This window comes from Triturus cristatus, chromosome 6 (assembly GCF_964204655.1).
Source record: "Triturus cristatus chromosome 6, aTriCri1.1, whole genome shotgun sequence".
NCBI classification, from domain to species: Eukaryota; Metazoa; Chordata; class Amphibia; order Caudata; family Salamandridae; genus Triturus; species Triturus cristatus.
The window spans coordinates 1022901314-1023145106 of record NC_140589.1 but is presented as its reverse complement, the minus strand read 5'-3'; the positions used below and the strand labels follow the sequence as shown (position 1 = coordinate 1023145106).

General features: G+C 45.1%; 1 protein-coding gene across 4 annotated transcripts; it reads right to left on the bottom strand.

The window, feature by feature from the left end:
• Window positions 1–16974: 16974 nt before the first annotated feature.
• HINT3 (histidine triad nucleotide binding protein 3) lies at window positions 16975–146020 on the bottom strand. 4 transcript variants are annotated; one of them, XM_085611815.1, is made up of 5 exons: window positions 145801–146020; window positions 109116–109233; window positions 89908–89977; window positions 65084–65210; window positions 16975–21189 (listed from the first exon to the last, which is right to left on the bottom strand). In XM_085611815.1, the coding sequence occupies exons 1-5, from the start codon at window positions 145960–145962 to the stop codon at window positions 21142–21144; spliced, it is 525 nt and encodes a 174-aa protein (XP_085467941.1). In that variant the 5' UTR covers window positions 145963–146020; the 3' UTR covers window positions 16975–21141. The 4 variants fall into 4 exon arrangements, with proteins under 4 accessions (XP_085467941.1, XP_085467940.1, XP_085467943.1 ...); XM_085611814.1 differs by lacking the exon at window positions 16975–21189 and adding an exon at window positions 33106–33214 and having other exon boundaries at window positions 145801–146011; XM_085611817.1 differs by lacking the exons at window positions 16975–21189; window positions 65084–65210 and adding an exon at window positions 88238–88458 and having other exon boundaries at window positions 145801–146011.
• Window positions 146021–243793: the final 97773 nt, after the last annotated feature.

Sequence of the window (243793 nt, the reverse complement as noted above, 5' to 3'; positions counted from 1 at the left end):
TTACTGCTGCCTTACAGCGTTCTCAGGCAGTCTCGCTCGAGGCACCACGAGCTCCAGCACCCGCACCCGCCTCTCTCTCGGGCGGCAAATTGAAAAATAATCAGCCAGTCTCCAACAGCTCCAACAGCCCAGCACTCCACTGGCAGCGGTAACACCCCTCTTCCAAACCACAGCGCGATCTCCGCTTCCCGCTGCCACCGTCAATCCCGCTCTCATCTCCGGACAAGATAGATTTTTAAACGCGTCCCCACGCTGAGTTACACATGGGTTTCATTATGTTTCCTTCATACCCGCCACCGTAACCACAGCCGCAATTCCCGTTCTGCTCTGCTCTACGCTGCTCTCCTCTCTGAAATGCCCGCAGCACACCTCTCAGTTCACCCGCGACCAGCCGCTAGCCAGCCGCCATGTTTTCCCTCAAACTCTGTCCTTGAGCATTTGCTTTTGGCAGACCTTGTAGGGGCTCAGATATGGTGGTTAGGTGGGACACAAATCAGCCATTATATGTGGCCTTGCCAAAGACACTCCTCATACCCATGGTGCTTTGGGGAGCAGGAGCCTATCGTATTGCCTCTTTTGTGTGGAGGTCTATCATCAGGCCGTCTTTTGAGAAAATGTATCAGTAGAATTGTATCAGATTCCCAAAAAACTGACATCTGATGTGCAGGAGGTGGGTGGTATGCCGTTAAAGAGCGACTTTGGAGGTAGCAGCTGCGGATTCTAGGTGGGTCCCCCGCAACACTGGAGGTGCAACGGAGGGACACAGGACACGACAGGCTGCAATTGGGCTCTGGTGGATGTGCACCACGTTGGATTATTAGTTATTAAGAATTGTGTAATTCAGCGATTGTGTACCACAACTGCTATTTGTAAATTAGTCACTGAACCTCCAACTATACACCAGTGATTACCACACTCACTTGTAGTTGTAAACGGCCTAGAGTCTGATAAAATGCAGTATTTGACTTGACCCGTGCCCACTTGGATCAAAAAGGGCTTTTAACCAAGAAAAAAGCCTAGACAGAGATCATGGTTGTGAGTGGACCCTAGTGTAACGCACCTCCCGCAGAAAGGCCCCTCGGTAAGGAGTCCTTACATCCAACGTCCTCACAGTAAAATCCTGAAATCTTGATTTGATACTGCACTTTCTTTTGTCCCACACGTCAATGCAGTGGTCAAAGGCATCACATCAACTTGAAAGTTTCCGTACTCTGGGAAATCACTCCACTTCTTCAAAACAATTACAAAGTAGAGCTTCCGCAAGCCCTGAAGATGGCACCTTGGACTGTTCTAAAATAGTTGACTTCAAGTTCACAGATAAAGTAATCTATTAAATCATCTAAACCAATTAAATAATCTAAACCAATTAAGTCATCCAAACCAAGAGGATGGAATGTGCCTAAACTTGAAACGCACAATCACAGAAAAACAGTGTTAAAACACTCCTCTGACTACCAGTGCATCTGAAACTCTGGGTCAAAGTTCCATTCATGATACAATATTTACAGGAGGTAGTGGTGGTATATCAGGTAGCACATCAATTCTAAAAGATATAACTGGTTTATTTTCAATATGTTCACTAGTGATGGTGCCTCTCAAGGTAACCAGAAAACGACACCCCACTACCACAGATGTCACCACTGAGAAATTCAAGCGAATTCCCTTGTTAAACTATACACATTAGTTGTACCTCGGCACTCTTAAATTCCATATTTCCATTCATGTATGGTAAAACATAACTCCTGATCCAAATTCAGTATAACAAACAACAAATAGTCTTCAATCATACAAACATAAGCCTTGAAGAAGTTACGTTTGTTACGAAACACATGCCTGCTGCCATCTTCAAACACCAACTAAGAAGGTTCAAGAATGAGATCCCTATGTGTTGAATTTTAAACAGTAGCACAGGATATGAAATTATTTCTGTCATAAGTCTATTTGTACACTGTATATTTGAATACGTCGTCTACTATGAAAGACCGTCAATAAGAAATAAATAGGAGTTCCTCTTTTGCATAATTGACTTTCTGCTGCTGTAAAATCTTTATTTCGGAATAATAGCCATAAAAGAAGAACATATATAAAATAAACCCCAAAACTAGTTATAATATTAAAAACAGTTAAAATGTGGAAAAGAAACTGTACATCCAGATTAACGATTTATGCAGTTTTCAGTAGTAATCGTCGCTTAAACCACATAACAGCCAGGAATTTTGAAACAGCAAATACAGTAGATCTCGTCACATCTGATTTGAGTATTCGGAATGCATTCATGCAATGAGCGAACCCCAGATTTTTACACAAAGGTACGAGCCAATACCTTCTAGGCTTACTATAAGCCAGGCAAAAAAATAAAACATGAAGCTCATTTTCATTATCACAATTGCAACCGGGACAATTCATTGGAGAAGAGGTAGACCACCTGGTCGTAAATGCTCTAAGCGGTATGGTTCCATATCTCCATTGCAGATACAGTTTCCTGGCTAAAATGGGGTAGATGTAATTTAAAAAAAGTTCAAAATATATATACATGTTTAATCTTTAAAAAAGATTCTGTGAGAGTGCCCACCTCTTGATTATGGAGGAGAGAATCCAACTTACTATCATACAACAATCTAGAGAGGTGTTTGCGAGAGATCGCGTTACAACTATTCAAAGGGTCGTACCATAAGGCGGGTATGCCCAACCTACCACATTCGCTCTTAACATACATAAGCCAGGGTATTTTCCATATCTTAGGCATACATAGTTTTTCTGCCAATTCCAGCCTGTAATTTGATAACTCAGGAGTTGACTTTCTCAAATTGTCTTTTTCCTGTGAGTTGTTATACTGAATTTGGATCAGGAGTTATGTTTTACCATACATGATTGGAAATATGGACTTTAAGAGTGTCGAGGTACAACTAATGTGTATAGTTTTTCATTCACGATACCCAATAATACCTGCAAAACCCCACTACACACCCAACAGAATCATACACTCAATAACAGCCCCTCCAATTTCTAAATGAGCCTTGAAATAGACCAAACATGGAAGGACATTGGGAGTTTATGGACCCGCAGTAGTGCAATTCATCTTGTTGAAGTCCTAGAGTAGAAACAAATTACATTAGTTCCAGTAAATCTCTGAGCTGATGTAGATTACTTGTAATTAAAATCCAGATATCTGCACTTAGTAACTGAAAAATATTGGTCGGGGAACTACCCTTCACTAAATGGACTCTTCTCTCTTCTCAACACAAACTCTGGCCATAGTTGCCTAACTAATCTAAATATGACATACTGCTCTACAAAATGTATTGATAAATACAGAAATGCGAGAACATAAATAAATGATACATAAATAAGTAAATAGAGATTTCTGAAAACGTTACATTCTAGGGAGCTGAGAGTTGGGTGACTGCATTCCTCGCGGACAATGCACTTAGAGGAGCAGTCATATTCCAAGCACAGATGTGCAGATTGGAAAATACCTCTTGTCAAAATAACCTATCATCAAAAAAATTCCCTCGCCTCTTCATTTCTTGACTGGTACCAAAAAAAGAACAGCATATGATATTGGGTTTACTTACTTTAAGAATAAGCGATTAGGAAAGAGCACATGATACTAGGTTGATGCATAATGTCACCTTCCTGAAACCAGATCAAAATCGTAGAGCGGTAAGTACTACGTCAGAAGAGAAGTCATTTAGGGACTATAAATTGCGAGAGGGTCCACCTTTATTTTGCTTTTCCAAGTTTTTCTTTCATTATTAAATATTATCGGGATGTACCCGGACGTAAAGGGCTTCTGTGTGAGATAAGTAAAAGTAAATTGTGCATACTGGCCTACAGCACACTCCACACCGTAGAATTGCTCCCTCTCCCATGAACTTGCAGCCACATTCTGTTCCTGGCTATTGGCCCCTTAGACACTCCCTGTCCTCGTGCACACTCCCTGTAAAGTGTCCAGCTCTGCACCCCACTCCCACTGTACCCTGCTTGTACTATGCCCCCGACTTAGCGTTCGCACTCTGCCATCTCGCTATTGCTCCGAATCCAGCTTCTGCTCTGTGCCCTGTTTGTGTTTAATGTCATGCTCACCTATCAGCTCCTGCTCTTGGTTTGTTCTCTTGTCACTCTGTAGTTAGTTTAAGGTTTCTCACACTTCTATCCCGGTCCCACTACAGTTCAGTCTCCTCTCATTGCTGATCATCAGAGCTGGAATTTTGGGAAAAATAAATCTGAGAACCCTCAATTAGAAAGCCCGCGGAGACGGGATCGAAAGGGGCAGGTTAGCAAGGAGGCAGAGTCATGTATGGCACAGTGAGAAGGGGTGCTTTAAGTGACTACCACCCTAATGACAACTAGCCTAATGTCGAAGGTCTGTATGTAGTATGTATGTATGTGTATATATATATATATATATATATATATATATATATATATATATATATATCTATCATTATAAACTCTGCATCAAAATAAATTGACAAGTATAGCTGCTATATTAAATCTGTACCCAAGGACCACATTTGACAAACGCCATATAGTTCCAAGTTGCCACTAAGACTATCAAAAACCATAAGGTAAATTTACAAAGAAAGTACACAATGCAGTGCAGAAATCAAAGTTGTGTGAAAGGGAGAGAGCAAAACAGAGCCATATTGACTAAGAAATTATGCTTCTTTTCTTTCTTCCTGCACTGGTACATTTTACGCTGCCTTTTGCCAACACACATGCTCTTCAACAATAATGGGATTTAAATAATAAAAACCCTGAAATTAAATTCAATGTTCTTGTAGATTATATGTTATAAAGCCTTGTAGGGGGTCTGCAGCGCAAAGCAAATGCAGCTACACTACAATACTTAACTTGAAATCTTTACTATAACCTTGACTACTATAGTTAGACATCAAATGTTTACAAAAGACATACATCCACATAAATACAGATGCAAACGACCAAAAGCAAAATAAAATAAACAAGCATTTGCAATGCAATAAGTCTCGCATTTATGAGAGTTTGAGCTATTGACATTGTAAATGACAATACCTACTATTTGTGTGTGTTTTTTTAAAACAGATAAGTAAAAGACACTGGCATTTACAAATGCATGCTATAAAAATTTAAAAAAGCGTTAGGAGAGAGCGTGTCCTGCCTGCAACAGGCAGGACAAAGCCATTTGAGAAAATAGTGCTCGAGGCTGTAATTAAAGCCTACTGATTAATAACACACGTAACAGGGGGGTGTCGCCATTGGAGGTTACAAAATGAGACAAAGTGGTACCAAGGAGGGACTACTAAGCCTTTTGACCAATGAAAAGCCAAAGTTTACAGTGGACAATGACACAAGCCAATCAAATATGTGGGCGGAGAGTGGGAAGAGCTTCAAGCCCCTACCTCAATACAGCATGCCTTACAGAGCCGTGCATGCGCCGCCCAGGCTCGACCTAAAAAAATAATTATTAAAAAAAAACACACGTACAGGCAAACATCAGTTTATCCCCTGGTAGTTTAACTGATAAGATGCCTCATTGTTCCTGTAATCGGCTCCTCCATTTTGACATTAGTTAATTTTGGCCCCTGCTGCTCCAAACCACCGTTGAACCTGTTAAAAAGGAATGACTTGTCCATGAACTATGCAGCCCCAGCAAGCTGTGAGGAATGATCTAGCTGAGTAAGGACTTGAACAAAAGATATTAATTATCTGACGTTGTGTCACTATTTCTGAACAATGCTGTACTTTGCGCTCTTGTCACGCACTTATAATCTATCAGCAGACTTTGTCATCTCCGCATAATGCTGTATGAAGCTGCTGATGTCTGATTCTGCTGCAAACAAAGACTCACTGTTGTGTCCTCTCAACTTTGCTAGAAGTGCCTAAATACTGCCCATATAAAAGTGCGATGAAATCCACAATGTCCGTGCCATGACATGGTCTCTGAGGCAATGTTAGTCTGTCAGGTATATCAGCAGTGCTCAGCTCTACCAGTAGTGAATTTACCTTTAAAAAGGTGGAGTATAATAATCTGGGAGGAAGGGGTGGACAAGTCACATAATGTAGGATTGCTCTGACGTTATAGAAATATAATACTGAATAAGAAAATCACTGAAGGCAGATGTTATGTGTGCAATGATATCAGTGTCGGCTGATGATCTTTGAAAGTGGTGAGTTGTAACTCTTGTCTACAAACGAAACAAGTGTGCTCCAGTCTCTCAGGGAGATTTAGGTGGACTGATGGATTTAGTACTCCCCAGAAAAAATATTGTCCCTCACAATAAAAAGTTGCTTACCTTCGGTAACACTCTTTATGGCAAATACCCTAGCTACTTGCTGATTCATCACCTTCTTTTGAATATTCCAGGCATCACTCAGAATACAGACTCTTCAATAGCTCACCTAATGCCAGCAGGAGGCGCTAGCTCTCTTTTCGGCGCCATACATAGTTTCCCTATGACATCACTGGAGCCATAAAAAATACCTATTGGTGTTCTGACACCAGTTTCCAAACAATTATTTTATGCACACTCAAGGTAGATGGATGAAACTAACATTGGGAAGAAAGGTGCAGTGTTTTGTGATATGATGGGACCACATTAAGAAGATTTGTGGGATAAACAGCCATGCAACGGAGAGGAGGGTGGGTAGGTAAAGAATCTGCAGGTGGATAGAATATCCATCAGAAAGAGCGTTACCAAAGGTGAATAACTTTTTTTGGGGGGGGGGATGGATACTTCGATCTGCAGATATCTCATCATTTCAATAGATTGCCCCTAGCAGTCTCTAACCACGGGGTGGGTGCATGGATGTTCATACCAAAATATCCTGCAGTACTGAGCATGCATAGTGTCCTTCCCTCGTACCTTCTGCGTCCAAACAGTAATGCTTTAAAAAGTGTGGAGCGAAGCCAAGGTTGCCGCTTTACAGATGCCTGCTACTGGCACTCCTCTCGCCAGTGCAGTAGTAGAGGACTTCGTTCTGGTGGAATGAGCTTGAATACTTTCTGGTGGCTCTGTGCACCAGAGCATACCACATCTTGATTCAGATGATTATTCATCTTGAATTGGTCTCATTATGCACTGCCTTGCCTTTCATATTCCCCACAGAGCCCACAAAGAGCTGGTCATCCAGTTTGAACTTGCGTGACCAATTCAAAACCGACTACTCTTTTAAATTCTAGACAATGAAGTCACTCAGATGTGAAGGAGGGAAGACAGTTGGCAGGGTGATGGATTGGCCTAGTTGGAAAGGAGTAGCCACCTTTGACAGGAAGGCAGCCCTGGTTCTTAACACCAATTTGTCAGGAAGGAACTAGGTGAAAGGGGGTTTGACACTCAAAGCTTTCAATTCGCTAGCACATTTAGCTGACTTTATAGCGATCAGAAAGACTGTCTTAAACGTGAGCAAAATTAGATGTTGGTAACCAGTAAAAGTGCCAAATGAACACCCCTGATGGGCTAGTAAGAGGTTAAGATGTTAGACGGATAGGTCTGAGGAGGGTCTAATAAGTTGACTACAGAGCACTTGACAAATTTGTTCCATCTGCCTAAATATACTCTTGGTAGGATGTTTGCAGGCACATAAAATCATATCCACCACTTCAGGGGGCAAGAAATGAAATCTCAGGTTGTCCCGCTCAATCTCCAGGCATGTAGGTGGAGGCTCTGGTGGCAGACGTGTAGAACTTGCTCATGCGACTGCAAGTGGATGTCTACCTTGCTAGGTAGATGGAGAGGAGGACACAGGGAGAGGTGAATGAGGTCCACATAACTTTGTGGCTAATCCAGATTACTTAGGCCCAGTCGAGGCAGATTTTCCTCAGAACTTGAGAAGTCAAGGGTATGAAGGAAATGTGTAATGAAGTTACAGGCTTAACTTCAATAGAAACACGTCCCCAATGCCCCCTGTTATCTGGAGGGCACAGAACTTCTGGCAGGGAGTGTTTTCGTGATTGGCAAACAGGTCAATCTGAAGACCCCCCCAGAGCCAGAATATGCCCTGGACAACCTCCAGATGAAAACACCACTTGTACACGGCAAGATGACGCCAACTGAGACTATTGGATCGCACATGGAGTACTACGGCCTGGTGATACATCAACAGGGAGATCTGATGGTCCTGAGCACAGGACCAGAGCTTCTTGACAGAGTAATTGCAATCCTACACCCCCCCCCCCGTTTGTTGATGTACCATATCACGGTTGTGTAGTCAGTCAAGATCTGAATAGACTGGGAAGGGAGGAAGACCTTAAGTCCCAGACATTTCACATGTAATCTCAACACATTGATATCCAATATCTTTTGTTCTGGATACCGGATGCACCCTCCATCTAAAGTGGAGGCATCCGTGATAACTGTTGTCACCAGAGGAGAAGGTTGAACAGATTTCCTTGAGAGAAGGGGCCATTCACACTCCACCACTGTCCACTGTCCGCAACGGTGTCTCTGGAGATTTTGATACAAGCTTGAAGATCTCCACCTTGTTGGAACCACTGCCTGTGGAGACACCACTGGAAGGCCCTCATGTCCCAGCATTCATGAGTGACCAAAAAAATGCAGCAGGATAACAGACTGAGCAGGCGTAAGACCATCAGAACTGGAGTGATGATTCCATTGTGAAACATCAGAATGATAGCCTGAATGTTGCGAACCCTCTGAAGAGGGAAGGATTCATTCACTGGTTTCCAGTACTGCCTCCATAAACAGGATGTGCTGAGAAAGCATCAGGTGAGAGTTGGGATTGTTGATGGAAAAGCCCAGATTGAACAGCAACTTGGATGTCTTGTGGAAATGGTGGCACTCCCTCTCTGGCAAGCTGGCATTTAGGAGCTAGTCGTCCAGGTAAGGAAATATCAGGAATCCTTGTCATCTGAGATGGGTCACAACCACTGCCATCACCTTAATTAAGACTGGAGAGGGGATAGTGAGGCCTATTGCCAGAACCGCAAACTGGCAGGGCTCAGATCCAACCACGAAGAGTAGATACTTCCTGTGCAACAGTGAGATAGAGATATGGAACTAAGCATCTTGCAGATCAACAGACACCATCCAGTAGTCTACTTCCAGTGCTAGCAGAATCTGAGCTAGGGACAGTATTTTGAATTTTTCCTTTTTTGAGGAACCAGTTCAGAACCCTAAGGTCTAGGATCGGATGGGGACAGCTATCCTTTTAGAAACTTGGAAAGACTAGAAGTAACATCCCTGGCCCTCCGCCTGTTCTAGAACCAACGCCCTTTACTTCTTACTGTAGGACATTTAAATGGCCTGGCAGGGGTGTGTATGAGTCGGTAGAGATGAATGGGGTGATTCGGTTGGCAAGGTAGGGCATACCCAACCCCTTTTCCACAGTTTGAAAGACCCAAAGGTCTGAAGTGATGATCCTCCAAACATGGATACCTATCCCCAACTGTCCAAGTGTGTTCAGACAAGGGGAAAGTAGGGCTGCTTCCCTTTGGTGGACGGAAGCAAAAGAAGAGGAGGGAAGAAGGTAGTGGGCTTGATCTTTATTTGCCTTGTCTTCTGTATTGTTTGTAGAGGGGTTCACCTGGTGTTGCTGCTGGGTGGATTGTTATCGCAACCAAAAGGAGTATCCCGTGCTGGAGCCTCAAAACGTCTGAAACTATTGATAGTTTCTGGTTTGAGTTTAGAGATGTGGCCTTGGCCTTTTTGTTCTTGAACCTCTCTAATTCAGAGTCGGCGTTTGCACCAAAGAGGTGGGAGCCTTCTAAAAGGAGGTCTATCAAAGTTGTTTTATACCCTGAGAGAAACCAGAATTATGTAGCTAGGCAAAGTTACGGAGAGAGATGGATGTCCCTTTGGCCGTCACATCCATCTGAATCAATCGAGTTTCTGCCTGGATTCACTGCGGCCTGACCATCTCCTATTAATAAATGCCTTTGTATATCATTCTTCAGGTTGGGAATAATTGTTTGTCTTGAGCCCCAGAGACCATTGACACCTCTGCTAAGGATACAAGTGGTGTTAAGGGACATTAGAACCATGTTTCCTGCCAAAATCATATTGTTTGCAAATTGTTCCAGATTTTTGACTCCTTGTCAGATAGTGTGGGGAAGGGACCAGGTGTTAGCTTGGAGAAGCAAGGAGCTGGGGACTGATGCGACGAGAGGAAAGGAGGATCTCCCTGAGCTGTCTTGTAGTGTCAGACAATGGCTTTGGAAACCGCATTAGACATTGCCGGCTTCTCCCATACCTCTAGTATAGGCCGTGTTAGGGCCATATTGAAAGGGAAAAACGGTCACAACATATGGGAGATTGAATACAGTACCTCAGTAAGGAGATCTGATTTTCTCTCTGTGGACTGTAAATGAAGGTGTAACATGTCAACTGCCCTGCTAATGACAGAGCTTTAGGCGGTAACCTCTGGTGGGGGGATACCCATTGGCAATAAATGCTCTCACTCCAGGGAAATATCAATGCCACTGGCATCTTTGACGCCTGCAAAGTTGGGGTTCAGTATCAATTATCCATTTATGTCATATTCTGCATTGGGATCCTCATGTGGATCCATTCATCAAAAGAAAAAACTGCTCTCCTCCATTAATGCTTGGGTCTCTCTAATGGAGCAATAGATTGGATCGGCAGGTTCTTCAGTGGAAGAGACTCGGTCGAGTGAGCTGCGGCACCTCTTGAGTCAAAGACAGTTGTTGTGGGGAAGGAGGAGGAGTTGGCAGCTGTGCTGGTGAAATTGTCTTTGGCACCTGCAGCATCCTTCGAGGCGTCAGAAAATCCATTTGCGGTGCCGGAGAGGTGTTGGGGTTGAGGTGTTGGGGTCTAGCGACGAAGTCGGGATGCTTAGTGGAGGTTATTCTCAGTGTCAACCCTGATGGCTGGAATCATGGCATCTGAGTCATTGACCATGAAACTGGGGGCAACAGTAGAAAAGGCTTGGAGGGCACTGAGTGCTAGGACACCGGTAACCCTCCATATGAGAGAGCCATCATACTAATGAGGCAAGCAGACATTCTAGAGAAGATCATGGAGCTACTAAAGATGATAAATATGGCATTCATCCAAGGGTCTGTCCCACTAGTCGGAAACTCTGGGTAAGTCTGACCGGCCTGGGGACATGGCTGGGTGCTGCAGACTGCGGCGACTTCAGAACTGGAGCCAGCTCAGATGCGCAACAGACTCCACAGTTTCCATGGGTTCATCCATCAGTTCTCGGTCCAAAGCTGGACAGGGCGAAGTTGGGGTTCTTTGAGACTTACTTCTCAATGTGAGATGACAAGACTTATGCCTCCTCTTCTTTTTGTGTTTTTTTTAGCCGAGTTCTGACTAAGGCAGCAACTTTCTTGATTTGAGACACCCTTGTCGTTCTGCTAGTGTTCTGGCCATAAACATCTTGGCTTCCTGCTTCTTGATTCCCTTTGGATGCATTTGATGACAGGACTCGCAGACTTTCACTTTGTGTTTAGATCCCAGGCACCACAAGCAGATGTCGTAGGGACCTGTGATCAACATTTGGGCATTGCAGTCTACATTGTTTAAGTCTCACCACTTGGTTGGTGACATCGTGAGGAAAGAGCACCTAAAGATGTTATATATTTGAAGAATACATTGACTTGTTCAAGAGAATGTAGAGTGCTTTGGAATGTGTCAATGGCAAGGAAAAAGGGGAACAGACGTCAGCACGCTAATGGGGAGCTTTATCACTCCAGTGATGTCATAAGGACGCCCACGTACTGTGCCCAAGTGGATCCAGCAGCTCCAATAGTGTGGGAGAGCTATTGAAGAGTGTCTGGATTCAGACATGTGCCTCGCATATCCAAAAGAAAGGTGAGGATTCAGCAGGTAGAAGTATCCATCAGAATAAAAGGAATCACAAACAATTCCTAGCAGCACACACACACCTGAGACTTTTTTCTGTAACTTACCATCAGTTGAGTGCTTATTTAGTCCAGGCATGTGCAATGCTGTGTGATTTTAAGCAGCCTGTCCACACAGTTGAACTTGCTTATAGAGAAAGAAGGCTGGTCTCCACAAAGCCAATTGGACTTGGGCAAAATGAGTTATTTGCCAAACAGCCTGGCTAGCAGACTCTGCCAAAGCACTACTGCCCATTTAAAATACTTTATCCTTCAAGGAAGTTCACTTATTTCAAATGAACAGTTCCTTCGACACCAAGCTGTCTGTAAGCGTTTCACATTAGAGACAAAAAAAGTTAAGATTGACTGTCAAATCACACTGCTGCATCTCTGTATTTTTCTGACAAACATTTAGAAAACTTTGGGATTTATTTTATTTTCTATGTATTTAAAAATGTACTGATTATATCAGGTGATTTATTACGTGGCGTGAGTATTATATGTCAACAAGGTGCTGTACACACAGCCTTTGCAAGAGAGACTCTTATGAAGGAACTAGGCAGTGCTGATAGCTCGCAAGTGCCATGTTTTAGGATCGGCCTTCAACTTAGCTGCATGGTAGATGCCTCAGCCAGCAGAGTAAATCTTACATATACACAGACAGACAAGCAGGGAGAATACATAAACAGATATATGGACAGAGAAGACACACTAACGTAGTCACATGCTCAAACGTGGTCACACACATACACGCAGGAGTGCTCTATTCCACATAAAAATTTGAGATTTTTTTTTTTAACTTACCCTAACCTACAGCTTCAGCTTCTCCTTCACCATGGGAGCTTGTGCTCCATAGATCCTCTACCTGATTCGGTGTTCAGCCCCCTCATTGGCCAAGCAGCTCTGCTGAGGAGGCTTGGGAAAACTTGCACTACGCCACTGTAGAGGGGAAAACTGAAAGATGGAGCTTGCACAGTGTGTAAATCATGTGGCCCTGTGATGAAATATCCAGGCTGATACACTGGAGGCTTGAGATGTCAGCTTCCTACTGCACATCAGCCTCTTGCTTTTTTACCCCTTCCTCTACCAACTTATCCAAGGGTGCAGGGTTAGTGAGGCTTACTGTGACAATATAGGAAAGGGTGTGATAAGCTGATTGACAAGTAGCCCCACACACTGAGTTGCTTGTTTGCAAGAGACCTATCGGGGTTTACAAGAACTTTTAGGGGCTTACAACCTGGCAATTTTTTGCCTTTGGTTCGCTTTCGTCACTCGTTTTCTTGCTTCTTATTCAATGGGTTTGCCTTATTTATTTGAAAGGTTTTATAGAGCACGAACAAGATCCAAACGGGTATCAGAGCGCTGTACAAAGTAACCAACGTTAGCATGAGGTAACAGAACGAGTACAGTAAAATAAGGGAACATAAAAAGTACCTGAAACATGAAAAGTACATGGTGGTGCAAGGGGAAGACGAAATAACAAGTGATCAACAGGTAACTAGTAGGCGCAGTGAAGTTCTAGTGAAACAGTATGTCAAAAGGACAACAAAATACATTTTGAAATGCAATGTAAAATGATTGTCAAGTAGGAGAAGGAAGTGACTTGCAAATGGCATCAGGGCTATGCTGATGAACTTCATTCAGGAGTAGCCATTTGACATGTTTTTTAAATGAATCAGTCGAGGGGTTGGATCTGATCTCCAGCGGAATGACATTCCAAATTCTTGGAGCAAGCCCGGAGAAGGCACGGTTGTAAGATCTTTTTTTGTTGAATTTAGGAGGTTTCTGTAGTAGAGTATTAGAGCTTCTTAAGTTCTGACTAGAGCCGGACAGCTTACGTTTTTTTGCCAGGTAAAAGGGGGTGTTGTAGTGAATAGCTTTATGCGTCAGACATGCTATCTTGAAGCGGATCCTAGCTTCAATGGAAAGCCAATTAAGTTGAATTAAGTCAGGTGTGATATGATCCTGCTTTCTGGAGCCCTTGATGAGTCTGGCAGAGGCATTCAGAGTAGCTCTCAGCGGAGCTAACCTAGCCTTAGGAAGCCCAGCTAGAGTCACCAAACCATATTCCAATCGTGAGATAACTAGAGATTGGACTACTGACTGGATGTCCTCAGGAGGTAAGAAAGTCTTGATTTTCCCAAGAGTGTTGAGCTGATGACTGGCACTCCTAATGGTGGCACTGATGTGGGCTTGCATATTTAGGCATTTGTCCAGGGTGACGCCTAAAGAACTAGCAACTAGTCAACAATATGAGGGGTGCAGTTAAGTGCTGAAAGTTGTTTGCGTAGATGGCGAGTGATTACGGCGGGTAATCAGGAGAAATTCTGTTTTGAGGGTATTTAGTAACAGATTATTATGCGTTAGCCATTGTTGAGTTTTTGAAGCGCACCATTAAGAGTTTTTATGTCCTCTGGAGTTGAAATCTTCAAATAAAGTGGAGAGTCATCCGCGTGCATATGGTATTGAATGCTAGCGCAGTTCAGAATAACAGTTAGAGGTTCCATGAAGAGGTTGAAGAGCGTGGGTGAGTGCAGACCCTTGAGGTACTCCAATAGTGACCGGGGTACTAGCAGCAAGTGATTTGTTGACTTTGATTCTTTGGGTACGGTTATGTAGGAAAAAGGCGAACCAATTAAAGACGTGGCCAGATATCCCCATCCTATGTTGAAGAAGAGCAATCAAGTTATCATGTTTGATAGTGTCAAATGCAGAAGACAAGTCAAGAAGGATCAGAAGACAAGGAACATCTTGATCAAGAGATCTCAAGGCGTCATCAACAATGTGAGTTAGAGCGGTTTCTGTACTGTGCCCCCCTCTAAAGCCTGACTGGTGGAGGTCAAGAAGCTGAAATTTCTCGATGTGGTTGCAAAGCTGTGTGTGAATGCATTTCTCAAGCAATTTAGCTAAAGACATGATGCTGGTGATTGGACAGAAATTGTTGGGGTCCTTTATGTTGGGATTAGGCTTCTTGGGGATGGCGTGACTTGCCCCATCTTAAGGCAGACAGGAATCCTCCCCTGCAAGAGGGATTGTTGAATGATCTGGGTCCAGAGAGGGAGAATGGCCGAGTTGAGATCTTTGAGAAGCGTAGCAGGAAGTGGATCAATGAGATGGTTGGAGGGTTTAAGAGACGCCAAAGAATGTAACAGCTCCTCCCCATCCGGGAGCAGGAAAGAATTCCAAGAGGCATTGTTTTTGGGAGTGTACACTGTGGGGTAGAAAGTAGCAAACTGCCGAAGCAAGGGCGCTCATAGACCGCAAGTTAGGAGCAGCACGTTGTAGCTCCCATTCAATAATCCTAGACTTTTCTCAAAAATGCACTGAGAAGTCCTCCTCATTGGGACCGGGAGTCTTGTCCCAGCTTGCCAATCTTGTGTTTGTCCCTCAATTGGAGCATAGCCTCTTTACCATTGCTCATTGTTGCTGGCTTCTATCATTCCACTGCTCACTTTTATGGTTTACATCTTTTTCTTATTAATTTCAATTTGTCATAGCGATGTAACAAAGCATTGCCATGAGCAGAAATAGCGCCATTATGCAATACTAAGTAAACAAATAACGAATCCCGTAACTCCCCTCTCCCTATCGGAACCAGATGATATCGAGTGATATGGGTGATGTGATCATGCAAAATGTTTATTGCTTTCTAGTTGGTACTCTCAGAGGGTGAAGTAGTCATGATGTCTATCTGACAAAGATATTTAGGGCAGGCATGTTCTCTGTATTCAGATGTCAATAAAGTAATAAAAAGGTTGCCAGAGTTCAACATAGGAAGAGATCTGTGTTGAAAGTGTGAGGGTCCTCCTCTCCATTTTTAATATATACCAGAGGCTGGGGAGCCAGCCTTGATAAGTAGGTATCTAGTCATTGCGCCAATGTGTCAAAATATTCTGTATTGCGCCCCTAGGTCCAGGCTCATCATCCCCTACGTGATTTTAGAGGGAAAGTAAGGGGATTGGGAAGCCCCAAGGTCACGTAGGCCTGGAACCTAGGTTATTGGGTATGAAGGTGGGTATCACTTCATCCAGAATCTGAGATAAATACGTCAGTCCCAGACACTCCTATAGCAAGTGCAGTAGAGTTCCCAGGGAGCTGCACCCACAACAGCAATCAGGTTTACACTGCTCACTTTTAGGGAACTTTTTTGGGCTAAGCACTCCATGAGGGCATGTCTCCCAGCTTTCTCTTCCTCTCCCACATATGCTTCCTTCAAGTGCCTTTCCGCTCTGTGTTTCTCTCTCATGTACTTCTCTCCCAGCCCATCTCATGCTCTGTGTTGGCAATACCCACTAGCTTTACAAGTGTTTGTTCAAAATACAGAAGACTATACATTTTTGTTCGTAACACTTTTGATGATCTAATTTCACAAACAGAAATATTTCCTAAAAATTTAATGTTTTTCAATTTAAGCACACATTCATCTCATTTTGGATTTTTTCCTGAATATTGTTTAACAGAAAGCCACCACTAACACTGGTCACCATTAGTCTTCACCTTATGAAAAAATGCATGTGGCTATCTCTTATATACACATTTGAATGGGAGCATGCACTCTCATAAAGGCAGGGCCAGCATGGAAGAAGGGGGCATTTTAAATCTTGCCAAGGCCAGTACCCCACACTTCCTCATATGTACTTGCGGTATTAATATACAGTTCTCTTCCCCTTGACACCCACCCTTCTATGATTTGTTCAACTTCACCTTCAAGCGACACATTCACCAGTTTATTTCATTCAGTGATTAATGTCCAGGGCTCTCTCGAGTTTGTGCCTTGTGCTATGTAGAAGAGAGGGGACTGACGTTAACGTAGCCACACAAAGAGTCTCCTACCATACAGCCTGAATGTAGGCACCATTGGTGGATTATTCTAAGCAACATGTGATCACAAAACGTATGCTTGAGTTAGGAAATGTGCATGAAGGACACAAAGCACTGAGACTGTCCAGGTAAGTGGTATGCGTTGTGTAGTACACCTTAATAAACAAAGAAGACTGAAATTTGGTAAGTCGTGGACGTACTGCAACTCAAGAATCTGCCAAGGTATGGAATGAAACAGAACACCACCAATGATGATAATACTAGATCCTCCAAGTTGCAAGTAAATATTTAAAGACAATGAAAAATGAACGCAATAAGGAAAACAACATTTCTTAAAAAGTACATGTTTACAAATGAAATAATTTACTTTATTGATCTAATTATTTACATAACAAATAAGAATCAAATCTTTTAAACAGACAGTCTAGGAAACTAAACCATTCCTTACACAAAGTTATGCACTCGCATGTAGAAGGCTGTCTGAATGATTCAGGCTGATTGCAGCACTTACAGGGCACAAATAAAGACACACAATCAATGTTCCTTCAATTAACAATGCATGGCCCCTGGAAAACTTTACACTTTATCAGGAAAGGAAAAAATAGATCACAAAAAGAAGTGAATCAGAGTTCACCTCACTTTATCTAACCAGATGAGCCACTATGAGTTGGGTACAATTTCAAAATTGTATTGAGAAGTAAACTATTTGCATCCATGCAGTAGCAATGCACTTAGAATACACAATGTTAGAAGTTACATAAAATAGGTCATCAACACAGTCCTTTCCCTGAACGAGAGTGATACCCTTGAGAAGAAACTGTAATGAGGTTCATTCTGACCATGACATGTATAGAGAACATAATCCAACTTTGGAGTCCCCAAACACAGACTTAAACCTCATTTTATTACAAGACAGATGCTCATATTAGGTTGTCTCTTTTCTCACTGTTTAATTCTCAGCCATTTAAAGAACTACAATTCACGTAATTCTGCTTGACTAAGCAGGCCATGCCAATAAGTACACCAGTCAAACCCATGGTAAACATAGGACGGCTGACATGAACATCTCCTTTTCTTGACGAGATCTTACAACTCAAAATTTGTGAGTAAACTTAAATAGAAAAAATATCCTAGAAGTAGCCATATGTCCTTCTGTCCGTGACCAGAGTCCAACTGAGATGTCCATCCAAAGTCTGACTAGATGTCACCTTTGCGATAACTGACTCCTCCTGTTTAGCTTGCCACTTGATTAAATGAGACACACACTAAAAACAACCAGTATGTGACAACCTCAGCTTCAGGGTGGCATATTTAGAATAGTGGTATAATACTCGCTTTGTTGTCCCAAATAAAATCAGGACTCTCCTTCACAACTGGCAAGGAGAATCTGCAATTTTTCTACAAGAAGCTACAAGATAGCAGTGGCGGCTGGTGACATTTGAAAGTGGTATGCTCGCAAGCGAACCTGAACCACCTACGGAGGGGTAAACTTTTAAAAAAGAGTGGGCAAATGGTGCATTTTCAAGCAAATTTGAGAAAGCAGGAAGGTGACTGACAACCACATAACTTAAGTGCACAAATATTCTTTTCACATATGAACATCTCTAGAAACCTGTGTTTATTATACGGTTTGCAACAAGGGCTGCCTTAATTTACCACCAAAGATAGACAGTCAGAGTTCTCACTATAAATCTTTAACTTGCACCATGCACTGCTTCCCTATGGCCAAGACACAATGCCCTCTCCGAGCAGCTTTACCCTCACTTTGAACAGGCTTTTAGATCCCAGGACTAAGGAATTTACAGAGCTCACAGAAATATCGCAACCCTCACTTGTATCAGGCATTGGTATCCAAGGACTAAGAATGCCGCAGGGTGCTCAACCCTCTTGTACCGGCATGGAACACTCACCATGCATCTCTACCCTTACTTGCACCCTACACTGATATCAAAGGACTTGCATTTCCAGAGCCCTCAATGCTTCTGTCCAGATTATGCACAGCTATCTCCGGACTAAGAGAGCCACAGGACTCACAATACATTTCCACCTTCACTTGCCCCATGTGTTTCTATCCAAGTGAGATTCCAGAGTTCCTCCAATGCAGCCGAATACAGACCTGCGCTTTGCACAGATAAACATGATGCTTCTAAAACATGCACCCTCCCTTACTTCTACCCTGCATTTTTATGTCAATATTACTTCTACAGAAATCCTACAGCGCGGCTCTACTCGTGAAAATGGGCATGTATAGCCTTGCCTGCAACTTTCACAACAGCATTTTTACCCGCACTTGTACCTTGCACTGCTAAATCAGTATGGCACAGCGCTAGTGCAACTCCGGTTCCATCGATCTACACCATACACAGATCTCCCAGTAATACGTCCACACAGCTTGCCGTACATATCCATCCTCACTTGCACCCTCCCTGTGTTGCTATCGAAGTAAGACTTTGCAGAGGTCTCTTGAATGCATGGTCTAAACTTACACTACACACTGCTGTCCCAACAACAAGACCTCCACTCAGGGCCGACAAAACAGCCACTACCCACAACAGTGGGCAAGCCACTCCCCCCCCCTGCCCTCGAGCAGGACCGCCCACCGCCAACCAGGCACTTCTGCTTTCTCGCAGTGCGAGAAACAGAAACACAAATGGTGGTAGGCCTGGAGCAGCTAGTATGTGGAATGGAGTAGAGATCCAATTTCAGCAGATCTTGCTGGGGTTTTGAATTTCCTGGCATCATTGGCAGGGGGTTGGTAAACCAGTTGGGGGGGGGGGGGGGGGGAAACATCCTTTACTATGTAAATTTATTAAAGGTTTGAGACATACGAGTACTCTTAAACCCAGAGTCAACGGTGGGATGTTAATTTGTTGCTAAATATGTTTTGGGTGATAATAATGCTCTATCCTTTAAGTTGTTCTCTGTGATGTCTGTGCTTTGGATATTTCTGACATGACTTTTTCCCCTTAGGGCTGCACTTCAACATTAGGCGGCTACAAAGAATGTGTATACTTATGTGGTGTTACCACATTTCCCTTCACATCCACAACAGTGTGTGATGAGGTGTCTTAACCAATATGTAAATATCCCTACACATATGAGGACTACGGATACACAAATGTTCAAAGCTCTGTGTAGACTCTGCTCCAGTACCATCTACTACTATGTTGAGTAGATGGATAAGGGGGTTATGACATTGGTACACACTACTCGTTTTGGGGCTCATTCAGATAGGAAGTCTATGGCTTCTAAAGCTTTGTGGGCAGAAGGTAAGTTGGAGGTTATCCTTAAGTTTGTAGATTGGTCAAGGGTATCAACATTTAAGACATTTTACTATTAATCTATAGAACATGTGGCAATCCTAGTAGTTGATATGCTTAGAACATACATAATATGAGCCTCGGTCTTGTAATAAAATTGTAGACTCTCCCACCCAATTGTGAAGGAGAGTCCTGATTTTACTAAAGACAAGGTACTTATGCCACCCTGGAACTGAGGTTTACACATTTTTTTGGTTATTTGTTAGTGCCGGTCTCCACTAAAGAAGAGGCAAGCTGAACAGGAGAGTATGGAGTTCGGAAAGACAATATCTATTCAGACTTTGCATACACCTCTCAGATGAACACGGGGTATGGACAGGAGAACATATTATGGCTATTTATAGGATTTATTTACATTTTTATGATGTTTAAGTTTGCACACAGATTTACTAACTGTGAGAGCACATCATGAACAGAAGTGGTGTTCATGGAGGATGCCCAATATATACTGTGAACTTAACTGGTGTACTAACTGGTATATCCTATTTGGCTAAACATAATTATTGAAATTGCAGTTCTTTAAATGGCTGTGAAATAAACAGTAAGAAAAGAGACTGCTTAATGCTTGCCTTCTTGTCTTTAATATAACCCGGACACACTTCACAACTGGATAGGAGAAACTGCAATTTAATGGAGGTTGCAGAAAGGTACTGTGAAATATATCAATAACATGGTAGCCAATGGGGGGGCAGAGCGGTTCATAGTGTTATATCGTGAGCATTGTGGGCAGTGCAAATAAGGCCTGTCCCAGAGTAAATGAGAGCTGCTCTTTTTCACAATCAGTTTAAAAGCCATAACAGAAAAATATTTGCAAACAGTGCGGTGCTTGAAAAAAATGAATCCTTTCCCTCTCACCCTTTTGAATTGCATTGAAATTGATTCAAAAATAGATACATGCTCCGCAAATACTACTTCTATGTTCTAAACTCTGGTTTCATATTTCAATTCATGCTTTTTGATTTGCATTACATACATATTCATGTGCAGCGAGTTCATTTACTTTTCCCTCTCCAACCATTGCGATTTGTAAAGTTTTTTCAAAAAGGTAATCAAATAAGTGCTTTTAACATATCGCTAGATTCCTGACAAATGATTTTCTAGCAGACTGCGTGTAAAAAGTATGCTCATTATAAATAACATTGGTGAGAACAAACATGAATTCACTGTGACATACATCCGAATGTTTTCATTTCAACTAGCTGGTACTTCTGCCTGCAGTCTCTCAATTAGCTGATCAGCCTGCAGTGAAAAAAAGAGAAAGCAAAAATTACATTGCAGCTCAAGAAATAGGTAAATAGTTTTCACACCAAAGGGCGCCTCTGGAACACAGAAAGAAGTAATATTTAGCAAATTAACTTAATTTTTCTAAAAGTATTGTAAAGAAAACAGTACATTCAGATGCACTGCATTTAACACCAAGGCTAACAATCTACATGCGATGTTTAGCAACTGGTCATTTCTTTAAACGTCCGGTAATAGACTGTAAAATAGTGGAGCTTTTACAGGGGTAATAAGTAGGGGTGGGTGATAAATTCCGCTCCACTGGTGGAGTTTTGGCCATGCGTAATCCAGAGTTCTGGCCACATACCGCCAGCCACTACGTGGCAGAGTTTTTTTTCCCACGCAACTCTCCATCGGTAAGTTTGACAGTGGAGATTTGGTGTCCCCTAGCACAGTTTTCGGTTGTTAATAGAGCGTCTGGCGAGATTTCTCCAACGTGGGTGGACATGACCATTCACAGTCAGAAAGCTGCAGCTCAAGTAGAAAATGTACTTGAGCGGCAGCAATATCAACTTGAGAAGCAGGGCGCACCACATGGTGCCAATCGCGATGATTTTTTCGAGCTCCTGGTGCTGAAAATCAGCACGAGCGGTGCAACATGCCTAATTCCATTCGTTTTCGGAGCTCCGCAGAATCCCGCAGAGTTTTCATGTAACTGCAGAATAAAACTCAGCAAGTTCTACCCAGCGCTAGTGATCAGTAAAAATTGGGGAGTGGTCATGTATTAGATTCAGCTGCCACCAAGCAGGGGTCAAACTAGGGATTAGTGTAGCAGGAGCTGGAAGTACAGCTTGCATGCCAGATCTTTTGTGATTAGGAGGAGCCACTTGGAATGACTGCAGCTGGTCGAGCATAAGGCTTAAAAGAATAATTTGAAAATTACAGCACTTAGACCTAGACTCCTGTACATTGTTTAATTTTTTTTTTTTTTTTTTTAAATGCAAGATGCCTTCAGTGCCCACCCTGGATTTCAATCTGAAACATTAGCTGCAGCACTAGGAAAATGGGGTACAGTTTCTGCTAATGTAGCTCTTAAATTGCTATTAAACAATCAGACAGAAAGAGTACCTTTTAAAGGGCTACATTCAAAATTAAGTACAGTAAGAGAATTTCTTTGACAATTGGGCATTTTGCTGCTTTGCTAGGTCACAGCAAATAATGTACTTGAAATGGAAAGTAAAAATCAGGATCCAAGTCTCCGCATAAAGAACTCCTCTATATTGAATACGTGCCTCCTCCCCTTACGAAACTATAACTAGCACCTTCTCCATGCACTGCTGATACACTTTTACATTACATGACCATATACAATAATAGTATTTACAATAACACTTAGGACATCACATCATTTGTGAGAAAAGTGCATGGTAGAGTGGCGAGTTATAGATAAATGTAGTGTAGCTATCAAGTTGAATACACTGTGTATGGAGGTGCACGAGTTATAATAATTTTAAGGTGTTGCGTAAATTACATCTTAAAGGTATACTTTTAGAATTTTACCTTTTTTTGTAGTTTAAATTTGGTTTTTAGATAAAGAATAAATAGTTATAGTAATGTAACGGTGGTGCATATATTATAAATTAAAGGTACAACTAGAAGTGTAGAATCTGTTATGTTTGTGTAGTTAAAATCTGTTTTTTTTTATAGAAAGAATGAATTAAGTTTTCCTAACTATAACAAAGATTTAACATTTGTCTTTTTTCATTTAAATTCAATGTTTCTAAAAAAATATTTTTGAAATGGTAGAGTTTACTGTTGTGGAGTGTCATTAAGTGGAGTGTTGTATAATAGAGTGGAGGAGATTATCGTACAGTGTGATGTCAGAGTATAGTGCTGTAGAGTGGGGTGTGGTACAGTGGAGTGGAGTGGCGAACAGTGGAATAGCGTACACTGGAGTGGCGCACAGTGGAGTATTGCAGAGTTGAGTGGGGTAGAGTGGATTAGCATGCAGTGGAGTGGCGTGGAGTGGCATACAGTGGAGTGTTAAAGAGTGGTGTGAAATAGAGTGGAGGGAGTAGTGTATAGTGAAATAAAGTGTCAGAGTGCAGTAACTTGTTGTATAGTATAGTGGCGTTGAGTGCATTACAGTGGACAGGTATAGCGAAGAATTGACTAAAGTGTCAAAACGGAGTGGCGTGTTGTACAGTACATTGGAGTGTATGCCGCAGAGTGTTAGAAAGTGTCAGAGTGGAGAATTGTGTGTTGTACAGTGGAGTGTAGGGGCATAGAGTGAAGTAGAGGGTTGTACAGTGTAGTTCAGGGACAGAGTGGAGTACAGTATGGTATAGTGGCACAGAATGTAGTAGAGTGTTGTATAATGGAGTTGCATAGAGTGAAGTACAGTGTAGTATAATGAAGCAGTGTAAAGTGGAGGGCTGTATAGTGCCACAGAATGGGGTAAAGTGTTGTGCAGTAAGGTAGAGTGGAGTCCAGTGGAGTAGCATAGCGTGGTATGGTGTGGCATACCGTAGAGTGGAGTAGCGTTTTGTAGAGTGGCATGGAGTAGAGTGGACTGGCACAGCATACAGTGGCATAAAGTGTACAATCGAGTGATGTGTCATACAGGGTATTGGACTGGCATGTTATACAGTGTTGTTGGGTACCATAGAGTAGATTTCAGTGTTGTACAGTGGAGTGGCATGGAGTACAGCAAAGTGCAGTAGTGTGAGGTAGAATGGAGTGGCGCTGAATGGAATACCCTACAGTGGAGTGGCATGGAGAGGAGTGGCATACAGTGAAGTAGTGTACAGTGGAGTAAAGAGGAATAGAGTTGAGTTGAGTGGCAGAGTCTAGCAGCGCAAAGTAGAATAGTGTATAGTGGAGTGGAAAGAATATAGTGGCGTACAGTGAAACAGCGTATAGTGGAGTGCCACACAGTGGAGCGCCATAGAGTGGAATAGCATAGAATAGAGTGGCGTAGAGTAGAGTTGCATACACTGGAACAGGATAAACCGGAGTGGCAATAATGTAGCAGCCTAGTGTAGTGTACAGTGGAATAGCGTACAGTGGCATGCCAAAGAGTGGATTGGCATAGAGTGGAGTGTAAAAGCATACAGTGCAGTAGCGTAGAGGGGAGTTGCGTAGAGTGCGGCAGAATATAGTGGAGTGGAATGGCGTACAGTGGAGTGCCACACAGCGGAGTGTTGTAGAGTGGAGCACCATTGAGTCGAACAGCGTAGAATGTAGTGATGTACAGTAGAGTGCATAGAGTGAAATACCGTAAAGTGGAATAACTTACAGTGGAGTGCCGAAGAGTGGACTGGCGCAGAGTTGAGTGGGGTAAAGTGTAATAGCATACAGCGGAGTAGGAGTAGAGTGGTGTAGCATTGTGTGGAGTGGGGTAGAGTACAGTGGCGTAGAGTGGAGTGCCACACAGTGGAGTGGTGTAGAGTGGAGTGCCATAGAGTGGAATAGTGTAGAAAGGAGTAGCGTACAGTAGAGTTGTGTATACTGGAACAGCATAGACTGGAGTGGTGTATAGTGTGATGGCGTACAGTGGAGTGGGGAAGAGTGGAGAGGGGTAAAGTGGAATAGCGTACAGTGAACTGGCGCACAGTGGAATAGCAAACAGTAGAGTGGCATGGAGCAGTGTAGAGTAGAATAGCACACAGTGGAGTAGCATAGAGTGGAATATCGTACAGTGAAGAGTTGCAGAGTTGAGAGACGTACACTGAAATAGCATACAGTGGAGTGATGTAGACTGCAGTGGCGTACAGTGGAGGGATGTAGACCATAGTGGAATACAGTAGAATGGTGTGTGGAAAAGTAGAGCAGAGTCGAATAGCGTAGGGTTGAGTGGCGCAGAGTCTAGTGGAGTAGCATATAGTTGAGTGGCATGGAGTGAGGTACAGTGGCGTAGCAGATAGTTGAATGGAGTGAGGTACAGGGGAGTGGCACAGGGTGGAATAACGTACAGTGTAGTTTTCTAAAGTGGAGTGGAGCGGTGTACAGTAAAAAATAGCGTACAGGTGAGTGGCAAAGAGTGAACTGACAGTGGAGTGGGGCAGAGTGCAATAGCATACAGTGTAGAAGCATACAGTGAAGTTGAGTGGATTGGCTTACAGTGGAGTGAGAGAGTGTTTTGGCAGACAGTGCAATAGCACAGAGTGGAGTAGCATAGACTGGAGTAGCGTACAGTGGAGTAGTGTACAGTGAAGTGGCATATACTGGTAAGTGAGAGCATAATAGGGTACAGTTGAGGCTGTAGAGTGCAGTGGCGCACAGTGGAATAGCACATAGTGTAGAGTGAAGTGTCATACACTGGAGTGGTGTAGAGTGTAATATAATACAATACAGTGTAGTGTCAGAGTGGAGGGTTGTAGAATGGAGGGGTGTATTTGAAACAGACGTAATGTGCCAATAATATAGATTATAAGGTGTAAATGCAGAGTTTTGGTACTTGGGCTAGACAACGAAGTAGTGCTAACCCACAGTGCATGCAGATGAGAAGGAAGTATGTGATGGGCTAATGGCAGTCTTTACAAAACATAAAAGGCAGCCATGTTGTTTTCAGCAGACTTTTGCTGCTTTGCGTGTTAGAACCTTAACATACGTAAGTAGTAGGTTTTATTGTTGTTCCCCAAGTAGATTATATTATTTATTATCTATAAAATTTTACAGCACCTTGCAGAGAACCGCACTTTAAAAAAGCCAATGAATGAATGCTGTAATTTGTAGGTATTACCACGGTGCTTCGTAAAGTTTTAATTATGTTAAAAATTGGAAAATCACTGTAGTACACTATAATTTGTATATATATATGTCATCAGTGATGTCATCAGTGATGTCATCAGTGATGTCATTTGAGATGTCATCAGTGATGTCACTGACTATGTCATGAGTGATGTAATATGTGACGTCATCAGCAGTGCATTGCGGGCGCGCGAGTTATAGTTAGCTGAACTAACTATAACAGGGGAATTTCAATGGTTTTGTACAAGTGAAAAGTCCAGCTAACTATAACAACCCTGAAACCTATGGTTTTTTCAGTGAATTTCTGAGGTTTTTTAAATGCTAATTCCTAACTATAACGTGCCTGAAAACTATGTTTTTTTCTGTGAATTTCAAAGGTTTTTTAAATGATAATTTCTAACTATGCCTACAGAGATAGGACATGTGAAGAAAGAAGAAAAAATGCACAGAAAGAAAAAAAGAAGTGCAGAAAGAAGCAACAGAAGTCCTCAAAGACGAAGAAAAGTGCAGGATGAAGGATAACGTGCAGAAAGAACAAAAAGAAGAGCAGAAAGAAGCCTTGTTGCAAAATCATCCTGTACCCTCAACTTTTTCAGACGGATACTGGTGGTAACTGAGTCTGACTAACCAGTCCTAGAGCCAGTGCTATGTTGAAATACACTTAGAATACAGTGAAAACACCTACATACACTAGGGAACATTATGCGTTGGGGTCCCCCTGTGATTAGCATGAACTCCTCTGTAAGCCCCTAGTATATAATAGGGCAGGGGGATTAAAACTACCTCTTAAAACAGGCCACAGGGCGTTTTTGCACACGTTAACTCAGGCCCCGTCCCCTCCCTTCACTCCTGTGTAAACACGGCCTGTGTCCGTTTTTAGTTGGGAGATTAAGTTCATTTGAATCCTGAGGGTCCCTAGGGTCCAACTAGCCCACTAGGTACCTCCAGTAAGTGCCACAGAGCTGCGTTGCAGAGAGGTGTAAAAAGTGGCACGGCCTGGACCACCTCTCTGCAATGCAGCTCAGTGGCGCTTACTGGAAGCACTTGGTGGGCTAGTTAGCCCCCAGGGGCCCTCAGTATTGAAGGGAAATTATATCCCCAATTTAAAACATGCCATAGTGCGTGTTTGCACACGTCACCTCAGGCCCCGTCCCCTCCCTTCACCACTGTGTAAACGCGCCCTGTGGCTGTTCTAAGTTGAGAGATTAAGTCCCCTTGAATCCTAAGGGTCCCTAGGGTCAAACTAGACCACTAGGTACCTCCAGTAAGCGCCACAGAGCTCCGTTGCAGAGAGGTGTAAAAAGGGGCTTGGCCTCAGAACACCTGTCTGCAGCGCTGCTCCCTGGCGCATACTGGAGATGCCTGTTGGGCTAGTTGGCCCTCAGGGACCTTCAGTATTGAAGAGGAATTAATTCCCCAACTTACAATTCGCCAGGGGGCGCGTTTGTAGAGTGCTGCAAGGAGGGGGCGTGGCCTCCGGCACGATGCCAGTCTTTTATTTATTTTAATTTTTTAAGAAGGGGGGCTGTGTGGTTCCCCTTCTTATTCTAATTTATTGGCCCTGATGACCCCATCCCCAGGGCCTGTCTCCTAATTATATTTTTTTGACCCCAATCCCCAGGGCCGGCCACTGTTTTTTATTATTTTAAAAAAATATATATTTATAGACACACCTAGGACATGCTGGACAAACCGTACGTACCTATCACCATGACGATTTGCGTGATATTCATTAAAAGGCGACTATTCATACAATGAATCCACGTGGAATGTATTTACACCACTAGTGAAGCTCTGACATATCTGATGCCCTACCGTGCCTAATCCCGGTAGACACCCTTGTCGTTTATTTATACAAACATGGGTAGCTATTGACGGGCACATTTAATACACATGCACACCAAGCCATTCAAAGGGGATTCGACATAAATTCGACCAAAACTATGCAAGAAACCCCCCTCACGGTTAATAAAACACACATCCACTGCCGGATGTGTAATACTTTTTATTTTACTCTCTGGAAAGGGTACGAACATCACTTGAGAGTCACAGCGCGCTCCTGGCAGAGCCCAATGCTGTGTTACACCCACCATTGCCTGCTGAGTGCCACACACCTCTGTGTTGTATTCCACTAGCTAGTGCATATGCTATGACACTCTCTAGCCCATGTGCACTGTAACACCACCCCGTGAATATGTCATGCCACACTTGTCTTCGCACGGGTTATATTGCCCCATCTAACGTGCCTTCCTCGATGCCTATGTTATAACGCAGAGTGCTATGCCATACATATTACAATCTGGGATCCATATCTTTGTCACAGTGCATATGCAACGTTACACTCCCCAGCACATATTTTATATTACAACTTTAGAGACTAGTTAGGTTACACAACACTGCCCTGTGCATATTACACTCCAAGGCGCATATCGCATAGCACGCGCTAGTGCCTGTGCTATCTTGCGTTCTCCAATGAATCTATAATTGCGCACAATGTATTGCATATTATATTTCACGCCCGGTTCATCTTATATCACACTTTTTGGTGCATAGTTTATACCATACACTATATCTAGTTTTTATTTTCAATCGTGCTCTCAGGACTATGTTCTATATAACACTGTGTTCACCTACCCTTTTCACGGGCATTACATTTTGCGATAGGGGGTGGAGCATCAGGGGGTGTTTCTGCCAAGTGAGCCCGGAGTCACAGTCACAAACGTCCTCTTCTTCCTGAATAAAAGTGAGATTATGCTGCATACTTGTTCATATTTTAAGTAGTTCACACATACACAAGTTTTAAAAACAATAAAGTTCCTAATACCCGCCTTCTCTGAACAGTTAGCTTGCTGCCCCATCCCCCGCCTCCCTATCCTCTGTTGTGTGAATCCATGGACTAGCCTCCTCCCTCCTGTAATGCATGGTCTGATGTGCTGCCACTGCCCTCAATTTAGTATGATGTACCAGTCCACTCCTCCTGCCCTCCATTGCCCAATTCTATGCCCCATCATTGACCTCCTGCTTAAACTCTGTGCTTAGCTTGCTGCCCCTATTCTCCTTCCCCCTGCCCTCCGATGTCTTTGTGCATGCCCCTGCTCCATCCTTTTTGCCCACCATGTTCCATGGACCTGCCACTCCTATCTACTCTGAGTGTTCTGTTGAGCTGCCACTCCCCTCCCACCTGCCTAGCATTGTCAGATGACTGTAACCTGTCCCTGCCACCTCCACCCTGCCTGTCCACATGCCATGCCCCTATCCTCTTTCTCCTGTCCTACATGGTCCATTGTACTGCCACACCCTTCTGCCCTCCCTGGTCTGCTGTGCTGCAACTGCTCCTCCTGCCTGCCCTGTGCGGTCTGTTGTGAGGCCCCTTCCCCTGAACTTTCTTGTCTGTGCACAGGTCCTGACCCTCCCTTCTATCCTCCATCGTCCTTTGTGCATGCCCCTGCACCCTCCTTCTTGCCCATCATAGCCATTGTGCTGCCACTAACCCTCCCACTTGCCATGCATGGTCTTCTGTGCTGCCATACCCTGTGTGGTCAGTTAGCTGCCCCTGACCCCCCCCCCACCTTCCCTCCATGGTCTGTGTGTATGCCATCACAGTCTCAGTGTTGCTCTTCATGGTGTGTCTTGCTTCAAGTGCCCATCCTGCCTGACCTCCATGGCTATCTTGCTGCTCCTTCCCTGCCCCCTTGCTCCCAGCCCTCTGTTTACATGTGAAGACCCCTACTCCCTCCCTCCTGGCTTGTCTGTTCCATTGTAATGCTCCTGATCCGTCCCTCCTGCCCTTTATGGTCTGTTATGCTGCAGCTTTCTCTCCTGTCTGTCCATTATGGTCAGCTAGCTACCGTTGCCTCTTGCCCCTCTGTTCTCTGTTGTCCATGTGCATGGTCCTGTCCCCTCCCTCTTGCTTTCTATGGATTGTTGTGCTGCACTCCCGTCCCGCATGCCCTGTGTGGTGTATTGTACTGCTACAAACCCTGATGCCTGCCCTGAAGGGTCAGTTTGGTGCACCTCTCCATGTCCCTTCTGTCCTCTGTTATCCAAGTCCATGTCCCTACCCCATTTCCTTCCATGATCCAATGTACCATACTTGCGAACATTTTGAACTTGGTAAGAGGGAGATTTTGAAAAAAAACTGGGGTATTGATTTTCCCCTTTGAGTTACATTGAAAAAGAGGAGATTGTAGACAGGAGACAGATCAAATAAAGCCCATTTGAGCTTAAAAACATTGGACGTTTCCTGGCTGAATCAGGTCTGTTGGCATGTATGGTTGTACTACCATTGCCTCTTCCTTCTGCCCACAATGGTCTATTACATTGCCACAGCCTCTCTTGCAAGTCCTGTATTGTTGGTTTGTTGCCCCTGCCCCCCTTTCCACTGCCCTCCATAGTCTGTTGTGCTGCCACGGCCCTTCCTGCCTGTTCAGTGTGGTTAAATTGTTGCCTTTGCACCCTCCTACCTGCCTTCAATTTTCAGAGTCCGTGCCCCTGGCCTCTGCCTCTCAACAGTATCCTAATGAACAACTAGATTGCTAACATTCTATATTTATTACAAAAGTGTGGAACGCCTGACGTCATCTTGATGTAATCAAAACTAATACGTAGAGCATTTCCTTTAGAAATGACATATATGAGAGGGTCTTATTGACATCAAAATTATGGTTAGTGCTCTAAAAGACTAAACTAAGGACATATTTTCTGAGTTTTCAAATAGCGACAAAGCACTTTTAAATTATTTGTTATCTTTGTGTTTTTTTATCCAGTTGACCACTTGATTAAATGTTGCACTTAGGGGAGAGGATGTGGTGTTACTTCCAGAACTGCAGACTTTGCAACTGGGGAACCAGGTTGGAGTTTCTGCTTCAGCTCGACATTCTGTGATTCTGGTCAAATCACTTAGTCTCCCCATGTCTACAGCCAAAATGAATTTGTTCTTGTGTGATGTAACCAATGCTCATGTAAAGCACTCCAATACCTGTCAAGTCTGCACTATATAACACTGCAAAAACACAAAATAATAAGTGTTTTGCACACTTCTGTCATTGGGCTATATTTGGGCTACATCTGGGTGATTTTGGGCTACATTTGGGCTCTTTTGTCTCCGGTGGCCATCTTGGGAGATTTATTTGTTATGAAGTTTCCCAATTTCCTCATGTACTGCAGTCTCTTCAGTAGGAAATGCTTTCAGTTTTTTACTTTGATTCCATCATGAAGGTATTCAGATATGTCACACATTTGCCATAAATTCTGAATGTTAGCACTCTAGTTGCTCAGTAGATCACTGTAGTGAAACTACTGTTCACCATGGAAGTCTGCTCCTGGTATTAAAAGTGCATGTTTCAGTCTGCATGTCAGAATTTTTTAATGAAATAGAAGAGGATTTGAGAAGTCACTCAAAATGTGCCCTCATTTTCTCTCTTCAGCATTAATCATAATTTCTATGGCAAAATAAACCCCCTCATTGTGTTCCTTTTTAAATTAAATGTTTTAAGTGTTACCAGTTTATTCCAGTCAAGATGGCTTCAGGTGTGCCATACTTTTGTCATAATGAAGACAGTAAGCGCTCTAGTTGTTTTTAAGAACACTCTGGGACATTCTGTCATTGGGCTATACTTGGGCTACATCTGGGTGATATTTGGGCTACATTTGGGCTCTTTTGTCTCTGGTGGCCATCTTGGGAGACTTATTTGTTATGAAGTTTCCTAATTTCCTCATTTACTGCATTCTCCTCAGTAGGAAATACTTTCAGTTTTTTACTTTGATTTCATCAAGAAGGCATTCAGATGTGTCGCACATTTGCCATAAATTCAGAATGTTAGCACTCTTTTTGCTCATTAGATCACTGTAGTAAAGCTACTGCTCACCAGGGAAAACTGTTGCTGGTATTGAAAGTGCATGTTTCAGTCTGCATGTCAGAATTTTTTAATGAAATAGAACAGGATTTGAGAAGTCACTCAAAATGTGCCCTAATTTTTCTTACAGCAGCACTAATACTTTTTATGGAAAAATGAACCCCCTCATTTTGTTCCTTTTTAAATTAAATGTTTTAAGAGTTACCACTTTAATCCAAGTAAGATGGCTTCAGGTGTGCCATACGTTTATCATAAGTAGGACTGTTAGCGCTCTAGTTGTTCTTTGGAACACTATGGGAAGCTGCAGTAGAACACAAAGGAATCAACTGACAGTCTCTGCCCTTGTTGGATGTACATGTTTTGCTGAGAATGTCAGACTTCATTCTCACATGACTGAGAAAGATAATGTGAATTTACAGAAAATAAACTCTCAGTTTAGCTTATAGATCACCTTCCAAACCTCTGTGGGAAAAGCATGAGAAAATATTTTTCTCTCAATCATGATATCCCAGCAGAAGGCTTTTTCACATGGTGAAATCACCTTAGAATTCCTAAATTAGTATGGTACCATCAACAAATGATTTATAATGTAACTAAAGTCTTAAAACCTTCTATTAACTGCAGTGCTTTTTAATGAGGTGCTATCATGTATATTGGTCCCAAGATGGCTGCCAACACTTCTTGGATGAAGTGCTGACAGCCAATCAGATCTCAGGATGAGATGTGTGGTTAGGCTCCGCCCACATATATATATGATTTTACTTTTGATTTTCTCAGGAACTACTGAACAGATTGACACCATATATGCAAAAGGCACTTCCCTGACCGGAGGACTACCTCTCTGCCAAATTTCAAGTAATTCTGTTCAGCCGTTCGGGCTGTACCTTGGACTAAAGGTCCCTATGGAAAATTGCATGGGGAAAACGTGTTTTGGGACCCCCCTTTTTTCTCAGCCCCCGCTTGACGAATCCCCCCGAGACTTTCAGGGTAGGAGCGGAGCGGAGCGCCCCACCTATTTTGAAAATTTCGCGGGGATTCGTCAACCGGCGCCAAAGTTATTCCAAATAGAATGTTGCCGATTTCCTATGGAAACACGGTCCTAACTATAACTATCTACTGGCGACCGCCAGTAGATAATATTTATATATGTCAGTGAGAAAAATCATCAATAAACATTAACATCTTGTCAAACAGGACCCTATCATAGGTACTATGGTACCAAAAAAACCCTCGATGACTTACCGTAAAGGGATTTCTATGAGGGATTCTCTTGTTGACAATGACCCATACGGAATCACAGCCAAGGGATCTTGGTTGGCCCAACGATTTGGCTTTTTCAAATGTAAGACCTGCAAGGCCTGTCAGCATGGCGTTTCCACATCGAGCTATTCCACTCCTTTTGGCGGTCCAGACAAAGTCATTACCAAAGCCCTGAACTGCAAGACAGATTATGTAGTTTATGTCTTAGAGTGCCCCTGCAATTTAAGGTACATAGGTAGTACTATACTACCAGGCCACAAAAGGGTACTTCAACATCTACGAGCTATCAAGAACAAAGACCAGGCATACCCGGTAGCACGGCATTTTCATGAAAAACATGAAGGCAACCCCAAAGACCTCAAATACTTTTTCATTGATTCTGTAACTAGAAACAAAAGAGGGGGTGACAGGGAAAAATCTCTCAGATTATTGGAAATGCACTACATCTTAAATTTAGATAGCAAACATCCAAATGGACACAATAGCTCGGAGGAGTTACATGCGAGTCTATAATAAGGTTTTCTATCTACAATCTATCCAATTACTGAATACTTTAGCCTTCTTGCCGTCCTATCCAATAACATTTGCCTAGATCTTTAAGTCACTCTAAAACACAAACTTTCATTAACAGTCACAACCATGAGGGTATTGCGGCAAAGACATATTCAATGTTCAATTAAAAGTCATAAGTCAAAGGTCCAATTGCTGCCTCCCTTTGAAAGATCAACCTCTCCTTTTTCTCTCAATCACATTAGTTTTTATCACGGTGTTTTTAGGTATTTTTTAGCACTTAATCAAATATAAAAGTTTTTATATGTACTTATATTTTATTTTAAGTATATGTTTTTAAGTAAAAAAGAAAAAATAGGTCTCAACACTATGGGTATTAAGTCTTGCACTACTATATGTCATCCAGTAGGTGGGCTTCAACAGTGGTTCAACAAACTTACAAACTGAAATGTACGCTCATAATGAGTTGTTGGTCCAGTTGACTTAACTCAACTTATTGTAATTCATTTAGCTATCAGTCCACAGATTGGTGAGACTTTGTGTGATCCAACATTGAGTACACGAGATTATGATCAATTGATGGTTTTAAATATTTTGGTATTTAATATTTAATATTTATTATTTAATATTTAAGGATTGATATTTATTGTGTATTTGTACGTGTCTTTAATAAGATATAATTATGCACAGTCTATTTTTAACCTGTTCTAACCATCTCAATTGTGATTCGTGTTATTTAAATATATTTATTCTTGATATTTATTCATATAAGGGAAATCCCACAATATGCTGGTTTTAACACTGGAGAAACTATATGTTGCACTAGTAACAACAATTCTACCTCATTACATTAGGATCAACTTGAGCGCTATATTATGTTATTTTATTATATTTCATCCTATTTTATTCTGGATTACCACTATAAAATTGGGCCTAATTTCTTCAATCAATATTGTAAATATTTTATGTTGAACATTACAGGATTTATCCTGAGATTGATGTGAAAGTCTAAATAACAACGTCTTACTGCACATTTTTGTTGATTAAGTGTCATAGGAAATGAAATGTACGTAGGAAACCACTATCGAAATACTGCCCAATCAGATGACGGGATGTTAAAAAATGTAAAAAATTGTGTTTTTCCTTTAAATACCGCATGTCATTGGTTAAACTGCGTCATGTGATCAAGTCCCCCAGGAGGGATGAAACGCGTTATGGCTGCCTGGTTTGTTTTAGTTTTGTGAATAAACCGATATTTGAAAAGAATCCGTGGTCCGTGCTCCCTTCTGCTCAGCTGGTCAGACACGAGAGAGGAGAGTGCTTTGCTGATATATATATATATATATATATATATATATATATATATATAACACTTTCAGACAGAGTGACGCATAAATTACGCAAAAAAAGAAGCAGAGAACTCCGAGTACTTCTCAAGTTTAGTGCATTTTTTTTGCATAATTTAAGAGTTACTCAATGCCTGAAAGGATTTTGTTTAGACTCCCTTGTGTCTGGACAAAGCTATACCTCTCTGAAGAGCTCTAATGAGAGCCAAACACGCGTCAGGGGTTGCTTTTATTCATTTCAGGTTGACCTGGATGGTATTTTACAATCCAAAGCTGTAATATTGTGCCTGGAGTGGTAAAAGGCTTTGGCCATTTTACAGCTCGGCATGGACAGCACTGTGCTGATCCTATGCTTTAAGACTTTGCTGTAGAAATGACAAAAGACGTTGTCCCTTTCTATCTCGGTGTGGATGGCACTGTGCTAAGCCTACACTTAAAGACTCCGAATACCGGGCCTGGCAACTGCTAAAATTTGACCTTGATGTTTGCAACATTGGTAGCTGAGAAATTGTAGGTCTACCATCCAATTTTGGAAATTGCACGATTTCACCTAACTAAATGGCAGCAAAGCAAAATCTTGTTGCTGTGTCACACCCGCTCAGTCGGTCTGTGATAGTGTGACCCTCCTTTGACTCACCCGGACAATGAAAGCCAAACATCTGAGGTTCATGATTCACAACATCTTGTATTTTGACACATAAATTTAGAAGTTATGGGCTTCTTGATTTCAGCTCCAGCACACTGAGCAAAATCCTTCCTTTCATTACAAAAGTAGAGTGCTATCAGTAGTAAGGCCTTTCATTGTATCCTTCTGGGAACACGTGAATGCTGCATGCCTTGGGCTTCTTGAGAAACCACTGAAGAAATTAAGGTGAATCCAAAAGATGGCTGTCCATTGTGGAAGTCTGACCACACATCAGGAGCTCCCTGGTCGTAACACTGAATGTCTAAAGCAGGGGGAAGGTTTTTCACAATGGCACTAAGTTCCATCCATATCTCATTGCTCCCTACACCTCCTCCCTCCACTCCCTGAAATATGGTTCAGGTGTCTTGATCCATAACTTGTGCTTCAAGAAAGTGCACTGTTGAGTTGGATACTTCAGAGTTTTGGGATCCCAGCTGTGGAATGTTTTTCTTGTTCATTTTACTTTGATCTCCGAGTACTCGGTTTTCCCTAAAGCACTGAAGTCCTTCCTCATTGGCTAACCTGTGCTGTCCCCATTCCCTTTGCGTTCTTTTTCTTATTGTTTGTGTTGGTAGCAGTGTTCACTTTTTATGTGATGATGTGTTAGACTTGGCATCTTTTGGCATGTTTCCCCTGAGTTTTTGCTTTCTGACCTCCCGGTTTTGACTCTGTTTTTGCTAGTGTAATGATTCTGCGCACTTTTCTCACTGCTGATCCGTGGTAAAGTGTAAGTGCTCCTGTGGTAAATTGTGTTATGGATTGGTGTTTCCATAATTGGCCTATTTGATTTATGAGTCAGTCCCTAGTAAAGTACAATGCGAGTGCCAGGGCCTATAAATCAAATGCTGTTGGTGGGCTGCAGCACTGGATTGTGCCACCCACGCCAACAGCCCGTTAAGTGTAATTCTGGCCTGCCATTGCAGAGCCTGTGTGCAGCCTGGGGCTGCCATGTCGACGTGGCAAGTGCACACAATTGCCAGTCCCTAAACCTTCCCTTTTCTACATGTTAGTCACCCCTAAGGTAGGCCCAAGGTACCCCTGTGGGCAGGGTGCATTGCATGTGAAAGGTAGGACATGCCCTGGTGTGTGTGGCATGCCCAAATAGTGAATTACAGACGTGCGTATGATGACCCTGGCCTACACTGACAAAGGAAGAAGGTGCACACTGGCAAAATGCAGCCAGAACTGGTTTGAACTAGGTACAGGACCCTCTGCCTGCAGAGGACAAAGGATTTGCTAGTATAAATATTGGGGCCCAGACCCCAAGACTTTAGAACTCTTTTGGATCAAGAAGACTGCCAAGAAGAAGAGCTGGAGAAGCTGTGAGGAGGAACTACCACTTTGCTGTGTGCTTTGCTGTGTTGGCCTACAGTGGCTGCTTCTGTCTTGGGCAGTGAAAGGACTGGACTGAACTTTCTGCAATCTACTTTTGTGAGTTTCTCCAAGGACTTGAGGTAGAGCTTGCCACCTGTTCACGAAGTCTCGGGAACAGCAAAGACTTCAAGCAAGATGCCGTCTACGACGCCGCTACCGACTCAGTGTCCTGAAGGCACCGCCGTACCGCGACCCTGGTCTCTCAGACGACGCCTGCTGGCACCGCCACCAAGCCACTGCTCGCACCGCGACCGCCGCACTCCGCACCGCCTCGCTTCACGACGCCGCCTTGGTATCCTCGATGATGCTGCTCCACGCCGGAATCGACGCCGCTGCTTGCACCGTGGTTCGAGGGCACCGCTCGTATCCCGCACCGCAGCCTTGGCCTACCGACGCCGGTGCCATTGACTCCACTTTGTCAGCCAATGGCAGTGCTTCAGCAATGACGACGCCACTGCTGCACCGTGACCTGCCAGCACCGTGACAAGCACCGCCTTCATCTCACACCACGACCCTGGTCTCACCGACGACGCCACCTGATGCCACCACTGAGCCGCTGCTCGCACCGCGACCAGAGTGCACCGCACGCCGCACTGCTGCACTTTGCACCACAGCACCTGATGCCTGCTGATGCCAGCGCTCCTGACTCCATCAGAGAGGAGATCGACCTGCAACGCATGTGACAATGAGAGGTCATCAACGACCTGCATTTCTGAAAGGTACTGTTTGTGGGTCTTCCCGACACCGTAGCTGGCCCGCGACGCCCAGGTCAGCCAAAACTGTTTGGATTTGTTTGTTCACGACGCCGTGATAGCCCCGGACGGAGCTATCGACATTAAGGAACTGTTTTTCAAGGACACTTTGATAAACGGAAGATTTTTAAGTACTGTATTGTGGATTTTTATCGTTTTGGTCTTGTCTTAAGTATATAAAAATATTGGATATTTTTCTAAACTGGTGTGGTGTCCGTTTGTAGTGCTTACACTGTATTACTGTTGGTTATGTGCAAATGCTTTACACACTGCCTCTAAGATAAGCCTGAATGCTCGTGCCAACCTACCAAGGGCGGAGAGCAGGGGTACTTTTAGGAGTGTAACTCCCTTACCCTGACTAGGAAGAAGGGTCCCTATTTGGACAAAGGTGCAAGCCCTTGCCAACTAGAGACCCCCATTTCTAACATGTTGCCTTTTGGTGATAGTGCGCTTAATAAAACAAAATACTCTAGCGTAATGTAAAAGACAAATGAGATTTTCTTCAAGCAATGACTGCAGGAGTGTGACCCAACCGAGCAAATGGCTGAAGGGGACCAGTCGAAACAAGGCAATGGCTGAAGGGGGCTGGTCAGAACAAGACAATTTGGTCTGACAAACACTAACACAGTCTGTAGTCAGAGGTTAAAAAGAAAAACAGCACTAGAGTTGTATGAGACTGAAAAACCCCTCAAAGTAGCTAATCACAAAATAAATACAAGAATTTTTTTTTTAGGATTTTTCGATAAGTGCAGTTTTAAAATGTGAAATGGTTCATCCGCAACAAGTGCTTTTCAGCGATCAAGATAATTTATTTTATTTGTCAAGGCCAAGCCTGGCCTGCCAACTTCAGGGTATGAGACAAACAAACTTCCAAAGGTCTAGGGCTCGGGGAAGAAGGCACGTGTCTATCAAGAAACTGTCAGGATGATCCTTCCTGGCATGTAAATCATCATCTGCAAGAAAATTGTGACAGTCAGTGGAAAACGCACCCATCGCCAGTGAATTGACTGCATGAACCAGAGATTACATATGATGAGATGCAAGAGGAGTACAATGAGAACTCATTGTACGGACAGTCATTCAGTACCGGCCCATTTAAATCACTGACCATGATTGCAGGTGCAGGATGGACAGTAGCATGGGGAGCTTAACTTCACACCAGGGGTGAGTATTTCACTGTTATACCAGTGTTTTTGGACATTGCCCTTTGGTTGTGTGTTGCTCTTGTTGTCCTTGTTAAGGTATTTTCCCTATGAAGCATGGAATATTCATTACCTCATCGTACTTCCCTCGCTTCTCTTCATTACAGACATGAGGCATTCCTGCCTCACCAGACACCCATATCACGTGATTTGAAATCACCCATAAAAATCCTACTTGCCCTCCAACCTCCTATTTTTCCTTGTCTCACCAGGTTTCGTTGGACGCGTGTACCACGCACCGGTAGTGTGCAGGGCTGCGGTAGTTTTTCTTTTTCCTCTGGTGGATGCTGACGGTCAGGAGGGGGGGCCTGCCAAATCTCCATGCTGGCCATGCAGCGCTGTGTCTGGGAGCCACGGTGTGCACCCTTGCCAGCGTATGCTTGTTATCAGGCAGGATGACGGAGTAACCGGCTCCCGGTGGCTAGGACTGTGCTTCCGGGTCGGAGGCCAACCTGGGAAGCTACAGTGAATGGGGGACAGCGTGGCTCCTCTGCTGTTGGTTTCTCGATGGAGTTACAGTAAGGGCCTCGGGGGGAAGCTTTTTTTTTTTTATGCATTAGTGTACTTGATGGATTGGTTGATCTTATGCACCTTCCTTATTGGTACTAGGGAATTCTTAATTTTTGTATCTCATTTACTGATTGATCGCTGGATGGGGCGTTTGTCTATATCTAGGTGCTCCCTGCTCGGTATTCTTGCTTATCATAATGGTGGGGAAGCATGCATCCAAACGCAAGCATGTACTGTCCTCATCTGAGGAGGATGAGCTGATTTCAGCACACCGGAACCGGTCCAGGGGCCCTGCGGATCTTTCTGCTTTACTCTCTGCCTCAGAGGTTCAAGTGATGATTGAAGCTGTTGTGGCCCAAGCTCTAGATTCCAGGGCTGAGACCAGGCGCAAGTGCTCTTGTTCATCTGTGGGTCCAGTGGACACTCCCTCTGGGGACTCCTCAGCTTCTGAGGCTAGCCGCACTTTTTCCTCTACTGGGAAGTTTGTGTGTAGAAAGGATGTTTCGGACATTCTACAGCATATCCGGGAGAATATGGGGTTTGCGCCTTTATCATCCTCTGAGATGGTGGGAGGTATGTTTCTGCAGTATGTTAAGCCTCCCATTTTTTAATACGCCAATGCATGGCCGGATCAAGGACTTAATCACTGGTGAAAGGCGTGACCTGGAACGCTCTTCAGGTCCGCGTTTTCTGCAAAAGCTGTATTCTCTGGAGGAGGGGGGGATCTCTCTTCGACACTCATTTAAGGTGGATGCGATTTTGGCCACTTGATCGTATGGCGATTAATCCTGAGGATAGTTCTCCTTCTCATGCTATGGACAAAAAAATTGAGGGGGGAAAAGAAAGCTTTCTTTGCGGAGAATCTGACTTCGAAAGGCTTGTATTTATTCTGCTTATACGGCTCAGTCTCTGGTTTCGGACGTTTAGGAGTTGGCCACAGCAATTCAGGAGAAGACAGATTGTTCTGAATTGCTGGTTCATATGGAACAGCAGGCCAAGTTGTTGGTGGACACATCTTTGGATGTACTGAGGTCTTCTGCCATGGCAGCAGTTTCCATGGTGTTAGCTCGGAGGAATTTAAAGATGCGCAATTGGAAGTCGGACTTTTCCGAGAAGTCTGTTCTGTTTGAGGATCAATTGGACAGCATGATTACCAAGGCTTTCAAGGATCGGGAAACATGCTCTTACTTACAAGGGGAAGGCCTTGTCCTCTTCTTCCTACTCTCATAGCTTTTAGCATCCACCTTTTTACTCTTTTTCCTTTCGTTCCCCAGGTAAGACCTCCAAGCCTTTTTTGGAGCGTTAAGAGAAACTCCAGACGAAAAAGTCATCGACCTTGGCAGGCGCTAAGGATCAGCTTGATTACTTCAAGCGGATGTCCTGACAACGATTGCAGGGCAGCGTCAATGCCTGTGGGCAGAAGGCTTTTGTGTATTCTGGACACTTTGATTAGGATGGGAGGGATCATTTGGCCTGGTCAGGACCTGCTATTGTATCGACTTTGTCACTCTGCCTCCCGGCTGGAACATCATCTGTACTTCTCTCGTCAGGGATCCAGGGAAGAACCAGGCTCTGCTGGATGAGGTTCTTGTTCCAGTTCCCATGGAGGAAAAGGGTCTGAATTGTTATTCAATTCTTTTTCTGGTCCAGAAGGTGTCCAGTGGCGAATGGCTGAGTCAGAACCATTCATGTCAAGATAGTGACTTTGCAGTTCATAATTCCCATGGTCAGTGTCTGGGATTTTATGACCTCCACAGACCTCCAGAACGCTTACCTCCATGTTCCCATGGCCCTGGATCATCAGACGTTTCTGTGGTTTCTGTCACTTTCATTTTACTGCGTCGCCATTCTGTCTGAAGTCCGCCCCGTAGGTCTTCACGAAGCTGTTAGCGTCTTCATTAGCATTGGCCCATAGTCAGGGGATCTTTCTTCATCACTACTTCGAGGACTGGTTGGTCCATGCTCCCCCGTGCCTGTTGACTCGCAGTCACACAGGGGTGGTACTGGACATTTTGCAGGAGCACAGTTTTCTTATCAATCTGGTAAAATCCTGCCTTGTTCCAGCCCAGGACCGTGTCTCTATTGGGGCAAGATTTTGTACCGATTTGGGGGTGGTTACATTGCCCAAGGTTAGGGCGGCAAAGATACGGTCCCAGTTGGGTCTTTTGTCCCAGCCCGTCCGGGTGGCTGCTCGTTGGCTCCAGGTTCAGGCTTGGTGGCTTGTCAGGGATCATGTGCTGCGGGTGTCTCTCTCCCCTTCTGCCCCTTGGATTATCACGACGGATTGGGGGGTCTGGATGAGGGTGCATCAGGCCAAGGGCTCTTGGTTTCAGTCTCAGAGCAGGTCTTCTTCAAATTGGAGGGAGTTAAAAGCTGTACGCCTGGCTCTGAGGGCCTTCTCTCGGTTTATGAAGGATTAGGTCATTCTGGTCAGGACGGACAACATTATGACGATGGCTTATGTGAATAGATAGGAGGGGGGGGGGGGGATCAGGTCCCCTTCTCTGGTGGCAGGGAGTTTGTGTCATTGGGCAGAGTCTCATCTGTTGGCGCTGTCTGCGATCCGTATTCAGGGGGTCTCAAATACTCTGTCAGACGCTCTCAGCAGAGACATTCTGTCGTCAGTGGATTTTCGCCTCAGTCAGGAGTTGTTTGTGGATATTACGGTGTGCGCTAGGGTGTCCCTGAGATAGACCTTTTTGCGAGTGTTCTCAAAGGCAAGGTGCCACTGTTTTGCTCTCGGAGTCGGGAGGGTAGACCTTGAGCGATGGACGCACTTTCCTGCCAGCGGCTTCTGGGGCTTCTTTAGGCATTTTCTCCCTTTCTGCTGCTGCTCAGGTTCCTTTTCAGGGTCCGGACATTGGGGGCATCAGTCATTCTGGTTGCCCCAACTTGGCCCTGGGCCTCTTGGTTTCGTCTTCTTGTGGAGATGAGGACAGAGTTGGAGTGGTTGTTGCTCCCGACTCCCTCTGCCTTGGTGTTCCCAGTGTTGCAACAGGATGTTCTGTCCAGGATGCACTTGGCGGCCTGGAGGTTGAACGGTTCGGTCTGCTGCATAAGGGGGTTCTGGCGTGTTTGACATCCACTCTGCCGGCGGCAAGGCGCTCCTCTACCAATACGTTTTACTTGTGTCACTGGCGTTCTTTCAGTAGGTGGTGTCGGGGTAAGGGTTTGGACCCTACGTCTTCTTCTACCTTGTTTGAAGTGATGCTGTTTCTACAGGAGGGGGTTTCTATGGGGTTGAAGGTTGCCTCCCTTAAACTTCAGAGGGCTGCGATTAAGGCTTTCAGGATTTCTTTGGGCAATCTGTCTGATACCGATGGTTTGGGGTGGCGGCTTTACAAGGGGTTGCGTAATGTTCTTCCTTCTCCTCTGAAGCACTTCCCTTCATGGGCTCGGTCTCTGGTTTTGGAGGCCTTGATGGCTCCTCCGTTTGAGCACCTGGTCTCTGTGGATTAGCATTTGTTGTCCCTTAAAACGTTCTTTTTTTGGATATTCCCTCCGCTTGGTGTTTGTGTGAACTGGGCGCTTTGTCTTTAAAGCATTTTTCCCAGGGTTTTTGAGGAGAGAATCATTTTGAGGCCTGTCCTTTCCTCCTAAGGTTGATTCCCAGTTCCATCGGGAGTAAGAATTGATTCTGCCCTCCTTTTTAAAGTCTCCTTCTTCTGAGTTAGAGGTGAGGCTGCATTCTTTGGATGTTAGGAAGGCTCTCTGAATTAATTTCGATAGGATAGCTTCCCTTCGGATTTCCAATTCCCCGTTTGTGAATTTTGGTTTGGTAAATAGGGGGTTGGGTCCTTCCACTTTTTCCTTGAGTCTGTGGGTTTAGACTCGGATTTCTCTGGCCTACAAGGATTCTGGTCAGATTTCTCCCTTAGGGGTTCAGGGTTGTTTCATGAGGTCCATGGCTACCTCTTGTGCTGAGGTCCAGGGGGCTTCTTTTTCTGAGATCTGCCAGGTGGCCACATGGGGTTCCCCTTTGCCTTTTGCCTCTCATTACCAGATTATGCAGGAGGTTGACCGGTCTGAGGTTTTTGGGTCTAAGGTTTTGTCAATTATGGTGCCTGAATAGCGGTCCTTTCCTTTTTTCTGTTTTCTCCAATAAACGTGTTTTTGTGCATTACCAATTTAGTTGTCCTGTTTGGCTTTGTACATCTCATGTCTGTAAGGAAGGGAAGCGACGGAGGGACGATGAGGTAATGCTTCAATTACTTACCAGTAATTGCATTGCTCGGAGTCCTCGTCCCTCGCTTCTATTCATTACATCCCTCCCTCCCTGGTAGTCCAGGCCAACCTTTAATTGGTGTGGTGTCGGATTACGTGGTATTACAGGAGGTTGGAGGGTGAGGGGTATTTTTATAGGGGATTGCAAATCATGTGGTATAAGAGTCTGGTGAGGCAGGAATGCCTCATGTCTGTAATGAACAGAAGCGAGGGAAGAGGATTTAGAGTAATGCAGTTAACGGTAAGTAATTGAAGAATTACTGTTTACCTGGAGCATGCAGGTTCTTTTGGTTCGTAAGGGATTCGAACTGACGGTTGTCAGTTGGCAGCCCGCACCTCCACTACGCATTTGTGCTTCATGGACTCCTGTGCTTTCATTAAATTACTCAGCACTTTCTGCCGCCTTCCGATTTCCTGCTAGCTTTCATCTCTTTGCTTTTCAGTTTAACCTTTTATTTTAAGAATATTGCTTTTACTACTGCTTCTTGTACTTTATCTATTTCGTCTGTGTGTCATGGAATCCTACAATAATGATGCTCATGTTGCACTCATTTGCGAGAGAAAAGTGCGTTGATACAGATGTACAACATCTTTTAGGCTCATCATAGAAGCTGAAATGTAAATGAAGGTGCATCTATGTAAAGCTTGAAAAGAAAAATGGCTATCACTTAGTGGTTTAGAAATTCTTTTCCTAAAAACAGGACTAACTGACCAACCAGCTGAGGGATTGTCCAAGTAGGGACCCTTGCTTCTAGTCAGGGTAAGAGAGTTACGCCCTCAGACAAACCCTGCTCACCCTCTTGGTAGCTTGGCACGATCAGTCAGGCTTATCTCAGAGGCAATGTGTAAAGCATTTGTGCACACATATAGTAACACAGTGAAAACACTACAAATGGATACCACACCAGTTTAGAAAAATAGGAAATCTTTAAATAAACAAAACAAGACCAAAAAGACAAGAATCCACCATACATATATCAAGATATCATCAAAAGAAGGTTATTCCCAAAAATAAAACTTGTAGCAAGAAATAGCTCCTCCCGGGCTATTACGATGATAGATGAAAATCCCAAAGTACGGCGCCAACCACGCCATGCGCAGGTTGGGGACGGAGTCTCACGGACCCCCAAGAATAGAACCTTGGCAAACGATGAAAACAAAGATGGTGCACGGTGTCGGGGAGGTGATGCGTCATTGGCGCCAGGCGGCGTCGATCCTTATGTTATGTTATTGTTATGTTATTTATATTTTTATAGCGCACAGCTGCCCCAGCAAAGGGGCGTCCTGGCGCTTTGACAGACACTATAACATAACACACAATAAAAGAAAAAGAAATTAAACAAACACGGGAAACAGGAAAGTTTTAATCGCCTGCCTGAAGGCGAGCAGGTCTTCAAGAGCTCGGATGACCACAGGGGAGGTGAGGAGTCTATTTCTTACAACCATAGGGGAGGCAAGGCATTGGTTTCTTACCGCGATGCAGGGGAGGTGAGGCATTGGTTCTTTACTTTTGCGGGGGAGGTGAGGTGTCAGTTCCTTACTGTTGCCACGGAGGTGACGTCGCGATGGCGACAAGGCGGCGGTTCCGTTCGACGGTGCGGAGTCAATGGATTCAGGAGGTCACCCACATCAGGTATCTGCTCCACAGGATGAAGCACCGAATGAGGACACGGCTGCAATGCGAGTCAGGGTGGCGTGTCGTGAGCGTCACGAGCGGTACCCTCTGTGATGGCATCAGAGGCAATAGGGTGCAGTGTCGGGGCTGAGGAACAGGTGGGGCGGTGCGTCGTGCACTTTATGAGCGGTTCCCTCTGCTTCATTGCAGGTCGCTCGCCGGCGTCGCGGTTTCTTTTTCCTTCTGAGACAACTGAAACAGAAATTCCAAGTGCAGGAGGACAGAGGAAACAAAGTCTTTGTGTCCCTGAGACTTCAGAACAGGAGGCAAGCTCTACACCAAGCACTTGGAGATCTTTAAGCAGGATACACAGCACTGTTCGGTATCTGTCCTCTCCTTGGCAGAAGCAGCCACTGCAGGCCAACCCAGCAAATCATCCACACAGCAATGGGGCAGTACTCCTCCTTCAGCTTCTCCAGCTCTTCTCCTTGTCAGAGGTTCCTCTTGAGTCCAGAAGTATTCTAAAGTTCTGGTGTCTGGGACCCAATATTTATACCACATTTTCCCGTGTTCTCTTGTAGCAAAAGTCCCTCAGTTCAGTCCAAAACCAGTTTTGTCCTCTCTGGTCCAGCTTCTTGGCAGGAGGTGGAGACAGCATTGTGCACATGACACAGGACCTATTCACGTGCAAGGAAAACTCATCCCACTACTGTAAATTCATCCCGTGTCTATTGAGCCCAGTTCTGAGCCACCCAGGAAAGACAGGACACACCTCAACCCTCCAGTGGTGTCTGCAGTGAATGCACATCCCCAGCCCGTGTCACTCCAAAACCAGACAGTCAATACAAAACTCAGCAGAGGCACTTAGGATGACTAAGCAAGAAAATGCAAATTTTCTAAAAAGTGTTTCAAAATAGTTAAACTTTATCAATATTATTTATAAATATCAAAACTAATGACCTCAAATATAAGAATTTTATAAATCAATTGATAAAATCAAAAGTGAATAAATCAATCAGCAACAGGTGTATAGTTTTTTTGTAGTCATTTATAATCAAATAGTATTATTTAAAGGGTACACCGTCATTAACACATTTACTACTAGTCTGGGCCACCACCCTGTACTGTACCAGCCCATAAACCAGCCATCGCCAAATGAACAGGCATGGAATAACTGAAAAGATCTGTCACCTACAGCTGGCCAAAGGATTCTAACCAGCTCCAACACTGCAGCTCTCAACTAGCTACACACCATGTCAGCTTTATTACATCTCTCAATGAGGCTCATGGAGTGAATGTTTCCTTGATTTTATAAACAAAACATTTTAAAATAAAAAGTGCAAAAGTCTATACAAATTAACATATGTATAATAAATGCAATTTTTGTAGTAGGTAACCATACTTGGGCATTGTAAGCATGTCAAACAAATAAAAACGTGCTGATTCAAGTTAGCCTAGTTGCTGATGTCATGTTAACATTGATTTATACATTAGGAATGAAAGGCCTGTTTTTGGTATTGAACTTTTTGGCACAATAGGTTTTCCTCTTCCACTCCAGATGCAGTGATTTTCCTGATGCTTTCTGTTAGCTTGTGAATAAGCATTTGTTATGTATTAGACAAATGATAGTTAGGTTCTCACCGAGAGGAGATGGCAGGAAATAGGACTCGTGGAAAGAAATGTCTGAACCGCAAGATGAAGCCAAAGTATCTTTTCAAGGAAGTGAATCAGAGCTTATTGTGAAACCGTGAGAAATTAGGGAGTCTACCTGCTGCTCCCAGGGTTTTCTGAAATCCAATTGGATGCCGAGTACAGTGAATGCTGCAATTGTTACAAACCATTTTAAGTGGATTTATTTCAGTGTGTATTTCTAGAGTAGGTTAGGACTCTCATTCTGGGATTCTTAGGGTCGCCTCTTCAGGAGAGACCGTTGTGAGCTCTTCTTTTTTCCAATAATATCTACTGATTTATAGCCAAGAATACTTTCCAGCTTGTAAAATCCTTTATTGCTTAAGTGCAAAGGCTTCATGCTTCTGCATTTTTCATTCTCTCATCAGACCGCTCTATTTGGGTTTCTGAACTGACACCATTTCAATTTCTTATTGAAGAAATTTTCAAATGCTTAACCTAGATTAGGGATCTCCTTTATGGAACACACTTGCTGTTTGTTCTCCATTTTATATGTATAACTTACTCATTTGCAATTTGAACTTGTCTTAAAATACCAACAAATGGATTATTTGCATTTGTAATAACGATGACTAAAATAATATTTACGAATAAAACAATTTGAGCTTATTAAAATTGTTAATAAAACCCTTCAACTCACACCAACTCTCTCCAGTAATTTGTGTGAGGTCTCAAATGGACTTCACTGTTCATGTTGGTTGATGGAAATGATTGCTCCTCAATTCTCCTTGTCGGAGAACAAAGATCCAAACAACCAATGGCGGGGTTTATTTAATGACTACAACTGAAGACTAACATATAGACATTTCAGCACCATCAACATTTAGAAATGGGAGGATAGTACCAAAGCCCATCCCAGCAGATATCCCCACCACTTATATTTCCAACTATGATTGCTCAGGACCAAAAACGTTAAACTAAATATCAGGTTGGACAACCCAGTGTTGTAACTAGCTAAGCATACTATAATCATGAGAAATACCATAAAGGGACGGCCATCTACCACACTACAAAGCAGTACCCCCATCACTCTAACCATAGCTTTGTGGCCATTATGCACAACATGGAAAAACTTCACGCACATGATCAAAAAACAAACATCTTTCCAACTACACACCCAACATGCCAGAGCTTGCTGCCAAGGTAGGAAAGTGCTTCAGCGTTCCATATGGGTTAGTAAGCCATACATAAATGCGGCTATATGATACCATAAAATAGACACACTGTAGAATGTAATTTACTGAGGAGGAAACAGCCGAAGAGTATCACCTTTCTCACGTTTAACAGCCCTGACTCCCAGGGCATAATAGATGCAAGAGTGTGATGTGAACAAGAAGGAAGTTTTGGAGCGCGCAACCAAGATGGACGCGTAGGCACAGGGCTCCCGGGACCCTCGCGGCCTCCCACGTCTATCCTGGCTATAATCCTGTTATTCTGAAGGAATATTACTGGTGAACCGAAGCGGAGGTGATTCCCGTTTTCAGGACTTAAATCGGACTTTGGGAACTCGACTTATCCTGTACTCCAGAAAGAGGCCTGCTCCGTGGCGCCACCCCGGACTTGGGTTGGCATGGTCCCCGAGCTCCAATCGACACTAGGGTCTTGGGCGGGCATCCCCCCCCCTGGTTTCACTTTCGTTTTTGACTTTCCTCTACGAGTCTGGTGGCGGGCGCTCGCAGTCGCTCGGTGTTGGGACCGAGCTGTAGCGGTCGAGTGGCGTTGACAAGGGGGCTGTCCATCAGTCAGGTGGACTCCCCAGGGTGATTGCTGCGTCTAACAGGTATACTGGATCTGCCCTCCCTGCAGAGTGATGACGACCCGGCTGGACGGCGACAAGCACAAGTCTAGAGCTCCCCGGAGGGGTAGCTACGTGCAAGCGAACAACATGGACCGCTATGCCCAGCAGAAGGGATCTCCCGGATCGAGTGGACTTTCAGATGCAGCCAAGGAGGGCCCGTCACCCTCGACGGAATTGACACTACAAGACGTCATGGGTGCCATCGACGCCATGAAGGCCTCGGTCGGCCAGCAATTTGACTCGCTGGCCCACAAGCTGGACACCGTGTTGATCGATATCAACTTGCTTAAGGCTGATCTGTCGAAAACTAGTGAGAAGGTCAAATCACTCGATCTCACGTCATCTGGCCTCAAGACGGATGTCTCGGAACTGCAGACGGAGATCCGTAGTTTGCGGGCCCTCAGCGACCTCTCTGCCAAGAGACTGGAGGATTTTGAAAGCAGGGCCCGGCGGAATAACGTACGCATCATCGGTGTGCCGGAGCGGTCGGAGGATGGGCCGGTCGATCTCTTTGTGGAAGATCTGATCCTGACCAAATTAGCGCCGAAAGGCCTCAGCAAATTCTTCACGGTGGAGCGGGCACACAGAGTTCCGGGGGGCCGGCCGAGGCCTGGGGCCCCACCGCGACCTATCATTGCCAGGATATTTAACTTCAGGGACAGTGACGCAATCCTGCAGGCCTCCCGTGTGCATGGCCAGACGAAATATGACAATGCAGATATCAGTTTCTATCCTGACTTTACACAATCGGTGCAAAAACAGCGAATGGGCTTTATGACTGTCAAGCGGCGGCTGAGGAACATGGGCTTGAAGTACTCTATGCTTTTCCCGGCCAAGTTACGCATTGAATCGGAAGAACGGACTCATTTTTTCGACCGGCCCGAGGCGGTTGAGGACTGGCTTGACACCTTGCACCGTCGGCACGGCGGGGAGGAACGAGCTGCTGATGTGGGTGGTGGATCAGCGGACCAAGGGTGAACGAATGACTTGTGGTTCCTTGACAATTTTGTGTTCACCCCCGACTTGGGTTTGATGTACTGGTTTTTCTTTTCTAGGACTGCATTACCCTTCCTTCATCATTGGGAGGCTGCGGGGTATCTGGTGAGACTCTTCCTCCTCGGGAGGGTTTTTTTTCTTTCTTTCCGTAGAGTAGGTTCATGGGGGGGCGACAGGCACACTGCAAGTTGGGGTGGCTTAATGGTCTTGTGCAGGGGTGCAGGGTGGGGGGGTTTGTAGCGGGAGTTGGGGGGGTGGTGGTAGCGGTGTTCTTGTGTGGTGTTCGTTTTGTACCAGGCAATCAGTGTGCTGTTTTTAGCTCTCAACGTGGGTGGGGTGTACGTTGCTGTGGGGATGGGGGGTAGGGGACTGCGCATTTTAGCATGGAATGTAAATGGTTTGGGGGACCGATTGAAGCGAGGGGTGGTGCTACAATATTTGAAACGTCTCTCTCCTGATGTGGTTCTGTTACAGGAGACACATTTGGTGGGACACTCATGCCATGCTATGAATAGAAAGGGCTACCGTTTGGTGGCCCACTCTGGTTTTACAACTGGCTCCAGAGGGGTGGGCATTTTGGTTCGATCCTCTCTCCCGCTGGAAATTGATGAGGTAATACATGACGACCTGGGGCGCTACGTGGTGTTGGTGGGTCGGTGGGAAGGACAGACTTTGTGTTTGGTTTCAGTTTATGTCCCCCCGGGGTTGCAAACCACTACCTTTGCGGACTTGGGAGGGTTGCTGCTTGGGCTCCCGGAGGGCCTCTTGCTGGTGGGTGGTGACTTCAATTCTGTGGTGTCGGGTAGAGAGGATCGGCACCCTCCCAGAGACCTCCCCGGGGCGCACTCTTGGCTGGGTGGCTTTATCGACACTATGGGGCTTGTGGACTGTTGGAGATCAATGCATCCGGGGCTCGCCCAATTTACATTTCACTTTGGCGTGCACGGCTCCTTATCTAGATTGGACTATGTACTGATGCCGGCCGCCCAAGCCCAAATGATCGGGGAGGTCAGACATCTGGCCCGTGGCATCTCTGACCATTCCCCGGTCCTGCTCCACTTAGATGTGGCCATGGGGGCAGAGGGGAGGGTGGCCCCGATTAATCCCTGGTATTTGCATGACCCCACAACTCGTGCCCTTTTGGTTAAGTCTCTGGACCGTTATTTTGAGGAAAATCAGGGTTCAGTCTCCTCGGCCGTAACGTTGTGGGAGGCTTTCAAGGTGGTCATCCGTAGGCAGGCCCTATCTTTGATCTCCCATGCTAAGAGGCGTAAAACTGAGGAGGTGGTACGCCTGGAGTCGGACATAACTGACTTGGAAGAAGATCTCGGGCGGGGGGTCACACGGGACAAACTCCATGCCCTTTGCCTGAAACAAGCGGATTACAAGGCGTTGGTTACGGATGCTGCCAAGCTCGCTAGTAGGGAGCAACAGGGGCGCTTGTATGATGTTGGTGACAAGGCTGGAAGGTTGATTGCATGGCTGGAGAGGAGAGAACGAGCGAGTCGTGTGGTCCCGGTGATTGTGCGTGCTGATGGTGTGAGTGTTACGGATCCGAGGGAGATTGTGAGCTGCTTTGCGGACCATTTGCGGGGCGTCTACTCTCCGGTCTCGGAGAGGCCAGAAGATGACTCTTGCCAATTGTTGCGAGATATTGCATTGACGTGCCTTTCGGTCGATGATAAAGAACTGCTGGACGCGGCGCTTACAAACGATGAGATAGCATCGGCGATTCGCTCGGTCCGTTCAGGAAAGGCTCTCGGCCCTAACGGCCTTCCGATCGAGCTTTATAAGCTTCGTCCAGATAGGTTGGCACCCCATCTCCGCGAGATGTTTCTTGCATCCCGAGCGGCCGGCGCCCTGCCGCGTGATCAACGTCTAGCGACCATTGTGGTGCTCCATAAAGAGGGCAAGCCGCGTGATTGCTGTGCGTCTTATAGGCCCATCTCACTCCTAAACGCTGAACCTAAGATTCTCGCTAAAGTGCTCGCTAATCGTCTGATTAAAGTCATCGGTGACCTGGTACATCCGGACCAGTCTGGTTTTATTCCGCATCGCAACACCGCGCTGAACCTGCGGCGCCTCCATGGAGTCCTCGCGAGAGTTGACTCTATTCGGGAGCCTGCCATTTTGGCGTCACTGGACGCCACGATGGCGTTTGACACGCTGGAATGGCCGTATCTCTGGGCGGCGCTGGCTAAGTTTGGTTTTGGACCTGGGTTCATTGGATGGGTGAAGTTGTTATACGTGGAACCACTGGCACAGGTGGTGGTAAATGGTAGAGTCTCTGCCCCCTTTTTGCTTGGCAGGGGCACGCGGCAGGGTTGCCCCCTGTCCCCGCTTCTCTTTGCTCTTGCGTTGGAGCCCCTGGCGGCGTGGCTCCGGTGGGAACCCTCCATGACAGGTATTCGGTGGACACCGACGTTTTAGGATCGCGTATCACTCTACGCAGATGATATTTTGCTCTATCTCACCTCCCCGCGGAAATCGTTGATAGTGCTATTTGATGTACTGAACTCCTTTGGTCGCAATTCGGGGCTTGTCATTAATTGGGTGAAATCCTGTGTTTATGTGCTGGTTGGCGACCCCCCTCTTCTCCCGCGTGGCTGTCCAATTCAGATTTCACATTCTGGATTTAAGTATCTAGGTATCCACGTGTACCTCGATCCGGCGGTCCGTTATGCTCTGAATCTGTTGCCCCCGCTCCAGCGGCTGCGGGCCGATGTAGCTCGTTGGCGTAGGCTCCCGCTATCGCCGCTTGGCCGGGCAGCCTTATTCAAAATGATGTCTCTTCCACGCTTTTTGTACGCATTGCAGAATACGCTGGACGTGGTGCCCGCCCGATACTTTGGTGAGGTAGAGAGCTTACAGAGGCAGCTAGTTTGGGATGGGAGGCCGCGCATTGCTCTCACTAAACTGACCCTACCGTGGTATGACGGTGGCATAGCCCTCCCTGATATTAGACGATACTATTGGGCGTTCCAGTTGGTGGCGGTGAATCATGGGACATACGGCCCGGCGGTGAACCCCGCGTACGAGATGGATAAGCTACTGTTGCCGGGCAGAGATTTCAATAGGGCGCTTTACTCTACGAAGGGAAGTACTAAATTGACCGGTCCTACGAAAAATGCGGTGCGCGCCTGGCATTGCGCCACCGCTGCTACGGGATGGACGGGCCGTCTGTCTCGTGCGACTCCACTGTATGCGTCGGATGCGTTAGGAGGTTTATGGCGTTCGAAAGGCTTTGAGAAGTGGGATTTGATCGGAATTAGTCGTGTGGGGGATCTTTGGACGAAGGGCGCTTTTAAATCGTTTGAAGCTCTTCAGACGGAATATAAGCTGAGCGATAGGGAGTTCTTTCGTTATGCGCAGATGCGCCATGCGCTACTTTCCGCTTTCCCGAATCCTGCAGCTATCCCCGAAGCCTCCCCGTTGGAAGATCGTTTGCTTGATGGTTATCTTTCGGATAGTACTATCTCCCTGATCTATAAAAAACTGATTAATACTCGAGCGGACCTCCTCACGCATTTGCGAGAGGTCTGGGTCGCTGATGGCCTAGAGTTGGATGATGAGGATTGGGTCGCGGCCGTAGCCTCACCGAGGGAGGTTGCTATACTGGCTCGCCTTCGATTTGTGCAGTTGAAGATACTACATAGGGTCTATGTCACCGGTCCCCGCTTGCTTCACATGGGTTACACAGATGATGGTTTATGTCGGCGTGGTTGTGGCTTGCTTGGTACTTTTCTTCATATTCTGTGGGAGTGCCCGAAGGTGATACGTTTCTGGACTGGTGTACATGCAGTGATGGAGGAGGTTACGGGTGTGGCGCTGCTCCCTGAGGCTCGGCGATGTGTGTTGAATGTATGGGAACCGACTGACTGCGATGTGGCACAAGAACGCTGGGTGACTTTGGGCAACATGATCGCTAAAAGGGACATTGCGCAGCTCTGGGGGTCCGGTCGGCCCCCCACAGTTACGAAATGGAAAGAAAACATGGATTGGTGCATGTTCCGAGAGAAGACGGTTTACGTGGCCAGGGGCAATCCTAGGGCATGGAGTAAGATGTGGGGTCCCTGGAATTCCTATCGGGGAATATCTGCGCCCCCCCCTTGGTGGTCGCACCAGACGTGACGATGTCCCCTTGACTTTGATGTTCCTGGTCGCTTTGCGGGATTGAGGACCGTTCCTCTCCCGGCCCCCCCTGCCCCCTTTTTCACACGAATAACTGTGTATTTGGTTGAGTTGTCGCTGTTGTCCCCCGCCCATGAGAGAGCAAGTCCCTGTTAATTGAGTTCTTTTGCCTGGTATAAGTTTCTTTTTGTTGTTTTCTTTATAAAATAGTTAATAAGAAACCTTTCTGTAGTACTATGTTCAGTTGTGGGCGGCTGCAGCCGTTATGCGTGCGGCTCGCTCTGGCTCTTATGACTGCATATTATTGTCTTACATTAGCGGCTGGCCCCTGCGGTTGTAGGCCCATGACTGTGAATATTCGATGTGTAAATAAAGGTTTTCAAAAAAAAAAAAAAAAGGAAGTTTTGAAGATATTAGCAAAACTGTTATTGTGGAAATTAAATGGTGGAAACTCTAGCGGGAAATGGTATTCGCATCTCCATTAGCTGATCTGTGCCTCAAAGAACTAAGGGGACCACTCAGCTCGCCAACAGTAAAGGCCTGCTGGGCAAATGGAGCTCCTTAACCATTTACTAAATTACCCAAAATTGGAAAACACTCCTCTCACTCTACACAATTCAAAGGAAAAGGTGAGATGAAAAACACTTTTTTAAGGGGACGCGCTTAAGGTGAGACTGAGACTAATCCTTATTTTAAATAGGAGCGCCTGGATAAGGGCTCCTGCCACGCTTTCTACATTTTTTTTTTTTTTTTTCAGTTGCTTGTCATCTTTATTTTTCAAATTCCAATACACGGACCAGCCGACACGTGTTTCGTCTTACAAAGACTTTTTCAAGGCTGGAAAGATAAACATATTTACTAAATACATTAAACTACAGTAATATATGTATTTTTTTTCTTTCTTTTTTTTTTTTCCTTTTTTATTTACAACAAACAGTCAAACAGTGAGCAGTGTGACAGAAAGCAAGCATAGTACAAATAACTTATAGACAACAATAATAGAGAAGGGACAGGGTGAATCGCTTAAATCCAATTCGTTACTGGGTCCCAAATTTTTAACCCCTGTCTTTTTTTCTTTATCCCCTTATGCTTATACATAGCCATTTCTATATGATAGATAGAGAGCAGCTTGCATTGCCATTGATGGAAGGTGGGAGGTTCCTTATTAATCCATCGAGAAGTAATACAGAGACGGAACACGGACATACAAATAAACAAAAATGCTTCTTCAGCAATAAGTCTTTTCCCTGATTGATCTGCTTGAACACCAAAAATAACCAAATCAGGAGAAAGTTTAACAGCTATCCGTAAGTTGTTATTAATAAAAGATTCAATATCAGTGATGAGCCGGGATAGTTTTTCGCATTTAAAAAACATGTGAATAGAGCCCGCGTCCACCTCATTACAACGATTACATCTTGATTCGCCGCTTGCCTTCCACTTAGCTAGCTTGGCGGGGGAATAGTAGAGATCGAAAACAGACATGTAGTGCTGGCTTTGCAAGGGCCCATTAAAGAGTACCTTCATAGATATATCAATAGATCTACTTATATCGATCTCTACTATATCCAGCTTCCTTTGCCATTTGCTCTCTATAGAGGATAAATCATCTTCAAGGTGATTAATAATCATTTGATAAGTTGGGCCTATTTTATTTATTTTCTTGATAGTTTCTAGGATCTTATGAGGGTTCATACAGGGATTGGTTAGAAGTCCTTTTGATTCTAAAAAACTCCGAATCTGAAGATACTTAAAAAAATGATGATGTGATAAACCATATTTGGTTTGGAGAGCCGAAAATGAAACAAATTGAGCCTCTTCATATAGATCGCCTAAGATCTGTATTCCGGAAAGATACCAAACTCTGATAATTGAATCATGAAATATCGAGGGCAAGGCAGAGTTATTAAAAATTGGGGAGTAGTGAGTAGTTTCCCCCAGACAGAGAATTTTGTTCCTAAATTGTCGCCATATTGTAAAACAAGCTAGAATAGTCTTGAATTTAGTTTTTTTATAGTAGCTGGGTTCGATAATTTTAACTAAACATTGGGGTGCTGCCTTACCTAGCAATAATTCATAGACTGAAGGGTAGGCAGATTCTTGAGTAACAGTGTCCGAAAAAAGTAATATCCCCATAGATCTTAGGGAAATGAGCCAATAATACAGCCGAAAATTAGGTACGCCCCACCCCCCTTTTAGCCTAGGCAAAAAGCACCATTTTAACGCACGACGAGAGCGGTGATACCCCCACAGGAATCTGGAGATCATTCTATCGATTTTTGTAAAATAGTAAGACGGAAACAAAAGCGGTATAGTGCGAAATAAATATAAGAATTTTGGTAAAATTAGCATTTTGTTGATATTGACACGACCAAAAAGAGAAAAGTGCAAGTTATTGAGTCTCTCCAGAGTTTTATTAGAGAGATTCAAAACAGGGTCGATGTTTAAACGAACAATATCCTCCACCTTGGATGATATCGTTCTCCCCAGATATTGGGCATTAAGATCAAAAACCATTTCCTTAGGTCGACCGAAATCAGAGTGAATCAATTGAGTTTTGGCCATGTTTAATTTATAGCCAGATAAAAAACCAAATTCTTCCGCCAAAGATATAATTTTTGGTAATGCACGGCCGATGTCTAAGGTAGTTACAGCAACATCGTCTGCATAGGCAAATATTTTGAAGAGATTGGTGTTGATTTTAACGGGTATGATGTCTGCCGCAAGGGATACATTACGTAGATACGGTTCTAGATATAGAGCGAACAATAAAGGAGAGCAAGGACAACCTTGTCTGGTCCCTCTTGTGATCGGAAAGCCCTTTGAAATAGAATTGGTTATTCTAATGGCGGCTTTAGGATGGGTATAGAGGGCTTTCACAGCATTAATATAGGAAATAGGAAACCCCATCCAAAGCATAGTGGACCAGAGAAACTCCCAAGAGACCCTGTCGAACGCTTTTTCTGCGTCAAACAGGGCCACCGCAACCGGAGATTCAGAAGTCTGAGCCCAATCTAATAAAGCTATTATTTTTTTAACATGGTCAGTAGTGTCTCTTTTCAATATAAAACCATGTTGTCTAATGGAAACAAGAGTAGGCATCGATGGATTCAGTCTGTTAGCGAGAATTTTGGAGTAGATCTTACTATCGGTGGGAATCAGAGAAATAGGACGATATGAGCCTAGTTCTTTGCTATTTTTACCCTTTTTTTTTTAAATTACTATCGTTGCAAGAGACCATGACACAGGTGGGTTGCCAGAAAAAGCCGAGGAAAAGATCTTAATTAATTCTGGCTTTAAAATTCGTCTGAATACTCGATAAAATTCCAGCGGGATAGAATCGGGACCCATGGCTTTCCCAGCCGCGAGACCAGTAATGGCGAGTTCAATCTCATCCCAAGTAACTGGGGTACTAAGACACTCCGCATATTCTGATGGCATTTCTATAGTATGAATCTGATCAAGATATTGTTTAATAACGGAGCCCGGAGCACTATCCGATTGACGGTAAAGCAGTTGATAAAATTCGTTAAAGGCGGCAAGTATATCTTCTTTAGAGGTTTTAATGCCCCCATGAAGATCTTGAATTTTGAGGATCTCATTAAGAGTGGTTTTTTGACGAAGTCTGTGTGCTAAAATTTTCCCGGTTTGTTCACTTAGTTCATAGCTTTCAGTCCGATACTGATTATGATGTGAGACTACTTGATCAGCTAAATGAGCATAAACACGGCTGCGTTTGATCGATAGATCCAATTGAGATTCCTCTAGATCACGATTCAGTTTAATACTTTCAGCCAGCCGGATCTCTGCATATAAGACTAAATCGCAGTCCCTTTTAAATTTATTCCGCTTATCCTTTAATTGAAAATTGGAATATTTTAATGTCTCTCCCCGTACCACGGACTTAAATGTGTCCCAGACTACTGGGATTGAGGCTGACTGATTATTTAACTCAAAAAAATCCTGAATAACTCTAGTCATAAATTGAATGTAATCTGATTGTAGAAGTAGATTCCGTTGAAACGTCCACATGGATTTGTGCCCTTGTTCGGCAGATGATATACTGAGCTTTAAACAGAGGGGATTATGATCCGACAGCAGCCTAGGCAGAATTTCAACCATAATTTTACCCAGAAAAAACTGAGATAAAAAAAAATAATCGATCCGAACATGTTTCCTATGCGGAGCAGAGAAGAAGGTGAAGCCATACTCATCAGGGTGAACAGTATGCCAAGCATCGGATAGAGCATTATCCAGTACCAGAGATCGGAGGGCCTTGAAAGACCGCGGCTTCAGTCCTTTATACCTAGAATTTTGTCTGATGTTAAAGGTAGCGTCGATATGAATATTAAAATCCCCACAAAGAATAATGGGGATACTGCAAAGAGAAAGTTCCAAATTAAGATAATTAAATAGCTCTGAATCGTCGAAGTTGGGACCGTACACTGAGTAAATCAAAAACCTGTTCTGATGAATTAAGAGTTCTACCATGACCCAGTGGCCCCATTTGTCACCAGCACTCTTAATTAGAGTGCCCAAGTTCCGACGCATTAGTATGGCTACACCACGTTTAATACCGGTCTGCTTAGAAGCCACCAGCACTTCCAGCCCCAGGCTTTTTAACAGACCCCTTTTCTCCCATGATAAATGCGTCTCTTGGAGGCAGAGTATATCTATTTGCAATAAATGGATCATTTTTGACAAAATACCTCGCTTCTTCGGATCATTAAGACCATTAACATTGAAAGTACAAATTTTAATTATCTTGTCCATTGAAGTACATAGCAAAAGGGGAAGATTAGGAAACTAGAACTTATCAGACAAGGCTCGAGATATAATTGAAAACAAACCAAATTAAACAAAGTCATTGTTTTACCTAGTATTGAGGCATTAATAAACCAACCTAAATGGAACTCAGTAGCTTGCAAATAACAAAACATTTTCATTTTCACTATATCTTGCTCACATTGGACTGATGTTGAGTTACACCCCCACCACCACCACCACCCCCCCGCACCCACCCCTGAAGCCTTCCCCCCACCCCAACTCCACCCCCCACCCCAACCCACCTTATGAGGCACAGGGATAGCCAATCCCTAGGGTCACCGAGTGCCCCCCCTGCCCCGCTCCCAGATGACCCGAGAAGAGAAAAAAGAACAATTCCAAGATCAGCTTAGACCAGCCAATAATATCAACCTAACAAATCTATATCATGGCTATCACATTTGAATATAGTTCTTTTGAAAATAAACGTTAGGCATTGAATCATAGAGAGTCAAGATATTCTTTTGCAGCAATTTCTGAAACAAAAAGTCTCGTTTGATTTTTGAAAATAACTTTAAGTTTGGCTGGATTTTGTAAAAAAAACGTAGACCCTTTTCCTTGAAAACCAGCCATTAGTTGTCTTAACAGCCAACGCTTAGCAACAGTGGACTGACAAAAATCCGGTCTAACAAAGAAACAGCAGCCCTTAGCAGAACGCCTTTTATCTGGTCTGGCCAGATCGAAAATAGCTTCTCTTGCTAGAAAGTTATTAAATCTGACCAGAATTGCTCTCGGATACTCTCCCTCTTTTGGTCTAGATTTGATTTGAAACGGAAAGCGATGAGCACGTTCGATGATCAGAGGCCAGTCCCAGGATGTAAGTTCGGGAAATGCTTCCGATAAAAGATCGCAAATGAATTTCCGAATATTTGACCCCCCTAGATTTTCAGGAATTCCAAGCACACGCAAATTGTTTCTCCGTGATTGATTTTCGATCTCAGCGAGCTTGAAGCCAACATCATCCCGTTGTGCTTTGACACTAGCAAGTTCTTTTTTTTGAGTGGCAACTTCATCTTCAAGAGAAGATATCCTAGTTTACGCTTCCAGAACTATGGTCGTCATGTCAGTACAAATTTTTGTGATACAGCGGACAGCATTTTTTACTTTTTGACAAGTACCTTGTGTACGAGCGATCTCAATTTTAGTATCTGATCGGTGGGCCAACATAGTTTGATAGATCATAGAGAGAGTAACTTCCGGAGAGAGATCGGAATCCGGTGCTTCACGGATATCTGGGTCACTTGAAGGATTAGTTTGAACAGATAAAGAATCTGCTGCATCATTAGACTTATTCCGGATAGGAGGTGTTCTCTTAGCCCTTCCCTTGTGCTTTTTTACTGTCGCACTGGAGACAGGTGACGACATCCGTATCTTCCCCTGGGCTGCTGTCTTCTGGATAGTCAGCCCAGTCCCTATCCATACTTTCGTCAGATGTGAGATCAGACATGGAAAAAAAATTCTCGTTGGACTCCAGAACAGATTCCTGACACAAAGTTTCAACAGGTACTGATAGGGGCGGGGCGGATGAAGACAGAGAAATGATCTGAGCATTTATGATAGCGTTAATGTTCTGAGCCACCCCGTCCCCATCCCCGTCCACAGCAGCTTTAGTAGAGATATTTGGAACTACAGCTCCCAGAATGCTGTGCGATGGAGGTCCAGGCGCAGACACAGAATTGAGAGAGCGCGGCGCCTCGGGCACAGAATGAGAAACAGAGTTTGAGGAGGCGTCTGCAGGTGGGGAGAGAGTCGATACCGATACACTCGGGCCAGCAGCGTTTTTAGAAGCTTGCCTATTAAACAATGCAGGAACTGTTTGGTTAAGAGCCTTACTCGAGACCTCACCGCCTTTGTTAGCAGTTTCCAGCATCTCCACGCCAGCGTTTTTGTTCTTGCCGCTGCGCGTGTTGAGCGGCTTGGATTGCTGATTGGGATTTTTCTGCGGCATAGTGTATACAGAGTGAAGCGCCGTCTGTCTCGCCCAGCAGAGCAAAAAAATCCGGGTGAGATTGCGTGGTTGAGGAAGCCGAATAATGAGGGGCCACATAGACAGCAACGGAGGTGTATGCAAGTAGCCCCGGCATCAACGAAGTCAGGAAGAGTCCGGTCAGACAAACAAAGGATCAACAGCAGCAACGGCAGGACTGAAGAACGCGATAGCAAAGCCGGTAGCAGCAGGCAGCACCAGAGTCCAGGTAGGAACCACGAAATCGCTCCGGTGATCGCTCCGGTGATACTCCTCGCCGCGCCGGTAAGTCAGGGCTATTGCTGCAGAAATCAGCGTAGAAACGGGATCTAGTAGTCAGTCAGTCTCGCATCAGACATGGGCTCTCCTCGGGTCAGAGTTTCTGGGAGTGAGACGGTGAGCAGCTCACACCGCTGGACTAGCGGTCGCCATCTTGCCCTTCCCTCTGCCACGCTTTCTACATAATTGAATTGTTTATCAGGAGCGCCTGGTAAAGGGTTCCCAACTCGCTGTTTAACCTGTATATCCACCTGCTTTTTAACAATTCACTTTGCTAATTTCACTGTTTTTAAAACACTTCGCGCCTATTATTGCACTCACCGCCGATAGCAGCACACGATCCCCGGTCCACCACCGATTATTCGGGTTGAGTGGAGGGATTCACCTGCTACAGGAAGGGACCGGTACTTCCGGCAAGCCCTCCAATCAGCTGATCAACAGCTGCTCGTAACACCCATAAAGCCAGATGGCACTCGCTTCGCGCAGCGGGCGCGCCAAAGGCAAGCCCGTCTGCACCTGGACCGCGCCCAGGGCCTCACCCCCTAGCCCATGTAAATCAGTTATGCAACTTAATTTAAGCACCTACATCAGCAGACAACTACAAAACATAGCTACTACCTCCAGGGATTCACAAATATGCCCCTGTCTTACTTCAGACATTGCACGAATTTACGTTTTAGTACCTTGCAAAAAATGTCGACACATGTCCACCCCTAGTAAACACCCTGCTTCTATCAACGCTCAACCACCAATCCTCAAAAACAACACCATCCTTGCTGCACTCATTAATGCCCGCTCTCTGCCTAAACATAAGTATGAAATACTCTCCTTCCTCGAAAATAACAAACTTGACCTCCTATTTTTAACTGAGACTTGGGCTGACCCCTCCTCATGGCCTGACTTTGCCACAGCAACCCCGGATGATTTCTGTGTTAAAAGATTAGACAGAACCAAAAAAAAAAGGCGGTGGTTTAGCACTTATTCACCGTAACAACTACACAGTTAAAATAGAAACAATCCCCACCCAAAATTGCGAAGCCTTCACCTTTTCTATATCACTGACCAAATCATACACCTTTAAAGCTATCCTACTATATCGCCCTCCCGGCACTCGTACAGAATTTCTTTCTTCATTAGATCTCCTAGCAGAACCATCAGCAGGAGAAGCCAACTTTACCATCTTGGGCGATTTTAATTTGCATCTTGAAGCTAACAATGATGAGAATACCTCAGCTTTACTCTCAGAATTTGAGTCCTTAGGACTCTCCCAACTGGTAACCAAACCCACCGACCTAGCTGGCCATACACTCGACGGATTATTCACCAACAAACATATCTCATTAAAAAAATTTCTTCCTCTAACATGGACAGACCATTCCACGGTCCTCTTCAACATCAATACTGAACATAATACACAACCGCGTCAACCTCCCTCCCCCCTCCCATTTTAAAGCCTGGAACAGCATCTCCCCTGAAGATATAAAATCACACCTAAAATCCACCCATCGAAACCTTCCAGACAATCCCGACCGAGCAGCCATGCACTACACACAATGGCTCCACTCAGCATTTGACATCCTGATACCGATAAAAAATGCCTCAAAAAAATAGAAAGACTCCATCCGCCCCTTGGTTCTCAGAGGAATTAAGACTAGAAATGCAGAAACTCAGAACGTCATTGGCGCCGAAATTACGACAACACTATGAAAACACGTTATAAAGAAGCACTATCCAAATATAAAAACCTCCTAATCACTGAAAAAAGTCAATTCTACCTGAATCAAATTGAAACATCTCAGGACTCTATGAAACATCTATATAAAGTCGTCACTAAACTCTCAGGACCTGATACTAGCCCCTCGATAATCCCTACACAAACTTTCTGTGATGATCTCGCTAGATTCTTTCAAGGTAAAGTCATCCACATTTATTCCAACTTTTCAGCTCTCATCGCTACAAATAAACAATCTATTACAACCAACACAGATTCTTCATCAAGCAATTTATTAACATCACACACCACCAACCACGACCCCTCTACCTCCTTTCCAGAATTTAAAAAGATCACTACAGAATACATTAATGATCTCATGTCCATTTCCAAATCTGGATCCCCGAATGACCCCTGCCCACCTAGCATAATAAAACTTATACCGGAAATCATAGGCCCTGAACTAGCTAACATCTGCAACTCTGTTTTCAACAGGAATATATCCTTCCATCTGGAAAGAAACCGTGATCAAACCTTTACTCAAAAAACACAATCTCAATCCCACAGACTCTAAAAATTATAGACCAAATGGCAGGTCTTCCTCTCCCTGCAAAGATTATTGAAAAAGTGATGAACATTCCGCTAGCAGACTATATAGAGACCAACAATTTCCTGGACGACACCCAATTTGGTTTTAGGAAAGGTCATGGGACAGAAGCAGCTCTCATTAAAACAGCTGACGAAATAAGGACAACCATGGACAAGGGAGGCACCGCGGTCTTGGTGCTGCTGGATCTCTCAGCAGCATTTGACATGGTCGACCATTCAATCTTAATCGATCGTGTCTCAGCCATAGGTATCAAAGACAAAGCTAAAGCCCTACTAACATCCTTCCTGGCCAACCGTACCCAACATGTAAAACTTGGTAGCTACAACTTCCCTTCCTTTTCCCTGCCTTGTGGAGTCCCTCAGGGATCCTCGTTAAGTCCCACCCTGTTCAACCTATATGTTTCAGACCGTGCCAAAATTATCAAGGCACACGATCTGCGGCTCCCGTCCTATGCTGACGACACCCAGATTGTGTTGGAAATCCATGAGAATGGCAAGTTAATTGCAGAAAACTTTAAGAAGGGAATGTCTACCATTAGTACGTGGATGGCAAATAATTGTTTGAAGCTAAATTCCGAGAAAACGGAAGTGATGATTTTCGGAAACCTATCCCCCAGCTGGTCTCCTTCATGGTGACCAGAGGAACTAGGTTTCCCCCCGGTCCCTGTGACCAAGGTCAGAAACCTTGGAATCCTGTTTGATGACAAACTATCTTTCATCCATCATGTCAACTCGGTCATCTCATCTTCCTTTTTCACGATTAGGATGATAAAAAAACTTTTACCCTTTCTTCCTTCCAGTGCAGGCAAAACTCTAATCAGCACTCTCGTTATGTCGAAAATAGACTACTGTAATGGCCTACTTATTAACGCACAAGAAAGAGTCTTACATAAACTACAGATGGTACAAAATGCAGCAGCTAGGACTCTCTCGGGCACGCCCAGGTTTAAATCCATTTCAGGAGTGATTCGACAACTACACTGGCTACCCATTAAAAGCAGAACAAAATTCAAGGCATTGTGCATAGCTTACAAAGCAATACACAACTCAGGTCCTGAATTTTTTTAAAAAAACATATGCCTTTACAGACCAAATAGAACCTTACGTTCATCAGATCATCTGTTAACTGTCCCAAGAACTAAGAAAGTCACTTGGGGAGACAGAAGATTTATTGTTGCCATGGCTAAACTCTGGAACACACTCCCTTTACACATCAAAACTACCCCTACCTTATTGCCCTTCCGCAAACAAATAAAAACGTGGCTATTCAGTAAATAATCCCTCCTCTCCCTCTTCTCAACCAAGCTGTCCATAGCGCCGAGACACCTCAGGGTATTTGTGCGCTCAATAAATTGCTTAAATAAATTAAAAAACGTTGTCATTTAAATTTCACCGAATGGCTAGCTACCATAAATAGAATCTATACAAACCCTGTGCACTGCGTCATCATGCCAAAAAGGTTCAATACATTGAAATAAACAAAGATGAGCATAGAAGGACTGGGAGCAACAACAAAAAAATAGCCGCTAGAGGGGGATTCTCAATGACAAATCGTGCAGTTATAAAAATAAGACAAACTTCCTCATTCCACATTATTTATGTAATTACAAAGCCTGTAACATTAGTCACACGTTTTCCGAACTTACTTCCCAATATCAAAGTAAAGCTTTCCCTTCTGCAGTTCCCTTAATGCAGCTTTATCTTTTTTCTTTTCTAATTATGTCCTACCGTGAACAAGAGAAACTACGCACACTTGTTACCTATTAAAATATGAATATGAATCCTCTAAAGCCCTTACAGCGCAATCCTCAACAGTCCACTTACCGTGATAAACCAGTATGAATTTACTCTGTAGATCAACCTGGACAGGAATCCCAGCTGGCTGGCAGGGGCCAGAACATGAAGGTGCAAATGGGCTATGGTACAAAATGGAGGCCAGTGGTAACCGATCCTAATAAATGAAAGAACGACAGCTGGGTTTCAGTATTAATGGGTATTACTAGCATGTAGTTTGTTTTCGTTGTCATCCTGTTCATAGCGGTTATTGTTTTTATTCAAATCATCGCATTCAATTTATATTTGAAACCATGGTATGCAAAGCCTTAAGTAAAAAGAGCAAAAACAGCAAGATCAAATATACATTTGCTCACCATCAACAAAAAGAATAAACAATAAAACTAAAATGTATACCCCCATGAGACCGCTAATAAAAACCGGTTCAAACACAGGCAGAATTCTTTTTAAAAGTGCAGTAAACTGGGAAATAACTAAGAAAAAACTTTAAACACAATAGTACCAATAGGCCATCCTGGTGTCACTTAATTTCAGAATAACTTTAAAAAGAGTAAGATTATTGGGTTACAGAGGATAAGGGCATGTGTATAAATGTGTCTTTTTAGGTCTGGCATTAGCCAAGACCTTTTGATTTCACTAAAATTCTATCAATAATATACTTACCTCCAAGGGCTTTCCACCAGCTCTCTTCATTCACTGGTTTGTTGCAGTCATTCACATTTTGCTTCCTCCTCCTATAACAAGGGCAGTTGGTCAGCCTACTTCAGCCACTGGCTGACTTGAACTGAGTGACTGCCTTTTGCTCTTTAATAAGGTGCACACCTGCCCACAAGCTCTTCAGTGCTAGTGTTTTTGCTTTTACTTTAATACTTTAGTGTTGCCTTTGTGTTTAGGGCGCTTTCTCCCACTGTTTGTGATATGAGCAAAGGGCAGTTACAAGCTTTGCCAGTTCTTGTCCACTGTTCATGCTGCTGCAAATTACTTTTGGAATGGCCTTTTTTTATCTGAATACTATTTCACACCATACCAGATTGGGCCAATTTGAAACTGTTCTTTATAAAGTTTATAAAGTTATCCTGTTTTCACCATCCACACAAAGAAGTGCATTTATAACTGCTTTCCTTTATATTACACTGGTATGCATTTTAATTGAGGACCACAATTACACTTGGAAACCAGTTTAGCCTCTATGTCCTCCTAATATGGGTTTCTAGTTTGCTTTCAGTGCTCTTGTATGTCGTGCTTATATAGACTTTTTATTATTTTATTAGTAATGTAAACTGTGTTGTTTACTCCAATTCCGGTTCTATTTATCTATCCATCCATCCATCCATCCATAGGTGTCGGTGTTAGACCAGACAGCCTTAGGGTGGTCCCCCCCTTTGACTTTTTGCCTTCCTCCTTCACTTTTTCTGACCTCGTTTTGGTGGAATTAGGACTCTGAACACTTTATCACTGCTAACCAGTGCTAAAGTGCATATTCTCTTGCCTTAAAGCATAGTAGGATTGGATTATACTAAATTGGCATATTTAATTTACTTATAAGCCCGTAGTAAAGTGCACTACATGTGCCCAGGACCTGTAAATTAAATGCTACTGGTGGGCCTGTAGAACTGATTGTGCCACTCACTTAAGTAGCCCTTTAAACATGTCCCAGGCCTGCCACTGCAGAGCTTCTGTGTGCAGTTTACACTGCCATTTCGACATGGCAAAAAAAAACCTTTTGCCATGCACAAACCTTCCTTTTTAAAACATAAGTCACCCTTAGGGTAGGCACTCGACTGCCCAAATGGCAGGGTGCAATGTATTTGAAAAGTTGGACAGGTACTTTTAAGTTTTACATGTTCTGGTAGTGAAAAACTCCTAAATTCGTTTTTCGCTACTGCAAGGCTTATATCTCCCATAGGATAACATTGAGATTAGCGATTTACATTTCCAAATGAGAAAATATAACTAATTTATGCAAAAGTTGGTCGCACACTGCTCGTCACACCAGCAAGTTGCCCCAAAGGACTGTGGTGAATGTAGTGGCGACGGCGGGTACGCCTATGCCACGATGTGTAAAAAGAACAGTATGTGTTGCGTTAGCCATCCCTGGACACGTGTTTCGAGGTAGTTGCCTCTCGTCAGCAGGGAGCAGGTCAGTGTAAAGGGGTGCCGTGTGGACTGCCAAAATGTAATTAAAACAGGTCAAGTACCTCTCATGGCGCGCAGGTGCAGATCCAAGGCTCGTCAGCCCGTTGGCTCAAGGGAGCCGTAATGAATTATGCAAAAGTTGGTCGCACACTGCTCGTCACACCAGCAAGTTGCCCCAAAGGACTGTGGTGAATGTAGTGGCGACGGCGGGTACGCCTATGCCACGATGTGTAAAAAGAACAGTATGTGTTGCGTTAGCCATCCCTGGACACGTGTTTCGAGGTAGTTGCCTCTCGTCAGCAGGGAGCAGGTCAGTGTAAAGGGGTGCCGTGTGGACTGCCAAAATGTAATTAAAACAGGTCAAGTACCTCTCATGGCGCGCAGGTGCAGATCCAAGGCTCGTCAGCCCGTTGGCTCAAGGGCCAGGAGAGGTACTTGACCTGCTTTTAATTACATTTTGGCAGTCCACACGGCACCCCTTTACACTGACCTGCTCCCTGCTGACGAGAGGCAACTACCTCGAAACACGTGTCCAGGGATGGCTAACGCAACACATACTGTTCTATTTACATTTCGTGGCAGAAGCGTACCCGCCGTCGCCACTACATTTCCCACAGTCCTTTGGGGCAACTTGCTGGTGTGACGAGCAGTGTGCGACCTACTTTTCCTCAATTTAAACGGCTTCCTTAAGCTAACGGGCTGACGAGCCTTGAGTCTGCACCTGCGCGCCAGGAGAGGTACTTGACCTGCTTTTAATTACATTTTGGCAGTCCACACGGCACCCCTTTACACTGACCTGCTCCCTGCTGACGAGAGGCAACTACCTCGAAACACGTGTCCAGGGATGGCTAACGCAACACATACTGTTCTATTTACATTTCGTGGCAGAGGCGTACCCGCCGTCGCCACTACATTTCCCACAGTCCTTTGGGGCAACTTGCTGGTGTGACGAGCAGTGTGCGACCTACTTTTCCTCAATTTAAACGGCTTCCTTAAGCTAACGGGCTGACGAGCCTTGAGTCTGCACCTGCGCGCCAGGAGAGGTACTTGACCTGCTTTTAATTACATTTTGGCAGTCCACACGGCACCCCTTTACACTGACCTGCTCCCTGCTGACGAGAGGCAACTACCTCGAAACACGTGTCCAGGGATGGCTAACGCAACACATACTGTTCTATTTACATTTCGTGGCAGAGGCGTACCCGCCGTCGCCACTACATTTCCCACAGTCCTTTGGGGCAACTTGCTGGTGTGACGAGCAGTGTGCGACCTACTTTTCCTCAAGAGAAAATATAACTAGTTCAAGTTTGGTGTTTCTGGAATCCTAATTTAAAATCCTAACTTATGGTGAAGTCGGATTTTAAATTATAATTCTAAAAATACCACTTTTAGAAAGTTATCCTTTTCTTGCTTTAGCCATGTGGTGCCTGAGGCCTGTCTTTGGTCACATCACTGGGTATAGTTGGGCTCTCTGTATTACTCTTAGACAGTCGCACACAATGGGAGCTTAGGTGTACCTGAGCGGGCCATCACTGGCAGGATGGGAGGGAGGAGCTGGGCTCAGCCTCACTCCTTCCTCAATAGGCTCCTCACAAAGGGCTGCATACCCCCTGTAGTTATACAGTAGAGAATAAATTACTAGGCAATCCAACAATTTAATATGTAAACCAATAATCATAGACTCAGTGTAAAAGATCAAATAGCGCAGTGTCTATAGCTAGAATTATTTAATTATCAGTTATTTAAGTTCATAACATTCATTGATAAAATACAAATTCAATTACATAAAAAGCATATTTATTTCAAACATAATCAAATATCATAAAAATACAATTAAAAAGACCCAAAATGTGGCAGAAGTTAAGTCTTCGACGTGCGTTTCGGCGCTAAATGCGCCTTCGGCGGGATTTGCCCCAATATGATATTAAAATGATTGATGAATAGCACGAAGTTCAATGAACGTGATGTGCCGTGTTTTTAATCTGGTCTGTTTTAAAATCTCTGAATATTAAGGTCTCCCTGTTATTGTCTAGGGAGTTTTCAATAAGGTTGATATTTTGTTATCTTCCACACCGATGAAAATCTGATATAAAATAGAATCACGAGCTGATACGGTATGGGCAGTCCGCTAAACTTGCGACCACACATAAATAAAAGGCCAATTTCTTATGGCCGATATATCTGTGAGTTGGGGAGCCGTGCTGAATGGCTACAGGCTTCACCTCAATCGTGTTTCGTTCATTCCATAATAGGCTCCACACAAAGGGCTGCATACCCCCTGTAGTTAGTCTGGAGCCAGGGAGGGAGGTCTGCAGACTTCAAAGGCATGGCTCTAGAATCTTCTCCACACTTCAAAGGAACAACTGAGTATAAAAGAAAGATCTAAGACACCACCACTTCAGTACTCTTCTGGACCTGTACATACTCTGCCAGGAAGGGCTGCTGTGAGAATGAGAGCACACACGGGATCTTTGAAGATATCATCGGTATGTCTCATCATACCTTTAAGCATAGGTAGAGTGTGGCTAGCTCTTTTTGTGCTACTGAGCGTTTCAAATAGGAAACCTTTCTCTAGAGATTCCTCTGTACCCCATGATATTCTGCAGCTCTTGCAAATAATTCTAGATATCCTACATTGTCATCAAGAGGGGAAGGCTTTGTAGGGTAAAGATCTAGGTTATCTGTGGGTGAGTCTGTGTTATAATCCTTCCAGGGGTCTACTGGTAAAATATTGCCTCCCCCTCCATCTCCATCTCCATCATCATCATCAGGTGGTGATTAGTTGTGTAATCAATAAATGCTGCAAAGATGGTGTAGTTGGTGTGGGGGAATGTGGTGATGGAGGGGAGGGGTTAGTACTTACATTCTTCCTGTTCAAAGGAATATGGTAAAGGGTGTCCTCTGACTCAGGTTTGCGTTTTTAAGGTGATTTAGTAAGAACACATCCTGTATCTGGATTTATATAAAGTTCCTTTAGTTTTGGGTCCAATTTGGGTTTTGGGGCGTCGAAAATCGGATCCTGCAGCTTCGCAGAAACACTTTTAGGTTTTGGCACCGAGGATTGTGGTGCCGGGGTAGAAAGACTTTTCAGTGCAGAAGGTTTCGGTGCCGAAGGAGGCTTCATTTTTGGTGTCAATGATTTCGGCTCCAAAGCAGTTTTCGACTTCGAGACTGAAGGTTTCGGCTTGGTGCCAGACTTTGGCAGACTCGTGTTTCGGTGCGAGCTGGAAGGCGGGGCGTCAGAAACATCTGGTCAGTTACGACCGTGGCCCAAAGGCGGGGGTGGGACCGAAGCCTTTGTTTCGGCGGAGTTGGAGTTTGGGTCAAGGGGCGTTTGATACTCATGGGACGATGACCTTGTGGCAAGTCTTCTTCCATATCTGAGTCAGATTCTGGAATGGAGGTAAGTTCTTCTTGTTCTTCTTCGGCCCCTCATGCGTCGAATTTGTGCTCAGATCCTTCGCCAAAGATGTCCGGTGTGTATTTGATGTGGAGCCCGACAATCATGGAGCGTTTTCTTCGATTGGAATGATCTGCATGTGTCGCAGTCCTGTTCGTTGTGCTCCACAAGTTTCACACGTTGTGCGAGTCGGTGCGCGGTTGCTTGGTGTGGCACCAAGGGCAGAATATGAATGGAGTCTGTCCCCTCAACTGCAAAGTGGACCGACCCGGTTAGGGCAGATGGCCTTCCTGAATATCTTCGATCGAAATAGTGGTTTTCCTCGACGGATACGATACATGGAGAAGTGGGATACGTGTTTGAAACAATACCGAAACAGGTAGAGTGGACTGCCCACCGAGGGGAACCTGAAGAAACAGTTTCGAAGGAGAACGCAGCAATACACATCTGAACCAGATGGGGGGGAAAAAACAATCTGGAGTCGATGCCCATGTGCACTATCACCGAAGGGAGGCGTCACCTACCTTGTGACTGGAAAGACTTCTTCAAAGAAAAACAACTTGCAAACATCCGGACCCAACACTAGATGGCAGGATTAAGCAAAGCATGTGATCTACAGCTCACATGCCTCAAACATATTTATACATAAAGAATTGAACAAATGACAACAAGAAATATAATAATATACAATTTCACAAAATAGAACTAACCTAATGGAGACCAGTGGCACCCTAACCTACCAGGATCCTATCTAAATATACAACACTAAACAGTAAGGACATCACACTGCACCATTTTTTATGAGCACAACTTGTTATAAAAGTACTGTTCATTCTAATACAAAATCTTTTAACCCCTTCGATGCTGCGCAGATTCCGCCGCTGTGCTGACGGAATCTTGCGCGGGTGTGGTCATGACGGAATGGTTCCGTCATGAGCACAGCTCAACCGTGGGTCATGACGGAACCATTCCGTCATGAGCACCGAAGGGGTTAATTTAGCTGATGTTCGGATGATCCTATCCAATCTTACAGTTCAATCCACACACCCTTTCCTTCTCTCCCGAACACTCTTCTATTCTTTCACATGCACCATCTCCCGGCTCTTGATACACATTATCGCATTCTCCCATACCCAATCATCTTCATTATGTCCTTTTCCCATACCTCCATATTACTACATCTTGCAATGTGACGAATGTGCCATAAATGATTGTCGCCGAGTCTTGCCGAATTTTTCAAACACTCTGACTTAGAGTGGTTCAGAATACATTCTCTCACCTTTAGGTACCTTTGCAGCTTTCTTGACCTTCACCCATTCACCTACCTCCAACCTTTATTCCTTTGCTCCTTTCTTAGCATCAAAATAGTTCTTGTACATACAGTATGCCTTCAAGGTGTTTTCCTTCACTGTCTCAGGTGACCATTCTACCTTTCGGGTACTGTTCATCCATTTAAGAGTATCTTTAGTATATGGCTCTCTTTCCCCCCATAAACACAATAGGACTAAAACCCATGAGCGAAGATGTTAACCTATATCCCCACAGCATTTCTTTGACTTCCACCTCCCATTTTTTCCATTACAAGTAGCAATTTGAATTGCACAAGGTCACTGCAAGTTTCAAACCATTCCTTTGAAGAAACTCTTCAACTACTGTAGACTTAAAACTCAACAATTTCCTTAGTAAACCCGCACTCAAATACTGCATCTAAAAATCTCACTATAGTGTCCGCATCCGCCGTTAGTACCACATCTAGTTCCACCCATTTACTAAAATAGTCTATTAGTACAATGATGTACGTACTGTCCCCGAACTGGTTGCAAATAGGACTAAAAAAGTGTATTGCCAACATCTCCCAAACCATTTTGGGGCACTCCATAGGACATCCGATTGTTTCAATATCTTAAAACTCTTATCTTCACACACTCTCTTACCATGCTCTCTATCTCTACATCAATTTCTGGTCACCAATACACAAATTTCACTCTCCTCTATGTTCGAACTACCCCAAATTGCCATTCATGACATAACTCCAAAATTATTTTTTTCAAACCATGTGAAGGAACCATTTTACCACACCTTACAACAAAATACAATTCCACCACCAGCTCATTCCCGACTTCCCGGAATGGCTTTAACTCCTCAGGACACGTCTTTCTGCCCCCCATACATTCTGAATGAACGGTTTCACCTTGCACAAAATGTCATCATGGTATATGCCTTCCTCCAATCCTCTTTACCAATAGAATTCATGCCATCATCATTCGCATATGCAACCTGAGGATCATTTGTATATGCAACCTGAATGTCATACCATTCACTCCACGAAAACTCTTTTTTGGGTAACGGTATGCGACACAAACAGTCCCCCACATTATTCTGCACACCAGATACATACTTATTCCATAGCTGAAATTCTGTAACCTCATAGAAAACCTCAATTCTTGCAGATGCTTTCAAAATCCCCTCCATGGTCAACAAAGTTACCAATGGCTTATGGTCTGTTCTTACATCAATTTCTGTGCCATATACGATTGATTTAAAATGCTAAATACTCAAACTAGTGTTTCCCTCTCAATCACCGAATATGCTTCCTCCGCAGGTGTTCGACTATGTGAAGCAAAACCAATTACCCATTCTTTGCCATGCACAGCCCTTTGTGTAAGTACTGCACCCAAACACTTCTTTCTTGCATCCACCATTAACATACTGCGCAAGGCTCAATCAAAACTGTTAATGGGTGTCGCTATGCACAATTCATCTTTTATACTTCAAAACTGCTTCTCACATTCCTCATTCCACACAAAAGTATTTCTGGTTTTCAACAGTTGTCTTAAAGTATACTTTTTCCTGCAAAATATTTTCCAAACTTGGAATAGGACTCAGCGAGACCCAAAAATGAGTGCAGCTCCTCCTCATTCGTTGGTGCAGGAGCTTCTCTTATTGCTACTACCACCTCATTTTTTGGGAGAAATTCCATTCCCTCCAATGACATGTCCGAAATACGTGACATGCTCTTTTGCAAATCTTTCATTTCGCATATTGTTAACCCTTTAAACTTCAACTTTCACAACACACACCTCAACCGTTCATCATTCTCCTGTTGATTGTTTTCCCATGACTAAAACATCATCTTGGAAATACAGAACACCCTCTATTTCTTACAAAATTTCCCCAAAGGTCTCTGAAAAACAGCTGACGGCAGTCCAAAAGGCATTCTAATAAACTGGAAACATCCACACCGGGTAACAAATGCCATGATATTCCTCCTCTTCTTTTGTAATGGTACTTGGTGGTATGGAGATAAAAGATCTATAGTCGAAATCCACTATATATTCTTTGTTTTTGACAACAACTCAGTAACCCCTTCCACCCCCCCGTGCTAAGCCTATTTTTGTCTATTTGGGGTAGTTTGCGCTTAGGCCCCTGTAACTTTTTAACCACATAAGGTATCCACGCCAAATGTGCGTCCTTTTCTTCCAACATCACTGGGATTCTAAAGGTACCCAGAGTTTGTGGATTCCCCCAGAGGGGACCCAGAAATTACCCAAAATACAGCAATAGTTTTTTTTGGGTAGGGGGGGGATATCAAAAAGTGCTGCAAATGAAAGTGTTTTTTTCCCTGCAAGTGGTATCAACAAAGGGTTTGTGGGGCTGAAATCACCATTTTCTTAGCTTTCAGGGAGAGACAGACTTTTGTAAGAAAACCAACATTTTTTACGCAGTTTTGGCATTTTACTGGGACATAGCCTGTTTTAGCTATTTTTTGTGCTTTCAACTTTCTTGCAGTTAATGGTAGAAAAGGGTATGAAAGCAATAATGGATCCTGGAAAGCTATACATTTTAGAAAAGTAGACAAAATTCTCAATTCAGCAAGGGGTCATTTGTGTAGATCCTTCCAGGTTTCTTTATAGAAACTAAAATTTGAAAATAGAAAAAATTGCAAATGAGTTGAAAAGAACTGCTATTTGTGCCAACATTTTCACCAGTAACTTCTTCTAATTATGACAGACGTTTGAAAGCAATATACCGTTACATCCGCTGGAACTTCCTGGTTGTGGGGATATATAAGACTTGTAGGTTCACCAAGAACCCGACGAACCCAGAGCTAATAACTGAGCAGCGTCTTGCAATGGTTTTTTATAATGTACCGGGTATATAGCAATTCATCTGGGAAAATATATACAGTGAAAAATCGGGATGAAAGACACCTATGTATTTCTGAAATTGGAACAAAATATAGAGTTTAGAAACCGGAGCTATTTGCACATTTCCGAAACTATGAGTACCCATACTAGCATGGGAATTATAGGACATTTGTCAAAGCGACTACATTTTTACACATTGTCTTTCATTTGTAAGGCAGAAATGCATCGAAAGTCAATAGGTAATAACAGTTGCTCTACAATTCTATGTTACCCTAGGTCTCCGGATAAAAAATTGTACCTCACTTGTGTGGGTAGGCCTAGTGCCCGCGACAGGAAACAGCTCAAAACACAATGTGGACACACTTCGTATTTACAGTGGGAACCCAAGCTCTGCCGGCACCTAGGGAAACCTAGCAAACCTATATATTTTTTACATCTAGACCCCCAGGGGAATACAGGATGGGGTGACTTGTCTGGCTCTCACCAGGTACGGTTACCCAGAATCCCTTGCAAACCCCAAACTTTGTATAAAAACAAAACATTTTCCTCACATTTCTGTGATGGAAAGTTCTGGAATCTGCGTGGATCCACAAAATTCCACCCACCCCGCATTCCTCAAAGTCTTTTGAGAAAAATGGAACCTCACTTGTGTGGGTTGCCTAGTGCTCATGACAGGAAACGGCCCAAAACACAATGTGGACACACCCCATTTTCACAGTGAAAACTGACCCTTTTTTTTTGCAAAGAGCCTAGCTGTAGATTTTGAACCTAGCTCTGCCGGCACTTATAGAAACCTAGCAAACCTATACATTTTTGAATACTCACCCAGGGGAATCCAGGATGGGGTGACTTGTCAAGCTCTCACCAGGTTCTGTTACCCAGAATCCCTTGCAAACCTCAAACTGTAAAAAAACAAAAGTTTTCCTCACATCTCTGTGGTGGAAAGTTCTGGAATCTGCGTGGATCCACAAATTTCCACCCACCCCGCATTCCCCAAAGTGTTCCAAGAAAAATGCTTCCTCACTTGTGTGGGTGGGGCGAGGGCCTGTGATTGGAAGAGCCAAAAACATAGGGATTAAAGGTATAGCACCAAGAATTCTAAGCGCTACATTTTTTTAAAAATACGTTTTTAGCCAATTCTGTATTGGACCCCCACACAAGTGAGGCATCATTGTACCCGGGAGACTGAGGTGAACGCTGTGGGGTAGGACATTTGTGCCGGCACGGTGATTGCACACACAAATATGTGGAAAATTTGTTTTTTTTCAGCTTAATTTGAGGTTGGCAGGGAATTCTGGGTAGGCAAACGTTTGGCGGCCCACACAAGTCATACCAGGTGTCTGGTTTTCAGAAACGTGTGGGTTTGGTAGGATTCCCAGGATGCCGCCGAGCTCAGGGCCAAAAAACCCAGGGGACCCCCTTGCAAAAACCACGTTGTTTTGTGATAGGTCATTTTGATGTTCCTCAATGCGTTTTGGGCCCTTGCCTGTCACGGGTACTTGAGCCACCCATGCAAGTGAGGTACCATTTTTACCGGGAGACCTGGGGGAACACTGGGTGGTATGAAATGTAAGGATCCACGCAGATTCCAGAACTTTCCATCACAGAAATGTGAGGAAAATGTGGTTTTTGTTTTACAAAGTTTGAGGTTAGCAAGGGATTCTTGGTAACAGAACATGGCGAGAGCCAGACAAGTCACCCCATCCTGTATTGCCCTGGGTGTCTAGTTTCCAAAAATGTATAGGTGCCATTGCCTCATCTGCCTCCCAGGCGGATTAATACTTAATAATATAGTATGTAATCTAAAATAATGATCAAAAAAAGAAAAAGGGGATTTAGAAAGATGTCAGAAGAAAAGGCAAAGCCATACACGTTGGATCTTTTTTATGAAGAATGTTCTTCGTTTATATTTATGAAATATTTACACAAAAAGTGAACATAAATTTACGATACAAATTGACATTAAACAAACAAATTACAAATTAGTGTCCCAATGAAAAAAACCTTACACAGAAAATTAACATAACATGCAACATACAGACAAGGTTTCCATTTCTCTTTACAAAGGCAATCACACACAATTAATAACTCAAACTTGGAATAGGGTCGAAACGCCGTTGACGCGATAGGCAAATCACTAAATCAACACCTACATTAATTAAGTGTTGCTAATTTGAGTTATTAATTGTGTGTGATTTGTTTGTTTAATGTCAATTTGTATCGTAAATTTATGTTCACTTTTTGTGTAAATATTTCATAAATATAAACGAAGAACATTCTTCATAAAAAAGATCCAACGTGTATGGCTTTGCCTTTTCTTCTGACATCTTTCTAAATCCCCTTTTTCTTTTTTTGATCATTATTTTAGATTACATACTATATTATTAAGTATTAATCCGCATGAGCTATTGTTTCCTTACAGCACATAACACCCAGGCTCCTTGTGGGTAGGGTTTTCTTGTTTCCCAATCAAGTCATCTGCCTCCCATGCAGACAGAAAGACTGTAGCATTTTCTTTGGGGTGATAGCACTGACATGCCCATTCTGGGGAACCCCCATCCCAATCTATATATATTTTTAAAAAACTCTGGCGCTTAGTGGGCTTTCTGCCCATCCCCCAGGGGGTAGATCAAGGGCTATTGCCTCTATCTGCCTCCTGAGGGGGCAGAAAGTCTTTTGTCTTCTTGCTGGTGAGGGGTGGGGGGTGGAGAGGGGGGGAATTTGCATGTCCATTCTGGGCAGCCCCTACTTCGGGCCTATAAAAAAAGAATCCCTGACATCTAGGGTGCAGATTGGGGGCTACTTCCCCCCCAGTGGGGGCAGAAAGACTGGAATTTCATTGGGGGGGAAAAACCTGGTGTGTAGTGGACTTTCTGCCCCTCCGGAGGGGACAGATTGGGGGATACTGTAGAAAGACTAATTTTACGGGGGTGGGGGCATTGGCATGCCCATATTGGGCAGCCCCCACCCCTAATTATAATTTTTTTTTTAAATCAGTGGTATCTAGTGGGCTTTCTGCCCCCGGGGGCCGATTGGGGCCTACTGCCCCCAGGGGAGGGCAGAAAGACTGTACTTTTGCAGCGGGGTTGGGGGCACTGGCATGCCCATATTGGGCAGCCCCACCCCTAATTACAAGTTTAAAAAAAATACCTGGTATCTAGTGGGCTTTCTGCCCCCCAGGGGGGAAGAATGGGGGGGGGGGGGGCAGAAAGACTGAATTTGCCAAAAACAATATGGGGAGAGCAAAGGCCCTTGCCCAAGGGCCGCTCCCCCATCTCTGGTGCCTAGTGGCTGGCTCCCTGCTTGGGAATTGCCTCCTAGGGCGGTCCCCAAGCAGGGATCCACTAGGGAGGGGTACTATTCCAAAGGGGAGATACTCCCCTTTCCAACGATACCTCTCCTGACTTTCTACGTGCTCAGTGTGCTGAGGTAGCCCCCTGAGCATGTAGAAAGTGAAAATGGAATAAGCCACTTGGCTCATTTCAGTTTCACTGAAATGACGTCAGCACGACCTGCGCGCTGATCGTCATTTCAGGGAAACAAAGCAGGAAGCCTTGGGAGCTGGGGAAGCTCTTCCCCAGCTCCGGAGGCTGTTGGGGGGTAAAGGGAATCAATCTGGTGCCCGCACCCGAGGGATTCCCTGTGCCATGTGCGAGGACGGCCAGAGGCCGTCCGACGCACATGAGCACCGGTGCCTCGCACCAAAGGGGTTAAATCTAGGCAAAGGGTATTTATCAACTTGAGTTTGCTTGTTTACCCCTCTACAGTCAATGCATAGATGGATCTTGCCATTAGATTCTCGGGTAACCACCAGCAGAGACAATCACTCTGAAGTTTTTATGCAATCATGCTTCCTCCAATCTCAATAACTCCTGTTCCATTTAATCGCTGACCACTATGCAATCATGCTTCCTCCAATCTCAATAACTCCTGTTCCATTTAATCTCTGACCACTAAAGGCATACTTCTTACTCTATAACTCACAGGAACTGCATTCTCTTTAAGCACAATCCGGTGTTTTAACTCTTTTAATGTGCCAACTTTCCCTCAATAAACCCCCCTGGAAAATATATGCACACCCTTTTACATACACTGTCACTATCATCCAGTAGCAAAACTTGCTTTTTGCTAGTGGGATTCAGAATAACGTCCAGACTCCTCTGGTCTTTCCACCCCAATACACAAGGGCCATATTTTGCAACATACAGCTTACCATTTGCAGAAAGTCCCTTAAACCTGAATGACCATTCTGTAAATCCCACCATAGACATGGCTTCTCCTGTGAAGCTCTCTGAACGTATATTAGATTCTTTTAAATCTTTCCCAATAGCCTCTTCAAACTTATTTTTCCAGATATCCTGGTTAATGATTGTGAAAGGAGATCCTGAATTCGCTACTAAGATTACTGGAATGCCTGCAACAACCACCTCACACTTCGGTTTGTTTCTGGAACACGTGCCCACATCCAAGATCACATTGTTAACAATCAGGATACAATCGTACCCCCCAAACTGATCCTCATCAGATGTGGACTACTTCTGAGAATCAAACATGTACTGGACCTTTTCCCGCCTGTCTCTTTGTCAACACGTCCTTGAATAATGACCATTTACACCACAAATAGAGTACTTTTGGTCTCTTGTCTTACTATTAACTAAATGGCCACACACCTGTGACATGTCAATCTACCTTGACTTCAATCCTTATTCATGTTTTCTGCATAAGAACCTACAACTTTAGATTCCTTCCTCTCCACACTTTTCTTACTCTCTGAATACTTCATACCTGGTTTTCCACTTCTCTTTCCACCCACGCACAATATTCTTTGCACTCATTATCCTCCAAAGTGGCTTTGGCACATCTATTCAATATTTCTGCCTTACTCACAACTGCCAACACATCCTTCAAAGTTGCATCCCCACTAACCCACAACCTGTCCTGAACTCTTTTGTTGTTCAAATGCATGATTATTTGATCCCTTAGCAACTTCTAATGTATATGACCAAATCTGCAAAAAATTGCCAACATATTTAGTGCTAAAACAATCACATATTGCCTCCTTCTGCTCCTGCTTTCAATGAACACACTCATACCAACTGATCGCAATGCAAATAGTAGGCAAATAATACTTTTCTAAATAATATAATGCCTTTTCAGATACATCATCCTCACCAGCACTGCTCTGCTGCTTCTTCATCTGGGTTTACTGCCTGATGCCCTCTGGACCCAATGAGTTCAATAAAATACCTTTTTTGTCAAGGTATTTGCATTTTTAGAAAAATCTATAGTAGACATATAATTGGAAAAATAATCCTTCCACTCTTGCCACTTCATGCGTGGTTCTCCTGCTTCTAGCAAAAATGGTATTGGTGGAGTCAAAGTGAACGTTTGTACTGCACACATAGCTACAATTAACTCCTATTCACTTTAAAAATATTTCAGTTGTACCAACACCCCACTGTGCTCAAAGGTGTTCTACTGTAAAACTAAGCACAAACCTAGATTACCTCAGTGAGCAGTAACTACAGCTGTAACAATTCTGCTCTCTAACCCTTAAGTGGCCACTGTTCAACTAAGCAGATATCGTTACACTCATTAATATTTCTAATGCCCCCCAGTAGTTATACAGGTATGCGTATCACCTTTGTAGAAGATATAAATATCACTCCCCCTCATCCCTGGTGTGCGTATCACCGCTTACAAATCAGGTCACAATATGCTGCCAAGTGCGTACTTCAACTACGTCTGTAAGGCGTGTGTGTCACAGGAACTGCAATGGTGGTCAACACGCGAGACTCTAGACGCGTCCTACCTCAATGCCGTCGCTGTATTTCACTGCCTGACCAATTCAAAATAGGCGTCAATGTAAGTGTCCAAGCATACAGTGCGCACACTATGACGTGCACTCTTCAGCCTAATGCCTCTTTGAACAGCAACTCCCACACCGCACATAATTCCCTCTTCGAACGCCATTGCAGCTGGAATCCTCTTGTCCATGTGACCAGAGACAAGGGATGAGTCAGAACTTGCAGTGTGCTTGTGCAGCTGCAATTGTGACTGCGCTTGTGAGTTACCTGTTACTCCTACCAGCGGACACAGCACCAACTCCACCTCAACTCCCAGCCATCAACCCAGAGAATCTTTACCTTTCCCATTACATCCCAACTCGCCTTCCACATTCCACTGCATGCAAGCAGCAACAACACAGTTACATATCTGTACAACTGTGCAAAGTTGAAGAAAAACCTTCAAAATTAAATCAGATCACACCGATGTTTCTAGTTTTAAAATGAATGTAATAAAATATTAAAAATTAAATGTGATATCGCAGAAGTGTGCAGAGTTACACCGACCCAGGGTACCTCTCTCCTGATTTTGGGAGTACGTTTTGATTTAAATGGTCGTTTAATTAGAGATGTTGGCGGGGGGAGTGGATTAGTTAATCCAAGCAGGTGCAGGCAACAGCTGAGGGAGATACTCAATCAAGCACGAATCATGGGACAACATCTTACATGGAAGACTTGTAAGCATCTTAAGAAGCAAATCCATTCAGTAGAGGGAAGGTGGTGGTGGTGGTGGTGGTGACATGGGCCAATGTTCTACAAAGCACTCATGTGGCACTGCCGCACAGTCAGGGAGTTTGCAGGAGGTCAGGGTCAGACTCACTGCATTGGTAATAGCCCTGGGCAGGGTTGCCGATCCAAGAAGGTGGTTGTAGGAGCAGGCGACAGCCTTCCAGCAGAAGCAGCAAAGGTTGGCCTGATCCCTGCGCACACAAGGGGCAGTCTGCAGCTGCACAGGGTGGGCAGCAGCAGTACTCCAGAGCAGCGGGAGAGAGGGACGGGGCACAGGAGGTGGCACGAACATGACGAAAGTGCAGGCAGGGTGTTGGAGATGGCCATTTTTGCTGGGTTATCTCCAAACATTTTGCTTCTTCCTCCTATTTTTTACTGACCTGCTGTTGTTGGTTTTAGGACTCTGGGCACTTTATCACTGCTGATCAGTGCTAAAGTGCATATTCTCTCTGGGTAAATTGTGTTATGGATTGGTGTTTCCATGATTGGCATATTTGATTTACATCTCAGTCCCTAGTAAAGTGCACTGAGTGTGCCAGGGCCTGTAAATCAAATGCTACTAGTGGGCCTGCAGCACTGATTGTGCCACCCACGAATAGTCCTGAAAAGGTAACTCAGACCTGCCACTGAGGAGTCTGCACGCAGTTTGTAACTGCCATGTCGACTTGCCAAGTGTACCCTCTTGCCAGGCCCTAACCTTCCCTTTTCTTACATGTCAGTCACCCCTAAGGTGGGCCCAAGGTACCCCTGTGGGCAGGGAGCAGTGTATGTGACAGGTAGGACATGCCCTGTTGTGTGTGGCATTACTGCCAATTTCGTTTTTCACTATTGCAAGGCTACCTGTTCCCATAGGACAGAATGGGGAGTTTGTTTATAACATCTTATAAACATAACTGGCCCTAGGAACCAGGTAGAGAAATACAGTTTAGTATGCCTGAACTCAGAATTTAAAGATGTATCTTTTAGTGAAGGCCATTTTTACATTCTGTGTTTGAAAATACCACTTTTAGAAAGTAGGTATTTTCTTGCTTAGCCATCCTGTGTGCCTCTGCTAGGATGTGTATTGACTGTCTGGCTTTGGAGTGACGGGAGTTGGAGAGGTGTATTCTCTCAGACGGCCACCGGGGGTTGAGGTGTGTCCTGCCTTTCCTGAATGAGTCAGGGCTGGACTGAATAGACCTGGGCTGCATTCAGAGTGGTGGGAGGAGATTTCCGTTGCACCTGAATAGGCCCAGTCTGCCTCGGACAATGCGGTCTCCACCTCCTGCCAGGAAGCTGCACCAGAGAGGACATAACCGGTTCTGGCTGGACACAGACACTCTCTGCCTGTGAGGACAAAGGATTTTGGGCTATAAAAAGTGGGTCCCAAAACCCTAAACTTTAGAACTCTTATGGACCAAGCAGACTGCCAAGAAGATGAGCTGGAGAAGCTGTGAAGAGGAACTACCACTTTGCTGTGTGCTTTGCTGTGTTGGCCTGCAGTGGCTGCTTCCGTCTTGGGCAGTGAAAGGACTGGACTGAACTTTCTGCAATCTATTTTTGTGAGTTTCTCCAAGGGCTTGAGGTAGCGCGTGCCCCCTGTTCAAGAAGTCTCAGGAACAGCAAATACTTCAAGTTCTTCTGCCCTCAGCACTGGGGACTGTTTGTTTTGTGCTGCAAAACAAGAAAAAAGCAACTTGATGCAGTCTATGATGCCGCTGCTGACTCAGTGTCCTGACGGCACCGCCGCAACGTGAACCTGGTCCCACCAACGATGCCTGCTGACGCCGCCACTGAGCCACTGCTTGCACCGCGACCTGTGGGCACCGCACTCCGCATTGCCTCGTGACCCCCCCTTGGTATCCCGGATGACGCCGCTCCACGCCGAAATAGATGCAGCTGCTTGCATCGTGGTTCGAGGGTACCGCTCGTGAAGTTACAAGACGCATTGCCCTGAACCCACACCGCAGCCGTGGCCTGCCGGCGTCATCGACTCCAGTTCGTCATCCGACGACAGCACTTCAGCCACGTTGATGCAGCTGCTTGCACCGTGACCTGCCAGCACCACTTCGCACTGCGACCCTGATCTCACCGACGTCACCATCTGATGCCGCCACAGAGCCACTGCTCGCACCGCGACCTGAGGGCACCGCACTCCGCATGGCTGCGCTTTGCACTGCAGCACCCAACGCCTGCCGACGCCAGCGCTCCTGACTTCAACCGCGAGGAGTTCGATCTGCAACGCGTGTGACTTCAAGGGCCCGACGACTCCTGCACCGACCTCCGGAACAGACGCCTGCAGACGCCGTGCTTTTGAAAGCTCAACGAGAGGTCGCCGACGCCCTGTATTTCTAAAGGTACTGTTTCGTGGGTATTCCCAACACCGTAGCTGGCCCGCGACGCTGCGGTCAGCCAGAATGGTTTGGATTTGTTTGTTCACGATGGCGTGATAGCCCCAGAGGGAGCGATCGAGTTCAAGGAACTGTTTTTCAAGGTTATTTTGATAACTGAAGATTTCTAAGTACTGTATTTTGGATTTTTATCGTTTTGGTCTTGTCTTAAGTATATAAAAATATTGGATATTTTTCTAAACTGTTGTGGTGTCCTTTTGTAGTGCTTACACTGTATTACTGTTGGTTATGTGCAAATGCTTTACACACTGCCTCTAAGATAAGCCTGACTGCTCGTGCCAAGCTACCAAGGGGGTGAGCATGGGTTATTTTAGGAGTGTAACTCCCTTATCCTGACAAGGAAGAAGGGTCCTTACTTGGAAAAAGGTGCAAGCCCTTGCCAACTAGAGACCCCCATTTCTAACACAGGGTGACTACAGTGGAACTTGTTTACAAAACGGAACAGTCAGAGACATAAAAATAACTGGGAAACAGCTGTAAATATCACAAAAGCCTCAAATAAAAAACGAGGAGGAGGAGCAGAGACCAGCAAAACCGGGGAGGGAGTGCTAAAACGAAGAGGGTCTCGGAGCTCAGAGCAACTGAAATCATTGAGTGCTCTTGTGGAGTGCTTTTACACAAAGGGAAATGTAGTCCCTTTTCCATTTGCTAAAATGGGACAAGTGGAAGGGTACAAGTAATGCGGAATACTCCGTAGGAATTAACAACCCACGAAAAGGAGGGACAAATAGGAAAAATAAAGTGTAGTACACCGACACGTTGTAGCGTGGATTGGTTTAGAGTGGAGTGGCATAGATTAGTGTTGTGGAGTGGTGAAGGATGAAGTGGCGTGGAGTGTCAGAGTAGAGGAGTGGAGGGACGTAGAGTAGAGTGGAGTAGCGTGGCAGAGTTAAATAGAGTGGAGTGGTGTAGAGTGTTGTCAAGTGGACTGGAATAAAGTAGAGTGCCGCACACTGTAGTGGCGGAAGTGTTGTACAGTAGAATGGCGTGGAGTGGAATGGAGCTGAGTGGAATAGCGATCATAGAGTGGAGTAGAGATCGTAACGTGATGTAGAGATTGCAGAGTGAAGTAGAGATAGTGTCATGGAGTAGAGTGGCATAGAGTCAAATAGCATGTATAGTTGCATATAGCGGAGTAGAGTTCTTACAGTGGAGAGACACAGAGTGGAGTAGAGTGGAGTGTCGTTCTGTGTTGTGGTGTACAGTGGAGTGGCATGGAGTTGAGAAGCGTAAAGTGGAATTGAGAGGCGTAGATTTGTTTGGTGGAGTAGTGTAGGGTAGAGAGGCGAAGAGTAGACTGTAGTACAGTGGCCTAGAGTGAAGTGTCAGAACTTTGTGAAGTGTTATAGAAGCAGGAAGTGGAATACAGTGGAATTGTGAGTTGTGGAGTAAAGTGCCAAGGAGTGTCGTCGGTGGAGTGTCGTACAGAGGAGTAGAGTGTCGTACAGAGGAGTGGAGAGGAGTAGAGTGTCGTGGAGTGGAGAGGAGTAGAGTCATACAGTAGAGAGGAGTAGAGTGTCGTACAGTGGAATGGAGAGGACTAGTGTCGTACAGTGGAGTAGAGTGTCATACAGTGGAGCGGCGTAGAGTTGAGCAGTGTGTTGAAGAATGGAGCGGCATAGAGTGGAGTAGTGTGTTGTAAAATGGAACGGCGTAGAGTGCAGTAGTGTGTTGTAGAATGGAACGGCATAGAGAGGAGTAGTGTGTTGTAGAATGGAACGGCGTAGAGTGGAGTAGTGTGCTGTAGAGTGGAGCGGTGCAGAGTGTAGTACACTGGAGCATTGTAGCATGGTTTGGTGTAGAATGGAGTGTCGTGGAGTGGTGTAGGGTAGGGTGGAGCGGCGTAGAACGGAGTAGAGTGTTGTGGAGTAGTGTGTTGAGGAATGGAGTAGAGTGGGGTAGTGTAGAGTGTCAATGAGTGAAGTGTCATTGAGTAGAGTGTCAATGAGTAGAGTGTCAATGAGTGAAGCGTCATTGAGTAGAGTGGTGTGGAATGGCATACAGTCAAACAGAGTGGAGTGTTGTAGAGTGGTGGAGGGGTTAAGTCTTATTGTGGATTGTCATTCAGTGTAGTGGCGTCGAGTGTCAGAGTGGAGAAAAGAGTTGTAGAGTGTCTACAGGGAAGAAAGTTGTGTGTAGTTTTGTACAGTGTATTGGAGAAGAGTGTTGTAGAGTGGCATGGAGTAGAGTGGAATAGAGTAGTGTGTTGTAGAGTGCAACAGCTTAGAGTAGAGTGTCAGAGCGGAGTGGAGTATGCATGGTGTTGTATCGAACTGCCATTACACCAAACACTTTCTACTGAAATTACCATTACATTTGCACAGACATACAGTTTACTGATAAAACTATAGAATGCATAAACGTTGTGTGGAAATCGGCATAAACTAGTCTATTGATTTGCTTCAATCTATTAAAATACCTTTCCACCAAAATTCAGAATTAAAAAAAAAAGTGCTTCATTGGTGTTGTTTTACCTAATTCTGATATACTTTAAAATATTTGTACAGTTCATTTATTGGCATCTAAATTTTGTTATGTACAAGAAAAAAAAAAAACATCCTACAGCCTTTTCTTTCACATCCCCAATACCTAAAAATTGTCACATAAGAAAATGAGTTACTTACCTGTAACTACGGTTCTCCAGTATTGGTATCTTTCATAGATTCACATGCTTGAATCATCCCAATCGTCGTAGTAGGAGTCCCACGGTATACATATAAAAGCAGAAGATAAAATTACCATAGGCTACCATGCAATGAAAAGTCAGTGCAATAGCCTTCCACATTCTTTTGCAAAAAAGAACCAAAACTAGCCAACAGCCAATCAGGCGACGGCACCCTCTAAAACAATCCCAAGAGAGGCTAGGTTCCTCAGATTTTCCAGCACAAGTGTGCAAACATAAACCTTAGAGACTAAAGAAAGCCTCTCCGGGGAGGAGTGTGGGTCGCATGTGAATCTATGAAAGATACCAATACTGTAGAACCCTAGTTGCCTAACAGGCAAGTAACACATTTTCTTCTCCAGTATTGGATCTTTCATAGATTCACATGCTTCAATCGAGTAGCTAGCAGTTTCATAAACATGCATGTTTAATAGCACTGTAATATAAACTCTTGCACCTTAGAGGATGGAGGGTTATAACATACATGCCAATATAAAATACCTTAGAGGGATAAAACTGAACAGCATATCATATAACATATATACATACATATACACACATATATACACTCACACACATATACACACACATACATACACATACACACACATACATACACATATACATACATACACATACATACATACACATACATATGCCACAGAAGATTCTTTTGATGCTAAGAATTGGAGAGACACAGCGGGGAATGCAGGAAGGATGTTTTATTCACAAGAGCACTGGCATGACACGTTTCAGTCTGCGCCTTCATCAGAGGCCTGCTCCAACAAAGTCCTTTCGCCAAGTAACCCACAGGTGTGCTCCAAATCGTTCCACCATTATTAGCACTTCAGGTGGGCAGAGTCTAGAGTCCCAAACAGTACTGCAGACGCATTGGCGAACTGCAAGTACCAGCATGCACCTCTCACGGCTTGCAGGTAAGTTACTCAACTCTGGTCCAAGTGTCCTTTCAAGGGCCCTGAATGTCATGCAGAACGTGGTCTATGGTCGTGGTCAGAACTGTGCTGGTGAAGCAAGTATCCTTCCTGTGTCCCCAGACGCCTCAACCGCACAAGTCCAATGACAGCTGGACCTGGACTCGCCGATGAAATCATCCCGTTTCCTCCGTGCAGTCACGGACTGCTTGTAGCAACGGCCCAATTGCGAAACTGGCTGCAGTGGGTCAGTGCATAACCAATACCTTGGAAAGTCAAAAAATGCCGAAGCTGTCCTTGTTGCACTGTCCCAAAGTGAAGCATGTCTTCTCCAGCGCGCCCAGGACTAGCGCGCGAAAAATGCCACAGAAGATTCTTTTGATGCTAAGAATCGGAGAGACACAGCGGGGAATGCAGGAAGGATCTTTTATTCACAAGAGCACTGGGATGACGCGTTTCGGTCTGTGCCTTCATCAGATGCCTGCACCAACAAAGTTCAAAGTTTTACCCGAATTGTGCCATGCCAAATGCCTCGTCAAGGTCATTGCCTCTGAAGAAGTGCGAAATGCAGGAAACTTGTCAGGCTGGACTTTCACCCCTGTTGTTGCAGCTGTGTCCTCGCTGTTGATTCTCTATAAAGAATGTTGGCTATGCACTTACCTGTTGTGGGCTCCTTCATTACAGGCAACCTTTGCTGTTGGACATATATATATATATATATATATATACACATATATACACACACACATACATATATATATATATACACACACACACATATATATGTGTATATATATATATATATATATATATATATACACACACACACACACACACACATATATACATACAATTTCCAAGTTTGCCCTGTAATTGAAGACGCACTCCACAGCAGGTGATTGGCAAAATCATTTATTTGAACAAGAACTTGTGTTTTATTCCAAATCGTTATCTCCTTTCGCCAACGCGTTTGAGCCTCGCGCTCCTTCTTCATAGGCATTCAGAATTCACAGGTAAATGCTGGCTGACCACAATCCTTCGCGTTGCTAATCATTTATTAGGCCTCTGGTGTGCCTCCCCGATGGGTTCAGGTTGCAATGCACCATGGGATTTGTAGTCCGTTTCACACCCAATTTCACCCTCCAGTGGGTCCATGTGAATTCTGAAAAATTAAAAAGGATAAGTAATGTACAAGCCCTCCAGTGAGCCTTAGAATAAAAACCAAGTTCCTCAATAATTCGTCTACTGTGCCGCTAACGGAATTCGAACAGTTCAAATTCCAGCGGCCCCACCAAAGTTCTCCGGGCGGTGCAGTTATATTTTCCAAGTTTGCCCTGTAATTGAAGACGCACTCCACATCAGGTGATTGGCAAAATCATTTATTTCAACAAGAACTTGTGTTTTTTTCCAGATCGATATCTCCTTTCGCCGACGCGTTTCGGAGCCTCGCGCTCCTTCATAGGCATTCGGAATTCACAGGTAAATGCTGGCTGACTACAATCCTTCGTGTTGCTAATCATTCATTAGGCCTCCGGTATGCCTCCCGGACGGGTTTATGTTGCAATGCACGTTGGGATTTGTAGTACGTTTCACGCCCAATTTCACCCTCCAGTGAATCTATGTGAATTCTGAAAAATTAAAAGGATAAGTAATGTACAAGCCCTCCAGTGAGCCTTAGAATAAAAACCAAGTTCCGCAATAATTTGCCTACTGTGCCGCTAACAGAATTCGAACAGTTCACATTCCAGCGGCCCTACCTCATTTATCCACCCACGCTACCAACAGGGTACTGCGCCCGACACTGGTCCTGAAGAAAGCCCCCCCGACCCGACAGGGCGCCAAAAGGGCTGAAACAGGTCGTCCAACCACACCCTTTTTTAATACCAAGTGCTATAGAACAGTAGCCCTTCTTGACAAGCACCGCCTTATGATTTTATCCTTCGCCATCCCCAACAGAATAAAACACATTGTTGAGCGATGGAGGTTATTTTAAATTCACTTTATTCACTCTTTCACGATCTCTGATCACTACTGCTAACACCAGCAGGTCTCCCTCCAGGTGGACGAAAGCATTCTTTAAGACCCTATGATGATGCTTTTCACGTAGGTACAGAAGCGGAAAATCAAGATATACCGCCACGGTACTATACACGTGAATAAGGGTTTTTAAAAAGACGGCTAACATCCCAGACCCCGGTTCACAGGACAAGTGATCCATTCTCCTATGATAACTTGAGGAGAAATATTTCTACAGAAGGTGAAAGTTTAGGAATTAAAAAGATTACGTTTCACTGATCCTTCCTTTTTTTTGCATCCCTGCCTCGATAATAATCATGGTCTACAGGGCTACTGATGTAGGTGAGCAAATTGGCAAAAGCTGTGACCAATGCAGAATGCCCGAAAAAATATAAAACAGGTCATGCATTTGCTTATTTACTCTGATGCAAGCAAGGCAGGAGGCGACAATCACTTTTAAATGTGCTCAGCTTAGGACGTTAAAGGCATCTGTTTAATCAGGCACCTTCATGGACTTCATCACGTGAAGTGCTTTTCTTAAAGCTCTGTAAGACCGTGCAAAAACACAAACATTTAAAATGTGCAGCTTACCTACCTAGCATCTTCCAAGTCAGAAAAATGATTGCGTTGAAGAATTGTCTTGCCCGTCTCCACCATTTGCTTCACTGTTTAATGCAAAATGAACGAGAAAAACAATTTATTAGGTACAGGTCATCAACAATACTCATGAATTCCAAGTGCACAGATGACTAGATTCATAAAGCCTTAATCTATACACCATTGCCAAAGTGTGAAACGTTTAGGTCAGAACTTCTTGCAGCACTCTTGCACACTATTATTGTCTTGCTCACCCCATTCCTCTACTTTTACAGTATGCCATGCCCTATCCAAATCGCAAAAATGGGGACATTTGAGTCTCGTGAACAGTGGATAATTATGGAAAATACGAATGAAACAAAAATCACTGTGTAGTGCAGCTCTGCAAACTGGCAGACTTAGTGACAAGTAGAGATTTCCCTTTTGTATTAATCAAAGCCCCTACAGTGAGATTGTATACATTATACAATGAACCAAAGAAATAATGCTGTAGAGTTAGGCCTATTTAGAAATACAACAACTGTAGCGGTTGGCGTCGGGCTGGCGGTTTCTAAATTTGGGCCTCCTCTATATGCAAGCCTTTGCGTATGTAGCACCAATTTATGGGTTAATGCTACGTTTTATCGAGAAACCTTGGTGAATTAAGCCCTCCATGGCTATATTAATAGTATAAGGATATACATTTGAATCATTGGCAATTTATTGTTTTATGGCTAGTGTTATAGTTATTTTTCTTTTCGGTTTGTATTTTAGGAATGGACTTCTGAACAAATTATATGAAGGCAGAAGTTTTCAACAAGTGAAATAATACGCCGGAAGTCACCTTTTTAATTAATTAAGAAAAGGTCACCAATATCTTTAAAAAAAAAAAAAAATAAATAAATTTGAGCCTTTTGGGTGAGTAATTTTGCTAAAAATTAATAATTAAGGAATAGGTTAAAATGTTCTTTTATGTCTACTAATTTAAAGCATATACATTTCTTGACTTAATAGGGTGAATGAAACCAGTACCCCTCATCAATTCCAATATTGAATTTTATCTACAGCAGTCAAGGGAATATAGTGAAAATATACGCTCTATTACGGGTGAGTTTAGTAATTCAAACAGTGGATTGAACAAATATTGGTCTAACGATTAATTATATTATCTGATAAAATAGGACGAAGGAAATTGATACCCCTTTGGTTGTTAAAAGTATAAGAAAAAGGAGCCATATATTTTATGTAAGTACATGTTAGGTCAATTGTAAGAATATACAGATTTATTGGCTAGGAGTCTGATTAAGTATATGTGTACACCTCATGTATAAAGCTGCAGCTTATACAAAACGGGACTAATTTAATGTTTCCCATACTTTATATCTTATACTTTTTATTTTTTTTAAATCATAGTTGGCTAAGCAATTTTTAAGATTATCCATAAATTGCTTTATAATACATATCTTGCGTTTGGCTATAATAAATGGCTGAATTAAATGGGTTAAGTTCCATTAGACTTACCTTGATATAATTATATCCTAGATAGGTATATGAATGTATTTTAATAAATGCATTCTAGTGTCTAGCTTGGGGGTCTGATTATTCGTATCCTCTGCAAAATTATTGGCAATACAAATTATACTGACCCAAAGAAAAAGTTTTTTTCCTTTAGCACATGCTGTATGCCTAATTGTATGTATCTTTTATCTTTAGATCTATTAATTCCATGTAGTGAGCAGTCTATGTTTTTATGGTGTGGGTACTGAAGAAGGTGTTATTAATTACAAATTACACCGAAACGCGTCGACAAGAGGACAGTCAATTTGTTTTTAACCAATTATATTTTATTATTGTTATTGTGATATGTTTTGAGTTGCTGCTAAATTCTTTGACCATTAACGACAATTGTCAATAGAATTACTGCAAAATATATTATTGATATTATGAATAAAAGTCTGCTTTTTATATAAATGGAAATTAGGATGTGCAATGTTTAGTGTTTTTAATGAATACAATATTGTCTACATTTTGATACAGGCATAATAAATTAAAATAATAGTATATCTTGACTTCGTGATGCTTTAATAGGAATATAGATATTATCTTTCTTTGGTTCATTATCTTTCTTTGGTTCATTGTATAATGTATACAATCTCACTGTAGGAGCTTTGATTAATACAAAAGGGAAATCTCTATTTGCAATACTACTTATACCCGGTCCCTTTTGGTATAGCCTGGGAAACTCTCTTCTTTTTTGTATAGACTTAGTGACAAACCTTGCCCAGGTGAATATGCATCTTAGTCACCGCACATCCATAGAATGCCATCCTCTCGCAACTTTTCCTGTATGAAACTAATTTATCCTCCAAAAAACTATAAACAAATAAAGCATCCTACATTTGCAAAAAAGCTCACTCCTATTACAGCAGCAACCTCAGTCACCACTCGGCAGCAATGCAGTACCATGCGAAAAGAAACTCCAAAAACATTTAAACTGTGACAAAATCTCGACCTTATATAAAGACCTCTCTACAAATATTTGGCCCTGTATTTAATTCTTAACATGATTCAAACCCAATAGCGCACACATACAAGGACTGTGTACAATTAACATTTTAACTAGTCTCAATTCAATTATTTATTAGTTTTGATAGGACTTCACACAGGTCAACAAAACAATTTCCAGTATTAAATGCAATGTGATAAACTGACAAACATTTGATAAGCATTTGATAAACATTTGATAATTTCCGTAGGAAATTGGGTTATTAGTTGTGTGGCCTGCACAAGTAATATGTCCACAATTCTCCTTATTGGAAACCAAGCACCCCATTGTAGAGCTGGACTCTCTCAGGGTAGCGAGGCAGAGCAGTCCAAGGCCTACTCAGGAGAGGTGGAGTGGGCTAGCAATCAACGTTCGCTGGCTTGCAACAATAACACCCAATGGAGGATTATCCAGTCAATGCTTTTTCTTCAGGAAAAGTACATTACAAGCACACTACTAAATACTATGCAGTAATTTACAAATGTATACATTGGTAGATGGAAAATGCCCTAGATGACATTACATAATCACCTTTGATCCCCTAATGGGCTCATGCAACCAAATAAGCTAAGTATACTCGTTTGGTCAAAGGTCCAGAGCAGCAAACCACATGTTAAAGACAGTTTATACTTCCTCAATCACTAATAATTAAGGGTAAAAGCACTTATTAATGTTTATAAAGCGTATTAATTTTGATCAATAATCATTGTCAACATTATCTCAATAAAGCATTTAAGATTAGCAAAACGTGTGTCGGTGCATTTTTTTATATAAACTTTCCAACCATGAAAATGAAAACATAAAAACAGTCCCTAGAAGGCATCACACTTTGGGGCATATGCATCAAGCATTTTGCCTTCGCAAACGGGCCAATTCACAGAATCGGCGTGTATGCGAACACAAAAAATGCTTTCCTGATGCAGCAAACCCCAATTTGCGATTCGGTAACCAGTTACCGAATCGGAAAATGGGTTTGCGATTCTGTATTTGGAAGGGGCATGTTTAGGGCGTCCTTCCAAATACCGAATCCTAATGGTATGCATGAATGTTTTGTGACCGTGAATGCGGTTGCAAAACATTTGCATAGTACCACCTACTTCAAGTAGGTGGTAACCCATCCGCAAATAGGAAGGGGTCCCCAGGAGACCCTCCCCCTTTGTCAATGGATGTAAAAGCGTTTTTAAAAGCAGGCAGTGGTCTCACGGACCACTGCCTGGTCTTAAAAAATGAGAAGAGAACGTTTCATTTGACCTTTTGTAAAGCATCTAGTTTTCCTTTAATGAAAATGGGCTGCTTTCCAAAAAAAATTGCTTTATTTAAAAGCAATCACGGACATGGTGGTCTGCTGACCTCAGCAGGCCACCATTCCTGTGATTTTTGTGATTCCTAGGGGGGGGGTCAAAAATTGCGATCTACCGCATTAATATTAATGAGGTAGAGCGATTTCCGACCGCCAACGAATCGCAATCTGAAACTCTGAATTTAATGCATTGTAAATTGCGAATATCTAATTGCGGTTCTCAGGAATTCGCAATTAGGTATTCACAATTTACATTTTGATGCATGTAGCCCTTTGCCTATATTACCCACAACTATAGACTTAGCCACTAGAGGACACTTTGGTACATGCATCTCCTTTATACACTTTCGGGCCACAATAACTGCAACTATAAGTAAACCCCTGGAGGGCTCGGCACTCCCAGCTGTAGAGCAGAAGCTCCAGCCTAGGGAGCGCTTTAAACATTAGGAAAATTCCAGGAAGGACCTGGTGTTGATGGCCCCGCAAACATAGGGTCAAGCCTATAGAAAAACAACTTTGGGAGTGGGGGCTGCTGCACTCCTGCAGCCCCCTTCCAGGTTCCCTCTCCAATATGGTGGTGTCCCTGCCATCCTGGGGCCACCACGAGTGACGAAAAAGACAAATTGTAGAGCACAGCAGGACATTATGTGACGCCCCTCCGAGAGTAGTCAATATTTTAACATCAGCTCTACCACTGTAGGGGAGAGCTACAAAGCTTGCTTTTTTCTTTGTTTTATTATCCTGGGGGTGCACGGTCCTACACGAGCACCCTGCATGCCTCCTTTGTTGGGGGCAGCACATGGAGATCACCTCTGCTGGATCCCGCACAGCCAGTATCTCCTCCGTTGCCCGCGGGAGCCAACAGCTCTTCTCTACTGCACACTCCTGCAGGCAGGGATCTTCTTTCTTGCAGTGGCCACCCACTCCCCCAGACATGGGCACAGAGAGCAGGACATGCCCAGGGATCAAGTGATACGGGAGGGGTGCAACAGCGCTCCCCCTATCCTTTTGATGGTCGGGGATGGGATCCCGGTTCCTACATTTATCAAAACGGTCCAGCGGATGAGTCCCTGGGCCTAAAGTCTGGGGTGGGAGCCTACACAAGTCCCCACCATGGAAAAATCTGATACGCGATCCTGCACTGATCCACGAGCCCTGACCCACCCCAGGGGTAGATTAAGAAACAGCGGCGGAGCCCCACGCATCTCGTCACCGAAAAGGTCGCTAAACTTTAAAATGCCATAACTCTGGCCCAGGTGGCCCAATTTGCCGATCTTCAGCTCATTTTACTCCTGCTGGAGAGCTCTAACTACCAAGGGGCAGCTGCAGCATACCTCATTACCTATAAAGTGGTGCAGTTCTTAGGGAGATGGTTCTTCTGGCTTCCTATGCTAACCTTTCTCCTGGTCCTGGTTTCTGGGTGCAGAGGTCCAGGGCTTTCCCCAAGCTGGTTCTCAGAAGGTGTAAGGGAGCCAGCCTCACTGGCCCTTGGGGAAACCCATTGTTCCTGGGCTCAACAGACCAGAGTCCTTAGTCCTTTCTGGGCCTCTTTCCAGTTCTCTATGGCGGTCCCAATGTCCAGCAGCAAAGCATAGAGAAATCACCAGGCAAGAGAGAATCTCCCACTTGTACAAACAGATTTAAAGGGGAGAGGAAGGTTCCAAAAGCCAGACGCACCCCTTGCCAATCCAAGGGTGAAACGTCACCTGTCCACCCCTGTCCCAACTCTCCTGCACAGCATGCTGAGACAGTTCAAAATTGCACCATCCAGGAGTCACTAGTCACATCTCCTATGGGGGCCTCAGCTGACATCACTACATTTTCAAAGGGGAGCCCCCTTCTGTGTTGGCTCCAGATGTCTGAGCTCCTTCCTTTGTTGAGTGGGTTTGAGCAGGCCTATCCCTGGCACAGTGTGACAGCTGATTGATGCAGATCAATCCGCCCCACCCCTTTCCTCCTCAGGAGCTGTATGAAACAAAGTTAATTGCTTCATTTGTGAGGGGAGCCTTTGTTTCTGCCCTGGAGAGATATGTAATTAACCTGGCACAGCAAGGTGATAACAAGCCTGAGATCTGATTCTCAGCTGAGCCAGAGAAATATGACAATTCTAGATGACCCATAAATAGTAAAGAGATCTTTTTTTGGAGCTTGCAGAATTGATTTTCCCGCACAGGATAGACCCCAATTCGATAGGTCATTGGTCTCTTTAGGCCAAGGGGAAGCGAAACAGCACTCTGTTATGTTAAAAAATTTCTTATAAAGCACACGTACAATGACTTGGTTTCATGCCTCTGCTCTAAGAGGTCCCGGAGCCCTGGTGATTTACTCATATGCTTGTCTAAACAGCCAAGTCTTGAGGAGCTTCCTGAAGCTCAGGAGGTCTGTGCCACATCTGATTTCGGAGGGGCGGGAATTCTAATATCTGGGAGCTAGTAAGGCAAACCCAACACCTCCCAGAAGCTTCAGTTTGAAGGAGGGTGTTGACAGAATGTGCTTGTGAGCAGAACATAGGTTACGCATGGATATGTGCCTTTGAATAAGGCGGTCAACAAATTTAGGGCTCCTTCCATTCAGGGATTTAAAGATGAGACAGCATACCTTGAAGGCGCATCTCTGTGGGATAGACTAGGAGCCAGTGCAGCTTCCTTAACAGGGGGGTGACATGTTGCCGCCTAGTTTGCTGAAAGATCAGTCTCGCTGCCTGGTTCTGTACCAGTTGCACTCGCTTAGTTAAGTATAGTGGAATGCCTAAGTATAAGGAGTTGGCGTAGTCAATATGGGACATGACTATGGCTAACACCACCTGAATCAGTGCTTCCTGTGTGAGAAATCTACTGATCTTTCTTATTTTCCTCAACTGGTAGAAGTTGAAATCACTGAGCCAATTAGGGTCTTCATTGTGAGGTCGCAAATAATTATTACCCCAAGACTTTTAGCAGAAACAGATGAAGTGGGGCATTGCCCCAGTTCCTTTCACCAAAAAAGTGAGGTCCAAGGGTTATGGGTACCCCCCGTTAGGACCAGTTCAGTGTTGTCCAGATTGAGTTTCAATTGTTTGCTGTTCATGCAGCCGCTAATATGTAGCATAGTGGTCTCAAAATCACGGACTGATTCAGGAGAGTTGCTAATGGAGAATATTAGTTGGAAGTGGTGGAGGAGTGTGGCTCAATGGTTAGAGCGGCAGACCCTGAAGCAGAGTTCTGGCCAGGGACCAGGGTTCGATTCCCGCCTCGGCGGGGCTCGGGCTCAATTTCCTCGGTCCTGTCTATTCTCGCCTCGGTGCCTATTCTAATGACGGGCCCCACGCTGCAACTCTGGGCAATAGCTTGCTTAGCCTCCACAACAGCGCTAAGGATGCCTGGCTTCACCCTGGGGGTGCCCAGGAGTGGGCACTTCACAGGGAAAGCCAGGAGGGGTTCCACAGCGGTATGAGTATCAGCACCAGGAAACCGCAAAGGCGACACCGCAAGGTGTCCGTCTGGTGACAGTGCGCTCTATAAGTACCTTGACATTTACATTTACAAGTCGTCAGCGTAATTGAAAGTGCAAGCTTTCCTCTCATTAAGGACTCACATCAGTGGGAGGAGCTAGAGGGTGAACAGATTGGGGGATAGTGAGGAGCCCTGCGGAACTCCACATGTAGTCCTTATCTTTGGAGCTGTAAACTGGGCAATGCAAACCGACAGAGCGGTTTCCAGAAATGAAATAATCCGGCTAAGAGGCGATCCCTGCTTTTCTGACACTATTGACCAATATGCAGAGGTCGACCGTGTCAAAGGCCGCAGAGAGATCCAGCAGCACCAAAGCCTACGGGGAGCCCCTGTCGGCCTCCTTCCGGAGAGTTTCCAATACCGTCAATATAACAGTCTCTGTGGAGTGTGCTGGGCAGGACTTTGCTTGATGGGGGTCAAGATATTCAGACTGTTCCAGGAAAGCAGAGAGGCATCTGGCCACGTGAGCTTCCAATACCTTGGCCAGGTATGGAAGCAGGGAAATCGGGCGATAGTTCATCAGGGTTTGAGGATCAGCCCCTAGCTTCTTCGGGGGGGCGACGACAATTGCCTCTTTGAAGGTATCGGGGACAAAGCTCTGGGACAGTAACTCATTCAAAGGGGATAGCGCTGGTTCGGGGAGAGCATTAAATGCTTCCTTTAAGATACGGGGAGGGCAGCAGTCCCTGGGTGAACCAGATTTTACCTTGGACAGCAGGTACAGGAATATCTGGTTGCTTATTGTTGAGAATTGTTTGAGAGTGCAAGGGATTTTTGCCATACTAGAGCATGCCTCGGGGGATGGGCATGTAGGAATGCTAGCCTTAATTTTCGTAATATTGTCAATGAAGAAGGTGTTCAAGGAGTCGCATAGAGTTTGAGAGAGCGTGGGTTTTATTGTGACTTTGTGAGGATTGGATAGTTCGTTAACAATCGAAAAAGTTTCTTTTGTCCTGTAGGTAGAGGTCAGAATTTTTTAAGAGAAGTAGGCGGCTTTGGTGGTCAGAATAGCTTTTTTGTAGTCTTTCACAGCAGCTAAATAGATCCGTTTGTCCTCAGGCAAGTAATTGCGTCTCCACTTCTTTTCAGATTACCGAAGGGCTAGTTTTTGAGCTTTACGACGCCGGGCTAGGTTTATTTCCCTGAGAGGTGCATGTTTACTGCTAGCTGCTAATAGCCAATCTGTTAAATTTTCCTCGCTGTGGTTGACAGATTATTGTTTGGGCTGGACTGTGCTGGCCAGTGTATTGAGGCATGGATTTTTATTGGTGCCATTGGTGGGGATTTTGGCCATGGTGATGTTATGGACAGTGAATTTGATTAAATAATGATCATACCATGTGCAGGGAGTAACCGACAGGGTAGACATGACAAGGTTGGTGGTCTATACCTGATCAAATGCGTGCCCTTTAATAAGTGTGGCAGAAGACACCTGCTGATTGAGATTTAGCCCTGTGAGTAAGTTGGTTACTTCAGCGGATTGGGGACCACCCAATCTATTGTTTGCCCAATAGTTAAAATCACCGATCAGCAGGATTTTTGCTTGGTTAGTTATTAGGTGAGCTACCTGTTCGCCCAGGGATTGTGGAAACAGAGGCATGCTCTGAGGGGGCCTGTAGAGCAATACACAAATTAAAGGGGCCCGAGTCAGATTCTAGTTGGAACACGAGGTTACCTACTGAAGTTAGATCTAGCTAGGTTAATACGGTGAATTTCCGGTCATGGCATATAATGGCGGCTATCTTCCACCCACTCTCCCCTGGGGGCGGTTAGCTTGGAGGATTTAGTAGTCATTAGGTAGAGCGGCCAGAATGTCAGGGGAGGATTTCTGTGAGAGCCAGGTTTCTGTTAGCAGAAGGATGTCTAGCTCGGACTCCAGTAAGAAAAATATGTCCATTTGATGTTTTACCATGGAGCGGTTATTTAGATAGAGGACAGATAACGCCTGAGGTCTATTTCTGTCCTGTGTCTGGGTGTGTTCTGCAAAATGGGTGGAGCATGGAAGTTCAGGGAAGGAGGCTCTGGTTACCATGATCCCATTCTTTACCAGATTGGTGCCAGTGGAGGGATTAAGTATGAGCTTGCCAGAATAAAGCTGTCTAAATTCGGCTGAGGAACAGGCTGTGATTTGGGCCTAATGACTGCCCCTGGCCCCGGACGTCCGCAGACGTGATTGCTTTTGGGGCGCCGCTGGCGCGCCCACTGCGTGCGTCTGCTGCGCTCCTGCGCTGCGACCGGCATTAAGTAACCAGTAGCAGCCTTGGCTCCTCCCCCCTCCTCTGTGATTGGAAGCCCAGGTGGGCGTCAGACCAGGAAGTGACTGGGGGCCTGGGCTTATCAGCAGGTGGACTATGCGATTAGGTGGTAAGATTCTTTAAAACCACATCAGATTCAATGCAATACAATTTTTAAAAGGCAATGCTTAAAATTTTGGCCGCGAGGCAGCAGCAATATCTTAAGAGTGCCCGCTGCTGCGCTGCGAACTGCATTAAGTGGCCAGTAGCAGCTTTGGCTTCTTTCCCCCTCCTCTGTGATTGGAAGCCCAGGTGGGCATCAGACCAGGAAGTGACTGGGGGCCTGGGCCGATCCGCAGGTGGACTCTGCGATTAAGCGGTGAGATTCTTTAAAACCACATCTAAGGCAGTTTTCTCCATACATGTGTAATAAAATGTCACTGAAGACAAAACAATAAATCACACTGACTTTCCCTAAAATTATAAGTCCTACCCCAGATCAATATCTGATTCTGCAGAGACCCCACTGCACCAGGCTACCTGTGTGCAGTTACCAGGCAGCACGCAACAGTAGTCTTCCACGAGCAGCCTGTACACATGTGTACATGTATTCATGTGTAACCTGCCAAGTGCCCCCTACCCTTGCTGCGTTGCAGCCACCTTATCTTAAAAGAGGGAGTACACTGGCTGTAAACATGTGCAGTCCATTTGCCTTGGGATTACCATGGGTGAAAAACATGTAGTGAGACTCAACCACAGTAAAAAGTCCAAAACCAGTGATCCAAAAGTCAAAAAATCTGGGGAAACCCAATGGGCAGAACCCAAACACAACACTTACTTATTACACAAACTTGTCTTCAAAACATAAAAATGTTATGACATAACAGCAGTTTGGAGAGTAAATACATCCATATATAGGATGCTTCAGTCAAAAACTCTAATTTTAAAGAACTGACAAATGTTTAGTAATAACATTCGACAGAGAGGAGCAAAGATAATAACACATTCATGTTTTTAGGAACCAGACCATTGTACAAGCTGGTTTGTTCGCATCAATTAACATGCTAAAAAAAAATAAAAAATAAAAAAATAGATGTGGAGAGCCCCTCCTCCCTCCTGTTTGTTAATTGAGCAGAAAAAGACGAATCTCAGGGCCCTTTAAATGACAAAATTTGCTTGACGTGTGCTTATTTTCGGAAGAGTAGAGAGAGATAGGAAACAATACTGAAATTTCACCACAGCTAGGAAAATCATTCCTAAACTGTGTCCCTTATTAGCTCAGCAGTAGACTGATAATGCTGACAAAGAATGGCTAACCGCATATTAGTCACTATTTACCCTAGTGAGCCCCTTCAACAAATCATGAATAATTTCTTCCAAAGCATTTTTAAATGTGAGACCAAGTTTTCACAATTAGGTCTAAAGCTGTAATCTTAATATTTCAATTATTTACAAGTAATTCCATTACTCTGGATATTTTCTTCCTCATTTCAGTCATTATTCAGAGTATCAACCTTCTCCAACAGACATTATGTTGTTGTACTACACTTTTATCAACACAGAAAATCAAAAACTGAAAGAGCTATGCAACAAGAACCTGGAGGATAAAAGGAACAATTCTACTAGAAGAAATCCTGTAAGTTCTGTAGCATCTTAACATAAATGGCCCGCAATTGCAAAACAGAAGTGCCGGAGGATCCGAATAACTGAAAATAGGAAGAAAGGATTGAGTAATTAAATGATTAGTAACTAATTGAAATATTGCTTTCTTATTTACTTTTTCATTCCAGTCACTACTAATTGAGTAATACCAAATCTATAATTGAGCAAGATGAGCCACTGTTAACAGTAAGACAGTAAAGTAGAAAGTTTTTTAGAAGCTTGCACTGCATCTGCAAAATTCCAAGATAAATCTTTCCTCTAAAGATCTAAACAGTCAAGGCAGGCATGACAAAACTGTGTTCCTCATAAAAGGGGAACACAGAGGAGAAGTTAGAGTATGAAACACTTATTCTGGATTCTTCATCATCTGACAAAGAAAAGGAGACTAGGCCAAGGTACACACTCTATTTGGCCCCACTGCACACATGATTCACACCTGGCACACGGCACAGCGCATGCTTGGTTGGGACGGGGTAATCACCCAACATACGCCACTATGGGACACCCCTAGATTGGGTAAGCTCCGGAACAGCAAAGGCTTTGGTCGTTGGGACCTCATTGGAATCTCTAGGGTGGGAGACTTGTGGAGGAAGGGGAATATGGTGACATTTACTCAGCTGCAAACAACATACCACATGGCCGATTCGGAACAGTTCCGCTACTTACAAATTAAACATGCACTTACTAAGACCTTAACCCAAGGGGACGACCTCCCAGAGTCCTCACCTCTTGAGGAACGCCTCCTTACGGACCATCTCTCCAAGAAAGCCATTTCCCTCACCTACCGCAAACTGATAAATAATCAAAAGGACCCCACACACGCCCTCAGAGTGAGGTGGCAGTCAGAATTGGGGGACCTAGACGATCAAGATTGGCAGGAGGCCCTGGCAACCCCGCGGGAGGTGGCAATCCCGCCCCGTCTCCAACTTGTGCAATTAAAAATACTGCTACACAGGATTGGGAAGGCGGAGACGCCTTTTTGCTTACAGGGATGTGGACAATTAGGCACGTTTCTGCACACAATATGGGACTGTCCCAATATAGCGCAATTCTGGGAGGCAGTCAAGGCTACTATCACCCGAGTGAGTGGAGGTCCCTGGGGTGCCCCGGTGCTGCCTTCTTAATATATGGGAGCCCACAGACCTTAACCACGCGGCGCAGGCTTGGGCGACGCTGGGGATTACAATTGCACAGCGTTGGGGAGCGCCGGCAGCCCCCATGCACCAGCATTGGTGCCACGATCTAGATTGGGCCATGGTAGCGGAAAGGGAAGTATTTATCCACAGAGGTTGTCCTCGAAAATGGGCAAGAGTGTGGGGCAATTGGAACACTTATCGAGACAATATTTGCTCCCCCCCCACTGGAGGACTCCGACACAGATCTGAGTGACTAATCTATAACAGCCCACACAAGACCATGGAAACGCCCCCGGGGGAATATAAATTGAACTTTCAGTGAAGTGAGTGAGGAGACAATATACCAAATTTGTATTGCAATCAGCAATGTTTATGTTAAAATTTTAATAAAAAAAAATAAATAAAAAAAAAGGAGACTAGAATGTGTGGGGCCAAAAAGGCACAACTATGTACAACTAAGCTTTTTATTTCCTGAACTTGGTCAAAACCCTCTGAATCAGAGGAAAAGGGGCAAATGTATAGAGGGGCGCCAAAGACATGCCAATACATCTATCATCCAAGTTCTACACTCACTGGACCTAGAAACAAACAGCTGAAATATCATGATAGCGTCTGACACTAAGCCTCAGCACCAATTCCACCAGTCTTTCACTTGGTCATCATACTGTCCATTCTTATCAAGACCGAAACCCCTAAATCTGAAGCGCAAACCCCAAAGGAACTCCCCTACCTACTTCCAGTTGCCTCCAGTTCTTCGAATGTGTCCTGCATTGTGAAGATCACCTGCCACGTAGGCACAGGAAGTCCATTGTGGCTCAACATCCATATCCACTGGCATCTATTGTGATTCCTGAGATGGAACGTTGCCCAGGGCACAATCATTGCTGTTGCTGTCATGGCCCCTTGAAGCTGAAGCCAAGCTGTGACAAAGGGAAATCTGGATTCAGAAAGTGATTAAAATCTCAGAATTTTAAAAACTCTGGAATTTGGGATGACTATCAATACTTTGTCTGCAATCTTGTCTCAATGAATTCCAAATCTTGAGCCATGTTCAATCTGATGTTTTCCTCAACTGATCAGGAATCTATGGCTCTGAAGAAGCAAGATGACCTGCTGAAGATGCCACTCTGTTCGAACTGGAAGTGGTGATCTTGAACTGCAAATGGAAGGAATTTCTGAAATATCATGCAAACAGAAATTTAAGGCATTCTGTAGATCTAAAGTCAACTTGAATTCCTTTGGCTGGATCATGTGATTATCTTTAGCAAGCACGCAATTTTGAAACGGTTCATTGACATGAAGATATTTACCTTCTTCGGATTCAGGTCTGGTAAAACCTACGTAGTTCTTTTTCCACAAGAAAGAGAATGGAGTAAATTCCTTGACCTTCTTCAGCACGTACCAGAACCGCTGCTCTTTGTAGACTTAAATTCTTTACCGCCGGTTACTATATTAGGAATGAAAACCTAATCTGCAGAATGGTTGAGAAGTTTATATTGTGGCCATGCCGAATTATAGTCAGCTCACAAGTATGTGGAATGCCTATTTACCAGGCCTTCAAAGTCTCAGACATGACCTCCCACTGGAGCATCTAGGCCCACTACTCCCCAAGACTCAGGAAAGTTGAGATTTCTGATTTACGACTGCAGAGTTGATTTTGACTTCTATGATGAGTGGTGTGGCTGATACTGCTTTCTTCTTTTAGATTGTTTGTGGCCATCTTGAGTCAAACGGGGAAGAAGAAGGCCTCCCCTTCTAGCATAAGGCATGTTTATAGTCTTTAAAAGCTTTAGTCAATATCACATACAACTGATCCTCAGAAAGCTTTACAATTGATAATGTAATCTTGAATGATGTGGATTCCTCTGAATTGTCACCTTTCCAATCTCTGACCAAGTTTTGACAGCTAGCCAGAATGGAACCTATGGCTGTTAAGGCTCTAAGATAATCACAAGTTATGTCAAAGAGAGATGTAGCCTACTGCTCCATATATGCCAGCACCTCTAAACAACACTCTCCCTTTTGAATTGTCCCAGCCAAAATATCAAAGTATTTCACCAGTATGTGGGCTGTGTAAGTCACAGATCTGAAGCCTCAAAGCAGGTTACTGCCAGCATAGGCCTTTTTCAATGCTGCCCCAGTATTTTTATCCACTGAATTAAAAGGATTCATCAACCTTATTCCTGCTAGGGTTGCTAACAATGAATCCACCTTAACTGTATGTGATTGATCTGGGTGTGCCTTCATCAACAGGTACATTTTTTATGAATCTTAGGATAGATAAATGATTCAAGTCCCTCCACTCTCTTAAAACCAATAAACAAATCTTTTCATGCTATGTAAGAGCAAGATCAGACTGGAAGATTCATCTTCCCTTAATTGAAGTGGAGGAAAAACCAAGATGTCCCTCAGATCCTCTAAAATCTGATTCACCAACAGGCACATGCATCAAAGGAAAAACCGGTCGCAAACGGGCAGATTCTCAGAATCTGTCCTTTTGCGACCGGTATTTTAGCATTTGGGATGCATCATCCCAAATGCAAAAATCGCAATTTAAGGAATCCCTAAATTGCGATTACTTAAATTGCGATTGCATTTAAGGAATCTCAAATTGAGACTCCTTAAATGCAATGTATTGAAGTAAAAAAATTAGCGATTTCGCTAATAGGGGGAGCAAATTACCATGAAGTTGAACTTCATGGTAATTTGCAAAAACTTTGAAAAATGAACTTTTGTGCATTTTTCAAAGTTTCATGTTGCGCACACTAAGGGCATGTGTGTGGTGTGCAACATATGTGTACAGATCAATTTCAGGGGTGCAAAAGGGTGTCATTTTGACACCCTTGCACCCTTGGAATTGCATGAGCAATTTGCGAGTACCTACTGGTACTCGCAAATTGCTCATGCAATCTCCAATTCATTACTATGGGCCTGGAGACCCATAGGAATGAATGGGACGGCATTCCTTAATTGTGACTCGCAATTTGCGAGTCGCAATTAAGGAATGTGTAGGAATCGCTATTTTTATAGCGATTCCTACATGCATAGGCTTCTGCAATTCCTTAATTGCGATTCCTTAATAATCACAATTAAGGAATCGCAAAAGCCTACGTTGATGCATGTGCCAGCTACTCCCCTCTGAAATATACTCCTTGGAAGACATCGCTGCTTCATTATGGGAGAAACATTTAAATGAAAAAGAATCATCTTTTTTGCGATACTGATGTAATTCTTTCTCATTCTGCTTTGCTCTTTCTACCTCCAAGGCTTTATTTAGATTCTGTCTAATTAACAATGCACAGGACGTTAGTTCTGAACAAATCTTTAAGAACTCGCGTTCTGGTTGGCCAAGTAGACCTCCTATGCCTCCTTATATCTCTGCCACCACCTTCTTCAGAGGTAAATGCATTGTGGTAATGATTCCTCCGGTAAAAACAGTATACTGGAGCCACCCACTTAAATTCAGCCCAGGGCATTCCTCCAATCCTTCATAGTCATTAGATGCAGTCTAACAGTGGCAGAAAAATGTCCTCTACATAGGGTCCACATACACCTTCAGTGAACACTATTGGAAGCCTGATGTCTCCCTCGAGACAGAATGTGCAAAGCTCTGTGGGCCCACCTGGCTGTGGCCAGCAGCCCATAACTATGATCACCAGTTAAATAGACACAAGATGAACACACATTCAGTTGAGTAGAAAGTCCTCAAACTGAAAGAGCATGTCATAGCTGCATGTAAAGCTGAAAAGTAAATATTCACAATAGAACCAAGGCTGGTATTATCCAATTCAGGTAAAAGAAATTGAAGCAGAATTTCTTTTTTGATACTAAAACAGTGGAGTGTTTTCATCATGACTGGTGTAAGTTAACATAACCCAACTTCTGACAATCAAACATTTCGGCTTACTGACACAACCACAACTATTTAATGCATGTAAATAAAGTACATTTCTGTTAGAACGATTCCTGCTGGAATGAATCTAACTACAGAAAACATCTATCTTTGAAATCGTTCTTGGAACCTAATTTGGACACTTACATGAAGAACAAACAATACTTAAAACTGTTAGGAATGGTGTGATAAGTTTGAGCAACAACGTTAAGAGTATACCTTAAAGAGCAAACATCTCAGTAAAATTTTGTATCTTACATTTGCTCGTTATACAGGAAGATGGGAACGGCTGACTCGAATGAAATCAGATTGCACAAAAGTGCGTGATCAAGTAACATTTTTTTTTACAGTAGTCTCCATTTCCGTTAAACAGATTAACACAGGAAGAAGAAAGTTCACAAAGGAACCTACACTGCTATGTGTCAGGCACATCTCTGAGATAGTCAAGTCCCTTCGCTCTCCAGTTTTAACGTTAGATGATCTGGAGGCTATGCTTTTTCTACGCAAACTATATCCATAGGGAACTTATTGGCTCTAGAAATAAGGAACACTTCCTATTACCCTGTATTTAGGAAGAAACTTAAAAATAAGCACATGTTTGGACAAATAGCTCAATTTTGTATTCTGCAGGCTCACTTTAATATCAGTGATTCATTTAATCATCAGAAGATAGGTGGTAGAGCGCTTTGTAAGATTATTCTAACATTACATAACAGAAAGAGCAAACTAAGAAGGGCTATTAAATGCTAGATGAATTTATTTGAAGAAATGCACGCAAAACCTCTTCGCTGTTGTATATCGTGGTATTCAACTATAGGACTTCAAATTTCATATCTCTCCGCGCCTCTCCTCATAAGGACTCGTGCTATATCTACAGGTCACAGTCAAAAATACCATAACAATGATTTACAGACTGTTCTTAAGCATTACCTTATGGAAAAAAACAGGACATTCTTTAGAAATGGCAAACCTTTCAGGCTTAGCATTCTTGGTCTGAGCAAAATGCTGCAGTAGGTATTGAAGTTAAATAGTTCGATTGACCCTTCTGATACTCAAATGGTACACAATAGTGTTTGAAGGCTACTATAAGTCATGCTAGTAGCAATACTACAGCATTCGCAAATGAGAAGTTCATACAGGTATATCTGAATAGTAAGCAACGCCCGTTCTCTTTGTCAATGGGCAATGGCTGCTTGGGACAGCTCGCAGCGCCCCAGGAATAGTTGGCTGTCTCTTTTTATTTTTTGAGGAGGAAAGGCTACGAAAGTGGATTAGTGACAGTCTGACGGGACTTGGCATCTCTTGTAGAAGTTACAAAGAAAATTAACTAAAACATAAATATCTGGTTTAGTTTGTACTCCTCAGACATTCCACATTTTAAAAAGGAAAGGATTTTTTTTTGTCTCTCAATTTCTAAGGGAAAAAAAAGAAAAAGAAAAACAAACAGCACCACCAGTACTGGATACACCACATGATAATGGGGGTAGGAACTACGTTAGTGCTCTAACTTGTTATTTTTATCTCATATTGAAGGAAATATTAACCCCCCCATCAATCTTAATTACGCCTTAAGTGTTATATTCAAAACTCACAGAGCAACACTTTTAAATGGTTGAGTTGGGACTTGCATATGAAATGGCTTTTATTGTTTCATTTGCTAACAACTTTGGTACTTTTTGGTGAATCTGCACGAAAATTGGCAGACAACTGACATACCACTTAGAATCTCAGTTTGACATTTCATGCAGTTTTATCAGTGGGGAGTTATCTGAGGTACTCTCATTTGTTGGCTTATATGAATTTTTGGTCTTTATTGTAGCTGCTAGATGGAATTACACAAATGTTCCCAAGAAAATAGAAGTTTGTTAAGAGCAGAGCCCTTTTTACGCTGACAGCACAGCGCTTATGCTGTGCTAGAGAAACGCCTTCTAATTAAAAAAAGTAATAAAGGGAATTTGAGCCCGCCCATTACTTACCTTGATTTGTCATTGGTAGGCTCCCACATTACTCTCCTTTCTGGTCTTCCTATTGGCCTGTGGTACCTCATGGACTTTTGAATCTTCATCCATACCATGAAGCAGCCGTGAAGTACTGCTCACTGAGGCCAGTGTTCGTCCACTGGCCACAGGCACTCTTTTTTCTTTTTGGCATGCACTCCGCAGCCCCACTCTTTCATCCCCGGCATCCCTCCGCTTCTTGTGGTTTCACCAAAACCCCCCCTCCCACTCTCAAATGTCTTTTCCACCCGCTCCTCACTCGTGTTGCTCAACAACCCCAAACCCCGGCACTGTTTTCTTAACACGTTTGTCACACTCTCTGTGGTTTGTCCATCACCCCCTCATCCTGCTTCCCATGGTTTCAATTCGATGTCTTTTATATTCTCCTCCCCAGTGTTGCTTCCAGGCTCCCACGACGCTGTGCAATATGTATACACAAAAAACACAAAAAAAACCACACACATTGACAAAGCCAATAGATTTTGCATAGACAAAACCGATTGTTTTTGCCAATGCTTGGTTTGGTTTAATCAATCTGAGGAGTATTTAGTTTAAAGAGGTGAAGTGTCTTGGGGAAATAGTGTGCTTTATGCACACTATCTGGTCTTTGGGTACCTATATCTAACCATCTACGAGGCAGATTTGTTTCAAACCAGCTTCTACTGTTTTGAAGGCAATTGATGATTATTGTGCCATAATTGGCCATCTTTATCTCTTACAAACCTGCATTCTAACTTTACAGCATACTCCGGGCCTGCCCCAAACAATCAAGCTCTACGCACAGAACATGGAACTTGAATCTTGCCTATGGCAACAAAAACACTCCTGTTTTCATTTCTCGTAACCCAAAATCTTAGCCAACAACAAAATACCTGTGAAAACAACAATTACACACTTAACTAAAATAATCCCCCTGGATATTTCCCACTTGTGATTTGGCTTGCAAATTGCACCCAAACTACTTTCTTACCTAATGGGATGTGTTCTTTTGTGAGAGTCTTGCAGTTTCCAATGTGCTTCTTAGGGACCACTAAATAATGGTGTGGAGCTCCAGGTCGGATGTCTTTAAAACAAACTAGATTTTCATCCTAAAGAAATTACACCAAGAAAAGGAGGTTTCAAAATATAAACTAAAACAAAAATATATGCACATTTGCGCAAATCAAACTTTATAGACATTTGAACAGCAAAGACAAATGAAATTCAGAACATGGTTTAGAATTAAGATAAGAGTCATGCAGATAGGAATTTGCAATAGTTATCAATGGGCAGAAGTAACAAAGATTGTACTGTACTTTAGTGAAGGAGCAGCAAAGGTAACAAGACAGGTGAGGAATTAAGGTATGTTAAAAAGACTATTAAAAAGCACAATGCCTACAATTTTCTAGGCGCTGCTATCATATTAATATGTGTTTCCCTAATTTGGGAGCCCCATACTGGGATTGGGTCTTGTAACCTTCCCAGCACTCATCTGTACAGACAGCAAAACATGTACACCGTAGATGTGGGAGTTTCCTAAGATAGAGTATGTGGGGGTTTTACAGGTTGACATCATGATCAACAAGAGAAGAGAAAGATAGCAAGTGAGCACAATTGGGTATTTGTGGCCCTCAGGTCCTTGTGCCATTCCCTGAGAGACCGCAGCAACTGTCATAATAATTTAAGGGATTTGCATAGTATAAGAGGAGCAACAAAGCACTTCACATGAAACAACATTAAAAACTATCCAAGGGAGGAGGGAATGACGGAAGAGAAACAGATTAAGCTTTGCATTATATTGTGAACGAAGTGTGACCTAAAGTTTCTGGGTGGAGCAGAGTATTACATATAGTAGTTGTGAGAAGTTGGCCTGGTATATGATGTTCACTAGTTAAAGTGACCACCTTGTACCATGCCAAGCAACCCTTATGGTGTGGTTGTAAGTCAACCTTTTCGGACTAGCTGCCCTAGTGGTAGCGTAGGCTAAGCAGTCTTTGAGGCTAAACTCGTTAAAGCGTGTTAAGCAGGCTGTTTTACCAAATGTAACCCCCCTTTATACCAATGAAAGGACACCACACCGATATATATTCAAAATATATATGTATTTATTTCTCAAAGTATCCCCTAGACTCTTTATGAGCACAGGAGCACAAATCGTTAAACAAGACAATGTTATAATACACAGAAGTTGCACTTTATATGGATGGGCCCTGGTGGCCACTCAAACCATATACTAAAATAGTGGTATAAGTACCACGAACAGGAAAGGGAAAAGGCCTAGGGCCTCTAGAATCGCTGGGCCTACAAGGAGCTAACTTTAGTTAGTGACCAGGAGGTCCACGGGTTGCGTGTGCAGTGAGGAAAGTCACACGCGTGCTCCCATAGGTTTTCAATGGGTGCGTAAAAGTTAAAAAGTTACTGCAGAAAGGGTCTTCTGGATGGACTACGATCTCAAGATTCGAAACACAGACACTAGAGATGATTCCCTACACTTGGGCACCGGAGTGCCAGCTTTACCTCACCCACAGGAAGCGGGTGCATAGGTCTCGAAGTGCGTCGGGTTTCTTCTATCGATTCAATGGAGCCTGATGACAAAGATGCTGCAGGCGGTCGGTCCAGAAGAGCTGCGTTGGATCCAAGAGTGGATCGGAGTTGTAGAAGACCTGAAAGCAGAGGGGACAGTGTTCACAGTCACTAGCCAGTGACCGGCGTGGCACCAGGTAGGTACCAGGCGATGTCGGGTGCAAACAGGAGGTGAAGTGTAGCTTGTCTCCGCAGCCACGTGGTCCCTGAAGGTCGACGACGTCCAGGAGTCGAGTCACGAGCTGTCCCACGCAGGCTCTCGCTGTCGGCGGTGTCGGCGACTCGAAAGAAGCAAACAAGCCTTGGCAAAGGCAGGAGTCGTGGAAGTTCAAGAAAGCTGATTGTTCTGACCAGCAAGGTCAGAGGGGCTGCTCTTTTGGAGAGCAGCTAGGGCCAGTCTGGAGCAACCAGACCAGCGTCGTTGATTTTCAAATAGGTCGCCAAAATGGCCACTAGCCAACGGGCCAGGGACCGGGTAGGCGCGTCGAGATGCAAAGTGCAGAGGGGCCCCACGCAGATCGTGGAGATGCTGGAGGGCTCACCTTTGGTGCAGATGCTGCTCGGTGGTTGGGCTTCTCAGGACCCAAAGCACAACTTGGAGGGAGCCTCTGTTGTTGCGCTTGCAGCTTGTCGTCGGTCTTCCAAGATGGCTGGCTCCACGTGTCTCGGTGCCTCCACGGGTTCCTTCTTTGCAGGGACTGTGGATCGGGCGGTGAGAGGTCTGGAGGTCCAGGTCTTGTCGGGCTCTGGGCTCGGGCTCCGGCAGGAGGCGGCGGCAAAGCAGACGTCAAATAGCTGGTTGGTGCTTGCGTTAGCAAGATGGTCACTCCCTGACCATAGGGGAGATTTCCTTCAGTCCTCTGTGCAGCAGAGCGTCGAAGTTCCCGTCTTCTTCTTGTGGTTAAGTTGATTCCAGGATGTCTGAAGTCTTAGGACACAGCTCCTACCTTTAAGCGGATTCTAGGGGCCGGACTACCTGCTAGGTCCCTCCCTAAGGGTAGGACCAGGAAGGGGGGTGGTTACACCCCCAATCCTTTGTCCAGCTCGCCCCAGGTCCGGGGCTGGTGTGCCCCAGGACCGGTTTGAACTGGCATATGCACCGAGGCTCCTCGTGACCCTCAGGCATGTCTGATTCCATTCAAGCCCTACCTGACCAATACACAAAATCCTGTCTGGGGTGGTGCTCGCATCTCCCCTGGCAGGAAACCCTTTGTCCACGTCTCCCAAGCTGGAAGGACTCCCAGCAGCAGGAGGGCAGACTTGTGTCTGTGGTGGCAGCATCCATTTTGTGGAGCTGAGGCTATGTCTGATTTTACCCGGGTTTCAGGTACTGTACATGTCGTGTCCCTCTAGAAGGGTGGAATGCTAACCCCGTCGCCAGAATTGGCGAGGGGTTAGTATTCCAATTCGTATGACACCTTACTCGACATGTTTTGATAAAGCCAAACCAAAGATAGCATTTAACCGCGAGGTTCATAACGCACTTAAGAGTATATGGTATGACGATATCTGGAAACAGTAGAAGGAAGTGGTTCCGACCACTGCAGACAGGCTCAGCTCATGCCTGAGCACCATCTCACATGGAACCAAGCACTCTGCCTTCAGGATTGTTAAGGCCTGCCATAGTGGTGACTTATAGGTTAGCATGTGTCCCATTTAAGGTTAGGTATAGGTATACTACACCTAAGTAAGAGGTGGTTACACCAACTTACCCCAGCTGAGTGATCAGCCAGTTGTGTCAAATTTGTTAGGCCAAGCCTGGGGTGGCATAATACATGCTTCAGCCCCTGGCAGGCCTTAGATACACCAATGCCCTGGGTACCTAGTGTACACTGGTACAGGGGCTCACAGGGTGATCCACTTCCAATTGGTTATGCACCTAGGGTGCATAGTGTCAATTTAGTTAGAGAGAACAGCAGGCTGGGGGTCTGATTAGCAGGCCCACAGCCTCAATATGTCAAAAACCAGTGAAGCAAAAAGCAAAAATTTGGGGTGACCATAGGATAGCAGACCCTACTCTCCTACACAACCCCCCCCCCCCCCCCAAACGCAGGGACATTAAACTAGCCTTGACAAGTCTCGTCTTCATGTCCTAAGTGGAAGTACCTGGAGAGACCATCTGCATTCCCATGGTCTGTACCTGGCCGGTGCTCCACTGTAAAGTCCATACCCTGTAGGGAAATGGACCACCTAAGCAGTTTGGGGTTTTCACCCTTCATCTGATTTAGCCACAAGAGGGGCTTATGGTCGGTCTGAATCTTGAAGTGAGTGCCAAATAAGTATGGCCTCAGCTTCTTCAGGGCCCACACCACAGCAAAGGCCTCCCTCTCAATAGCTGACCAATTCTTCTCTCTGGGGGTCAACCTTCTGCTAATAAAAGCAATGGGTTGGTCTTGACCATCTACATTAAGTTGTGACAGTACAGCTCCCACACCCAACTCAGAAGCATCTGTTTGGACAATAAACTCTTTGGAGTAGTCAGGACTTTTCAGGATAGGTGCAGAGCACATGGCCTTCTTCAGGTCATCAAATGCCTTTTGACAGCTACTGTCCACTGAACCTTTTTGGGCATCTTTTTGGATGTCAGATCATTAAGAGGAGTCACAATGGACCCATAGTTCTTAACAAACTTCCTGTAGTATCCAGTCAAGCCCAAGAAATCTCGAACTTGAGTCTGGGTGGTTGGAGGGGACCAGTCCTTGATGGATTGTATCTTACTCTCCAGTGGTTGAACTTGGCCTCCACCTACAAGGTGGCCCAAATACACAACCTTACTCTGCCCTATCTGGCACTTAGTAGCCTTGATAGTGAGGCCTGCCTTTTGCAGAGCCTCAAGTACCTTCTTCAGGTGGATCAGGTGATCCTCCCAGGTGGAGCTAAAGACAGCAATGTCATCAAGATATGCTGCACAAAAGTCATCCAACCCAGTAAGGACTTGATTCACCAACCTTTGGAAGGTGGCAGGTGCATTCTTCAGACCAAAGGGCATCACCAAAAATTGATAGTGCCCACCTGGGGTTGAGAATGCTGTTTTGGCCTTAGACTCATCAGCTAATCTGATTTGCCAATAGCCAGCTGTCAAGTCAAATGTGCTCAAAAACTTAGCAGAAGCTAGTTTGTCTATGAGCTCATCTGCCCTTGGAATAGGATGTGCATCTGTCCTAGTGACAGCATTGAGTCCTCCGTAATCCACACAGAACCTCATCTCTCTCTTGCCATCTTTGGTGTGAGGTTTGGGGACCAGAACCACTGGGCTAGCCCAGGGACTCTCTGAGGGTTCAATGACACCCAGTTCCAGCATTTTGTGTACCTCAGCCTTTATACAGTCCCTGACGTGGTCAGGTTGTCTGTAAAGTTTGTTCTTTACAGGCAGACTGTCACCAGTGTCCACCACATGGGTACACCAGTCAGTTTGACTAGGTATCAAGGAAAACATGTGTTGAAATGATTGTAGAACCTGTCTACATTCACTTTGCTGATGATCAGTGAGGTTGCCTCCAAGGGTCACTCCTTCAACTGAGCCATCTTCAGGGTTCTGAGACAACAAGTCTGGGAGAGGGTCACTCTCTTCCTCCTGTCCCTCATCTGTAGCCATGAGCAAGCCCATGTCTGCCCTGTCAACATATGCTTTTAACCTGTTAACATGGAGTACCCTGTGGGGACTCCTGGGAGTTCCTAGGTCCACCAAGTAGGTGACCTCTCCCTTCTTTTCCAGGATTGTATGGGGTCCAGACCATTTGTCTTGGAGTGCTGCTGGGGCCACTGGCTCCAACACCCATACCTTCTGTCCTGGCTGAAACTCAACCAAGACAGCCTTTTGGTCATGCCAAGCTTTCTGTAAGGCCTGGCTTGCCTCAAGGTTTTTGGATGCCTTCTCCATATACTCAGCCATCCTGGAGCGGAGACCAAGTACATAGTCCACTATGTCTTGTTTAGGCTTTTTGAGAGGTAACTCCCATCCTTCCTTCACTAAACACAGTGGGCCTCTCACAGGGTGCCCAAACAACAATTCAAAGGGGCTGTAGCCAACTCCTTTTTGTGGGACCTCTCTGTAAGCAAACAGAAGGCAGGGTAGAAGGATGTCCCATCTTCGCCTGAGCTTTTCAGGTAATCCTTTGATCATACCCTTTAGGGTCTTGTTGAATCTCTCAACAAGCCCATTGCATTGTGGGTGATAAGGAGTGGTGAACTTGTAGTTGACACCACATTCCTTCCACATAGCTGTCAAGTATCCTGACATGAAGTTGGTACCTCTGTCAGAAACCACCTCCTTAGGAAACCCCACTCTGGAGAATACTCCCAGCAGGGCCCTGGCCACAACAGGAGCTGTAGTGGTCCCAAGGGGAATTGCCTCTGGATACCTGGTGGCATGATCCACTACCACTAGTATAAATCTGTGCCCAGATGCAGTGGGAGGATCCATGGGACCCACTATATCTATTCCCACTCTTTCAAAGGGGACCCCTACCACAGGTAGTGGTATTAGGGGGGCCTTTGTTGTGCCACCTGATTTGCCACTGGCTTGGCAGGTCACACAGGAGCGACAAAACTCCTTTGTATCTTCATTCATGTGAGGCCAGTGAAAGTGAGGGAAAAGCCTGTCCCAAGTCTTGTTCTGGCCTAAGTGTCCTGCTAGGGGAATATCATGGGCCAAGGTAAGAAGGAAGCCCCTAAATTGCAGAGGTATAACCAACCTCCTGGTTGCACCAGGGTTTTGGGTCTCTAGCCTCTGAATAAAGGAGCCCTTCATCCCAATACACTTTATGGGTACCTTGAGCATTCCCAGCAGCCTCAGCAGCAGCCAGCTGTCTGAGGGGTTCAAGAGATGGACAGGTTAACTGAGCCTGCCCCAAGTCAGCCCTGGAAGGTCCCCCTGTCCCCAGAAACTCAACCTGATCAGGTTCAAGCTCTTCAGGGACAGTTCCTTCAGGGTCCTCTAGATCATCTTCCTGGGAAGGCTGATCATCACCTTGAGGCAGGGGGGAAGGCACAGCCTTAACCCTCCTGTTCTTCTTCTTGGTAGGTGCTTGGTCCATTGTTCCAGGATCCAAGACCTGTGGTTCAGTAAGGCACTTTTTGGCCTGTGACCTGGTCACAGCAAGGACATGTGGTGATATACCTAACATCTCTGCATGTGTCCTGTACTCCACTTCTGACCATAGAGAACTATCTAGGTCATTGCCCAACAAACATTCTACTGGGAGGTCTGCACTAACCACAACCCTTTTGAGGCCAGTTACCCCTCCCCATGAGAAGTTAACAACTGCCACACTATGTGAAGTAGTGGCATTGCTGGCATTGGTCACCAGGTAGTTCTCACCTGGTATGTACTGTCCAGGATCCACAAAGCCTGGTGTCACCATAGTGACACTGGCACATGTGTCCCTGTAGGCTTGAGCCACTTTTTCATTAATTAAAGGAGTCTGTCTGTACTTGCCCAGGTTACTGGGGCCCACAGTCAGGGACAAATCCATGTCCCCATCACAGATCAAGACTGCCTGTGTCAGGGTTCTGTCTAAGTCAGAATCTCCTTCAGTTCCCATAGTGATTCCCACTACACCCTTTGTTTGGGGACCAACACTGCTAACAGTAGTACTGGGAGCAGGTGCCTTAGGGGCAACAGTGTTGGGGGCTCCACCCTTCCTTCAATCACTAGTCCAGTGAGTTGTATTCTTGCAATGTTTGCACCAGGGTTTCTTTGGACCTTCTTTCTTCTTCCCTTTAGGCTGGGACCCACCCTCGTTAGTACTAACTGTTGAAGACTTCTGGTCTTTAGATTTCTGATCTCCACCCTTTTGGTCTGCTTTCTTCTGATCACCCCCTTGGCCCTGGTTCTGGTTCTTTTGCTTAACCCTGGTTCTGACCCATTTGTCTGCCTTCTTTCCCAATTCTTGGGGAGAGGTCAGATCTGAGTCAACCAAGTGTTGATGCAGTTGCTGGTTCTGACAGTTATTTAAAATCTGTTCTCTCATCATCAAATTGTACAATCCTTTATAATCAGATACCTTACTTCCCAGCAACCAACCCTCCAAAGCCTTAGTGGCAAATTCAATGTATTCAGACCAGTCCTGAGTCTGTGTCTTCTGGGTGTCTCTGAACATTAACCTGTACTGTTCAGTGGTTAAGCCTAACCCATCAACTAGGACACTCTTCAGGACTCTGTAATTTCTGACATCCTCCTCTCTAACAGTGAGGAGTCTATCTCTGCCTCTTCCTTCAAAGGAGAGCCATAAGATTGCTGCCCACTGGTCTTCAGGAACCTTCTGCACTTTGCAGGCTCTCTCAAGAGCAGTCATCCATTTGTGGATGTCATCCCCACTTTTGTAGGGGGGGCACAACCTTGGACAGGTTCCTATTGTCAAAGACCCTATCTTTGTCCTTAGGGACAATGCTGCCACCAGTGGGTATAGACCCACTCTCTTTAGGTTGCCTAGCCTTGTTCAGTTTCTCTTCCATCAGGGCTACTTCCAGCTCCTGCTTCCTGATCCTCAGCTGGGCTTCCTGCATTCTGGCCTCATGCTCCCTCCTCTGAGGGGTGGTCATCCTTCTCCTGGAGTGACCTTGAGAGCCTCTAGAGGCATGAGAAGCATTAGATTCACCTGAGTGATTCCTTTGCCTCCCAAGCCCTGTGTTAAGTCCACTGGGGAGATCCAATGGGATGATCCCATTGTCAGTCCCCAATAGCCTTAGGTTAGCTGGGCTACGTATAACACTTGGCACTGGGCTAGTACAACCTTCATCCTCACTACCTTCTGTATCAGTACCCTTCTCACTTTCATCCTCTGTAGTATGATTCTCATCTAAGGGGTGACTTATGGAAAGGGGTACCTCAGTAGCATTTTCAGAAGGGGGGGCCTCCTGTTCCAGTCCCTAAGGGGCCTAACCGGGAGGCTTTCTTGAGAGCTCTCTGATCTTCATCAGCCTGTAAAAGCTCTTTGAGTTCAGCAGAAGTAGGGTTCTTGGGCTGTTTAAGGCCCCTGATATTTGCCAACTGCCTGAGCTCATTTTGATTTAGGGTAGTAAAGAGAGTTGGTGCCCTCTGGGGGTCACTCTCAACAGAGATGGGTACCTTGGACCCCTCTGCCCCCTCCATTGCTCTTAAGTGTGGGTGGATGTGTTGCAATCTACCTACACTTGGGTTTACCTACTAAACCCATCTAGTAGTTGTAGTCAGGGTGTGCTACTCCCTTTGCTCTACAACAACTAAGTTCAGTAGAACTTAAGTATATCTATCTTGTTTTATATGTACCTACAGGTACCTATGTGATCTTTCAATTGGTAACCAAGAGATTACAATGGTAAAACACAGCAAGCTCAAATCCAACCGCTGCTCACCAATGTGAGAAGTTGGCCTGGTATATGATGTTCACTAGTTAAAGTGACCACCTTGTACCATGCCAAGCAACCCTTATGGTGTGGTTGTAAGTCAACCTTTTCGGACTAGCTGCCCTAGTGGTAGCGTAGGCTAAGCAGTCTTTGAGGCTAAACTCGTTAAAGCGTGTTAAGCAGGCTGTTTTACCAAGTGTAACCCCCCTTTATACCAATGAAAGGACACCACACCGATATATATTCAAAATATATATGTATTTATTTCTCAAAGTATCCCCTAGACTCTTTATGAGCACAGGAGCACAAATCGTTAAACAAGACAATGTTATAATACACAGAAGTTGCACTTTATATGGATGGGCCCTGGTGGCCACTCAAACCATATACTAAAATAGTGGTATAAGTACCACGAACAGGAAAGGGAAAAGGCCTAGGGCCTCTAGAATCGCTGGGCCTACAAGGAGCTAACTTTAGTTAGTGACCAGGAGGTCCACGGTTTGCGTGTGCAGTGAGGAAAGTCACACGCGTGCTCCCATAGGTTTTCAATGGGTGCGTAAAAGTTAAAAAGTTACTGCAGAAAGGGTCTTCTGGATGGACTACGATCTCAAGATTCGAAACACAGACACTAGAGATGATTCTCTACACTTGGGCACCGGAGTGCCAGCTTTACCTCACCCACAGGAAGCGGGTGCATAGGTCTCGAAGTGCGTCGGGTTTCTTCTATCGATTCAATGGAGCCTGATGACAAAGATGCTGCAGGCGGTCGGTCCAGAAGAGCTGCGTTGGATCCAAGAGTGGATCGGAGTTGTAGAAGACCTGAAAGCAGAGGGGACAGTGTTCACAGTCACTAGCCAGTGACCGGCGTGGCACCAGGTAGGTACCAGGCGATGTCGGGTGCAAACAGGTGGTGAAGTGTAGCTTGTCTCCGCAGCCACGTGGTCCCTGAAAGTCGACGACGTCCAGGAGTCGAGTCACGAGCTGTCCCACGCAGGCTCTCGCTGTCGGCGGTGTCGGCGACTCGAAAGAAGCAAACAAGCCTTGGCAAAGGCAGGAGTCGTGGAAGTTCAAGAAAGCTGATTGTTCTGACCAGCAAGGTCAGAGGGGCTGCTCTTTTGGAGAGCAGCTAGGGCCAGTCTGGAGCAACCAGACCAGCGTCGTTGATTTTCAAATAGGTCGCCAAAATGGCCACTAGCCAACGGGCCAGGGACCGGGCAGGCGCGTCGAGATGCAAAGTGCAGAGGGGCCCCACGCAGATCGTGGAGATGCTGGAGGGCTCACCTTAGGTGCAGATGCTGCTCGGTGGTTGGGCTTCTCAGGACCCAAAGCACAACTTGGAGGGAGCCTCTGTTGTTGCGCTTGCAGCTTGTCGTCGGTCTTCCAAGATGGCTGGCTCCACGTGTCTCGGTGCCTCCACGGGTTACTTCTTTGCAGGGACTGTGGATCGGGCGGTGAGCGGTCTGGAGGTCCAGGTCTTGTCGGGCTCTGGGCTCGGGCTCCGGCAGGAGGCGGCGGCAAAGCAGACGTCAAATAGCTGGTTGGTGCTTGCGTTAGCAAGATGGTCACTCCCTGACCATAGGGGAGATTTCCTTCAGTCCTCTGTGCAGCAGAGCATCGAAGTTCCCGTCTTCTTCTTGTGGTTAAGTTGATTCCAGGATGTCTGAAGTCTTAGGACACAGCTCCTACCTTTAAGCGGATTCTAGGGGCCGGACTACCTGCTAGGTCCCTCCCTAAGGGTGGGACCAGGAAGGGGGGTGGTTACACCCCCAATCCTTTGTCCAGCTCGCCCCAGGTCCGGGGCTGGTGTGCCCCAGGACCGGTTTGAACTGGCATATGCACCGAGGCTCCTCGTGAGCCTCAGGCATGTCTGATTCCATTCAAGCCCTACCTGACCAATACACAAAATCCTGTCTGGGGTGGTGCTCGCACCTCCCCTGGCAGGAAACCCTTTGTCCACGTCTCCCAAGCTGGAAGGACTCCCAGCAGCAGGAGGGCAGACTTGTGTCTGTGGTGGCAGCATCCATTTTGTGGAGCTGAGGCTATGTCTGATTTTACCCGGGTTTCAGGTACTGTACATGTCGTGTCCCTCTAGAAGGGTGGAATGCTAACCCCGTCGCCAGAATTGGCGAGGGGTTAGTATTCCAATTCGCATGACACCTTCTCGACATGTTTTGATAAAGCCAAATCAGAGATAGCATTTAACCGCGAGGTTCATAATGCACTTAAGAGTATATGGTATGACGATATCTGGAAACAGTAGAAGGAAGTGGTTCCGACCACTGCAGACAGGCTCAGCTCATGCCAGAGCACCATCTCACATGGAACCAAGCACTCTGCCTTCAGGATTGTTAAGGCCTGCCATAGGAGTGACTTATAGGTTAACATGTGTCCCATTTAAGGTTAGGTATAGGTATACTACACCTAAGTAAGAGGTGGTTACACCAACTTACCCCAGCTGAGTGATCAGCCAGTTGTGTCAAATTTGTTAGGCCAAGCCTGGGGTGGCATAATACATGCTTCAGCCCCTGGCAGGCCTTAGATACACCAATGCCCTGGGTACCTAGTGTACACTGGTACAGGGGCTCACAGGGTGATCCACTTCCAATTGGTTATGCACCTAGGGTGCATAGTGTCAATTTAGTTAGAGAGAACAGCAGGCTGGGGGTCTGATTAGCAGGCCCACAGCCTCAATATGTCAAAAACCAGTGAAGCAAAAAGCAAAAATTTGGGGTGACCATAGGATAGCAGACCCTACTCTCCTACAGTAGTTTACACCCCTATTGAAGATGTTAAGTTCTCCCAATCAGATCACGTTACTAGGGCCCTTTTGGGCTGCATGGCTGGTATGGTGGATTTTGCAAGTGGAAAGTTCGGAGGACTGATAGTATGTGAATCCTAATGTGTAGCTTAAGGAGTTACCTGCAAGCTTCATCCTGGATTCTCTGTAGATTGAGAAGATATTAAAGAGGGGACCAATACTCAGGCCACTGGTGGGAATGAATTATTGTGATAGTGGTGTGCACTCTTTTTGGGAAACCTGGGTAATCCGATGTAGGAACCACACCATGTAGAAATTTCTATTGCTAACTTGATTTACTTGTGCTGTAAAAGACTGGAGTACATAATCACTTGCAGGTTTGTTACTTGTGCTGAGGGGTTGAGTGGTGGATATAGTTGTTGTAGCCAAATATTTGAAAATGATCCATTTCCCTAATAAGAGTATTTTAGTGCAAGGTATTTAGCTTGAGGTGACTCAACAGCACTGAGAGGAGGTACTCGATGAAACCACAGGAGTGGAGCTTTGATGGATGTTCAAATCTGGTTCGAGCTTTGAGGGATATCCACAACGAACAGGAATCACGTGGTGGAGGAGGATGTCAGTGATATGATAAGAGATGTGCTCATAAGGAAGAGGCAATACAGTGCAGGGCAATACTCTGTATTTTTATGTTGTCATGTCTTTGTAATACTGTAAGGGAACGCAGAAGAGAAAACTAATAACAGTACTGTTGCGATTCCATTTCAATCAAAAGTAATTTTGATATGGCCTCATGTGGCAATCAACTTGGCTCCAGGGCAGCAACAAAAACACAATCCACTTTGGTAGTCCAGTAGGTTGTTTCCTTTAATGAAAGCTGATACGTGACTGAAAGAAGATCACCCAATGAGTTTGACTACAAAAGATTAATTGGCTAGTGGTATAATAGTTCTAAGAATCAGATTGGCATTCCTTACAATTTTAGAATACGTCTCAGTTAGTCATAGAGCTCTTAAACTGTTTGTTAATATTCCCAGCACAGAGGAATGGTTAAATACTCGGGGCGGGGTGGTGGCTTACCCACTAACGAGGATGTTCTTGAATAAAAGTGCTGGCTAGGAGTCTGCTGGCGATTCTTCCGAGAACTAAACCCTGGTAAGGATGGTGAAATCATTGAAGGACAGGGGGTTCAAGAACAGTAACCTTGTTCATTGGCTGGTTTGGGCGGTCAAAAGTGAGGCTGCGGGGAATGTTGGGGGAGGATTTTATGGGGATGGGGAGGGATATTGCTTATTTTTGTTATCCTTTTATTTCAATTTCAATGGCTTGTTTCTTTGCTTAATACAAATCAAAAATATTATAAACATAAAAGTAAGGATGAACTGATTGAATAATTCACATTCGTTTTTTTGTTAATATATTTTTCAATTTTCCTTTTGAGATTAAGTTATGTGCTAAAGTTCTTCAGAGTGAGTGGCATTGAAGATGCTGCATTTTGGGTTCTGGAGTTCTAGAAATATTTTGTGACATTCCTTTGATGGGCAAGTAGATGCTGTAATGAAGAGAAAGTTCAGGCTTGTCGCTTATAGTGACATTATACATTTTGGAGCACCACTGGACTGCTAATTTGTCATTATGGTTGTGGTTGTTGTGAGAAAGTGCCCTCTTTCTGAATGGTTGTCCCCACTTTTTGCTAAACTGCAGATGTGCTTTAACTGTGTGCCCTGGGCTCCTGCCAATCTTTCCCTGAAGCTGCATTGAAAACAAAACCCAATTGGCATCTCTAGCCACAGGTCAGCCCCTGGTAAATGGTACCACAGGTACCCAGGGCACTGTGACCAGGGAAGATCTCTAAGGACTGCAGCACTTATTGTGCCACCCTTAGAGGCCCTGTACCTTTGCACTCACACACTGCCTTTGCAGGCTGCGTGTCTTGGTGCAAAACAAAGTGAAGAGTCAACATGGCACACATCAATGTGTGCCAAGCCTACAACCCACTACCCTGGCATAGATCAGTCACCCCTCTAGCTGGGTGCCCTATACCAGTGGAGCATGAGCCCTGTACCCCTACAGTGTCTAAGGCCATTCTTAGACATTGTAAGTGCAGTGCTGCCATTAAGAGTATATGGTGCTGAGAGTTTGTCATTACGAACTCCACAGCACCATAATGTCTACACTGAAAACTGAGAAGTTTGGTATCAAACTTCTCAGCACATTAAACCCAACTGATGCCACTGTGGGATTTAATAAAAATATGCACACAGAGATGCCCCCTGAAAAATGACCTCCCACTAGTGTCCAGGCTGAGTGACTGCTTTCAGCTGCCACCACCAGACATGTTTCTGGACCCCTGGGTCGAGAGCCTGCTGCTCTTGGGGGCCTGAAACAATGCACATCCTGGGACGAGGTGCCAAGCCTCCTCCCCCAGGATGGGCAGGGTCCACGAAGGGGAAGCTTCAAAGGCTTGCCGCCTTTGTGAGCTTCCCCTGGCCACTTGCTGCTTTCAGCAACTGGTCCCCACTGGTGGCTGAGGACGCCTTGAATGGGATAACAGTGTCAAAGACAGGTGACAGCCAGAAATTAAACTGCTGAACATATATCACTGGACTGGTGGGTAAGGGAGTACTTAGCTAAGAGTAGTAGGTGGGTAAGCCGAGATTCTTCCAATGTCTAACCCTTGAATGTATTTTATTCGATATCAGTCTCCCGTGATAGTGGAGCGGAGAAGCCTAAGTGATTTACAAGATTTCAGTTGATGGAACAGGCTTCATTTAACCGTGATAAATTAATGAGGGGTGAATAATATTACAAGCTTAACCCCAACTGTACGTCAAGACACGACGGAGTGCAGCTTCAGGTGGGTGCATTATGTACCAAAATTACGGGCAACACAGGGTATCATGACTGGGATGTGCGGCTCTATGACTCTTTAACAAATAATCTGCCGTTGGGAAAGTGTTTTTCTCTAGAACTTCTAGAGTGAGTGAGCAAAGGCCACTTAAAGTGTAGGGTGTTTAGAAAAATAGATACGAGGTGGAATGAAAACTAGCCAGAAACCAAGGATGACCAGCCGAGTGAGCCCTCGTGAATACCCAACTTTATCCAGGACTAGATATCGCTCCGGGGGGATGAGGTAAGAGAGCTCGTGCTGACAGCGGCTAGCCTGAGGGGCCAAATAGCCACTGAAAAAAGACTTTTCTTCCCAGACAGTGGGGGAAACATCAAGGGGCTGTCTTCTGTAAACACCCCCCTGCGGGTGATGTGGCCTTTCCAGCTGGCTGGCTTTTTCGAATAGTGCATGGTTCTCATAGTGCAGCATGGCCACCCCCAACGTTGTAAGGAGTGTTCCCTCGCAGGACGAGGTGTCCCCTCCGGCCAACAACAGAGGCGAGCGTTTGCTGGTTTGTTTCTTATATTAGTTAGATCACCACAGTCCTTATTGATTGATTGATTAGTAATGCCTGCCGGTCAGAGTCAATCAAAGGCAGCGGTAAAGCTAAATATGCGCTTGAGACAATCTAAGGCTGGGCGGCCAAAACGGGGCACTTTGTATTTAAGGTCACCGGATAACTTCATGTTCCCCACTCTTACATTGTTTTAAGATGCTGATTTGTTTCTGCTGAAATTAATCTAGTCTGAACTCCCAGATTTGGAGGATGTGGCCTAACGGCCAGAGTTGGGGGAACAAGGATTGAGCATCGCAGTTGGCTCAACATCCCGTGATTCTTGGCAAATCACTTAATCTCCCTACCAACAAGCATTAAAAATGCAACAAGTCTCGCCTTTGATTAAGTTAAAGCCATTTGCTTTGCTATAGAATACGATTAGCAAAGCAAACGGCTTTAACTTAATCAAAGGCGAGACCTATTGCATTTTCAATGCTGGTTATACACTGCCCCTCTATGATCAGAAAGAGAGCCCTCACCTTGGACACGGTCCCCTAACCCACCCAGGCCTCCTAACCCCTCTGACACAGCAACCCAAACACCAACAGAACTTATTAAAAAATTAGCCCCTCACTAGCCAGACTATTGGACAATGCCACAACCAGACATTGCCCCCAAAAACCACAGACCCCCACTAGATCCCATCTTCACCACCACTCACAGATAACTTCAGAAGTTACCACCTCTGCCACCACATAGTGACCAGACAGTTATTTCCTAAGCACATACACTCACACAAGATCCGCTGCAACGCTGGCCACAGACCCCCGACACCAAAAGGTCAATCTAGTCAGATTTACATTCAGAGAATGTTCTGGAGAGCCAAAGCTCTCCTCAAGACAATGAATCACTCCAAATCAACGCCTTCAAATACAGCTTCTAACATTCATGGGCTTCGAACCTTCTCAGATAATGCTACCTCCCACCAAAGACATCCAAGACACTGTTCCTTCCCAGCAACAGACCCCAGTTGCTGATTCTCATTAGTAATACACCCCACTTAGTCAACTCCAGCACTCAGCCAGCCCCTGCAAACACAACCCTATATGACACTTCCTGCCACTGATACCCCCTGACAGAACAGCCAAACACACTAGTCACAGATCTTACATACACTACCATTCAACCCCCAGCCATAAATTCAAACCTCAACAATGTCCTTTCTAGTTCAAGTGCCCCAAACACCTTCACCTTTTGACACAAACAGCACCCTGGGACGTTGTGACCACTTGCCATCAGCAATCCTGTAGACACTAACCCACACTAACAAGTCTCACTCATACACTGCACCCTTGTTTATCTTCTGCCAAAAGGTACATCCACCCTTTAACGACCATAACTGTTATCCAATTCCTTCCATGGTGCTGGGATTATTTATACCCTTTGCTGCGGTCATTACATTTTAGTTTGCTACTTTGCCCGCAGCACCTGAATTAAGTGTTGTTTCCATTGCTGCTGCAAGGTCTTAGAGTGGGGTGTCTTGGCTACTTGCCATGCGGGGGATGACCTTAGACGGCTTGAAAGCTGCTCAAAGTCCTTTTTGGGCCATGTCTTTGGATAGACAGTGGCTTTGGAATGTAGGCTACATCTGCAATTTAAGATTAGGAAGAAAAATTACACTGAAGGGCTTGGTCCTACCCTGGAAATGCCCGTAACACGATTGGGGCAGGGTTTGATGTTGCTAGACTGGGACCGAGAGGGTGATAAAGGGGGAGAGCAGAACAAGCGTAGAGCCCAACTAGTGAATTAAATAAATGTTACTTATGAATCAATAGACTATTGTGAAGTACCAACAAGTCGTCTTTATGCGGCCCATCCACTAAACCCATCAGAAAGGTCATATGCGCTAAGCTGCTACCCTCATTCACATATGATCAACTAGCATTCTTGGCGGCTTTTAGTAACATCTTGGAACAAGCCAACTGTCAAGCGTTTAAGCGAATTTTCCAAATACCAACACATGCCCGGAATGCACTGGTCCAAGTGGAATTCGGGCTAAATAAACAGAGTTGCAAGCATTGGGCCTCGATTGTGCGGTTCTATCGAGGGGTATGTGCGGCCCTTCCGCACTCAATGAAAGCAATTTTAAAAACAATATTTGAGAAAGGAAATAACTCGTGGTCTAAAGGCCTGCACACCGCTAGCACTGAATTGCACCTCGCCATATCCAACTGGCAGGATTTTATTCATCAGCCAGACACCCTAAAACCGATCTTAAAAAAACAAGTTAGACTACTCTCTAAGGAAGAGGATATGAAGGAACTGAGGCTCTCCAGCAGCAACATCAGGATACTTGCTACCTTTTACAGAGACCGCCTTATCTTGATGCCGCTTTAAATAAGTCAATTTTAAAGCGAATCTTAGCAGTGAGACTCATGGTGCTGCCGATAAAAGATATTAACATCCGCTGGAAATCTTTAGAGGTGGTCAGCACTTGCCGACTCTGCCAACAGTAGGAGGAATCCATGGCTCACTTGGTTTGCATATACCACTGCTTGGCACAAGCATGTCGGACTTTATTAAAACCATTGATTTTAAAATACAGAACACGCACATGCCAAGATGCGATGAAACTTCTTTTCAATTTGGACATACCAATGGAACTGGCAAGATTTGCGAAATTTGCACACAAGGTGAAAGAACTCTTAGGCAACGCCTCACACATCGCACTTTATTGAAATCTCTGTGGCTAAAAGCATCGAACGTGTACCTGTACACCCGCCACAAAATCTCTCTTGGTCCTATATAGAGGAGTGAAAACCTGCACCTTAACGAAAAACTCCAAGAGATCGCTTTAATCATGGACTAGATTTAATTGAAGTCTTTGACAGTTGACCACTTGCACCGTTTTTATTTGTTTTATTGTCCAACGTAATATTTTAAATCTTTGAAGCTTGCACTTCATTGTAACAATTTTAATTAACACACAGATGCCCCCAAACTAAATGGCAACAGTGCGCCCGCAATAATGTTTGCGGACGACACACTGTTGGTATCTAAAACTCCCATGGGCATCCAAAGGATACTTGATGCCTTTGTGGCCTTCTGTCAGGACAGAGGACTGGAAATCAATGCCACAAAAACCAAATATATGGTATTGAATCCAAGCCCCAAACAGCGCCCGAATCCCCTGCTGGGAGCAGCACGGCTGGAAAGAGTAGCCACGTTTGAATATCTCGGCGTGACACTCAACGAAAATATGACCTGGGGGACTCATCAAACCAGGGCTAACCTTAAACTAGTACAAATTACCGGGGGTATCTCCCGGATGATGACCGGTTCGACCTATCGCCCATTGGGGGCCCTAATTCAGATATATAAAGCACAGGCCAGGGGGGCGATCCTGTATGGGGCTGAACTGTGGGGCCATACCCCATGTCGGAATCTGTCATCCACGGAAAACAGATTCATAAGACAAATTACCGCACTTCCTTCTAGCACCCCACTTCTCCCTTTGAGGCTTGATCTAGGGCTACGGCCTCTCGCCGACGAGATAAGTCTAAGACCCATTGCCTTCTGGCGCAGGCTTTGGAGCAGCGACGAACTCGCGGACTATAGGGCGGAACTGGTCGAACTATTAAAACACCCCAAGGCGCTCAGTATCCCCTGGGTCCAAAATATCCAGTCAACCTGCACAGATCTGGGGCTCCCCGAACTGTGGACTAAACCAGCAGATACAGCACCTAGAATCTCTAAGAGATTTTTAGCGAATCTGTATCATGAACACAAAAGGGTAAGGGCTTTAGCTACCCAGACAGAGGGGTCCCTTTCTTCTAAATTCCTGCAAAATAAGGATCTCTATGCACTTGAAAAGGCTTTTGATCCCATATATCCCGTACTCACTAGAAAGTTATTTCTCCAGTGGAGATACGGTACATTGCGTTTGCGCTCCTTTTCTAGCACCTGGTCGCAAGTCCCTTCCACTAAGTATTGCCCCCTTTGCGCTGACAAAGAGGAAAATGACTTACATGTGATCTTTTTCTGCCCAGCATATAAGGCAGCCAGAAAGTACTGGCTGCTGCCTCTGATTAAGAACTTGGGTGGCAGGGAATATATACCTATGTACAGGATTTTAAAATGTGATGTTTCCGGCCCAATCGTTTTTGCGCTTGCCAAATTTTTTACAAATGTATGGCATATGCGTAATCGTCTTTTAAAAAATGCTGGGTAGTCTGTAGATTGCTCTATTTTTAACATTGTTAATAATGTTTGAAGTGGATTTTTAAATCACGCACTGATGTTTTATCAAATGTGACAGAATTTTTGTGATTTTAATGTATGTGTATCTTTTATGACCAAATGGTCGAAATAAAGATTGAAAAATGAAAATGAAATTAATTGAAACAATAAAAATGTATTCACTCTAAAAGTAGTCTTTATGCCACTTAAGAGTTACAGAAGTAGTTGGATACTTTTTGTGATAATCAAATAACAATATGTGCCTCAACAAAATAAAGTTACACTATAAGCCTTTTCCATGAGGATCTTCAATATTGGTTGAGCAACTGGATAGGTGGAACGTTTGAGAGCACTATGTGAATAGGGTAGGGGTCGTGTTGGCTGACAAGTCTTATGGTGCAGGCCGAAAGTTCGGGCCAGTCCAAGCATGAACGGTGTTCCAGCTTTTTTCACTTGCCGACTGCTGTATTTCAGTTTGTGTGCACTGTTCGACTGCAGTTGAAATCCAGCTGTGATGTGAACTTGGTACTCTCTTCTGATTTCTTGTTCACTCTGGCTCTCCAAGTCAGACTCGAGTGGTGTGACTGAACTACTCTTGTTGGTTACTGGGTGTCTGCCATGTCGTTTTTAAGTCAGGGCAGTGGAATAAAGTCATGTTTCAAAGACTGGAGGGAATGCCCTATCTCAACATTTCATTTGCTCTACAGAGAACGATGCTTGCAGCTAAAACTGAACAATGCATTTTTTTTTTTTAAATGTTGAGTTCAGATGTGTCTATCAGTGTAAACCAAGCTTGAGGAAATTGAAACATGTGTTAGAAAAAGCTGTTTTCCAAATCATTTAACAGACACCTGCTTTGTGTTGTCACCACTGACGCCAGCCAAACTGGTCTGGGGAGTTATTAAGTCATTAAGTAAAGGCAGTACAGAAAGCAATAGCATTATCATCGCTTATGCTTCACAAAGACTCAAAGGAGCTGAAACTAAATACTCTGTAATGGAGCACAAACTTTAGGCTTACCTCTGGACTGTAAACAAATGTTAAAGTTTACACTGGGGTAAGGAGTTCTTGATTTGCACTGACCACAATTCTTTAGTTAGCATATTGAAAGAAGGAGGCTCAGGTGTGACTTCCCCCAGGATTGCCCAATTAGCATATAAATTACAGCAGTATCAATTTAAGGTTCAGTTTGTTACTGGGCGACAGAATATCTGTGCTGGTTTTCCGTCCTGAGTCCCACATGAAGTAGATGAAGTTAGAATGAAGAAAATAATTTGATAGTAGCCTGGTTGTCCAAGGACAGTAGTTCCTCGTCCTTTGTCAAGAGAATGCTGGCTTCAATCTACGTAGAATAATACTGTGCTGAAAAGTAGAAGACAATATGGAGAAGAGTTGACCCCACAAAACGTTTTTGACTGCAGCCTTCTACTCTCTTGGAAGATGAACTATCTATAGAAGATGATGTGCTGTTACAGATGTCTTAGGACCTCCTAGTACTCTTAAGAGGGCAATTAATCACCTTAGCACTCGAGGAAAATGTGGGTATGGCAGGTACCAGGTAAAACAATGTTGCATATCTTATTGGCTGCCATGTATGCGCTTTGATGTAAAGGTGCAGGCCTCTAGAAATCTACTCGTCCACTCGTTATAGCAAGTCAGATTTTATAAGGGTGAGCTATATTTAGGGCCTATTCGCCCGTTCTGGCAATTTGACAAATAATTGGTGTTTTGTTTACCCAAAGTGAAGGAGCAATAAAGATGTCTTTAAATTTTGTTTTTATCTTGTCATATGCTCTGTGTTCAGAGACAGGTCAGAAGTCAGTTTCAGCCTTTTTACAATTACTCTTCTTTCTCTGACTGCAGAGTTCCAGGATTTTGTAAAGTGAACTGTCTGACATGGTGTACAAAGAGTGTGAAATGAAAGGCTGTAGAGGGTCAAGTTTTTGTATAAACACATTTAAAAGGCTAATATGAGAGCTGTACAAACAGTTCAAAATATATTTCAGTAGTTATGAAAGCCCAATTTTTTGTAATTGTGTGATGAAACAAATATTTTAGTAATTAACAAATCAGGACTCTTTACGTGGTGAAGTAGAAATTATAAATATGTTTGCTGAAACCCAATTTTCACTGATTATTTGTTTATACACTAAATAGTTTTATCAGTAAAACTGCATGTTAGTGGCAACGTTTTTACCCATTTAAATGGGAAATGTACTGTTTGTAAATTACACTGCACTACCACATCATACTTTAGTAATCTATTCATTAAAAGTGATTTTTTGAGACAAGAACTGAGAAACACTCCTGTCGGTGACCTGATGGCAATGCTATTAGTGAACTAAGAGGCAAGTCAGGGATGAGGTGTACCCTATATGTGTTGTCTAGATTCTTAATATACAAGGAGCAAATGTTTAGTCTATTTAATCAAACAAGTTTTTTTGTACAGCAGAAATGCTGAACTTACATATGTAAATGTGCTCTCAAATGTGACAATGAAGAAAAAGGTGACTCTGTAAAATAAAATATTTGTCTAGAATCACACAATTTGAGACCAGTTTAACTATATTACAGTTAGGTTGAGTAGATCATTCAAGTTACTAGACCTGTAGGTCTAGTAACATTTTTATGATTTCTGAAGCCTGCAGGTGCGGTGTTGCAGACAATACCACTAAGCTATTTAAGTGTCCTATTACATCTGAATCATGGCCAGATGGACCACGGATGAAACTAGGCATGGACTTCATTGAACCCATAGATTCACTACCTTTAAACATGCACTATGCTACAGTATTTTCCGACTAGGTTAGCAAGTGGATTGAGGTGAAGTTCGTATTACAGCCCAATATCAGAGAATTAATTGATTGTTGGTGGTAACAGGTTGCAGCTATAATCAACAAAGGGGGGGACATAGGGCATTTTGAAGAGGTCCAGCATACGAGCCCGTATCATAAACTCCAAAGAAAAGGTATGCTGTTCCTACAGGGTTAAGTTGAGAGAGAGATACAAGTGAATGTCTAACGGGAAGATGGTGAAAACCCGACACCTTAAACCAGTCGTGTGGGTCCGGGAGGGGAATACCTTCCTTCGGAACTAGGGCCCTCACACACCCAGCCAGCTAGGTGTCATGCTTCATCATTGGGCCTGCTCCTCGTTGGGTTGGCGCTGCAATACCCAACGGGCACCCAATGAGGGGCTCTTTGGCGGAGATCTTTTGTTCCTTGCCAATAGATGTGGTGTGAGTGAGGGGCCAAAAAAGTGTAGGTGTAAATTAAATGTGAAAGTTAAAACAGGTTAGGTAAACCAATAATTGTTATTAGGATATGGTTCCTACCTGATTAAAAGAAAAAGAGGAAGGCGGTTTGATCTGACTCAATGGATCAGAACAAAATAACGCTCTATTCCAAAGGGTCAACATGTTTCTTGCCTTAACAGCCCTGCTGGGTCTATGGCAATTCATCAGGACCAAAAAATATATGAAGTGTGAAACTACCTACACACAGTGGTAATGGTGGACAGACTACCTACCACGTAATAGTATTGCTGTTGTTTAGATACTCATGCATGTTGAAGGGATTTCTGCAAAAGAAAAAAGTAAACAGCATATACAAAAGTTAGGCGTATGCTTGCATTCTGTATCTCTCTCTTAATATTGATAACATAAATTCAAACCCTTTTCAAACGAGGGCTTATTAACCCATGGTATTAGAATTATTGTTAAAAGAAACCCGTGGTATGGTCACCTAAGGTTTCGAATTGAGCACGAAGCTCACAGTACAACGTAAACACCCCGGAAGGACATGGACTCACCAATTAACTAGATGACGCCTCGCCTAAACAGTTTCCGGCGGGCCGTGACATCAGAAGATAAGGTGACCTGGAGAATGCATATGGTTGAAAGAAGTTGTAAGCAACCTTAGCAAACACAAATACGGGGCACTGAGGGGAGACCCAACCACTCGGTTTCGCAGGACGCGGAAACCAAGGTAAGTCAGGAAACCGACAAAACTCTGTTGAAGGACTGCTTCTTACCTAAAGAAGATGTCGGTGAGCTTGTAACCTACCCATCCCCGTCGGAACTGGGTGATAGCAGCAGTCGTCTCTCATGCAAAGAAAAAGTATCCGGAAACGTGCAGTGCCCGAAATACGGAAGTGACAAAACGTGCGTCACGTCAGTCTAGCACAAGAACGACTAGAACGTTAACCCAGTGGGGTTGAAGCGCAATAAAGGTCCCCATGTTGATAAGGGGAGGTCCTAGAGTTCTAGGGTTCTCATTAATGTCAAGAGATAAAGGGACACCTAAATGTTGGCGTCGAGTGGAGAAAGGAGAGTACATGTCCAGACCGGGGAGCCACGTATACGGTTTAGTAGCCTAGAGGTGTTGTAATGTAGAGTTAAAAAAGGAAAAAACCAGGAGAGGCCATTTGCATCACTTGTTAACCTTAAATAAAATATGGGCCAAGAGAAGCTGTTTGCGTCTCTGGTAACCTGTATACATATCCCACGGGGGTTAACCCGTGCATTCTATAATCAACAAAGGGGGGGACATAGGGCATTTTGAAGAGGTCCAGCATACGAGCCCGTATCATAAACTCCAAAGAAAAGGTATGCTGTTCCTACAGGGTTAAGTTGAGAGAGAGATACAAGTGAATGTCTAACGGGAAGATGGTGAAAACCCAACACCTTAAACCAGTCGTGTGGATCCGGGAGGGGAATATCTTCCTTCGGAACTAGGGCCCTCACACACCCAGCCAGCTAGGTGTCATGCTTCATCATTGGGCCTGCTCCTCGTTGGGTTGGCGCTGCAATACCCAACGGGCACCCAATGAGGGGCTCTTTGGCGGAGATCTTTTGTTCCTTGCCAATAGATGTGGTGTGAGTGAGGGGCCAAAAAAGTGTAGGTGTAAATTAAATGTGAAAGTTAAAACAGGTTAGGTAAACCAATAATTGTTATTAGGATATGGTTCCTACCTGATTAAAAGAAAAAGAGGAAGGCGGTTTGATCTGACTCAATGGATCAGAACAAAATAACGCTCTATTCCAAAGGGTCAACATGTTTCTTGCCTTAACAGCCCTGCTGGGTCTATGGCAATTCATCAGGACCAAAAAATATATGAAGTGTGAAACTACCTACACACAGTGGTAATGGTGGACAGACTACCTACCACGTAATAGTATTGCTGTTGTTTAGATACTCATGCATGTTGAAGGGATTTCTGCAAAAGAAAAAGGTAAACAGCATATACAAAAGTTAGGCGTATGCTTGCATTCTGTATCTCTCTCTTAATATTGATAACATAAATTCAAACCCTTTTCAAACGAGGGCTTATTAACCCATGGTATTAGAATTATTGTTAAAAGAAACCCGTGGTATGGTCACCTAAGGTTTCGAATTGAGCACGAAGCTCACAGTACAACGTAAACACCCCGGAAGGACATGGACTCACCAATTAACTAGATGACGCCTCGCCTAAACAGTTTCCGGCGGGCCGTGACATCAGAAGATAAGGTGACCTGGAGAATGCATATGGTTGAAAGAAGTTGTAAGCAACCTTAGCAAATACGGGGCACTGAGGGGAGACCCAACCACTCGGTTTCGCAGGACGCGGAAACCAAGGTAAGTCAGGAAACCGACAAAACTCTGTTGAAGGACTGCTTCTTACCTAAAGAAGATGTCGGTGAGCTTGTAACCTACCCATCCCCGTCGGAACTGGGTGATGGCAGCAGTCGTCTCTCATGCAAAGAAAAAGTATCCGGAAACGTGCAGTGCCCGAAATACGGAAGTGACAAAACGTGTGTCACGTCAGTCTAGCACAAGAACGACTAGAACGTTAACCCAGTGGGGTTGAAGCGCAATAAAGGTCCCCATGTTGATAAGGGGAGGTCCTAGAGTTCTAGGGTTCTCATTAATGTCAAGAGATAAAGGGACACCTAAATGTTGGCGTCGAGTGGAGAAAGGAGAGTACATGTCCAGACCGGGGAGCCACGTATACGGCTTAGTAGCCTAGAGGTGTTGTAATGTAGAGTTAAAAAAGGAAAAAACCAGGAGAGGCCATTTGCATCACTTGTTAACCTTAAATAAAATATGGGCCAAGAGAAGCTGTTTGCGTCTCTGGTAACCTGTATACAGGTTGCAGCTTACTTCCCATAAAATGGCTAAACTTGTTGGAATGAATGGCATAAAACATATGATATCTTACCTGTACCACCCCCAAACTAATGCACAGGTAGAAAGAACAAATCAACTTGTTCAGAAAACTATCCGGTTGGCAATCAAGTCATGTGTCCCCCCATATTGGCAGATTGGCCATCACAAAACCCCAACCTTATTGGTTAAAGGTGTGGAAGAGATGAGTAAAGAAGTTTGGCATAAAAGGTGATGCTGAGGCGAGAGACTGTGTGTGCAAAGCAAGGGAGTTGTTTATCTACTACAACACCAGGAATTAGGTCACGGACTCACATATTTGGGAAGGGGATTAGGTAAAGATAACTATACAAGTGGTAAGGTTCCGGAAAGCAAGTGTAGCAAAAGCCTTTGCATGTGGTTAAGAGAAATGGCTCCACTCTTATTGGAGAATGGCCAGTGGTGGAATGGTTCTTGTGCGATTTGGTCAAAGTCAGTATATCCGAGTGCCCCTTACAGTCTTCCTCTGGAACCAACTTCTCGACAAGTCTCACCTTCAAGTCCCTTGACCAGGAGGCACCTGTCTTGGGAAATGTGTCTGGAGGAAATTAAGCTGAAGGATAAGGCCACCTTCCATCATGCGAAGGTTGTTCAAGAAGAAATATTATGCCTCTTTTGAGATTCAAAGACTATGCCCTGGACTAATGAGTTTTCTTCTATGTGGGGAGAAGATGTAGTGGCTTACATTAGTCACTATGTTATTTATTGTGTCACCTTTCCCACCAATTGACCCTCCTTTGTCCTTCTTCCCTTATGTACCGCTTGTGCTTGTGTGCGCGCCTCGGCAAGGGTTTCAGTGCAAAATTCTAAACTATGTCATTTTAACTGCTACCTCACTCATTATTGGGAGTTGTGAAAAATAAAGGCATTCTTAACCTACTTGAGTCTTATTACAAGAATGCACTAAAACAATTTAGCAGCTAACACAACCATAACCTAGATCTAGCTAAAGCTACTCAAATTTTACAGAGCACAAATGAGCAGGTCTATGACCGAAACTTCCTTCAGAAAATGGGAGTAGTTTAAAATTAACTTTATTTCCTAAGCATAGGCAATTTCTTTAATTGTTTTGACTTCAGTACCACTTCCAGCATCTGTAGCTAATTGAGCGATGTGATGATGATATTTGCACAGTCAAACCTGAACTAAGAGTATACGCACTCCATTTAAGCATCCTTAACAGTAAAGACACGCAGGAGAAGCGTGGAGAAAACATATTGGAGGCATAACTGGAATGGAATGAGGCTCTATATGCCTAAAGCAAAACATTTGCACCTTTTTATTACCTCAAGATGCAATCTACCGATACCAACCATGGCTGCAATTACATACATAACTAAACATTTCTCAGGGCACAAATGTCAGCAAAGGCCATTAAGATATAGGACCACATCCCTGCTCAATGATAAGTCTCTGTGCCAAAAATGCACGAGTCAGGGAAGTAACACTCAAGTGCTCTAAGGCTGGGGATGCCTGTCATACTTTTAGAGGCAAAATTACTGCTACTTCTCAGCAACACTCATGAGACATGAATGGATTACATGCTAAATCGAAGAACATGAAAGAATAACATGAGCACAAAAAAAAGCAAATATTCATGGAAAGCTATCACCTTTCCAGCCTGGTATATCTCAGCCGTCCTATATGGAACTTCTAGCAAACAGACTGAGAGAATAGTAGGAGACCAAACTATTCAACGGTTAACCCACGCATGCAGAAAACAACAGTGCACCTACTACTCCGTCTCAAACCACTGCATTTCCGGAAATGTAAAATGTATAAAGAAGAAACACAATCCAATGTCAATGTTGCGATTCACTTCATCACGGAGCATGTGATTTTATAACGAAAAATAGTATGTTTGATATCTGGATAGGCAAAATTACATCACATTGTTACAGTACAGAGGGCACACTGCAAAGCATAGGAGGGGAAATATATAGTACCCAGGCCTTGGGGCACAAAATAGGGTGAGTGCGAAGACAAAGAGAGTGGAAGGAACAGAAATATACATGGACATAGGATGGAAGGTACAGATAGAGTTTGGAAGTCACAGACTAATGACAGTCATATCTCAAAGTGGTGAGTGACTTGAACTGTATCAAGCAAGCAATTCAGTCTACCATCTAAGGAGCTCCAGGGAGAATAGCAAGGCTTGAAAGAAATATCCAAACAGTGGATTTTATTGCACAGTTTCACAAGAATTTACAACAAGCATTTGCAATGCAATAGGCCTCGCGTTTGCGAGAGTTTAAGCTATTGGCATTGTAAATGACAATGCCTTTTATTTATCTGTTTTAATAAAAGGTATTGTCATTTACAATGCCAACAGCTCAAACTCTTGTAAATGTGAGACCTATTTCACCTAAAAAAAGCGGCCGCCATTGTCCCGGGCTGCTTGGAAAGTGAAAGCGCATACTGAGCGCTGAATGTTGCAGGAGAGCATGTCACACCTGCAGTAGGAGAAACTCATTAAAGAAAATAGTGCTTATAGACTAAATAAGACATACCGTGTAACAACAGATGTAAAAGGGCCATTCCTCAGCGGAGGTTACAAATGAAGACAATGTGGTACTAACAACCCTTTTAACGAATCAGAAGCCAGCTGTTACAAAGGAAAGTGACACAAGCCAATGAAAAATATGGGTGGAGAGTGGGCGGAGCTTCAAGTCCATACTCGAATACAGCATGCCTCTCAGAGCAGCGCATGTGTTGCCCGGACTTGACCTAAAAAAGACTGTCGTGGAGCAGGCAATAATTTGACAGGAAATGGAAAATAATCTGTAGAGGAATATGACAGGGGCCACGCTCAGTACCACTTGTCAGAACACATTAAAAACATAACGATATACTTCTGTTGAACAATAGTATGCCATTGATCCTATGAGGCTATTTAAGAGATGTCTTAAAGTCTTACACTTCACCTGTGAAACACCCCAAAAATTCAGAAAATTCAACCATAGCTCACTGAAGTGGACACATATTCATAACATAAGAGAATAGCCATTTACACTAGAGGGCAGATTTTGACTAGCCAAATCCATTTTATGTTCTAAATTCCGATGTCAAATTTTCATAGTATTGGCGCGAGGCCTTGTATAAATCCATTTGGTCTCCTCGAAAATAAAGCTTTTGAAATTATGTTAACTGAAAAAGATATTCTACCATTAATTTGTATTATAAGTAGTTTGTGCTGGCACCACCAGCAATGTATATCGCCCAGACTCCAGCATTTAGAGCCACGTGCCTCGTGTAAATAGGTACACAAAAGTTGTACTCGCCGTTTCGACATCGGAGTTAAAATGTGCAGAAAAGCTCTGTAAAGAAAATAAATTAATTTCCCATATTCAAGTTTCAATTGGTACCAAAAAACCATGCGAAACTATCTGGCAGAATATATCAAGCAGCCATGAATCCGGCGTGGCGATGCTCTTTCGGAAAACGCTGGCACATAAATATGTGGACGTCTGCCTGTATCTGACTTTCCGGAACAGAAAATTAAAACAATATTGTGTTGTGATGGAGAAAAGCTTCTCCGCCCTGCTCTGCTTGGTGCATGCCAGTAAAATATTTTTAAAGAACGCCTTATGCGTGAAAATGCTAATTCCTTCTGTTTACATTTGCCTGTCAAGGGCAGTCTCCTCTCCAGAAGAATTAAATTACAATTCGCAGTGAATAAAAAGAGCGCAAGCCGCTAAATGGGCACGGCCCTGGTATGCATCTAGACTGTGACTGTACTGTAATGAAACCTGCAACTCTTTTGTTCGTTGGGTAAGGATGAATTCAAATGCTAATCCTCAAAGTTCTTTTGTCTTTATTAAAGTGAGTGTCAAGCTCAAAGCAGCCTTTTTTCTATCCTGCTCTTTCCTTATACTACTTTTGGCCCAAGACTACTTCCCTAGACCACTTTTCATGGCACCTCGGTTTAATCTTTACCATGTCTGTGGCACAAAATGTCCACCTGCCATTTATTGAGCAAGGCCCGGCCGCCCCTGCCTTTTACTGCTCCCAGCCTCTTATGCAAAGTGCTAATACAGCGCAGGACGGGATGAACGAGAGAACAAGGAAGCTGCAAATGAAAATCACCCCAGGGAAGGTTACAACGAGATAAACTTTGACAATAGGATTCCAAAGACTGCACACTGGGAGGGGGAAAGCTCAATATTTTAGTCGCTGTACAAATTTGCTTCAATCTTATACAACTCCCATGCAGCCGAGTCCACAGCTGCACGCTGTAAACAACAAACACATCCATTTCCGTCAGTCCTGCTGATGCTATGAGAAAAGTGCCGGAGCATAAGACAATCACAGATGCGGAGTCTCACCTGAGCCTGGCACTGCCCTCCGTTTGGCCCCTCTAACTTAATATGGTTTTTACGCAGCTACAGGTCCCCTGACAGAGAGCTGGATCTGGGCAGAGCGCCTCCTTCCAGCTCACCTGACAACTCCGATCCCAGAAGCATCCGGGACCCAATTAAGAAGACACATCTTATCAAAGAGCTTATTTTGCATAACAGAACACAAATGACGAATAAAAATGTAATGTTTAATAACTTAGTACAAAGAGGGCTGTTGATATAGAAAGCCCGGGATTTTTATGGGAGCCGTCAGGCTTGTGATAAAACTGCTATATAGGAACACTTGGCAAACAAGCGTGGTCCTGAAAGTGAAAGAGGACCGCGCTGCAGCCGGAGCATGGGGATCTCTTGTCTTTATGGGGCCATGTGTTTCTAATTAGAAACACATGGCCCCATAAAGATAAGAAAGTGCTTTGCGACAGCAGCAAAGCAGGCGACCCAGTCCGGCTCGGAGGCGAAATGGCATCCATCAAAAACCCTCATTTCCAATAGCAGGCCACCGTTTAGCATAAACGGTGACGCCAGCCAATGGAAATGAGGGGCGGGGCTTCAAGCCCCCTTCTGAAACTCCTCAGTCACAATAAATCTCGCCGAGTCGAGCAATGCTTTGCGCTGCAACGCCACGCGAGACCTAAAAAGGACATTAGGTTTGAAGGAGCCTTATAAACATTCCAATACCTCAATGGTGTGCCACGCAATCCGGACACTTCCAGGGGTGGTCAATTTTCCCTAATTCTAAGAAAACTATCTGAAAATTACAGCAACACTGTGTAGGACATATTGCTTGGGGTGAATGACAACAGGATTTCATGTTTATTTTGTTCTTGGGAAAAGTATGCTCAACCCCCTGCAGCACAAACCCATTGGCTGCCAGATTACAGTACCACATTATGGGTCAGGGAAGAGCATTGTCTGCAGTCAAGCTGATATTTGTGTCCATATGTTAATGCTGTTCAAACCTGCATTTATGGTTGATTAATAAAAAATAAAAATAAAGTATTATATTGGGGTGAAAGCTCTAAGGAAATGTAGGTTCAGACTACATTACTGACAGTGGTTCCAGTATAAAAATGTGTACACACACACACTTGCAAAGTTTAACAATATGAAGCTATGTATAATGCTTACAGGATGCGCTCTGATTAGATGCAAATATATGCAAACGTGTGAAAGCAATATTGAGGATTCTTTGCTTTCAAATAAAAATGTTTATATAAAAAAATATGAGACTAAGAAAAAAACGTTTTGCTAAACTACTGTGAAATGTTAGATCCCATTTCTTGGAAGCATCATTTAGTAAAATGTGCTGATTTATGCTAGCATGGCCCAAAAATATTCAAAATGGAAACAGTGTAACCAGTTTCAACAAACTTATAGGAAACATGAAAACAAACAAGCATTGGCAAAGCCAATTGGTATGACATTCTTGGTCAGCCTTTTAGTTTTGTCAATGCATGGGTTTGTTTTGACAAGGTTTTTGCTCAACTTTATTGTTGTGGAAGCTGCCGGGCCCTCATCACTATAAAAAACATTGGCAAAAGCAAAACATATTTTTGGTCTGAAAAACCATACATTGCTACTGTAGTTCCTGGCACTGAACAAAACTATTTTGTATGCCAATATGCTCCTTGTGAAACAGCAGAATGTTGTCACTCACAGTGAAGCCTGCTAGTACATAGAGAGAGATAGAACTTTAATACAAACAAACGGTCTTGGTTTACGCCAGACTTAAATAGGCACCTAATTCTTAGAGAAACTCACTTAATGCACCCATGGAATATGTCCCAGCATTAGCCTAGATAGAGTTAAATCTTTCATGAATTCACAAGAATTTACAAAAGAAGGCCAGGAAATCGAACTCCTAGAAAATATTTGTGAAATGCATTTTAGCACGAGCAAGTATGCATGTGTAGATATGCTCGTGTGAAAATCTGGTGAGCGGTAACAAGTTCACTTTCCCACCAACCACTTTTTTCCCCAACCCTGTAAAAAGTTTACTTCTGCCCTTGTCAGGAGTAAATTTCCAACATTTCTCTGTATGGGAAAATATTAAAGAAAAGCTGATGAAAGCCCATAAACCATGCAAGTTAGTAGGTTTGCAGAGATTCAAAAGGGCATTCCAACCATGAGGAACTATGCTCACCACTATCTCCAGCATGTAGCTCTGTGGAAAGGTGGCAAAATATGGGAATTGCTAGTATTTAAACCCTACTATGGTATTAGCTCTGGCATAATCAGAGAGGCTATTATATAATGAGATTGCTGCCATAATTTGTCGCTGCACTACATGGCACCAAAGGGACAAGTGGACTTTGTTACATGACAAGTAGATTTATAAAACAACCTGTCCCGTGGCAAGTAGATATTTTATTAAATTCCACACCCTGGTGTACGTGTCAGCACCATTTCACGAAATAAACATGTAAAAAACGTTCTGTAAAAAAGGCATTTCAGAAAATTAAATCTGACAATTCAAGTCACTTTTCCATACCATCTTTGTTCACGTTAACATGTCCCTTCATTTATCTGCCCTGCCTCTTCCAAGCGGACTCTGTGTCATACCTTTTAACTGAAACTCTATTTGGAATGGGCGAAGCAGGAAAGAAAAGACATGCTCAGGCTGAACAGATTTTACTGGTTCACACGTTGGTGCTAAAGTTCAAGTTATAGTAACCTTACAGGTATGCCTGCAGATAGGTTACACAAATCTTACGGTCTCACAGAGCAATGTTAAACTGACATTTTGCTTAAATATACAGGCTTTTCGATTTGGAAAAACCCCCCACTTATTTCCATACAAAAAAGCATTATTGTCATGTAAAACACAATTTTAACACAGAAATACCAACTTGACATTTTTACTAAATACATCATGAGTGCTTACACATCAGTTCATAATTTTCAAGATGCTGCATGAACTACTGCTACACAGGGATAGAATGTGACCAGTATTTCCATACACCACCGTCTCATGACATGGATATCCACAATCAAAGCAATATCCAAATGATGCCATGATTTGAATTATACCAGGAGTTGACACAATAATGCCAAAGTTGTCCACAACATGCAAAGAATGTCTAATATTATGGCAGGCTATTGTAATGTTATTTATTTATGCCTCTTTTCTCTAACATTCAGCTGACATCCATGTATCCTAGTGACATCTGTAAATTCTAGAATTGTAGAGGTGCTTTGGCTCAAGGTTAGAACCTTGTGAGTGTGGATTACAGATTTGAGCCAGAGGTTGGGTGGCTGAGCTGTTAAACCTACCTACTTGAGAATAAACCTCTAACAAGAATTCCCTCTTCTCATGTCATCATTCAAGGATTTCACCATTTAACACAGGCCCGGTATTATACCATCACTTTTCTCCATTCCAAAATGGCTATTGCGCTGCAAGAGTAACACAGTACCACACTCATTGGGTTTAGTACTTATGAATAATGCTCATTTGGAAAGCTGTGACTACAGACAATAACTCTTCACAAATTCAGTTTATTTTCCTGTCACTTTGAGTGCCTGGAACTCTGTGGCAAAGGCACCACTGCTAATCTTTACACCCTCAGGGTGTAATGTAAAATTGATCGTAGGGCACTATCCAAACACAATTTATGGTGTGTCAGATGTCCCTTCACGGACATCGGGTTTGGGTGGGAGAGACATGAGGGTTGAACTCCGAGACTTTGGTAATACCTGGAAAAGGAACAGTGAATGCCCGAAACTGACATGGATGTGGGCCAGAGGAACGTAGCTTACAAATGATCATTATGATCCTATATTTTGATAGAGTGTCGTCAACTACGCTGTAACTTTTTAGGTCTCGGCTAGCGAAGGCTGCGCTTGCGCAGTCTCGCTCGCGAGATTTAATGACTTGGAGAAGAGGGGCTTGAACCCGCCCCTCTTCTCTCCTCTTCTCCATTGGCTGGCCTCTTAAATGCTGGCCAGCCATTGGAGAAGAGGCTCGTCTCTCAAAACAAGCCCCGTCCTTTTCGGATTCGGGTACGTGTTTTTTTGTTACTTTTCGCCCGGGCGTGTTTTTCTCTCCTCCAGCCAATGGCAAGAGGAGAGAAAAGAAAAACACACCCCCGAATCCGAAACCGCCGCTGCCTTTCTCCGAGGCATTTCTGCTTCACCTCGGAGAAATGCGGCGGTGTTCAGGGCGATTCCCGGCAGTTTGTTTTTTGCGTTTATAATTTTTCTTCTTTCTCTCACGAGTACACTAGCAAATGGTATTATTGTTGTAATTACGTATTATGCAGTTACTGCACCTAATTTTAATAATAACAACCACAGCTACATCTGGACGCCCATTCTGCACAGAGCGGAAGGAATGCACGCGCAGACCCCAGGGATGAAGCGAAGGAAACACAGATTCTGCAGAGAGGACAGACTGCGCGGGGGGAGGGGGGGCGTCAGTTTAAACACGTTCCAGGAACATGCTAATAAATATTGAAGGCCTGCTCGTTCTGCGAGCACCTGGCCTGCCGAGCTTGGTCTCCTGCCAGCGCCCTCGCCCTGCCTGAAAGGAAGCGCCGCTGACTGATTGAATTAGCAAACCATTGAGCGCTGCCCACCCTGCACCCACCAGCCATTCACTGGCGTGGCACAGTCTGGCCCCCAGTGCTGCAGCGGGCCAGCCCGGGGCGGTCTGCCTATCCTGCCCCCACTGCCCCTCCTACAACAAATGTAATCTGTCACTTCAGCACCCGGAGCCGTCCGCGCTGTCCCTAGCTCTGACGCAGTGATTAATGCGAGCGGCGCCACAACTGACACCCTGAGAAACTCCCCCTCCGAAGACACAAGACCGAAAAAAGGCCATTTCAGCTGCTCGGACATGTCAAGTGCCGGGCCCTTTTCTGTTTTTGTCACACTTTCACGCTTTTTCACAGAAACGGAGATTGATGACCGGGATCTCGTGTTATTAAATTTCAGCCTAAATTACTTCTGTGCAGCTTTTTTGGCAAGTTTTGACGTTTCTTTGTGAGGGGTGCGCTCTAGGCTCGTGTCTTTCTCTGCAATAGTATGTGCCACTGTTGTCGGCGGCTTGTTGCCAATTCGTGAAGAATCGTTTGGCATTTATTTTATTTATAAGTAAAGTACACAAATACACAAAAAGACCGGGACATCGAAATCAGGCATTCCCTTCCTTCATGTCTGGAAGATTATCTCACGTTCAGACATTGCAATCGATAACTTGTCGGATACGATAAACAATCCTGCCCTTGAACTGCCTCGTTCTTTTACACGTTCCCCGTTGTTATTTCCGCGAATAACTCACACCGTGTTCTTATAGGCATGCTGTGAGGCTGAATACACAGCAAACTTTCAAATATGTTTACTTGTTCATTTTTACTCTAACAATAAAGACCCAGTTCCCTGTGGTCTAAATGCCAGCGTGTTTGTGTATGTACACATTCATTCTGCTCAGCGAAGCTGTTATATTTGTATGCTTCTAAACACTTATGCCCTCTTATTCCACTCTCACTTTTACATTAAACATATGCAGTCCATATTTTGTGCGCATTGGCTTTTACTCTGCCACGTGGTTCCTAAGGAAAGCTTCAGGCGCTCTGAGAAATACAAGAAAATATACATTTCAAGAAATGTGACACACCAGATCCCATACAGGTTGTCATCTAACATGCAAAGCCCACATTTAAAATAATAAATAGTGTTGGCAAAGCCTGTTTTGTCATGTCTCTGCTTCTCTGCTCTTGCGCAAGGAGCGTTTCGTGGTTAGTTACCTCGTTTACCGGGCATGTGCAGTTGAACCGTTTGCTGGCCCTTTTAGGTTGTCTATGTACCAGTTCTGTTTACTGCGGAGGCTGTGTGTTTGTTGTAGGATCTGATGAACAGCAGTCATCTATTATTTAGTAGTATTTGTGTGTGTGACTCTGTGTGTGGGTGCAAATGCAATAGGTCTAGCATTTGAGAGACATTAAGCTATTGACATTGTAAATAACAATGCAGTTTCTTTAAATGTTTTAAAAACAAAAACATAAACAAAAATAATGTCATGAGCAATGCCAACAGCTCTAACTTTAACAATGTCGAGACCGTTGCATTGTAAATGCTTGTTTCCTTATGACGCTTTGTGTTGTTTGCTAAGCACTGGCTAAAGGTCCCCCTGATGACATTAGCCAGTCGACCACTATACGGGCGTAGGCGAAGGTCACCTAGACATGAATGAAAAGACTCACACAGATCGGTGGTTAGTTGGTTCAAAAGTGAATGGTGAAAAGAAATTGGAGAAATAAACAGTTATATGGGCTGGGGCAAAGTGAAGAATCGATTATCAGGCTGCAAGAAGGGTGGGGAACTGTAACTTTTCAGCGAAAGACACAGACTAAGAAAAAAGATAAAATTAGTTAATGAAGAGGAGCATGATTAATAATGGACAATGGCTGGGGACAGGGAAAAGTCAAGACATCAAGCATATACCCGGGGGGGAGAGAGAGAGAGAGAGAATAGATAGAGAGAATAGATAGATAGATAGATAGATAGATAGATAGATAGATAGATAGATAGATAGATAGATAGATAGATAGATAGATAGATAGATAGATAGATAGATAGATAGATAGATAGATAGATAGATAGATAGATAGATAGATAGATAGATAGATAGATATTTTTTTTTTCTTTGTTGTGTAAAAATCTTGTCAACATTTGGTAACTTTTTCCAACCTAACATTCCTGTTTGTTTGCTTGCTTGCTTTCTCTCTTTCAGTCTCAGAATCTCCCATGTGTGACCATAAATGTTGCATGTGGAGTAAGGGGCACGTTCGGTGGCTGAAAAAAAGCGATTTGCGGCACTCCTGGTGCTGGGGACTCTCACCGGGCAGTGCAGAAGCTCCGTTCCTGGCTCCTGACCGCGGCTTATTCTGCAGAAGATACACTTGCTGTCAAAGCCGCAGCCCTCGCCCGCCTCTTCCTCTTTCTGCTCAAAGCCGACTGCACCTTCTGCGGGACTATCCCTAGCGTACTCCGCCCCAGCCATTTTCAAAGCCACTGACAGTGACAGACCACCTTTCCCGACCCAGACAGGCGCACGCGCGGAAAGCGTCGGAGAACGTTGTAGTAGCCGGGTGCTCGGAACCAACTGTCTTGCGCATGTCTAGGGTGGATGCCTGTCCCGAGCGGCGGCCCTATTAGGATCAGGCAATATGACTAATATACTCATACAAACAATTCTAAGCATTTGACGCTTGCGTATTGTTAAGAAGACAATTAGCCTGACACTAATATGATCTCCATCAAGCTCTCAACACTCTATTTGTTAAAGTGTTCACGCATTTTAAAATGTGCACGTATGAGAAAAGCACTGGCAAAGCCGATATGTTTCTTCTTTGAAAGAGCTAGTTGTAATTGCATTTATGTAGCGCCTACTACCCCTAACGAGGCGTCGAAGCGATTTTTCGGCGAGTAGCCCCCATACTCCAGAATCCATAAAGGATTAGTGGTGAATATGTATAGTGAAATATGAAAGTAATTTGAGTGGTAGATATGTTAGCCAGTTATTTGGATTGAGATGGATATATTAGTGGAGGGATAGAAGGGGGGAAAGTTTTGCACTTATATAGATCGCTTCCTACCCCTGGTGAGGCGTTGAAGTGCTCACTCCGGAATCCCTTAAAGGATTAGTGGTGATTAGTGGTGAATTAGTATAGTGAAATATGAAAGTAATTTGAGCGGAATGGTGTAGAGTACAGTTGAGAGGCGTGAAGTGGAGTGGCGCGGAGTATTGTGGAGTTGCGCACAGTATTGTGGAGTGTCGTGGAGGGAGTATAGTGGGGTAGAGTTGAGTGTAATAGAGTGTTGTAAAGTGAAGTGGTCAGTGGTGGCTGGTGACATTTGAAAGTGGTGGGGCGTAAAAAAAGGGTCTAAATGTGTTTTGTGTCATAGCGAGCCTGATTGACTAAAGGGGAACTGCAGGACCCTCACGCCAAGGAAATTTTGAAGAACAAAAAAAAAAGGCCCAAAGGATGCAGGTTAAACCACATTTCAGAAAGCAAGAATATTTATAAAAGTAGGTAGGATATGTAGACTTGAAATAATTAAACACATTTAAAACTGTCCCATATCGTGCTTCAGTCCTGCTTGCACCCGTGCCATCCATTTAGCCTGACTGCATTATTTTAAAAGAATAGGGAACATTGGCGTTAGCCGCCTGACCTTATTGCCAAAGAAAGATGAACTATATGTCCCCTCAGGTCTCCATTAGGGCCAAAGATTGGGTGGCGAAAACAGTGACCAAGTCTCCATAACCACACTCTCTCAGATGCATTGAATTAGTTATATAGCGCCACTCATACCAGTGCAGGGTGTCTGAGCACTTTGCATCACACGCATATTACACACAGACATTCAATCATACATGTGTAAATCACTGTGTAGGAAATGTTACGTAAGCCAAAGGACTAAAAGTGTAGGAGTCACATGTCATCCATACTGGTAGGCAGCATAGTTTAAGAGTGCTTGGTGTGGAGAAGCACAAACTCAGAGTCGAAAAAGAAACAGCATAGTTGGGAGTTTTCTTTAATAATAAGAATCGATTTCTAGCCAAATTAACCCTTTTTGCAACATTGATCAATGTTCTGTACTTTGCAGCGTGTATGCAGTTCTAGGATGAAAGTTAATACCTCACTATTCTATATTAGGACTAAGGACTTTAAATTATACATTGCAAGTAACCTGCTGATCTGTTTACATCTGTAATCTACATGGTACACGTTCTCTGCAGCAGGCATATTAACCCTCTGCACTAACTTCACCTAAGTCAAAACCACAACTATACAAAATGCTGATCTCTCTCTCCAGGAAGATAATTAATCACACGAGTTATCTTGACATTTATGTGAGGCCTGGTAATTGCGGGGTGAAAGAAACGCTGCAGCAGGTACTTTAAAGGCATAATAAACTTTCAAACACGGCGCCCCCAGGATTCCAGCACCCGGTGCGGTGGCACCGATCGCAACGCCCTAAAGCCAGCCCTGACTGGCATTGATACGGCACCGGAGGGTCTAAAATAGTAATGAATGTACATAACTATTTTAGGCCTAAGGAGGGCCTAAAATAGTTTTGTACATTCATAACTTCACAGTAACGGCCGGCATGATGGGGGTGGGGGTCGTCACGGGGGGTGGAGGCGGGTGGGTAAATGAAAGAAGATTATAAAACTTACCATCCTCGTCCTGCAACATCTTCTGGATGCGTTCCAACTCCCGCTCCGTCCTGCAACACCGCAGCTTCTGGATGCGTCCAAACTGCCGCTCCCGCCGTCCTGAAGCTCTCGTCGTCATGTCGTCATGAATGAAAGGCAGCCTCCCTCCCTCCGCTCTGCCAATCACAACGCTGAGGCGCAGTAGAGAGCGCCCCAGCCGGGACCATTTTCGCTATGTAGAGTGGGCGCCGTGGGCGGTGCTGCTCGAGGGCATGGGGGGAGTGGCTTGCCCAGTGTTGTGCATACGGACTGTTTGATCGGCCCCAGGGCCGGCCAAACAGTCCCTATGCACAACACTGGGCAAGCCACTCCCCCCTGCCCTCAAGCAGGACCGCCCACCCCCGATCAGGCACTTCTGCTTTCTCGCAGTGCGAGAAGGCAGAAACATAAATGGTAGTTATTACCATTTATGTTTCTGCCTTCTCGCACTGCGAGAAAGCAGGGGGGCGGCGCCCAAACGCCCGTATGGAGGAGCCGCCACTGGAAGTGGTATAGAGTGTCGTGGAGTGGTGTGGAGCAGAGTGGAGTGATGTAGCGAGTGCAGCATAGAGTGCTGCAGAGTGGCGTAGAGCGGAGTAGATTATCGTACAGTAGAGTGACATAGAGTGGAGTAGTGCAAAAGAGTGGAATGGCATAGAGTGGAGATGGGCAGGGTAATGGCATAGAGTGGAGAAGAGTGTTGTGGAGTGACATAGAGTGGAGTAGAGTGGGGTAGTGTGTCGTAGAATAAAGAGGAGTACAGTGGCTTAGAGGGAGTTGGGTAGAGCAGGGTAGTGTTGTAGAGTGGTATAGAGGGGAGTACAGGGTTGTATAGTAGAGTGGCATTTGGTGGAGTAGAGTGTCAGAGTGAAGTAGAGTTTAATGGAGTAGAACGTCATAGAGTGTAGTTTTGTAGAGTGTAGTGTCATAAGCTTAGATGTATAACACATTTTTGCATAGATACAGGATGGGTAAAAACCTTTCATACATGTTGCCCATAGAGTGGAGTAGAGTGGCCTAAACTTAAGCGGCCTAAAGTACAGTGGTGCAGAGTAGATTGGCATAGAGTGCATTGGCTTTGAGTAAAGTGGTGTAGAGTGCATTGGGATAGTGTGCAGTGAGGTAGGGTAGAGTGGTGTAGGGTAGATTGGTGTAGAGTACAGTGCATTGCCGCAGAATAGAGTGTTTCAGAATAGAGTGAAGTGACATACAGTGGAGTGGTTCAGGGTAGAGTTGAGTGGTGCAGAGTAGAGTGCAGAGGTGTAGAGTGGCGTTGAGTGCAATGGCATGAAGTAAAGTGGTATTCAGTGCATAGCATGGAGTGCAGTAGTGCAGAATAGATTAGAGTGGTGTTGAGTGATGCAAAGTGTAGTGGCAGAGTGGTGTGCTGCTGTTTCACGATCGGCGGGTGTTACCTGTTGCCTCTCGTTTCTTCTCGGGGCAGGGCTTGGCTCCGCCCCCAACACCCTGCGCCTGTCTGTTACCAGGGCTTGAGTGACCTGCACGGCCGGCCGGGCTTGTCTCCGCCTGCCTGAACTAGAACTACAATTCCCAGAAGTACCCGGGGCACGTCGCCTACCTCAGCGCGCCAAGAGGCGTTTGAGAGCCAGCTGGGTTCAGAGTCCCTTCGTGTGCTGCTGTTTCACGATCGGCGGGTGTTACCTGTTGCCTCTCATTTCTTCTCGGGCCGGGCTTGGTTCCGCCCCAACACCCTGCACCTGTCTGTTACCGGGGCTTGAGTGACCTGCACGGCCGGCCGGGCTTGTCTCCGCCGGCCTGAACTAGAACTACAATTACCAGGAGTACCCGGGGCACGTCGCCTACCTCAGCGCGCCAAGAGGCGTTTAAGAGCCAGCTGGGTGCAGAGTCCCTTCGTGTGCTGCTGTTTCACGATCGGCGGGTGTTACCTGTTGCCTCTCGTTTCTTCTCGGGCCGGGCTTGGCTCCGCCCCCAACACCCTGCGCCTGTCTGTTGCCGGGGCTTGAGTGACCTGCACGGCCGGCCGGGCTTGTCTCCGCCGGCCTGAACTAGAACTACAATTCCCAGGAGTACCCGGGGCACGTCGCCTACCTCAGCGCGCCAAGAGGCGTTTAAGAGCCAGCTGGGACCTTCGTCCCGCGAGGACGCGCGCGGGACGCGTCGGGCTAAGCCCGGGCAAAGGGCGGGCCGTCTGTGGCCGTCAGGGGCCAGATGAGGCCGGGCCGGGCCATCCCTCAAAGATCTGCTCCCTCTTATTGGATTATAGACATACTTACAAAAGGTACTGTGGGATGCTAAGGGAAGAAGGGTGTCCTTGTAGCTTATAAAATTTAACAGTATAATTGCCTTTATCCCTACATTTCATATTTGGTTTGAAAAACTTGTACAATATTGTAGGTACTGAGGGGACATTTGTTGACTGCCATTTGCTTGATCATAAAAGCTCATTTGTATCAACGGCTGCAATGGGAAAAAATAGCAATAAATCTTACCCAATGACTAGGCAACGTGCTGCCGCGACTCAACCCCTCTCGAGTCTAACAGCAATTGATAAGATGCTTCAAAAAACGATAGCGGTGGTTGCGACAGCAATAGAAAATACGGAGAGGCGATTATCGATCACTCCAGTTGCCCCTCCACTACAGCAAGAGGGGGACTTTTCTATAGCCGCAGCTAATCCCTTGACTGTAGCTTTCTCCGTACGTCATCTTTTTCTGAATTGCCCTGTGCCCAGCCCGTTATTACTATTGTTACTACTCCAACACCGTCCAAATGTGCCCCGCAAGTTTTGGTGGAAAAGTTAGCCAATTCTCACCCAAGAAGTACGAAAAGTAAAACCCAAAAGAAACAAACTAAAAAAACTACATCCCTGATTGTACCGGTACAGGTTGCCAATGATCCATCTACAGCCTCAGTAGGAACCCCTACTTGGGTCACTCATCTATTACTAGATTTCCAGTCCCATATTGAACAGATTATCGGCTCCCATATTAAACCACTGGTATGTAAAGTGGATAGATTGGTCTCTACGCTTAACAACATAGACCAAGGGAAGACGAAAATTGTGAGCCAAATATCAAAAGAAACTAATGGATTAAACCCGAGTATTACCAACCCTATCACACGAGTTGTTAATGGTGTAGAAGGGTACTTTGCTGCTGGGCTAACTCCGGATAACCTAGAACTAATTGGTGGCGCCTGGGTTTCGCCTAGCAGCAATATTAACAGCACAATTCCAGTAGTCACACAGATAGTAGGTAATCGAACACCGGGCCCGGCTTTGTTATTGCCTAACGACGGGAAAGGAATGGGTGGCTCCAGCACAGTGCCGAGGGGTGGATTTAGCACTGGGACACAAAACTGGGATCGACAAGTCCTAGGAAATAGCTCAGCAAGGGGTCATCTCATCAAATTGCCCATTATTAATCTACCCCCGGAGTCCTTGCCATATGTTGTGGTTCTCACTGGGGTGCCCCCATTGGCCCACGGGAAAAGAGAGGACCACAGTGACCTTAAAAATAAATGTATACACTGGCTAAGGACTAATAGACCTTCACCACCCAGTCACTCTGGAGAAATTCTGACAGTTAGAAGAGTCGATTGGATTGGGCCTGGACCTAAAACTCGCACAGGAAACTGTGTGATCATAAATTTTAGACACAAAAGTGCCGTGGAATTCATATGTAATGGGCTGCCTGTCTGGTCGAATACTCAAATCTTCCCCCTGCCCCTCTCATACTTTTGTCCAGAGGAGACTAGGCTGGGACTCGAACTGCCGACAACGGGGGGCTTATGATAATTCTCCCTATAGTATCCACCAGGAGATAGCAGCTGGGGAGGATATACGTCTATACTCTCCCTTGCTTTCTCTATTTCCTCAAAAAAAATAGGTTTAGCCCCCTTGAGCTGGTTGATTGACGCCCCGAGGGATACTATCCCACATCACCCATGATAGTGGCATCGATAAACAAACTGGTGAGAGAAAGGGAAAGGCTTCTTTTCCCCCCTAATGAACTTAAGCACAAATCATCTTCGAACTACTGAAGACAGGATGCAACGGGGGGCATTAAAACAATCTGTAGAAATTAGTGCCCCTAACGATCCACTTTCTCCTAATAAGATTAACGTAGGGAAACTTGAGCCTAGAAACCCGACCTTGGATGTTGGGACCCATATTGGTATGGAAAGAGTACAAAGCAACCTAGCAAGAACCGAGGGCTACATAAAAATCCTGTCTTGGAACGTGGCTGGATTGAAAAATAAATTGCCATTGCCCGAGTGGGGCTCCTTTATGGCTCTCCACGATATCTGTCTGATGCAGGAAACTTGGGCACTGGAGGAGAGCGTTATGCCTGGGTATGCTACTTTACATACCCTTGCTACAATTGGGGCCAGGGGGAGGCCATCGGGCGGGCTCACAATATGGGTGGCTACGCACTTGGGTGTCAGGACTGTACAAATGCACATTAATTCCCCAGACGTCCAGTGTGTACTCCTGACCCCAGAAAATATGCCACAGTTGGCTATATTGAATATTTATTCAAGACCCGCCAAGTGTGGACGGTAGTCTGTTGCAATTGATGTACTCAAAAATTGTATCCAGTCACTTGACCCAACAACGGTGTTTGTGATTGGAGGAGACTTCAACTGCCAGTTTGAGCCCTTGGTGAGCTCTGAGTGGGGCGAAAAGGATGATGAAGTCCAGTTGTGGCACGTCCCCGAACCACAGATTACCCCTGTTAAGGCTTGGACTCCACTGGTCCTGCAACTACAATCATTTACCCTCTCAACTTCTATGCGGGCGTGTAATGGACGGGTGGAGCCCGATAGACCAGGGACAGCTACGTTCAACAGACTACACCAAACTTCCATCATTGATTATATAATGATGGAAACAAAATATTGGGATAGGTTGCTGGAGTTAAGGGTTGTCCCGAGACACGATAGTGATCATAATGCCCTTGTACTAACACTAAAATCTGGCAGCTTTGGGCTGACAAACCTATCGCCCGATGCAACCAGTGTTATTCCTCCCTATATAATAACCAACAATAGACGTAGGGTTAAATGGCCGCACTTACAGGAGTCCCCCACTATATTGGCGAAAATTTACCACATTGCCATACCTTCGATTCTTGAAATGGGGGATGATGCCCACAAGGGTAGAGCAGTGAAAATCCATGAGCAATTGGCAGAGAAGCTAGTGGATGTGTTCTGCTCTGTGGTTGCGATCAAACCACCACGGGCCAGGTCACATCCCTGGTATGACGCCCCATGTAGAAAGGCAAAAAAAGATTTACTGGTTGCCATTAAAGCCCAAGATAGAGTATGTATAAAGAAATCCCGACTTCTCTATAAAAAGGCAATTATAAGGGGTAAGAAGGATTGGGAGGATAAGACATGGGAAGAGATGGGATCCGCGCATAAGCGCAGGGATACCAAATCATTTTGGGCTACCGTTGCAACAGCCACGAACGGGGGTGATAGGGCATGTGCCCCAAACATAGCATCATCAGTGTGGGAGGCACACTTTAGTGCTCTATACGCTAGTGTCGAATTGGATACTATAATTGATCCAAGCAGTAAACCGCCGAAGGAATTGGGATTGAAGTGGTTGGCTGTCTTGCCATATGGGGTAGATGGGGTGCTTTACCCGTCGACCTCCCGGAGCTCCCTCCATGAGCATCGATTGGAGGGGGCCTTGGGTGAACGGCGGAAGAAGACTCGAAATGATATTGGGGATGGGAGGTTGAGTCAGCAATGGGAAGGCTACCTCCTAACAAGGCCCCAGGCTTGGACAAACTCCCAGGAGATCTATTTCGTACGCAGCCAAAAATATGGGCACCGTATCTGGCTGTTTTGTTCGATGAGATTATATTTGGAACTGATCTGCCGGGGTCATGGTTAGGTGCTGAGGTAGTTCCCATTTATAAAAAGGGTTGCCCGTTAACCCTATCCAACTACAGGCCATTAGCCTTATAGATACAACACAAAAGCTAATGGGCAGGATTATTCTGGATCGGATTCTGGGTTGGACGGAGGAAAATGAAGTATTAACGACACTCCAGGCAGGATTTAAGTCAGGCATTTCTACCCTGGACCAAATATTCCGTCTGCAGGTCTTATTTTGGAAAACTGCAAGTGTGGAGGGTGGTATCCTCTACCTTGTGTTTGTTGACTTGCGGGCGGCATTCGATCTTGTTCCCAGGGCTAAGCTATGGGAGCTCCTGGCAGACTTGGGTCTCCCGCCCTACCTTCTGACAGAATTAATTAGACTACATACTAATAATTATGCTCGTGTTAGGTGCAGGAGGCATGGGGACCTATCTAAACGCTTTCCTGTCCTGAGGGGAGTACGCCAGGGTTGTGTCTTGGCCCCAACGCTATTTAGTCTATATATAAATGGTCTGGTTGATCATTTGTCTGGTATTACAGATAATGATTCTCCCAGACTAGTGACTGGGAGAGTGCCCGCTCTGATGTTTGCGGATGACACCTTGTTGTTATCCAAAACATCATCGGGCCTCCAGCGTACCCTGGATGGTTTCATGGTGTTCTGCGCCTCGCGGGGATTGGAGATTAACCTGGATAAAACCAAGTTTATGATCTTCAATCCCCCGAGGCAGACTCGACCGAACCCTGTCCTTAACGGGATCCCTTTGGAGCGGGTCAAAATATTTGTCTATCTTGGCATAACCATAACAGAGAATTTTGAATGGGGCCCCCAAATCTCCAAATGTGCCCTCAAATTAACGCAAATGAGTGGAGGTATCAGCAAAGTCCACAGGATTTCCGATCTCAAACCAGTAGCCCCGGCTCTTGAAATCTACCGACTCCAAGCTAGAATGGCCTCAATCTATGGTGCTGAATTTTGGGGCCATAAAAATACTCCCAACCTTTTGAGGGTGCAGCAGAATTTTTTTAGGAATCTGGTAGGATTACCATCAAGCACACCACTTATTCCCTTACGTTTCAATCTGGGGCTAGAGCCGATAGATGAGCTTGTAGCCGCAAGACCTATGCTATATTGGAAGAGGTTGTGGTCCGTTCCTGAACTGGCACCCTATAGAGCTGAGTTTTTGGAGATCTGGCCCCAACTAAAAAAACAAAATATTCCATGGTTGCTCCATATCAAGGCTTCTAGTAAGAGGCTAGGTATTTCACAGATTTGGGAGACTCCTGAGCGGTCCTGTCCGGGGATGACGAAACCAGAACTTCAAACTCAGATTAGGAGACAGAATCTGTTAAATCTGCAGAGATCGGCAACTCTGGGTAGGCTGTCTACTGAGTTCCTCCTAGTAAAAATGGAACCCCGATTTGAGGAACTTTTAGACGCAATACAACCGCCTCTAGCGAGGAAGTTGTATCTTCAATTAAGGCATGGTAGCCTGCCCAACAGGCTTTTCACCTCAAAATGGTCTAAATCAGAAGGGGAAGCCTGTCCTACATGTAATTACAAAAGTGAAGATGTTTCTCATGTTTTGTTTTTTTGTCCTGCATACGCTAGAATTAGGAAATGTTGGTTAATCCCGATATGCAGGAACCTTGGATTTCGCCATTCTGCGCAGGCCCGTCGGGTTTTGACTTATGATACCCATCCCCCTATTGTTTTTGCCGTATCCCGTTTTTTATTTGGTATGTGGCGCAGAAGACAAACATTTTTGTAAATATGTGATTGATAAGGATTTTTTCTTTTTCTATTTTCCACTTTTGATAACTTTTGAATTTAATTTTCTTTTAACATTGTCTTTTTACGCTGTTTTTAATTTTCTGTGCTCTGTATGTATTATATCTGTACTTTTATGGTCCTCGACCGAAATAAAGTTATCAAATGAAATGAATGTAGTGGCGTAGAGTGCATTGGCATACAGTCAAGTAGTGCAGAGATTAGTAGCATAGAGTACAATAGTGCATAGTAGAATAGAGTGGTGTAGAGTACAATGGTGTAGAGTGGCATAGCGAGCATACAGTGGTGTAGAGGGCAGTGGTGTGGGGTGTTGCAGAGTAGAGTATAGTGGCGTAGTGTGCAGGGGTGCAGAAAGTAAGCGTAGAGTGCATTGGTTTTGAGTAAAGTGGCATTTAGTGCACTGTTGTAGTGTGCAGTGGTTTAGAGTAAAGTGGCTTAGAGGGCAGTGGTGAAAAGTAGAGTGGCACAGCGTAGAGTGCATAGAGTTCAGTGACAGAGAGTGCAGTGTTGCTGAGCAGACTGTCGTAGAGTGCAGTGGTGTATAGTAGAGTGGCATGAAGTGAATTTTTGTGGAGTGCAGTGGTGTAGAGTGGTGCAGAGTAGAGTGGTGTAGAGAGCAGTGGTGTAGAGAGCAGAGGTGCAGAGTAGACTAGAGTGGCATAGAGTGCAGTGACAGAGCACAATGGCGTAGAGTGCATTGGCGTAAAGTGTTGCAGAGTAGAGTAGAGTGGCGTAGAGTGCAGTGGTACAGAGTAGATTGACGAAGAGTGTATTGGTTTTGAGTAAAGTGGTGTAGAGTGCAGTGACGCAGAGTAGAGCAGAGTGGCATAGAGGGGATTGGCACAGAATGGAGTAGTGCAAAGTGCAATGGCGCCAAGTGTAGTGGCACTGAGTGCAGTGTTGTAGAATATATTGTTTCAGAGTAGAGTGGAGTGGTGTATGGTAGAGTAGAGTGGAGAGTAGATTAGAGTGGATTGGCATAGAGTGCACTTGCATAGAGTGGAGTGGTACAACGTAGAATGTATTGGCGTAGAGTGCTGTTGCACAGAGTGCAGTGTTGTACAGCAGAGTGGCATAGAGTGGAGTGGTGCAGAGTGGAGTGGTATAGAGTGCAGTGGTGCATAACAAAGTAGTGTGGCATAGAGTGCATTGGCGTAGAGTGGTGTAGAGTAGGGAGGCGTAGACTGAAGTGGCGTGGAGTGGTGAAAAGTAGAGTGCAGTGGTGCAGTGATGCAGTGTGGAGTGGAGTGGCGTAATGTGGAGTGGTGCAGAGTAGAGTGGAGTGGGATAAAGTGGAGTATGCATGGTGTAGTAGCGCATTGCCATTACAGACAACACATCTTCAATTGAAATAACCATTACATTTGCACAGACATACAGTTTTACTGATAAAAGTATACAGCGCAAAAACTATAATGTGTGGAAATGTCATTGCCTAGTGTATCGATTTGTTTTGATCATAATAAAATATGGGTTGGTCATTGTAGCTGTATTCCGACGCCAGACCAGAGTAGCCGAGCTACTGACCTGCTGACCCGCTGAGCTGCGAGCAAAGAGCCGGCAAGGAGCACGCCGCCCGCTGAAAGTTGCGGCTGGATACGATACGTGGGATACGACACAGAGGTACCGCAGGGCATTGCAGCGAGCCAAGGACTCAAGGACTTTTGTACTGAGGACCAGGGCCCCGGACCACAGCAGCAAAGGCAGAGGTGAGAGACGGGCAGGAGCAGGGGGACCACGGCTGCCATTTTCCAGTACGCTCGCTTCCTGCTCTCCTTTGCTCTACCTTTATTCTACCCCTTGCTCTTCATCCCGGAGTTGGTGCCAGCTCCTAGTGGTGTTGTACATTGGTGCATCAGCACAGGGGGAGTCCGTGGCATGAGGCTTGAGGCTCGACTGGATTTAGCCTCACTTCTCCTTACCTTTGCAGTTCAACCAGCCCCCCATCGCACCCAACCTGCTTTTTCAGCCAGTTAAACTGCTCCCTAGCGTAAGTCTGGTTCCTGGAGGCAGTTCTTGAGGCGGCTGGGAGCTGGAGGGGGGGTTGGGCCAGGGCATTGGGCTCAGGAAGAGATCAAAAATCAGAAAGAAAAACACCTGAAAAAACTGACAACCCTACCAAATTGAGCCAAAGACTGTACTATTTATCCAGACACATCCATACCGGCAGTAGTCAAACCTGCCGTAGACATCCTCCTTAGATGTCCGAGTGCTTAACATAACAGCAAGTTCATCACAATAGCATCACACTTTACTTTCCAGTGACCATCACGGACTTTGCACAATAGAGAGCTACACCTAGAATGCCAAGGAGATCTCACAAGTTCAGAAACCAACAGAAAAGAAATAAGAATAGGAGGAAAGAGAAAAGTGGAAAGTGAGAAAAGAGAGATAATACAGCGGAGAAAACAGAAACAAAAACAAGAGGAAACAAGCAAAAACAACAGGTAAAAGAAAGGTCTGAATGAAGGAAGAGGACTCTAGTCACTTTGGCAAGGAGCCAGCCAGTCATCTACAACAGAGAGTTCAATAAAGGGCTAAAAAAAGAGCTTTATTAGGAGCTTTAAGAATATAAGCACTTAAGGACACTTAAGGACACAGGAAGATCCTTAAGTGCATAGGAAGGTCATAGGAATCACAAGAATTCCAAAAATTACAAGATTTACAGAATCACAGAAACACAGGACCACAGGATCAAAAAGGCTTGAGAAGACGAGATCAGGCAGGGAGAGACGTTCTGTCACCTCCATAATCAACAAAAGAAAAAAAAAGAGCAAAAGCTTAATCGACATAGCCAGCAAGGAGAGCCCAACGACGGAAGAAAAATCACTTCAGATTCTGGTTGATGTTGTAGGGCCCGAGCAGAATGCAAAAACCATAACAACCAGTAATAAACCAAAGATTTACACGAAATTTGCATTTTTAAGGGATGCAGGGGCAGCCCTCTGCATAAGAAATGAAAATCTCAACAGCCTTCCATCCCCTTTGTGCCCGGTGAAAACAGACCTTCAAGCACTCGCTGTAGACATGTCGGTCCAAAACAGTGGAGGCAGAGAAGATAAAGAAGACAAAGAAGGTAACAGAGAACATAAGTCCAGAGTTACAAGTAACCCATATTTAGAAGGCCAGAAAGAGAGTCCGGCATTCAAAGAAATGCCCACTGAACTCTTCCAAGCAATGGAAACGGCGCCTGTGGTCATTCAGGTACCAACATCAAGAGAAAGATCTTTTACCGCCAGGACCGAGTTCGACAAAGTTCCACCACTTGAACCTATCGTCACCATTCTGTTGCGAAATTCTAACTCCACTTTTGATAAACACGAAATCAATTCCAACAATTTCCAAAATATTGGAAAATCGCCAACAACCGCTCTCAGCATAACCCTCGTATCTAAAACTCACGACGAGGCGCGCGGGGAGATATCCCAGTTGGTTCGGCAATGGGACGTAAACCTTCAAAAAATGAAGCTATCTACACCGAAAAAGAGAATCATATCGATCGTCTGGAACCACAGCCCCAAAAGTCCTCGGGTCTAAAGGTCATAAGTCACTCCTGCCCAGAGACAGGTTTGAAAATCCACCACCACGGGACCAACCCTAGTAGGGCAGAGGCTTTAACAAGTAGTGACAAAAGAATATCAAAGTGAGATAATCCAACCACAACGGACCGTCTTAACACTGTCTCTCCCTCCACTCTTAATATACAATCCACTTATTCTTCTCGGAACTCATACCAAACAATTGGGGAAAAAGGACCGGGAACCGTAGACGGCCTAACGGACATAGCTGGCAATCTAGCTCATATGACATATAGTCAAGATCAGCAAGAGCTTTCCCATTTTCACCAATTTTCAGACTCCTGGCAGGCAAAGGCCACTACCGCTCTAAAAATCAGCAACAAAGGGGCCAATCGATTAGACTTAGACAAGCTCTGGGAATCCTAACTAGTTACGCGACCCCCAGCTTCGTCGTAGAATCCAGCACATTAAGGGTTATATCACAGTTCCACCTAAGGCAATGAATGCAAATCCTAAAATTACAAATGTACATAACTGTACTGGACATTGATTCATGACCTTTCTGTTGTAGTTTCCTGTGGAGGATTTCCACTCAGATAACCTTCATTGATGACATCTATCCCCTAAAGAAGGGTTTTACAACCCGAAATGCATTGGGACCTTGTTTAATAATTGGAACTTTATGTTTTTATTACATTCTCAAATTGTGCAATGGATTTCAGCATTTTATAATTCAACAACAAAAAACGAATTGTTAAAAATTTCTGTTTTGAACAATGTGATTAACCTTCGTTGTTAAATACAAGTCAACCTCTTGTTTACAAGAATTCTGTTGTTTATTTTATTCAAAATACGTGTACATGAATTTTTATGTGAAGACCTACGGTCCTTTGTTGTGCATCACGCAGGTTTGGGTAACTCCGACCCTCTTCCAGAATCCTTACTGGACACCATGCAGCTTTCCGTCAAGTAAATCCAGTACCACTCAGACAAGATGGACGTTCAACTTTCCATCCTCAACTCAGTGGCCATCCACATCTCAAACATCGACAGCAGACTGGCAGAGATGAACAACTTGATTAAAAGGGCCCAGGCAGATACGTATCTGGCCCCAACGCAATGTACCTGTTTTGCCATAGTTGACAAACTTTCCATCCTTCCAGTGGTTATGGAGGACATTCTAGCAGACATCCGGAAAATAGCAAAAATCCCCAGTAAACAATCTCAGGATGCTCAAACAAACGGCCCTTCGATGGGTGCATCCTACTCCGAGAAGGAAAAGGTCTACATAGGATGGGAAAAGGGACCCCCATATAATTTTCAAAGGGAAAAACAACCAGACAATCACTTATACAACAGGCAGACAATAACTGCCAAAAAAACAACAGACCAAAAGAGTGAGGATTCTGGAAGTCATAATATAATAGAACATAATCAGGGGTGTCGAGCACAGTTATGACCATCCCTCGCAGGGATCCTCACCAACAAAACCTGAATCAGAGGTTTCTGATAAACCTGATGCTGCGAGAAACGAGGACCCTAAACTTAGTCGCAAACAGAGGAGAAAGGGAAGAAAGAAGAAAAAGAATATAATGGATTATTTTCGCACAGGTAGCATAAAACTAGGGGCGAAAAGTCAAGCAACGAGTATCTCAACTGAAGCACTGCACCCAGGAGATAACAAAGTAAGCTACCTGAAGACCCCAAATGTAGGGGATTCCGACACCAAATTGCAAAAGACAGAGGACGAATTAAAAGTGTCGGAAGAAACTTCAAAGAACATAAGTACCAGAGCTCCAGCACCCTCTATCAAGAATAGATCAGCAGAGATACCCATCCCAAGGAAAACAGCAGGAGAAAGGAAACCAAGCCCGTCAACTACTCTGGCATCAGGGGATCCAGAACTCAAACTGGATAAGACGGCGGATGAATCAACAGCGCCACCTACAACAGCACAGAACGCAGACAGTAACCACGTAAGCAGAGTACCAGTATATACCATCAAGGAAAGGTCCGGAGAGGCAGCCATTTTAAGGAAATCATTCACCACAACCAGGATGGACCAAAGAGACCTCCAACATGCACGCTCCAACATGCACGCTGAAGAGGAAACATCTATTCAGGCATCACCCTTAACCGCCAACCAATCACAACTTAAAAATAATTCAATTCTGTTTCTCCCCGAATATAAGTCCAGAGGTAGTGGGGATATCCTTAACAGAGGGAATATAATACAAGTGTTCAGGCAATAGGAAATCTGGCAGATATAAACACACACGATCTTGAAAGAATTGCATTCAAAAGCATCAAGGGAATTTCAGGCAGAGAAATAACCAAGACAACCTGGTTCTCAGAGGAAGTAGCAAGGAGGAATTTAGCAGAAGAACCCTAACTAAAAGCTTGGGGGATAAAAATACAACTCGAACAAAAGCCTGGCTATCCGGATCCATTAATTCCAATTAAAAGAGAGCAAAGGAACTCAGCTCCTGCTTTTGCAGGTACACAATCGCAATCTGTGCTGAAATGCGCCCGTAGCACAGATGCTCGACCAGCAGAAAGGAAAGATCAACAGCAAATATTCCAGTCAGAAGACTGGTCATGGCTAGCAAAGACCATAACTCGACAAGACGAGAGCACTTGACTTAGGACAAAACAAACACTGTCAGGTGACACCTACCTACAAATTTGCTCCTGCAATATAAATGGTCTGGGCAACAAAACTTCAGATAAAGACCTCCTGGGTTATTTTCAAGGCTTCGACCTCATTCTACTCCAAGAGACATGGTTAGAAGAACCCTTCCATTTACTTGGCTTTAAAACCCCTCACAGCCCAGCAGTTAAAAGCTCCAAATTTGGACATCGAAAGGGTGGTCTAACAATTTATTCATCAATAAAGACCATAACATCGACTAAAGATGTTGACACCTTTACATCACCACCAAATGCAATTAAAGCACTTAGAGTGGACATAAGGGAGAGAAATATCAAACAACAACTATTACCCCTAAACACCTACATACACCCTCGTGATAAAATCAAAGGAGCAAAAATAGGGGGGGCAGAGATAATTAGATTATTGACAGAAGAATCCACGACTAATCTGCTACTGTCGGGGGTCTTTATTATGCATCTGATGGGGCCACAGAAGAGGGATGAGCTACTTGATGAGCAATATATCGCCTGGAACATTCCTTGTCAGGAGCCGAGTGCCAAGAAGCGACAAACACTACACGCTAAGAACCTTGTAAAGGATCTGGAACATCTAAGCTTTGTGGCACTAAATGGGCGCTTTCCTGGAGACCAGCCCCCGGTGGCAACATTCCACAGCGCAACCTCAAGCACGTTGATAGATTACACTTTTGTATCCTTATCATTCTTCAGCAGGATCACAGGCTTCCAGATTGGGGCCCAAGATCAAAGTGATCATTTGCCACAAGAAATTTCTATAAGAATAACTGGAATATCATCAGATATGCCAGTTGAGGACCCAAAGTCTATTTATACAGACAATTTCAGGAGGATAAAAATTAAAACTAATCATCCAGAGGAACTATTGTCAACAGTAAAGCCAATATGGAAGCAACGGGAACAGACAGACGTAAACGTAAATATGATAGCACACTGGGAACACCTAACCAAAACATTGGGAGCAGTAAATAGGGTAAGCGCTCCCCCAGCTTCAATGACAACCAGTTCACTAGTCCATCAGGAGAACCATATTTTAAATTTTAAAACTTCAACTCTCCACAAGCTCAAGTATGCAATAAATAAAAAAATACGCAATCTTCGACGCACAAGCTATGATCCAATTTTACAAAGGAAGCTATCGCAACTAAAAGCAAAAAAGAAAAAAGAAATTTGGCAGGCAAAAAGGGAAAAGGACGATAACCTGTGGGCGAGGCTACTGTATGATTCCAAGATGAACAATAGCGCAAGATTTTGGCGAACAATAAACAGCAGAAGGAGCCTGGGTCTCGCACCTGCACCAACACTTTAATGCTCCATGGAGGCAGATCTCCAGAAATATACCAGAGGCATCCCCTTTACATTTAAATGCTCCAACTGGAAACGATCATCTTTCATTCACAACTCTACAGATCAAGAATAGGATAGCCAAGGGCAAGAGGGAGGGCGCTCCGGGCCCTAACGGGATTCCACCAATTATATTAAAAATGGACCCGGAATACTAGGCTTCCACTCTACTACCGCTGTATGGCCAAATAGCAGGAGGAGTCATCATCCCGTACTCCTGGAGGGGGTCAATAATATCCCCAATATACAAGAAAGGGGACAAGAACTTAGCAAAGAGTTATAGGCTTGTGGCCTTAATTGACATCGAGGCGAAATATTATGCTGGCCTCCTTCTGGACGACCTTACTGCCTGGGCTGAAGAACAGTCAATTATACCAATCAACCAAACAGGTTTCTGCAAGGGCCTGGGGACAATTACTAACATTCTTGTATTATCCCTACTGATAGACAGAGCTAAACCAGCAAAACTTCCCCTATTCATGTGTTTTATCGACTATTCGTCAGCTTTTGACAAAATCGATAGAAGCAAACTCTGGCAAAATCTCAAGGAAATGAAAATACCATCTGCTCTCCTAAACCAGTTAATATTGCTTCATACAAATATTTGGGTCCAAGCAAAGCTAGGGGATGGAAAGTACCCAGGTCTCGAAAAATGTACTTGCCTGCTCGCAAATGCGAGTCAATTTCTTTCAGGGCGAGACAGTTTTCAGGCCTACTTGACCAGCCTGGCGAGTAAGCTCTTCATTCCCAGCCAGCCGGCCGAATACCTACACACATTAACCTGCTAAGCGATATCAGTAAGGGCGAAATGGGCAGAGAAGGAAAAGGACTCTCTTTTCCTTCGTGCCCAAAAAAGACAAAGACATTGTCTAGTTCCCCTGCAGCTGGCAGCTGCCCCCCACCCCCTTTTTGTTCCCTCTCTCTCTCGTCCCTCTCTTACTGTCGCCCTCCTCCTCATTTAGTAAAACCGAGACTTCAAGAAACTCGTATTACCTTCTCTTTCCTCCTTTCGTTTATTTGCTCCCTTGTGAAATGGATCCAAAAAAGAAAAACACTGCTGGATACGTCGGCTTTTTCCAACATTTTTCAATTTCTAAGTGCAGCCTCGGGGTGGAGAGAAATAAAACATTCAAAATATGAAAAAAAAACTAACTAACTAAAGCAAGAAAGAGTGGTTGCAAGGTGGCCAGATAATCCAGATTGAGTTATTCACCTCTAAACACATTAGCGCCACTTTACAGTGTTTGCCAGTGAAGCGCTACTTTTGTTTTCTCCTAGCTCTTTGAACAACATTGTTTTTCCTGGGTGGGAAAGTGCACTATTCCTGGAGGTACTGAAATACCTGCTTGATGGGTGAATTGGAAAACAAAATGCATACTGTGGCTCTGTATTCACAAACGTGGTCTTTTTAAACCACACTGCTTACGTTTTGTACGGATATAAGCAATGGGCATTGAAACGGGCCCCTTCTGGACCCTGTAGTCATGTACTTAACTTTTCAGGCAAAAGCACACACTAATTTCTGCATAATGAGTGTAAAAAGAAAAAGGTAACCATGTTGTTCCTAGTTACATTTCACATGCTTTACTTAATATTTCATTCTCTATGAGTGTTTGCTTTTTCTAGGATGTTGTTATTATTTTTTTTAGTCAGCATATTGCTCCTAATTAGTGTGTAATTTGAAATGAGTCGCATCCAGGTGTTTATAGCGGGTCAGTACAGTGCAAGTTTCTCTCAAAGGGGCAGTATGGTGTTCAGTGGAGGAGAGGATGTGGCACTATGGTCAGAGCTGCTGAATTTGGAACTGGGGAACCAGGTTCAGCCTTCATGACCAGTCCACCAGACCACTCCCCCTGAGGGAGCACATTCCCATGCTAAACCTTAGAAGGCCCCACAAGATCTTAAAAGCCCTGGTGTCTTAGCACCAGCAGGTGGACCCTAGCAGTGGCATGTGTAGGTTAACCTTGAATGCCTGTCCACCACAATTAATTCTGAAGTTCACCTCCAGTCTTGAAGGCAGGCCTATGAAGCAGCACACCATAAGTGACAGTGGCTCTGTCACTGAGGTCACAGGACCCTTGAGCATGTGTTTATCTGGGGCCGTGCTCTAATATGTTTAAGGTACAGCGGTGTACCTGAGTACTGCTAAGAGTGTGTTTTTTGCAGATTTATTTGGCGCTTACTCGACCCGAAGGTATTGGGGTGCTTAACATGAGCACCAGTTATGGTACACAAGGACACACTAATTTTTGTTAGGCACGGGGAGATTAAGTGATTTGCCCAGAATGACAGGATGTTGAGCCGCCGGGGCAGTAATCTAGTATGTTAAGGTACAGCGTTGAACCGGAGTACTGCTAAGAGTATTCATCCGGGGCCACACTCTAGTATGTTTAATGTACAGTAGTGTACCCGAGTACTGCTGAGAGCGTTTATCCAAGGCCGTGGTCGTAACTATAAAAACATTTCAGTGAGAATAGTAATGAGGCAAAAAAATTCGATCACGTCTTAATGGTCATAGATCAACGGCGCTGCAAATGTTTGAAAGAAAATTTGTATGCAACCAATTTGTGGGTCAAGTGCATTGATGTTCGGTCCAGTAGAAAATTCTAGTCACTAGACCTGCAGGTCAAGTAAGATTTTTAAGATTTGTCGAGCCCTGGGACCTGTCCAGGAAAATCCCAACAACCATGGGGCTTAAACAGGGGTGCGTCCTGGCACTAACCCTCTTCAACTTATTTATGTCTGACCTTTCGTCGGAACTGGACATCTGCAATTCTCATCCGTCTAAGCTAGGAAGGCTTTTACTTTGCAACCTCCTATACGCAGACGATCTCGTACTGGTTAGCCAGACCCCCATCGGTCTCCAACACTTATTGGACACAACTAGTCGATATTCAATATCTAAAGGTTTAACCATGAATCACGACAAAACGAAGGTTATGAGGATACATCCAAAGAAGGAAACCTCTAAATACTGCTGGCATATGGCAGATTCACCAATCAAAGTAGATGACCAATATAAGTATTTAGGAGGGATGATGGATAATAAGGGGACTTTCAATTTACAAAAAGAAGCAATCAAAAGAAGAGGCAACTCGATCGCGGTAGCCATAAAATCGATCAAACAGAAAACTGCCGGCCCTAGCCTTATCCCACTGCTATCAGTCTGGCAAGCGAAACTCATCCCGACAATAACTTATGGGAGTGAGTGTCTGAGGGTAAGAAATGCAGTTACTTTGGATAGAACTGTCTCAAGAGATGCCAGGATAATATTTAATTTACCAAAGTACGTCTCGCCTGCCAAAATAAGGCTTGAATTTGGCATGCAAAGTCAAGAAATAGCCCACAAAGGAGCCTATGCTAAGAGCTGGTATAGGATAAAAAAATCTGAAGCAGGCACACTGAACTCACATTTATGGAATGAAATACACCTAAAGAGGGAGTGTACAGCAAGGACCCATTTGACAGCATCAATAGATCGTCTGGGACTCAAGGAACTTTGGGCAGCCTCAGGGTCCTACCATTGTTTTAAGCAAATTGTAAACAAGACAGTGAAAAGGCTATCACTAGTAGAAGACAAGGCGATACTTACAGAAAGAGCCAACAGATGGTTTGTGGTCCACAGCGATGACAAGTCCTCTCCACAACCATACTTGGGCGCAGGTTTTAATAGAAAGAAGAAAGAAAAATACCTTCACTTTCGATTGGGTATTTTACCATCTTTACCGCATCTTTCCCCGTGGAAACGACTTCAGGGTCAGTCAATATACCACCTATGTGAGGATGCCAATGAAAGTGTATTACACCTATTATGTATCTGCAGGAACTTACAGGCCGAACGGCGACAGTTACTGAAACTGCTCTTTGTAAGTAAGCAGATAAAAACCTGCAGACAAGCTGTGAAGGCATGTTTCGGAGGTGGAGATGTACAGCTAGCGTGTCGCTTTGTTCAATTCATGGAAGTGGCAGGGGCAAAAGCTCTTTCGTCAAGTGACCAGATCGCTTAATCTTTGCATCTCAAAGCCCCTTTAAGCATTACATTAAAGCGAAAATTACATTTTCAGGTCACTCAACACCCAGATGATACATGCTTAAGCAGAAAAGCCAACAGCAATTTTCCATCGTTGCTGTTAACAGCCTACCGATGACGGAACAGTCCCTCTTTCTTTGAGAATTGATCCTTGCTTTTTTTTTTACTTATGGCCTGTGCAAACAATTATTGACAACTGCTCTACGCATGTTAATACAATTTATGATAGTTTTTATATGTTTTATTTAAAAAAAATGGTTTTAGAATATGAATTCTGCTGCTACAACGCTTTTTATATGGACATTGTAAAGGTTTTAATTAACCAAACAATAAAATATTACTTACTTGATCATATTAAAATATTAGTTTCCACCTCACTTCAGAATTACTAAAAAATGTGCTTCATTTGAGCATTTTTAATTCTGATATATTCTGAAATATTTGCATAGTTCATTTACAGACATTTAAATTTTGTTGTATCCTAGAAAAATTAATAACATCGTACAGCAATCCTCAAGCACTCCCCCAGTGCCAGCATGATTGCCACATAAATCCTCTCACTTTTAAGTCAGTGAAAGAAAAGTAAACACCAAGCTTCCTGGAAGACGGAACAGAGCCTGACATTTAGCCTCTATCTCTGAATGCACAGCGAATGTGACAAGACAAGAGCAAGATATAACAAGTATTTGCAATGCAATCAGTCTCACCTTTTGGACCGTATGTGTATTTAGCAATGCAGCACATTAGCCTGGGTGCTGAAACATCAACTGTTCTTTAACAAGGAGGGAAAGTAAGCACCAAACTGTGTGACACTCCAGGTATGGGAACACATGGAGAGAAATATTGCCTTTCAGCAGGAAATGGTATAGTCCAAAGCTCTGTTTTTAATATAAAATCGGGGGTTCGGTGGTCATATCACTGAAAATACAAGTTTTGAAAAAAAATATTATTGTCTACGGGTGCTCGTGAAAGACAATTTCTATGGACTGAAATCTAGAGAATGATAATGTGATTCTGGTATTTCACTGACCTCTGCTGGTCGTTTTCTATCAAGAAATTTAAATAGAGGCAGTTGCCAGAAAAAAAAGGTCCCTCAGCAGAAAGCAATTCTGGTATTTTACTGACCTCTACTGGTCGTTTTGTATCAAGACAGTTAAATAGAGGCAGTTGAACAAGCAGAAAGCAATTCTGGTATTTTACTGACCTCTACTGGTCGTTTTCTATCAAGACAGTTAAATAGAGGCAGTTGAACAGAAAAAAGTCCCTAAGCGGAAACACAAAAGTCCTATGGTTGACCTCCAGAGCCCACAAAGTACATACTCATATAAGTATATACTAAAGTATATACAAGAGGTCTTGAATGCTCAACCTAAAAACCTATTTACAGAAATCCAGTACTGGTGGAAGAATACAGTATAAGGGTTTGGCAAGGGAAGGGACGAACTCAAACCGGACAGCCTAAACCAAATAGAGCCATGTCACAGTTGGTGGGATTTCAAATACACTCATGACTATTTTTATCTTTAGTGTCTCTTTATTTTGCTGGTTTCTTTTAAGATTTAAAATAAACAATAAGTGATTATTTTTTCTTCTATTTTTAGGTCTCGCCTTGGCAGTGCATGCTCTGCATGCACTGTCTCATCGAGACCTAAAGTAATCTCTATGTTGGGGTAAACTTGATGTAATATGTCTTTTTGCTTGCTATTGGCTTAGTTGTGGTTGTGTTGTTGTTATCTCTCTTTCTGTTGGTTGTTGGTCATTTGCTAACTTCCTTGTAGTCCCGATACAGCGGCGCCTAACTACAGTGTTAGTTCGCTCGGCTTGCACTTCTTTTAATAGAAGTGCAGTGTGCCATCTGTTTTTCAGCTGTAGCCTGGTAACTGAAGACTTTCACTTTCGTGTATACTGGTTTAATTTGACCGTTTTACAGCCCTCCTTTGTCGAACTGTTTTGCTTGAGAAAGTCCTTCGAGATTAGGAGTTTCTGTCACAGGCCAGTGCCCCGAGCTCTCAGTTATCTGACTCATCGGCTGTTCCTCTGGCAGCGCACATCACAGCAAAGTCAACAGAAACGGAATGGTTTTTGCTCCTGTATGTATTTTGCACGCAGAATGGCTACAAAGACAACATGTGCCTGAAGTGAACACACTCACCCATGCTCTTGTCCCAACAAAGCTCCCATACTACTCTTCGAGGAGAAATAAACTACCAGGCCCACGGGACCGCCACCTGACATTAAAGAGCTACACTTGGCAGAACATGAAATTAATATTTTTATAAAACACAACTAACGCGCATTAACTGCTCTGTCTTATTGCAGAGACAAGACCGGCATCAAACTAATGACACCTTCAAGACGGCTGCTTCTAGAGATGTCAGTAGATTAGACAAACTAATGGGAACAATATTTCCTGATTATGCTCCTTCTTGAATGTGGCTGGCGGATGGGTTCAAACGAGATCTGAAGGTTTGCGCACATCAGAGGAGCCGCAGCCCGCTGAAAGAGCTGCACGTGGGCCCTGACAGGCAACTAATGTGTAATACATGTTTTAGTTGGTTGAATTAGACCTATTGCAGTGCAAATGCTTGAGCACAGACTTTCAGTGAGTGGTTTTTTTACATTTGCTTTTGTCCGTGGCTGTTTAGCTTTAGCGCCCGTCTGTACTGCTCCCATCCCCATCACTTCGTTATTGTTGTCTGAAAAGCAGAGCCACTGGATCCCAGCCGAGCCGAAATCCCAGTAGATCGTCGTACACCACGTTGAGGGAGTTGGAATTTCAAGTCCGTTTCATGTGTTAGTTTCCAGTTTGGTTTCAATTTAAGTTTTCAGTTTGGTATAACACTTTTGTCATTCATAGTGCCACTTAAGAAGTGCTTCATTTTTTCATCTGCCGAACCGAACCCGTGAACTACAAGTAACTAAGCTACAAGTGAGCTAAGAGACCCATGCAGTGATCTTTCATGGGTCTCTTAGCTCGTTAAATTGCGTAAAAACTTCAGAGCACATTTACCAATCCTGGCTCAGGTGCTTTGGTGGCGGTGATGGGGATATGAAATATTAATTTGGGTGATGTGAACAGGCCATCTCTTTGGGTGTACAAAAAGAGGTCTGCGCATCATGAGTGCTTTGATATGTGGAGTGCAGAAATCATTCAATTAAGCATAATGCCCCAGAAAGTAAAAGCATTTTACATGCTTCCACTCGTCAAACTAACAGCAAACAAGCATTTAAAATGCAATAGGTTTCGCTTTTACGCGAGTTTAAGCTATTGGCATTGTAAATGACAATGCCTTTTATTTATGTTTTAAAAACCAAAACATAAATAAAAGGCATTGTCATTTACAATGCCAATAGCTCAAACTTGCATAAATGCGAGACCTATTGCATTGCAAATGCTTGTTTTCTTTCCTCTCACTTCTCAGGTTTCAAGGTCCTTAAAGATGCAACCACTCGGTCGGTGTGTCCTTGGACAAAAGAAAAGAAAAGGCCAGGGGTAAGTCCTTTTGTATTGTTTCTCTCACAATATATAGGGATAGTAGAGATCCTTTCCTGACGCTTACACCCGTGGTTGTCAATAAAAGAGTAACGTCAGGGCAGAAAGGGAATTAAGGACAAAAGGTGCAGAGGGCTTAGTTAAATTCCTTGGATTAGTAGTTGAGATTAATGTGCCCACTTTATTTGATAGCTAACGTTCTCGTTTTATGTGTGTTCCCCGTTTAAGAAAAAGAAAAGGGAAATGAAGAAGGGAGGAGAAAGAAAAAAAACACTTAAGTTCCTCTTCCCTCCCACTTTCCCCAGATCCAGCCCCGTACCTGAAAAAGTCACGTTTCTCCAGAAACGTGGCGGGTTTGTGAGTCTGATCGGGGGCTAGGCTACCGTTTTCCATTCCGGTTCCACAACAAAAGCGCTGACTCCGAAGTGCTCTCGGCATCTTCTCTGGTCTCGCTGTCTTGACTGTCGCACTGGCATTCATGTATTGCATGCCATGTAGCCGAGAACCCTGGGGCGGTTCTTCTATTCTGGAACTCTAGGGACATGAACCCGGTGGGTTTCGGTTCAGTCATTTTTCCGATGGAAGTCCCCTTCAACTCCTCTATCTCGCTGACCATTTTTTCTTCAAAACTCACTTTTTCTACTTTCTTATCATCCCCTGTTAAAGGTGTAGGTCGTTCTCCGATTGCTTCCTTGGACTTCCATGTGACTTGCTTCAGAGGGCTCCACGCCTCTCACGTGACTTGTTTCAGAGAGCCCCACGTCTCTCTCGTGACTAGGTTCGTAGGCCTCCTGGGGAGCAGGGTAGTAATTATCTACCTGTTTTGGATAGTTGTTGCCTAGCTGCAGGGACAAAGAAGATTGCGCTGGTAAGGTGGTGTGAATTACATGCCAAGGAATGTCTTCCTCCTCTAATTCCTGCATACTCACTCTACAAACCAACTAATGGAAAGCAAGCAAATGTGAGTTACAAACCACAAAACCAATGGTAAACAATGGGTCTAATGCATTCCCAGGGAAGCTTTCTGAATGACCCTAGGATGTTGTTAGCAAACCAGACAACTGAGCTATCTGGTAGACTTCGACCTAAAAATACACAAAAGAGACAAAGTGAACATGGAAATATCCAGATATAAGCAAATGCATTAGTCATAAAAAGTGGACGCTAAACTGAGATCTAGGTTTTTTTTTCATTGCCCTTTTTGTAAGTTTTATTTCATCTTGGTTTGATCATGAAGCCCTATTATTGCACATTTTAAAAAATGTGTCCCATTGTCATAATTTGTTTGCAGAGTTATATGTTGTGAACTCGACCCAAGGTATTGGAGAACTTTATAAGAGCACAATTTATATTACACATCAACCCATTCCTTTTGAGGTTTTTTTAGGCACAGGGAGGTTATGTGATTTGTCCAGAATCATAGGATGTTGTGATAAGGTCGAGACTCAAACCTTGTTTCTCAGTTCAAAAGTCAGCTGATCTGGTTCCCCATTTCAAAAGTCGCAGCTTTGGCAATAGTGCCACATCCTCATCCCTAGTTGATAAACTTTCTTGTTAGAGGTGGGCTGAGCCACTGAAAGCTTGAGCCAGGCTCAAGCTTGGTTCTGGCTCACCTAGAGGCAGATCAGAGCATATAAATTCTCCCTACTTCCACGGACAGAGTAATTCCACAGTCATACGCACATACACTCATCATACGCTAGGGCCCATCACACTAACATTCATTCTATTACTCTATCCACACTGAATATACGAGAGAAATCCTAAACAATCTGCATCTAAACCGAGGTCAATGCGACCTAACAGATCTGTCTTGAGTCATGATTTTAAACATTGAGTACACATTTGGAAATTCAATAAATGACAAAGAAATAACCACCCGACACTGTGATTCAAACAAAAGGTTATTTTATCTAAATTAGTTCAAATGAAAGTCAATCAAAAGCAAAATCATTATTCTCATAGTTACCTATTCTAGCTAAATGTCGTAAATGGGTCAGGACAGGTCTCTCAGTAAAGCCTCCCGAGTCGCCGTCCTCTCAATCAGCGCCGATCCTCTCGAGGATAGGTTCGGGAAGAAGTGGCCTTAGACCCTCTCTAGTCTAACAGTATTTATACTTAAACTTACATATTGAAAGTTACAAACAAACTCTAAACGTCCATTGAGCCATTGAGTAGAGCTAGCAGGAAAGGATGTTGACTTGCAACATTTAGAAAACCTCCGCTCTCGAAAATCTCAAAAATAAAAACACGGAAGAAGGAAGCTCAAACTAAAAAATGTTACATCCATGGATGCTCTTCCTCGGAATCATAGTGAAGCCACCAAAAGTTTATCAGAGTTCATTGTGGCTTTATTCTTCTCCAAGGGCAACTGGCAGCAAGCCCAGAGCTGCTGTCCTCACGGAAACTTTTAATACAGTCAGAGGCCGAGGTCAGGTGGTTTCCAACCATATTCAGCGAGGCCTCTCTTCGTATTTCATCTACTCAAATGCAGACTGTAAATATCGGCCATCTTTGATTAGGCCAAAACGGACCATCTTAATTAAAAGAAACACAAAACAGCATTACCACATCATAATGATTATACAGTGTTAATTCCCACTAATACCCTTATGTGTATGTAATTATCTAGCCATCTGCAACACAAAGAAGCATTAAAAGCGTATTATTTCAAAGCGCAAACACATAACAAATAGCACTTTAGCCACACATATTTAATTAATTTGCTCACCAACTTAGTTCACGTATTAATAAGGCAACATAAATGCATTCCCGCGTGTAATTCTTTCATTAGTAAAGTTGATTAATCAGAAACTTCAACAAAATTAATATTTAATAATTAATTATCAGTAATTTTAATTATGACATATAAACATAAACTGGAGTTTAAATTTCAATATATTTTCAATAGAAAACCCTGCTCCAGCAATCCCCCCTTTGGTGATATATTATCACCACAAAAACCAACCCAAAAAAAAAAAATTTAGTCCCCATTTCTTAGGAGAAATTCAAATGTCTTTTTGAACAACATGAACATGTTACACACCAGTCTCTCTTTCATCCTCTTCTCTCGATTCTAGGTACACACTCTCCCTAAATTTCTCTAATTCAATTTCTTGTGGGTCTCTCTTTGACCTCTTTTGTTTCTTTTCAGTATTCTGTCTTATTATTTTCTTTTTCCCTCCCCTGTTTTTACAACACAAACACCCTAATCTTAGTATCAATAAAGAAACAATTACACATGTCAAAGGAAATAATATCTTACCAACTATGGTACTACCTATCTTAGCAATAAAATTCTTTACAGCAACTATTTTATTAGCCAATTTAGTCCAGATACTTTCAGCTTCCAGTGGTACTAATTCTTCATGCAAATCAGTAATATTTTTGATATAGACCTTTAGATCTCTGCTTTCATCAGGAATGTAAGTGCAACAATGTTGAACTTTCAGCATTCCACAGACTCCACCCTCTTTGGCCAATAGAATATCAAGGGCAAGTCGATTTTGCATAGACTTGGCGCGTAAAGCAACCATCCCCGTATCTACCAAAAGAAACCCTCCAGCGGTGCTTGTCGATAAGCGATCCACCACTGTTGACAGTTTCCGAATTCCATATGCATTTAAAGAAATTCCCACTGCTGGAATTAAAGCTCCAAAAATATCACCTACAATTTCTGACCAAGTTTCTCTTTTAAAGCGTGTTAGTAAATGAATCTGCTCTGCATCTTCTATTTTATCTATATGGAAAATCTTTGGAAAGACCAGGCCAACATAACACGTGCCATACCAATGGTCAGGCAACCTGTAATAAGCCTTATTCCCACAAATATAATACACTCCCAGGAAAACTGGATCTCCTCCTCCCTTGAATCCCCATCCTGTTGCAATAAAGTATGTATCATGACACTCACTAGTCCCAACAAAATAATTATCATATTGAGATTTCCTCCTGATAATGCATAGTTTACCCTTCTGTGGTGCATCTAAAGCCAAAGTTGGACTGGCCCCTTTCCTCAACTCCTTTCCCATCTCAATGTCCCATATTGTCTCACTCATTTTATATTTCCCTGCCTTTTCATGCATGCTCACACTCCTTTTCTCTACCATGTCTAGGAAAGCCTTTTCTTCTTCTTTCAAACTGCAAGTTAAATTGTTTCTAAAAATGTAATCTAATGTTAATTCTTCTATCTCAATAAAAATCTCACCAAAAATGTTAGCTTCTTTAGCTGGATTCAGCTTTCTATTCATAGGCAATTGCCCAAAAATGTTATCTTTGTTAGACATCTCATAATCTATTTTCACCAACAAATAAAAAACACTACTCAACACACTACATGAAATCGCATACGTAGCTGGAAGATGGTGATAAGTAACTCCTTCTGAAACGGATGCAGGCAATTGCATACAAACGTAGCAATCCCTTACTTCCATTGTCTTTACATATTCGTACAACAACTTTGAAAAAACATTGCTAGAAAAATCATTAATTGACCTATCTTTATGTATGTAAATGTTACTAATTCTAGTTGGAACTACTTTCTGTGAACTCTTCTCTATGTTAGTCACATTCTCAGTATGTATTCCAAAAGTGTCTATTGTAACTCTAAAAGTAACTAGTAAAGCAAATACACCCCATAGTAGCATTAATAATCCTGTACAGCAGCAGCACATTCTACACCATCTTTTCAAGAAGGAACATCTACTCTGATTATTTTCTGTGTTAGCCATGTTATTACTCTGGCAGTGTCTTTTGACTTAGCCTCTACTACTCCACTACTGAATTTCTAGAACTCTAGATTATTTCAAACAGCTAATTTTAGATTTTCTTCTTTTCACTCTTCTCCAAAGACTCCTTCGGTTCACTCAATTTGGATTTTCATCACTTTTCACTTCTTCTTCAGCAACATCAAATTGTATCAGATCTTCAATATCCTGAGCATCTGACTCTTCTCCAATGTCTGTCAAGTACCTTAGCAGCTTCAACGGATTCCACAGGAGCAGATGCTGGATCTCCACTCCTCCACTCCGCTACCGCCAGCTAATAGCTCACGAGCAGCAGAGCGGGGGAAAGGGGAATTGGACAGAAAAGAGAGACTGCACCGTGTCTTCTTCTTGGACTGGATTCGGAGCTTCTTCCTCACGACTCCTGCAAAGAGAGTTACTCAACAACTATTCTACAGTTAATTACACTATTAGTTGTGGTACTTATTTACTCACTATACCTGTCCAGACACAGTGGGTAGCTACTCTCTGGTTTGATTCGACAGATGTCTTCTAAGGAGCAGAGGAGTTGAACTGGTGGTGTGTGAAACCCTGTAAATAGAATCACATGTAAACCCAATTACCTACTACCTTGCTCCCCTCCCTTCACCTTGTCTTCTTATACCTGTCTTTCCCTTAGAAGAACCTTGTCCTTTACTGAATGCTCTATAGTTCCAACTAGCAGCCTAATCCTCTTGCTGGATCCAGAACCAAGCAGGCGATGTCCGTCGGTAGTACCCTTATATATATATATATATATAATTGCATCTACATGGAGATACAAGAAAGTCTTTTAACTCTTCAGTCTTTATTCTGAATTCTGTCTCGTTGATGGAAGGCTTTACTGCTGCAACGTCTTAGAATGAAAATCCTATTCATGTGACTCTCACTCTCTCAACTCTGTTGAAGTCTGTGAATTAAAATCCTTCTGTTTACACTGTCTCTGGAAGCTTTTACTGAGCGCTGGCAATTCCACGAAAATATAGATAATAATTGAACTTACTTCTCAAGAAGAATGTTCGCCCGCCTTACTTCTTGTTTAACTCCCAACTAGGCGCTGTGAGGCAAGGAGAGTCCTTGGTTCTTCCACACACTTGAGGACTCCGCCAAACTTGCAGATGAAAAGAAACTCTGTAGAATCCTGGAAACTCTGAATAGGTACCCAAGGAACCCTAAACCTCCTTGTAGGCACTCTGACTGGAACCTTAACTGAAGGAAGCGCGGAGCTCTGAGAGAACACCGCCTTCACGGAAAATTCGACGGTTGAAGTGCGCCACGCTCAGAACGAGCGCGCGCCACATCAACCCAGGATGCCTGCACCGCTGCCAGAGTGAGCACTGAGGAGAAAGACTGGCATAGCAGCGGCCATCTTGGGAGAGGGAAAAAGACTACAGTCGTAAAGAACGGAGAAAGGCAGAGAGCGATCTCACTGAAACCACTCTTCGCCTCCCCCCCAGGCGCCAAGCCCGACTCCTGGGTTGTATACTCAACCTGGGAAATCTAAACCTAGACTCTCCAGTCCTGACAGTACCCCCCACCAAAACCCCCCTCCTCTCCTCCTTGGGCTTGGTGGGGTGAGTGCGATGAAACTCTCGGAGCAAACGTGGAGCATGGATATTGGATTGTGGCTCCCAGGACCTTTCCTCCGGCCCACAACCCTTCCAATCAACCAGATAGAAGATCTTCCCTCCTTGTGGCCTAGAATCAAGAATTCTTTTTACCTCAAATTCCTCCCTTCCTTGCACCAAAACTGGGGAGGGGGAATTACCTGCCCTAAAACCCTCTGGACTACGCTGGAGTAGTGAAACATGGAAAACTGGATGTATCTTTAGTCGGGGAGGAAGCCTAACCTTTACACTGACTGGGTTTACCATTCGCTCTACCTGAAAGGGACCCACAAATCTTGGCTGAAACTTCCGATTTCCCTTCAGTCGTAAATTTTTAGTAGAAACCCAGACCTGATCTCCCCTTTTATAGACTGGATTTGGGCGTCTCTTCTTGTCTGCCTGCCTCTTATAGGAAAACTTAGCCTTAGACAAATTCCTAGCAGCTAACCGAAAGGCCTCATGTAGATCTTGTACTACCGTTTCCACTGCAGGTACATCGCTATCTTCCTTATCTACAAGAGTGTTGGGATGTCGACCAGAATTTAAATAGAATGGGGAGTAACCAGTAGAAGCATGCTGAGCATTATTATAGGCAAATTCTGCTGCCCAAATCAAGTCCGGCCACTCTCCCTCCTGATCCATCAAGAATAGACGCAAGTATTGCTCCAAATCCTGATTTACTCTTTCCGTCTGTCCATGAGTCTCTGGATGGAAACTAGTGGACAGACGGGAGTCTACACCCAACCTCTTTAAGAAGGATCTCCAAAAACGAGAGACAAACTGTGGGTCTCTATCTGAGATGACAATCTTTGGGATACCATGAGCCCTTACAATGTGCTGAGTGAATAGTTTGGACAACTGTGTAGCGTTAGGGAGAGCCTTTAGAGGGATAAAATGGCTCATCTTGGAGAAATGGTCCACTACCACCCATATGACCGAATAACCACTACTGGACGGGAGTTCCACAATGAAATCCATGGAAATGGTATGCCATGTGTATGGGGCTAAGGGCAGGGGCTGTAATAGACCTTGCGGAGCCCTTCTGGGAGTCTTCCCCTTGATGCACACCTCGCAAGTGGCTACATACTGCCGCACCTGAGCTTCCATTGCCGGCCACCAGAACTCTCTTCGAATCAGCTCCAAAGTCTTCTTCACCCGTTTATGCCCAGCCAATGGCTCGTCATGGAAATGTTCAATGATTTGTTTTTGCAGTTCCAGATCTGACACAAACAACTTGTCTTGGTAGACGGGTCTCCCCTTCTTGACTTGGAATTCTTTCCCCTTAGCCGTCCAATCCCTCTCCTCTTCAGGGGACAACAAACTTGGGAGCTTCTTTTCAATGTCTGTGGAAGTGAGTGTTCCGATTATTCGATCCACTGGAATAATTACACCTTTTTCTGCCGTTGGGACATCGGTGCTCACATGTAGACGAGATAAGGCATCCGCCTTTCCATTTGCCGAGCCAGGTTTGTACGTTAAGACAAAATCATAATCTGCAAAAAATAGGGACCATCTCAATTGACGAGGGGTAAGAGTTCGGGCAGATTTCAAAAACTGGAGATTCCGATGATCTGTAAAAACGGTGACCACATGCTTGGCCCCCAGTAAATAATGCCTCCATTCTGAGAACGCATCTTTGACTGCCAATAGTTCCTTATCCGCAATTGGATAATTTATTTCTGCCGCAGTTAATTTCCTTGAACGAAACGCTACTGGATGTAACTGGCCCGTCTGCTTATGGCGCTGAGACAAAATCCCACCAATGGCCAAATTGGAAGCGTCTGCTTCCACAAAAAATGGGTCATCCGGATCTGGATGGAGCAGCACTGGGGATGACACAAAAATTCTCTTGAGTTCATTAAACGCTGCTTCAGTTTCCGCGTTCCACTCAAACTTGATCTTCTTTCTCAGTAGTCTGGTGAGTGGACCCACTCGCTCAGAAAAGTTGATGATGAAGCGTCTATAAAAATTGGCGAAGCCAAGAAAACTCTGAACTTCTTTCACTGAACGTGGAGAGGGCCACTCCTTGATAGCCTGTACCTTAGATTCATCCATAGAGACACCATTCGGAGACAGAACAAATCCCAAAAACTCTACTTGCGTGGAATGGAACACACACTTCTCTAATTTTACGAAAAGTTGGTTCTCCAGCAATCTCTTCAAAATGGATCTGACGTGTTGGATATGTTCCTCTAAGCTGGCCGAGAAAATGAGGATGTCATCAATGTAAACCACTGCAAATCGGTCCAGAAATTCTCTCAAAACGTCATTGACAAAATGTTGGAAGGCTGCCGGAGCGTTGCACAAACCAAAAGGCATGACCTGATATTCGAATAATCCAAAACGTGTACGAAAGGCCGTCTTCCACTCTTCTCCCTCGGCCATGCGTACCAAATGATACGCACATCTCAAATCCAGTTTAGTGTATACCTTCGCTCCCTTGACTTGGTCCAAAAGTTCCGAAATCAAAGGTAGCGGATATCGATTCTTCTTGGTAACCAGATTGAGGGCGCGGTAGTCGATGCAAGTCCTTAGTTGGCCATCTTTTTTAGGAATAAAAAAGAGTGGAGACGAGACTGGTGACTGTGAAGGGCTGATGAAACCATTGGCTATATATTTGCTCAGATATTCTTTGAGATGGACATTCTCAGCTTCCGACAGCGCGTAAATTCGGCTACAGGGCAGGGAGGCGCCAGGCTCCAGCTCGATTCGGCAATCATACTCTCGATGGGGAGGTAGACGTTCTGCCTCTTTTTCATCAAACACCGAGGCGAGATCTTCATACTCTGGTGGAATCTCTTGAGTGTCTACGGCACAAATGGTCTTTGGAAAGCTTGCTAAGAGTTGGGATTGCGAAGCTTCCGAGGGTTCTGGATTCGAATGAAAGCAATGATGCATACAGTAATCTGAATTCATCCGAATTGATCGTTTTGCCCAATCAATTTGAGGATTATGCTCCGTGAGCCAAGGCAGACCCAAGATTAATTGAAATTGTGGAGCATCAATTAAGCTGAATTGCAAAGAACTAAGATGTTGTCCGGGTCCACACAACAAAATCTCCTCGGAATCAAAAACAATCGGCCCAGAGGACAAACTTGTTCCATCCACTGCTCGTACTGGCTCTGGCCGTTCCTTCCTCAAAAAGGTAATTCCAAGTGACTTGGCAAAACCAATGTCACAAAAATTCCCCGTGGCCCCTGAATCGATCATAACCGAAATTCCTTCCTTGACCTTCCCTCCAAACCTTATTTGGACAGATAAAATTAAATGTGGAGCCGACGATTGCAGGGTGTTAGCCACTAATTTCGGATCTGGAGTTGACTGTTCCTTCGCTTCCACCAGGGCAACCCCTTCTACTGGTGGAGCCGATCTTTTACCCAGGAAGGGTTCTTTGGTCTCTTAGGACATTCCTTCACGAAATTACCGGAGTTCCCACAGTACATGCACAACTTGCCCAAACGTCTCTTCTCTCTTTCTTCCTTCGACAAAGGTCCTCTGACCGAACCAATCTGCATAGGCTCATCCTCTGACAACGAATCCTTAGACTTGGATCCCTCTGATTTCATTCTGTCGAAACGGGGTGGTATATATCTAGTTTCCCTTCTCCTCTCGTTCTTCCTCTCACTTTGACGCTGATCGATCTGAAGAACCAAATCAATTAATTCTGAGACCTCAGTGGGACGTTTTGGGATCTGTGATAACCCATCCTTCAACTCATCCTTTAATCCACGATAAAATATGGCAGCTCGTTTCGCCTCTGGCCAACTTGTTTCCACAATTAACTTGTTAAATTGAGCCAGGTAGGCCACTAGTTCACGATTCCCCTGCTTAAGATCTAATAACTCATTATCTGTGGATTGAGAGATGGACCGTCTGTCAAATATCCGTAGAAATTCTCTCTTGAAACCTTCGAATTCATACAAAATGGGATCATTGTTGTTCACCAAAGGCATGGACCAAGCGGCGGCATCTCCACTCAGGTACGACAGCATGAACGCCACCTTTGACTGGTCTTCCTTAAAAATGATTGGCCGACAGAGGTAATGTAGAGAACATTGCGTGAGGAAAATTTGGGCCTTGTGTGGATCCCCACTATACCTTTCTGGAGCGGCCAGTGGGATTGTAGGAGAGATTGCGTGAATCACCTGCGTAGTGAGTTCTGCCGCAGAGGGGGCAGGGGCAAAAGAGGGCGTTTTTTCTTCCTTTACTGCTGAACGAGAACCCCCAGAAAACTCTTCAAACTGTTGACGCAAATAACTAGCATCTTGGGCAGACTTCCTGACCTCCTCTCTAAGGGACTTATTTTCCTCCATAGTATCACTTAACTGCTTTTGAATGCTATCTAACACTGTGGCCAAGGCCTTTACATCAATTCCCTCAGCCATCGTGCTCAGGTGGAATTAAATTGCGGGCACTTCAATCTGTCAAGTACCTTAGCAGCTTCAACGGATTCCACAGGAGCAGATGCTGGATCTCCACTCCTCCACTCCGCTACCGCCAGCTAATAGCTCACGAGCAGCAGAGCGGGGGAAAGGGGAATTGGACAGAAAAGAGAGACTGCACCGTGTCTTCTTCTTGGACTGGATTCGGAGCTTCTTCCTCACGACTCCTGCAAAGAGAGTTACTCAACAACTATTCTACAGTTAATTACACTATTAGTTGTGGTACTTATTTACTCACTATACCTGTCCAGACACAGTGGGTAGCTACTCTCTGGTTTGATTCGACAGATGTCTTCTAAGGAGCAGAGGAGTTGAACTGGTGGTGTGTGAAACCCTGTAAATAGAATCACATGTAAACCCAATTACCTACTACCTTGCTCCCCTCCCTTCACCTTGTCTTCTTATACCTGTCTTTCCCTTAGAAGAACCTTGTCCTTTACTGAATGCTCTATAGTTCCAACTAGCAGCCTAATCCTCTTGCTGGATCCAGAACCAAGCAGGCGATGTCCGTCGGTAGTACCCTTATATATATATATATATATAATTGCATCTACATGGAGATACAAGAAAGTCTTTTAACTCTTCAGTCTTTATTCTGAATTCTGTCTCGTTGATGGAAGGCTTTACTGCTGCAACGTCTTAGAATGAAAATCCTATTCATGTGACTCTCACTCTCTCAACTCTGTTGAAGTCTGTGAATTAAAATCCTTCTGTTTACACTGTCTCTGGAAGCTTTTACTGAGCGCTGGCAATTCCACGAAAATATAGATAATAATTGAACTTACTTCTCAAGAAGAATGTTCGCCCGCCTTACTTCTTGTTTAACTCCCAACTAGGCGCTGTGAGGCAAGGAGAGTCCTTGGTTCTTCCACACACTTGAGGACTCCGCCAAACTTGCAGATGAAAAGAAACTCTGTAGAATCCTGGAAACTCTGAATAGGTACCCAAGGAACCCTAAACCTCCTTGTAGGCACTCTGACTGGAACCTTAACTGAAGGAAGCGCGGAGCTCTGAGAGAACACCGCCTTCACGGAAAATTCGACGGTTGAAGTGCGCCACGCTCAGAACGAGCGCGCGCCACATCAACCCAGGATGCCTGCACCGCTGCCAGAGTGAGCACTGAGGAGAAAGACTGGCATAGCAGCGGCCATCTTGGGAGAGGGAAAAAGACTACAGTCGTAAAGAACGGAGGAAGGCAGAGAGCGATCTCACTGAAACCACTCTTCGCCTCCCCCCCAGGCGCCAAGCCCGACTCCTGGGTTGTATACTCAACCTGGGAAATCTAAACCTAGACTCTCCAGTCCTGACAATGTCAGTCAAGATAACTTTCAGGATTCCAACAGTTTTCTCCTCCTCAACCACTTCTCGTAAGGTCCCCTCTGGATTTCCTTGACTTTCTGCCTCTTCTTCTTCAGACAGTGCCACGTACGTCCATTCCGGTGACCTATACTTCTGGTTAGGCTTTCTTATTCTCTTGATCTCCTCTGGTTCTTTTGAGGCCTTTTGTTTATCACCCTTTGCTTGATTCTGACTGGACACCTCATTCACCTGTTCAGCTTTCGATGAATTCGCTCGTGTCAGTCTGTACCTCAGTCTCTTTATCTTGTTAGGCCAAAGATCTCCTTTTACACTCCTTTTTGGTCTCACTTCTTTATTATTTCTTTCTCTGATCCAAGTTCTCTTTCTCAGAACTCGACCCTCTGGTTTCTCATTCTCACTCTCATCCGATTCTGTTTCATTTGCCTCTGGTCCATGAACAATTTTCTTTTGATCCACAGACTTCTTCTCCACTGATTGAGATTTCCCTATTACTGTCCCTCCTCGGGTCTCTGACACGCAATCTTCTTGCTGTCTACTTGTCCCTTCACCTAGCTTATCAGGAATGTTCCCTACACCTCCTCGGGGGTCTTCCGCAATCTGTCCCTCTCTATCTTCTTCTGACCCTGCTTCTTCAGGAGTAATCTCAAGTGGATTTTCAATCTCTTCATCTGACTCAGGTGTAGTCTCTGTGGAATTGCTCTTTTCTCCTCTTTCTTCTCCACTGCTTGTTGGAACTTCAGGCACTCTTACAGAATCCGATCTCTCCTCTGAGGCTCTCAATGTTTCTCTTGAAGTCTCTCTCAGGAAGAAAAAAGAATCACCTGATTCTCTTTCTCCTTCCCCCCTTTCAGGATTCTTTTTTCTTCTCACTGGTTCAGTCTCTGCATCATCACTGGAATCTGACTCTTCAAAATACTCTTTACCAGTCCCATCCTTTGGATTCGGAACTCTCAGAGTATGACTCGCATGAACCCAGTTTTTCACACCAGCACACTTTACTGCAGTTGTCGTAGTCAGAATAACTTGTCTTGGCCTTCCCCACCTTGGAACCAAGCAATTTCTTCTTCTGTGCACTTTTATCCTCACCCAGTCCCCTGGACTCAGATCATGGGCTTGCTTCTTTTCAAGTGTGGTGGCGTCTCCTCCAACCTGGTGAAACACAGAATGAACTGCGTCAGCCAGGCCTTTACAGTAATCCAAAATCATGTCATCAGTTATTGTCATCAACTTGTTGACAGGCACGAAAGCATGTCTCATTGCTCGTCCCATCAATATTTCATGTGGACTCAACCCTGTGGTTCTATCTGGAGTAGACCTAATAGTCATTAGTACTAGAGGCAAGACATCAGGCCATTTCATTCCAGTGGCTAAACACATCTTACCAATTCTGTTTTTGATTGTGCCATTCATCTGTTCAACAACACCAGAAGCCTCTGGTCTGTATGCACAATGTAGCTTCTGCTGTATGCTCAATGATTCACAAATTAAACCCATGAGCTCATTGTAGAAGTGTCCACCTCTGTCTGACTCAATTGTCACTGGGAACCCGTACCTAGGAATCAACTCTCTTAACAGTAACTTTGCCACTGTTATTCCATCATTTCTCCTAGTCGTATAGGCCTCCACCCATCTTGAGAACAAACAGGCTACCACTAGAACATACCTCAATCTATTCACTTGGGGCATTTCAATGAAATCTATTTGCATTCTGGTAAAAGGACCTCCTTCTCTGCCTATTGTTCCTAGGCTCACCACTGTCTTCTTTCCAGTATTGAACTGCTGACAAATCAAACATCTTTGACAGATGCTCTCTGCAATCAGCCTGAACTTTGCATTGTACCAGGTTTGTTTAAAGGACCTAATCATAGCGTCCCTCCCCAGATGTCCCTGGCCATGATACATTCTTGCCATTGTTGATAGCATCGAGTTAGGCATGACTGGTCTTCCATCTCTATAGATCCAAACATGATCTGTCTCTCTTGGGGCACAACCTGCCTTGATCCAATCTCTCATTTCCTCATCTCCTGCTTCATCCTGCAACTGTTTCACTTCATCCCATGTTTCCAGGACATTAGTAAACATCACAGAACAAAATGACATTTCCCTTTCTCTTCCCCGGTTAATCGAATGATTGTTCTTTGCACAATACTGTGCTATGTCATTAGCAAAACGATTACCAAGAGTAACAAAATCATCTCCTTGTCCATGAGCAGCACATTTTACAACTGCTAGTTCTTTAGGCAGCTGTATCGCCTCAAGCAACTTCCCAATCACTTCAGCATTCTTTATGGGAGTTCCACTCGACGTCAAGAAACCTCTCTGTAGCCAAAGTTGGCCAAAATCATGAACCACTCCAAATCCATACTGACTAGCAGTCATCACAGTCACTCTCAAATTCTTCCCAATCTTGCAAGCTTTCGTCAATGCCACCAATTCAGCCACTTGAGCAGATCTAACTCCTTTCAAATGCGAAGTTTCCATAACTTCTGAAACCTTGCACACTGCATATGCTGCACTCAGCACACCATCATCAGTTCTCAGACATGATCCATCCACAAACAACACATGATCACTCTCAGGTAGTGGCAGATCTCTTATGTCTGGTCTAGGTTTTGTGCAGTAATCAAGCACATCCAAACAATCATGATCAACATCATCTCCCACATTCACATTTTCAGCATCTGGCAACAGAGTTGCTGGATTTACATTTACACATCTCTCGAGGGTCACATTTGATGCTCACAGAATGATTTTCTCATATTTAGTCAGCCGACTATGTGACATATATTGAGTTCTGCTTCTTGTCAAAAGAATTGCCACATCATGAGGTACGAACACCCTTACAGGATATCCCATTATTATACCCTTACTCTGTTCCAAGCTTCTGCATGTAGCAGCGACTGCTTTCAGGCAACCTTGTAAACCCACAGCTACGGGGTCAAGTGTTGATGAGAAGTACGCAATTGGCCTCCTCAGTCGTCCATGCTTCTGGATTAACACTGAAAGTGCACATCCATTTCTCTCACTACAGTACAACTCAAACTCCTTCTCATAGTCTGGCATTCCCAAAGCAGGAGCTTCACACATTCTGCTCTTCAATTCTTCAAACGCTGCCATTTGTTCTGCATTCAGTTCCAATGGGTCTCTCACCTCACTTTTAGTCAACTTAATCAGTGGCTTTGCTATCAGGGAGAAATTACTTATCCACTGACGACAACAACCCACCATCCCCAGAAACATCCTCACTTCTCTCTGGGTCATTGGGGCTCTCATTCCTCTGATAATTTTGATCCTGTCATCGGTCACCTTTCTCAGACCTTTTTCAATATTGTGTCCAAGATAATGCACCTCTTTCTTGCAAAATTGCAATTTGGCTGGAGATACCTTTAACCCTCCATCTGCCAAATGATTCAGTAAAGCTATGGTATCTACTTCACAAGCTTCACGTGTCTTCGATGCCACAAGTAGGTCATTGATATACTGCACTAGTACTGAGCTTTCAGGCATGATCAAACTCTCCAATGATTTCTTCAGTAGCTGATTAAATATTGAAGGACTCTCTGTATACCCCTGTGGGATACGGCACCATGCCAAAATACGCTGTCCAAACCGAAATGCAAAAATCGGCTGGCTGTCATGATGTAATGGAATTGAAAAGAAAGCATGACACAAATCAATCACTGTGTACCATTCAGCATCATGAGGAATCTGATACAAAATCACTGACGGATTTGGCACAATGGGACAACATGCTACCACAATTTTGTTAACTTTTCTCAAATCTTGTACAATCCTGAACTTTCCATTGGGTTTCTTCAGCCCCATTATCGGTGAATTACATGGGCTACTCAATAACTCTCTCAAAACACCCTGTTGAATCATCTTATCAATTATAGGGGTTATTCCCTCAATTATCTCTGGTGTCAATCTGTACTGTGGGATATTAGGATAAACGATTCCTTCTTTCACTGAAATCTTCACTGGATCTACATTATTCATCAATCCCACATCTTCTCCAGTAAAATCCCAAACCGCTGCTTTTACTGTGTGTCTCAACTCTTGAGGCAAATCATCTGGATTAAACACAGCATATGTTCCAACAATCTCACTTTCTCTATTATCTAGAGTCATCCTGTACAAAACATCCTCATCTGGTGTCTCAAAAGCTATTCCATCCGGAGTACAGAAAATTGTGCAATTCATCTTACACAATAAGTCCCTACCTAACAAGTTCACTGGACTAGTGTCACAGACTACAAATCTGTGCATATCTGAAAATTTCCCTATTCTTACCCTTACTGGTTCGGTAAGACGAGTCTTAATCTGTGTATTAGCTACACCAACCACTTGGATTGCTTCGTCCGAGAGAGGAAGATTTCTTATATCTGCTGACCTGACAGTTGATCTCGTCGCTCCTGTGTCTACTAAAAAAGTAACACTCTCCCCATTTATTTTCCCATCTACAAATGGTCCTGCCTGGTCTATTTCTAGAGTTGCACCAAGTATGCACTCTTCCTCCTCTCTACGGCACCGTCAATAGTCCCCTTCAGACTCACTCCCCTCATTCTTTAGCCAGTACTGTTGTACCGGGTTTGAACGTCTCTGTTTGTTTACCTGCTCATCATTGTAGAATCCTGAGTCCTGGTTATACTTCTGGGACCCTCTATTCTGCGGCAAGGGCGGTTTTGGCTCTTGACTCTGCTGTCTGACAACCTTCTGATGTTGTTGCTGATGATTACACCCCTCGTTCTGCACCTGTTGATTCAATGATTTATTCTCATTACTCACTAATGGTGGATTCGTACACTCGGATCTCCAATGCCCTCAATTGTCCACAGTTGTGACATGGGAACTTTTTCTTGGCCTCTTCTAGATTCCCCTTTCCTTTTCCTGTGCCATATCTGGGCCTATTTCCTGGATTATTTGCCTGTTCCACCAACTGCGCTTCTTGTCTTTCTGCAACTTTCACCTGTGCCCACATTGCTTTTTCTTTCAGCTTTCTCTGTTTTGCCTCAATCTCATCACTGAAGTACTTTGCATGTCTCAAGATTTCATCAATCTTTTTACTCTGCCAATCAACTGTGTGCTCACGAATCCTTTCACTGATTTCAAGTCTCAAGCCAGTGGCGGCTGGTGACATTTGAAAGTGGTAGGGCGTAAAAGTCGTGGCTGAGTGTTATGTTGCCAGCTAAGCGAGGTAGCCTGACTATCATAAGGGAGGTTCTGGAGAGTTTTAGGGCAAATCATTGCTTTATAAAATTATTAGTAGAAGTGCATGGTTGTTAAAATGTAATGTCCATTACAGTGAAAATGTGCATTATGTGAATGGCAGTGTGCTACTGCACCATCCTTTAGTAATATATTTGCACACCATCCTTTAGTAATATATTTGCACACCATCCTTTAGTAACATATTTGCACACCATCCTTTAGTAATATATTTGCACACAATCCTTTAGTAATATATTTGCACACAATCCTTTAGTAATATATTTGCGACAGCATGCCCAAAATGGCATGATCACCTATACATCCCCCGTAAACAAGACTAATTTCACAGAATATTCTTTGCAGTTCTCTACAGGATGCTCCGGTTGCAACAAGTAAATCAATGCCAGGGACAGGTGGGCTTGGGTGATGTTCCCAGTTATATGATACCAACACTATCCCTGTATGCCAGGACAAATTTCAGACCACTTCCAAAACACAGGGCCTCACCCTGTGCTGTGCTGAACATGCCAGGAAGCCAGAAGGCTGATAAATTGATTTCTTTCCTGGTGTTCTGACATAAAACCCAATAGCTTTATAGGACACAATCTTAACACTGCCCCAGCCCTTCCGGCTCCTCACTAGCAACTGCCAATTCAAAATCTCATTTCACAAAAGTTTGTCCTAGCTATGTTAGCAGGTGGAAATGTGTTCTTTGGCAGTGACGATGAAATGTCAATCAAAGCCCAGATGCTCTCACCCACTTCCTACCGGTGCTTTGACACTACAGGGATAAGTGCTGAAGCGGGGTCACCACTACCCCCTGGGAATGGTTTTCAGAACAACTTCCCTTTTCTCTGTAAGTGTCTTTCCGTCACCACTTAAAGGGACTGCGAAGTGCCGATTAAAAGCAACTGCTCACATAAGATAACAGGGAAATCTGAAGCAATACAACTGACAATTATGAATCAAAACAGGGAACGAAACACCACATTTTAGAAGCGTGAGAGTCAAGTCGGAAGAAAGACTGAGAACAAGTCACTAATAAAAACAAATTAAAGAGAGAACATTCAAACCCATGAAAAATCTGTGCAGACCAACACAAGGAGACATTTTACCTGCGCAGTCTGAGGCATTCTGTAATACTACGAGGAATGATCTCGCCAGACACGCATGTAATGTAACACAACTGGGGACGTTCAGACCGCTCTGACTGACGGCGCACACGTTGGCTTTTCTTGGCAGTTGAGTGATGAGGCAGATAAGAGTGAACTGAAGTAACACGAAATGTCTTTACTCCCAACACGGAGTACGTAACTTCAACAGTCTGAAACTCGTAGCTTCATAAACATGGGCAAGAAACTTGTTGGAGCTGAGAGGTCCTGCGACAAAGACAGCGTTACTCATTCTATTAGAAGGGACGCTTAGGGTTCATGAATGAAATGCAGACATAGGTACCTACAGTTGTGATGTAGTTGTCAATAAAACAAGGTATATAATACGTATGCATAGGTAAACCACTTTCACCGATGGGTATCTTAATGCGGAAAGGCGGATGTTATTGTTATCCAACGCAACTGTATTTATTTTATCGACCTTCGAAAAATGAAAGGCTAAGTGGGGAAGTTAGTATTTGAACATGTGATCATAGAGTCCAACAGCGAGTTATGACATAAATGCTTTAGACCACAGATCACCTCTGTTTTGGAGATGTGTTGCCGGCGGCCGGCATGCTCGAGGGAGGGGGTGGGGGCCGCGGGTGGGGATTAAAACAATTAAAAATAAAATACGTACCTGAGTGTTGGGTACCTCACCGCCTCAGCTCCTGGCCGGTCACGCTGTACTGGTGCAGCGGCGGTTGGGTCCACGTGTTCCTGCTGCAGGAACAGGAAGTAGCCAGCAGGCAGCTTCCTCCTCATCGCAAGTCAATCGCTGCGCAGGCACAGGCGCAGCAGGAGAGCGCCCCAGCCGGGACATTTTCTCTGCATAGAGAAATAGTGTGTGTGGGCGGTCCTACGCGAGGGCAGGGGGGAGTGGCTTACCCACACTGTTGTGGGTACTGACTGTTTGGTCGGCTCAGGGCCGACGGCCAAACAGTTAGTATCTACAACAGTGGGTAAGCCACTCCCCCCCTGCCCTCGAGCACGACCGCCCACCCTCCCGCCCCCAACCAAGCAGAGAGGCACTTCTGCTTTCTCGCAATGCGAGAAGGCAGAAACATAATGGTCGTTTTTACCATTTATGTTTCTGCCTTCTCGCACCGCGAGAAAGCAGTGGGGCAACGCCCCAACGCCCTAATGGGGGAGCCGCCACTGCTTCTAATCCTAAAAGAGTGACAAATAAAGCAAATAATAGTGTGACAAACATATTCAGAGATCAGGCACTGCAGGAGTTTGAGGCTTTGGCTAGGCAATCTACAATTTGTGGAACGTAGAATAGGACAGAGAAATTGGGTTCTAGGCACAGTGTAAAACCTACAGAAAAACATAGAGGGGCAGATTTACAAGAAAGTGACGCATCTGTACAGATGCGTCACTTTCCCTGCGCCACTCTTAGAAACCTTTGCGCCACCATAGATGCGCCGTATTTACAATACGGCGCACTATGGCGCAAGGATTGACAGATGCGTCAGAATTTCTGACGCATCTGTTGGTGGAAAAGTCACGCATTGCTGGAGTCGTGTCGCAAGCACGACGCAACTCCAGCAATGCGTGTTGAGGCCTATTCCCACTACACTGCGTCACTACTTACGCCTGCGCGAAGCAGGCGTAAGGGTTGGACGCAGTGGCATCCTAAAAGTGGCGCAGTGAAATCTTGTAGATTTAACTGCGTCACTTTTACGAGGCCTTCCTGCTTGGGAATGCCCATCCTGCATACATTATACCTGACGCAGGTATAATGTAACGCAGGGCTTTACAACGTGACGCATCTCCCTAGATGCGTCATGTTGTAAATAGGCCGCATTGTTTGCTCCGCTGTTGTGTCAAAAAAGTGACTCAACTGCAGCGCAAAAGTCACGCAAGGGGCTTGTAAATCTGCCCCAAAGTGCATTGTAGATTGCTGACTGGTATTGTCACAAGGACAGCAGGGCAAGGACAAGAACCAACTGACTTGCTGAGAAAAAGCAACCAGGAAGTGAACGACACACAACCTCAAACGTGATAGATAAAATCTGGGCTCCTGATTAGGAACCCAGGCAGATATAGTTTGGCTGCTCAAGTGAAGTAATCTCCAAGGGATAACGTACAGTAGTCCTCACCTGGGACTTGTAAGTGAGGTTACTATTTGAATAAAAAATAGAGCGGATCAAGGTCTATGGGCTATTATTAATCACGCTGGGGAAGGGAAGAGGTGTGGAACACCCAGGTCTTAGAATTTTTTTCTAATATACGTGAACCAAGCAATGTTGTTGCCATGATCTAGACTGATACAGTCTGCTATAACGAGATGGAGAAGTTGGTAAAAGGGGAACTCCGGATTTTAGCCCATACCAAGACTGGTGCCAGTTTGATCGCATCTTCGATATAAGAAAAGCCAACTTCAGTTTGGGTGATGATGTTAGCAGTGATTTTAGGGACTGCCAGCAATCTGGAGAGAAATTTATTTTTGGCAGCTTGCAAGCGGCGGCAGTTAGCGTACTCCCAAAAACCTTGCCCATAAGTGGCCAGGGAAAGACATTTTGCTTTTTAAAGGGGAATAAGGTAAAAAATTGGTTTTGTCTGAGTTTCGTGGCAAATCTAAAAATTGCCTCGGCTGCACTATCCATTTTGAGTGTGTAGGTAAAGAGTGCCTTCAAGGGATTTCTTTAAAAAGAACTAAGTTGTGCAACTTGGCTATAGGATAAAGATATACCTATAGGTGAGATTTATCTTAAAGTATGCGTTTCATACAATTGTATACTATGCATTAGTCATATATATATACAAATCTTTTCTGTTAATTTTAAAGCAGTTGAATAATCAAAAAGGAAAACAGACAAAAGGTGTGTGAGAAACAAAATTCATTTATATCAACAAATGGTAATTAGGGTACCTAAAATTGAGACAGTTATACAAAATTCGGAAGGAAGTGGTACATTCAATGATTCCTCCACTACATGATATATCAAACACTTTTTCAAAGATATTTGTACATTTATCTAGAAAACAGTGTGACAGTCGACGTTTCGGTCTTTATGTGCGAGTTTATAAGACCATCTTCAGGACTGGTAATTAAAAGTTGACCCCTATAAATCAGAAAAATACAATGAATATATAACACACACATCTCAATAAATCAACAAAATAATAACAGTTATCTCATCAATTTTCATAACCTCTGAAATACAGATGGAGATTCAATTTATTGTTTGAACAATGCATTAAAAGTCATTGGTATATTCTGTGGTTATTTAAGACACTTTAGATAGAACATGATTCCAAACAGAAACAAGAATAAATTATAGTTTCTGTCCAAAAAGTTTATTACTTATTGTTATGAATTTATAGCGATCGTTCCTATTGTTAATGTACTTTAGATATTTCTCTTCACTTTCAAAGACTAATATGCAATTACTTGTCTATGTTGAGTCAATTTAACCATCGTACAACTTAAACGTTTATTAGAGGTGAATTTATCGATTTTACCTCGTATTTAGCGGCTGAAAAATACGCGTCTCATGTGTTTCAACTCAAAGAATTCGTCTATTGTTTACTTCAGTGTCACAGCATATTAATTATGAACGGAAGCTGTGGAACAAGCATATACCAATTTTCTTTAAGTAAATTTAAATGGTTTAAAAATATATAGTAGCATTAACGATTGTATGGATCTCTTTACCTTTTTTTTAAAAAGAACTTATACTGAATCGATTGGAGTCGTGACTTCGGTGCTTACACGTAAAACAACCCGTGTCTTGCGTCTAAATTTGAGCAATTCGTCTATGCTTCAATTCAATCGCAGCATATTGGTTTTAAAAGGAAAACTGTGAAAGAAACATTTAGCGGTGGGTGAATAATTGCGAACAATTTAAAATATTCACTAAATCAAGTGATTGTGTGCGTCTCATTACCTTTCTTTTCAAGTTCGTACTAAGTCAATTGAATCCGTAGCTACGGTGCTGTAAAAGGAAACAACCGGCGAATGACCTCAAGGCGTTCCTGGCTTCCCTCAAAGACTACTGCAAAGGGAGAGGTAAGGCGCTTAGTACGTTTATTCCTATTGCCAAACGGATACAAGAAAATTGCGTACGGACGGTATGGACTAACCTGGCAGTGATACAGCGGTCTCCTCGGCTGAATGGCGGCAAAAGACACTGGACGTTACCAGATTCAATTGTTTTAAATATATTCGTCCCAATGAAAAAAGAAAGGGGACTGAACATTAGATCCATAAGTACATGTATACATAAGGGCGGCCATATTGGAGTGGTCAACATATCTCTTGTAAAATCACTGCAACCATCTCGTTTTATCACATGTTCACAGTTAGCTTACTCAATGCAGTTTAACTTGAGTCGGGCTTGAAGTGAACTACCATTATGTATTCAATTACATTGGCAGTAATATTTGACCATTTTAATATGGGGTCCGAGATAGAAAATCGCGTCCATTTTAGTTTGGGGCCTCAAGTTGTTGGTCGATGGTTATTTATGGGGGTGTGGATTAAATAGTTTACTGACGGACTCAAATCTGATATTTGTCAGGCTAGTATTTATGTCTAATGATATTAACTCCAGTAACTATGAGAGAGCTGTCTAAATGTCGTGAGCTGTACAGAGTCTCGTGTCACATTTAATATGGACAGAAAAATGTAACAAACAAAACAATTCAGTTGAAACAGGGTTTTATAACTGATCTATGTAAATTTATCTAATTGCATCCGGCATCGAAATTGACATTACCAAAGCATACATAACATGTCAAATTAGATATAAATCAAAGACCCATAAATAGCCTTCCAATAATAAGTATCAAAGGTATAATTCAAATAGATAGATTTTTTGTAACCCAACTATAGGTGGTTTCTGCAGCAGAAATTTCAACAATTACATAACAACTCACAGTTAGTCTTGCCTAACGACTGAGAGAACGGAACCTATCATACAGAATTCATAACAATCGATGGGCATATACCTAGTCTATCAATAAAGTGAAAAAATGTTTACATTTTACAAAGTTCGATAGCATGTCTTAAAAACAGTGCAGCTCATGAATATTGCATTCAATAGCGTTCTCGTCAATAACCATAGATCTCATCAGTGTTAGTCATCATAAACCAATCTACACTTTGATCATGGCTCGATTACCGATAGATTCTACATTTTACAGAGTTTCAAAGCACTATTCAGTATGTATTGAATTCTGTATAAGAAACTATGTGTAAGGTCTCAGGACTCTGTGCAATCGGATTACAAATAATGTTCACAGACAAGCTAAAGTATGCCATTCGGCTGTTGAATTAAGACCACGATTAATCAGATCGGTCATGCAGATGAGTCTACCTTCTTTAATGGTTAATAATTGGTCAACATTACTTTGTCTTCTGGAAGGTTTGATCACATCTAAAACCCACCACTTCATGTCCCTTTCCGAATGACCCTGTCTTTGATAGTGTTCGACTAATGGTGCATTTTCTGTATGACATCTGATACGTGATTGATGTTGTAGGATCCTTTTCTTGATAGGTTGGACAGTTTTCCCAATATAATGTAACTTGCACGGACACTGTATGGAATATATTACATTTGATGTATTACAGTTCGAGAATGATTTGAGTATAAATAGCCTTCCAATAAGAAGTATCAAAGGTATAATTCAAATAGATAGATTTTTTGTAACCCAACTGTAGGTGGTTTCTGCAGCAGACATTTCAACAATTACATAACAACTCACAGTTAGTCTTGCCTAACGACTGAGAGAACGGAACCTATCATACAGAATTCATAACAATCGATGGGCATATACCTAGTCTATCAATGACTTTGATATTCTAACAAAGTATTTCTCGAGGTAGGTTTTGTATATAAGGTGGTATTATCTGTATACCACCTTATATACAAAACCTACCTCGAGAAATACTTTGTTAGAATATCAAAGTCATCATCCTCAAGCGCTTAAAGATGGTCTCCCCTTTGGGCAGTTCTTGCGTTTACGCAGGAACTGCACCTTCAAAGATGACTACTTCATAGAGGCTAAGAAACTTAAAGAAAAATTAAAAGCTAGGGGTTACCCTTCCAAACTTTTAAAGAAATCTATGAAACGGGCCTGGTACAACGACAGGGAGGCATTACTGACTGTTAAAGATCGCCCTCAACAACCACACTTAGTGTGTGTTTCGACATTTCCATATGACCTATTCAGGTTCTAACATGCCAAAAACCCCACCTAAGTTCAGCAAACTGAACAAACTTTAGAACATTTTATTGTATTAATCACAGATATTCTTTAGATATTAAAAACTTTTTATTATACATATAATTGTTTTTATATATTTATTTAAACATACATTTCAATAAAAATGGTTGCAAAAATACATATATTTGAACAAAGCTACTGTATTTTATCAAAAACTGGATTGCTAAGTTTTCCAGAAATCATTTCTTTAAATGCCAAAAAATATATATAACAGACACCCCACAAAAACATGTACCTGTTCATTCATTCCCGAAATTCACACTCATTCAAACTACATTCTTACAATGCACCCTACGCAAAAAGAAAAAGGAGGGAGAAAGAGATTCAACCCTATGGAGGGTCCCAAGTTGTATGCGAGAGGGCAGAGTGAATTGTTGCCAATAAACACAGCTCGATGGAGTAAACTCTCAGGGACCACTTCTCAGTGACATAATAGTCATGATAAGGTCGTCCATCAAGTCAGAGCCCCAACCGGATTTAGACATAAGCCACTGGTCTACTCTACATTTAAGTAAAAAACAAACTTCTGGACTGTCGTTGTGCAATGGGTCACGCCTGCAAGAAGGATAACATAGGGCCTACATACAGGAGGCAATTGTGGGTGGTCAGAATGACAAGGGATGGTAGATTCAGGACCCTAGTATTTGCTTGCAGTGTTTGTTCAGTAAAGCTGTCAGCCTGTGCTTTACTGGCTTGATTTAAGGGAGCTGTCAGTTGGATTGGGTGGGCAAGCGAGGGACAGTTAGGAATGCTGGCTAATGGCAGAGTAGTGGATGCAGAAACAATGAAGGTATAACGAAATTTGGGTGGTGGGGGCTCGGGAGGCTGGGGCTCGTGAGACTTCTGGTGGTAATTGCAAAGGCCTTGTACTTTATCATTTAGTCGATTCAAATGAGACAAGATCAAATGTTAAAGTTCCTTCAGCAGAGATTCCAACTTGTCAAAGAAGGTTTTACAAAAACTATGACCGGTAATAAAGATATTATGATCAGAGGTACTATTTGGAGTTGGTAGAAAGGATGGCATGGCTACTTTAACAGGTGGCTCGGTCCTCTTTGTAGGAAAGTAGGATCTGCTTCTTATGGTTACCCCCACTTTTTGGTTGATGTTACACTGTTTTGACTAGTCTGACTGGGATCCTGCTAATCAGGACCCCAGTCTATCTGCTTTCTCCTTCAAAATGTTAGACATGTACTTAGGTACACTCCAGATTGGATACTGGGGTACCTTTATAAGTCCCTAGTATATGGTACTCATACACCCAGGGCGTAGGTACCCCAAAGGCCTCCCATGGGCAGAAGCATGTATTATGCCACCCATGAGAGGCCATGCAAAATGGAAATGCAGGTCTGCTAATGCAGCCTGTGTTAGCTGGTGCTTGCACCACTTACTTTATATATAGGTTCACTATATCTATAGGTCATTACACTTAAAACGTATAAGTCACCCCTATTCTAGGCCTTAACAATCCTGAAGGCATGGTGCTGGGTTTTACGTGAGAGGGCACCCCTGCATGAGCAGAGCTCCTCTGCAGCCTTCGGAGACCATTCTCCCGGGTTGTCTGTGACTCAGCTAGACATATAGGTAAGGGTGCATTATAACCTCGTGGTAAATGCAACCTTGAAAACGGCTGAAACGAAGTATGTCGTGTTTGGTATCAAACACCTTGGAATCATAGGAGGTATGATTCCACCCTTCTGAAGCGAGCTTCTTGGGGTCACTGGTCTATCCGGTGCCAGCCTTCTCGACCCGATCAGCACAAAATGGATGCTGCCGACCAGAGACACATTTCTGCCCTCCTGCTGCTGAGCCAAGCTCGAGCAGAGGAAGGCAGCACAATAGGCATCCTGTCACAGGGAGGTGTGACCACCTCCCAGACAGGATTTAGTGTACTGGGGCTGGGTGGGTGCACTCTGAGAGTGCCTGAAAGTCTTCACCTGGGACACATTTGGTGTCCCTGTGCATAGTCCAGCTCAAACCAGTTCTGGGAGCCGTTGGCTCCTGCTCTGGCACGAACCTGGCAAAGGGACATGCGAGTAACCTCCCCTCTGTCCTGACCCTCCCCTAGGAGGGTTCCCTGAATCTGTCCAACCCTCTCCAGTAGGTACAAAAGGGCTTACCTGGCTGTAAGACTTTAGATTTTACGTGGACAAGATTCTACAAGGAGAAACCACTGACCTTCGACCGTCTGGACACTCTGGACTTCACTGGACTTCGACTGGGCCCGACTTCGCCCCCCTCTCCGTCCAAAGCTTTGTCTGTGCTCTTGCTCCATACAGGCTCCGTGCAAGACCTGCTGTGCACTAGGGACAACTGAAGTATCTCCCTTGGGGTGAAGGAGTCACTCCCCCGCATTCGCAGGCACCACAACGCATCTGACCGGTCTGATGCTCACAAGCTCCTGTGGACTCTGAAGACTCAAGCATCTCAGGAGGTGGGTTTCAAAAGTCCCTGAAGTTGATCTCCCCTCTCAGCAAGTTTGAGGCCAGTATCCCCCGTGGGTACTGCATTACCTGGACCCCTGTAAACTGCATCTATTTGCAAGTGCATATGCTTGTTGGCAATTCCCGAGCTTGTGCATTGGACTCTGTGTAGTGCTGACCCAGAGCAGTATTTCCACCAATGAACTCCATCCTCCTCTCACTGAGTGCTCCTTGGGCTGGTACTTTGTGATCTTGCTCGAGGTCCCCTCGCGACTCCTGGTCATTCGGTCTGTGGGTCCTCCTAAGGGTCATCTTGAATTCTGTTGGGCTTTCCTGGTTGCTCCAGATGTGCCCTGACTCCTCATTGCTTGGTGAGTCCCCTGGACCTTGCTGGTCCACACCGTAACCTGCTTGACCTTCCTGCGTGGGTTGCTTTTTCCAAGGCTTTTTGGTGCTCCAGCCGGACACCAACCCCTCAGCACTCAACATCCTTTGTGGGACAGCTCGCATCTGGCTCCTGGCTGTCACCGACATCTCCTGATCCTCGTGGCTGCAGAGTCAAGCATCCCTTCATTGCACCTGAAGCACCCAACATTGGTGGGCATTCGTCTCCCGAACCCCTCGTCACCCTGAAGTGATCCAGACTCTGTCCACTCTGCTTTCAGGTTCCTTTCTTCAAGAATCCATCCTTGGATTCCACCGGACCCTTTTCGCCTTCACGGCAGCAGCACTTCTTCGAAGCCTTCTATAGAGAACGACGGCGGTTTCCACTGGGATAGTTACCTCTGGTACTTCGGTATCCACGGGTGGGGTGGCTCTCCAACCTCTTAAGTTCTGAAGGGTTTCCTCGAAGTCCTCCTAAAATGGTCCTTAATATGTAAGATTGCAACGCGTCTTCCCCATAGAATTGTACGGAGCCCGCGGTCCTGTTAGCACACTGAACCCATCCTCCGTGGGGTCCCTATCTACTCACCTTGGGTGGTTCCTTGGGGTCCCAACGATTCTACGTGCTCCAGACCTTGTCTTGACCCGAGTCGTGGTTGGTATACCACTATTTTAGTATATGGTTTCGTCTTCCCCTGGAGCCCACTGTGCATTGTGCTACTTACAACTGTTCTATTGATATCATATTGTGTGCTTTGTGTTCTATCCTTGGGTAGAGGATACTAGAGAGTGTTATATGAATAAATACATATTTTACATAACTAATGTGTGGTTCTCCTTTTATTTAATTAATTCAGGAGGTTATATTCTGGTAAAACAAGCTGCTTTACATTCCATCAAGATTAAGCCTGAAGGCTGCTCTCCACAGGTGCCACTGGGATAGCTTTCTAAAGAGTTGTTTGGACTGGTGCAAGGTGCCCACTTTAATTAGTGGTCAGCATATACCAGGCCAACTTCTCACACTCTTGACCTCTCCCTTTCTGGTTTTGTCTTCATTACGTTTTTGTTGGGGGGGTGATTTGGAGACGTTTAGAGGGGATCTGGTGGAGCAAAGAATGATAGTGTCCTTGGCAGGGATGTGCACAACACAAGGTTTTCCGTTAAGGGCAGAACCACCTGTTGTTGTTTTTTTAGAGATGTTACGTGTGGAGAGAGCACCTCACTCTGGTGATGGTAATGATGGCGAGCGAGGTGGGACATTGATCATTTTTGGACTTCATTAATGTGTGCTTCAACTAGTTCAAGTTCCGTGAAGATAGCACCCCTGGCTCTGGATACATAGGAGGTGATAAGGGATTAGACGCTGACTGCTTACTGTGTAACGCTCTATGTTTAGCATGAAGTACTGGGAATTTTAAGCCCAGCGGTGCAGGGGAACACACCCTATGACTTCGGGTTCTTCCTGTTTCAGACCTACAGAAACACAAAGTCTTCTGGGTGAAGTCAAAGATCAATTTATTGGCTGCAGACCAATTACAGGTATCCTAGAAGTACAACAGCGTGTATGTTCTCAGGAGACTGCTAAAAATCACAGAAACGGGCTTCTCCTTAAATACAGAATATCCTGCTTCAGGCATACATTCCTAGTTTTATGGCATGGTCATTTGGATGTATATATTTCAAACGAAAAGGCAGAGTCATGATGACCATCCCACATTCCAGTCAAACCAGCCCACAATTATTTACCCAGCAAGGCTCAGATCCCACATCAGATATCGATAGGCCCCAATAAACATGAGCATCTCCTGTTTGGAAAACAAGCCATAAAGCAGGAACAGTCAGGTGTGGAAGAGATTAGCTAGAGGCTCGTGTAGGATGAAAAGGCTTTATGGTGTGTCAAGCCCTGATGCTAATCACAGGTGGCCAGAGGACGGGGAGCTCGTGAGACCGGACTGACCTGGGGCAGCAGAGCCAAGCTGCCCAGGTCACAGAAAAGTCAAAGAAAGGCACATGTGCTCTAAAAGGCCCGTATTTGCTACATGCTATGTAGCCTATGTGAGGGCAACCATAAGATGGCCACCGTTCTAAAATGGAACCCACGTAGTGAATGTATAATAACGTATACACAGTGCATTCATAGCTAAAACGTTACTCAAAGCACTTGTACATACCGCATTAACCATTCACGGTTCATTAATACCGGGATAGACAGGGGTAGGGCCCTGCCTCCTACGCGGTCCCAAATTCTAAACTACGACAGACCCTCCTTTTGCCCTTACATAGGCAATAACTATACTCATTTCAATCCGAGTCTAGGTCAATATTCACGAAGTCATGGAGATGTTGCTGTAGCATCATCCTATTACTTAGCTCGTCCCTCGATACAGGTTTCCTTACACATAATGTAGCACAGAGGCCACATATCGCAGGAGCACACTGTATGCACAGACAGAACAGGAAAAGGATGGCTAAGATAATTCCAATGACCATCAGAACTTTCCAACCCCAGGCAGATATCAGTTCCCAGAACCACCCCAACAGTGACCAATCTCCTTTATCCACGTGTATGGACTCAGATATTTTATGTAGTTTGGAGATGGCTTGATAAACTGTTGGAGCGTTGTCTGGTATGAAAATGAAACAACTAGATTGGATAACCTTACATACCCCACCGCGGTCTGCAAGTATGACGTCTAGAACCATGCGGTTCTGCAAAGTCATGAGGCGATCCGCTTGGAGCTCAGCTGTCAAATTACCAAGGGCACCAGCCGTAACATTAACAGTGGATTCAACCACACGAGTCAGTTGTCTCAGGTTCCTACTATTGACCATAGGTCCCCAAAACGGCAGGAAACCCAAAAAGAAATCTCCCGCTTCCTGACCAGCAGTATCCTCCTTACTAATCACGCCTCTCACAACTCTGGTCTTGTGATAGTCGGAGGCAGCAGTGAATGTTGGCGGTAGCAGATTTGCAATATAACATGTGCCCGAGAAGTCAGGGGGCAACCATGTATATGCTCGGTCATTGCAGATAAAATATGTACCCTTGGCAGCAGGGGAAAACTGTGATGGAAAGGTGTACGTTTCAGTACAGTCACTTCTCCCCAGTTGAGCTCTAGGATTCTGACCATTACCTTGCAAACAGAACCGACCTATGTGGGGTACGACCCAGATTGGGGATGAGATTTTTCGCTGTCTTTCACCCAGACTAATACTATACCCCGTCGCGTTCCACCCTACATAAGCTCTCAATTCTTCTTTGGGAATAGATGAGTATGCGTCGATATCTCTGCTCATATCGGCAACTCCTTTCATTATAGCTTTGTTATTGGTGCTAGGTCTGATGGAACGCGGTTGTCGCGGGGAGTAGGCATCTAGAGCAAAGAGAAACATGGTCTGGAATGCCCATGACGATCCATTGTAACTAAACGGCAGCACTAGATAGGGAATACCCTTATTAATGGTATGTGGCATTAAACCACACACCCAGCAATTGGTTGTATTCATGACTAGTTGGTGCTGGTGCAGGAGCTGAATAAACGAGTTGTTTACAAATTCAGACCGTCTAGCTTGTTCATGTTCAGGCAGAGGGTGAAAAGAGTGTGAGGAGACAGTAGGAGGAGGTATAGGCTGTACAGTGGGTGCAATGGGCTCTTGAGAGGAGAAGAATACAAATCCTACAGTAAACACTACCATACTACATAATACAAACAGGCATAAAAATACAAAACGTTTGCTCTTCATTATTTTACACATTCTTGCTTTAAAGTTCATTTCCTCAGCGGGTCTCCCTATCTTGAAAAACTCCATCCTCTAATCGTGCCGCTCGCGGCGGGTGAGTATCTTCTGCTAAGGAATACGCCTGTCAGTCCAGGGAACGCCGTAGACCAACCAGAACCGTTGACCTAACGTCTTCGGCCTGTACCCCAAAGTCTTGGCACCGCGACCCTGCGGCTGAACCCGGATGGTGGTTCGAAAAACAAAAATCAAGAAAGTCCTTCAGATGGGAGAGCTCTGGTTATCAAAAAATAAAAAGGTAAAAGAAAAAGAATATTTATTTGTCCATAGGCCTTGGTCTTAGATTATAGTGGAGACGGCCAGGTACTGTTTGATCTTGAAACAAGAGTTCAGGCTCTGTGGTGTCCAATCGAATTGACGGTGGCACAGCTTCTTGCAAAATATCGTCACTCTGTTGTGCTGAAGTTGTGCCTTTTATGCGTGCATCACTGAACGGCACAAAACTAGGTACAGTGTCTGTTTCAGAGTCTGCGATACCCTCCTGGACCCACTGGTCATACGGCAGAGGCAAAGGGATCCTTTTCACGTAGGCGCCGTGGATCCAGTTCTTCTTCCCCTTTACTCGAACAGCTGATCTTGTAGACAGAAGTACGAGATGAGGGCCGATCCAACGAGGCTAATCATTGCTTTTGCGCTGGAAATTTTTTACCAAAACCCACGTGCCAGGGTCGATAGGGTGTCCTGGAGCCTCAGAGGCCTGGGGAAGAGTATCGTGCACCTGTTGGTGTAAAACACGTAATTTAGCCGTCAATTCGTACAAGTAATCAAGCAGTACTGGATGTTCGATTTCACTGAATTTTGTCGGTCTTGGCACACCCCATACATTGGCCGGGCGGCCAAAAACGACCTCGTAGGAACTAAGTCCCACTCGTGAATGCACGGTCATTCTGGTGGACAGGAGTACTAGAGGCAGAGCGTCAGGCCATTTAAGACCTGAGCTCGCTTGGATTTTGGCCAGTTTGAGTTTTAGAGCGCCATTGTAGCGCTCTACTAATCCAGCTGATTGGGGGTGATTTGCAGCGTGGAATTTCTGTTTTATCCCTACTCCCTCACACACATTCTTCATCACTTGACCCACAAACTCACTCCCATTATCACTCCACACCATTCTTGGCATTCCAAACCTAGGGAAAAATTCCTTCACAAGGGCTTTGGCTGTGGATAGAGCAGTGTTGTCTTTTAGGGGCTACGCCTCTATCCATTTTGAAAAAGCGCAGACAACCACCAATACATATTTTAGGTTGTTGCACCTTTCCATGTGGATAAAATCTAGCTGCAAAACTTCAAATGGATATGATGGAGGCGCAAAATGACCAGCTGGAGTTGGGGTTCCCCTACCAGGGTTGTACTTCAAGCATACCATACAATTCTTGACCACATTCTCTGCACACTTAGGAATTCCAGCATTCTGCCATACTGGAGCCAACAACTTACAGATTCCTTTCGTACTGATATGTGCCATTCCATGTGCCATAGTAACCACTGGAAGCACATATGCATCAGGTAACAACCATCGCCTATGTTATGACAAATCAATCCAACAACCATTCTCATCCAACTTACCCATACTTTCTCTCCACTTGCTCAACTCTTTCTCTGTGGCTTTAGCCTGAAGGGACTTTACACTCTCTATTGTGTTTTCACACATTCCAACATCACCAACCCATCTTGCAGGGCCTGCAACATACATTCGAGTCTTTACATCTTTTGCTGTTTCTTTCGCGGTTTCATCAGCAAACGCATTACCACGACCAACATCATCAGTGATTTTCTTGTGCGCACTGCATTTCAGAATCGCAACTTGTAACGGTAGGGTCAGCGACTCAAGGAGATCATTCACCAACTTGCCATTCTGAATCTTAGCTCCATGCGAAGTCAGGAACCCACGTTCTTTCCACAATCGCCCAAAACTATGAGCCACGCCAAAGGCGTACTGGCTATCCGTATATATGTTCACTTTCATTCCTTCAGACAACACGCATGCTCTTGTAAGGGCAATCAGTTCTGCTGCTTGAGCCGAATTCTGTGGCACACGCGCAGTTTCCACAATCGTGTGCAAAGTCGTGATAGCATATGCAGCAGTCGTATCACCATTTGGAAGCTTGAAACACGAACCATCCACCCATAAAGTACCATCACACTCAGTCAGGGGAGTATCTTTAAGATCTACTCTCCCTTTCGTCTCTTCTGTTCTGAACAGACAATCATGTTGCTCAATCTCATCTAGGTCTGCTGGAATTGGTAATAGCGTAGCTGGATTCAACGTGTTGCATCTCTTTATGTGTATATGATTTGCTAACAGTGTCAGCTCATAACCAGATAATCGCGCACTAGTTAAGTGTTGTGTCTTGTTCCTGTTTAACAATGTGTCCACAGCATGTGGAACCATAACAATCAATGTAGGATCCATTACTAGGCCAGCAGACTGTCGAATAGACATAGCTGCGGCGGCTGTGGCTCTCAGACAACTTGGCAATGCCCTCGCTACCGGGTCCAAGGTTGACGAAAAATATGCGCATGGACGCGGTCTATCGCCAAAAGGCTGTGTTAACACTGATAATGCCCAACCATCTTTTTCATGAACATACAATGTAAAAGGCTTGCTGTAGTCAGGGGTACCCAACACAGGAGCTGAACACAATGCATTACGCAATTCCCAAAAACTTTTCTGACACTCTTCAGACCATGGAATAGGATTCGATGTGTCTTTGCATGTTAATGCTAACAAAGGTTTTGCCAACAAGGAAAAATTAGGAATCCAATGCCTACAGTATGAAGTAATGCCCAAGAAAGCACGCACTTCTCTCTGTGTTCTTGGCACACTCAACTGTGCAATGGCTTGAATTCGTTCTGGGGTCAGTTTCCTTCCCTCCTTCGATAAGAGATGACCTAAGTAGGTCACTTCTTGTCGACAATATTGCAGCTTTGAGAGAGACACTTTGTGATGGAAGGCAGACAAATGACGCAACAATGACAAGGTAGCGTTTTTGCAAATCTTTTCAGTATCCGCGGCGATTAGTAAATCGTCGACGTACTGAATAAGGATAGCGCCACTCGGTAAAACAAGTGCATCAAGCTGCGCTTTTAAAGCCTGACTGTATATTGATGGACTTTCACAGTAGCCCTGGGGAGCGCGTTTAAAGCGGAAGCTTCGACCTCCTAAACTAAAGCCAAAAATGTCTCTGCTCTCCTCTGCAATTGGGATGCTAAAGAAAGCATTCTTTAGATCGATCACTGAGAACCATGCAGCGGAGGCTGGAATCATAGTTAACAAGGCAGTTATATCAGGGACAACTGGAAACTGTGGTACAACAATCTTATTAACCTCTCTAAGATCAATCACAAATCTGTAAACAGGTGGCTGTGAAGGGTCCGTTCGTTTTAAGACAGGTAAAACAGGACTATTGCAAACGTTGCCTCTTGTCTCTTCAATTACACCCTTTTTAATCAAATCGCTGACAATTGCTAACAACGCTTTCTGACCTTCATTGGAGATCTTGTACTGGGGAATACGTGTCAATCTGACATTGGCTTTTAAAGTGACCACATATGGCGGTATTTCCAAAAGACCCACATCATTGGGACCAGTAGCCCAAAGGACATCCGGAAGGGATGACAATTCAGGTGCATTGCATTTTTAGACAAATACATCGGGGAAATCACTTTCTTGCCTAATGTAAGTTGTACTCCTGAGGGAGAACAATATAGTGTTGCATGCAATCTTTTTAGCAAATCTAATCCTAGCAGATTTTCACCACATCCTGTTGTTAGAATGAGGGGTGCTTTTAGCTCACAAGGTCCAACAGAAAGTGACATAGGACTAGAAATCGGGTTCCTAACTGGGGCGCCAGAAAAACCTACTGAGACGTTCATTTCGCCAGACAAAGGCGCGCCAGGGAGTTTTGAATGCATAATTGAACTCTTTGCAGCACCAGTTTCCAGCAGAAAGGGCTCCGTTACATTTGCTGTAGTTACTTTAACATAAGGTCCGCTCTGATCCACTGGCACTGAAACAACTCCCTCTCTCTGTCTACGGCTGTCCTAGTAATCGTTATCTTCTACATTGTCGTCTTCTGCATAATAATCATTATTGTAGTACTGAGCTGTATTACCAGTCGCATTGGCTTGCTGATCAAAGCTATTTATTGTATTTTGAGGCAGAAGAGGACGCGCGTTCTGGGGAACATTTCCACGCCCTCTGCCTCTAGGAGCTTGCTGACCACCTCTATCTCTTGCGCCATACGCATTACTGTTACGCTGCATTAATTTAGGGCAACTATATTTAAAATGACCTTCCTCTTTGCAATATGAACATTGGTTGGGACCTACAGGGATTCGTGGTTGATAATACCCATTCATTTGCTGACTATTCTGAAATTGTTGGGGCTGCTGATAGATACCTTGTGTTTGCCTATAATTACTCTGTCCTCCACGTGGTGGATAAGCCTGCTGCAAGAGGACCTTTGTTTTTAGTTCTTTCGTTTTCTTATCTGTTCTATCCTTCTCATCTTTGTCTCTATTTTCATAATACTGTGCAGTAGCCAGTATTTGCGCTGAAGAGGAAACAGCCCAGGAACTTTCTGAGTCTTTTAATTTTTTACACAACTCGGGAAGTAGATTCTGCACAAATTTATCAACAAATAACCGTTGGCCACCTTCAGTGCTCATGTCTTGACCACTGTGGTCGATAAACGTTTCTTCAAACCTGGTGAAGAAATCAGACACTGTCTCATCTTTCTTCTGCTTACATGCGGATAGTTTATCCCAATTTACGCGCATCGCAGGCATTATAGTTTTCATGTAGGTAATAATTCGACCAGGGAGTTCTGCTACCAAAGGATCAGGTTTTGCGCCACCAACTTGGCCAGCATCTGCAGCAATGATATTAGCCCATGTGTTACCCACTTCTGCAGCGTGATCTACATTACGAATGGATCCCCATAAAGGCTGTGGAACAACATTCCCAAACAACATATCTATGTCAGCCAAATTCATTACACATGATTCTGCAGTTTGGGATAACTCCTTATAATAACCGGTAGGGTTTTTACGGGGGTCAGGCAATGTCTGCTTAAGTGCTAACACCTCAGATCGCTTCCATAGAACATGTACCCAAACACTCTGAAAATGAGCTGGGACAGCTGGATTAGCATTTACATCAGCAGGTCTCCACACTGGAGGAACCTCACGCATCGGATATTGGCGCGCTTTTACCTTTTTCCCCACAGGGAGTTCCTGTTCGAACAATGATTGCTGACAATCGCCATTTCTGAAGGACAGTAAAGTCGCAACTGCTTTATCTACATTGGGACCCACAATTGTACCTTTTTCAAAATCAAATCGCACTCGACACAATTCCTGTGGGTTTGGGTTTGCACCATTATCCTCCAATTCCTCACAGAGGAATTCACACATTTTGTCAAAGACATACCTCTGTGTTGGGGCATCCCATTGGTGAAAAACGGTAACAACTGATTCCACATTATAGAGTAAAGGGAAACCAATCCACCTACGCGCCAGATGATCTAACACCTCTTTCTCGTCAGGACCAGGCAGCTGACTGCGCAATTGCTTACGCTGTAAAGCAGGAGTCGCACTAGATGACCCAAAGAGAGGCGACATTAAACTAGTAACTACATTAGCTAGTCGTTGTCGTGCTGAAGGAGAAGTTGAGGCGAAAACGGGGGATAGACAGAGGGAAGAAAAACGGATTCAGATACAGGTACCTGGGTAGTGTAAGAAGGAGCGCCAGGGGAAGCCGCTGGCGTGCTAGGCAAAGTCGCAGGAAGCGCGGGGGTAACAGGTAACAAGACTGGCGGCCCTTGAGAGGGCTGCACTGCAGGGATAAGAGCCAGCTGAGGAGGAGCTGGCGGCTGTGGGAAGGCTTGCAGCATATTTACTGGAGGCTGCGCATTTACAAGCTGTGGAGGCGCGGTGGCATTTTGCGCATACGGGGGTGGTGAGCTTAACAAATGGGACATTAGGGAATCTTTCTCTTTCTCTTTTGTCTCATCTTGCACAAGGGGTGACAAAACAGGGTAACATTTATCGATCCCTAGTTTGCGCTGTCTGTGCAATTGCTCATTCATTTGTTCCTCCTCATTATCTTTAAATTGCACAGCTGCTTGCATCACTGACATACCTCTCTCTCTCTTATTCCTTTTCGCTAGCTTAATTTCCTTCTGTTTGGCTTCCTTTCGCCATAGGCGGAAAGAATCAAACATCGCCGGCCGGGCTTTCTTTTTAAACAATTTCACTTCCAAATTATCTAAGATATCTGTATCGAAACTACCATTTTGGGGCCATTTTAAAACACCATCCTTTCTGGTGTATCGGATCCATACTTCATTATATGCAATGGGGCCCACGCCATGTTTTACATAAAGCTCATAAGTTGGAGTTCCAATTGGAGGAACCGGACATGAATCCTCCAACTGGAAATCCCTTCCACAACTCAAACAAAATAATCTTCCAAATATACTAGCACCAGGCATCTTCGCTCACTAGTCTAGTTCCAAACTTCAAAGGATTATCGATTACGATAGTCTCGTGAATACACGAGTCCTCTGGCTTTGGGGTTTGCAAACTCCAAATCAAAATAATCCCGAAGGATACCAAATTCAAACTGGGAGACGCTCCACTTATACTTAACTGAATATCGATGATCAATGGCGTCACCAGAAGACTCTCTCGATTGTTTCGCTCTACCAAAATCGTCAAGGGTCCAAAACAGGGCGATTAATCAGGGCAGCAGTCCTTCGTAGCCGTCGGGACGCGGAGAACCTCGCAGAAAAGACTTTTGGACCACGTCGACATGCAGGGGTCGATGAAGTGGCGGCCTTCCTCCAGAATTTCCACACGAAGCTCCTCACGAACCTCTGGCTTGGACCGGTACCGCTGAAATCGCGCCGAGTTGGGCGCCAACTGAAGTACCGGGAATTTTAAGCCCAGCGGTGCAGGGGAACACACCCTATGACTTCGGGTTCTTCCTGTTTCAGACCTACAGAAACACAGAGTCTTCTGGGTGAAGTCAAAGATCAATTTATTGGCTGCAGACCAATTACAGGTATCCTAGAAGTACAACAGCGTGTATGTTCTCAGGAGACTGCTAAAAATCACAGAAACGGGCTTCTCCTTAAATACAGAATATCCTGCTTCAGGCATACATTCCTAGTTTTATGGCATGGTCATTTGGATGTATACATTTCAAACGAAAACGCAGAGTCATGATGACCATCCCACATTCCAGTCAAACCAGCCCACAATTATTTACCCAGCAAGGCTCAGATCCCACATCAGATATCGATAGGCCCCAATAAACATGAGCATCTCCTGTTTGGAAAACAAGCCATAAAGCAGGAACAGTCAGGTGTGGAAGAGATTAGCTGGAGGCTCGTGTAGGATGAAAAGGCTTTATGGTGTGTCAAGCCCTGATGCTAATCACAGGTGGCCAGAGGACGGGGAGCTCGTGAGACCGGACTGACCTGGGGCAGCAGAGCCAAGCTGCCCAGGTCACAGAAAAGTCAAAGAAAGGCACATGTGCTCTAAAAGGCCCGTATTTGCTCCATGCTATGTAGCCTATGTGAGGGCAACCATAAGATGGCCACCGTTCTAAAATGGAACCCATGTAGTGAATGTATAATAACGTATACACAGTGCATTCATAGCTAAAACGTTACACAAAGCACTTGTACATACCGCATTCACCATTCGCGGTTCATTAATACCGGGATAGACAGGGGTAGGGCCCTGCCTCCTACGCGGTCCCAAATTCTAAAGTACGACAAGCATAATCTTGTAAAGCGCGCTAATATTTGGACACTACTGAGTGCGCGAATTTTGCTACTCTTAGCTATTTTATGACAGCTTGATTCATTGCTCTCTTTGCTGTATTTGCGCTGCTGCACTGCGAACGCGGATGAATATTGCTGCTTTCACCATTTTTAAACGTTTTTGCTCCTGAAATGTTTTAATTGTGTCACTCTTTGTAATGTACTCACCGCTGCTGATCCGCCATTCCCCCTTCTCCCGAGCCACTTTCTGGTCCACCACAGCTTGTACTGATTGAGTGGAGAAAGCTTTGGCTCATACCCGCCCACTCAGGGTCAGCGCTCTAGTCTTCGCCCTCCCTCGCGCCTATAAAATCTATGCTGCAATGGACGCGCAGCAGATTAGACGCTGGCTGCTTACTGTGTAACGCTCTATGTTTAGCATAATCTTGTAAGGCGCGCTAATATTTGGACACTACTGAGTGCGCAAATTTTGCTACTCTTAGCTATTTTATGACACTTTGATTCATTGCTCTCTATGCTGCATTTGCTCCTCTGCACTGAGAACTCGGATGAATATTGCTGCTTTCACCATTTTTAAACGTTTTTGCTCCTGAGATGTTTTAATAGTGTCACTCTTCGTATTGTACTCACCGCTGCTGACCCGCCATTCCCCCTTCTCCTGAGCCGCTTTCTGGTCCACCACAGCTTGTGCTGATTGAATGGAGAAAGCTTTGGCTCATCCCCGCCCACTCTAGTCTTCGCCCTCCCTCGCGCCTATAAAATCTATGCTGTAACGGAAGCGCAGCGGACGCAAACAGCGGGCGCACCGCGGGCGCGCCGAATGCGTGCCTAAGGCAAGCCTGTCTGCGCCCGTCCGCGCTCGACCGTGGTCAGAGGCCAGGACCCCTGGCCGGACAAGGTGCTATTCAAGGGAAGAATTGTTAAGTCTGAAACCTTTGTCCCTTGGGATTGCTCTCCCGGTGCAAGTTGGTAAGTTGCTGCTAGCTGAGAATCTCCTTTCGGCAGCAGATAGTGATTCTGTTCAGGCGCGCTTAGAGGCCTCTTCGGGCTTGAAGACTGCCTTATTAAACACTAGATCTCTCACCAAGCATAGCCTCAAGGTTTTTACTTTGTTGCAAGAATCAGAGGTGGACATCTTAGCACTCTCAGAAACCTGGTTGGACGATACAATAAAAGAGGCGGAGGGGTTGCGCTATTTAGTCGCAGGACTTTTGCTTCAGAGAAAACAGTGGAGGAAAGTCTGGATGGGGCTGAAGTTTTGGGGATCAAGCTCGGACTGACTTCCTTCTGCTTGATAGTGGTTGTTGTGTATCGCCCTCCCCGTCCTTCCCCCCTATTTAACGATTTGTTTTTTGAAGTAATGAGCGATCTTCGGACTAAATATCAACATATCTTGGTCCTTGGAGATTTTAATTATCATTGGGACCTGACATCGAGAGATGGTGCAGCCTGTAAGTTCGATGATGTTATGATTACTTTAGGGCTACAGCAAATCATGGAGTCCTCCACACATGAGAAGGGTCATACTCTGGATCTCATTTGGACTACGCCCACGGCCCAACTCCAGGCCAACTGCACACCGTGCATCTGGTCCGATCATTTTTTGGTTAGCTTCCTCCTCCCGATTAATAGTCGCCTCAAGCAGGCGCCAGTGGGATGGAAGGCACTTCGGAATTGGCGTAAACTAGAGGTTGCCGTTCTGGAAGACGCTCTGAGGAGGATGTTAGCTACTAGGCCTTTGTCCTTGGACCCAGATTTAGAACTTGCAGTACTCTCATAGGGCTGAAGACGGCCATTGATGAAGTCATTCCTGCCCGGAGGATCAGGATTTCGCATGGCTCTACTAGGGTTCCATGGTATACATGTGAGCTCAGAGAGGAAAAACAAGTTCTCCATCAGGCTGAACGCCTATGGCGGAAATCCCTTGTTCTAGGTGACAAGGAGATATTTAAAGCCAACCTAGCTCACTATAAGGCCTCTCTTATTAAAACTAATTCGGCTTATTATGAAGCCAGGATTAGTGAGGCAAGTGACACGCAAAAAGAGACATTTTACTGTACTCAGGGAACTGAGTAGGCTGTCTGAACAAAAAACGATCACTAATCAAGCTGAATGTGATAAAATACAGAATTTCTCTCTAACTGAAGTTGAAGACATCGTCATGGCCATTAAGAATACGCACATCACCCCCTGCCCGCAATCAGCAGAGGAGGATCTCTTTGATTCCTTGAATGCCTCCCTTTCTCAGTTCCCGGTGCTTGAACCAGAGGATTTGGCCCGTATAGCGGCTAAGGTGAAATCCGGGTCACCTGAGGACCTCTGTCCTCCTAAGGTTCTCAAAATGATCATCCCTCTGGTTGAGGCTGAGGTGCTGTCTGTTCTGAATCTATCTTTGACCTCAGGAAAAGTAACTCAGAAGTTTAAGGAAGCAATAGTACTCCCACTGCTGAAGAAAGCGGGGGCGGATGTTAGAAATCTGAAGAACTTCCGCCCCATTTCCCAACTCCCGTTCCTGGCCAAAGTCCTTGAACAGCATGTGCTTAGAACTCTTGCATCATACATTGAACAACATCACTTGCTGCATCATCGGCAAGCTGGGTTTCGGGCGTATAACAGCACTGAGTTGGTGATGCTTTCAGTTCTGGACGACCTGCGACTTGCAGCAGATAAAAAGACCCATTCAGCTTTAATTTTACTTGACCTCTCAGCCGCCTTTGATACGGTGACTCATGGGCAGTTACTCACTCGTATGCGGTGGCTGGGAGTAACAGGGATGGCCCTTCAGTGGTTCACTTCCTTTCTGGAAGATTGCCGACAGAAAGTCCAGTTGGGTGACCTCATGTCTAAACAGGGCACTCTTCATTGGGGGGTCCCGCAGGGTTCGGCATTGTCCCCCCTGCTTTTTAACATCTACCTCCAACCCCTGATTGAGGCCCTGGCTAAGTTAGACTGCCAGGTGTTTAATTATGCGGACGATACCCAGCTAATAGTCCGCATTGATCACACCTGTGACTCACAACGGAATGTTCAGAACATTCTTAGGTACACCATGAACTGGATGACCTCTAATTCTTTCAAGGTGAACCCAGATCAGACTGAAGTCCTGGTACTTTTTCCAGACTCCTCCCCTTGGTCCAGCCTGTTCTGGCCTCAAGAGCTTGGCATTACTGCTACACCAGTGCCGACCGTGAAAAGTCTGGGTATCAAACTGGACACCGGACTGACCATGAAGAATCAGGTTTCCGCTGTTGTGGGAAGCTGTATCGGATTGTTGCGTCAGCTCTGAAAATTATCTGTCCTTTTGTCATCCACCACCATGCAGGTGGTGGTGACTGCTTTAATACTGTCTCGCCTAGACTATGGCAATGCAGTCTATATTGGCCTCCCTGCAACACTCTTGAGGAAACTCCAGGTGGTCATGAATGATGCAGCAAGGTTGATATTTAAGCTGCCCCGAAAAACGCATGCTACTCCCTTGCTGCGCCATTTGCACTGGCTACCTATTAAACACAGGGTAAGCTTCAAGGGCTTGTGCATTGCACACAAGTCCCTGTTTGGTGAAGCCCCCAAATATAAAATAAAGATGGTCTGAAGCCCTATGTACCGGGCTGTCACCTTCGTTCCTCACAGGCCAGTCTTCTTACTTGCCCTTGTTTCAGCATGGCGACACTTGGTGGTCGGGCCTTTTCGGTCTTTGTACCCCAGATGTGGAACAAGCTCCCAGAGGATATCCGCAGGGAAGTTAAATTACTCCCATTTCGGAGGAGGCTAAAGACGATGTTATTTCTGGAGGCATTTGTTTAGACTTATTAGGATTAGGCCAAATTTAGTGCCGTTGCTAGGTTAGGTCTGTCGTCTATGATGCAGCGCTTAGAGATCTTTGGTGATTACTAGCGCTATATAAATGTAAACAAACATAAACATAAGGGGAGATAAATAAGCTCTTTTAGGGCCCATCAGAGTGGGCTGTGAGAGTTTTCTCTTCCCCGTAGTTGGCAAATGAATATAGTTGAGGAGAGCCAATATAATCACAAAGGGTCCGGCATTTGCAAGGTTGCAGAATGATACTAACCCAAAAAAGAAACGGTTCAATTGCTGTACCCTAAGGTTCAGGTCGCACCTCTCCTGACAGATCTCTCACCTGCCCTCCTAGATATAGAATGAAAAAGAAAGCTGTTTAGCTAACATGGTGTGCAATCTTGCTACCCCCACCGTTTCACGGGGGTGATCAACTTGATCCAAAACTTTTAGGCCCACTGCAGGTCGCACCACTCTAATAAGTCCAAACAAAAGTGTCCATCCAGTGATGTATATATTTTCAAAGCTTCCTTTATTCTTCTTTACAGTTTGATAGTTCATAAGCAGCCAACGCGTTTCGTTCTTTGAAAAAGAACTTCGTCAGGGCAATGTTTTCTAGTCGATCGGCAGCGTACAAGGCTCTTGAGGCACACTAGCCCTTAAACAATCGATGGGAATTAGACTTGTGACTCATAACGCCTGATTCTAGAAGAATGCAATATTGAAGGATTATAATACCCAACAATATGGAATGTCCAGAAAAACAAATGGCTGTGCTTCGCACAGTGTATGATTAACGCTGTTCAAAAGTCAAGAAAACATTGCCCTGACGAAGTTCTTTTTCAAAGAACGAAACGCGTTGGCTGCTTATGAACTATCAAACTGTAAAGAAGAATAAAGAGGAAGCTTTGAAAATATATACATCACTGGATGGACACTTTTGTTTGGACTTATTAGAGTGGTGCGACCTGCAGTGGGCCTAAAAGGTTGCAGAATGACGAGGGACCATGAGAGTGGGCTCAACCTCACCCGGCCGTGGATGGGTGCAGATGGGCCTGCTCTTGGCCTGGTCTTTGCCCAGGCACATCCTGCACTGTGGGAGTCCATCTGCTCTTTTGGAGCATGAATTTGACTCTCCTTGCCTCAGGGCAATATGGGGGGATGAAGTCCCACCCTAGCGAGGGCCTCATTGCAGGTAAAAAATGCAGATGTCAAGAAGCGGTCAGAGAAACTGTTTAAATGAGCGTACCGCTCAGCTGAAGTTCAGTGAAGCTTTTACAGTGTCAGGTGGCCCCTCCTTGAGTCATGAGGAATGCTGGGAAACGAAGTCTCACCCCAGCAAGGGCCTCCATGTAGGTAGAAAATGCAGGTGTGATCATATGGACACAGAAATGGTCAAAATGAGCATTATGTTCATGGTCACTGGAATTATACATCAGAAGGCACAAGGGAGAAGTGACATCATCAGAACCAGTTTTAAAATAGGAAGTGCAAAAAGAGGTTCAGGGGAGTAGAGTCAGACATTCTCACTAGGAGGATGAGGAAGGGTCAGAGGGCACACTATGGCCATCCATTGGTTGAATGACCACAGAGCACATGATGATTAATTTCCTGGCAAGCTTGTGGGGAGAAACATCGTTTACCCCTAATTTTTTACTCCGCAATAATTATTATAACATTGGGCTTTACACCGCAAAACTGTTACAACGCATTCCCCAAACTAATGCCCCCCTGGAGGTAGAATACTAATTGCGTTGGAATGGGGAATGCGTTGTAACAAATTGAAGTAAAAACTGCGGGGTAAAAGCATGCGGGGTAAATGCATGCGGGGTAACATCACATAACCGCTTGAGGAAGCAGGAAAGTCATCTGATCCATTATTTCAGCGCAAAATGCCAGAATTTCTCAGAGATCCAATGAGAGTGGAGCTCATGAACTCCCCACACATCTTCTGGCCCACTGAACTCAGAAGATTGGATGAGCAAGCTCCTGAGACCTCGAGAGGACAAGAGGCAGCACCCAAAGAAAAGGGTGTTGCCTGCTGGGGTGCAAGCTGATATCTTGGTTCTGGACTCCACCCTAAGGAGGATGAAAAAGCATGCAAATTCCCCTTGCTTGGTCTCCTAGTGGCACGGTGTTAGGTAAAAGAGAGGAAGAGTATTTGGGACCTGCAAGGATAATGACTAGGGGCGTGCTAAGTTCACATAATTCACTTTTGCGTAATTACACAGAATTCTGCAAAAATGACGCAAATTATTCGAAAGGCAAAACATGGGCCTAAACATGTGAGCTAGAACCCAATGCCTGACAAAGTGCGACACCTGACCAGTATTTGGAAATCCCTGTGTGAATTTTAGGTTAATGAATCTAAACCCATTACATGATAACATACACAAAAGACGCCCCAAAGCTACTGGCATTGCCGAAGGTGGTCAGCAGTGGTGTTTAAAGACAGCTAATTGAATTCTGAGTATAGCAGACATTAGGATAGGAGTGAATCACCAACTCCTTTTGCTCTTTCTACTTTATGCCCAGAGCGAGTGGAATTATGGGACTGAGCAGCGGTGGCATTTTTCACGTAATTCTCGATTTGTGGCATTTCCCCGCATAATCCCAACACTGCTGCATAATCTGCAGATTTTAACAACAAAAAAATGCTAGCTCAAATGGTTCAAAAGATATTAAAAACATAGCTAAACATGTTTGGTGTACAGTAGAAGGCCTTCTGCAAGGATGACTGGTCATCTTTCTGTTGCTTATTTCTATATTTTGGGGTCTAAACTGGTACTAATGCCATGCAAGAGGCAAAGCATTCAGTGGTAAACTCAGTTCCTGCAGTAGGCCCTGGCATGATATAGCTCCCTCCCCCAGAAAGTCCTCAAGTTCAGGATAACCCATTGTTGTGAAGGACGCTCAAGCGGATCACCCCCCCTTGCAGGAGGTTATAGGCATACAGCTGATAAGCCCGTCTGCACGAGGCCTAAGGCTCGTGACCCAGCTCTTTTGCTAAGAGACCCGCGTTTGAAGAGAGGCACTTCCTTATAAGAGGCCTGGATTTAACGTAGACAAGTCTACCTCCCTAGGCAGGCCCGGGCTGGGGAGGCATTACAATCCGTTCTCCCTGCAGGGCAGACCGAGGTTCCTGCTGACAGGTCTTTGTGACGTGCATGATCAGGCCCCACCTCCATGCAGTATTCCCTAGGGTTTCTGCCTGTTTTTAAGGCAGAGAATTTAAGTCCTGTGACCTGTCAGTAGTGTCCCCCCCTTCGCTGGTGAATCAGAAGGCACAGTTTGCCCGCAAGAGGCTGCTGAGGGCCTAACCACCCCCCACCACCCACACACAAACCCAGGACAGCCCCTGTTCTGTTCACAGGACAAAGCTCACATCCCGCCATGAGGTCGGGGTCCTCTAGGGCTGGTGCTGCAGGGAAGGGCGGGAGTGAGGAGGAACCATGATGCCACTAAGGAAGGACAGACAGCGCGTTCTGGAGCGCAAGGGAAGGGGCGGGGGTGGCTGGGGCCGCTGCAGCTGGCACTGCACGGGAGGCGGTGTGCTGGCCAGACTGCTCTTCACACAGGATTGGATCTGCAAGCTACGGGGCATAGGTCTGTGTCTCTGTAGTACAGAGCTGGCACTTCAGGAATGCCGCTGACCGTGGCCCCCACAGGGAGCCACTAGAGCGGTCGGCGCCCTAGTGTCGCCTGGGCGCCGGTCACCCCCTCCTCGCCTCCCCCTCCTGGGGGGCAGGGACTCCGGCCGGTGTCCCCCTCCTCTTTCCTGCACGGAAGTGACGCGACGGGCATCACTTCCGGGGCTCCTCTGGGCATGGGGGGAGGCTATATAGCCCTCCCCCACCATGCCGGCGACCTCTTGTCGCCTCGCACGCTGCATAGTGCCTCGCGGTCGTCCTTCGGCAGCCGCTGCGGACCACTCCACTGAGCCTTGGAGGTCGTGCGGACGGCGTGTGGAGTTAATAGAGGTGAGCGCAACACCTTGATTCGTCACCCCCCCTCCCCCCGTTTCACCATACTGCCATGTGCAGTGGGGGGCCCCGCCGCTTTTGCGCGTCCTGGGACGTGGTCCCGCTGGGGGCGGCTTCAGTCGGCACTTGGGGCAGGGGGGGTTCCACCTCCCGGCCGCATTCCGCGGCGGCATTGGATATGGAATAGTTCGAATGGTAGTGCGCTCGTTTAGCAAGTGAGAAGTAGTGGGATCGATCCCCGTATTCTCCTCATGTGTTCTTTTCCCTGCGGACTTGTTTGGCCCCCCGGCCCGGCGGTCTGTGCCACCTTGCAGGCCTCGCCCCGTGTATATCTATGTCCACCGAGGCAATGCCACTGCAGCACAAAGACAAACAGTTATTGTTGGGCTTGTCTTGGATTGACGGAGTTAGATGGTATCATGGCCGAGTGGTCTAAGGCATTGGAATTAGGCGCCAGTCATTTCGATGGCGTGAGTTCGATCCCACCGCTGCCAGGCCCCCCCTTTTTTAATCGAAGGCTTGCTGAGCTGCATCTTTTAAATTCAGAGACTCGCCGGGTGTGCCCGTGGTCGGGGCTGGGTTGGAGGGTGGCGAAAGCGGCAAGGTGGGGGGTTCTGGATCCACGGTCGCCAGCCCCTTGTGAGGGGATGGAGCGGTGGTGGACTGCATACCATGCATGTAGCAGGCCCTGCAGCGGGCCTCCCACTGGGCAACCCCCCCCCTTCCCATGCTGGTAGCGGACTTGCCTGTATGTGCTTCAGATCGCTTTCCTTCGCTCCTGGCTCTTCCCTGGCGGCTGGGAGGTCGTCGCCTTGCTTGTGGCACTGAGGCGGTGCACGCGTTGTGCGGCAGCGTTGCATCCTACCAGTGCGCGGACATCAGGACACAAGGGGGCGCGGTGTCAGCTGAGCCCCGTCCCCATCACCTCTGGTGAAGTCCTGGGAGGGCTGCGTTTGGGCGCCCTTGGCCGCGTGTCCTATTGCCTGCTTCCCGGTTCTCAGACGCCTTCCCTCTCCCACGGCAGAATGCGCCGGCGCTCGGCTGCTCCTGGCGCCTGGTCCTGCTGTGGCCGGCGCCCTAACACCCCCCCCCATCGGGAGAGGGGGAGCATACATGCCAACATTAGGGAAGAGCAAAGGGGAGATTCTTAAAATAAAGAAAAAATCGGGAGAATGGGGGCCGTGAATCGGGTTACTGTCCAGGTATGGCCTTTGGAAGTGTGCTGCTGCAGGATCGGACAATTGCAATGCAAATGCGCGCTGGCAGGCAGAGAGAGGGTGACGCAAGTGTCCTGCACTCACTGGCCTGGCAGGTTGCTGGTAGTGCATAAACCAACAACCCCATCCCACACCTGTGGGGCAGCCCAGGCACACACACAGCCACCCGAGTACCTCACAGGTCCTTGAAGGACCATTCGCTTGTTAACAGGGCTTTGTTGGTTGTCACCCCTTCCAATGCCCCTGCATCGCCACTCTTGCAGAAAGCGGGAGGTGGGAGACTTGCCTTGAAAGCGCTAGTCTCCCGCTGGAACCGGGAGGGTTGGCATGTCTGGATGGGACTCGTCGGCGAGCCTGATGACTTGGTGCGGGTGTCTGCCTATCTCTGGGTGGGGGTCGGGGTGCGGCACGCAGCTCCCGTAGCTGGGTGCAGAACGGGGCCGCGGGCCACGGACAGACCTTGCTGGTGATCGAAAATGCTGAGCATTCCTCGCTCTGTGCTGGGTGGATCGTGCTAGAGCAATCCCCATTCGGTAATCCTAGTCCTTATCCCCAAGCTGCCCATGCGCGAATGTGCAAGGAAACACGGGGCTCGCAGATAGCGTTCCTATACCCTTGGCTGCGCCATACAACGCCGACCCTGGGGTGGGAAACCAGGGTCGGCACCACGGGCACGCACCCCCCCGCCCCCCCTCCCTCGTGTGACTCCCGCATGGGAGGGAGGGGGGATGAGTTGAAGGCAGCACACAACAACTGAGAAGATGTACGCTCGGGTGGCCGCCGTCTAAGTTAGAGGATGCAAGTCTTTAAACTAACTGGCGGAAAACATTTGAATGCATGGCCTGCCCCTGGGGACTTGGATTTCAGGGGTTTTGTCCCTCGGGAGTCGCGTCTTTTCCGTTGCCTGACGAGTCTGTCCCGAGGGAAGCAGGCCGGGCATGGAGGACCTTGCTGTACCCCCCGACGGGCTTTTTTTGCCTTATCCAATCCGGCGGGGCATGCATGGCAATATGCCTTAAGCAAGGCCGCCTGCCTGCCACGGACGGTGGGGGGTTCGAGCCCCATGTGCACGCAGTAGGCTGCCCTTATTTGAATATTTCCGGCCCTCCCTTGCCTATTTTGAAGCCAGCTTGCATCGCTATACCTTTTAAGATATGTCGTGGGCTCGGCCCGGAAGGTGGGGGGGGGTTGGGCGTTGGTTGACTGCGAGTGGTTTTTGCCTGCCGCCACAACTCAGAGTAGTTTGAGTGCGGCGAGTGGTGGGTGCACCCCCTATCCAGCGAGGGTAGTGATTCAAATCATTTTCCTCGCGGCGGGCTGGATGCAGGCGACGCGATTGCTCGTGGATTGCTAGGAGCAGTAGGCGAGGCCCTACGAGCGTGCTCTGGGTAGGGAAAGATGCGCGTCGGGACCACACCCGATGTCTGGGCAAATGCTTACCTCCCATTCCTGTGTGTACTCAACAAACGATGCATAGGCTAGCGCTCCAATACCTCACTGTGCTCCGGGGCGAGGCACCTATCTCCCAGGCCTAGGATGACCTGTGCTTTTGATCAACTCAATCTCTCCCGTGCCTGTGCAGGCAGTGTATAGTTGGGCGCATGATAGTGCATCCATGCTGTTTTGCGCTCCCGGGCAATTCACTTATCTCCCGCCCCCCCCCTTTGTGCAATGGAAGCGGGTCACTGCTAGCACTCATAGGCCGCACTGAGCCGTTGGGCACACTGACCCGGTGCCTGACTGGGCATTGTAATGTGCTCACGCACGTAGCGCGCCAATACCGTCGGTGGCTAGGCAAAGCAATTATCTCCCGTGCCATGGTGCTAAGTGATGCGTGGGCAGGATAAGTTTGCCGGTTCAGTACCTGCAATCATTGTGTTAGATAAGTGCAGTTAATGCCAAGCTTTTAGGGCTGGTTTAGGGTCTGCGCCTAGGACGTGCATTGCAGTGACTGCCAACACTGGGGATCATAGGCGTGTGTGGCCAAAACAAGGATCCATTACACACCCCCCCCCCCAGTGTTATACCTAGCAGCAAGTTTCCCTGGTTACAACTGGACGGGGGGCCTGGGGCCGCGGCACCGCCTCTGCTTCCCACCACCGTCACCCTGACTGCCTGCCCCAAGGGCGCTATCCATTTTAGAGATGTCCACCCCAAACTGGCATCGACCAAGGTATTATGCATTGAGTGCTGATTGCCTGCTGCACGAGCCATGCTCACAGCGTCATGGGCCTGGCATAGTCGGGATGCCCCCCTTGCACAGGCTCAAAGTTTTATAGCAGGGATGCTACCTTGCTTGGCAGCAAGGCAGGAGCTAGGGTGGGCCAACCGGAGGTGGCCGCCTGAGGTGTGTGCAGGCATACAGTTGCACATCTGGCTGCAGCGGGGTGACAAGGGGCTAGAGACGTTCCCGGGAGGGTCTCTGTTATCAAAGGCCAAGACGATGCTCCAAGGAGGACAGGATAGAATACTCACATTGTTTGGGGCGATAATTGAGCACACAATTTGTAGTCTCTGCACCGATGCCCAACAGCCTGGAATCTTGGCCAAATCACTTAACATCCCCGTGCCTTACAATATGTAGGGTCCCCAGGTTACGGAACTGGTGCTCATGCAATGGGCCCGGTGACCCGACGCCTCGAGTCGCGGTTCGCGCCATATAAAACTCTATAAAGAATTTAAATAAATAGTTGTAATCCTGCCCTGAGGGCATGCTAAGATCCAGTGACCCAGCTGCCCACCGGAAAGGGAGAGCTAGCACACAGTGGATAAATGCTACCGATAAAATGTAGGGGTTTTTATGGTTCCAGTCAGGGACCTTAATGTATGCTGCAATTTTGTACTGGCCATTCGCCAAAGCGCAAATTGAGACTAAAGGCATCTACTTTGGCTCTGGTGCGTTCAACATGGCGTTTAAGGTTTGAGGTCAGGAATGCCTATTCGGGTACCACAGCCCATGCGGTAGTTTAGCGGCCGCCCCTGGTAGACATTGAATTGAGTGCCCCTGCCTGGAGCAGCATTGGGTTTGATAAAATCCAGCACCACCCCCTTTTATGCCCACTTAGGGGAAGGTACTGACAGTGCACGGGGACACCCTTCCAATTTCTAAAATGAGTTTGCATACAAGAGTCAGGGATGGTGGCGTGTTTCAACATGGTGACACAGCAGCAGCTCACCATTTGTACAGAAATAATAGGCGACACCCCCCCCCCACTTAGCATATAGGAGGTTTTGTTTTACCAGTGAAACCTGCTAGTGATGGTAAGTGTGGAACACATAGCCCAAGCAGCGCATGGGAAGCTGTGCAGGTAGGCATACCGAGGCCATTAAGTGAAGCGTTGTGGGCCGTTAATGAGACCATTGACGTTAGTTTGGCCCTGATACCCGAAAGGTGCAATTGTCTCAGGACTCAGCTTTGCGAGTACAAACTCCTGGAGCTGCCCCGGTCCACCGGTCTTCGGTTAATAAGCTTTCATGGCTGCAGCTCCAGGGTTTTCAATTTCTGTTAGGTTCAGGGATAGCTCCCCACCAGACAGGTCACATGACCGCAGATTATGCGTAGGCAGGTAATGAAAGCACCTTATGTTAGTCAGCGCCAGACACCACCGGGCGAAGGTACTCAATTAGTCAGAAGTGGAAATGTGAAAGCTTTGTTCCCACCAGCACCGGAGCTTTATGAATGCGTGCTGTCATTCGCCATGCTGGGTAGTTGTGGTTAGAGGACAACTGCCCACAACCACCACAACGTTGGCTTATCTATTTTAGAAGGAGCAAATGTTGAGTATGTTACACTCGGTCCTCTTATACAAGTACATTGACCAACTCTTGGCACGTTGGGATACTGTAGCAAAGGTGTTATGGGACACATAGGCTGGGTGAGGGACGCACTCGAAATCTGTTATTATGCCCGAGGCCTGCCTGCCTTGCCACTGGTTACAGCCCTTCGGGGGAAGTATAATTCCACTCTCACTCTGGAAGTTACAACCCAAAGAGAGGCGCTGCGAAACGCTGAGTTGCATTTGGCACGAGGGCCTTATTCAAATAGCGGCTGGCACCAAATAGACGAATACCATGTTCTTTGGGGGGCTACCCATTAGCAACCATGGGTAGGATTTGGGTCACCTCAGTAAGACATACTCATCCGCGCTTTAGCCAGGACAGCAGGCGGGTGGGGGTCGTGCCATCTAACAAGGGTGCTGTGGGGTGTACAAGTTAGTAAACACTGCGTTAGAGCCCATTGGCAACAGGGTATTAATGACGGAAAACGGCAAGTAGTTGCACAGAGGGTTCCCCGCTTGTCTCCTACAGACTTGCTTGCCCCCTGGTTTCTCCCGCTATGGGCTGAAGATTGGAGGGGGCACCTTCTAGGACTGGTATCACCAACACGTGGATAGTCAACGCCGGGGTAGATATACGATGAAGGGCATGATTACTACTTTGGTTTTCCCCAAGTTTTGGGGGTCAAACTAGGTTGAAGCTTTCAATCCACAGTCCTTAGGAAGCACCTTGCATCCCGCCAATCCAAGTAAGGGCAGTTGGCGATAGATAAGTAACAGCAAGGTGGGCAACAGACACCGGCTGGTCAGTGACAGCAGGTCCAAAACCGCAGAGCGGCAACCAGGGGGTACCAGGGGGCAAAAAACCAAGCAGATAGGTGGAATATATGTCTCTCAGGCCTTACAGCTGGGTGGAGGCTGTCCCATCGCAGGGTACGCACAGGTGAAAACAGTGTCCTTCTCACGGTTCTCATGACCAATACGGTTTGTGGTAGCACACCAAGCTGATGGTTTAAGGTCATCCTGGGCCGCATTTACCCAGCGCAGTAGGAGCACTTCAGCTGGGGGGAGCCAGGCCCATTTAGAGGCATGCCTGGGGGAATGCGAGGTCCCCTAAGGTTCCCCTCACCTAGGCGGCGCATGGCATCGCCTGCAGCAAATGTTAGGCACCATAGTACTGACAGTGCGCCCTGCATTGAATCAGACAGATTCTCCAGGTGGGTATGCCTAGGGGTCTCCACCAGGGGAGCTGAGCAGGCAAAATGCCGTGCAGGGATAAGGGTTCCAGGGCAAGTGCAGGAGGGCAGCTTGGCTCATTGCCACAGTACGCTTAGTTATGGACATTCCTGTGCGCCTTTATTTGGCAAGCACAGGGACTGTCCAAAGGCAGCATACTCCTCCTTGCCAGAATAGCCATAGTAGGCAGGCGGGCCGGGGATTAGTCACCCAGCAAGTGGGCTGCTGTCCCATAGATGGGCACGCTGGTGGTCAGACACACTCGGCGCTAGAAGGACGGCAGCTAGGTGAGATTAGCAAATAGATGGGGCTTGGTGAGCCTGGGTGTCGGCATCGCCCCGCCCAGACTTGGCTCAGGGCTGAGGCAACTGTAGCTGTGGAACTTTCCCTCCTGGGGGTGAATAGTTCTTGGCACAACTTCCCAGGCCCTACGTGTCTCTCGTTTCATCAGACACTATCTGACCCAGGCTAGCGTCAAGGGCTTTGGGATATATATGGGGCCATCTATAACCAGAGGGATGGTTCTCTTTCAGCTAGATTGCAGGAAGCTCTAGACGGGAGAGGTTGCAGGTAAGACTATAGCGGTTTGGTGGGGGGCTCTGGCGGTGACGGTGGCCGCCTTCAGAGCTGTGGCGGAGTTACAGGGCGATCTGGAAGCAGGCCGGTACCAAGGGTACCTCTGCGCGGCACCATAGGGGGTGCCAGAGCCAAATCCGAGGAGCCTCATGGGAGGGTCCCGGAAGCCGTGTCGGCGCCCGCTAGTCCTTCGGGCGGTTGTGGGCCTGAACAACCGGGGGTTTGCTATGCTACGCTCCGCCCCGGGAAGGGGCGTGAGTAGAAGTTACCAACGGTCACGTGATCCTGGAAGAGAATCACTTGGACGGCAGCATAGGTGGGGTTCGCCCCAGTGCTGCCCGGCTCATCAGGCGGGCAGGCGGCCCAGTTGGTTGCCTGCCCTTGGATCGCCGTAAGATAACCCACTTATTACATAACGGTGTATGTAATAAACCTGCAGCATTTTGTACCCAATCAAACAGTCTGAGTGTGTGTTATTATTGGGTAATGTATTTTGTTGGAGGGGGGACTGAGAGGTGCCAATGGCGATACTAAGGATGCTGCCACTGAGCAGAGAACCTTCTGGAGTGAGCAACACAGGAAGGGTAGGCCTCTGTCCGCACAGCAACTCGCAGAGGAGTACTGAACTGCAGGGTGGGGTATGCCCTCGCCAGCAACTCCTGGACCGGTACTAATTGGAGGATATAGGCTGCGTGGGCACAGCACCTCCTGTGGCCGGTAATATATAGAGGGAGGGGGAGCGCTTCGAGCACAGCACATCCTGTGGCATGTTTATTAGGAAGGGGCGGGCTGCGTTGAGGCAGAGCAGCTGAATATGAGTACAGCACCTCCGGTGGCCGGATAAATAAAGGAGCACAGCGCCTCCCGTGGCCGGTACAACAAGGAGGGCATAGACTGCTCGAGTACAACATCCCATGCAGCCGGTATTACAGGGAGGTGGCTGGACGCTTTCAAAACAGCACACCCCTGTGGGAAAATGCACAGTAAAGAGAGCAATGTCGCCGTCAGCACACCACCGCCTGCCATCATGGGAAGGGTCGGCGCTTTCAGCACAGCGCCTCCTAGGGCCAGTTCTTGGGGGAGCGGAGAGGGCGCTTTTAGCACAGCGCCTCATAGGGCCATACGTAGGCTGAATGAGTACAGCACCTCCGGTGGCCGGATAAATAAAGGAGCACAGCGCCTCCCGTGGCTGGATACAGCAAGGAGGGTGTAGACTGCTCGAGTACAACACCCCATGCAGCCGGTATTACAGGAAGGTGGCTGGACGCTTTCAAAACAGCACCCCACTTTGGGAAATTACACTTTAAAGAGAGCAATGTCGCCGTCAGCACACCACCGCCTGCCGTCATGGGAAGGACAGACGATGTACACGCGAGGCTGCCTTTACTGGTGGCGAGAAAAAAAAGTCCCCAGTGTCTCACGCCACCAGTAAAGCATCCAATACCCGTGTCACATGTTTTATCTCGTTTGTCTCCCCGCGTGCACGCTGAAATCGTATCGATTCCAAGTCCTCTGCATGGCAGAGCATCGCATGCGCTGCTTTTCGCCAGGCGGAGACCTAAAAAGAACACTGGCCAGGCTGCACCCACTTTAAACACATAGGGCCGGATTCACAATTGTATACTTACACTTTCTTGTAAGTTTATGATTGTTTGCTATTCACAAAGGGATTTATGAGTAGTATCTTTACCAGTGTGGAGAGAAAGCCAAAAAAACAAGACCACTGCTGTCCAATGATTGGCAGCTGTCACGGAATTGCTATGACACTGCTCTCTGCCTCCCGAACTCCCTCCGTGCAGAGCCGCGAAGGACCGGGGATGAAATGTTACGCAAGCCGAGGATTTAAAGGTATCAAAGAAGTTTAATAAAATTGATAAAGAGTGATATTTGCTTGGGAGTTAAAAAGCCCTTCTGAACTAATATCGGGCGCAATTAGTAAGTAAAAGGGTAAAACCACAACATGCCTTGGGGAAATGGTCTTCCATAGCCTGCCTGTCCACGGTGCATTGGCGCCAGGTTTGCAATTTATAGGGAGAAAGCAGGAAAGGAAGATCTCTATAGTCCACTGATCGGTGGCCGTTGCAGAATTGCTTCATCACTGCTCTCTGCGTCCCGAACTCCCTCGGTTCTATCAGCAGAGCCGTGACAGCCCGGGGAGCTCGGGCGGAAATGTTATGCAAGATAAGGATTTAAAGGTATGAAAGAAGTTTAATAAAACTGCTAAACAGCGCTAATGGTTGTGAGTTAAAAAGCTCTTCTGACCTAATATCAGGCACAATTAATAAGTAAAAGGTTAAAACCACATGCCTTGTCGAAATGGTCTTCCGTAACCTGCCTGTCTGCTGCTTGGGGAGCTCATTGGAAAGTTGAACTTCGCAGCCTGGGTTATCCCGGTGGGGAGAGTGAGGTGCCAGGAGGTTCACCATCTGGAGAGAAGGTTGGGTTTTAGACAGGCAGATAGCACTGTACTCGGACGTATTGGACAGCCTGTGCTTCATGCAGGGCCGGACTGGGAACCGTAACCGGCCCTGGCAAACTGCTCAGCCGGCCCCCAGGAAGGGGGAGGGGTGCAGCCAAGCTGTTTGCTACGGACGGTTTCGGACGATTTTGTTACAGGGGGCCAATGTTGAAGGCCCCCGGTAACAAAAACGGCCCACAGGGGGCCCAAAACCGGCCTCCACCCTAGCGGCCCACCGGGGAAATGCCCGGTGCCCGCTACGGCTAGTCCGGCCCTGGCTTCATTGCTACGTTGGGGAACAGGTGGTGTGCTAAGAGATGGAAAAAGGAATTGTCCAGGTATGGCCTCACCAGAAATACATTCCTAGAGCTTTTTTCCATAGTGGAAGCACTGACAATTGAGGGAACATAAAGGATATGAAGCTGACCTGTGGCCAGATAATCAGACAGTTGTGCAATCCATTAACAGAGAGGCAGCCAGGTGCCCGCAGGTGCTGAAGCTGCTCAAGTACTTGGTGAGAATGCAGCTGGTTAACAATCTAGACTTAAAGGCGAGGCATGTCCCAGGGATGAATTACGCTTCAGCAGATGCACTGTCTCGCTTCCAGATGGACAAATTCAAGAAGCTTGCACCAGAGGAGGAACGAAGGATCCCCCCATTCTCAGATGGACTGTGGGACCTAGCAGATATGACCTGTCCCACCTAATAGAGCTTGTAATAGCCCCCAATGCAGGGCTGGCCATATTCAACAATCATAAGGCAACAGCGGGGTTGGCCAAGTGGTTCATAAAGTGGGCATTTGAATAGCAGAGATCAAAATCCTGGGCACAAGCGCACCTAGCAGCAATTGCCCACATACCCAAGTTCCCCACCTGATTTCACTCCACAAGCTCACACTGCATATGGACAGCAATGAAAGGGTGGTGAAGGCTGAGTGGCCTGCACAGGATACATGACTTCTGATTTAATTCCAAATGATGGCACAGCTGGTGGAGGTACTAGATTGTGTCTGTAAAAATAGCTTTGAGGCTACAGTGTTCAAATCAGCCTTCTTTGAGGCCTTCAGGGGCAGCAAAATAGTGGGCCCATTTAGCCAATAAGCAAGGTGAACATACAACAAAGTGCAGCGCAGGAGGAGATGCTGCTGAAGAGGTCCAAAACGGACCAGCTGGCAAAAGGGTGTAAGTGTGGCCGCACTGCCTCTCCAACCCCATTCTATGCCCAGTATGCTGGCTGAAGAGGTATCGGGAACTGGGAACTATGGGAGAGGGGGCTCTGTTCAAGCATTGCAATGGGGTGTTCCTGAGCACATTTCAGTTCAAGGTGGTACTTAAGAATGAGTGTTTGAAATGGGGGTCTCTAGTTGGCAATGGTTTGCACCTTTGTCCAAATAGGGACCCATCTTTCTAGTCAGTGAAAGGGGGATACACTCCTAAAATAACCCCTGCTCACCCCCTTGGTAGCTTGGCACGAGCAGACAGGCTTATCTCAAAGGCGGTGTTTAACCCCTTGGATGCTCATGACGGAGCGGTTCCGTCATGAGCATCAGTTGGGCTGTGCTCATGACGGAACCGCTCTGTCATGAGGACAGCCCCTGGGGGAAGCGCTGGCGCTCCCCCCCTGGGGCATCGATCGTGCCCCCACAGACGGGGATGGCAGCGGAAGAGTTTCCGCTGCCACCCCCGAGCCCCCCCGCGCTTCCTGGTGACGTCAGCGCGCACAGCGCACGCCGGCGTCATCAGGAAGTGCTCGGACGCCTGGAAGCCATTTGCTTCCAGGCGTCCACAGAGGCAAGGTGAGTCTTGTTTGCTCCGGTGGGGCGGCGGGGGCCTTTCAGAGTGTATTGAGGCATCGGGGGAGAGGAAAGAGTATTTCCTCTCCCCTGATGTCTCAATACAGGGCATTCCTGCTCCACGATCGCGCACAGCGTCGCGATCGTGGAACAGGGATGCCCCACTAGACACCAGGGATGTGTGTTTTTTTTATTTTGGAAGCGACCCCTTGGGTAAGGGTCGCTTCCTGGGGCCATATATCATTAGAAGACTTTTCTGCCCCCTCTGGGGGCAGATCGGTGGTTTTTTTTCGCCGTTTCTGCTCCCAGGGGGGGCAGAAAAGCCCACTAGACACCAGGGATATCAGTATTTATGTAGGAAGCGACCCCTTGGGCAAGGGTCGCTTCCTTGGGCCTCTAAATTGTTGGAAGACTTTTCTGCCCCCTCTGGGGGCAGATCGGTGTCATTTGTTTTGCCGTTTCTGCTCCCAGGGGGGGCAGAAAAGCCCACTAGACACCAGGGATCTTTTTATTATTGTAGGAAGCGACCCCTTGGGCAAGGGTCGCTTCCTTGGGCCCACAAATTTTTGGAAGACTTTTCTGCCCCCTCTGGGGGCAGATCGGTGTCATTATTTTGCCGTTTCTGCTCCCAGGGGGGGCAGAAAAGCCCACTAGACACCAGGGATCTTATTATTATTGTAGGAAGCGACCCCTTGGGCAAGGGTCGCTTCCTTGGGCCCCTAAATTTTTTGAAGACTTTTCTGCCCCCTCTGGGGGCAGATAGGTGTTATTTTTTTGCCGTTTCTGCTCCCAGGGGGGGGCAGAAAAGCCCACTAGACACCAGGGATCTCATTTTTGTTGTAGGAAGCGACCCCTTGGGCAAGGGTCGCTTCCTTGGGCCCCTAATTTTTTTGTAGACTTTTCTGCCCCCTCTGGGGGCAGATCGGTTTTATTTTTTCGCCGTTTCTGCTCCCAGGGGGGGCAGAAAAGCCCACTAGACACCAGGGAATTAGTTCAAATAAAAATAGAAGTGACCCCTCGCTTCCAGGGTGCAATTTGTTTTCTGGCACACAACCCGATTGACCATTTGGGTAGTGACATAGCATGTTATGTTTATTGTTATATTTTTTGTGAATTCCAATTGTAATGTTTTTTTTTGTTTACTTTTTTGTTCTAGGTGAAGGCTTTTCTTCTTTTCACGTTGCCGTTTTGTGACTGGTGGTTCTGCTGTTTGTGTAGTTTGGTAAGAGACTTATTTTTGTACAATGTAAATGTGTTTGATTTCTCTGCCTGTTTTTTTTTTTGCAAATGGTGTAATAATAGCAGTATGTTTGGTTTTTGAGTGTCAAAAACTTTTTGCATTGGTGCTCGATGTGTATTTTGTTGTCTTGTGAGTAATTTGTTTTGTTTTCTTCTTTCTAGTTTGATATCGTTGGTTTTTGCTGTGTCACTGCAGTGTTTGTTTCTGGTGAGTGCAGCTGTCTCTTGTAATTGGATTGTATAGTTTTTGAGTACATTGATCTTTGTGATAAAGGTACACATTTCTTTACTTACTTGGTTTGCACATTGTTGGTTGTTGTTGACTTGTTTGTGCAGTCTTCTATCTTAGTAAGTATAATGGCTAGCCGCAGGATTACTGCTCAGCAGGTTGTTGGTTTGCTGTTTGAGTCTTCCTCTGACCATGGTTCAGAGACTGACTCTGCATCTGAGGGAGAGGAGGCAGGGGACGATTCTGGCAGTGAGTTTTCTCTCCGTATGGGGTCATCGGATGATGAAGATACTCTTAGTGCAGATGAAGTGCCTGTGTTAGAGGAGGAGACTGATGTGCCGATAGTGCGGCAAGAGGCATCTGGGCTGCAGCCTGCGGCTGCAAGGCTTCCCGTTGGTGTAGTGCGGCAAGAGGCTTCTGGGCTGCAGCCTGCGGCTGCAAGGCTTCCCGTTGGTGTAGTGCGGCAAGAGGCTTCTGGGCTGCAGCCTGCGGCTGCAAGGCTTCCCGTTGGTGTAGTGCGGCAAGAGGCATCTGGGCTGCAGGCTGGGGCTGCAAGGCTTCCCGTTGAAAGTGATGACCTCTGGGTTGCCCCTGGCATGGTGCAGCCGGCATTGCCAGAGTTTACTGGTGTTCCAGGGTCTAGAGTGAATACTGAAAACTTTTTGCCGGTAAATTTTTTTCAGTTGTTTATGGACGATGTGTTTTTGGCAGAGATTGTTGAGCAGACTAATTTGTATGCCGAACAGTTTTTGAGGGACAACAGTGCCAGTCTTAAGCCACACTCTAGAGCTACCCGGTGGACTCCCACAAATGTTGAAGAGATGAAGAAGTTCTTGGGTTTAACTTTTTTGATGGGCTTGCTAAGGAAGCCCTCAATGTCTTCATATTGGTCTAGCAGTCCCTTGATGGCAACGTCTATTTTTCCGGCAGTCATGACTCGTGACAGGTATTTGCTTCTGCTTCGGATGATGCATTTTGTTGATAATGGTTTAGCGTTGCCACGAGATCACCCTGATTGTGACCGTCTTTTTAAGATTAGGCCTGTCCTTGATCACTTTGTTGATCGATTTTCTGAGATTTATGCCCCTGGTAGAGAAATTGCAGTGGATGAGTCTTTGGTGTTGTTCAAGGGCCGCTTGGTTTTTAGGCAATACATTCCTAGTAAGAGGGCACGCTATGGAATAAAGCTGTATATGCTGTGTGACAGTAGGACTGGATATGTCTCTAATTTCAGGGTGTACACCGGTAAGGAATCTAGGTTTAACCTCCCTGGTTGTCCGTCCACTTTTGGAGTGACTGAGAAAATAGTTTGGGAACTTGGTAGAGGAATTTTTAACAAAGGCCACCATTTATATGTAGATAACTTCTACACTGGTGTGCGGTTGTTCAGGGAATTGGCCAAAGTGGACACTGTTGCTTGTGGCACAATCCGCTCTAACCGTAAAGGTTTCCCGAAAGAACTTGTTTGTCAAAAGCTTGTGCGGGGACAGTGCAGTGCGTTGCGTTGCCAGGAGCTTCTTGCTGTGAAGTTTACAGACAGGAGAGATGTCTACATGCTGACTTCCATCCATGATGAAAGCACTGCACCTGTGACTGTTTGGGGTCAGGTCGCTGAAGCGCGCAAACCTGTGTGCATTTTAGACTATAATAGGCACATGGGTGGTGTTGACAGAGTAGATCAGAGGTTGGAACCTTACACTGCTCTTCGTAAGGCTTACATTTGGTACAAGAAGTTGGCTATCCATCTTTTCCACTTGGCAATGTTTAATGCTTTTGTTGTGTTCCAGGATTCTTGCCCTGAGTCAAAGATGACTTTTGCTAAGTTTCAGGAGTCTGTAATAGGCAGCCTTGTTGTAGTGGAACAGGCAAGTGTTCCTAGAGTTGGAGTGGTGGAGGATGTTGCTAGATTGAAAGAACGCCACTTTCCAGATCACATTCCTCCCACACCCGCAAAAGATTTTCCCAGTAGGAGATGTAGAGTCTGTTGGCGAAGAGGTTTGCGGAAGGAGAGTCGTATGTACTGCCCCGATTGTCCCTCTCATCCTGCACTGTGTCTCCCTGCTTGTTTCAGAGCGTACCACACGCGAAAAAACTTTTGGGAACATTCATGAGTGGTAAAGTGAACTGGCTGGTCTGTATTCTTTGGAAAATATGATTCTGTTTCAAGGTTGGTGTTAGTGCAATGTATTTAGTTGCTGATTTTCTGTTAGAAGATTTGTATCTATTTGCAATTTGTTTGTGTTTTTATTTTCTAAAAAAATCCTAAATGTGATGGCGGTGTGTGTAGGCTTGCACTTGGCTGTTGGCGTGTGTGGTCTGGCACTTGGTTGGTGGTGTGCGTGGAATGGTGCTTGGCTGGCGGTGCGCGTGGACTGGCGGTGTGCATGGACTGGCGGTGTGCGTGGACTGGTGCGTGGCTGGTGGTGTGCGTGGAATGGTGCTTGGCTGGCGGTGTGCGTGGAATGGTGCTTGGCTGGCGGTGTGCGTGGAATGGTGCTTGGCTGGCGGTGTGCGTGGACTGGTACTTGGCTGGCGGTGTGCATGGACTGGTGGTGTGTGCGGACTGGTGTTTGGCTGGTGGTGTTCGTGGACTGGAGCTTGGCTGGTGGTGTGCGTGGACTGGAGCTTGGCTGGCAGTGTGCGTGGAATGGTGCTTGGCTGGCGGTGTGCGTGGACTGGTACTTGGCTGGCGGTGTGCGTGGACTGGTGGTGTGTGCGGACTGGTGCTTGGCTGGTGGTGTCCGTGGACTGGAGCTTGGCTGGCGGTGTAGGTGGATTGGCGATTGGCTGCCGGTGTGCCTGGACTGGCGATTGGCTGGCGGTGTGCCTGGACTGGCGCTTGGCTAGCGGTGTGCGTGGACTGGCATTTGGCTTGCGGTGTGTGTGGACTGGTGCTCGGCTGGCTGTGTGTGAGTAGTGACTTTCTGCTGGTCACTACACACACTGCTAGCTGAGTGCCACTCCACGCAATCCATCAGCCTGTGTAGTTGCTGTGTCTGGATTGTGGGCGTGTGAAAGTGATGGGCCCTTGAATGGCGCTGTGTGCTGGTGTGAGTTTTGTTATGTGATGGGCCCGCGGCTGGCGGTGTGAATGGTTTTGTATGTCTCACACGTATGAAAGGTGTATGAATGGCCTGTAAAGAGGTTGGTGCCTTGTCGTGGCTTTACAGCTCACGAGCTGTGAGTCAATGGTTCAGTTTCTCGCCCTTTCAATTATTACCAGTCCATTTCATGTTTTGTGAAATCACTTGGTAATACAATTTTATCTACTGAACCATCACTCACCCTCGTGCCAAATCCAACCAGTATGTGTGTGTGCTTGCGGATTAGATGGCTGTGCAGTAATATTTGTCTTTCTGAAGCAGGGTGTACCTTGTCCCTTTTTGGTGATTTTTGTACTGTGTTGCTTTTGTACCTGGTGGTGCGAATGGTCTTGTTTGTATCACGTATGAAAGGTGTGTGAATGGCCTGTAAAGTGGTTGGTGCCTTGACGTGGCTTTACAGCTCACGAGCTGCGAGTCATTGGTTTGGTTTTTTGTGAATTTAATTATTGACAGTGCATTTCATTTTTGTGAAATCTCTTCTTAATAAAATTTAATACACTGAACCATGACTCGCCCTCGTGCCAAATGCAACCAGTATGTGTGTGTGTTTGAGGAATAGATGGTTGTGCAGGAATCTTTGTCTTTAGTTTCTCTGCCAAGGTACACTTTCCATGCAAGAATAACCCACCAACTATAGATATTGTCGAAAACCCTTGGGAGTTCATGGGAGTTCATTGGGCCCTTGCCTGCCGCGGGTACTTGGGCCTCCCACACAAGTGAGGCACCATTTTTACCGGGAGACCTGGGGGAACGCTGGGTGGTGGTAAATTTGTGTGAGCCCGGTGATGCCACTACTTTCCCACCCCAAAATGTGTGAAAAAAGTGATTTTTTGAGCAAAAATTTAGGTTTGCAGGAGATTCTGGGTAAGGAAACGTTGGGGGATCCACGCAAGCCATACCTCCCTGGAAGCCGCCGGGTGTCTAGTTTTCAGAAAAGCATGGGTTTGGTAGGTTTCCCTAGATGGCCGCCGAGCACCGGGCCAAAAACCAAAGTGACCCCCCTAGCAAAACCAGGTGGTTTTGCGATTGGCCATTTTGATGTCGCCTCACTACGTTTTGGGCCCTTGCCTGCCGCGGGTACTTGGGCCTCCCACACAAGTGAGGCACCATTTTTACCGGGAGACCTGGGGGAACGCTGGGTGGTGGTAAATTTGTGTGAGCCCGGTGATGCCACTACTTTCCCACCCCAAAATGTGTGAAAAAAGTGATTTTTTGAGCAAAAATTGAGGTTTGCAGGGGATTCTGGGTAAGGAAACGTTGGGGGATCCATGCAAGCCATACCTCCCTGGAAGCCCCCGGGTGTCTAGTTTTCAGAAATGCATGGGTTTGGTAGGTTTCCCTAGATGGCCGCCGAGCACCGGGCCAAAAACCAAAGTGACCCCCCTTGCAAAACCAGGTGGTTTTGCGATAGGCCATTTTGATGTCGCCTCACTACGTTTTGGGCCCTTGCCTGCCGCGGGTACTTGAGCCTCCCACACAAGTGAGGCACCATTTTTACCGGGAGACCTGGGGGAACGCTGGGTGGTGGTAAATTTGTGTGAGCCCAGTGATGCCACTACTTTCCCACCCCAAAATGTGTGAAAAAAGTGATTTTTTGAGCAAAAACTGAGGTTTGCAGGGGATTCTGGGTAAGGAAACGTTAGGGGATCCACGCAAGCCATACCTCCCTGGAAGCCGCCGGGTGTCTAGTTTTCAGAAATGCGTGGGTTTGGTAGGTTTCCCTAGATGGCCGCCGAGCACCGGGCCAAAAACCAAAGTGACCCCCCTTGCAAAACCAGGTGGTTTAGCGATAGGCCATTTTGATGTCGCCTCACTACGTTTTGGGCCCTTGCCTGCCGCGGGTACTTGGGCCTCCCACACAAGTGAGGCACCATTTTTACCGGGAGACCTGGGGGAACGCTGGGTGGTGGTAAATTTGTGTGAGCCCGGTGATGCCACTACTTTCCCACCCCAAAATGTGTGAAATAAGTGATTTTTTGAGCAAAAATTGAGGTTTGCAGGGGATTCTGGGTAAGGAAACGTTGGGGGATCCACGCAAGCCATACCTCCCTGGAAGCCGCCGGGTGTCTAGTTTTCAGAAATGCGTGGGTTTGGTAGGTTTCCCTAGATGGCCGCCGAGCACCGGGCCAAAAACCAAAGTGACCCCCCTTGCAAAACCAGGTGGTTTTGCGATAGGCCATTTTGATGTCGCCTCACTACGTTTTGGGCCCTTGCCTGCCGCGGGTACTTGGGCCTCCCACACAAGTGAGGCACCATTTTTACCAGGAGACCTGGGGGAACGCTGGGTGGTGGTAAATTTGTGTGAGCCCGGTGATGCCACTACTTTCCCACCCCAAAATGTGTGAAAAAAGTGATTTTTTGAGCAAAAATTGAGGTTTGCAGGGGATTCTGGGTAAGGAAACGTTGGGGGATCCACGCAAGCCATACCTCCCTGGAAGCCGCCGGGTGTCTAGTTTTCAGAAATGCGTGGGTTTGGTAGGTTTCCCTAGGTGCCGGCAGGGCTAGGGTTCAAAATCTACAGCTAGTCACTTTGCCAAAAAAAGGGTCATTTTTCACTGCAAAACCACGTTGCGTTTTGCGCCGTTTCCTGTCGCGGGCACTAGGCCGACCCGCACAAGTGAGGTACCATTTTTCTCGTAGGACTTTGGGGAACGCGGGGTGGGTGGAAATTTGTGGATCCACGCAGATTCCAGAACTTTCCATCACAGAAATGTGGGGAAAATGTGTTTTTTTTGTCAATTTTTTACGTTTGCAAGGGATTCTGGGTAACAGACCATGGTGGGAGGCAGTCAAGTCACCCCATCCTGGATTCCCCTGGGTGTCTAGTTTTCAGAAATGCGTGGGTTTGGTAGGTTTCCCTAGGTGCCGGCAGGGCTAGGGTTCAAAATCTACAGCTAGTCAATTTGCCAAAAAAAGGGTCATTTTTCACTGCAAAACCACGTTGCGTTTTGCGCCGTTTCCTGTCGCGGGCACTAGGCCGACCCGCACAAGTGAGGTACCATTTTTCTCGTAGGACTTTGGGGAACGCGGGGTGGGTGGAAATTTGTGGATCCACACAGATTCCAGAACTTTCCATCACAGAAATGTGGGGAAAATGTGTTTTTTTTGTCAATTTTTTACGTTTGCAAGGGATTCTGGGTAACAGACCATGGTGGGAGGCAGTCAAGTCACCCCATCCTGGATTCCCCTGGGTGTCTAGTTTTCAGAAATGCATGGGTTTGGTAGGTTTCCCTAGGTGCCGGCAGGGCTAGGGTTCAAAATCTACAGCTAGTCACTTTGCCCAAAAAAGGGTCATTTTTCACTGCAAAACCACGTCGCGTTTTGCGCCGTTTCCTGTCGCGGACACTAGGCCGACCCGCACAAGTGAGGTACCATTTTTCTCGTAGGACTTTGGGGAACGCGGGGTGGGGGGAAATTTGTGGATCCACGCAGATTCCAGAACTTTCCATCACAGAAATGTGGGGAAAATGTGTTTTTTTTGTCAATTTTTTACGTTTGCAAGGGATTCTGGGTAACAGACCATGGTGGGAGGCAGTCAAGTCACCCCATCCTGGATTCCCCTGGGTGTCTAGTTTTCACAAATGTATAGGTTTGCTAGGTTTCCCTAGGTGCCGGCAGGGCTAGGGTACAAAATCTACAGCTAGTCACTTTGCCCAAAAAAGGGTCATTTTTCACTGCAAAACCACGTTGCGTTTTGCGCCGTTTCCTGTCGCGGGCACTAGGCCGACCCGCACAAGTGAGGTACCATTTTTCTCGTAGGACTTTGGGGAACGCGGGGTGGGTGGAAATTTGTGGATCCACGCAGATTCCAGAACTTTCCATCACAGAAATGTGGGGAAAATGTGTTTTTTTTGTCAATTTTTTACGTTTGCAAGGGATTCTGGGTAACAGACCATGGTGGGAGGCAGTCAAGTCACCCCATCCTGGATTCCCCTGGGTGTCTAGTTTTCAAAAATGTATAGGTTTGCTAGGTTTCCCTAGGTGCCGGAAGGGCTAGGGTTCAAAATCTACAGCTAGTCACTTTGCCAAAAAAAGGGTCATTTTTCACTGCAAAACCACGTTGCGTTTTGCGCCGTTTCCTGTCGCGGGCACTAGGCCGACCCGCACAAGTGAGGTACCATTTTTCTCGCAGGACTTTGGGGAACACGGGGTGGGTGTTAATTTGTGGATCCACGCAGATTCCAGAACTTTCCATCACAGAAATGTGGGGAAAATGTGTTTTTTTTGTCAATTTTTTACGTTTGCAAGGGATTCTGGGTAACAGACCATGGTGGGAGGCAGTCAAGTCACCCCATCCTGGATTCCCCTGGGTGTCTAGTTTTCAGAAATGCGTGGGTTTGGTAGGTTTCCCTAGGTGCCGGCAGGGCTAGGGTTCAAAATCTACAGCTAGTCACTTTGCCAAAAAAAGGGTCATTTTTCACTGCAAAACCACGTTGCATTTTGCGCCGTTTCCTGTCGCGGGCACTAGGCCGACCCGCACAAGTGAGGTACCATTTTTCTCGTAGGTATTTGGGGAACGCGGGGTGGGTGGAAATTTGTGGATCCACGCAGATTCCAGAACTTTCCATCACAGAAATGTGGGGAAAATGTGTTTTTTTTTGTCAATTTTTTACGTTTGCAAGGGATTCTGGGTAACAGACCTTGGTGGGAGGCAGTCAAGTCACCCCATCCTGGATTCCCCTGGGTGTCTAGTTTTCAGAAATGCGTGGGTTTGGTAGGTTTCCCTAGGTGCCGGCAGGGCTAGGGTTCAAAATCTACAGCTAGTCACTTTGCCAAAAAAAGGGTCATTTTTCACTGCAAAACCACGTTGCGTTTTGCGCCGTTTCCTGTCGCGGGCACTAGGCCGACCCACACAAGTGAGGTACCATTTTTCTCGTAGGACTTTGGGGAATGCGGGGTGGGTGGAAATTTGTGGATCCACGCAGATTCCAGAACTTTCCATCACAGAAATGTGGGGAAAATGTGTTTTTTTTGTCAATTTTTTACGTTTGCAAGGGATTCTGGGTAACAGACCATGATGGGAGGCAGTCAAGTCACCCCATCCTGGATTGCCCTGGGTGTCTAGTTTTCAAAAATGTATAGGTTTGCTAGGTTTCCCTAGGTGCCGGCAGGTCTAGGGTTCAAAATCTACAGCTAGTCACTTTGCCAAAAAAAGGGCCATTTTTCACTGCAAAACCACGTTGCGTTTTGCGCCGTTTCCTGTCGCGGGCACTAGGCCGACCCGCACAAGTGAGGTACCATTTTTCTCGTAGGACTTTGGGGAACGCGGGGTGGGTGGAAATTTGTGGATCCACACAGATTCCAGAACTTTCCATCACAGAAATGTGGGGAAAATGTGTTTTTTTTGTCAATTTTTTACGTTTGCAAGGGATTCTGGGTAACAGACCATGGTGGGAGGCAGTCAAGTCACCCCATCCTGGATTCCCCTGGGTGTCTAGTTTTCAGAAATGCGTGGGTTTGGTAGGTTTCCCTAGGTGCCAGCAGGGCTAGGGTTCAAAATCTACAGCTAGTCACTTTGCCAAAAAAAGGGTCATTTTTCACTGCAAAACCACGTTGCGTTTTGCGCCGTTTCCTGTCGCGGGCACTAGGCCGACCCGCACAAGTGAGGTACCATTTTTGTCGTAGGACTTTGGGGAACGCGGGGTGGGTGGAAATTTGTGGATCCACGCAGATTCCAGAACTTTCCATCACAGAAATGTGGGGAAAATGTGTTTTTTTTGTCAATTTTTTACGTTTGCAAGGGATTCTGGGTAACAGACCATGTTGGAAGGCAGTCAAGTCACCCCATCCTGGATTCCCCTGGGTGTCTAGTTTTCAAAAATGTATAGGTTTGCTAGGTTTCCCTAGGTGCCGGCAGGGCTAGGGTTCAAAATCTACAGCTAGTCACTTTGCCAAAAAAAGGGTCATTTTTCACTGCAAAACCACGTTGCGTTTTGCGCCGTTTCCTGTCGCGGGAACTAGGCCGACCCGCACAAGTGAGGTACAATTTTTCTCGGAAGACTTTGGGGAACGCGGGGTGGGTGGAAATTTGTGGATCCACGCAGATTCCAGAACTTTCCATCACAGAAATGTGGGGAAAATGTGTTTTTTTGTCAATTTTTTACGTTTGCAAGTGATTCTGGGTAACAGACTATGTTGGTAGGCAGTCAAGTCACCCCATCCTGGATTCCCCTGGGTGTCTAGTTTTCAAAAATGTATAGGTTTGCTAGGTTTCCCTAGGTGCCGGCAGGGCTAGGGTTCAAAATCTACAGCTAGTCACTTTGCCAAAAAAAGGGTCATTTTTCACTGCAAAACCACATTGCGTTTTGCGCCGTTTCCTGTCGCGGGCACTAGGCCGACCCGCACAAGTGAGGTACCATTTTTCTCGGAAGACTGTGGGGAACGCGGGGTGGGTGGAAATTTGTGGATCCACGCAGATTCCAGAACTTTCCATCACAGAAATGTGGGGAAAATGTGTTTTTTTGTCAATTTTTTATGTTTGCAAGGGATTCTGGGTAACAGACCATGGTGGGAGGCAGTCAAGTCACCCCATCCTGGATTCCCCTGGGTGTCTAGTTTTCAAAAATGTATAGGTTTGCTAGGTTTCCCTAGGTGCCAGCAGGGCTAGGGTTCAAAATCTACAGCTAGTCACTTTGCCAAAAAAAGGGTCATTTTTCACTGCAAAACCACGTTGCGTTTTGCGCCGTTTCCTGTCGCGGGCACTAGGCCGACCCGCACAAGTGAGGTACCATTTTTCTCGTAGGACTTTGGGGAACGCGGGGTGGGTGGAAATTTGTGGATCCACGCAGATTCCAGAACTTTCCATCACAGAAATGTGGGGAAAATGTGTTTTTTTGTCAATTGTTTACGTTTGCAAGGGATTCTGGGTAACAGACCATGGTGGGAGGCAGTCAAGTCACCCCATCCTGGATTCCCCTGGGTGTCTAGTTTTCAAAAATGTATAGGTTTGCTAGGTTTCCCTAGGTGCCGGCAGGTCTAGGGTTCAAAATCTACAGCTAGTCACTTTGCCAAAAAAAGGGTCATTTTTCACTGCAAAACCACGTTGCGTTTTGCACCGTTTCCTGTCGCGGGCACTAGGCCGACCCGCACAAGTGAGGTACCATTTTTCTTGTAGGACTTTGGGGAACGCGGGGTGGGTGGAAATTTGTGGATCCACGCAGATTCCAGAACTTTCCATCACAGAAATGTGGGGAAAATGTGTTTTTTTTGTCAATTTTTTACGTTTGCAAGGGTTTCTGGGTAACAGACCATGGTGGGAGGCAGTCAAGTCACCCCATCCTGGATTCCCCTGGGTGTCTAGTTTTCAAAAATGTATAGGTTTGCTAGGTTTCCCTAGGTGCCGGCAGGGCTAGGGTTCAAAATCTACAGCTAGTCACTTTGCCAAAAAAAGGGTCATTTTTCACTGCAAAACCACGTTGCGTTTTACACCGTTTCCTGTCGCGGGCACTATGCCGACCCGCACAAGTGAGGTACCATTTTTCTCGTAGGACTTTGGGGAACGCGGGGTGGGTGGAAATTTGTGGATCCACGCAGATTCCAGAACTTTCCATCACAGAAATGTGGGGAAAATGTGGTTTTTTTGTCAATTTTTTACATTTGCAAGGGATTCTGGGTAACAGACCATGGTGGGAGGCAGTCAAGTCACCCCATCCTAGATTCCCCTGGGTGTCTAGTTTTCAAAAATGTATAGGTTTGCTAGGTTTCCCTAGGTGCCGGCAGGGCTAGGGTTCAAAATCTAGAGCTAGTCACTTTGCCAAAAAAAGGGTAATTTTTCACTGCAAAACCACGTTGCGTTTTGCACCGTTTCCTGTCGCGGGCACTAGGCCGACCCGCACCGGTGAGGTACCATTTTTCTCGTAGGACTTTGGGGAACGCGGGGTGGGTGGAAATTTGTGGATCCACGCAGATTCCAGAACTTTCCATCACAGAAATGTGGGGAAAATGTGTTTTTTTTGTCAATTTTTTACGTTTGCAAGGGATTCTGGGTAACAGACCATGTTGGGAGGCAGTCAAGTCACCCCATCCTGGATTCCCCTGGGTGTCTAGTTTTCAAAAATGTATAGGTTTGCTAGGTTTCCCTAGGTGCCGGCAGGGCTAGGGTTCAAAAACTACAGCTAGACTCTTCGCAAATAAAGTGTAAATTTTCAGTGTGAAAATGTGGTGCGTTCACCTTAGGTTTTGAGCCACTTCCTGTCGTGGGTACTATGCCTACCCACACAAGTGAGGTACCATTTTTATCGGGAGACTTAGGGTAGTTCAAATTTGTAAAGCAACTGTTATTACCTATTGATTTTTGATGCATTTCTCCCTTCCAAATGAAAGACATTGTGTATAAAAAAAGTCATTTTGAAAAATGACCAATAATTGTCATGCAAATATGAGTATTCCCAATTTCGAAAATGTGCAAATATGCACTGTTTCTAAACTCTGTAATTTGTTCCCATTTCAGAAATACATAGGTGACTTTCATACCGATTTTTCCATGTATACATTTTCCCACAATAATTGCTATATACCCGGAACAAAAAAAAAAAACATTACAAAATGCTGCTCAGTTTTCTACTCTGGGTTCGTTGGGCTCTTGGTGAACCTACAAGTCCTATATGTCCCCACAACCAGGAAGGTCCACCGGATGTAACGGTACATTGCTTTCAAAGAGATGTCATAATTCGAAGAAGTTACAGGTGAAAACGTTGACTCAAAATGCTGCTTTTTTCAACAAATTTTTAATTTTTCCTATATTTACCTGTAAGTTTCTATAAAGAAACCTTGATGGATCTACACAAATGACCCCTTGCTGAATTCAGAATTTTGTCTACTTTTCAAAAATGTATAGCTTTCCAGGATCCATTATTGTTTTTGTACCCATTTCTACCGTTAACTGGAAGGAGGTTGAAAGCACAAAAAATAGCAAAAATAGGGTATGTCCCAGAAAAATGCCAAAACTGTGTGAAAAATGTTGGTTTTCTGACAAAATTCTGTCATTCCCTAAAAGCTGGAGAAATGGTGATTTCAGCCCCATAAACCCTTTTTTGATACCATTCGCAGAGAAAAACCCAAAAGCTTTCATTTGCAGCCCGTTTTTCCAATTTTTCACAAAAAAAACAAAATTTTGCTGTATTTTGACTAATTTCTGGGAACCCTGTAGGAGAATCCACAAACCCTGGGTACCTTTAGAATCCCCAAGATGTTGGAAGAAAAGGACGAAAATTTGGCATGGATACCTAATGTGGTCAAAAAGTTACAGGGGCCTAAGCGCGCACTACCCCAAATAGCCCAAAAAAGGCTTAGCACAGGAGGGGAAAAGGCCTAGCAGCGAAGGGGTTAAAGCATTTGTGAACACATACAGTAATACAGTGAAAACACTACAAATGGACACCATACCAGTTTAGAAAAATAAGTAATCTTTATCAAAACAAGACCAAATGGCAAAAATCCACAATACAGTATCAAAAATAGGCTCTTCAATGGTAGAAATAGTTCAGTTCAATGCAATTTGTAAATGCAACACTTTTCCATCAAAGTGACTTAGATGCGTCACGCAAAACAAACAAAAGGGTCGCAGGGAAGGCGAAGCATCAGTTCCTTGCTGCGGGGGAGGTGGCGCACCTGTTCCTTACTGTGGCGCAGGGGAGGCGATGAGTCAGTTCCTTACTGGAGAGGGGGGATTCCTACTGCGTTCCGGTTATGATGCGACAAGATAGCACCGCGATGCGATGCGACAAAATGGCGGCTTGATGTGATGCGATGATCCGGTCCAATGCGTGAACTTTTGCAGCCGCACGGCAGGCGCTGCGATAATGTTCTCGGTGATGCGTCGGAACTCGGTTTAGATGCGGCACACTTCTTTCTTGTGGCTCAGCGGTGCGTCAAGTCTCGGTGCGGATGCGACACGATTCTTCATCGTTGCGTCGCGCTTCCAGCTCCCAGCGACATACAGTCTCTAGAGGTCCTGAACAGCAGCAGACACCTCTCTGTAGGTTAGAAATCCCAGCAAGGAAATTCAGGGGAGCTGGTGCTGAAGTCTTTGTCTCCCTGATACTTCAGACAGGAGGCAAGCTTAATTTCAAGCCCTTGGAGATCTTCCTCAAGATGACAAAGCAAACAGCAAAGTCCTTTCTCTCCTTTCCTTGGCAACAAGTAACCACTGTAGGCCAACCCCAAACAGCAAACAGCACAGGGGCAGTAATCCTCCTTCAGCTTCTCCAGTTTCTTCTCCTTGGCAAAGGTTCCTCTTGATTTCCCAGAAGTGATCTAAAGTTCTGGGGTCTGGATACCCCTTTTTATACACACAAATCCTTTGTCTCTGAAGGCAGAGAGTGTCTGTACCCAGCCAAAACCAGTTCTGTC

Excerpts from the sequence above, each read along its gene's own strand:
- HINT3 (XM_085611814.1), bottom strand. The coding sequence starts at position 145,962 with ATGGCTGGGGCGGAGTACGCTAGGGATAGTCCCGCAGAAGGTGCAGTC. Across the intron at positions 89,978-109,115 it reads AAAAGAACACATCCCATTAG|TGAAGCAAATGGTGGAGACG; the intron begins GTAAGAAAGTAG and ends TGCATTAAACAG. Across the intron at positions 33,215-65,083 it reads ATTCATACTGGTTTATCACG|TTCAGGGCTTTGGTAATGAC; the intron begins GTAAGTGGACTG and ends TCTGTCTTGCAG.